Raw genomic sequence first — 253651 nt, forward strand, 5'->3', positions numbered from 1 at the left:
TTATTTAGTATTTGTGTGCCCTCAATTCATTGACTGTTGCCAGTTTTGTAACCATAAACTTTATCTTTTATGTATGTCCATAAAAAAAAAAAAGTCTAGTGGCACTTTAGGATAAATTTTGTTGTTGTTCAAAGCTTATTCTGGCTTCACCCACTATTTCAAATCAGTTAAACCTGAAAAGGGGCAAAAATTAAGTGAGTTATCAGCTATTAAAGTGTGTATACAATTTTTGGGACATGCTATATTTAAGTCTTGAATCCATTTTGAATTGATTTTTGTGTATGATGTAAGGTAGGAATCCACTTTCATTCTTTTGCATGTTGCTGTCCACTTATCCCATTAATTATTTATTGAGGAGACTATTCTTTCCCCATTGTATATTTGGCTCCTTTGTTGTAAATTCATTGACTGTGTATACATGAGTTTATTTCTTCGCTCCATCCTGTTCCATGGATCCATTATTTTTATGCATACATCATACTATTTTGACTATTATAGGTTTGTAATATAGTTTGTAAAAGGAAGTGTGATACTTCTTTTTTCTTTTTTTCTTATTGAAGAAATTGCTTTGGCTATTTGGAGTCTTTTGGGATCCCAAACAAATTTTAAGATTTTTTTCTATTTCTGTGAAAAATGCCATTGGAATTTTGATAGGATTGCATTGAATCTGTAGGTGCTTTGGGTAGAATGGAAATTTTAATAATCTTTCAATCCATGAGCTTGGAATATCTTTTCATTTATTTATGTCTTCTTCAGTTTCTTTTATCAATGCTTATGTTTTTTAGTGTATAGATCTTTCACTTCCTTAGTTAAATTTATTTCTAAGTATTTTATTTTTTTTATCCTATTGTATATGGGATTGTTTTCTTAAGTTCTCTTTCTAATAGTTCATTGTTAGTATATAGAAATGTAGCTAATTTCTGTATGCTGGTTTTGTATTCTAAACTCACTGAATTTGTTAATTAGTTCCAACAGTTTTTTTTGAGACTTTAGGGTTTTCTATATATAAGATTATATCATCTGCAAACAAAGACAGTCTTCATTCTTGTTTTTTAGTTTAGATGCCTTTCATTTCTTTTTCTTGCCTGATTAGTCTGGCTAAAACTTCTAGTACTGTGTTGAATAGGAATGGTGAGAGTGGGCAATTCTACCTTGTTCCTGATCTTAGGGAAAAGTTTTCACTCTTTCACCATTGAGTATGATATTAGCTGTGGGCTTGTCATATGTTTTTTTTATGATATTGAGGTATGTTCCTTCTTTACCTAATATGTTGAGTGTGTTTTATCATGAAAGGATGTTGTATTTTATCAAATGCTTTTTCAGCATCTATTAAGATCACATAATTTTACTTTTCATTCTATTAATGTGCTATATTACATTTATTGATATGCATATATTAAACCATGCATGCATGCCAGGAATAAATCCAGCTTGATTGTGGTGTATGATCCTTTTAATATGCTGTTAATTTGGTTTACTAATATTATGTTGAGAATTTTGTATCTATACTCAGCGGGGATATTGGCCGGTATTCTTTTTCCTGGTAGTATAATTATCTGGCTTTGGTATCTGGGTAATGATGGCCTCATCAAATGCATTTGGACTGTTCCTTCTCTTTGGAAGAGTTCAAGAAGTTTTGGCATTAATTTAGAATTCACCAATGAAACCATTTGGTCCTTGACTTTTGTGTTGGGAGGTTTTTGATTATTGACTCAATTTGTTCTGTTCAGGTTTTCCATTTCTTCATGATTCAGTCTTAGTAAGTTACATATTGCTAGGAATTTATCCATTTCTTCTAGATTATCCAATTTGTTGGTGTATAATTATTCATAGTAGTCTTTTATGATCCTTTGTATTTCTGTGGTACCAGTTGTAATGTTTCCTCTTTCATTTCTGATTTTACTTTTTGAGTCTTCTCTCTTTTTTCTTATTTAGTATAGCAAAAGCTTTGTTGATTATCTCTTCAAAAAAGGAGGTCTTAGTTTTGTTGATATTTTCTAATGTTTTTCTAATCTCTATATTATTTATCTCTGCTCTGACCTTTATTTCCTTCCTTCTGCTAACTTTGGGTTTGGTTTGTTCTTTTTCTAGTTCCTTGACTTATAAAAGTGAGGTGGTTTTTTTTTTTTTCTTATTATAGGTGTTTTTCACTAAAAACTTCCCTTTTTTAGCTGCTTTTGCATCATCCCAGAGTTTGGGCATGTAATGTTGCCATTTTCATTGCCTCAAGATTTCTCTTTCCCTTTTGATTTCTTCTTTGATCCATTGGTTATTCAGGAATGTGTTAATTTTCATATATCTGTGAATTTTCCACCTTTCCTCTTGTTATTGATTTCTAGTTTTATACAAAGTGGTTAGAAAGGACATTGGGTATGATTTCAGTCTTCTTAAATTTACAAAGCTATCTTTTGTGGCTTTCTTGTAGGCAGCCTAGTTGTGCTGAGCTCCTTTAGCTTTTGTTATCTAGAAAGTCTTAATTTCTCCTTTGTTTTGAAGGACAGTTTTTCTGGATATAGTATCCTTAGTTGACAGGTCTGTTTTCTTTCAGTACTTTCAATGTATTATCACACTGTCTCCTAACCTCAAGCCTCTGCTGACAAAGTCACTGATAATCTAAATAGGAATTCCTTTATATATGATGAGTCACTTTTAACTGCTTTCAAGATTCTTTGTTTGCCTATTATTTTTGACAGTTTTATTTTTATGTACCTCAGTATAGATCTCTTTAGATTTTCCTAGTTGGAGTTCTATGAGCTTCTTGAATTTGTATGCCCATTTCTGTCATCACATTTGGGGAGTTTTCACCCATTATTTTTCAAATAAACTCTCTGCCTGACCATTTTTTTCTTTTTCCGGGGACTCCATTATTTTTATGTTTTTCTACTTAATAAGTTTCTTGGCTATCTTCACTCTTCCTTATTCTTTTTTCTTTTGCTCCTGATCTTGATAATTTTGACTGTTCTGTCTTTGAGTTTACTGATTCTTTCTTCTGCCGAATCAAGTCTTCTGTTGAGTCCCTCACGTGAATTTTTTCAATCCAATTATTGAATTCCTTCAGTTTCAAAAATCCTCTTTAGTTTTTTTTCATGGTTTCTATCTCTTTGTTGATATTCTCCTTTTGTTCATGCATCATTTTTTTGATTTTCTTAGTGGTCTATCCGTTCTCTCTTTTCATTCTTGAGCATCCTTATAATGGTTATTTTGAAATCTTTGCCTTGTAATTCCTATATCTCTGTTCCTCCTGCACTGGTGTCTGCATATTTCATTTGTCCTTTGATTGGACCATGTTTCCTTGTATTCCTTTTTATCTTCTGTTGGGTTTCAACATTTGTAAAATCTGCCACCTCTTCCAGTCTTTACACTTTGATCTTATACAGGGAGGACTTAAGCTAGCTAGAGATTCTGGAGACCTCTCAAGGCCTTTGTGGATTTGTGTCCTCTCTCAGATTGCGTGTATAATCTCCTAATTGAAGAAGATTCCAAGATTCTACTGAAGAGCTCCTGTTGGCATCTCTCTCTAGTTTTGTAGCCTCTCTGGTGCTACAGGAAGCTATGGTATTGGATCTTGACTCAGTGTCTGTCTGTGGTACTATCCTCTATTGTGCTTTAAATGCCTTTGTTCTCAATTGCCCCAAATCTGCTGCCTTGTTCTTGTCAGCACTTAGATCAAGTACAACAGAAACCAGGCCCTTTGGCAGTTCTATGAAAACTCAAAACAGTGTGCTTATATTCCAGTCTTCATCCCTCCCCTAGGAGGAAGTCAGGAGTTTGAAGTTTTCTCTCAATCATGCCATGCTGTACTGGACGGAGGGACTCTGACAAATGGGTGCCACAAATTTTAATACTGAGCCTCAGTGAAGTTGGCTTCATTCTCATCTGGGATTGTAGGACCTTTTTAACTGGTTCCTGGATTTTTCAGAGGCAGTCAGTCCATGTATTGTTAAGTCACTGTCTCCATGGGATAATGAGGGTCTGAGGTTTCCTATTCCACCATGTTACTCAGTCACTTGTCCTTGTTTAGTTCCTTTTAGACTCAACTTGTATCTCCATATCAGACAGCTGCAGTGTTAAACCATTGCTACTAACTGTTTTTTTGAGAAGTGCACAGAGGGAGCTCTGAATAAGGTGAAATAAAGAGAAATCTGAGAATGGAGCCTTTTAGAAAGTTGCCATACTGATTGAGTAGTAACAGTTCTCCGGGGTTGGAGCTGTTAAAGAACTCCAAGTGTATTGTTCTATCTTGTGACTACAGGGCTTCTGTTTTTTCACAGCTATCATAGTTGTGAAGTTATTGGTTTTCTTTCTTTTTTAATTGTTGACAGTATTACAGATGTCCCTCCATTTCCCTTCCCTTATGTCCCCCTCCACCCAGCCCCTGCCCCACTCCAGGTTTTCCTCAAACTATTGGCTGTGTCCATGGGCTATGCATATATGTTCTTGGGTTAATCTCTTTCCGCCCCCCTCCACCACCCTCGTTGAGGTTGGTTTTTAAGGGTATTACAGGGATGATAAGAGGAAGGTGGAAATAGGGCTAATTAAAATGTCACAAGCTCACCGATCTTACCAAGATTCAGCAGGTTTTCCTTGAGTATATTTTCTTAGTTACTTGCAAGTCTTTGGTTAATTTTCAGAGTTCTGGAAAAGTAGATTTTTATAATTTTTTCAGTGTTCTCATTGCTTTTATGGAGAAGTGCTTCTCCATGAAATATAATTTTAACAATGTATCACCTAATGATTTAACTAGCTGTTCCTTCAATTTTATTGAAGCAAAGAATTGGTTAATGCCCTGACCTTCAAAAGATTTTCACACCATCATTAGGATAATTTACTTTCTTAATTACACAGAATTATACCAAAAAGGCTTTACCAAGTCCTGGATGCAGAATTTTAATTTTTCACTTATAGGTACCTTGTTTAACCCAATCTGATCACCAAAATTTGAGAAAATCAAAATAAAATAGCTCCCTCACTTTTCTATAAAGAAAGATTAAATCTTCTTTTTAGATAGACTCTTCATCATTATTTAGGTGGTTTTAAAATTGTCAAAGACAGAAGAATTAGCTATATGCATTTGGTTTTCACACTTAAATCTTCAGTTCTAAACATCAAAGTATTCACTTCCAGTACCCCCACCCACATTCTTTCAACCAGTTAGAGTTTGTGACATAATTTGCAGTGCCTACTACAAAATGAAAATGTGGAGCTCCTTGTTCAAAATATAGGGGGAAAATGCAGTTAAAGGTACTAAAATACAAAGGTTTTTCCTTTTAAAATAATTTATTACTTATAAAACATAAAAGATAATAGTTTTACAGGAGTAACAACATTCATGTTACATATTGCAAAAACCCAATATTTTGGTTCCATAATTTTATATAATACAATAAGTAATTATACTTGATTTTACATTAGTATATAAATATCTTGATTTTTTAAGTATATTTTTATTGATTTCAGAGAGGAAGGGAGAGGAAGAGAGAGATAGAAACATCAATGATGAGAGAATCATCAATTGGCTGCCTCCTGCATGCCCCACACTGGGGATCGAGCCCACAACCCAGGCATGTGCCCCGACTGGACATCGAATTGAGACCTCCTGGTTCATAGGTCAATGCTCAACTATTGATTGATAGATCATAAGATTTTTTAGGGTTCATTTTTCTGCGAATTCATTTATTGGGCCATCAAAACTTTTTATTTTAGCTGTTTAACTTTCAATTGATACAAATAAAGTAACATCAGTTGCTTTTTTTTTACTTTTGAGAGAACATTTGTTTATTTATTCTCAATATATTTTTGTTTATTTCAGAGAGGAAGGGAGAGAGAGAAACATCAGTGATAAGAAAGAATCATTGATCAGCTGCCTCCGGTACACCCCCTACTGGGGATCAAGCCTGCAACCTGGGCATGTGCCCTTGACCAGAATAGAACCTGGGACCCTTTAGTCCCTAGCCTGGTGCTCTATCCACTGAGCCAAACCGGCTAGGACTCATCAGTTGCTTTTGACAAATGCAAGATCACCAATAATTTTTTGATAATTTTTAATTTTGAGAAGGATGTTTCTGCTGATGCCACTCTTACTGGTGCTGCTAAGCGTTTTATAGGCTCCAAAAACATTAGGATAAATTTCTGGTAAATTATTTTGAATTATAAATGTTCGTACATCTAGAGCGCCTAATTCTTGCAGAGCAGTTTTTCTAAAAAGATTTAACTCTTTTTGCAAATCAGCTTTTTATAAGTCTGAATGTAGGTTTAAATGTTAATAAATACATATAATGGCATTTTAATGTTTCCTCTGACATGTCCTGTAACTTGCAGAGATTTTAAAAGTGGTTTCATTATTTGTATATAATTTAGAATGCCTATTTTTAAATTCTAATACAGTCAACCCTCCATATCCATGGGTTTTGCATCTGTGGACTTAATCAACCATGGATCAAAAACATTCTAAAAATGTTACGTTGTTGGTGTGTACTGTATAGTTGGGTCTATGATGGATGTGTCTTTACTGAACATGCACATATTTTTCCCTTATCATTATTCTATAAACAATCAGTATAACAACTGTTTAGTAGCATCTACATTGTATTGGGTATTATAAGTAATCTAGAGATTAAAATAGACAGAAGGATGTACATAGGTTACATGCAAACACTATGCCATTTTATCTAAGGAACTTGGAACATCCACAAGTTTTGGTATCCTGTGGGGAGGCCTGGAACCAATCCCCCATGGATACCAAGGGACAACTGTACTCTATCTTCAATCACAAGGAAAAGTAATTTTACATTCGTCTATTTGTTAATAATTGGTCCATGCAAGTTTTATATTAAAATAGTGGGGTTTATTTCTTTGAAATGCAAGGATCTTTAAATTTAATTTCTATTTCTAAGTTTGTGGATATGTTTTTCAATGTTGCAGTGCTTTTTAAAATCAGAGATTCTAAACTCTTTGAAGAATTCTAATAACTCTTGATAGTGTATTGTAATGTCCATGTGTAGACTTACTGAAAGTGTTTACTGCCTAAGTGGTGGCAGATCTGGTACCAGTGCTCAGGCCAGAGAGTTAACATCTGTGCAGATGCTTCAGGGATGTGCTCCAGGGACTGATGGGCAAGCTTGCCTCCCACGACAGGTTTTAGTGCTGCCGCTATGTGGAATACCTCCTATCTCCCAGGGCCGGCTTCTGCTGCAGCTGCCTTCACTAATCCAGGTTCAGGTTCTGGTGCAGAGTCCCCTCGGGGACTCCTAGGGTCTCAGACTACTCCATGCATGTGTTTGTGCCTGACATCCAGGCCAACAGCTCAGCATTCATGGTGCCATCTCCAGTGGGGAGCGTGCGGGAGGCAGCAAGTCAATGATTCTCTCTGATCATTGATGTTTCTATCTCTCCCCCTCCCTTCCTCTTTCAGAAATCATTAAAAATGTATTTTTTAAAAAACATAAGTTCAAAGATAGAATTATTATGAATTTCAGGATGGTGAGAGCAGAGCATTACACCAAATGCTAGAGAACAGACTCTATAAAATTCACAGGTCACACACCCATGAAATCACTTCTGAATCCGGTAAAACTCAACCAGGGGTGATTTTGTCCATCAGGTGGACTACTTTTGGTTCTAACTATGTGAGGTTTCAGTTGAGCCCCAGAAAGCAAAAGTGACAAGATATATTAGCACCAAACGTAGGTCCTTACCAAGGCCTGGCATTCTCAGGCACAGAAGGCATATCCTCCCCTCTGCACAGTGGTTCTCTAGTAGAATCTCCCGGGAAACTCCAGTGCTGAGCTGTTCCGATACCTTCTTTCAGCTATAGTCTCCTTCCTGAGGGAAAGGAGTGGTGACAACAAAAGACTTGGAAATTGCTCAGTTAAGGCTTTGTTGCTCAAGTAACAGTCCAAGACAGGTCTGGTTTAGGGTGAGGTAGGGGAGGCTCTGCGCCACACAGTCATTCAGGGATCTAAGTTGCTGGTAACTACAACATCCTAAAATGGTGGCTCCAAAGTCACTACAGGTGTTGACATCTAGTGGCAAATGGAGGTGCACGCTTAGTGCAGGGCTTGGAGGTGACACAGATCACTCCCTGTTCAATTCCAACGGTCACAAATCAGAAATATTGTCATACCTAAGTACATGAGGCTGGGAAACTTAGTCTAATTCTGGGCACAGGATGATGAGGAAATGGTGTTAAGATCCCCTTCTAGCTTCTACCACAGGAAATTTGCAAAAATGGGAGATTTGGAATAAAATGTATATAATGCATCCCCAGCCTTTTTAAGATAGGTCTGTTGGGGCAGACTGCCCAGAGAGGCAGCTTTCCAGTGGTGATTCCTCGTACTCATTGATAGTGTTGGGTTCACATTACAGCTTATGTTCTGGGAAGAGCAGGGGTGGAGCATCCAGCAAACTAGTGCCAAGCTGACTGGCACTTCTCATGATAAATGACCAACTTGGCTTTTGTACAACTCAGTTTTGCGTGCCCTTAGTGTGAATCGTTTGCTCACAGTTAAGCAAGTCATCATTGTTCTGTGTGTAGTTCAGAAAAGTCAAATTCAGAACTACGGACGTGAAAGCAACATTGAGATCATAATAACTCTACCTGCCTCATATCAAATAAGAAATCAACATTATAAATGAACAAATTGAGTATTTAGCATTAAATATTTGATGCCAGAAGACTTGTTTAAAACACATGATATAATTAATTTTGGTGAACTTTAATCTGGTTCTTCATGGCAAGTAGGAGAACTATGACTATAGAGCAATAATCCTTCCCTATTTCACCTTGTCAATATTTTAGAGGACCAAGCTGGAGGAATTGTTAAAAGAGGGCATCTAGCTAATTGGGCAAAACCTTATGGCAGAGTATCTGAATCAGTCCTATTTGACCCCTGTTTCTATGACATAATCATTAAAAATATCCCCTTTCACTCTCAAAAGAGTCCTGGTTTGTACAAAAAATTATACAGTAATCCTGTGACCAGGGAGCAGTACATTTATGAGCTCACAATTATTTGCAGCTGCAAAACCAGCAGCTCAGGGTTGTCAGGACACTCAGGCTGATTCAAGGTGGAAGGAAGCTGATTCCACAGGAAATTACAGGAGAGTGATGCTTTAACCAGAACACTGAGTTTTTCACTTAATGAAGAACTTAACTGCCAAACAGAGTGGAAACTAATGTTGGTTTGTCTGTCCTATATAATAAAAGCCCAGTGACCAAAAAGGCGAAACAACCAGAATGACCAGAGACCAGAACGACCACAGCTCCTCGCCCCAGCTGGCCTCACCCCCCAGTAAGCAGTTAGGAGCGATCAGGCAGGCAGGCAAGTGGTTAGGGGCAATCAGGCAGGCAGGCGAGTGATTAGGGGTGATCAAGCAGGCAGTTGAGTAGTTAGGGGCGATCAGACAGGCAGGTGAATGGTTAGGGGCGATCAGGAAGTCAGGTGAATGGTTAGGGGCGATCAGGCAGGCAGGCAGAGTGGTTAGGTCCTCAGGATCGGGCCTAAACTGGCAGTCGGACATCCCCCGAAAGGTTCCAGATTGTGGGAGGGTGCAGGCTGGGCTGAGGGGCACCCCACCCCTCCGCCCCCCATGCATGCATTTCATGCACCAGGCCTCTAGTATGTTAATAATCATTGTCTTCCTTGAAGGGTACTTACCTTGGAAAACTCAAAATCCTTGTAATTGCCAAAAATCATAATTCTTGTAGATGAGGAGACTCAGTTGATCCGTGTTAATTGGAGGAGCTGAGTAATTTGCAAGACTTGTTTCAATACTTGATACTCACACAAAGCTTATCCTTTGTTCTGAGAGTTTTCCTTTACAATCAGAAAAGTGGCCTTGGTTCTCTTTCCAAAGTGATATTGGGGTAAGCATCAGCCATAGGTAAAGAGTAGAGATGTGTGCTTCCAATCAGCGCCCTGGTCTTTACTAAGATTTTAAGTCCCAGGTTCCCTCACCCATTTGCAAGGCATGGGCAGCTATCCTAGCACAGGAAGGCAGCTTTTTCTGGCCAGAAACGGTGACACGCTGAGGTCAGTGGCAGACACCCCCTGATGCCTGAGGGTCAGCCAGGAGCAACCTCTCCACTCCTTCCTTGCAACATTGGAGGCTGCAGAGATCCTGAACGTTCCTGAGTGTGTTTAGTGTAAATCTTGCTCCTCCCAACCCCAGTTCCCAATAAATAATACACTTTGGCCAAAAGAGGATTAAAATCAGTTTTATTGATGGATTGGAGAACACAGCTGGGATTTGAGGCCCAAGTGAGGCTTCTTTTGTCCTCTCTGAAGTGACGACAGCTGAGCCCACTGGGCAGGGCTCGCCAGACTTACCCACCCCATCACAAACGAGGCTGGATTGTGGAGAGCAGAGTCCTGACTGGCCCACCACGGGCAGGTCCTGCTGGGTCTGTTTACTGCATGGAGACTGGATGCCCAAAAGCAGGTCCAAGAGAAAGAGAGAGAGAGAGAGAGAAGCAGGAGGACAAGTAAGCAGGGACTTTTAGCACAGTATCTCCACCCAGAAGAGAAAGATGGCCCAAAGAGTCTCAAATTCATCAATCATAACCATCCCGAGATTACCCCACAGATGGAAGCTCCTCCCCAGTACTTTCCTTCCAAGCTGGAGTGTGTGTTTAAGAGATCTTTCCTCTATTTGAGCAAGAAATGATAGAATAAGGAAAGGGTTTCTACCAAGAGGCAAGGTTAGGTTGGGAGCCTGGAACACTCAACAACTAAGTGGCCAAAGACCATTTTGTGCCAGTCTTCCAGTCTGCAGATACTAAACCCGCAAAAAGGTACTGACTAGAGCTGGGACAGTAGGTCCATGTCAGCTCATGCCTGCACACTAACCATGGATTCCTTTTCTTGCCTGTACTCTAGATCCTGAACCTCTGGGGACTGCTGAGTAAGAACTTGAACTTGACAGACTTCACACCCCCCCCACACACACACCTCCAATGGGTGAAATGGATGAAAGGGGTCAGAAGGTACAAATTTCTAATTGTAAGATAAATAAGTTCAGAGAGTATAATATACAGTATGGTGAGTACAGTTGATAATACTGTATTGCATATTTGAAAGTTACTAAGAGAGTTAGATCTTAAAAGTTCTCATCACAAGAAAAAAATTGTAACTGTTAGGTAATGGATTTTGCTAAACTCAATCATTGTTGTATACCTAAAACTAATACAGTGTTATATGTTAATTATATCTCGATAAAACTGGGCGGGGGGGGGAAGAACTTGATAGACTTAAGGGGCCACACAGCTGGGGTCAGTTGCACAGGACACATGGTGTTCCTGTCGCACAGAGAGTCCCTTTTGCTTCATGCAGAATAAAACCCTCTGATTTCACTGTCAGGTGTGCAGTTTTAGCTTTGTGACAAACCAAAGCAGAGGGCCATGCTGCATGGAGGAGAAGATAGGGATAGAATAGAAAAGGCAAATTCTCCCAGGGCCGTGAACAGGCAGGAGAAGGTGAATGGCAAGTGTTGCAGAGCCAAAGCTGCATAACTATTCCTAGCACAGGAAGACACCCTTTTCTGGCCAGAAATGGTGACATACTAATTTCTATCACTCTAAAATCCTTCCTCCTCCCTCCTACCTGTCATGCAGAACACTCCTATTTTTTTCTGTTTCTCTAGTTACCTTGGTGCCATAGCTATCTCTCAGATGGGTGTATTTCCAGTATACCCAATATTCCTGCTTTTAGCCAGGGTGGCTTCTGCAAAATATTACTCCCATCCATTGTCTGTCATGTTTTTCACACTGTCACCATTCAAGGGTGACCTCATTTCATGGTCCTAGATGGCACCTTTCTGTAGTTTCCAACAGGCTATTTATACAGTTTTGCTGTGAATAAAACTAAATGATTGCTGAAACATTTTTTCCCCAGAGTACGTTTATTAGGGATTTCTGCCACCATATTAACATATAAAACAATCTGAATGTTGACATAGAAATGCAAATTTCACTATACAAAGATAAGGCTCCAATTATAGGTAACATGGCCCCCATATCCCTAGTATTTCAATGAAATCAATTCATATTGAATTCTTCCCAGAGTTGATTTTATAAATATTAGACAAGCCACAAAATATATTCCAAATACATAACATTTTACATGTTCCAAGCACAGACAGAAACACGATACTTTACCTACACTTTTTCATGATCCAACTTGCAATAGCACTAAAGACAAGATTGTGTGTGTATATGTATTTGCCATATATGTGTGTGTATATTTATAATTATGTACACACAGTGATTTTCATGAGAAATTGAAACCTTTGAGACTGTTTTATCCACCATGATAACTGATAGGGGAAAAGGAATAATAACATCACAAATTCCTCAATTGGGAAAAAGTAAACACAACTGTGTATGAGGGGCCTATCAGTGGGGTGACATATATTCATACATAAACACACATGCCAATAATATGGACTATACATATACTCACACACTTGCTTTGACCACTGTATCTCACTATATTATTATATACTTTTCATCTTGGAAGCAGTCTTTTTCTCATTTCATTCAGGCAGCTGGTGACAAGTCTTCTACCAAACTTAAGTGGTATTCCTAAAATGGCTCTTATTCTATCCCACTTTTACTTTTGGTGACTATTGTTTAAATTCAGCCGACCCTATCCTGTCAACTCCTTCACTTAAAATATTTCTATTCAATAATCAAGTTTTCACCTAAGAGAAAAAAGAGATGTTAGCTGGAAATGTAAAAATAATAAATGTATTACTAATTAATATAGATCTGCATGGTTGGACTACATGTGATATTTATCCTGTCAGTAGTTTTCAAATGTTTTATGATGGGCAATATATTTCTTCCATAATTTAAAAATATTATCTTAAAGGACGAAAGCTAGATGATTTGGCATAGTCAGAAATTGAAGCATAATCAGAAAGGGGACATTGGTGGGCCCTTTTATCAGAAAGTATGACTTCAATGTCGTATGAAAAGGGAGGGGGGGAAATAACTTCAATTTCAAAGCCGGTCATTTGCAAACTTCCAAAATGAACTATAGAAAATATATGTGTATATATTATTATCCAATTTCAGGTATGAAACATTAAAACGCAAAAAGAAAGCACATGAGAAAGAACACCCTACAAACTTAATATAAAATGGATATTATAGTTTGCTTAACTGAAGGCTTCATAAGCTAACTTTTAAAACTTACTTTCAAAATTGAATATCTAATAAAGCACTCAGAGCTCCATGAGTAAGTAGGACTGGAATGACCAGTGTGGAGATTACGCTCATATAAAACTGAAGTGTCCATTGGAGTTAGGGAGAGATTACAGGAAGCCCAATCTCTTTGTAAATGAAGGCAATGGAACATTTTCAATTCATGGAGAAATCCAAACCTCCTTGCTCTTACCTTTCTCACTTACGGTATACCGCAGGATTGGTCATTATGCTGCCTGGGAAGGCATCAGAGCCTTTCTGTCATGGATTTAATGGTATGAAGGAAGGTACTAGGACATTTGTCCCTTCTACTGAATCTCACTACTTCACCCAAGCTGAAATATGTCATTTAATGAATCCCGCCTACTTCCTTAATGAGAGCCCCAATTATGAATGAGTTCTTAAAGAAACCAGGAAAAGAATATAATTACTATCACAAAAGATAATTGGCATTTATCAAAAAGCCAGAATCCATTCTCTCCCCACCCCCTCTCTCACATACACATACTTCTTTTAAAGTTTCTTCCACAGAAACACAATGAATGGCATGAGGAACCAAAAATGTACCTTAACATTTCTCCACTTTTATTTAGATCCACTTAAATATATTCATGTCAACTTGGACAGCGAGTGTGCTGTTCTTTACAGTATCCAATACCTTGCATCACCATCACTTCCATAAAATAGATCACCTTCCTACCACCACTTGCCTACCAGCCTCACCAAAACAGTTTTTGCTACTTGCCATTTGTCCAACATCTGCTTCCACTCATGGATAAATGTACAATAACATGCAATTAATTGCCATATATCTTTACTTTTTCCTTTAAAGTTTTGCTTCCTTAGCCAAAATGTATGGACAGAATGCAAATGAAAGTAGCAAGCCCTCTCACCCAAATACTTTTGAAAACGGACCCTGTGGTCCATTTGATGCTCAGTTTCTACATCCTCCAGCTCCATCATTTGTTTTAGGAGCTACTTACTACAGCCTTCCTACCTATTTTCTACCTCATATGCAGCTAACAACAAGTTATGGGATTTTTTTTACCCAAAATTATTTTTAAAAACAAACCTGGGCCGAAACATTAAAAAATTCCCAACATACCCTTTGTGCATTAGTCTTACAGTCTGTACAATAACTCCAGGAGGCTTCTTTTTTTTTTCTTTTTTTCTTTTGTTTTTTTGCTAAAAATTTACCAAAATATTCTGAACACATAAAAATATTTTTAAAAAAAACAAAAACCCAGCATTAATTTAACAGTATAGGCATTGGTTAGAGGACATTATTTTCACTAAGGATTATATTCAAAAACTTTCTCTTGAATTTTCACTAAAATTCTGATTCTGAACCTTATATCTTATAATGATGATAACTATTAAAAAGGGGGGAAATCTAATTCAGCTCAATGTATTATGTATTATAATAGATAAAGAGTCTGCCTGTGATATAATAAAAATAAACATTTTGGGTTATTTAGAGGCCAACTCCCTGACCTATAACTGAAATTACTGTGTTTGATTTAAACTTATTAAGTGCAGTGAATTATGGAAAGCTAACTTAAAGGTCTGAATAATTAATTTTGAGTAAGGAACACGTGTTGACGGCTCCTTGACCATTCAGAACCAGGCATTTGCTTGAGAAATACACATCACTAATATTGAATATAGCCCTTAGTAATATGAGATATGTATTTTATGAGCAACCCAGCATATAGAGAATGAGGTTTACTTTGCCAGCCACCCACTCCTTGAGAGGACAGTAATATTCATAGTGAAACTGCTCAAACTCTGGCGTCTGGCGGATTTCACATAAGAAGGAGAGATCAATACCTGACTCCAAAAGGAGGAGGAGCAGGGGGAATACAAAGAGCAGCAGCCCCAGGCCCACCACAAGGAGCCTGGAAAAACTCTTGACCAGTGGGTTCACCCGAATATGGCCGGTCAGAATGTCATAGCTCCATGACAAAGCTCGGTGAGCCTCCTTTAGCTCCTCTTCTTCAGCCATCAAAAAGGCATTTTCATCTGCTTCCAGTTCCTCAAATGAATCTAGGTCTTCTCTTTCCAACTCATGCCTAGATGGACAGTCAAAGAGCATGTCAATCTCATCATCATCAACTGGGGTGGGGAGCAGGCTTGCACTGGGGTTATATGACAGTTCAGAGATAGTCAAAGGCTCTTCTTTTATTTTATCTTCCTCTTCGCTTGGGGGGTCTTCATACTCCCGGGCTTCTTTCACCGGTGAGCTGGAGATCAAGGGGGCAGAAATGTCATCTTCTTTTGGCAAAGGAATACCTGTAAAGAGACATTTTTTTTAATTCAGGTTTGCTTTTTCCCCAAAGATGGAAACACACCAAAAAATAAAAAATAAAAAAAAAGACGCACCTCTTATGGTTGGCGTGTTTACATTTATGTGTGCAATTATGACCTTCAACTTTGATCATTTGCAAGAATAAAATGACAATAAATCACTATTCTAATTTTGAATGGTATCTTTTAGAAGTCAACACTGTCAAAATATTATAGTATAATTATATTACTATCCAATTATAAGCAGTTATTATGTTATATACTAGAGGCCCGGTGCACGAAATTCATGCACTCGGGGGGTGGGGGGGAATCCCTCAGCCTGGCCTGGGCCCTCTCACAGTCCGGGACCCCTCGTGGAATGTCTGCCTGCGGCTTAGACCTGATCCCCAGCAGTCAGACATCCCTTTCACAGTCTGGGGCTCTTACAGTCTGGGACCCCTCGCTCCTTACTGCGGGAGAGGCTCTTGCCACCGCCGCTGCACTCACCAGCTGTGAGCCCGGCTTCTGGCTAAGCAGCGCTCCCCCTATGGGAGCGCACTAACCACCAGGGGGCAGCTCCTGTGTTGAGCGTCTTCCCCCTGGTGGTCAAGTGCACATCATAGCGACTGGTCATTCTGGTAGTGCCACCGTAATGGTTGCTTAGGCTTTTATTATGTAGATAGTTTTCTAGTCTGTGTAATTGCAAATATGTGTACAAACTTTCACCTTGCTACTTTTAACATTTTAGCTCAGACATTTTCTACATTGAAATAAACTCCCATTTTGTATTTATAATAGTTGTCAAATTATGTTTAGTTAATACAGTATTAGTTGCCTATTGGCAAACATTTAGACTGCTTCACAATTGTTAAAAAAAAAATGCTATAAGAGACATCTTTACATATAAATTTCCTTCTGTTTTTCAGTTCATTTGCATAGATGACCAAAAGGAAAACTTCTTTGTCAAAAGGTATGAATATTATTTCCTAAAGTTTATTGTAGGAGAGGTGTCTCAACTCCTCATTTTACAGATGGGAATTCTAGTCACCTACTGTCAGCCTAAGGCCAGCTCTCCTAATTTTGAGCCTTGGGTACGTAGTGGGAAATCAAAGCAGGATCAAAGACATGTTCTCCAGGATGGTTCTACAACACTATACCAAATTGGTGACCATGTGCATTAGGTAATTGTAAACCAGCTTTTAATGAATATATTTCAGGATTTCTCTCTTCAGTATATGCAGGAAGTGATGTCACCCAGATAGCAACATAGGTCAGTCTTGACTTTACTTCCAACTAGCAAAAATTCACAGACAAGACACCAATGATTGAATCCTAGAACACGGGATGCTAGGCTGAATGAAGTACACCCTGCACCACAAAGACCAAGAATGACTGCCCCCAAACCAGCACAGCATCGCACAGAGAGGTCTGCCCTGAGCCGTTAGTGACATCCAAACCCCTGAGTATTATGGGTCACTTCCTGGGAGCTCTTACTCAGGTTTCACTCCAGGGACTACAGGGGAATCTGCAGGACTCAACCACTGGGAATCTGATTGTGATAGAGAAGGGGGAGGGGCCTCCAACAACCAACATGCAGATCTTAGTAGACTGCCCTGATACCTGCAAAGCCCAAGTAGTAGCCCCAATGAGCAGCTTTGTGCATCTGCAGAACCAAGTTGGTGGCACAGTGTGACCAGGGAACTCAGCGGGGTGCAGGCCTGCCTCAGTTGAGTTCTCCAAAAGTTTTGCCAGTCTTGGAACCTGGTCTGCCCGTGCCCAGGCTAAAGAATTGAGTGTCATAGCCCCAAACACTTGAAACCTAGCTTCTGGCCCCTCCTGACTAAAAAGTCTGTTCAAGAAAATTTAAGTTGCCTGAAGTGAACCCTCCCAAGGCTCATCCAGACAGGAAGGGCTATATTACCTGAAAACTATATTAGTCAGCAACGCTCAAGCTGAGAGGCAGGTAAGCAAAGCGATGGTCCCCAGAGCAAAACAAGTAGTCCTGTTCAGCCAGGGAGGTTGGAGCACAGGTGAGTTTGTGTGAAGACCACAAATGAAGAACCTTAGTGGCCTTGAAGCTGCTTCTCCCATTGTACCTAGGCAGAGAAGCTCTTTCATAGTCTCACTCATTGCTGAATACAGCCTTCAGACTGCCCTACCATCTAATAGTGCTGCTTACAGTGGCCCTTGAATAGCTTGTGGCTTTTCCTATCTGCAGATAAAAACTGTGGCTTCACCTAACCAGGATATCTAGTGTACACTCTTACCTGATTCTGGTTAACAGTGAGCTTCCCTACCCTAGTGAAGTAGCAGGATGGGACCCAGGGCCTGCACAGCTAATTCATAGCCCCACCTACTGCTGAGTTTAGACAGTCCTGACTGTGTAGTAGTAATCCTGACCACAGAGTACAGGCAACTACTAGTGCAGAGCCCACCCTACAGCCTCATTTGGACAGAGAACAAAGGCCAGTAGTCCTATGCAGCTGTTCGCAGCCAGTGGCACACATCCCCAGTCTCTGACCTCAGAGCTTGAACCGTTGCCTCACCCCAAAATAGGCTCTAGTAGCAGAAACATCCAACAACCCAAACTGAGCTGACTGCAGATTTGTTTTGTCACAGAGTTCTTCAACAACGTCTGGAAGAAAATACCACTCATACAAGTACACAGATATCAACATAAGAAATCAAGAATCATGAAAAGTCAGGTAAATATGATACCACTATGCAAAATTAATAAAGTACTAGTAACCTAAAGAAATAGGGATCTATGACATGCCAGACAAATTATTCAGAATAATCCTCTTAAAGAAGTTTAGTGAACTATAAAAACATATAGACAGGCAACTAAACAAAACTGGGAAAATAATGAGTGAACAAAATGAGAGGTTCAACAGAAACCATTGAGAAAATTACCTAAACAGAAATCTTAGAGCTGAAAAATACAATAACTAAATGGGAAAATTCAGTAGAGAGCTTCAGAAGCAGACTAGACCACGCCAGAGAATCAGCAACTTGGAAGATAGGACATTTGAAATTTATCCAGTCAGAGAAAAAAAAAGAAAACTGAATGAAAAAGAGTGAAACAATATTCTGGGAATTCCAGAGAGGAAGAGAAAGCATATCTTACCTAATAATAGACAAACATACAAATTGACCGTACCTTTGCTATGCCCACCAGCCAATCGGATGAGTATGCAAATTAACCAAAGATGGCGGTTAATTTGCATAAGTAGGCGCCCAGTGGCAATCAGAGCCTACAATCAGAGCTGAGGGGTTCCCTTCCCAGGCCTAATGCCTTGAGGAGTTAGGCCTGGGCAGGGGCGGAGCCGGCGATGGCAGGGAGCAGGGGCGGAGTCAGTGATCGCAGGGAGCTTGGGTCCCTTGCCCAGGCCTAATGCCTCGGCCACAGGCATTAGGCCTGGGCAGGGGCAGGGCCAGCGATCATGGGAGCAGGGGTGGATCCAGCGATGGTGGGGAGCTTGGGGTCGCATGCTCAGGCCTAACGCCTCAGTCAGAGGCCTTAGGCCTGGGCAGGGGTGGAGCCGGCGATGGCGGCGAACAGGGAGGGAGCCGGTGATGGTGGGGAGCAGGGCGGATCTGATGATTGCGGGAGCTGGGGGTCGCCTGCCCAGGCCTAATGCCTCTGCCAGGGTGCTGAGACAAGAGGGGAATAGGGAGTAAATGCTTAATGGGTTTGAGGCTTCCTTTGGGGCAATAAAAATATTCTGAAACTAAATAATAGTGTTAATTGTGAAACAGTGTGAATGTACTAAATGCCACTAAATTGTTCACTTCAAAATGGTTAGTTTTGCCCTGACCGGTTTGTCTCAGTGGATAGAGCTTCGGCCTGCAGACTCAAGGGTCCCAGGTTCGATTCCGGTCAAGGACATGTACCTTGGTTGTGGGCACATCCCCAGTGGGGGGTGTGCAGGAGGCAGCTGATCGATGTTTCTAACTCTCTGTCCCTCTCCATTCCTCTCTGTAAAAAATCAATAAAATATGTATTAAAAAAAATAAATAATAAATAAGTAAATAGTGTGTGTGCCGCCAGACCCTGTGCGTGCACATGCTCCACAGGAGCAAAGATATTTGCCTTGCTGTCTTGAACACGTGTATCCTTTGTGTTCTACCAGGACCCCTGATTTTGGGGGCTCACCTTACTGCTAACATAATTCATAACTGATCGGAGTTGGCAAACCACTGCTCATGAGCCAAATCTAGCACTCTTCCTGTTTTTGTAAATAAAGTTTTATTTGAAACACACACAAAAATAAATAAATAAATAAATGCAAGCCATAAATTTCCTACTATCCTATAATACCTCATGAAACCTGAAGGGAGAAAGTATCGGAATTATAGAGAAAGACGACAAGAGTTAGGACTATTTGGAATGCTACATCTTTACGTTCTGGTATTCCATATCCCCAGGAGAGCCACAGTACTCTTTTCCTTCAGAAAGCAGTGAACATAACATATTGTATCTGACCAGTATTACTGCTCTTCAAAGACCACTCCCACTGGCTATTTTCTTTGCCCCTGTGGTCACACAGATCTCCCATGCTCTGTATTCTAACAGCCTTTTCTCACATGCGTGGCCTTTCCTCCTTAAGTCTCCTTTTCCTAATAGCCAGCCCTTCCTCCCCCTGTCTCTGCCTTCCAAAAGCCTCTCCCAATAACAAGAGGTTATGGAAAATCCCAAGTTTCCAGACTGCAGTATTTTATTGATGGCGACTCCATTCTTCCAGTAGTTCAGACCAGAAACCTTGACCTTCCTCAATTCACAACCACATCGGACCTGTCAGCACTTCTATGTCTCTACCTTCAAAACATATCCAGAATCGAACTACTTCTCACCACCACCTCTATTAGCACCCTGGTCCAAGCCACCATCCTTTCTCATTTCGATGACTGCAACAGCATCTGATCAGGTCTCCGCTTCAGCCCTTGCCCATGGAAGGGCCATTATCAACACAGCAGCCTGAGTGAGCCTTTGAAAACATAAGGTGGATCATGTCACTTAGCTGCTCAACATTCTCTAATGCTTTTCACCTTACTCAGAGCATAAGCACAGTCCTTGCAGGGATGTCTAGGGAGCTACTCAGTGTGCCCTCCTCCCATCCCTCCTAACCTCTCTGACCTTGTTCTCCTGTGACTCACTTGTTCACTACACACAGATGCCTACCGTTCCTCCAACATGCCAGTCATGCTCCCACCAAAGGGCCTTTGCACTTGCTGTCCCCTCTGCTCGGAGCACCCTCCCTGCAGATAGGTTCATGCTCTCTCCCTCTTTGCAGGTCTTTAAGCAAATGTCACCTTCCCAGTGAGACCTTCCTAGCCACAATATGTAAAGTTTCAGTCCCTGTCCCCAGCTCTCCCTATTCTCTTTCCCTCATTTTCCTTCTGAAAAATCTAAGGTATAAGGAGAAAAAATAGAGCATAGCAAAAAGTAAAGTAAGTAGCTTCTGGGGAAGATAATCACAGTAACTAATCCAGGGTCACAAAGACCAATGCCCCCATGGGCCAGGTGGTTGCCTAATGTGAATGAGTGTGGGCCAGGTGTGGGACAATAGGGAATGGTGGTCACTGAGGAAAACCTGACCATATTTTACTCCATCTGAAAGCTTTAAAATTCAGATTTTATAAAATGTCTGTACAGTCAATACAAAAGGTGCCTGTGGGTCTTTTTAGGCATATAGGCTGTTAGTCAATAGATGCTACTATAATAAAATCAGCTAGATTCCTGATGTTTCAAATCCAGTACCTTGATCTCATTAACAGAAGTCACCACTTTTCTGAAAAGGAGGAGGTAGGTGGGGAAATAAATGCTTTCTTTTCCTTTCAGAGATTTTCTAACTGCTAGTGTTAGATGTGCTGGAGTTTCATCTTACTCCCCCCTCATCTCTATGCTCAAATTATAAAGCAGCTGGGAGAAGAGACCAGACAAAGGTTAGACAACCCTAGCTTTAAATCCAAGCTTTGCCACTTATATTAAGAGACTGTAGTAATTAAGTAATTTTTAATTTAAGATACTTAATATTCTTGGAGCTCAGTTTGCTTAGCTATAACACAAGAGTACACCTAACTCATAAGGCTGCGGTGAAGGTTAAATGACATTATGGAGGCCTAAGTGCTATCTATGAAAAAATATATATAGAGAAATAAGATGTTAGTAGCTTACCAAAGAACATTAGGCTGCATTTGATCTATTATCAAGCAATATCATTTTACTAACAAATAGATTAGTTTCCTAACAAGTCTACTATTATAGAGTACAAGGAGAATTATAGTTGGTTATTCATATTTCCTTAATTTTCTTTACATGATAGATGCTCAAAGTTTCCTACACACCTTTCCTGGTGAATTCCAACAAAAAATATCCAAGGAGACCAGAAATATGAAATTAGTAAGATTATCTACTCTGCTCCATTAAATTAATTTTATTTCAATCACGTATGAGAAGCCTCCTGAATATATTCACAAAGCTCAAAGTCTGAATGCTTTTGTTAAAGGAGTCAAGTGACAGTGATTTAGGAAATAGTTTCCAAGTTTAATTATTCAGCACAATTAAAGTTAGAAAATAGCTGCAAACGTTTCTGAAAGTTTCTAACATTCAATAAATGTTAACTATTATAAGTACATTTTATTGTAGTGATATAACTGTGTTTTTATACCATTATTGTCATTATCCAATTTGAAGAAATACTATATAAAGTGAAATAGAATCATGCCCTAGCCCAGGGGATCAGTGGATCCTAGCTTGTTTGGATCAGTGGATAGAGCATCAGCCTGCAGACTGAAGGGTTCCAGGTTTGATTCTGGTCAAGGGCACATACCTCAGTTGCAGGTTCAGTCCCCTGGTGTGTGTGGGAGGCAAACAGTTGATGCATCTCTCTCACCCCTCCCTTCCACTCTCTCTAAAAATCAATGGAAAAATATCCTCAGGTAAAAATAAACAAAAAGAATAAATAGATAGATAGATAGATAGATAGATAAAGTAAAATAGTGAGAATCTAAAGATACTGATGGAAAAGACTGCCCATTGATGATGGGTAGGCAGTGTGCCTGCCACAGATAGTCAAGCGGGTTTCACATGCCAGTCCACACCATTCACGTGATGCCATTGTGACAGAACTCCCTAAAGGCACTCCATGCACCACAACACAACCTACTCAGCAAGCTGAGGACAGATGCTGTCACTGAAAATGTTCATCTCATTGCTGAAGGTATATTTTAGTATACAGCAAAATTAGTGGCAGGTAAAGATGGAATAAGCATTGCTCACATTTATATTCAGAAATCTCTCTTAACTCCAAGCACATTTATGACAAAATCCAAATACTTTAGCTGAGATTACCAGCAGTTTGTGTTTATGCAAAACAGCTAAAGAAACCAGCCAATGGCCCTTATCTGGTTTGCCTATGTGCCACAACCTTTATGAATGAAGCAATGCAGTATTTGGTATCACCAGAACAAGTGTGTCAAAATGAAGATAATTGTAACCCCTAACTATCTCCTGAGTTTGTAGAAAGACTCAGAAGTGTATCGAAAAGAAAAATGTGAGAAGGCACTTTAAGGACAATATGGCAATATCAAGAGATAACAGATCACCTGTCATCTGCATTTCTCCACACTAACCTCCTTAGCAAAAGACTTTGGAGTTAGGGTTACTTGGGGTAATTTTTTTTCCAATATATTTTTATTGATTTCAGAGAGGAAGGGAGAGGGAGAAAGAGATGGATAGAAACATTAGAGAGAATCATTGATTGGCTGCCTCCTGCACGCCCCCTACTGGGGATTGAACCTGCAACCTGGGCATGTACCCTTGACCAGAATCAAACCAAGGACTCTTCAGTCCTCAGGCCGACGCTCTATCCACTGAGCCAAACCAGCTATTAACCCATTTGGCAATGACTTTCCTATTTGGAATCTGCTATTGTCACTACTGCCAAGCACACACCAAGTTGTCAGGACTCCACAGAAGTCACATATTTATCACTTATTAACTAGAACCATCCTTCTTGAGGTGAGCTAAACTCTGACTGATTTACATACATTGATCAGCTTAGCTATACTGGCTCTGGGAACTATGCTATCCTCTTGAATTGAGAGAAAGAGAAGAGTGAAGCATAGGAGAGAAGGGAAATTCTGGAAAATACGATGGAAGGGAAAGAGCAATGGCCTGGAATTCCAGAGACCTGGATTCAGTCCCCAGCTGAGCTAGAACTCTCTTGTGTGTCCTCAGACATATCACTTTAGTTCTAGGAGTATTGGACTTTACAGATGGTCCGGACCCCTCCAGTTCCAGTGGGTTTTGTGGGGGTTTTTTTGTGTGTGTGGCTACATCTTAGTCTATCTATCAATACACCATCCCACTTAAATCTCTACATATACTTTCTCTGAAAGTACCAATCACCTCTATACAACAAGCAGAGCTATTTCTCCTTATCTGTTGAGAAAAATGGCAGGAGATAGGGAGGAAGAAACTATGATTTCTAATGATTTTTTACAGGACTAGACACTTTAAACATGTGATCATGTGACAAGAGGAGATGAGGAAACTGAGGCTCAGAGAGATTGCGTAACTTGCACAAGGTCACGAAGCCAGAAAGCAACAGAGCAGGGATTTGTACCCAGGCTTGTCTGCCTCCAAAGCTTGTTCCAGACCACCATGTTGCCTGAAGGGAAGGGGATCTGAGAGGCCCAGAGAGATCCTCACTTCCTAACTAAGGAAGAAGTCTTCTCTGTTGCTAGCCCAACTTCACTGGCTGAAACCACAGTGTTATTATATGTAGGGTGTTCATCTGTCCCCACTTGCCTGGGACTGTTTTCCTAGCAGCATTACTAAAGTGCCCCATTTGCTCTCAAAAGGTTTGCCTAACAAATTTTACGGTCACCTAATTATATGTCAGCTCTGCTATGATTGTATCATAGCCAGTATAAAAACCAAACCAAACAAAAATAACTTGCTACTGTGGGAATTAATAGTTTAGGTTAGAAATAAAACAAACTTTAAAATTTACTATAGTCTGAGGTGCTATAGGACGATGGGGGCTCAGATAAGGTCGCCAGTCAGCTCTGGAACAGGGGAGGTCTTGGCATAGGAACAATGAGCCTTGCGAGCACCTCAGTCTGGTAGAAAGCCGCCCTGAGTTCCTTCCCCGATGCCAGACAATCCAGTTCCTCCCAGTATGTGTCTGGGTCCCCCAACTCCTCCTGGCGCTGGAGCTCAGAGGAAGGAGTCAGAACAGAGCCACATGGGGACGACAGCCGCAGGGCCCATTCACCTGCTGGAGCTGGGCAACCAGAAGCTCATGGAGTTTGTCAGCAATGTGGACAATAGGGACTCGGTGTGGCTTACGGAAATCAAGGAGAAGGCCAAGCGCATGTTCACCAGAGAATTCAGCAAAGAGAAGGAACTGATGCTCAAAGCACCTTTGCAGAACTGACCAAAGAAGAGCCATCTTATGTTCAGAATGAAAACAGAGACCCCATCCGTTAAAGGTGGTCTCACACAAAGATGCAGAGCAGCCAATTGAGCTCCTAGCATCTCTGCAACAAGGACGAGGTGGAGAGCTGGCCACGGTTGCAGGGAACAATAGCTCCGTCTTGTGGAGGGTGACCCGTGCTGCTTCACCCATCCCTGAGTCTTTCACAGCGCTGATCTGCAAGCCCAAGAATAATGTTGCACAGTGCCAGCTGGTACCCATGGTGGAGATAGGCGTCAGCGAGCGCCACGGTGCCGAGCAGCACCTCAGCCAGTGCATTTCTGCTGGACTCTGTCCCCAACCTTGGCTCCAGCCACATCATCTTGATATCAGATGAGGAACCAACACTCAAGAAGTCAGAGACCGGGAGACTGGAGTCTGTTGCCATGAGTTCCCTGATACACCCCAGGACTCTAAGGGCGAGAGGTCAAAGCAGCCGGTCTGCCTCCAAGCTCAGGTTTACATGGACCTCTCCAGGCCCACAGGACTCACCTGGTTCCCCAGCCTCCCCATGGCAGGAGCGGGTCTGGCTCCCATCCTGGCAGATAACTTCTCCATACCCAAAAGCTCTCTTGTAGACCAGCAGTCAGTGCAGTGAAGCTTGGTCACCTCATCTTCCCTGGGTCCCAAGAACTCTGGCCAGAAGTACTCCCTGGTGGCCAAATTGGAGATCACCATCCCCAGGTCAACAGCAGAACTGCCAAGAAGGCACTAAAGAGCTGGCTGCCTCTGCCTGCATAGCATCTGTCACAGTTATCTGGAGAGGCACCTAAATGTTGCAGCACCCCAGAAAATCAGCCCTGAGGACCCCAGCAAGGAGGCTGAGTCTATGAAGGTCTCCAAGAATGAAGGGAGTACCTTGTGGCCCTGCAGTGCCACCAAGATTGCCATTAGCACTCCCGGCTCGCAGCCCGTAGCTGGTGGCCATGAAACACCCTCCATAGGGCAGAAAGAAGCTGAGATCGATCAAGCAGATGGTCCCAAGGAGCCACCCCAGAGTGTCAGGAGGAAGCACAGCTATAAACAGGCTGTGAGTGAGCTGGACGAGGAGCAGCAGCTGGACGAGAAGGAGCTGCAGCCCCCCAGAGCAAGACCTCTTCCCCACCCTGTCTGGCCAGCAATGTGGTATGTCTCTTGGACCTTCCTGTACACCATGCAGAGGAACCAGACGGTCATGACCCCGACCTAGCCTCCCGCAGCAATGTCAGGAAATCCTTCATTAAACGCAACACTCCCCTGCTCATGGACCCTACGGAGAAGGAGCAGCAGCAGCAGCACCTGGAGAACCTGTGGTGCAAGGAAGAGGCAGAGCAGCTCCATAGGCAGAAGGTGGAGGAGGGAAGGTGGCGTTGGCAGCTGGAGAAGGTGAAGCTGAAGCAGGAGGAGCACCTGCACAAGGTGCTGCAGGCCCAGGAGCAGGTGGAGCAAATGAAGGAGGAAATGAAGAAGCAGACTGAACAGAAGTTTGCTCGGCTGGATGAGAAAGCCAAGGAGGAGTGATTGGCTGAGGAGGAGGCCAAGAAAAAGTCAGTGGCCAAGAAGATGGAGGAGATGGAGGTGCACAGGAAACAGGAAGAGGAGACACGGAAACTCAGGTGGCTGCAACAGGAGCACGAAGAGTGGTGACATGAAAAGCTGCTGCAAAAGGAGGGGGAGGAGGAGGAGGAGGAGCTGCCTTAGGTGGCCAAGGCCAAGAGACTGGCAGAGCAGTGGGAGCAGGAGCGGCTTTAGGCTGAGAGGGAGCTGCAGGAGAGGGAGAAAGCCCTGCAGCTACAGGAGATTGCAGAGGGAAGTTCAGAAGAAGGAAAAGGATGAACAGTAGTGCCTACGAAGGAGGAGGAGAAGAGTCAATGAGGCTGCAGCGGCCAGCAAAGGCCTGAACGTGACCATGGACATGCAGTCTCCAACTTATACCTCATATCAAATGACTCCACAGGGGCACAGGACTCCCCCCAAGATCAACCTGAATAACTACAGGATGGATCTGAATAGCCATGACTCCACTGATGACGAGTTCCATCCCCAGAAGTCCATCCCCTCGTGGGCCAGAGGCACCCAGCTCAGCCAAGCCATCATCCACTGATACTACCACCCACCCACCCCACCCCAAACCTCATCAAGGTCTTTGTCATCATTCAACAGCTGGACTTGGAGGTCATCTTCAAGAAGAGCAAGACTCACTACCACAAGCACACCAGCTCTGTCGTCTGGAACTTGCCATTCCTGCAGGGCACCAGGATCCCCAGCAGCCTGACCTACAGCCTGAAGAAGTACTGCAGCGGGCCTGCCAGCCTTCTCAACCTGTCTGTGTCTGTCCTTCTTTCTGTTGGTCTGGTGCCCTCCTGCCCTTTGTTCTGAGGGTCTGGTCACATGTATATAAACATAAGTGTTCTTTATGTGCTGAAGGTGGAAAGTGGCCCTGCCTGCATGGAGGCTGTGCTAGGTGTGTGTTTGCAGAAGTGCTAGGCCTAACCCCGCCTGGACCACAGGCAGCACTTGTAAAAAGGCTACTATAATTTTAGCCTCTAGTGCAGGGTCCTCAAACTATGGCCCGTGGGCCACATGCAAATACAAATATTGTATTTGTTCCCGTTTTGTTTTTTTACTTCAAAATAAGATATGTGCAGTGTTCATAGGAATTTGTTCATAGTTTTTTTTTTTAAACTATAGTCCAGCCCTCCAACGGTCTGAGGGACAGTGAACTGGCCCCCTGTTTAAAAAGTTTGAGGACCCCTGCTCTAGTGTTTGAGGTAGATTAATAAGTTTATTCCTTCAAACCTGCTGTGGGTTTTGTGAAGACCAGGGGCCTCTGCAGACGCTGGGCCCTGGCCCTGCAGCCGTGGGCTAGAGAAGCAAGACACTGTTCCTTTTCCGGGTGCTTCAAGGTCACCTGGGTCCCACCCCCAGAGATAAAGATGCAGTGAGTGAGTGTGATGCCATCCCTGGGCAACCCTGAGAAACACTTCTCTCATGATGGGTCCAGGAGAACTGGGCTCTTGACACAGCTCTGCCACTTAAGGGAATCCCTCAGCCCCTCATGGATGGTGAAGGGTTGAGCTGCTTAAGGAGAATTAGAAAGGGATGATTAGAAAGGAGATGTCTCTTGAAACTACCTCGAGGCCAGTGCTTGCAAACAGTTGAGATGTTTCTCCAACAAAACCAGGAAGCTGCTAATGAAATGCTTAGTGCTAATGGCAGCTGGCCCTGGTTCTAAATGTGTGCGGGCTGGCCCTTATCCTCTGCTGCTCCAGCCCCTGCATCAGGTCATTGGGCCAAATCAAGCCACAGCCAGTTTCTGTAACGTTTGATTGGAACCCACCCAATGGAAACACCCATTGTCTCCACTGCTCTGCCGAGGGCAGAGTGAAGTAGCTGCAACAGGCCTTATGGCCTGCAAAGCTGAAAATATTTACTATGACCCTTCACAGAAAAGGTTTGCTGACTCCTTTAAAGCTAAACCCCAGAGAATAGGGCCTCCCTCCCCCTTACAAACAGGGAGCTCCCCAAAAATAACAGGAAGTATCTCCACCTGCTGGATCTGCTTACCCATTAATTCTAGGTATCAAGTCACCCTAGCCTCTCTATTAACCTGGGTAAACTTCACTGCCAAACTCTCTTCAAAATTCCACAGGGGCCCAGTGGCAGGGACTAGACCAGGCATTGACATTTGGAATGAATTGCAGGCCAACCTTAACTCAGTCAGGCCCAGACATCCTCCTTTGTACAGGCCCCTGTCTTCAGATGCTATTCTAAACCACAGGCACCATTGTGCATCTAAAGGAGTCAGCCTTCTCTCAGTGCTACACAGGTAGGAGCAATAGGGCCCAATTTATGCAATAGGACTATTAACATCAAACCTTCCAGCAACTGGGTGAAACGCCAACATCCATGGGCCCAGAACCCACCACATTGGTCATGGAGGCCAGAGATTACCAATTACTTCTCTTTTATTAATTCCAGTTCTATCAAGGCAGACTTAATAGATGTGTCACCCTCTGGCCATGGCTTGATGGTAACCTGAATCCTGACCTAATTGCTTAAAATTAGTTGGACAAAGGAATGATTGGTTCCTCATCAAGCTTAGTGGAAACTACATCCCAACTCAATCCTCAGGGGCCATTCCAACCCCTCACAGGAGCTGCCCTGGTGGGGACACTCTCTGTGTGGTTGGTGTCAGTGGGATGGGTATTTACCGTACTCAGTCTTGCTCTTCAGGTGGATTTTTCATCTTGCCTAGAAGATAACAGACTTTTTTTCCTTTGTGGAAGCAACTCTTTCTTTGCCTCCCCACTATTGGATATGAGTATGTACACTGGGCTTTCTTACTGCTGACATTCGTATAGCCCCCAATAATCAATCCTTTGGGCTGCCCTTTAATGTGCCTGCTAGGACATGGCAACTAGATATAGAGCAGGCTTATAGCACATATATACCCCTAGACCTACTGGTTTCACTGGAAACTCATTATTTGGGCCCTCTCCCCATGCAGGAGTCTGAATCTGCTTGTAATAAATTTTCCATGCTTTGCATAAATCTTCTGGTCCACGGAGCTCATTCTTGGGAGTTGAGAGACATGACCCCAGGGGAAAAAACCTCAGCTTACCATTCTGGTTATCAACAAGTTATGGCTATCATCATCAAAAAGATAAGAGATAACAAATGTTGGTGAGGATGTAAAAATAAAGAGAACCCTTGGGCACTGTTGATGTGAAATGTAAAGTGATGTAGCCACTATGAAAAACAGTATGGAGGTTCCTCAAAAAAACTAAAAATATAACTAGCATATGAACCAGCAGTTCCACGCTGGGTATATATCCAGAGGAAATGAAAATAGGATATCAAAGAGATATCAGTACTCCCATGTTCAATGCAGCCCTATTCATAGCCAAGCTATGAAAAAAAATCCAAATGTCCATTGATAGATGAATGGGTAAAGAAGATGTAGTCTATACATAATGGACTATTATTCAGCAATGAGAAAGAAGGAAGTCCTGCCATTTGTGACAACCTTGGCATTATGCTAGTGCTGGAAACCAAGATCAATAGTAATTAATATAAATGTGAGGAGTCTGGCAGAAGGCTGGAGGACTCATTTTGATATTCACAGGGTGAATATTTACATTTTATTACCTACTGCTGACTCAATGGCCTAAAGCAAACTCCCCCAAAACCTGACAATCTTACTGTTTACTAAACATTACCATTGATATGTCTGTTTGCATTCCTAAAAGGCAATTGTGTATTCTAGCTAATAAAAGCAGCTGGGAAAGGACTCAGCGCAACTTGACTGCTATGGTCGGAACTATACTGCTATGGTCGAGTCTTCCCCTGGCTCCCCTCCCCCACCCCCACCCCCGTAATTTCAAAACTAATATTTCATCTTATGTGTCAATTTTTGCATCAGCTCTTTCTCCAAGCCTTTGAACCTGAAAGCCACACATGCTAAGAGAATAAACTAAACAAAAAGACAAGTACTGCATAGCATCACTTAAATGTGGAATTTTTTTTTTTTTAATTGTCGAACTCATGGAAACAGAGTAGAAAAGTGGTTCCCAGGGACTGGGATGTGGTACATAGGGAGAGGTTGACAAAAGGGTACAAACTTTCAGCTATAAGATGAATAAAGTCTGGGGATCTAGTGCAAAACATGGTGACTATAGTTGATTTAAAAAAAAAATGAGTACAAGCTCTGAAGTTAACTTTCTGTATTTGAAGCCCAACCTTCTACAAATTGTCCTGTGACCTTGCCCAAGTTACTGAACCACTCTTTTCCAGTTTCCTCACCTACAAAATGGGGGAAACTACAGGACATACTTCATGGGGATATTACGTGGAGCAGAATACACGAGTGAAGGCATGTGGAGTGCCTGGCATGGGGCAAGCACTCAGTAACATTACTAGTAGCATATTAAAATGTCTGCAACATCCTGAAGAGAAGAAAGCAGTGTTGCTTTATTTACCTCAATATTCCCCAAATTTATTTGACCAGAGAACTCAGAATATCACTTAGTTTAGTAAATGCATGTTACTCAATCTCTGATCCACCTCAACCTGAAACCTTCCTATCAATTCGACTCATCATGCAAAAGGGTAAACACATCAACCTCCATATGTCAAAAATCAAATTATCATTATCACCCCTCCTCCAAAGCCTTTCCCTCTACCACCTACCATAATCCAGTCTCCCACACCAGCAACCTGAGGAGTGACCAGGACTTCTCACTGCTTGCATCTAATCTGTCACCAACTTCTGCAAACTCTGCTACCATATTCACTTTCAGAGCTGTCCCTGCCTCTCCATTCCTCCATTCTTACCACTGGTTTCCCTGATCTCAGTCTGGCTCCTTCTCCATTGTTGCCAGAAAAATCATTCCAAACTGCCTAATTAGTCACATGAATTCCCTTCTTAAAAGGTTGCTCATGACTTTCCGGCTAAAGATTAAGCTCTTTAGCACAAACACACTTCTCTACCCGGCATGTTTTCATCTATCTAGAGGTGCCCAAATGTCATGCTCCGTCATGCCTCTGTGCCTTTGCACACTGTTGCCTCTCTCTGGAATGCCCTTCTGCACTCAGATGGCTCCTACCCATTCTTTAAAATGCTGTGTGTCACTTCCTCCGGGAAAACTCTCCTGTCCCCATTACTACTCTGATAGAGATGCTTATCTGCTGTTTCCCAAGGTTGACTCCTTATCATCCATTTCTCTCCCAGGTGATTCGTCTAGGCTAATCATGGTGATTCCAGTCTCATGATGGTGTGTGGTTAAGAAATGGGCATGTGAGCCAATGCTGAAAATGAAAAGGAAAGAGTCTTGATGGGAACAAGGAGAAACTTCTGAGGAAGGTTTCTTGCTTCTAAAAAGAGCATCCTGGAAAGGTACAACAATGTCAAGAGAAAGAAGCTGTATCTGAGACACCAGGAATTCTGGCAGCCCTGTGATGCCAACAGCAAATGGTCTGCGGGGACTTCTGGCCCACTGAGAAGGGCCAGAGATTAAATGAACCTGGGTTCTCAATGCTGGAATCCTTCCCGACTCGGGACTTGTTGTCTTGGATAATAAATCACCTTATTTAAACCAGTGTTTGTTAGCGTTCTCTGTTACTTGTTGCTAATGGCATCCTAACTGATGCAGCTGTCATACCATCTTGTGAATCTCTCTGTCATCACAATCAATCATCACACCAAAGTCGGGCACATGACAAAACCCTCACTATTCTTCAGTGTTATTCTGGAGGCCCACAGAATGCAATACGATAAAGACAAAAAATAAGGAGTGTAAATATTGGAAAGGAAGGCACGAACTCTATTTTCAGGTGAAACTATTATCTAGCAAGCCAAAAATTCAAATAAAGAGCTAGGATAATTAATCAGAATTCAAATGCAGTATCAACATATCAAAGCAGTGGTTTACTACATACCAGAAAAACATATAAAAATATAATAGAAAATCCCATTCAAAGTAGCTAAATGCAAAAATTAGAATAGTCACATAATATCCAAGAATATCTATAATAAGAAATATGTAAAACTTGCCTGAGGACATTGTTAAAACATAGCTGAGCAACATAAAGGAAAATCAGGCAGCGTGGGGGGAGACATGAAGAAACATGCAGATCTTCCTGAACAGGAGAACTTCCTGGTTTGAAGATGCAGTTCTCCTCTAAATAAATTAAAATTCACTGCAGTTCCAATACAAATCTCAATGTCTTTTCAAAAATGACAAATGGAGAAAGTCCACATGAAAAATTAAGAAATTTGAGGTTGAGACAAGATTGATGAGAGGGAACTTGACCTACCTGATATCACAACTATACTGTAAGTTAGTAATGAAGCGTGAATACTAAACACAATTCAGAGCATAATAACTTTGAGAAAAACTGCTAACCAATTGGAGGTCGGGGGGACATATATCCCTGCTTTATGTCATATGTACTTAAAAATTCCAAAGAAGTTAACAGCCTAAATAAAAACAAATGTTAGATCAAACTACTATATGCAATTGCCATTTTTGTATGTTAAAAGCAGTTGAGTATCAGCAATTTCACAAAGTTCAAGCTAATGCATTAATTGCAAAGAAAAAACACAAGACACATTTTTATAATCTTGGAGTAAGGAAAACTGACAAAGAATATACAAAAATTAAGTAGTTTTCACACGCAACAGTTGTCGTGCATGTACAAGTGCCTATGTCGCCTGACCGTGTGGCTCAGTGACCTGTGTGAGCCAGGCAGTCACAGTTCAATTTCCGGTCAGGGCACATGCCCAGGCTGTGGGCTCAATCCATGATTCTCTCTCATCATTGATGCTTCTATCTCTCCTTCTCCCTTCCCCGCTGAAATCAATAAAAATATATTTTTTAAAAAAATTAAGTGTCTGTCACAAAGCTAATATTTTAAAAAGTTGAAAGCTGAGAACAAAGTAGGAGAAAACAAGTTAATATTTATAATAGACAAAGGATTAATATGCAGATTATAAAAGAATCCCTACAGTCCATAAGGAAAGGACAAAAACACAACAGAAATATGCAAAGTACATAAGCAATTCCCAGGAGAAATGCTAATGGCCAATTATCATTTGAAAAGATGCTCACCCTCCCTAGTAACAAGGGACATGTACATTAAAGCAATAAGATCACATAGGGTTAGTGATTATGTGCAGCAGACATTTTCATACTTTGCTAGTGAATGTCAGTCTTTTAGAGGATGATTTGCCCATTTCATCAAAATTTAAACTGTGTATATCTTTCAACTCAACAATAACACTTTTTAGAATCTATTGTAGAGAAATGCCAGTGTATTCCTCTTCATCATAGCACTGTCTGTTATAGCCAATAAACAGGAAACACCAATTTCCAACAATTATTTGGTGATTAAATTATTGTATCTCTATGCTACATATTATTCAACCATTTTTTAAAAGGATACAGAGTAATATATATTTATATGGAAAGTCCTTCAGGTCATATGACAAAGTGAAAATGAACTGTAAAATAATACAGAACAATTCCATTTTTGTACATGTCAATATACATAAATTGGTTATTGGGAATATTAGGGTCAAGGAAAACATTCTATATATTGGTACTTTTAAAAATCTTTTATAAGAACATATCAACTACCTATATCAGTATACAAATAAAATTAATTTCACTTCAAAGTCAGTTCCACATGTGTGCATGAGGTATGGCCAATCCAAACACTTCCCAGGATTTTTTTAATTAGTTGAAAATCACATATATAGGTAGAGATATAGATATATAGAGATATACAGATAGAAATAGATAGATAGACATAGACCTATACATGGACCTAGACCTAGACACAGACATAGATAATCAGCACCCTCTTTCCTGCTGTAAGCTCTGAGTTTTAGAATTTCATTTTTAATTCCTCTTTCCCCCAAGGACCACAAACTGTGATATTTTCAATGAAAAGGAAATTGGCAGAACATCAGTTTGATTCCAGTTCTTTAACTGAGAAGGTGTTTCAGTAAAGCTCCGCTTTGAGCATAAAGGGGGTTCCACTCATCCGGGCAAGCACACTTGAAGATTTTACCCCTGAAACAATGAAAGGAGCGGGAGCATGCTTTGCTTCCTTTGGGCAATCTGTTCTCATAATCTTCCATCATTCCTGAGCACTGGGGAATGGACACACCACCTCTGCCTCCTTCCTAGCCCCCTGCCTAAAGTGTAATTTATTAGCTTTTATGCCTTCACACCATTTTCACTCGATAAGAGAGCCAGGACCCCCATTTCAGGCCTTTCCATTTTCCCCCCGCGTTGGTTTACTCACTCTCCTTCCTGCGTGTCTTTATTTTTTTCTCCCTCCCTCTCTCTTGCCCATCTTTATCACAAACCTCTGACACTAGGTTCCCCCTTGGCTTCCCGCCCAGCTGCCCGCAGCCAGCAGGAAGCTGGAAGCCCGCACCCTTCTCCAGTCTCGGCAGGGCAACCCAGGGCAGGGCACCTACCCGTGTTTCTAGCTGTGATCTTGGAGCCGTGTCTCAGCAGACGGACAAACACATCACTGCTGCAGTGGTTCACCATTTGCAGGCGGAGGCCCCGCCGAGTCTGGATCTTGACCAAGCATTTTGCCATGCTGGCTCTTCCTGCTCCCTCCGTCTCCTCAGTCTGTCATGGCCCAGCGCAGCTACCACCAGCCATCGTGGCTCTGACCTTTCACTAACTGTCCATTCTGTTTTAAATGACCTAGGCTGGGCCCACTGAATGAATCAAATGTCAGTTCGTAATGAGGCCAACAGAAATAACTCAGGAGGGATCAGCATGAAACGGGAAGGAGGGAGGGGGTGCTATTTTTAAACTCTCTACTCACTCCTCTAACAAACAATGAAATATTATGCATCATCCTTACCCCAGACTTTTCTAAGCTATCTAACCAGAGGACCCCATGCAAATGCCTTACGGTGCCCTAAGACTGGAACGCCCCAGAAGATAAAATGACAAGGAGGCAACTCCACAAACCACCTTGATTTCCTTAAAAAATACATATGCAGCCTTCATTATGTTCTAGAGCAGTGCTGTCCAATAAAAATATAATGCAAGCCACATTTTAAAAAATTATTTTAAAAGTAAAAGAAATGTATTAATTTTAATAATGTGTTTTTTCTAGAAGCCAAGATATCCAAAATAGTATCATTTCACTATGTAACAATATAAAAATTAATAAAGTAGATTTCTTTTTTGTACTAAGGCTTTGGAATTGGTGTGCATTTGCACACTTAGGGCATATATCGATTCAGACCGGCCACATTCCAGGTGCTCAGAAACCACATTGGGCTGCCAGACTAGAAAGCACAGCCCCAGACGAAGTGCTGAGCTCCTCACAGTATAATCTCCATCCTCACCATGATGCTAACATCTTCTGCTTATGGAGAGTAATTGGCCTGGCCAAATTCATACAATTAACACTCAGGAAAGCCATGATTTGAACCCAAGCACCCAATTAACATCAGTTAACTAGGAAAACAGTGCAGAATGAGAATTGTTAGTGTTCCCACTTCTAACCAAATGTGTTTTATTGTTTTTAATGTGTTTTTACTGATTTTGAGAGAGAGAGAGGAGGGGAGAGGGAGAGAGAGTGAGTGAGAGAGAAACATCAATCTGTATGGAACCCACAACTTGGGCTTGTGCCCTGACCCGGAATCGAACTGGCAACCTTTCAGTGCACAGGAGGGCACTCAACTGAGCTACACTGGCAAGAGCAAACCAAATGTGTTTTAAATTCAGAATCCAAATGTTACGTCTAATTCTCAGCACTTTGAAAGTCCACACTTGTATGTCTGAGACATAAAACGTGCTTATATCCCAGTGAGCGTGCTCAGGGAGCAAACTTTTCAATGTTTTCAGACATGCTATACTTGAAAAAATTTCAACTGATTAATAACTGTGCCCCACATACTATCTTTGCTATATGTCTTTACTGGTACATTTTGTTCACTCTCATTTTTAGAAGAAAAAAAATTTCCACACACAATTTCATCCTGCATGCATGCACTCTTCTACTTTAAATAGCTACTGCAGCAAGAGGTAATTTTCTAATAATTTTCTTTTTCTCTACTGACAAAACAAAGCATTACATTCAGGGCAGTCAGCTGAAATTCTTCATTATTATACTGCACTATGGGAAAATAATTTAGCATTTCTGGAAAGAAGTTTAGAATATTGAGTGTGATATTCTATGCCCAGAAATTTCACTTTTAGGAATTTATCCTAAGGAAATAATTAGAAATGTTGACAAAAATTTTTGGACATATATGTTCAGTATCATTTCTTATAGCAAAAAATAAAAAATAAAAAAAAGTCAATCTAAATTTCCAGTGGGAAAATTGTTAAATACATGTGATGGAATATTGTACATCTATTAAAATTTTTGTTTAGGAGTTTAATGATGTGGGGACAAGCTTGCAATATATTGATAAGTAAAAACGGTTTATATGAGCAATATGACCAGACCTATATGAAAATGTACAATACAGACAGGACTGTCTATAATAATAAAAGTGTAATATGCTAATTAGACCGAACAGCCAAACGACCTTCCTGACGTCCTTCCAGATGTCATTCTGGACAACCTTCCGAATGAAGCCGGGCCTGCGAGGGCGGCTGTGAGGTCCGAGCCCCTTGCAGGAATTTCGTGCATCGGGCCTCTAGTAAATCTTGAAAGGGGAGTAGGGTGGCAGCCAGCTGTGCACTGAGAGCTGAGGACACTTCTGGGGACATCACAGGGGGCCACCCTCCCCTCACACAGGTAGTCCTTTCCAGATACAGGTTGGCCTTCCTACTCTCATGGATTTGGTCAGTTTCCAAACCTGAAACTTAAAAGGAAAATACCCCTAAATTTTCACAAAATCTGCAACCCTTTGCAATTCCCCTTGTGATCTAGTTTTGAGCAGAATCCCTGTGTGGAGCAAAGCCCTTAACAGTTACTGACAGTGGTTCTTGAAGAACTACTGAAAATCTTTAGGCTGATAAAGAACAAATCAGGAAATCCTTATTCTAGATGAATCAATGATTGACAGTAACATAGATGGAGCATTTCAAAGATTAACACAGGCTCATCTGCATGGCAATGGGCCTGGGCTCAGACAATGAGAAAATCTCCCTTTGCCTGATAGGTCTCTATGCTTAGCATCTATGAAGCAACATGTTATCTGACAGCCCACTCTAAACAAACAACAGACCTTCCAAAACAAACAAATAGAAAGTAAGTAAAAAAAACCTGAAGCAAAACCAGCACCATTCTTTTCCACCAAATATTTACTCCATTAATGCTCCAGCTTAAAATCTCACCATAGTTTTAAAATGTCTCCTTTCCTTTTATTAATCACAACTAGCCATAATATTTTGCATTTCAGACATTTTACATTTTTCCCTCTCCTGGTACTGTCCTCACTCTTTATGCTACTTTTCAGAGATCCCAAGTAGGTTCTCTTTCTTCTGGGGGCCTTCTGCTTTCATTTTAAGAAAGAGAAAACCTAGTGGGACCAGCCATTTCCCCCTGCCTAACCCTCACTCTGCCCAAAGGTGTGGCTACATTTCAAGAGAAGAAAGAAAGGGATGCAGAGATGTGGAGCCAAAGCAAAGATTCTGAGATACTGCACAGGGAGGATCGTTCTTGTTCCAGGCACTGTGCTCAAAAGAACCGTGTCAACAGCACAACATTCAGACGCCCTTGACTACCCTTCCTGTCAGATTCGTCTGTTCAGAGATCGGGAATGCATGTCTGGGCAGTGGCAAGAGGCTAAAGAAAGCAGAGGATGTGTGAAGAAAGGAATCAATTTTCCATAATGAGATGCCAGAAACACTGATAAATCAAGCAGAAGGCAAAGAGGAGGAGAGAGTTCAGTGAGAAATGCCATTCGCAGGCCTGAATTCCATGTCTACCTCTGTGACGAGCTTCCTGACAGATTTGGGGAGAGCAACTAGCTGGCCTCTGCTTTGTGGGTGACTTGGAGCTACTGGACAACCTGGAGCCCTGGTGCAATTGTAAAGTGGAGACAATACCCCTCCTCGAGGTTGCTATGACAAGAAAAGAAGACTGTGAAATACCCATTGCCTATTGTAGTATTGGTTCCTACATGATGCACTAGAACTTACTAAGCAGTCGTACAAAGCAAGGGTTAAAGCATCGGCACTGAGTCTCCTCCTGGCAGCGCTCAGTCATTTTTCCCCTGATGAATGCTCATTCCTTCCTCTCCTTTAACTAAAGGGGAAGATAGTGAAGACTTTAAATAGTCTCTTTTATCTCCCTTCTGTCAACCATCTGTCTCTTAGCATTTCTAGTTACTTCTCCCCAAATAGTAGGGAAGCAGTACTGCTGATTGTCAAGTTTGCCTGATAGCCCTGTCACCTGGGGAAAGTTACATAAGCCTGTGGAAATGCAATTTTCTGTCTGGAAAACAGTCATGATATTGGCTGCTATTGTAACTGGATGGCTGATATGTAGTAAACACTTAATAAATGCTAGCTATTTTCATCTATCATGAACATCCTATATACTGTATTAGCTGTTTTGGTAACTAACATTTCACAGGTATAGTGGATTCGGCCATTAGTTGAAATAGTTAAAGAGACTCAATGAAATTTTAGCTAACTTCTAACTCCAATTAGAAAGATAGAAAATTGTTATATGAAATATTCTTTGCAATAAATTTAGACTGTAAATATCCATTATTAAGAGACCCTGGGACTATCACATATCTTAGAGAACTTTTAAAATATTTTAAATATAATAAAATATGATATGAATATCTCAATACTATATGTGTGATGTGATGAGTATATTCTTAGGTGTATAGCAAGGAGAAACAGAGGCGGTTCCCAACAATACCAAGTGACAGGACTAGGACCAGACAGCCAGGTAGTCAATCATCCATACAATTCAATTTCCTGGTTTGTAACGTGAGGCAACAATTTCTCTCCTGTCCATTTCAAGGAAATGCTCCTAAGTCTCAAATGACGATAACCTCCATGAAAAAGACTCTGAAAACATGTAGATGCTCTCACATATCAGATACTCTTCCTGCTGTTACCCCCATCAGATGAGCACTGAGTGTTTCCTGCTGTGACCTGAGAACCCTGCTAGGTAGGGCCAGCATCGCCATACGCCATACGATGGTGGGAGGAAGGCCAGTGCCAACCCTCTGGAGAATTACAGTAGCAGACAGAACAGAATTCAAACAGCACGGCCAGGATCTCCCCACCACCATCGTGGGGAAGGAGAACACACCTCGCAGGGACTCTGGCTGCAGAGCATTTTGGCATCAGGGCGCATCCAGCTGTATTCCTGAGAGTCCCATGCACTGATAAGTGTGGCGTCTCTAACTAGGCAGCCGATGTGTGCTGGGGGATGGGGAGGGGGGCAGAGTCTGGCAGGGCCTCTCTGTCTGCTCCTGCTGCCCGTGATTATTTCTAAACAGGCAGGAAAACCCAGACACAGAATGTCAGGGAAGGGGACCATCAGACACTGCTCTGTGCCCACCGCCTGCCTCCCTGTCGCCTGTCCCTCGCTCTTTTCATCCCAACCTTTCAGTGTCAATATCTGTGAAAATAAATCTTAGATTGTTATTGTTGCTGTTATTATTATTGTTGTTGTTGCTATTGTTATTTTAAAAGCATCACCCACACAGCGTAGGAAAGTTGGGAACTACCAATAGTTAGAAACTGGTGAAGGAGATCCCCGTAGTCCCTCAAAATGCAACAGCCCGGAGAAAACTGCTGTTGACATTTGTTCTTTCTTAGCAGACCTGCAGAAGCTTTAAGTGGGGTGCAAATATACTTAAAATATTTACAAGTTGGTGAGCCCTAGGGAAGCCAACAATTGAGTATGAAATTTTAACACTGCGGCCTAAAATACCACGGTGTTGCTCTATATATCCTAGGTGATGCTTTGAACTCAACACTTAAATACTGAATTTTTTTTTTAGGGTCTGACTTTCTGAGTGCCTTTTGCCAAGGTCTGAGCAAGCCTCAGTTTGCCTCTACTGCCCTCTACCCTCCTCTCCGACAGAGGGCTCACGATGGGCTGCTCTAGAAGCTCCACGAGGAGTCAGCTGAGCCAATTTACAAACTGGATGACAGTCCCACATTCATTCAACAAACACCCCTGAACCCCTTCAGTGTGCTGAGCGCTGGCCCAGACCCTGGATCACAGCTGAGCACAAACTCAGTGGTCTTTCCACATCGCTGCCTTGTTTCTCTCTACACACCAGTGAAGAACAAGCTTTACTGTTTTCCAAACACAGTAAGATCATTTGAAACATTAATCAATGGGCTTCTCCCTCCACCCCTGCTCACAAAATTCCTGGAGGTTTTTCCTTTATCCTCAACCCAGAGACCAAATCTAACTCACCCAACAATAAAGCAATGACAACAAACACTTGGTCATTAATTCCACAGGCCATTATTCCAAGACAAAGACCTCTGACACCTGCAAACTGGACAAAAAAATCCATACTTCGAGTAAAAGAGAATTAGAGGAGCCAAAGGAGGAAGATGGTGAGGGACAAGACCTCAACCTCCAAGAATCAAGTACCTCCATTGACAGTGCTAAAAAGCTTCCTGGGAGTCATTACCCACTAGGCCACCCACAGACTGTGCAGTAACATAACTGTCCGTTCCTCTCTGATTTATCTTCTATAAGAGACACCCTTCCTCCCTGACCCAAGGCCCTCTAAAACCTTATGAATAAAGACAGGACCTGGATCCCTGCAGTTACCTTCACTGTAGGGTGGTGGTACCACGAAGGAACACCGTCCATAGCTGTCCACTGATGAACCAGCTGAAAATCCCCCACAGATGTTGGACAGGGTCTAGGAACTTCACAACTATAATGCATTCTTCAGAAACATGCATGAGGAAGTCCCTTAGAGTAAAACTTAAACCATCCTGCTGACCAAGGCCACCTACTAGTATAATTCAGATTTCGCTCTATCCTCATTGAACCTAGGGCTTACTCATTCCCTGATGTCATGTGACTTGGAAACACCAAGGCAATCTGCTGAGAGTGCAGGTGCCATGGCAGCCACCCATAAGGTCCCTCGGAAGAAGAAATGGTGAATCGCTGTCCTTACTGGCTCCACGAAGAACAGCCTCTTTTGCTCTGTGTTTAGTATTCTAAACCAAGACTCCGTTTCCTTCGTCTCAGTGTGGGATGGATTTGTTTTTCCATCACTTCCACTTTATTATTTCACTCCCTCCAGGCACAAGTCACCATTACAGTTAAACCATTTTTCTCTGACTAAAGGAAATTAAATTGGGCTGTATTAATAAATGAAGCTCTAATTTTTTTTCTCCATTATTTCCCAACAGTTTTGCAGATGGTTTGAAGAAACAGGCATCTGTGTCTCCCTGTGGAAAAAGCCAGGCCCTTCTGGAACTCCCAGTGCTGGGGAAGAGTCTGCTCTGGGAAGGGACAGAACAGGGCCCCAGGAGACCCAAGACAGACAGGAGATCCAGGCAGGCTGTCAATCAGCAGAGCAGAGCATGGACCCAGGGACTGGTAGGGGTCAGGCGTCTGGCCTAGCCCCAGGGAGAAGGGCTGGCCCTCAAGGTCCCAAGGGTGTTGAGAATCAGAGGCACCACCAAGGCAAAGACTCAGGAAAGGGAGCCAGGCTGGCTTGAGGACCAGAAGAAGACAGGACAGAGCAAGAAAGAGAGCAGGAGCAGCAGCCTGGGCCAGAGGCCGGGGCTTCAGCTTAGCTCCCTTCCAGGTAAGGGAAGGATTGGTCCTAGAGTCCGGAATGGGGCCGAGCCTATATTTAGGGGCCAAATTGTGCAGCTGTGGTAGAGGGGCTCAGGCAGGGACTAACAAGCCCATGGTTCCAGGGGATGCTTGATACTTTTAAATGTGCATACTCCTATATTTAACAGCAGAGTCCAGTCTATGCTCAGATTATCTGGTGGGTCATCCTGAAAACCCTATTATTACCTTCTCTTTCAGCCAAAGCGTCTGCCCATTTTCACATTTCCTATGTGTTAGTGGAGATTTGGGGTTTTAAAAAGTTCCACATTGGACTTGACTTCTAAGAGAAGATGTTAAAGGATGTGAGGGCTCTTTCAAGTGGGGGGAAACATTCATTTTATGTTCCCTTTTTGCCAGCTGCAATTCGTTTTCAGTTTTATGCTAGAAATTTACAACTCACAAAAAAGAAAAGAAAAATTTAACTCTGCTTTTACAGGTCATTGTGCCGCATGCTGACTGTTTCATCGGCCACATTTAAAGATAGGATGTCCACAGCTTGTTTCCTCCAAGGTACTGATGAAAAGCACATATTTAAGAACAGCAACCATTTGGGGGGAGAATTATTAAAGAACAGTCAGAGTGGGGAGGAAACTTAGAAATCACCACATCTTGTTTTGTGAAAAGAGGAAATAAGATTCGGGCCATGTCAGTGTCCAGCACGTGCCAGATCAGTAATATTTATCGAATGATAAATGAATGAATGAATGAATGAATGAATGAATGAATGAAACCCTCACTCTATACAATACTCCTCCTTCCACCAGAGAATCCCCATTAAGGTGGTGGTGCGTGTCCACTCAGCAAGCGGAGTCCAGCCCCATGTATACTGGGCCCCAGGGCCACCACAGAACACTTCAGTGAGAGTGACACAGCACCTACCAAGCAGCTTGGCAAACCCCAGCCCGTGCTTGGGTGACTCAGCCTGGTGGTTTACCAGCGTGAAACACCAAAAGCATGTAAAATGGCATGTCACCGCCGTAACTAGAGCCAATAACTCTCACCTCTATTTTAGGAATCTGAGCTTTGGCATGAACAGGGATTTCAGAGTTTCAAAAACATGCCCTGCCTTTCCTTGTGTCCACTGGTCTGTAAGATCCAGAGCAGCTTATCCAAACATGTTTTTTGTTGTGTGTATGTGTGTGTGTGTGTTGTGTGTTTTTTTTTGGGGGGGGGGGGTCTCACATTTGTAAATAAATACTTACTTATTTATAAATTAGATACAAGATACATGTGCAGCTGTCTTCACACACAAGGGTGGGCAAAAGTTATGAGTATGAGAAACAGATTATTCTTGCATTATTATTTATTAATTATTGTATTGTTTATTTCTATTATAACTATAAACCTACTCTTTCCCACCCGTGTTATACTTATTATGAAACCATGGCTCTGGGGCCTCCGATTCACCATCAGCCTAACCAAGCGGGAGGCTGCACCCCTCTGTAGATGGCCTGTGCACCCCAGGGGACACCCCAACCTCCAGCCTGTGCCAGCTGACCACGCCTTTTCTCCGAGCCCTGCCCATTCAGTCTGAGTGTACCCAAGAGTGAAACACACACCACCCAGCACTGTTTTCCACGTCACTGGCGCCGCGTCCTGGCAGTAGAGAAGGGAGCGGACGTGTTCCTCGCACCTGCGCCATTAGAAGCCCGGGTACCACCCAGAACATGTTCTCAACACTCGCCGCCAGCCCACTAACAAAAGCACTAGAAAACAGAGCCCCGATGCTCCCTGGGGAGCGCATCTAAAATCCAGAAAAGTATAGCGTCTGCTTCCTAACAGGAGTGGTTTGGTCACATTCTCACTTTTCCTCTCCCGCGGTCTCTGGGCGTGTTGGCTGGTCCAAGTGCCAAGCACAACGTCTCCCCGCCGCGGGCCGCGCCTTGGCTGTCACAGCCGCTCCTGCTTAAGCTCCCCGCTGGCTCGCACCCCCACCCGCAAGGACAGCCACAGGATGACTTCATGGGACACTGGCTGACGTTTTTTTCCGCCCCAGCCGTATCCTTTAAAGCAGTTCATTATGAATACCGGCATGCAGCAGGGAAGAGCCAACATGAGCAGGAGCGGTGATGTGGGATGTACCGCAGCGAACTGCTTTCGCTAGTGAGACAATGATCCTTACCACGGACTAGCAGTAATTAGCACGAGGCCCAGGGTGAGCCGTTCCTTATTTAACGAATTCAGCTTTAAAATCAGAACGTGATTCCCAGAGGGGAGCGAGGCTTCCTGCGGGAGGTCTGTTGCCCTGAGGCTGGCTCTCCTAGGAATGGCTTGGCGGGCACACACTGTCCACAGCCTTCTCACCACCCGTTCCAAGGGGAGGTGACCCTGCCCACTGTGTTGCAAGTTTCCGAGGAGTCGCTGGGTCCTGGCCTCTGTGACGGTGTCCAACGGCTCAAACACTGCTCGGAACACGCAGGAGCTCTTCTCACTGAGCCACAGAGATTCTCTACGTTTATAGAAATCAGCTCAGCTTTTGAGAATTCATGTGATGTAGTTGAAAAATAAATGCAGCTCCTTAGATTCTGGCTCGGCTTTAGCGAGGAGTGAGCCTTTTTAGCAGTTTGATATCATACATGGCCAGGGGTGTAGAACCAGGGCCTGATCACAAGTCAGCACGCACCTCTGAGCTTTCTCATTTGTAGAATGCTGGATCAGAGACCAGCAAATCTTTCCCATAAAGTAACTGTGAGGCTCTGCAGGCCGAGAGGTTAAAAGCAAGGCTTTTATGTAGGTACTCATATATAATCATTTAAAATGTAACCATTAGCTCTTGGGCCAAAAAAAATAAAAAAGTAAGAGGGGTGGGGTGGGGGGCAGCCACCTGCCACAGTCCCTGCCACAGTCTGCGGATTCCTGAGTTAGAACATCTGCAACATTCCCTCTAACCCTCAAAAGCTAGGAAAGGTATTCCTGACCCCAGGTTCCCATTCTCACTGGAGAAGCTGTAGTCCTGGAATCTGACCCTGACGTTCAGCAAAAGAATCGAAGAGTTTAGAGCTAGAGAGCCTTGGAGTGCTGCTCAAGCCCAATTTTCTCGTTCTATAGATGAGGAATATAATGCTCCCAACGGTAGCAAATTCAAATCTTTGCAAGATGACATGCACTTAAATTGCATCAGGAACAAGCATTTATCTTTTCTACAGCAATCTAAATACTTGAATTTCAAAGATCTCTTTCAGCTGATAAAAATTCTTAGGAGTACTCAGCAGCAAATACCAGAAACCAAATTCCAAAGATGAAACAAACTCAAAAGAAAAGCACAAAAAGGGTGATAAGCTTTGAGGAGCCTGCAAACACTACAAAAGGTGAATTTGTAGCGCTTGCTCAGGCCTTTAACTAACCCCACCCCCTCCCCTCACCCCCCAGTTGCTCTTGGACTCTCTTACCTAGAGCAGCGGTTCTCAACCTGTGGGTTGCGACCCCTTTGGGGGTCGAATGACCCTTTCACAGGGGTCGCCTAAGACCATCGGAAAACATATATAATTATACAGTTCCTCATGTTGTGGTGACCCCCAACCATAAAATTATTTTTGTTGCTACTTCATAACTGTAATTTTGCTACTGTTATGCATCGTAATGTAAATATCTGATATGCAGGATGTATTTTCATTGTTACAAATTGAACATAATGAAAGCATAGTGATTAATCACAAAACAATGTGTAATTAAAGGGTCGTGGCATTAGGAAGGTTGAGAACCACTGCCCTAGAGAAACTGCAGACCCAAACTATTACCAACGGATGTAATAATGAATTCTGAATTTCTCTACCAGTCTGACACCACAGTTTAAGGAAAACCAGAAGCTGTCCCCTGCCTTGTGGAGGCTCTTAGCTCCTGCAGGAGCAGGTTCTGCTGCTGGATGTCTGTCAGCTGTGGGAGACTGGGTACCACTAAATGGAAAAGCTCAGGAGAACAGTGATGAAATGATGCTTAACATGGAGCTTTGTCCGAGTCCCTTCTAATTCAGGATATTAAACTCTTTGTCTGCATTTGCATTAAATTATTGAACTACTGTGGTTTCAATGTTAAGCAAACAAAGCAGGACTCTTCAAAGTTATACACACAGGACAAGAATGGTCACATTAAAATGCATAGCACAGGAAGCTGCTAACAGTAACATTGATTGTCTCTAAGAGGTGGGACAATCTGGAAGGTGATGGTTTTCTGCTTATTGATGTTTATTTTGTATTTTCCAAAATTTCTAGAAGATGATACACTCACTTTATAATAAGAAAATACAAACAAGTAGCCATCACAAACCCTGTGGCAGGGGCAAGTGCGATTAGAGCTGGAGCTCATTGCTTGGTGACCACAAGAGGAATGTGGCTCCACAGGATTCATTAACAGCTCCTCCTGTTTGATGGAACATAACATAAAGGAAATTCCAAAAAGACCAGTGCATTGCTCCTAAAGCACATCCTGACATAGCCTGAGCCAAAGGAAGAGATGACTTAGCACATGGGGGAAATGGCAGGAAAGAAAGACATTGACGTAATAAAAAAATAAATAAATAAAAAGAGGGTAAATCTGAGTCCTGGCCATGGAACTCCACACGGGGAGAAACAGGGAGGAGAATTCATATCAGATAAGCCTGGAGGAGACCAGAGGGGAGCAGGGTGGGCAACGGAATTCACAACCAGGGTCACCATAGCGGCCTTGGGCTGTTAGGCTTCACCAGTGCCGGGACTGGAACTGTGTAGTATGTGAAAGGCTCTGCCCGGTATGAAGTGGAGAGGCCCTCACATGGGAAAATGCAGTTGGCCCCACAGACCACCTGCTGTGTGTTGGGACGGAGGGTGGGTGGGGTCAAGAGTAAGGCATGCTTGATGGATGACGACAATACTCTTTTTATATGCTCAAAATGCCTTCACAGGTTCACATACAGACTTTCTAGAATGGCAATGACACTGCACCTTAAGCTCCTAGGACCAAACACCGTCAATGACCCTTTAAACACTCCCACTGCCCTCCCACACACAGAGAGCCACACCTATGACATACACACACTCCAACATTTATAGGGACAGTGCTAAAGAGTAGCTTGGGAGAGTTAGTTTTATCACCCTCCCTACTTTCCATCTATTCTTTGATATAGACATTTTCTCAATCATAGGCAAATGCAGCTTCAAGCCATCCTCTGCCCAACCCCATCGCCATCCCCAAGACACTCCTTTGTAGAAATTCTTGTGTCTCCACTATGCCACCAGGAAGGTGTCAATATTTTCAACTCTTACTTAGTTTTATCTACCAAGGGGAAGAAAGCTGGCATCCTGCCTATTTAGTTCTGCCCGCCTGTGCCACTGCTCAGGTAGACAAGATGATCTTCCATGGGCGTCAGTAATCTTTAACTACCAAGTCTCATGTGATTCATTTCATTCTCCTCTACCATGTACCAGCATTTTTCCATAGTGAAAAATATACTCTGCCAACAAAACACGCAAATATTTTGCTATCTGCACTATGAAGACCCTACTCCATTTTACATCAGGTAAATGACTCCTTAAAATGTAATTTTCACCCAGAACAATTCCCACGCCCTACATATTTTTCTTCTCCCAAATCTTTCAAAAGCTCTAAGTGGCCATTTTCAAGCCGTTTGCCATTCTCATCCCAAGTTCACAGCACTAATCAGATCCTATAACTGAGCAACTTAGGGGTGACACTGAAAACTCTCTCGTTGCCTAGTGGTGCCTAGGAACTGATTTTGTTGTTTTCTGTATAGGAGACAGCCAACTTCAGAGCTAATCCTCCAGCTGTCGTATGGGTGAAAGGGTCACACATTCTCCCAGAATGCCACTGGGCTCCTCTGGGCACTCATGCCCTGCCCAGCTGTCTTTGAGAAACTTGAAGTCCTGGGAAGAACAGAAGAATCTTGTCAGACAACTGGGTGGTTCTGACGTTGGAGCGTCATGGTAAAGCAGAGATGCCACCATCAGGGCACTCATGTGATGCTGGGCAGCAGGGCCTTCCATGACTTCGCAGAGGTGGGGCCTCCAAGGATCAGGGTAAGATGTTCTTTCTTCTCCCAGCCTGATGTTTTTTAAAAATTCCTAATCAGACAACTCCTTTAATAGGATTCACACTGCCAACCGTAACCTGTTTATGGATCCAGTAACCAAAATGTGTGATTTGAAATTCCCCCAAACAAGAATCTGAGCCACTAGGTTGAGATGAGAAACAGACGTCAAAGGTGAGCAATGCTGTCCGTGTTTGATGCTCAGTGAGGCAATGCACAGTATCTAACTAGAGATATCTCCACTCTCTAAACAAAATCAGTTTTTCCACTGGCTCCCCGTGTGATGCTGACTTAAACCTTCCTGAGTCTCAAGCATCTCATCTTTAAAGAGGTTGACATCTCTTTACTCTGAAAGTCTGGGAGACAAGGGCAAAACCTGGACAGAAGCCACGGGCAGCATACCTGCCCTAAAATCGGTGACCCCACCCTCACAGGCCTGCAGCTTATTAGCTTAAATCCCCCGCCTCCTCCCGAGCCCCACTCTCATCACCTCAGTTCAGCTCTTGTTTATCTATTGTCTCACCTAGAGCAATGGTTCCTGAGTGATCTCTGTGCCCCCAACCAGTGATTCTCAACCAAGGAGCGCTTTTGTTACTCAGGGGACATCTGGCAATACATGGAGACATTTTTGGTTGTCAAGACTGGTGGGATGCTACTGGCATCTACTGGGTTGAAGCCAGGGGTACTGCTAAACATTGGACAATGCACCAGCCAGGCCTCAACAAAGAATTATCCAGCTCAAAAGGTCAACACTTCTGAGGTTGAAAAATTACTCCAGTCATACCGCCTCTCATCTGCCCTCTGCCACCACAAGTGATACAAAACACAATTCCAATCAGGTCATTTCCATGCTTGAAATCCTCCAGTGCCCTCAGGTTAAAGTCTAAAACTCTCCTGCAAGTCATGGAGAACATCATGATCTGGCCCTTTCCTTGCCTTCTGCCTCACCTGTCACTGTTCCCCTATTCCCTCTTCCCCAAGCCACACAAGCAACCAACACAGGTGGACCAGACATCCCATAATTCCCTCTGCCTCTCAGTCTCACCCATTCATTCCTCTGCTCACCAATTCTATGTCAGCTATTCTAATGGGACTAAAAGGGAACTGGAAAAACAAAAGCTTTAATGGTTAGAGTTTTGTTTGTTTTCCAGGAAAAGACTGACAAATTCTTTACACTTCAGTGTGAATTAATTGCTGCTATCTCTCCCCAAATCTATTTGCATCCAACTCTATTATGAACTGAAAAGTTTTCCCCATGAAATAATTCTTGATGTTAAGCTGTAGGTAAAGGAGATCTTTTGGGGACACAGTGACCTGCTCTTTTGAAACTGCCCAGTATCCAGACTTTAAATGATGTGTCTCTCTCATATCGATGTTTCTCTCTCTCCCCTCCCGCTTCTACTCTCTCTAAGAATCAGTGGAATAAAACTCTCTCACTCTCTCTCTCTCTCTCTCTCTCTCTCTCTCTCTCTCTCTCTCACACACACACACACACACACACAATAAATAAATAACTCACTCCTCTAATTCTTTTTTTTTTAATGAAATTAATAGGAGAGATTCGTCTCACCAGGTACCAGCAGCAAGCAAGTATGGTGAGATTCTTTCTGGAATTAAGTCTCTAAAGGCACAAAATAAGAGGCCTAGAAGTGCATATATGATGGTCTTTTAAAAATATAAAAACTTTTGGGTTGAAGTAGATTCTACATATTTTAGCTTGCATCAAAGCTGTCAGACAAGAACTTGTGGAAAAAGGAATAAATGGCTGGAGAAATATGGAAACAGAAAGGGGATAACCAGTATGGAGATACTTGTGATAAATCTTTATACCCACTAATGTAATTGTGATTACAGTCAAAAACTTCACACCCAATAGAGGTTTCGGCAATGATGACAATGTTCTGAGTCTGAGCTGTCCAAGATGGTAGCCATTAGCCCCACGTGACTACTGAGCATTAGAAATATAGCTATCATGGCTGAGAAATTGAGTTTTTAATTTTAACTAATTTAAACTTAGTTTTAAATAGTTTTGTACTGATGAAATCTCTCCAGGAGAAATTGAAAGAACTCTCAATACAATGCAGTCTTCCAGCTGTAAACAGCGCATCTACCAAAAGTACAGTTTCTGACTCACTCCAACCCCCACACCAACCATTACCCAACGTACCCAGAGGTGGGCCTCGCTCCCTCCCCCAGGGTAAGCCTGCAACGATGGCCTCTGGAAAGACACGTACTTACCCTCACCCAGGGGAAGGTCCTCTTCCTGCTCGCTGGGGGAAGGCAGCAAGGGCTGCAGGGGCTCCATGTTAATAATGAGCTGTTTGTTCAAGGAGTGGGAACTGCGACTCTGGGAAATGTTGGTTCTGAAAACAGACAAGCCAGATAGAGTTGGTTTCCATTCAAACACCAGCCCCTCCATCCCAGTCGGCTATGCACATCCCAGCTGGGAACTGCCTCTGGACTCACAATGGGTTGGGCTAGTGAAAGACAGCATAACTTTCAAGACGCATACCCCTTTGGATCCTTAAGGCCCTGACAAAGTGTCCATGTGTCCTAATGTACTTCCCCATATGTCATCAGACTCGGGCACCCTTCCTCTCCCCATGTTCCCTGTCAAAACCAAAGCCAGCCCAGCCAGAGCGGCTCAGTGGTTGAGCATCCACCCATGAATCAGGAGGTCATGGTTGGATTCCCAGTCAGGGCACATGCCTGGGTTGTGGGCTCAGTCCCCAGTAGGGAGTGCAAGAAGCAGGTGATCAATGATACTCTCTCTACGTTGATGTTTGTATCCCTGTCTCCCTCTTCCTTCCTCTCTCTGAAATCAGTAAAAAAACAAAACAAAACAAAAAAACCCATCCTTCAAATATGATGTCAAATGTCTCCTTCCCCTTAACACCCTCTGGGATTGGCCTCACAACACACACTCTCTTTCTCCTTCTCTGCTCACTCGACTCTCCCTTTTACAACTGCCACGTTGGTCACCTCTGACGCTCTGTGATTATGGTTGTACTAATCAGAATGAGCCCCACCTTGATAAACAACTCAGGGCAGAGAGTGACATGTCCATTCTCGTCAGCCTTACAGCACCTTGATGGGCACCCTGAAGGGTATTCAGGTTTGAAACGACTGCAATCCTGGCTCAACATAACCACCATCTCAGACTGACCAGAGTATCCCAGGCCAGCTGATGGGACTGCCTGATACCTGGGCAGGTGTTTCCGTAGGGAGTGGGGGATGGGGCATCGGGGAAGATCAGGACCCAGCCAGGAGATGACACAGCCTTGCCTCACACACATCCTGCTTATTCATGTGACACTCAAGGTCAAGTCAAGCCAATGACTCTCCACAGAGCAAACAACTCAAAACGGAGCCCAGCTGTGTTCTCACCACGGCCCAGCCAAGTCTGTCTGAGAGGGATTCCAGGGCAGTGAGAGTGCCATGCCTGGAACTAGGGCCAAAAAACAACATAGGGCCTGGCAGCAGTGCCCTTATACCCTTCTTGTCATTTGGCAAAGCCAGCATTTATATCCCTCTGTCCATCCCAGAAGCCTCCAGAGCCCCAGGGAGCACCCACTCACCTGTGCACCTCCGGAGGCTCCCTCTGGATTCTGGAACTCGCCTCCACCACCTCTTTGGCAACCTTGCCGCTGCAAAAGACAAAAACACCCGTCTCTGCACAGGCACTCGGCGTGGGAGGGGAGGGCTATGCACAAGCATTTTCTTTAAACTTCACAACTTCAACTGCCTGACCCAGCTCTAGGAGCCCACACCTTCTCTCCCTCCATGTGGGGAAGTTACTATGAAGTTGCATGCAGAGTGCCCATGAGCATAAAAGATGGGTGAAATGGAAAGGGGGGACCAAAACAGGGGAGTAAGCCAAAGTGCACTGATTTATAAGCAAAACATTCAAGTGTCAATGCCTTCCCCCAGCCCCATCATCAAAACGGAACCGTAGGGACTCACCTGTATCGGAATCTACTTCCTTTAAAAAATATCTTGCTGCTGGACACGGTCTTGATCTGACTGGACTTGGCATACCTTTAAGAGAAAGCAAAGCAGTGGTAGTGACATTGGAAAGCCCGGCGGGACACAGTGTGAAGTGTAGGTATCAGATACTTGTGACTGCCAGAAAGAAATAAGCTTTATTGTGTGAGTCGGCGAGCACACACACAAACCTGAAAAAAAAGTTTCACAAAGGAACTGTCAACTCTCACAGTATTTGCAGTCCGATCTTTCCTATGTTCTCTTTTCATTCTTTTTAAATGTTGGTGATCACACACACACACACACACACACACACACACACACACATTCCTGTACCACCCACCACCTCCCCAATTTAGCAGGACCTGACCTTAGGCTGTCTCTGTTAAGGATTTGGGTCTTTGTCCTCAGAACAATAGAAAACTATATTTACAGTCTTTGGCCAAAAAGACCGTTCTCCCTCCACCTCTGCAGACAGGCTGAGCCAGTTTCAAAGGATGAGAGGGAGAGCGAGGTGGACAGCAGAGGGGGCGCAGGCCTGAGGAGGGGGCTCCTGTCAAGGCAGAGCCCAGAGAACATGGAGTAGAAGCCCCAAGGACAGGTGAGACCTCGTGAGAGCCACACCCCAGACTTTTGACACCTGGGACAGACCTGCTGTGCCGACTGCTGGCCAGAGCCAGGTGACAGCCCACACCTGGTAAAGAGGAGAAAAGTCCCCAGGAGGCTGGCTCAATGGAAAATACCCTACTGAGCCTCGTCCTCCTGTGAGGACCCACCTGCTCTGGGTCCCTCTGCCTCCTGCATCCCATCCCTAGAGAGCTGGGGGTGGTCTGGCATTTACCACGGGGCCTGAGAAAAGGGCCATCACCACCTCCCTCTCCCTATCTTCTCAACAGGGCTGTTGCTCCAAGTCCTCGGCAGTCAAAGGAAGAGAAACTTTTAAAGAGCGTCTGTTTGTTTGTTTTCATTGATTTTGTTGTTGCTGTTAGTGTTTACTAGGTTCCTAAGGCTCTTAGTCTGCTAAAAAGATTAAGAGCCTTCACTGGAGTGTTTGAAATTCAAACTCAACTCTGTGCCCAGGTATAGAGGACATCGAAGCCCCCAGGTGTGGAGGGCACAGCAGCTCCAGTGACCCCGCTCTGGGGAGAGGTGGGCGGCCCTGGTCTCCACTGGTTCAGCCTCAGCTCCCACCGTCCCAGCCCCTCAGGGAGGCCGCTGCCTTCTCCTTACACCCAGACGGGTGGGAGGCCTCTGCGCTGCATGGAACATAAACCCTCGAAGTGCCTTGAGAAAACAGGTCAAAAGACACATTTCGCAGGGAAAATGCATCCCTGTCTGAGCAGGATGAGAGGAGGGTGGAACGCGTTGGCCTTTTTCTGGCACCTGGTGGCCCTGTGTGATTATTGGTGTCACTTGATTTGCTCAGAGACACTCTCCCAAGAGCACTACCGCCAACTCCCTGCCCCTCAAGTGCCCAGGTGGCTCCTGATAACATCTGGGTTGAGACCTTCCATGGAATTGTAACAGGGGAGTGTATCTGAGAGCTTGAGCAACATAAACTCCCTGGGAGCTGGGAGACACAGACAGTAGGCTGGAAGGACAAGGATGTGGAAAGAGAAAGTCGGACGTCCCAGACCTGGACGCTATCAGCAGTACCTGCTGGGAGGGATACAAACACTGGTTCTCAGCTCCATCACTACAGTCTCACTCAGCAGGTCAGGAGAGGGGCCGGCAGTTTGCATTGCTACCAAACACCCCAGGCCATGCAAAGGCTACCCACTGGCATTTAAGAACCTCTGAGTTAGGTGTCCTTTTACTTGAAAGAGCGAGGCCCAGCTTCCTACCTGCTTCTGGTCCTGTGACCTAAATCAAGCCAAGTTTTTCTGAGTCCCAGTTGTCCCCAAATATCTTTAAGGGGGGGGGGTTGTTGTAAACCTAATTCATAGAATTCTGAAGAGGATGAAATGAGATTAAATGATTTGAAAGCACCTAGCGTACAACCTGCTCACTATACAGGGGTGGGCAAAGGTAGGTTTACAGTTGTGAGTGCACAAAACACAGTTTATTCTTGTACTATTTTCCATACAAACAACTGTAAACCTACTTTTGCCCCACCCTGTATAATAGTTTCTGTCCCTCTCTCCCTCCCCACCTCCCTCCCTGTCTCCCTAATATCACCCTCAAAACCCCTCCATTGCCTTCTCACTATGGAGCTACCAAAGCCAATTCTCAATCACAAGTTCCTGGGAACCGTGTCAAACACCCTGGACGCTAGTGAAAGCGCCTTCATGCTCTAACTCTAGCTGAGCTCTGCCTCCCAGGCTCTCATGCCAACAAGCCCAGAGCCAAAGTTTTCTTCCCACCAAAGGCAATGAATGCACAACCGAGTTAAAGTAGCAATTCTCTCGCCTCCATCCTTCTTCCCCACCTACCTTCTCCCACTTCCGCCTCCACCTTCCTGTGAAAACCCCAGCATAGAAGCACTGACTCTTCTCAAACATCTGACCTCACAGAGCAATCCAGACAGTCCCCAATTTACCTGACTTGACAACTGTGAGTTCAAATGGTGGCCTAGTCATGACTTACCTTTCAGTTGTCACAGTTCTTCACCACCCCTGATCCCGGGTCTGCCAGGGCAGCCACAGGACCCAGAGACCCATAGCACTAGGGGATTTGCCAGCCCAGCCCTGCCTTTGAACTGTGTTTTAAATGGTGTAATGGATGTGAGATGCGCCATGCATGCAGACAATGCCTGGAGCATGCAAAGTGTTCGCTAAGTGTTGGCATCATATGGTACACGCAGAGCAGCCCTGCAGGAGCACACTCCCCTCGCCCTGCTTCTAACTTTTCTCCTCTGGCACCTGCTGCTGCAGAGGCTGGGCATGGAGGTCAGGTGCTTGGGAGACAATGGGTGGCGCCCTAAGAGGCCACCTCTAGAATTAGTAATACAATTTCCCATTTTAACATGGTTTACAGCTTCTGGAGTAATCATAACAATAACGACATGTTATTATGGAGCACCTACTAAGGGCTGTGCCCCATCCAAAGCACCTTAAACATACTAATTCATTTCTTGCCCACAGCTCTCTCCCAGGAGGAAGCAATCCACATTTTTACATGAGGAAACTGAGGCACAGACGGGTTGTCACTTAACTATGGTCATATGACAGGAGCAGGAGCAACCAGGCTGCAATAGCAAGCCTCCCTGTATTTTTTAAGTAAGGCTTTAGCCATGCAGATTCTCAGGCCTCAAGGGGCATCAGAACCACCTGGCAGGCTTCCGAAAACACACGTTTCTGATTCGATAAGCCTAAGTGCGCCCAGGAATGCATTTCTAACACGTTACAGGGACCCCGAGCTGGTGCAGGGACCCTACTTCGAGAATCACTCCATTAGAGCCCTTAACCCTAGATTGCAAGTTTGTACCATGTGGGAAATTTTTATCACTACCAATATCTAGACCCCCTCAACCATTTCTGAATTTTTCAAAATAACAGCTTTATTGAGATATAATTCACATACCATAAGGTTTACCCTTTTAGATTGTACACTTCAGTGGTGTTCAGTGTAATTCACAAAGCTAAACACTCATCAAGAAATACATTCATCACCCCAAAGATAACTGTCCTATAGCCATTGGCAATCATTTCCTGTTTCCCTTCCATGCCAGCACAGTGCACGGCACAAAGCAGATGATGATCTGAATGGAAACACCAGTGAGGGAGCCGCTGAACCCATCGGTGTGGCCCGTGTGCCTTCGGGGAACTAGCCCCCAGCCATGGCGAGCTCCGGTGCTCTGGGGGTGGAGCACCTAGAAAACACAGGGCATAAAGGAAGCTCTGAAATGTGACTAAGTCTGTGTCAGGGATCCCGTGTGCTTTGAAGCAGGAGGGAAAGTCAGAGTTTCTGCTTCTGGGCTCTGTTCCCAGCAGCAGAGCTCAGAGCCAGGGCTTTCAAACCTCATCGGTGGCCCCTGGCCAGCTGACATCGAGCAGCGCATTCATGAGGTGAAAGCACACTTGGGAATTCTTGGCCTCCGGGCCTCCCTCTTCCCATGGCAGGTGAAGTGGAAAGGAGGGACAAACACCCCAATCCAGGAAACAAGATCGGGGCCTTGCTCTGCCAGCCGAAAGCGGTAAACACAGTGCCAGTGGGGCAGGCTGGAAGCAGGGCCGGGACTTCTGCCCGGGAAGGGGATGGTGCTGTGGAGGAAGCAGGCGCCCTCCCTGAGGTTAACAGAATCAGAGCCCTTCAGAATCAAACAGACTGGGCTCTGCAACCAACTGGCACTCCAGAAACCTCCATTGCTAATGGAGGGGGTAGTAGTGGCAGTCACAGCAGCTGCTATCATTTATTGATGGTTCATGTTGCCTGGCAGAACCAAACACTGCAAGGCAGGTATTACCGATCACATTTCACAGATGAAAAATAAAGATGAGGCTCAAAGAGTTCAAGTGCTTTGCTCCAGACCACACTGCTAGGAAGTGACAGAGACAAGATTTAAAGCCAAGAAGCCCACACTCATTAACACCAGGCCATAGTGAGGGAAGCAAAGCAGGCCTGAGTCCTGCCCCTCCAGTCTACAGATGAGAAGGCTGGGCCAGCGAGGTCACACAGCTGGCTCAGAATAAGCAACATCTTTCCCTCTTCCTAAGGAACAGGTATGGTTAAGGAACAAAAGCTTCTGGGAAATCCCAGGTCAGTATAAATATTAGGGATTAGGAGACCTAGTAATTGAGAGGGACAGCCTGGCCTAACACCAGCAGAGGTGCTGATGCAAAGACTTGGTCAACTCTGCACAGTGCCACCGTGCTCAGCTACACTCCCGGCCACCTGAGGCATTCACAGACAACTGGAAGTGACTTCTCTGACATGCCTAGTTGGCCCATTCAATGACAGAATTATAAGACAGACCTCACTGCTTGATGCCAGCTAATGACTGTACCCCAACATGTGCAAAACAGATTCCCCAAATTGGAGTTTCTTCTCTCCTCTCCTTCTCTCGCTCTTCTCCGTTCAGTTCTGGTTTTGCCTTTGGCTCCATCTACCAACTGAATCCCTCACACAGGATAAAAAAGCATGTGTGCAAAACAACCAATTAATGTCTTGAGTTATTCCTTGGTAGAGATCCCATGATTACACCAAAGGATCTTCAAGGCCATGCTGCTTCCACGTAGGACTTTCTGACTTGGCTCTAAAAGCCTGTCTGCTGGGGGTTCTTTGCTACTCCCTCCCCCGCCCTTACACTGGTCTGTGGGTCAGTAGCAATCAACCCCACCTAGCATTCCTCTGGCACCTCGTTCATGATGGTCAAGCTCTCTGTATCTGGCTCCAAGATCTCCTGGCCTTTCATCACCTCCCTTTCTATTTCATTCTACCCTCTGCTCCAGCCTTGTGTAACTGCTCATCTTCTCCATTTTGTCTTTTCCTCCCCACCATGCTCCCTTACTCAGAATGTCCTCCCTCCAACTTAAAGACCCTTCCTTCCAATTCCTAGCTCCCCCCACAGTGAGACTCACCCCTCCTGCACTGCCCTCTAGCATTTTATTTGCATTTCCTTTTTAGTGTGCATCATGAACTACAAATCTCCTGGCACAAGAGCCATACCTTATCAACTTGATTCATTAATTCTTTTTTGAATGCTGGGGGTCTTTAGGGAATACAAATATAAACAGAACCTAGTTCCTATCATCAGAGAGATCAGATCTAATAAAGATATAAAATATACAAAAAAAATGTCATATCTTTATTTTTTATCTTGTTTTGGCTGTGTTTCAAGACTATCTATTAACTCCCTCATCTGCAAGAAAATATCCATTCAAAAATAATTAACTAAATGTCTCTCAATTATTATTTGATAGGAACTAGATGATTTCATTAACAGATGAACAGAAGAGTTCCAAAAGCTTAGGCTCCAAAAACAATTTGTCAGGTTCTCAAAAAGTTAAATATAGAGTTACCCTATGACCCCAAAGTTACACTCCCAGGTATAAACCTAAGAGAACTGTCCACAGAAAAAAATTACATGGATATTCATAGCAACATCATTCACAATACCCAAAAAGAGGGAGCAACCCAAATGTCCATCAACTAATGAATGAATAAACAAAATGTGGTATATATAAACAATGGAGTATTATTCAGCCATAAGAAGAAATTAAGTACTGCTGCATGCTACAACATGTTTAAACCTTGAAAACATTATCTAAGTGAAAGAAGTTGGGCACAAAAGGCCATGTAAGTTTATAATTCCATTTATAGGGAAAGTGCAAAATAGGTAAGCCCATAGACATAGAAAGTAGATTAGTGGTAGCTAAGGTCTGGAGAGAGTTGGAGAAAGGGTGTGGCTGCAAATGAGTCAGGGTTTCTTTTAGGGTTGATAAAAATGTTCTAGAATTAGATAGTAGTGATGGTTGTATCACTTCATGAATTAGATGAAAAACCACTGAATTATACTTTAAAAGGGTGTATTTCATGGTATGTGTTATCTCAATTTTAAAATAACTTATTAAAAAATGTTTAGACTCCAACTAAAGACTGAGAGGACCAATCCTTTTGCATTTCCTTTTTCTCAGCTCTCATGTGGATGGAGGGGTCTAGGCATGCTAATTTTTCAAAGGCCACTGGGTACCCATTTTAACCAGTCATCAAACACTGCAAGGAGCACACAGATGCCTTGAGGTGGAGATGATTGTGGGGGGAAATCCACTGATCTTTATCACCACTTCCTGTCACTACTAGAAGCACCACATGTTGTGGATCAACTCACCCAAGGGTTTTCAAATTATGCTCAGGGTTTTCCCAGGATTGATGGGTTTCCTGGGATATGGGATTCTGTCTGCTGGGGGTTCTTTGCTAATCCCTCCCCTTCCCTTACACTTGTCTGTGGGTCAATACCAATCAACCCCACCTAGCATTCCTCTGGTACCTCTTTCCTGATGGCTGAGCCCTCTGTATGTGGGAAAATCCCAGGAAAACTGGGACAACTGGTCACCCAAGCTCCTGAGAATGGCAAGAAATGGATGAATGGTTTCCTGTCCCCAATCTTAATTCTGGTCCCCACCAACAACCACAGCTTCTCTATTTTTATCTCTTTTATGTACTGGACTTTGCCTACAGAGTTCTGTGGCTAAAAGGGGTTTGTAAATTATTATCCAAGCTATCATTCTCTTAAAGATCTTCATTAGCCAAAGCCCAGAAAGTTCAGAGACTCAGCATTTTTCAGGGAAATGAGTCTAATGAGGAAGACAGAATCTCAGTGGTGGGGGCAGGGAGAGAGGCTGAGAAAAACCACCTGGGTGGGCTCCAGGAGTCGGTGGTGCTGATACTCTGGCATGCGGGATTAGGTTCTTGACTATATCGATAACCACTGCTCTTCCAATCGGTAAGTCTGTCTCAAAGAGGAGAAGCTGGAACTCAGTGGAAAGATCCTAAATTTGAACCTCTTTGGAAACCTGACAGCTTTATGCATGGTTTCTGAAGTCCTGTCCAGCCATCACTGCCTTTCTGTGATCCCGGACTCTGATGGCATTCCACCCATGAACCTTTGGCTCCCATCTCTATATACTCAAGGCTTCTAACTATGAACACATGAGACTCTCTGCCAAAAATTTCTCTTTCCAGTTGTGAGAGTACATTCAGTCCAAGCTGAGAGTAAGCCAGAAGTGCCAGAGAGTATAACTCCACCCTCTAAAGTGGCCCTTAACCAAAATGAATGAAGAATTGGTAGATAAACAGCCCAGCCTCTTTGCTGGTCAGTGGGTGAAATTTGAGGCCTGTTCTGCAGTCTGCCAGAGCTCCCCTGCAGAGTGGAGCGCAGCTGCCCACAGAGTGACCTGCTCAATAGCGCCCATCTACATGGCTTGCTTTCCCACCTCCCTTGCCCACTCCCCAATTGGTATGTTTAGTGATCATATCCCAGAAAAACCACTTGCACTAAACTCTTCTCAAGGTCTGTTTCTGAGCAAGAAAGCCAACCAAAAGTAGGTCCTGTGACATGTTGAATGGAAATAGAAATGACAAAACAACAAGCAACCCACCGCAATTCTATGGGAAACACCCAACCTGGAGCTCAGGACTTGCTCGGGTCAACAGTGATAGGAGACACCCTGAACAATGCACCAAATTCATTATTCACTTAAATATAATAAAAAGGACTATATTAAAAGAAATGAACATGGAACTATTTGCAAAACATTAAGGGTTCCATGGGTGTTTTAAAGTCTATGATTAAATGAATAAAAGCTGCTTACTTATAAAAGGCCTGGTTCTCCACCCCACACTTCCAGAGATGTTTGCAGGCAGCTGGTGTTGAGGTATGGAATGCCAACATGGCTTTTTTCTAATAAAAAAGAACAAAACAAAAAAGGGCATGTTAAACACAGTTTATGTTTTTTATCTTTTTCTTTCAAGTCGCTTGCGTACCACTATGTTCTTAAAAGTGTTGTTGAGATGGTATTCTCCCTTTTGCAGACATCACTAATCTGACGAGGCCCTGTTTCTGATCAACAGTAGCCTCATAATCTTCAAGTCTCCAGGCATTTATCACCTCTCAATCCGACTTGGATTAGTTCAAAAATGTGTCTGCCCACCTTGAACAACTAGTGCTTGAACTGAAAACTAGGGTCAGGAGATTCTGCAGACCTCCAGATCTAGCTCTGAGGCTCAAAGTGTCAGTATCCGCCTCCTCCCAAATGTGTTTCCTGGTAAACACAACCTATGTCTGGTGACTCCTTTATTTTAAGATTCTTGGATCTTATAGACTTTGCTTATAAAACTCTAGCCATCACTGGTTGTTACAAGCTTCGTAAATATTCTTCAGTTGTCTCATGAATCTGTATTTTGGCAAATTACAGAGGTCAGGGGAAATCCAGTTGCTAAATCTCAAGTCTATCTCAGTCTATTTTTTACACAGGGGTACTCACTCAGCATGGTTTACTGACTTTATTCTTAAACTAGAGGCCCAATGCACGAATTTGTGCACATTGAAAGGAAATTAATTAAAAGACATGCTTTAATATCTCTATTCGCCCTTTCTCTATAACAGAAATGTCAACCAAATTCACAATCGACAATAACAGATCAAAACACATGCATGCGATTGGCGCCAAGAGCTTTATATGTATCACTCATGCGTGAGTCAGCTTAGCCTTTTATAGATATAGAATAAACTTGCTTAATTAGACCTGCTTTCTGATTTAGCTAAACTTTTTCCACCCAGTGAAGCACCTCAACTTCCCTTTCAGGTAACTGTCAGCAACACAGCAATAAATATCACCGCAAAGCAGATTATTATTGTAGATCACGCAGGGAGAAAAAAGGGTAAAATATTTAACTGCATCCGTGTTTGACTATATTCTTCACAGTGAGAAAACCTAAAGTCATTTTCAAGGTCCACCATTTCTTACTTCTTTTCAGTCGGGTCAAGTTTCTAAGTTTTCTAAATCTCCATTTTCCAGCTAATGAAAAGAAAATAGGATTCCACTGAGTCTCCTATCTACCTACTCCAGGACTTCTGTGAGGATCAAATGAGATGAGGCACAGGAAAATGCTTCACAGACATTTGGTTACATTGTAAAGTGTTTCCACCTAGCTATAAAGCAAGTCGTGTTCCTGGGCTGAAGAAACTGCAAGGAGGCTAGTCGCTAGGGAGAAAAGCTGGGCGTTGCTACGTGACATCATTACTCGGACTGTTGGACACTTAGCATATTAGCCTTTTATATATATAGATGTTCAAACCCAGTGTTTATTTGTTTACCTCTCAAATATTCTAAGCATATGGCTTCCATTATAACCACAAACTTTAAAGTCATGATCTTTGGGGGCTATAATGCCAAAGGCACATCTTATGCATTAATCTCTCTCATGGGCATGCACATGCACACTCACACTCACATAAAAACAGAGTTAGAAAAGCAGTATCTGACCTCCTTCTGGGTGCCAATCACATAAAATGTCTTCCCTTCAAACTTCAATTTGCAGACATCTGGCCTAAGAAAAGAAAATCTCTTTGGGTGAGAAAGAAAATAAAGTGGCAACTGACGCAGGTACCCGGATTCCCACGGGAATGCAGCTGGCTCACAAATGCCAGGTAGACTGCACTGAAACAAGACAGTATCTGACCATCGGTGAAGGCCCAATGAGCAGGGAAAAGCCTCAAGAGAATTATACAGCAATGTTCTTCCCAAGAGAATATCCCCAGGCAGCTCAGAACTAGTTATTCCATTTTTTACAGGTGAGCTGCACCTTACTTCCAAGGAGCTCTCAAGGTCCCATAAACATGAATGACTCTAGCAACATGAAGGGGCCAGCCCACTGTGTGAGGCAGGAAGAATGTGGTTATTTCAAATTCAGTTAATAAAATAACATGGTTTCACAATATCTGTTCCCTCATCCATCTCAAAGAAGCACACACACCACACTGTGAAATTCTCATTCCTGTTCTCCCTGTTTATAGAAGTGTATTTCATCATATATTGAGACGCTCAGAATTGGGAGGACAGTTTGATGAATGGGCATCTGAAAGAGCTGCTTGATTAAAATCTGCCTGAAATGTAGACCCCAGGTCACCTTCTTGGTGAGAAAATATGTGTGAAGAGAGGACTCTATTTTTATTCCTTTGATCTCATTCCTCAGATAGTGATGCAGGCCCCCCCGCTTTTCCTCGGGAGGGTGGGAGGGGGAGAACAGTGAGGGCACATTAAGTTGTTTTAATTTAGGTAGAGGATTTTCAAGGGTGACAAAATGGATGTTTAAAAAACACACAAAGATTAAGAAAAGAAAATTTGTTTCAGTAACAATACATAGCTCTTAGAAATACACGTGCCTAGCAAAGGCTGGGAAGAATGAGGTTGGCATCAGTACCCACCAGGAGGTAGAACCCAGAAACAAATGCTTGTCCTTCCCAACTCTTCAATGCAGAGGAAAAACTGAGGTCCAAACAAGGGAGAGACCTGCAATAAATCTGCACTTGAGATGTGTCCAGTTCTAACTCCAGAGCTCAAGCAATTCAAAGCCTGCAAATCTAACATCCTAGGGTGGGATGGGAGAAGTCCCCAGATTACCCGTGCTCCCCAAAGTCAGTAGGGAACTTATTCTGGAACATTGTTGAAAGTATGAATTGAGTAAAAGACTAATACAGACAGGGCAAGGAAGATAGAGAAATTGGGCATCGTAGAGAGGGCTGATCATGACAAAGAGCAGAAGGTGGAAGGAGAGGAGTGGGCATTAGCTGACTAATGCTAATCTAGCAGAGAGGGTTTGAAAGAAAGGGGGTGTCAAGAGGAGAAGGTGGGGAGGGCTACTTTATAACGAGGTGCCAAAGGAAATCCTGAAGCCATAGAACCATGAACTGATGTTCAGGCAAGTGCAAGAGAGCATTTCCAACCCAGGACTGAGAATAGATGCCTGCTGGCCCATCAAGAAGAACTTCAGATTCAAGTGCTCAAGCCAAAGGAGTGAGCCTGCCACCCAGAGAGACACAGCAGGGGTGACACACTTGTCAGGGACCATCAGAGAGGGAACTGAATTGAGCTAAAGGTATTAACAATACTAAACCTTTCCAATATTCCATCACACATATAATGTTCAGCCTTCTCCACTCTTCACCAGAACCATTTTGCTCTTTGACTGGACAGAATAGGTGCTGCGGGTCACCCACCCCACTCCATCCTTCCACTTATTTATTGACATAACCTAAGCTTTATTCTTCCTCAAGGTCATGTGTCTATGCAGATCCTGCTCTTCCCAGTCCCAAGGGGGTGAATCAGGAGTTCCCATTCTTCTGGGAAGGATTGGCTTACGTAGGCACATGCGACCCAATCCTGACCAATTGGATACACAGAAAGTCTCCCACAGGACTTCGGAAAAGGTTATCCCTGCTTTAATAGCAGACACGTGGAAGACTGCTCTCCTCCAGGCTTGGGTGCTGCTGTGTGAAGATGTAAAGGCCACAGTTGCACACATGACCATGCCATTTTATGAGCCTGGAGACAAAAGCTACCACCCTGTAATGGCAAAGAAGAAAATGGAAAGACCCAAGTCCTAAATAGTGTTGTTGGGCAGTTAAGTTAAAGGATCTAGGAACTGTCCAATCTCTGCAACTTACTATGAGCTAATCAGTCCTCCTATTTGTAAGCCATTGAGAGCAGCCATTACTGTTGCTCTGACCAAAAGCATCTTTACTGATACACTGGATAACAGAAAGTAAGTCTGCAGCAGGATTCAACAGAACAGAGAGAAATGAATGGGAGGGGCTGGATCCCGAGTTGCTCAAAGGAACTTGAGCCTTTACCCAGCCTGACCTACCCCCTGGTCACAGCTCTGGTCAGTAAAGAAGCTACTGGTGCAGAAACAATAGACACCCTCTCTCTGGAGACAGAACCTCTGAACTCAGATACATCCCAGGTCCTCTGAGTGGACACCTCAGCTGGATAAATCTGATTCCCTCCTAAGACAGGGCTACCTAGATTGGGTTTCATTTATAGACAACAAATCCCTTTGTAATGAGGTTCCAAGGAAAATAAATGAATACCAGGTACTCTATCTGACATTTAAAAAAAAAAAAGTCAAAGGTGGTGAATAAAAACAAGATTAAGAAAAACGATAAGCCAGTTTTCCAAAGAAGCACTCACCATTTTATCAAATGGGTTCTCTTATTTCCCTGAAATACCACAAAGCCTGCAGCAGTGAATCCCAAAAATGTTGTTGTGCCTGTTGAATCCTGAAAAAAAAAAAAAAAATATTTGGGTTGAGGAATATAAAATCTATATATATAAAACCCTAATATGCTAATAGACCAAACGGCAGAACAACCAAACAACCGAACAGCCAAACATCTGGTCACTATGACGTGAGCTGACCACCAGGGGGCACGCGTGGAACATGGCGGGTATTGGCAGCAGGCGGCAAAGTGTGGAATATGGCAGTCATTGGCCAAGGTGGCATGGTGGAGCAGGTGAGTGGGGGCACCAGACCAAGGTGGGGCGCCGGTCCCTATCATTGGGGAGCCTATGGTGGTTACTGAAAATTCTTTGCTCCCACACACCGTGGCCCCACCTGGTGCTCACACCTGCTGCTGGCACCAGGCCGGCTCGCATCCTCTGCTGGCACCGGCCCCGATCACTTGGTGCCATCAGCAGGTGTAAACGGCTGCGGCTGCTGGCCCTGATCACCCCTGAGGGCTTCTCCACCTCCTGCTGCTCTTGAGGGGCAATTGAGGCTGCAGCTGCTGCTCACACCCACTGAGAGCGCTGGCCATGCTCTCACCCACTGCTGGCGCCAGCCCCAATCGTTCCACACTGTCAGCAGTCAGTGGATGGGAACAGCAGTGGCAGGAGCAGGGCTGCCAGCAGACAGGGGACCAGGGGCCACAGCAGGAGGGGCTGGGCAGGGGCGCAGAGGATGGGCCAAGACCCGCCCCTCCCTGTGCCCACTGCAACCTCGTGGCCCACAGTTCCTTTCGAGGTGCATGAATTCGTGTACTGGCCCCTAGTAAATGATAAGTGATATGCTTATTCATCCTCACCCTGGATTCATTTCAGGTAATTCTAATGATTGTAAAAATAAACTGAGTTTCTGAGATGGGATTTCCAAGGCAACTACTTCTAAAATCTGGGTGAGGTCCAGGCATATGTAGCTTTTCCCTATAAGGAACAGACCCTCTGCCTCTGCAGGGACCTCCTGGGAAAGTACAGATGAGTCCTAAACCACTGTGTATCTACTTCCAAATGCCTTTTGGGGCCGCCTGAGTTCTCAGATCTTCCCTGTAATGTGGACAAACTGTTCTTGGTTGTCATTAGCCCTGAAACCAAAGATGCTATGAAACCAAAGCCCTGAGCATCTAATTGAGTTGATTCAATCCTACACAGGATTTCCGGCAATTTTAATATAAAGATATTTCCTACTTCGCTTCCAGTCTCTACCAGGAGAACTAAGCATTGATAAATAAAGGCAAAGGAACAACAACAAGTCTAGTCACTCTCCAAGTAATAAATAAACAGAGAGGCTAAGGTTTGTAGATAAAACCTAATTCACTAAATGGAATAATCTGATTTATATCACGACTAGAAAGGGGCATCTGGCAAATATCCTAAAATAACTGTGGGGAGACCACAAGATGCATGTGCCAGTGTGGACAACTACCACCGGCTCTTGGCCTCAGCTACATGCTGGAATCCTCTGGAGAGCCTGGTCTGCACCCCAAGAGATCCTGATGGAACCGGGCAGCAGGAGTTTAGGAGCTCTTCACCTGCCTTTCATGAGGAGCCTGAGCCTAGAGCTATAGGACTGGCACTTGACCAAATACAACTATCTGTTCCCATCTGAGTCAAGAAGTGTTCTGATAAGACTCAAAAATTACCTTCAAGAGCCTGGCAGACATAAATGCTTAGTTTAGGACTTGGGTTAGTGCCTGGTTAATGCACACTTAGTTTAACATATGGAAAGGAGAATGTTCTCATAAAACATTTCTGGAAAATGTGTGCATGAGCATCACCTTGGGAACTTGTTTAAAAGGCTGATTTGCCAGCTGCATCCCAGGGATTCTGCATCAGTAGCTCTGGGGTGGGCCCAGGTAATTCTGATACACTTGGTCTGGGTTTCATGCTTGAGAGAAAGACTGTGAAATAACAGGAGTAAAGGAAAAAGAAAAACAAATACTACTGATGTCAAAGTATAATTGTAAATCTTTTCTTTCACTTTCTTAATTTTTTAAGATTGCATTCTTGCTAGCAATGGCCTTAAAAATAAATGTTAGGACCCATTTCTTTACCCAAATGCGACTGGATAGTAAGTCCTAAATGTTAGCACTTCTCAGGGGTAAAACCGTCCACTTGATGGGTGAATGAATCCATGTATGTGAATGTAGGAATATGTGGCTACTACATAGCAATTAGCAAAAAATTTGTTAGAGTCCAATGGTGAGAACCAACTACCAAAACATGTGACTGCAGCCCCCTGTTGGCCCTTCCAGTTGGTGCTGTGGGTTAGGCTGCGGAAATATCCTCGGAGGGGTCTGCCAGGCATACACAACAATTAACTCTTTTGGGGGAACACAATCTTTAAATATCAACCTGTGAGGGGCATTACCTTGCATGGGTGAGGATCCACCCCATAGGTTTCCAAAGTGTGAGCTTTCAGGAGTAAGTTAAATTCAGCAACCGGTGGGCTCTGGCCTCTAAAATCACACACAAAAAATTAGGGAGTTAATATGTAAACTAACAGAAACATGGAGTCACTTCATTCCATAAAATGTGATATCCTAAACTAAGTAAAGAGCGAAATCCCTGCACAAATAATAATCAGTAAGACTGATCATCATTCCTCACTGAGAGGAGCCCTCTGCCAAGGAATCTGAGCTCTTGTTCCCTGGCTGATGGCTCCATAATAAACTCGCAAGCACTCGGAGGACACCAGTGACTGTACACTTAATCAAGGTTATCAAGTTGCCAATAAGTAGGCCCTTGGAAATGCAATCTTAATATGAAATAAAACGCGGCATCTGTTCTTTCCAACTTACTTAAAAAGATTACCGGGGTAAGAGACATTCCTTCTTGCTCAGGGTAGAAAGTGACAATCCTGTCACCCCATCAACAAGCCTAAACAGAGCCATCTGCGTAAGAAAGAACCGTCAACCTTTCCACTGGAAAGCTCTGAGTTTTGAAAGGAAATCTCAGCCACTAGTCCCAGCACTGTCCTCCAGGGGGTACACAAGGTCTTGGCCTCAAGGGTAGAAGAGGGCTACAAATAGAGATGCTGTGAAAAGCCCTCCTGGGGCTGACTTCCATACCAGGACTGTGCAGCATTCAAAGACTCTTTGGCTGACATTAATGTCCCACATGTATCTTAGAGCATCTGAACTATTCCCCAAGGGTGAATACATAACCCTAACCACCAAGAAGAATGAGTTACAGAGAACAACAGGGATTCATTTTTATTTTCAAAGGGTAAAACGTAGTGATATATATAAAGAACATTTATAAAAGCAAAAGGAGAGCATGAATAACCCCCAGTTCAGCAGAGAGTGCAAAATGGAGTGAAGTGACCTGGGAGGGACACAGAGGAGACTTCAAAGCATTTGGTAGCATTCCAATTCATAAGCAGAGTTAGGGTCATGGGTATTTCTCCAACTATTCTTTAAATTATACATATATGACATACACTGTCTTGTAGAGTCTTTTATGTATTATATATTTTGCAATTATTAAAAGAAACAGCTCCTGGCTTTTAAGTAAAAGAATTACTGGATGAAATATTATGTAATCTAAAAGCACACTGAACTAAACAGAATTGATCAGGATTATAATAAATGTATGTGCAGAGCTGTCTTTCATTAAAACCTACTGATCCAACCAACATATAATTGTTTCTATTACCAAGCAATATATCTTTTTCACCTACTATTTATAAAGGAGGAATTATTTTTTTAAAATATATTTTGTATTGATTTCAGAAAAGAAGAGAGAGGGAGATCAAGATAGAAACACCAATGATAAGAGAGAACCATTGATCGGAGGCCTCCTGCACACCCCCTACTGGAGAATAAAACCCTCAATCCAGGCTTGTGGCCTGACCAGGAATCAAACCATGACTTCCTGGTTCATAGGTTGATGCCCTCCCTGGTCAGATGGGTCCGTTGGTTGGAGAGTTGTCCCATACACCAAAAGGTTTGATTCCCTATCAAGACACATACCTAGGTTTCAGGTTAAATCCCCCAATCAGAGTATGGGAGGCAATCTCTCTCTCTCTCTCTCTCTCTCTCTCTCTCTCTCTCTCTCTCTCTCTCCCCCCCCCCCCTTCCCCTGCCTTCCTCTTTCTCTAAAAATCAATGAAAACATATCCTCCGAGGAGGATTAAAAAATAGAATGGCCTTTCATTTTTCAATGGTTTAAAACAAATGAAGAATAGCATCTCATGACCCATGAAGACTTATATGGTATTCAAATTTCAGTGTCAATAATGTTTTATTGAAATATGGCCACATCCATTCATTTGCATACTGTCTAAGGGTGCTGTCATGCTACAATGGCAAAACTGAGTAGTGGCAACAGACACTATATGTCCTGCAAAATCTAAAATATTTACTAAATGGCCTAGTGCAAAAAAAGTTCACTGAACCCTAATCTAGGAACTGAAGTTATGTCTCTTTGAGTCCATAAGATGAACATAGAAATAGAACCTACCTCCAAGATTTGGTAAAGATTAAGCCATTCACAGATATAACAGCTACAGTAGAGCCTGGCACAGAGCATTTGTTCTCCTCAGCCCTGCCATGAGTGATAGAAATATGACATTGGGGGAAATGTCAGGAAGCACACTGAGGTTTGCAAAACAAAGGCCCCTCTTTAAAATAAAAGTCCTCAAATCATTATTGTTTGCTTTGGATTTGCCTGCAGATCTCCGTTGGCTAAGCATTTAAAAGATTGAATCTAAAAAGTCATACACAGAGAAAGGCCAACTACATATGTTCAGAGAAGGGGGTTCAAAGCCGAAGGAGGGAAGGTGGACACCCAATCGCACTAGAAACTCTTGTGTCCCCCGCACTCACTGAGGAAGAACACATTTAATGATCGGGTTTTCAGGAAGATGCCAAGATCAATGAAACAGAAATGCTTTGTTTTATTCCCTCAAATCCCTCGCTGGACATTTGTTTCTGGCATAAAGTCTGTTGGGTAATGGAAAATAATGATTTTCTAGCCTTTAAATCTTGCACCAGGAACTGTTCTAAGGTTAATAGTGTCTCTAATGAGACATTTGGAAACAAAAACAGTGATTAGTTGAATTATATTTTAAGAACTAACAATTCTCTGAAGATATGCTTCTATGATAAATTAGGTGAGGTCAAGTCATTATGTATTTAACTATACAGCTCCCTCCTGCCCATCTTGAGTACTTTTTGCCAAAGAAGACCACTCTCTCTCTCGTTGATCTGCCTTTAGCATTCCATTATGCTGAGTACAAAAACACACAGTGTCCCAAAAATAAATACAAATTATTAGTGGACATTAGTTGTGGAATGAGGTGTGGATCTTGCCGGGAATGACCTGCACTGCTTGGGGCACATTTGGCAGGGAAGGGGGTGGATTTGACTCCACCTGATCCATCCGGGTCTATGAGCTCCAGAATTCAACTCTTGGGTAGAAAACTCTTCTACCACAAAGCAGTATTCTCAACTTGAGTTAGGTTGGCTTTTGCTGCAACTTGGTTGCAACTTCAGTTAGATTTTGCTCACTACTGACTTCAAATGTGTGAGTATCTCAGGACTGGCCCTGTGGCAGGGCTTGGGATCTTAGCACCCATGAGACTCCGCAGAACTCTCTAAATTTCATGGCCTGTCAACTTTTTTTTTTTCCAATTAAATCTTTATTGTTCAGATTATTACATTTGTTCCTCTTTTTTTCCCCCCCATAACTCCCCTCCTCCCAGTTCCCGCCCCACCCTCCGCCCTCACTCCCCACCCACTGTCCTCATCCATAGGTGCATGATTTTTGTCCAGTCTCTTCCCGCATCTCCCACACCCCTTTCCCCCCCCAAGAATAGTCAGTCCATTCCCTTCCTATGCCCCTGATTCTATTATAATCACCAGTTCATTCTGTTCATCAGATTATTTATTCACTTGATTCTTAGATTCACTTGTTGATAGATGCATATTTGTTGTTCATAATTTGTATCTTTACCTTTTTCTTCCTCTTCCTCTTCTTAAAGGATACCTTTCAGCATTTCATATAATCCTGGTTTGGTGGTGATGAACTCCTTTAGCTTTTCCTTATCTGTGAAGCTCTTTATCTGACCTTCAATTCTGAACGATAGCTTTGCTGGATAAAGTAATCTTGGTTGTAGGTTCTTGGTATTCATCACTTTGAATATTTCTTGCCACTCCCTTCTGGCCTGCAAAGTTTCTGTTGAGAAATCAGCTGACAGTCGTATGGGTATTCCCTTGTAGGTAACTGAGTTTCTTTCTCTTGCTGTTTTTAAGATTCTCTCTTTATCTTTTGCTCTTGGCATTTTAATGATGATGTGTCTTGGTGTGGTCCTCTTTGGATTCCTTTTGTTTGGGGTTCTCCGCGCTTCTTGGACCTGTAAGTCCATTTCTTTCACCAGGTGGGGGAAGTTTTCTGTCATTATTTCTTCAAATAGGTTTTCAATATCTTGCTCTCTCTCATCTTCTGGCACCCCTATAATTCTGATGTTGGTATGCTTGAAGCTGTCCCAGAGGCTCCTTACACTATCCTCGCATTTTTGGATTCTTTTTTCATTTTGCTTTTCCGGTTGGGTGTTTTTTGCTTCCTCGCATTTCAAATCATTGACTTGATTCTTGCGCTCCTCTGGTCTGCTGTCGGGAGTCTGTATAATATTCGTTATTTCAGTCCGTGTATGCTTAATTTCTAGTTGGTTCCCCAATATAAGATCGAGGGTCTCATTAGTTTTCTTGTAGATCTCATTAAGTTTATCGGTGGCTTCTAAATAGTTCTTGAGAGACCTTAAAAGTGTGGTTCTGAACTCTAGATCTTCCATTGACAATTTTGTCCTGTTTCTTTGTCTCTGCATTTTGTTATGCTTTCTTGGTGCACCCCCTAGTGGTCTTTGTTCGCAGTCTTATAGTTAAATCTTGATTGTTGTAGCTAATTCCAGGGAGGGTTTGACCTCCAGGCCAAGTGGCTATGAGAATCAGCTGTGTCAGCAGTGAGAGAACTTCTGTCCTCTAGGGAGGTGCTAATCTAGCCTTTGCCTGAGGCTATCCGGCAAATGCCTCTGTGCAGGGCTTGGGCGGGGCGGGTCGCACAGGATCAACAGGGTGGGCCAGAGAGAGCAGTTATGGCGGCTCTCAGTCCCGTCCCCAGGGGCTCTGCCTCTCTGAGTCCCAGCAACGGCTGCAAACCTCGGAGAGAAAGCTGCACTCGCTCTGACCGAAGCCAGACAGTCCCGCTTCTCCCGTTTGAGTCTGGGTCCCTAAAGACTCGCCTGTATCTGGAGCTCAGAGTCTGCGACTCCCTCCAGATTGAAAACGCCAACCGCGCCTTCCGCTGCCAGCCCGCTCGCGCACTCCGCACCTCAGAATTTGACTTCAGCACTGCGCCTCCTCTGAGTGTCTGTATGCGTTTCTCTTTCCTCCTAGTTGTAGGACTTCCACTCAGCCAGCGTTCCTGTGGTTCTGGGTGATGTCCCTTCCGTTTTTTGGTTTCACTTTTGAAGTAGTTGTTCAAAGCAGCAAACTCCGGCGTTAACCTATGCCGCCATCTTGGTTCTCGCCTGTCAACTTTTTGAGCTGCAGAGCATCTCCTTTGCTCTTTCGTATCACCCCTGGCTCTCTGCACTTTGATCTTTTTTCCTCCCTGTGGTCCTGTCCCCACCATTGGCAAGAGCTGCCCAGCCCTGGCCAAAGGTCTGGAGTGTCTCAGAGGGATTTCATTCAGCTCTCCTGTCCTGTCCAACTTCAGCACATGGCCCCTCTTCACCCAGTGAAGGCTGGGGCCAAATGGTGGTAGGAAAGTGCAACTCACTCTATAACTGGATTCTTTGGGGTTCCCATCAGTCAAGTCAGCCCACTCCCGGCCAATTCCTCTTCCTCCCACCACACGTCCAAAAGTGAAAGCAACTGTAGATCTCCACTCTCCTCAGAAGGATGGTCTGGATTGTAGTACATTTGGACTTCTTTGTATCCTCAGCAATCAGATAGGTTTTACAAATACAATTTTTTGTAGTTTATGTAGTTTGTTGATGCTATCTTGGTGTTGGAGGGAGATCAATGTCTCATGCTTTTCTACATCCTAAGTGGAAGTGAGGAGCCCCCAGTCTCCCATCTCTCTGATTCTTTACTAAGAGAGGAACATTATCTCTTACAAACTCCTTGAGAACCATTAGGGACCATTTCTATGCAGAGAATTAGATAGAACCCTACAAATTGGGGCAAATGCCACGCTATGAGAAAGACAGTGATGATGCACTGGAGCTTGGCAAGGACAAGACTAGCTGGAGAGCAGCAACTTAGAAAGATATCAGAGCTCTGTACAGGAGAACTCAGGTTTCAGGTCCAGGTCTGCTCCTTCAGAATTGTGTAGCCTTGGATAAGTTAATCCCCGAGACCTCTCTTTCCTTATTGGTAAGAGAAGGTGGTTGCAAACTCAATACCAATGGAGACAGAAAGTGAATTGGCTAAATATGGATGATAGTGATTCAAAGAGCAAATTATTCTTTTAAAGGGCCCTGCTACTTAGCTCTAGCTGAGTGTACCACACAAGGGTCAGGACCTAGTGTTACCAAATCACCCAATTGCAAGTAAGCTGGAACTTATGTAAAATGGTTCCATTTTTTTAAACAAATATGTATATTTGTTTAAAAATAAACAAATGACGCTCTATATTGATTTTTTACAGAGAGGAAGGGAGAGAGATAGAGAGTTAGAAACAGGGGATGTGCCCGCAACCAAGATACATGCCCTTGACTGGAATCAAACCCAGGACCCTTGAGTCCGCAGGCTGATGCTCTATCCTCTGAGCCAAACCAGTTAGGGCAAAATGGTTCCATTTTTAAAAGCTATTATTTGGCCCAAAAAGCATACATCTGGTCAGAGTATGGTCCACATAATGCGAGGATTTGGTTTTTATAGAAGGAGTATTCGATGCCAAATCGTTGTCTTCGCATTCCTAACCAGGGTGTTAAAACAAGTGACAACAGAGAATGGAAATGGATTTGATAACCTACCAGGGAGAGAGATTCTGGGGTTTTGGAATGAGACACAGAGGGAAAGCACATTTTAAGAAAGATTAGAGCTATAAAATAATCTGATATTGCCCCTCTTCTTTTTACACAATAAACACTCTTCTCAAAACTGCACAAAAACATTTCCTAAGGAGGCCCTTGTGATCTATTCATCAGAAGCATAGGTGGAAGGTATTCATCATAGCAGGGCTCTTATTTCTAGAAACTATAAATCCTTGCCAGGAAGCCACAGCATATGATTTACAGGAAATGTGAGTTTTGTGAAATAAAAAGAGGTAATGACTGTGTAAAACACACTCAGTGTCACTATTCCTTTCAGCACAAACCTTACAGCATCAGAACACTGTGGTGGTGGATAATTGGATGATCTTTCTGCTCTTTAAGGGTAAGGAATATAGAGAAATCCCCCCTTATCTATGGGGAATTTATTCTAAAAACCCCAGTAGATGCCTGAAACCATGGACAGTACCAAACCCTTTACATAGTACTCTTTTTCTTATACATACATACATACATATAATAAAGTTTAATTTATAAATTATGCACAGTAAGAGATTCACAATAACATAATTAAAAAGAATTATAACAATATACTGTAATAAAACTTATATGAATCTGATCTCCTTCCTTTCCCTTTCCCTCTCACTCTCCCTCTCCCTTTCTTTTTTTTAAATATGTTTTTATTGATTTCAGAGAGGAAGGGAGAAGGAGAGAAAGAATTATCAACGATGAGAGAGAATCATTGATCAGCTGCCTCCTGCAGCATGTGCCCTTGACCAGGATCAAACCCGGGACCCTTCAGTCTGTAGGCTGATGCTCTATCCATTGAGTCAAACTGGCTAGGGCTCTCTCTCCCTTTCTCTCTCTCTTCTCTCTTCTCTCTCTCTCTCTCTCTCTCTCTCTCTCTCTCTCTCTCCTCTCTTTATCTCTCTCTCTCTCTTTATCTCTATCTTTATCCCTCTATCTTTATCCCCCTATCTTTATCTCTCTTTCTCTCTCTCTCTCTCTCTCTCTCTCTCTCTCTCTCTCTCTCTCACACACACACACACACACACACACACACACACACACAATAGCTTATGTACTCCACTCACCCATCTTCTTGTGATGATGTTAGGTGATACCCTAGATAAAGGGATGATTCACATCCATGGGGACAGAGCAGTACAGCATGGCATTTTGTCACACTATTCAGAATAGCATGCAATTTAAAACTTATGAATTGTTTATTTCTGAAATTTTCCATTTAATATTTTTTGACCTTGATTGACTGTGGGAAACTAAAACTATGGAAAGTGAAACCGGGATAAATGGGGATTATTATACTTTCTCAAAACCATTTACCACCGATTGAACTTTGTGCATACTAGACCTGCTCTGCCATGTGTTTGGAACAGGAGTCAGAAAACTAGAACCCATGGGTCAACTCTGGCCCACCATCTGTTTTGTCAGTAAAGTTTTACTGAATCATAGCCCACTTATTTATGTATTGTCTATGTCTTTTTTTGCTCTACAAAAGCAGAACTGAGTAGCTGCAATAAAGGCCATATAGCCCCCCCAAAACCTTATTAACCACCCCTGATCTAGAATTATTCAGCCTCAGTGGATTTTACTGACATCTCTTCAATAATGTGAATCACACATCTCCCTCATTGTCTAGCTCACAGGATAGTATATTAAAAGGTCCAAAGCTGCCTCTATAAAATCTTTCTACATAAAACTCTATTATATACACCTGTTAAAATAGCCCAAATTCAGAACACTGAAAACACCAAATGCTGACAAAGATGTGGAGCAATAGAAATTCTCATTCATTGGAGGTGAGAATGCAAAATGGTACAGCCACTTTAGAAGACAGTTTGGTAGTTTCTTACAAAATATGCTCTATATAATCCAGAAATTGTTATCCTTGGTATGGTATTTGCCCAAAGGAGATGGATATATATATGCCCACACAAAAGCCTGCACATAGATGTTTATAATGGCCAAGGACCTATGTCTGAAGCTAATCCAAAAACCTAGGAGCAAACAAGATGTCCTTCAGGATGGTGAATGGACAAAAAATGTGCTACATCCAGACAATTGAATATTACGCAGCAGTAAAATGAGCTATCAATGAAAAGCCATGTAGGAATCTTAAATGCATATTACCTACGTGAAAGAGTCAATCTGTATGGACCCAACTGTACAACATTTTGAAAAAGGCAAAGCTATGGAGATAGTAAAAATATCACTGGTTGTCAGGGCTTGGTGAGGGTGGAGAATGATGAATAAGCAAATCACAGAGGATTTTTAGGGCAGCGAAAGTATTCTGTACGATACGATATTGGTAGATGCATGTAATTATACTATTGTCCAAACCCATAGAATATACAACATCAGGAGTGCACCCTAAGGTAAACTATGGACTCTGGGTGGTAATGATGTGTCCCTGTAGGTTCATCAGTTGTAACAAATGTACCATTCTGGTGGGAGAACGTTGATACTGGGGGAGGCTACACAGAGGGTATAGGGGAAATCTCTGTGCCTTCCACTGAATTTTGCTATGAATCTAAAACTGCTCTAAAAAATAAAGTCTATTTTTAAAAACTATCAGTTAATGATATTGTGGAGGCCACTAAGAGCTATTGACCAGCTGTTTCCAGTTTGCACCTTCTGGACAGCTCATATAATTGCAGTTCCTTGCTCTTGGGTAAGGCCATGTGACTATAGTAGTTAAGTGGAAGGGACATGTATCACTTCCAAGCTGAAGCAACAGCTTCCAAATCCCTCTTCCCTCGGGCTCAGCAACTGGCAAATTCAAGTTTGGGTCTCCCCCGCCCCACACACACACACCCTGCTAATATCTGGTGAACACACAAGAGAAAGAAATGTCTTTTTTTCCTAAACCTTTTGAGCTTTAGGGATTGTTTCCCCAGCAATATCTAGCTTTTCTTGACTGACACAGAGATGATCAATAAATTATATATTTGCAAAACTATGACTTCTCATTCTGACCCTCCTGTTCAGTCAAGGATACGGCACATTTAATGAAGCAAAGTTGACCCGGCCATGCATTTCTCTTTTGACTCAAAAATAAAAGGAGTCAGAGCACTCAGTGCATGGAAACTCTTAGTAAAATCTTGATCTTCTATTTCCAAGCTCCTCAACATTCCAAGGAGTCACTCTTTCACACTCTCCTCCCCTACAAGAGCCTCTTACTCGTGCCTCTCAAGCCATCTCTTTGTTCTAACTTCTAGCAGTGGGTAGCCTCCTGGGGAGGGGGGAGGGGGGAGGGTTCTCCTTCCTCCCTGATTGATTTTCTCCCAAGATTCGCAGCTCTTACCCCTTCCTCAGAGAACACAGAAGGAGACCGAGTCTAATCAAGTAAAAAAGGCTGCAGAAGGTTGTGAAACCCCACAGGTAAAAAAAATATATATTTCACTGTTAATCATCATTTCTGCTCATGTCTGAGCGTCTCTATTACCATCTCCTTTACTCAACTGGTTCAGAAATCAAGTAGAAGACAGGAGGTTATTTTTGGGGAGCACTCAACCCCCAACAAAGGCCAACTGGATGCTCTTAGGAAGTTTCTGTAACAACAGATCAATGATCACACATTACCCATTTGCTGTGTGTGGGGTCATGGGTGCTGTGACAACCGTGGAGAATAAGATGGTGACACCTTGATGCAGGCTCGTAATGCTCTCTTCCATTTGCAACTCCTTCCTGACACTGTCAGGTTGGCAGAGCAACCCAATTCCCACATGAGATCGACATTTTTATGACCTACAAAGGGCTTGCTGAACCCCCAGAGTGACCTGAGTCTCTACAGCAGGGTTCCAACCGATTCTAGAAAGCAACACCCCCTCCCCACCCCCGCCACCAAAACCATCAGCTTATTCTAGTCTTATCTCCCCATCCAAACCTAAAAGCACTCTGCTGCACCGATGCTGCAGGAAATGCAGGGCTACTTGGTTATTAGCAAAATGCATAGGAAAACACCCTCTGCAGTTCTCCTTGCAATGCCGCATGGTTTCTAGTTATTTCATCCCTCGGACACACAACTTTCACTTCTTTACAAAGGTTCACATGTGGATGTGACAAATGTGTAGTGACACAGAACGGCAGTTTTTATCAAGTGGTGGCATTTACTTCTGAGATCTAGTAAACCATGGTTGATTGGTGACCCCCTGTGTTCCCTAGGTGCACGATGACCACTTTCAGGGTTATCAACAAATTCAGATGCTGGCACAAGGGCCAATCTGCAGCTTCCTGGTTATGAAAAACAATCCAGCACCTTGATTCAGTCATTCACTCACGAAATCCAGTGGGTCACTACGTCATTCTGCAATGACTCTTGAGACACCCTTCAATGTTCTCTACGCCTGTTCTTTTTCAGGTCCATGACATCTCTTGCCTGGACAGCAGAAATGACTAACTGGTCCTCCTGCCCACCGTCTCACACTCTGATGCCAGTGCCATGGTGATCGCTGTGGAAAACCAGCATGGCTGCCAAACCACTAGTTAAACCACCTGGTGGCTTTACGCCTGCTCAGCACATGTGTGTTAGTTTCAGGTAACAGCAAGGCTCACGTCCTGACGGCTGCCAACAAGGCAAGTCCTTTAGAGACTCCAGGGTATGCTCTCTTCACCTTGGACTGGGAACAGCAAGAGCACCTACCGCATAGAGGTTGAGTGGGGTAATACAAATAAGACTCTTAGCACGGGTTTGGTCACCCAGTAAGTGCTCAATAAATGTTTGTAATTACCATATGTTCCAAGCACTGAAGGCCTTGCAAATTCTGATTACAACAGACCTTTCCATTCCATCTCCTACCAATCCACACACTGTGTGAGTCCTTTATCCAAAGGGTCTTACCCTGTGCTCACCAGACACTGCTGGCCACATACCCATCAACTGGATATTGGAACTTTATTTTTACCTTGAGCACGCTTATCCTCAAAATGTCAAAAGTAGTCAGAGTGTCATATGTTTTCAGCAAAGCTTTGCATTAGGAAACAATACTCTAAATTACCAATAGAGAAGATATGTTGCTTTCTTCAATGGGCACGATTTTTTTTATATCTAATCATCTTTATCTCTAAGAATAAAGGTCATGTTTTCTGAGGGGAAATATGCTGCCACCTTAATGCCCACATATTTGCTCTTCTCAGACTCACCAGAAGGGGGAGTGCCAGCATAAAGTAGGGAGTTCCAGCACTGCCTCACAGGGGACAATAGTTTGTTCCAGAATTCATAAACCAGTGACACTAAGGTTGTTTTGGTTTTTTTTAATAATTACCAGAGATCCAGAAGATAGAAGCCTCTCAGCTCTTGCAGCTCTTCATCAATACTTGTCATAGCACAGCCCAAGCTTGCTATGATTATCGTAACAAATATTTCTGTGACTTGCATGGACCTGAATTCTAGTTACAGACTAGAAAAACTGAGTTACCTGAATTCAAAATTGCCAATTATTCCTACACTTGCTACACTTCACCCCTGGTAGCCTATGCTAAGCAGAAGCATCACACAAAGCTTATGAGCACAGACTCTGGAGCCAGGCAGCCTAGGTTCAAATCCCGCCTCTGACACTTGCTAGCTGTGTGATCTTGAGTCAGATACTTAATCTCCCTGTAAAACTCCCTCGTCTATAAAATGGGAACAACCATGGCGCCTATCTCCTAGGTTGTTGTGAAGATTAAATGAGTTGATACATGGAACTATTTAGAAGAGTGTCGGACACAGAGGATACTATATGTGATTTTGCTACTCCTGCCATTACTACCCTGCTGAGCACTTGTTCTGGAGCATCGCAGACAAGGAAAAGAGGAGAGGGCACTGAATCTGTCGCCCTGAGAGCAGCTCAGCAAATGAAACCCTCTCAAGGGATTCTACTCTACATGGAGTCAAAGCTTCCAGCAATGATCACAGGAAGGGGAGAGGTAGTGGAAACCGCAAAAAAAAAATTACTGATTTACCCTACATTTCATTTTCAGAAACTCAGGGTGGATAAAACCCGTAAGAAAATATATGGCTCTAATAACTGCTGATGGTTCATAAACAGCGACCCAGGGGACCCCACACTATTGCGATTGTTATTAATAGAGGAGCTTGACAGTGCCCAGAAATACTGCTCTGACACCTGAAACAGTCTGCCCATACATTACAGACATTCTCACTTCACAACACGGCTTCCACACTCCCCACGGTAAGAATGCTTTCGCACCTCTACCATGTTTTCAAACGTACACCCCTATTACCTGAGTTCGCTTTTATGGATTTCTGCCATTTTTCTTTCCAGCTTCTGTGACTGCTTAGGGAAAATCTCAAACTCACTGATGTAATTCTCAGGATGCTCATCAGGATCGTAATCACCGAGCTCAGCTGTAAGCAGTAAAATGTAGAGAGAGAAAAAGATTAAAAACAACCACAGGGTGCACATGGGATGGCTCCTGCACCCACAAGAAGAGCTTGGAATAAGCTCACCCAATGAAATGTACTTGTACATATTTTTTAATAATTACCAGAAGCTTATATTCTAGTTCAGATCTAGCTGTGTGAGCTTGGGCACTCGCCAACCTCTTTGAGTCTCATTTCTTTATCTATACCAGTGATGGCGAACCTTTTGAGCTCGGTGTATCAGCATTTTGAAAAACCCTAACTTAACTCTGGTGCCATGTCACATATAGAAATTTTTTGATATTTGCAACCATAGTAAAACAAAGACTTATATTTTTTGATATTTATTTTATATATTTAAATGCCATTTAACAAAGAAAAATCAACCAAAAAAAATGAGTTCACATGTCACCTCTGACACGTGTGTCATAGGTTCGCCATCCCTGATCTACACAATAAATGGATTAGAGTCATTGTTTCTCAATGGGGCAAAATGCAGGCTAAACAATTCTTTGTTAGACCTCCCAAGGCATAGTAGGACATTTAGCATCCCTACCCTTCAGGTACTAAGTGCTAGTGACACAGGCAGTCATTGTGATGGCCAAAAATGCTTCCTCCAATATTTCCAAATGCCCCCGGGGTAGGAGGTGGTGTGCCACCTCTCACTGAAAACCACTGAACAGTCCCTCATGGTTCCTCTCAGAGCCAACTTTCCCTGAGTTCAGGAGTCCGCTGGCTGGAGCTGCCTGCTCTGATACATGTGTAGGTGTGGCTCATTCAATGACAAGTTATAAGATGAAGGCACCCAAGAGGATTGCACATAAAAATAAATGGATTGCTCTTAAAGAGTGTGTCTCAAAGTATGGATGAGCATACCAGATTAAGGCTGTTGCTGGATCCTAACGGAGGGCACCTGCAGAGGGTCTTTAAGTATAAAAAGAAATGCCTGCACCTCCCTGAGGGTCTAGAAGAGGATGGACCTGATGTGCATGGACTATAGCCTGGAGCAGCAAAGGTGATGCTCTGGCAGGGAATATATTCTACTGATTCCATGAGTTTGATACGGAATAAGCAAGGAAGGGCAAGTGTCTCAGGCAAAATGGCCCAGAAAGTAGATCAAAGATGGTGGGGAAATTGTATTAGAAAACTTGATCACCTACATGACTTTGAAATAGATTTTTAAAAACCAAGATGCCTTGAGCATGTCTGCAAAATCACATACAACTCTGTATTTTGTATCCTGTCCCTTCATTGTTGAATCATCTAATGACTGTAGGACAAAGCTGGAAGGAAAGCTAAGCTCATTAGAGGTTCTTAATAGTATTCAAATTACAGAGTTCTTAAAACAAGCTAAAATGTCTACCACATGAGGAAGAACTTTTAAAATAAGACCCAAAATACCATCAACCATTGGTGGGAAATTGATTAATTTGATTGTATCAACATTTTTAGTATTTCTACCCATTAAAGGACATCACAGTCAAAATAATAGATGACAAGTTGAAAGAATATATTTGCAAAATTGAATGCTAACAAGGGCTAATATCTAGAATTAAGAAGAAATCCCTACAAATCAATGAGAAAATGGGCAGGAAGACTAACAGGAAATTGGCTAAAGGATATAAACAGCCAGTTCACAATAGGGGAAACCCAAAGGGTGAGAATATGAAGACATGCTCAAACTCATCCATAATCAGAGCCATGCAACCCAAAACAACTAGGTATCATTTTACACCTGTAAGAGTAACAAAAATTTTAGGAAGTCAGGCAATTTTATATGCTGGCAGAGATATGAGGAAATGAAAATACTCGTACACTTCTGAAAGATTCTGGATACATGTAGCTCTTTTAGGGACCAGCTGGGAGTATTTAGTCAAATTTATTACCCAGCTATCCCACTTCAGGGCATATATTCTAGAAAAACTCTGGGTGCAAAAAAAGAATACGATGGCAACTTGAGTGTTCACTGTCAGTGGGAACAATAAGTAAAATAAGGATGATACACCCTTCTGGATACCTGTAGCTTTTAAAAAGCAACAAAATAGATGTATACCCAGCAACATAGTCTCCCCAAACAGTGTTCTGAGCATAAAAAGGAATAAAATGAGTTCTACAGTCTCATTTAATTTACAAAACTTTAAAGTGCATATATACTAAATAATACTAATCATTTTATAAGGTTGTATGCAAAGTCAAAGATATATGTGAACCTGGTTACTGTCGCTGGGAATGGAAATGGAAAATAATGGGAAAGGTTAATCAGTCAATCAAACATAAGAGGCCCAAAGGGATCAATGATAAGAATGGGTCATAAACTAATGATTAACTAACATAGTTCCCAAAGAAACACACCCACACATACAGACTCCCGTGAGCTCGCTATAGGCCTAAAATTTAGGAACTGGTATAACCCAATGCAGCCATTTTCCATAGGGAATGGGCCACTGATATGAAACTAGGTCTTCAGTGCAAATGCCAGCTTGCATAGTGGTTGTTTCAGGAGTGCACTGTTTGTGGGGGGTCCTTCTCTCTGGAGGAAAACTTGTGAGGAACAGTGGACTCAACACAGCCAACAAGTAGCCTGGAAAATGTGTGAAAACTAAGAGAAGAAATGCCATGGAACCTGCACAAGGTGCTGACCAGGTAAACGCCAACGCCTCCCTCACCACAGGGAGCTGACCAGGTAAACACCAACGCTTCCCTGCTTTCCTGTCCCTGACAGCTTGTCTTTAACTCTGACTTCACCTGAAGCAAAAGGCAGTTTATAAGCGATTAAGAGTTTCTAACTATTCAAATTTTGCTTTCCATACCAAGAGGAGTTGGGTAAACAGCCTATGGTTCTCTCTTCTACACAGACCTTGAGGGTCAAGTTGTGACAAATGATATACAACACATCGGATGGCTGAAACAGGTCTTAGATCATTTTTTAAGAGAATTAATGGTCTGAAAAAAGACAGAGTTGGAGCAGATCAGCGCGATCGGGTGATAGCAAATAGACAGGACAAGCCCAACAATGGCGTTTCCCTGGTGTGGAGAGGACTCATGGCAAAAGAACTTGAGATGCAGGATGTTACAGCGTCAGGGTCAACTTCTTCAGGAGCCTTCCCTGTCTGCCCTTGCTGGACTGGGGCCCAGCTGAGGTCATAGCAGAGAGATGTGTGGCTTTCTATTTAGCCCTTAACACATATCACAACTGTCTGTTTACTTGTCTGTCTCCTCCCACCTCACCCCCAGGGACTTTGTGTTACACTGCCTGCCACCTAGCAGCTGTTCTATAAATGTTCAGAGAACACAAAAACAAATAAGTGAATGAGGTAGGGAACCAACCACCCTTTCCCAAGAAGAAGAAGAAAGCTGATATTGGTACAATTAGTCAAGTGCCCTGCTTTAATTAACATATTTAGTGGAGAACCTACTGTGTGCCCAACACAGGGGTCCTACAGTGAAAAATCCACCCAGAGACCCTCGAGTAAAGGGGATGCATAATAAACTCCAAAACAACTTAACAGGGTCACTTCAGATCTAAGTGCTTAAAAGACAGCAAAATGGGTATGAGAAAGGATGATGTAATGATGGGCAGGAGGGAGGCTACTTCAGTAGTCCAGGAAGACTTCTCAGAGGAAGCGACATCTGAACTGAGGTCTGAATTTCTAGTAGGAGCCACAGACCCACAGGGGTTGAACACACCAGGCATAGGAGATAAGAACAAGAATCCTACCCTGTTGCTATTCCATAGAAGGAGCAGGAAAGATATTTTTACTGAGAAAGAATGGAACTAGGTCCCTAGGGTCCTGTGTGTTTGCTTTGTAATTTGTCTTTAACATGAAAGAAAATGTGTGGCATGTACTGAATATGCCCATTGTGTTCAGTACGTACAAGTGGCAAAACTCGGGGAGGCTGCCTGGTTTTTATACCCTCAGAATATACAGAAGCTAAAAGCATGCTCCTTCAAAGAGTGTTGGCAAGTGAAATAAACCAATCAGGGAAAGACAAATACCATGTGATCTTACTAACATGTGGAATCTAATGAACAAAATAAACAGAAGGACAATATAGAACCAGAGGCACGGATACATGGAACAGACTGACAAATGTCAGAGGGGAGAGGCTGTGGGGCGGACTGTTAAAGAAGGTGAAGGGATTAGCTAAAGAACATATATCCATAGCCCATGGACACAGACAATAGTGCGGGGAGGGCCCGGGGAGGGATTGGGGAAGATGGACATCTGCAATAGTGTCAACAATAAAAAATTTAAATTAATAAAAAAAAGAGCATTGGCAAATGAGAAGCCAATGAAAAGTCACATGGCCTCACCTTCTAATCCTTTACTCTACTTTCCCTATTGCTCTCCATAAGCATAAGCAGTTCCTACAAAGCAGATCTTTATCTGCATTTGCAACGATCTCTAGAGCTGCTGAAGAATGGCTCCAGCACCACAGAACTTTATGGATCTGCTTTTACTGGACTCGCTATAAATGGCCCGTGGACACCACTGCATTTTTTTTTAGCTGAAAAATCCTTTGGAGGTCAGCAGTCCATTTGCAACTCTACTCTCTCGACAGCATCTGTGTGTGGTCAGTGAGGATACGTCAAGACAACAAGGGCCCGCATCATCTGGATGGAGCCTTTGTGACTTTATCTCAAACATAAAAAGGATGGAGAGTCTCCCATTACAGACCCATATTGAGTTTGCCCTTGGAGAACTGACCATTATTCACTCATGCCTAGCCGCGTTCTGAAATCCTCACGTGTGGGTTTGCTGCTTGGATTAGTATCGATCCACGTCTCCCTTCGAGAACACAGTGCTCCCTGACTAGGAACTTGCCGTCCACAGGGAAGGGGGAGAACTATGGGTTTCCACCTCCTTAGCTCGGATGTAAGAGAGGAGGCTTTCAGAAGCACGTGTCCCACCTCTGGGCAGACGCAAGGACCTTTCCCATCACAGTATCACTGTCGTTCTGACTTTAAATGTGACTATCCCCAAGGGTGTCAACACCTCTGCCAAAATCTGCTGAGCATCACTAGTTTGCTCCCCGGGGAAGGGGAGCATCAGCACAGACACATCCTTTAGAATTCCCAGAGGGCACACACCTCACAAGATCATTTCCCAGCACAGAGCATCCCTCAGGGACAGCTCTGCCTATCACAACCTCGGGAGAAGGATGGGTCTCTCTCTCCAACTGTGAGTGGAGCTTGGAATTGTGATCAGCAGATGACTGTCAGGATCCACGTATTGTTCCAGGCCCTTTGTAAGGGTGACATGCTCACTGGGTCCCTGTCTCTCTCCCCCTCCCTCCCTTCCCTTCTCCGATAAACATGTCATTAGCATTCATGCTACAAATGGCTGGATCACCCGAGTCCTGCTGAACATCCCCTGCCACCAGCTGCCTCCCGACAGAACACCTGAGTCACACAACAGCCTGTGGGCCTGGCCTCCCCTCACCACCCTGCGTGGCTGGAGAAGCTGAAGAATTAGATACAGTGCACGTGTACCCATATGCATGAATGAATGCACACATATATGTTCGGACATTTCACTCCAATGTTTGAATTTACATCTATCTTCCTGGACACAGTTTCTCCTCGGTGTACCCATTCAGCCCTACAGCGGGTGGTCAGCGCTTGGCACTCTGAGCACAGAACACCCACAATCCTTCAGGGCTTCTCATAACGTCCCACATTCTGAGCTCTGCCATGGGCCTTGAGGACCCTTTGTTTTTGCAGAGGCCCCTGTGACCACCACAGCCCGACCTTCCACCAGCCCCTGCTGGCTTGAGAGGAAAGATGACCAGGGGCTCTGGTGCCGAGTACCCAGCCCTGCCTGGCTCCAAACCATGGACACCAGCAGGACAGGCGCGGGGCCGGGGGTGGGGTGAGGGGGACCTCTGAGCAGCCGAATCTCTATAGTCCAGTTCAACTTACCTTGAATGATGCATGCACCCAGGTAGGCGGCATCTGAGAAGGAGCAGAGTAGTCGACCGTGGAAAATATCTCTCTTAATTTGCAGGTACAAAAGGTACCTGCAATACAAAGGAAAGAGTCCCCCTCAGTGTCAGTGATTGCTCATGTTCTATCCACCTGTATCAGCAGCGCCTTCCGCAGCCCCAGGAGCGGCTGAGGCATGCCCGCCCCTTGGGGGGCCAGCGCAGAAAATGGAGGGGCCCTCAGAATTCAGAGAACAGCCCAGTGTCTGTGGCAGCTTCCAAAGCTGGGGGGCTGGCCCTCTTCCAAGAGACATGAGAAGGACCAAGGAAAGCCAGAGGGTCAGCAGCCACTGTTCCTGGCAGGAGGTCCCACAGGATGACACCCACCGGTACATGCTTCCCACGTTCTGTGTGAAAGTCAGGAAATGGATGAACTCAGTACACGGAAACCAGTCTCCAGGACACAGACTCAACAGCAATCCATCTCAAGATGACTTTGTTATGAGGCCAGAAAGCAAATTAATTCATAACTGGAGCTGTCACCTATTTAGTGTCCTCTCCCCTCTGCCGGGACAGCAAACTCAGATGGCTGCAGAGCCAGGCAAACCTGATAAGGACTGAAAGGAGCTGGCATAAGGGGGCCAGGGAAGCAGAATGGAGAGCGCTGGCCCCATGAAGGGGTCAGCCGCCGCACAGTTCCAGCCTGATGCTACTGCACAGAAAACAGGCCAAATGCATCCAGCTTTTCAGGAAATCAGGAGATGGATTTAGAAATTGTGAACCAAAAGGGGCCCCCTTGGCAAACATGACAACTCAGTAACTGAAAGTGACCACACGAGGTGTTCTGATCATAAGAAACTCCTAACTGAACGGGTTATGGGGGAGGTCACATTCCAAGGCCTATGTGGTAGATTAGACTCTACCTTGATCCATTGCTTTTGTGCATCTAGAATAACAAACTTAAAATGTCAGAGTGCTCTCTTCTCCAGACCTCCAGAGGTAAACACTGGTGAGGGGGGAAACGAGGCCAACATTCCTCATTATTCTCTTTACCCACGTACCTCTGTAAATTATGTAGGCTAACGGTGAACTGTCCTGCACCCACCACGTAAAGGAAGCGTGTATCCCTCCGTTTTACTTTTTATCCGTCCTAGAGATTCCCTGCTTTGCTTCCTTCCGCCTCCTCCATCTGCAACCGTTGGATTTCATGCAAACCTTTCCTACGTCTTCTCCTTTGATCCTAGTGTATAAAATAAACTGCTATTCCCCGGGGGCACTATCTCATTCCCTTGAGGAGACATTGCTTCTGGGACTAGCCCTCAAAATCATGGCTCATCATACACTCTTTAGGCCTTCCTTTAGGTTTAGAATTTCTTTCACTGAAAAAGTAAAACCCTTTGAATTTTAAACGTTGCAACAAATTCTGTTTTTAAAATTACTGGGGCACCAAACAGGAAAAAAAATACACTTGCGCCCAATTCAGCCAGAGGAGAGGGACACACCAGCATTATTCAGAGTAGCTAAAAAGTGGGAAAGCCCAATGCCCATCAACTGATGAAAAGGTAAAAGGCACGTGAATGCCATGGGATATAATTCAACCACATAAGGAATGAAGTACTGATTCATGCACAACAGGGATGAACCTTGGAAATATGACACTAAGTGCAAAGAAGCCAGTCACAGAACGCTACATATTATGGTTCTATTTATATGAAATGTCTTGAATAGGCAAATCTTTAGAGGCAGAAAGTGGATTAGTGGCTGCCAGGGAATGACTGCTGGGCTATGGGGTTTCCTACTGGGGTGATAAAAATACTCTGGCATTAGATTGTGGTGATGGTGGCACAAGGTTGTGATCATATCAAACCCATTTAAGTGTGCACTGTAATATTTGCCAAAAGAAATGAATACTTTTGAAAATCCAAATTGCCTTAGAATAGTGATTCTCAAATGTTGATATGCTGCAGGGCTATGAAAATAGAGACTGCTGGGCCCCAGTTCCCAGGTGGTGCTGCTGGTGCGAGGCCTCACTCCGCAAGGTCGCAACGTACTAGAAATTGATCAAATCTTTCCTCTTTTAAAAAAGAAGGTGAACTACCGGGGCACCTGCCGAAAGTTTCTTTTCTACCTGCTAAACGTGTGCACTGAACAGAAAGCAGTCCTTGCCACTTTGTGTGATAAGTTTAGCGTAAAAGAGAGTTTCCAATAACTATTTCCTGATGAATGAGGGGTCTGGGCTCTAATCCTGTAAATTAGAAATCCAGTTGGACAAAAGCTTCCCGAGAAAGGAAAAAATCAGCTTTCACAACATCGGAGCCTGGGTGCTGGCTCCTATCCGTCATCTCCAGAGATAATCATGGATTACTGTGGATTCAACATAATCCACTGAGCCTTCAAAATGGCTGCAGGCTCAGGTGCTCATTGTTTAAATACAATAACCACTAAAATAATAATGATGATGCCTCTTCCTTTAGCATCACATCTGCAGAATGAAGGGATTATGCACCCAAAGGATCTGGGCCTCCATTATTGTGCCCCCATTAATGACATTGCTTCTCTCCCTGGCCTGAATTTAAACATGGTTCTGACTAAAACATTAAAACCAATATACTTTGATGATATCTAATCGTATACAGCATTTACCAAAAAAAAAAGGGGGGGGGGACTGTAAGATGACAGCATCAATGGAGAGTTTGAGAATGAAAAATGATTTCAAAAGTCTTTTGTGTATTGTGGTTTTCCTCTTTTAAATCTTCCCTTTCCCCCAGTGTTTCTTTACCCCTAAGCATGGTCATAAATGTGATCTTAACATCTCCTATATTAAATTCATCTTAAATTTTAGATTAATCTTACAATAAAATAATTTATCAAACAAGAAAAACCTAACTCCTTCAAGATAGGGTTTAAACCATAAGCGCCTGGGCATTGCACAGTTTTTAGATTCATTTTCAATACTAAGGACCATAATGACTAAGAAAAGCTCATCTCCACTGTTCAAGGACTGAGCATCATCTTAATTTCCTTCAGAGACATAAAAATGTTCACAATTTTCCATTACTCAGACTTTAGCTGTTCAAGCAAATGCCTGTAAATGCTAGCAAATTTAATTGAGAGGGATTTAACTCAAGTTATTAGCTAAAACTTTATTCTCTTTTACTTTCAAACGGGACTTTTCTCAACCACAAAAGATCTATTCTTAATTTCTATTATGACACTATCAGTTTTTGTCCTCCACACAAGATTATAGAGAACATAAATGACAAAAGTGAGCCATTTGGGCCCCTGGTGGTTCTTCCTAATTATACTGTTAGCACCACCCAGAGAGCAAGACAAGTCTCTCTCTCTCTCTCTCTCTCTCTCTCTCTCTCTCTCTCTCTCTCTCTCTGGAAGCTCAGAAGCTCCTGTTCCCTGGGCTATAGAAAAAGTGGGAACTGAAGAACTTATCAAATAAATGAATAAATTTTTGAGCCATGAGCAGGCAAAATATGGCATGAGTCCATTTACATGAAATGTCTAGAACAGGTAAATCCATGGAGACAGCAAGTAGATTAGTGGTTTCCAGGGGCTGGAAGAGAGGAGACTGAGTACTGGCTGCTAGTAGGTGCAGTGTTTCCTTTGGGGTGGTGAGAAAATGTTCTGGAACTCTCCAGTGGTGATGGTTGCCTAACATTGTGAATGTGCTTAATGCCAATGAATTGTGCACTTCAAAATGGTGAAATTCATTTATGTTATATGAATTTTACCTCAATTAAAAAAGACGCACACACAGCAGGTCAGATTACAAAATCCGAACCACCACTTATAATGTCCATTACCTATGTATTTCTCCTTTCCACACCTGTCCCTGCCCCCGCCCCCAAGCACAACCCTCACTGAATGACTGTGTACTAGTTCATAATAGAGAAGAAACCATCTGCGCCCTCAGTGCCACTATGGTCAAGCTCTACCAGGCATTCGCGGATAATGAGAAAGCTACATATCCAAGAACCCAGCACATCCCCTGCAAATGAGGATCAGCTAAGGGCACTTGTTTCTCTGTTGCATTCGTACCTGCACCTGCGGAGGTTATTCTGAGAGATAATTATGCAGAGTGATTCCTGCGGTCACCAAATCAGAGCCTCATCAAGAACTTAACACAGAATGGCTCTTCCCCCTCCACTGAATAGGCCCCTCTGGGACCTGATCAGCTGCACTGGCCCAGGCTGTTCACGGAAGCAAAACCCCCAGAATGTGGCCTCAGCATGGGGGAGGCCTGAGAATCGGAATATTCAGAGAGGTGGGCTGAGAAGAGTCTACAGGGAGAGGGAAGCCGGCCCCACCGTCAGTCATTTAGTGAGCGGAATGCAGGATGGCCAACAGTCCATTCTATCAAGTGGTCTCTTCCCTCCCAGAAAAGCTGTGATCCAGAAGATAGGCGCTCGGAGCTTCACTCACTATGAATTTACCCATATCCTAAAGACCGTCATCTTCTATCTATTTTTAGCACCCTACTGTCAGATGTTTGCAGGGAGTACCTCCTCCTTATAACCGCTGCTTTTCTGTGCACTTAATTACACACCCCATGACAAGTGTTTGAAAAATCCTGAGACAATTAAGTGCAAGAGAAACATTCCAAGCCATGATGCCGAGCTGAGCGCCCACATTGTTGGTACTTCCAGCCTGGAGGACTCGAAGGACCTGGATGGTTTGTGGGAGGCCGGGGGGGGGGGGGGGGAGGAAGGGTTATGTTAAACATAAAACAAATGAAAAATACCTTGTGAGCTCTTCTTTAATCTTCAGGGGTTCATGTGGGTAGAATTTCACTCTAAAGCACATGGTGTATGGTGGATGAGCTGAAACATCATAAAAAAAAAAAAGGCATGAGAAAGGCAGCAAAACACCATGAACTCAAACATTCATAGGAAAGTCAGCCGTGAGGCCTTGCAGCCCAGCCTGGGGATGGGGTAGGGGAGAGGGTGATTTTCTGGATGAAGCAGGGTATCATAGCCAAGAAAACAAGGCCATAGTGACAGCCAAACTCAAAACTCCACAGGATGCCCAAACCGAATGCAGGGGGGGGTCATAAATGTGATCTTAACTTCTCCTGTAGCACTCTAGTCCCTAGCACATCTGTCCGCTTCACAGCGCCCCTCCCCTCCTTCATTCTCTCTGGGTCAAAGCTTCAGAGAACATTTCTGACTCTCCCCACCCCCTTGTGAGAAATTGCCCATAAGCACTACTTAGGTTTTTGGCCAAGCCCGTGAGGTAGAAAGATGACACTGCACATGACCAGTTTTCCCAAAGCGATGGTGCCTTTGAACTAAAACTGAGATTTTTAAAATGGAATCAGCCACGCACAGATCCTTCTTTGTATATTTTTCATAATAGTTTAGTGTTATCTATTTATGAGGCAGTCGCTTGTATGAAAATACTTTTTTACCTTCCTGATTTGTCTGAATCAAGATAAGTACTAAGCAGACTGAAATTCTGGTTGATATCCATGATTCTGGAATGTTCTAATTGCATTAAATACCCAGAACTCAATGACCAGCTAAGGGGATTCGATGGAATTTCTGACACTTTTAATTATAAGGCCACCGTTGACTGGCAATGTTAACCTAATAAATACACACAAGTACAGTAAGATGCATGTGATGGTTAGTATTTCTATTTCTGCAGATCTGACATTCCCACTCATGTCTCGCTTTTGTCTCAGAGTGGCTACTTGGCATCAGCTCTGAGTCTACATCAATGAAACAGCATCCATTCTCCCCCAAATCCTCTCTCATTATAAGCAGGGGTTAAATCACCAGCCAACTCTACAATATCTGGGCTCTTCTGAATGCAGGCAAATTCTTTATGTAGAAAGGACTATTAGCATCAAATATGAATGTATAATGAGGATAGTTTAAAAGGGAAAATAAATCTTAAAAATAATTAGAAAGAAAGCATCTGCCAGACAGGAATACAGCAGTATCTTTCTGACTATCTCAGCAGAGAGAAACAAATTAAAAATATACACACACATTGCCCTGGCCAGTATGCTAAATGGTTAGAGCACTGGCCTGCACACCAAAGGGTCACAGGTTCAATTCCCAGTCAAGGGCATGTACCTGGGTTGCAGGTTCAATACCTGGCCCTGGTTGGGGCATGTGCAAAAGACAACCCATTGATGTGTCTCTCTCACATCTATGGATTTTTTCTCTCTCTCACCCCTCTCTCCCTTCCACTCTTTCTAAAAATCAATGGGAAAAATATCCTCAGGTGAGGTTTAATAAAATACACACACACACACACATGCACGCACACATGCACGCACACATGCACACACACTTATGTTAGAGCTCTCCATTCAATGTTCTCCTTCCCCACTGGGAACTAGCAAACTTCTGAGTTGGATGCTCCTAACCCAATCCCGTGTTCCCTAGATTTAAGAAAGGAAACATTTTCTGGAACATGAGGAGAAAATGAGCACCTCCTATACAGCAACAAAACAAAGAAGAAAATACAACTGATTCTTAAATCATTCATCTTTCATGATATCTAGAAATTCTGTTTTGACTTAAAATATTTTATCTTTACACATTTCCAAGATTTATTTTAAATTGTTTAAACAATCACTCTAAAGCAGTGGTTCTCAACCTGTGGGTCGCGACCCCTTTGGCAGTCGAAAAACCCTTTCACAGGGGTTGCCTAAGACCATCTCGTATGTATATCAGATATTTACATTACGATTCATAACAGTAGCAACATTACAGTTATGAAGTAGCAACGAAAATAATTTTATGGTTGGGTCACAACATGAGGAACTGTATTTAAAGGGCCAGAAGATTGAGAACCACTGCTCTAAAGAATTAAAACTAATGATCATTTTATTATAAAATCCATGGATTGTCCTTAACAGAAAGATCAAAAGTTTTTATAAGAACAACAGAGCAAAAAATGGAAATAACTAAGAAAGTTTTCTCCTTCCTTCCTTTCATTAAAGTCCTCAAAATTAATCCATGATTAAGCCCAACCAATGAAGATGATGGATGGATGGATGGTGATGGATGGATGGATGGATGGTGATGGATAGATAAGCCAACCCCTTTCACTTTCCGCCACTCAGGTCCCCACCCACCTCAAACTCTCCACCACTGTTAGTAACTTCATCTACATTCTCCCACCCCTTTTACACCTTCACCCAAATAGATGCGAACATGATTACATATGTGAGAGGTTTTTTTATAATTTAGTCTCACAAAACAAGATCATACTACAGATGTTTCTCTTGCTTTTCTCACTTAATTCTATGTTCTCCCCACCCCTCCAGGATGGTAGATATAGATCTATAATAACTGCATAATCACACTATGGAGAGACCAGAATTTACTCCACTACTTCCACTCTTCTCTTTTATCATCATTCAGGTTATTTCCATATTTTTGCAATTCAAACAATATATACACATGTATATATTTATAAAAAGATATATGTATATTTTTTATATTTTTACATATTTAAAGTGTTACATCCTACATAATAAAAGGATAATATGCAAATCAACCAAACGATAGAATGACCAGTCGCTATGACACACACAGACCACCAGGGGGCAGACGCTTAATGCAGGAGCTGCACCCTGGTGGTCAGTGCGCTCCCACAGGGGGAGCATAGCTCAGCCAAAAGCCGGGCTCCAGTGGAGGTGGCAGGAGCAGCAGGCGGACATCCCCAGAGGGGTCCTGAACTGTGAGAGGCACAGGATGGGCTGAGGGACCCCCCCCCTCACCCCAGTGCACAAATGCCGTGCACCGGGCCTCTAGTATATTTATAAAAGAACATATTCACAGGGGTATATGTATTTATATAATTGTGCACATATCATTAAATACTTGTATTTTTATTTCTATAACACAGCCTCCCAAAATTTGAACTGTTGAGTCAGCAGATATGAGAAAATATCTTAGAGAAAACAGAAAAATGAAAGCGAACTTAAGGTAAATTGGGGAAAGTAGGACCACAGAAGATGGTCCCATACTAGAGCTGTCATTCTTTTCTCCTACCTAGTCAGCAGATCTTTTTATCGTGCCCTGGGCTGGCTTTCATAGTTATCTGAGTTCATTAGATACAAATCAGGACTCACACTCATTCCAAGGGATCAAGCTGTGAGGCTCACAGGCAGCACCCCCAGGCAACCATCTTTGAGAACCCCTGATGGTAGGAAGTCCTTCCACCCAGTCATCCTCGTTCCAGGACCTAAAGCTCCACATGGCTTAATGCTTCTCCTACACACAGAGCCCTTCCATCACTTGAAGAGCGTGCTATGGTCCTTCCGAGTCTTCTCTAAAATAAACAGCCCCAGTTCTTTTAACTGTTCCTCAGGTGAAGCAGTTTGAATGGCCTGGGTTTGTTCCTGTCTACTCTGTGTTTCCTGGAGCATGGGGTCCCAGGGGTTGCCACATCTGCTCAGATGAGGCGACCATCACCAGCATCACTTTGAACATAATTGTTGCTTCCCCCAAGCAGCCTCATCTCATTATCAATTCACTCTGAGTTTACAATAGACAAACTTGCCATATAGGCTGTTGCTAAGTCTTACATAAAAAGTCACTAAGTTCCTGACCTCTCCCTCCATTCTCTAGGACAGTGATGGCGAACCTATGACACGCGTGTCAGAGGTGACACGCGAACTCATTTTTTTGGTTGATTTTTCTTTGTGAAATGGCATTTCAATATATAAAATAAATACCAAAAATATAAATCTTTGTTTTACTATGGTTGCAAATATCAAAAAATTTCTATATGTGACACAGCACCAGAGTTAAGTTAGGGTTTTTCAAAATGCTGACGCGCCGAGCTCAAAAGGTGCGCCATCACTGCTCTAGGATGTGATGGTAGCAGATAGTAATACAAGGTACTAGTGATACACTCACAGGCACAGGCCACACTATTTAAATGTGAGCTTTTGTTTTGTGGGGACCAACACTCCTATCTGAAGATGAGAAGGAAAGGGGGGGGTAGGAAATGGGAGGAAGGGGATGGAGAAGACCAAATTCAATTCAGCAACTCCACAGCTGAAAAACATTTTACTCAGCTATGTAAGTGCCAAAAATTAGAATACCACCGAGTAGCAAAGAAGGAAAAAATCCACTTAAAAATGCCAGGAGCACATAATTGCACAGAAAATGGCAGGGGTTCTTTCTAACAGCCCTCCCTTACCTGCCAGATAGGGCTGAGGAGGCCAAGTGTCTCCATAGGGCAGCTCAGGGGCCCTGTTCTGCGTCAGCAGATCCGGGGGTATAATCATTTGGGTAGTTTGTTACCAGTGAGAACACAGGGAGAAGAACAGGCATTTGTAAAGCAGAGACAGGCTTTCTCATCTGCACTTTGAGACCTTGCCCAGAAATGGGGGTGGGGATGCCAAAGGATTAGGTAAACAGGCTCCCAGGCAAAAATGAAAAAAATAAAAAACTTTCTATTATTAACCAACAAACATCCTCAAGTCTTTGTAGAAACAAATAGGACATTTTTTGCAAATAAAATATTACTTAGCAGCTTTTCTTAAAATGCGGAGGTCTTCCCCCAATCACTGTAAATAACTACAGAAAAAAAACAATTTCAGGAATAGACATATAAAATCACAATCTCTCTCATATACATTCTGGCCAATAGCTATGACAAACATCCCTGAACTCCTTTAAACAGTAGTTGAAACATAGAGCCTGGGGCTCTAGCAGATGTTAGGCAATTCCTATACCTGGAATCTCAATCTCTCTCTCTCTCTCTCTCTCTCTCTCTCTCTCTCTCTCTCTCTCTCTCTCTCTCTCTCTCGGGCCTCCCTCATCTGGAACCCTATTTAAAAAAAGTGACCCATTTGTCAGGCTTTAAGACTCTGAAGAAACACTGCAAAGGGTCTGGTGTTGCAGAGAAGGACCACGAACACCCTGCAAAGAAGCTAACTTTCCAAAGGACCCCAAGTAGGCATCAGGGCTCCTGGCTTTTTACCAACAACTGATACCTTTTGATTCCTCACTGAATGAACAGTGTCCCTCCCATGCCTTTCTGGGGACTTCAGCATGAGAAACGAGGGACACACCACATGTCTTCACTGATGAAACTGCTCAGGCACACAAACTCTTTCTGCACATGTGCAAAAGGACACTTGGACACCAAAAGGACAGACACTCCTCACTCATTCAATGAACTGTCACTCTTGGGATGTGTTCAAATGAACCAGCCACAGAGAACTGCTCTCATAAGGACTGCTCTCCTACTTGAAAATGATTGTCATCGTTCAGCGACAACTGCTACTATCATTGGCATCAACAGCAGTAATAATCCCCCATCACTCTTTTACTGAATGACAACCAACAGCCTCCAAGATGCTGCTGGCACTGTGTTGCCTCTACTTTCAAAGCAGAAATGGTTTTTTAAAAATTGTATTTAATTCATCCACCTCCTGTTATGGTTCTGTCTTATGCTTTAGTCACACACACAGCACACCATGCGCCCACACGTGCAGGCGCGGAGTGAAGTCACCCTCTAAGAACTCCCTGGGGGGGGTGGGGGGGGGAGGGGACACTGGCATGCTGAGCAGCTGCCTCACTGATTCTTATTCTCAGAGTGCTGTGCCTGCCTCTGCTGTTCAGGAAAAGCTCTAACAGGGACTCTGGTGTCCAACATGTCTAATCTCAAGTTCACCATTTGGGCAAATTGCTGTGGCCAAACAGAAATTCTCTGCTTCCATTTCCTCATCCGTAAAATGAGGATAATGATGGAACCAAGGACCCAGAATAGGGACCAGCAAAGTGTCTCTGTAAGGGGCCTTAAGGACATTACGCTAAGTGAAATAAGTCAGAGAAAGACAAATACAGTATGAACTCACATAGCTCGCTTAAATCTCACTCAAAACAAATAAACAAGCTCATAGATACAGAGAACAGATTGGTGGTTGCCAGAGGCAGGAGTGGGGTAGGCAAAATGGGTGAAGGGGGCCGAAAGGTAAAAACTTCCAGTTATAAAATAAATAAGTCATGGGACTGTAATGTAATGCAAGCACAGTGGCTACAGTTAACAATACTGTATTGCACATTTGAAAGTGGCTAAGAGAATAGATCTTAAAAGTTTTCATCACAAGAAAAATATTGTGTAACTATGTGTGGTATGGATGTTAACTAGACTTATTGTAAAGATCATCTAATATATGCAAATGTCAATTCACCATGTTGTACACATAAAACTAATATGTTATATGTGAATTATATCTCAAATAAATTTTTTAAAGAAAATTAACAGGTGCAAGATGCTACATTAAGGTGTTTGCTTTAAAATAAGGAGGTAAAAATAGGACTAGAGAATGTGATTTGATTCCAGTGGATTTTCTCTCCACAAAGATGTAAATAATTTATAACAACAGAATGATTTGACCAAGAAAGAAACAGCTAGAAGATGCAAGGACTGTCCCCTAGAGCAAGCATGTCAAACTCAACAGTCCACGGGCCACATGACTCATTTATTTGGCCTGTGTTAGCCTTTGAGTTTGTTAGTCTTTAGTAAACTATAACTATATATAACATATGAGACCCTTGCTTTCCTCTAACCCACTCTCTTCCCCAGGAGTCACCACAGTTACTACACATTTTAGCAGTCCTTCTTCTAGGCACTTTTAGATTCATGCTTGCCCTAGAGATTTCAGAGGGAGTATGGCTCTGCTGACACCTTGATTTCAAACCTTTAGCCTCCAGAACTGTGAGAGAACACATTTCAATTCTTTCAGCCCCCACCCCACTGGCAGCCTTAGGAAACGACTATACTCAGCAAGGGGAATGATTGGAAGAACAGAGTTGGGAGTCAGGCATCCAGACTGGCCTCAGGAACATGGGACCTGTGGCTTTTCTCCTGGTCCTTACACCAGAGCAAAAGCTATGCTCCTGGTGCTCTCTGTGTGACAGAAGACATGTTCGCATGGACAAAAAATCACTCAGCTCCACAGCTAAGAAATGCCATGTAAACATGAAGCTCCACAAATATTACCATCAGAGACAGGAATTACCGGCTTCGGGGAAGAGCCATCATAACTTGAAGGAGGGAACACTACAGATATCAGCCAGCAATGTGACTCAATGTTGCTCTTATGGCCAAGGGGAGCCATGCATCATGCAGAGGGTGGAGGTCCTAGCCAACCTGATTTGCACGTCGAAGCCATTTCCAAGCACCCCTATGCCTTCAGGGTGCTTGGTAACTAGAGCAGGAAGGTCTTAAGCTCCCTGCTGGGCTAGTCAGGCACCAGCCAGGATTAAGCAGAGAGCCTCTTTGGATGAGTAAGCAGCTTTCTCTCATCTAGGTCTCTGAGTTTACAGCACCTGCTTGATGCATAATGCACTCTGATTCCTTTTTTTTCCTTTCCTCTTTCTTTCTTCCTTGATTTTTGCATAAAACCTTCTCTCCTTTTGTTTTCTCTTTTTTATTACCAAGTAATATATGGAAATATTCTCATTGTAAAATACCTAAGTAAACTATAACTATGTATAACATGTGAGACCCTTGCTTCCCTCTAACCCACTCTCTTCCCCAGGAGTAATCACAGTTACTACACATTTTGGCAGCCCTTCTTCTAGGCACTCTTAGATTCATATAAAGTTTATTCTATATAATAAAAGGCTAATATGCAAATACAGCGAATGGAGGAACAACCAGAACAACTGAACAACCAGTCGCTATGATGTGTGTGGAACATGGCAGGCATCAGCTGCAGCAGCATGGTGGAGCAGGTGAGCAGGGGTGCCAGACCAAGGCAGGGTGTTGGTCGCTGTCATCGGGGCAAGCCTCTGGTGGTTACTGAAAATTCTTTGCTCCCGTGCACCGCAGTCCTACCCGGCTCTCGCACCTGCTGCCGGTGCCAGCCCCACTCGCACTCGCAGCCAGCACTCGGCACCAGTCCCGATCGCTTGGCACCATCAGTGGGTACAAGTGGCTACTGCCAGCCCCGATTGCTCCTGAGGGCTTCTCCACCTCCCCCTGCTCCTGAGGGGCAATAGGGGCAGCAGCCACCACACGCACCCGCTTCTGGCACTGGCCCCAATCGCACCATGCCGTCAGCAGGTGCAAGCAGGGCTGGCACCATCAGCACGTGGGAGTGGCAGCAGTGGGAGTGGGGCTGCTGGCAGAGAGGGGACGAGGGGCCATGGCAGGAGGGGCCGGGCGGGGGCATGGAGGATGGACCGAGACCCACCCCTGTGCCCACCACAGCCTCGCGGCCCACAGTTCCTTTCAAAGTGCACAAATTCATGCACTGGGGCCCTAGTCTATAATAATAAAAGCATAATATGCTAATTAGACCGACTTCCTTCTGGACAAAGCCAGGGCTGCAGCCATGGGATCAAGGTAGCCACCATCGCTGTGAGGGGGGGAATCCGGTCAGCCGCCCCAGCTGCAAAGGCCTACTCTTGCACGAATTTTGTGCATCAGGCCTCTAGTTTTCATATAAATGGAGCATCCCACATGTGGTGTTTTTACCTGTTTTTAACTCTATGCTATATTTAATAAATCTTTCAATGCCAGAAATAAACATCTGCCTTGTTCCTTTTGATGACCACATGTATTGCACATAATTTATTTAGCTTTGCCAAAATTGCAGGGCTTTTTATTGCTTCCAGTTCTCAATGTTATGAGCAATGTTGCAATGGACATCCTTGCAAAATATATACCTGTGCTGGAATAAATTTTTATTTAGACAGATTCAAAGATATTGCCTTGTTGGATCAAGAGATAGAGGCCTTTTTAATCTTGAAGTATACAGCCAAATTTCCCTCTCAAGTGGCTTTACCCATTTACGCACTTCCACCGTGGTGACACTCTCATCCTCATCAACTGGATTTTATCAGTGTTTACAATTTTCTCAGTATGATAAACAAACATCGTGTTTTCATGTGCACATTCCTTGTTACTAATGATACTGAGCATCTGTTTATATATTTGTTAGCCATTTATTTTTATTCCTCCTATGTGTATTTTCACATTTCTCTATTGAGTTGTTTGTCTTTGGATTCATAGCATCACACTTAATATATGCTGCATATTGCTACCTGTTATACATTTAATAAATGCTCTTCCCATTATTTTGCTTGTATTTTAACTTGTTTATAATTATAGTCATTAATTCAACAAATATCTACTGAAAATCTACTCTGTGCAGTGAACAAACCAAATATTCTGGTACAAAAGTTTTAAGTTTTACACAGATTTGTTAGCATTTTGCTTTGTTGCTTCTGGATTTTAGTTTTTCCTTAGGAAGTCATGCACTACTCCACAATTATGAAAAGTACTCCTAAATTTTTACCTAAAATTTCTATGGGTTGTTAAATATATTGGGCTTTTGAATTCATCTGGAATTTATCTTATGTATGGTATGAGGTATGTCCTTAGCTTTTCCCTCCAGTGGAAAAAATGTCCAAAGTCATGCCTTAAATAATCTACCTTCCTGTCTCTGATATGAATTACAATCTTTGTTATAACCCATATTCTCAAATAATGACTGAATTTGGAATTCTTTTTGTTGTTCCACTGATTTTTTTCCTATTTCTGGGTCTATCTTAATTACTGTGTATGTCTATCGGTAGGCCTCCTTTAATTATTATAACTCATAGGACTTCATTTGCTATCTAATAGAACCAGAATCCTATCATTCTTTTTTTTTATTTTTTTACTTTTTTATTAATTTCAGAGAGGAAGGGAGAGAGAGAAACAGAAACATCAATGATGAGAGAGAATCATTGATCAGTTGCCTCCTGAGTGCCCCCTCCTGGGAATTGAACCTGCAACACAAGCACATGCCCTGACTGAGAATCTAACCTTGGCCTCCTGGTTCATAGGTCAACACTCAACCACTGAGCCACACCGGCCGGCCCCATCATTCTTTACATAAAAGGTGGAGCAAAAGTATGCCCACAGTTGTTCATATGAAAAATACAATAATTAATAAATAATAATACAAGAATATACTGTTTTGTGTACTCACAACTTAAACCTACTTTTGTTCTATCCTGTATTTATTGTGGCTGGTCTTTGAACGTTTTCTTTTGCCAGTGAGCCTTAGAATCAGTTTGTTACATGCCATCAAGAACCTCACTAAAATTCTGATTTGAAATTTATTCAATGTATGTGTTAATTTGTGAAGAACTGACTAATCATATTAACCAGAAACATGAGAAGTCTCCATTTATCAAGCTCTTTTTTATCTGTGTTACCGTAACGCCACAGTAAAATCTCATAGTTTTATTTGTATAGATCTTGAACATTTCTTGTTATGTTTATTTACAATAAATTTGTTTTTACTTGTTATTGCTGTTGTAAATAATAGCACTTCTTCCCATTATAGTTGATAAACAAGTTACTGCCTAAGAAAGCTATTGCTTTAGAATATTAACCTAGTATCCAAGGACAAAAGCCACTATTAGTTGTGGGTAAGGGTTGGGGAAGGAAGGCAGGCGGGAGAGCTTGGAGAGATCCAGAGAAGACGACACCAAGTTACAGATGCTATGAGGAGCTCTGAGAAAGAATCCGCCTCACTCAGCACTCTAGACTTGGCTGAACAGAGTGAGGAGATCGGGGGAGCAAGACAAAGAAGTCTCAGAATCCTTTAGGGAAAGTGCTGTGTCTGGAACTTTGGAGAATACTGAAGAACTGACAGCAGGGTGTGTTTAAGCAGAGCGGGAATCTTAGCTAGAGCACACAAGTCTCCCTGAGGCCGACAAGGGCACGAAAGAGGCTGAGCAGGTTCTGCCTGTCCCTGTGGTGAACACAGAAGTGCAGAGAGTCAACCAGTGAGGAGACCCGGAGTGGGGACCACAGGAAGGCATCACCTACAGACTTGCAGGACAGACCATGGCAGGAGCCACAGGCCTCGACAGCACAGGCCAGTGCGCACTCAAAGGCCAGTGAGACTAGTTACATCCAGAAAGGATGAGTGGGGAGAGAGGCCCACAACAAAAGACCAAACCACAGGAGCTGCGCCAGGGGAGGACTCAGACGACTGTGCCCTCACTGCCAGGATGGTACGTAAGTTTCCCTGCCTCCTGATGCCACTCTGGGGGTGGGGAAGGAGGAAGATCTCACCATAAAAATAAGTTGGATTATATCTATTTTCAACAATATTTGGGAGAAACAAGCACTCCCATATAAGATTAGTGGGAGTAAATTATTGTAAGCTGTTTGGATGGATATTGATCAGTAAGGAAATGTAAAATGTCTACACCTTTCAATCCAACAATTCCACTTCTAGGAGTTTCTAGTACAGATGTTCCAGATGCAAGGGTACACATTCAAGCATGTTTATTACTGCACAGTTTATAACAGCAAAAGACTAGAAACAACTTTGATGTCCATTAATAAATAAGTTACATACATGCATACAATTAACTATCAGAAAACCATTTTTTAAATGAAGCCAATCATCTATCTGATATTCAAAAATATGTAAAAATATTAAGAAAACACCTGGCCGGTGTTGCTTAGTGGTTGAGTGTCATCCTATGAACCAGGAGGTCACAATTCAATTCTGTCAGGGCACATGCCCAAGTTGCAGGCTCAATCCATAATAGGTGGCGTGCAGGGGAAGCCAATCAATGATTCTCATCAATGATGAGAATCTTTCCCTCTTCTGTCCTCTCTGAAATAAAAAATATATTATTTAAGCCCTAGCCGGTTTGGCTCAGTGGATAGAACGTCGGCCAATGGACTCAAGGGTCCCGGGTTCAATTCTGGTCAAGGGCATATGCTCAAGTTGCCGGCTCAATCCCCAGTGGGGAGCATGCAGGACGCAGCCGATCAATTATTCTCTCTCATCGTTGATGTTTCTATCTCTCTCTTCCTCTCCCTTCCTCTCTGATATCAATAAAAAAAATTCCTTTAAAAGAAAACAAGGTGAAGAATAATAGAGTTTATCTTGTTTTCTTGATAAAGGCCTTTCACATGTTGGGGGAGCTTATATAACAAAAAAATTTCTAGTGGGATATATAAAATACTGGTAACAACAGTTATTTATTGGGGAGATGTAATGGGGAGGAGAAAGAAATATGGTTTTCATTTTAAACTTTTCTGAACTGTTGGGAAAAACCACGAGCATGATATTATTAAAGGTGGTTTTTTAAAACACTAGTAAGAAATAAGAGTAATGCCTCTGCAAAGTGTGTGCTAACCAGGACAGCTGATCTTCTGCCAGCCTGTGGGAACACCCACGGAGGGCTCTTCATCAGGTCAGGGCAAAGAGCCTGAAAGTGGGGCATCACGCTAGTGAGGGAGAGGAACGGAGAAACCGTTCTTCCAAGGAACTGTGCCCTCGCTGCCTACTCAGAGTATAAAGGCATGCCCACACCCAAGCTGGAAGCTGTCTGGGTTCTGCAACAAGATCCTTTTGATAAATTCATGAATGAGTCTCAGGAGTTGGACCCAGTTTCTCTGAGTTAACATTTTATAAGCCCTAATTTTTTTCTAATTTACATTAAAGTTCATGTTCCAGGACATATGGATAAGAGCACAGAAATTCTTGATATAACAGACATCAACAACAACCACAACAAAACCAGGTTTGGGATCTTGAGAAAATGACACAAAGTTTCTTCACTCATGTCCTTAATACAACAGAGGACTGGGTAGTGAGTGAGAAGACCCTTGCAGGTTCCTAGAAGCAGTGAGCCACTGCGTCAGGCTTACATGCTGAATTTTACACAACTCTTTCCAGAACCAGATGCCACTCATCATTAGATTGGCTCTGGTCAGTAGTCATACATTAATCTTTATAGCACCTTTGTAAAACACTATGAGTTTTCAGTTGTTTGTTCAGATTTACTAATGGCAGAGACAAAGCTCTTTAGCAGCAAATTCTTCACAAGTTTTAAATGTTTTCTTCTATTAACTGTTGAAATGCATCTTACTTTAGAGACAGATTTATACTTCAAAATTGTGTGCAGCCTAAGGAACATATTTCATGACATTTAAGAACCAAAGTCAAAGAACCACTTACTATAAGTACGTTTTCCTGGGAAATTGTCTAAATATTTTAAACTATGTAAACAAAAATATCAAAACGTGTAGTTAAGGGATAAAAGCTAGGCATTGGTTATTTTTTTCTCAGACATGTTTGTTCATTCTCATTATCCTGCGAGTCATTCTCTACAGAGCTTCCTGGTACCTCTGTCCTGCTACTTCTTACCAGATGCTTGTCCCAGTTCTCTTCCAGCCTCACCCCACAGCCTGACCTCTCTGGATCTCCCACGCTCACTGCTGTCCATTTTCATCTCACACATCTTTCCTGCCATCTCCCGGCAGCGCCCACTGCTCCCCACAGCCATGGTTGTTAGCTGCCTGGCTGTCTTTCCTGCACTGGCCAGATAGTTTGCTCTTCAGAGATAGGAGAGGGGAGGGAGAACGAAGGGAAGGGAGAGAGAGGGAGGGGGAAAAAGAGAACTAGGAATAAATATGTTGGTTGCCAGAGTGCCATCCACATTCCGTCTCTTCCTTCTCCCACTCAAAACCCTGCCCAGAATAATTTCTTCATATTTGGAAAAAGAAGAGAATCCCCTGTGACATACTATGTGATCCCCAATGAGAAGCTGATTGATCGCCTACGTTTCAGGGCCGTGGGAAAGTTGGCACGGAGGGAAATGGATTTCAGGGCCGGCAATGAATCTGTGATGTGCATTTCAGAAGCTCTCCTCCAAACCATAAATAAAAGCAGGGTGACTGCCGCCTGGCAGGGGGGACCAGACAAAACTCCATGCCCACCCAGGACCACTAGTCAATACCCTTGTTACAACGCCTCAGAGAGAGGTTTTCTAAAGGGACTGCTCCAAGAGCTCATTAGGGAAAAAAAATAAAATATTTAAAAGGGCAGGTCAAAACACCAGAGCTTGCAAACAATTACTCAGAAAAAAAAATATCTTATAGAGTTTGAGGGTGGAAAAGAACAACACACTCTTCAGTAAAGAGACAGCAAGATTTTAGTTTCAAAATACGCCCCCAAGACTGCATCTCCCACCCTGAACCGTTTACTAGCAACCCCACAACCAGAAGGAACCAGGCACCTGGTGACTATGTATAACACATATTTAACCATCTAATCCAATTCCCGTGTGAATATGGAACATGAGGGTAAGCTGGTGGAGAGGAAGAGACACGGGAGGTGGGGGGGGGGGGGGCTATGGGAATAGTGACTGCAAAGAGGCCCAAGGCCAGCAAATAAGAGAGAGGCCACACAGCTCTCACTGGGAGAGAGAAGCCCCGCCCACCCACAGATGTTCAGCTAAAGCAGTTTCTTCCCTGGCAGGAAAAACTCTGTGGAGAAACAGAATCTGTCTTTGGACGCTTCATAGCAAAGGTGAACCCACAGGTTGACACTTACATTTCATTTGCTTGAAGATGGACTTGTTAGGTTCAAGCCAGTGCTGGGGAGAAAAAAACAGAGATTGCGGGTCAAATGGCTGGACCATGTGATGCATACTTAATAACTAAAAGGAATTTAATAAAGATACTCTTTTTCCAAAGTACAGCCTTGGTTCCTATAGATATTCCTCAGGGTTCCACCTCTGAAGATCCACATGAACAATTCAGCAACAATAATACCATAGGCAAGGGTATAAACTGCAGAGAATTAACACTTGCTGAGCAGTGTTTGAGTCAGCCAGTTGCTAGGGGAGAAGGACAAGAGAGCGAACATTCACCTAAATGGGATGTTCTCATGGCTCTAGTTTCCTTTGAGCTCCATCGCTCTAGGAAAACCAGAGATGGCCAAAGACTTGGACATCATTGACCTCAGAGTCACAATCCAAGACAGCATCAGCACCCTCCCCCACCCCTTCCCTGAGGCAGCCTCCTCCCAGGTTAACAGTGGGTCAAGCCAGCATCAGCCCCATCATGCACAGAGCTGATTCTTCCTTTGCGGTAGGGAGGAAAAAATGATTTTTAATATCTCATTTCAGAGACCTGAGGTCATCATGAAGGAAAATCAGCTCCCTCACAAAACAAAGGAGCTCAAAGACCTGGGCAGGCGTCTGAAGCAGACTTCTTGCTGGCCCCAGCGGCCAGCTCTCTCTACACCATGTGTGACGGTCACTTCAACATGTTGAGATCTAGGAAGCTTTTGATATCACATGATGTCCCTGAAGCCACTTAGGGAATTTCAGGAAACATCACTTTATACACCTACTAGAGGCATGGTGCACAAATTCGTGCACCAGTGGGGTCCCTCAGCCTGGCCTGTGGGATCAGGCTGAAACCAGCTCTCCAACATCCCCCAAGGGGTCCTGGATTGCGAGAGGGTGCAGGACAGGCCAAGGGACTCCACCGGTGCACAATCGGGGACAGGCAGGGACGCAGGAGGTTGGCCAGCTGGGGAGGGACCATGGGAGGGCTACAGGGCATGTCTGGCCCATCTCATTCAGTCCCAATCAGCCGGATCCCAGCAGCAAGCTAACCTACCGATCAGAGGTCTGCCCCCTGGTGGTCAGTGCACGTCATAGAGAGCAGTTGAGCAGCCTTAGCATATCATTAGCATATTACACTTTGATTGGTTGAATGGCCAACTGGACGACCGGACACTTAGCATATTAGGTTTTTATTATATAGGATAATTTATAAAGACAATAAGGGGGTTGCCACTGGGTATCCACCAAAAGGTCTGGGAGTCCCCACTATAGGTCCCCCCACCCTGTTTGATACAGGAGAGGAAAGGGGATACTTATCATCAGTTGAGTGCTTACACCTCTCTCTCATTGTGTCATCCAGAAGCCTCAAGGTTCTGTATTATCACTATTGCTTGATGTAATACAAAACGATAAGGTTTTACAAGAGATAGCATTTGCTAAGTGCTTACTAAGTGCCAGGTACTCTTCTAAGAGTCTCCATGGACCATCACTACCTCTCCATTTACAGATGAGAAATCTGGGGCTCAGGAGTTAAACAACTTGCCTAAGGTCACCCAGCGAATAACGGGAGGGCACTGTGCAGTGGAATTCCAGAGCGAGGCCCTCGGCCTTGGCTGTGCAGCCTCCCGATGGATCAGTTCACTCTAAAATGTATCATTCTCCACAATGAACATTCTCTCTTTCACCAAGAACTGAAAAATTGAGTGGTCAAATCAGGAGTTTCCAATCCAGAGTATAAGAGCTCTGTGGCCTTCAAAAACAAGAATAGTGCTCTGGCCGATGTTGTCTGGTGGTTAGTGTGTCAGCCTGAGCACCAAAGGGTTGTGGGTTCAATTCCTGGTCAAGGGCATGTACCTGGTTTGAAGGTTTAATCCCCAGCCCAGGTCGGAGCAGGAAGCAACCAATCTATGTGTCTCTTTCACATCAATGAATCTCTCTCACTTTCCCCCTCACTCCTCTAATAATCTATGGGGAAAAATATCCTCAGGTGAGGATGAACAAACAAACAAAAAATGGATGTCTTTTCATGAAGACTAACAGAAAACCACCATTTCCTCCTGATGCATTGCACAAGCTAAAATAGCAAGTTTCTTTGCATACGGCCAAAATTATATCAACCTTTGGAAACCCTGGTTATCTTCTTTTTTACCCCAATATTTTTATTGTGGTAAAATATACATAACCATTGTAAACATTTTAAAGTGTGCAATTTAGTGGCATTAAATGCATTCATAATGGTGTGCTACCATCACCACCATCCATCTCCAGGACTTTTTCCATCTTGTAAAATTTAAATTCTGTGCCTATTAAACAATAACTCTCCATTTTTCACCTTCCTCCCAGCCCCTGGAAACCACTATTCTACTTTTTATTATCTCCTTCTAGTCAGAAATAATGCTTGTTCTTTATAGCATTACAATGGAAGGGTGGAAAATGTATTGATTTTACCACTTACTGGCTATATAACCTTATGCAAAAAATGTTTAACCTCTCTGTGTCTCAATTCCAACAACTATAAAATGGGGATAGTAATAGTATCTACCTTGCAATCATTTTAAGTTATTCAACATTAAACACTTAAACAGTGGCTGGCATGTGGAAACCAGTAAATGCTTGTTTGCTGATGCTGTTGCTGTTACTTAAGTGCAGTTTAATTGATAGACCAGCGTCTTCCAATACATGGACTCACGGAGAATAATAAAAGCGGTGTCTGGTGATGAAATTACTTTTCTAGAAACAAACAGAATAGCTCAGAACTAAGGCAAGAAAACAAATAACAGCAGCCAGAGATCAATACCTATTGCTATTATTTCACAGAGGAAAATCACCAGTCATTTTTGCCAATAAAACCTGAAATATAAACATGTTTTCTGAATTCTCTTTGCCTGGCATCCTTTGAACTCCTTAGCCCTTCTCAGCCTAAGGTCAACCTACCTCTGCACCTTTTCTCTGCCTCCAGGGAAGACAGGTAAGTCAGTTTGTGTGCCCACCCCAGTTAGTCAGTGGCAATCTCAGAGGGCTATGAGGAGTGTTCTGAGATGGGGTGTGTGATAGTCAAGTCCGGCAGAAAATAACCACCATGATCACTGGAGATAAGCCTTAGAACATGTATTTCTATTTCCTTTCTCTTGCTACTTGGAATATATGCTCTTTTGTTTCCTTCCTGGAAACTGATATTCCCTAAGAGAGGCAGAAACAAAAGTGTGCCAACCCAAAATCTGAATTTGTGCTTGGTTTACTACAACGGAAACCTTCCTTTCCTCAGCTCTTGTTTAGAATCAAAATTCTAAAGACTACAGAAGCTAAGACCTAATCACTGATTATACTAATGAGCTCAGGGAGCGAGGTTGCACTAGAGCAGGGGTCCTCAAACTTTTTAAACAGGGGGCCAGTTCACTGTCCCTCAGACCATTGGAGGGCTGGACTATAGTTTAAAAAAAAACATGAATTCCTATGCACACTGCACATATCTTATTTTGAAGTAAAAAAAGCAAAACGGGAACAAATACAATATTTGTATTTGCATGTGGCCCGCGGGCCTTAGTTTGAGGGCCCTGCACTAGAGGATGCGCCCTAGAGTGATTTGAAGGTGTCAGGAAGGTGTCTGCTGTCAGGGCTCTGACAGGGATGTGCCCAGGTCCCCTCGGGTAGCTCTCCCTTTAGTTACGCAATCGTCCGACTCCTTCAGGTTACTGGAGTCCACTGCAAGGTGGGGAACTGAGCCCGCACTCACACCCACCCCACAGAAGGGCAGCTCTTTAATGCCCGACAGGTGTGGAGGATAGAGCATCTGCCCCTTCACCCAGTGGCCAGGACAACTCTCAGACACGACCTACACGACCCCAGAGCTCCTCTGTGGGACTGAGCCCACATCCCCTCTGTACGACTGCCTGATACCACAGTCTCTCATGGCCTCCTTGTATTCCCCATCCCTTCCCATCCCCAACTCTCCTACAAGTCTTTTCCTAGGAACATTTCCTAATAAACCGCCATTTCCATCTCAGGATCTGTTTCCTGGGGACTGGACCTAAGACAGTCTCCCTAACTCTCCACCAGAAACTGCCCTCCATGATGGTTAAGATCCTTCCCTTGGAGGTATATTCCTTTTGCTTTAGGTTTGAACCCTGCTCACTGCAAGTTCCCTGTGAGAGGTCTGAGTTTAAACAGGTTTTCAGTTTTGACAATCTAGCCTGACCACATTTCAAGCCATTTCTTAAAACAAATTTATTTTGATTGACAGCAGCGTGAAGAAAAAGGAGTGGGAGGAAGCCACACCGAGGGTGGAAAGCAGAAAGATAAAATCTCGAGGCCTGATTCCCTTACCTGTGATCTTGGGGGACAGGGGGACCCTAAGGTTCCTTCAGCTCTCATGTTGCACATTCTATGAACCTGAAGGATGAGAATGTTGCCAGCAAATGTTTTCTTTTTAATTTGTCTAGGCCGAGCTGTGCTTAGCCCTAAGAGATTGGTTTTCTCTACCCTTTCTTAGAAATAATGCATTTCTTTTGTACTTTCTAATTTTGTCTTGAGGGAAAAGAAGGTAGGTGTGAAGTGGTGATTATTTGTGACTAAGATTGATTTTTAATTCAGTAGCTGCATATACACACACACACACACACACACACACTCCCAAAAGTAAACAATATCACAGTTATCTTCAAATGTTAGGCTTCTGTTGAAACTGATTTAGCCAATAAATTACACACCTCTCTGTTATCTTTCTCAAAACCCTTGGTGTCTTAGACAAGAGTAATCTCTAGCCCAGAGAAATGTAGTAAAGAACCAATGGGGCTTTAAACAAGAATGAATGTGTGCCGCCGCCCCCCCCCCCTTCCACAAAAAAAGAGAGTCTTTCTTCCCTCAGGAGTAACCAAATTCAAAACTGACCACTTCTCTTCATAGCCCTGAAAAGATGGCCTGGTTCTCACATCACAGCTGAACAAAGCCCCAAGTAACTCAGTCTCTCCCTTATCTAGCCAGTTCATGCCATTTCTGGGTCCTGTGGCTCTGCTGGTGGGGAGAGGGGGGTGAATGCCATCTGAATGAATGCAGCCCTAACAGTGCTCTGGATAGAAAAGTTAGAACTAGGCCTGGTTATTTAGCTCCAGTAACAATGGTTTCCACTCCAGTTTCAATTAAACCTACTACACACTGCAACAACATCTGGAGATCAGGCACACTCAAAAGTCATTGTCCTTTTGGAAGTCAGTCTATGTAAAAAAAGAAAAAACCCTTCATTGCTTTTTGTGTAGTGTGTTTTACTCTTTCAGCTATAAATGCTTTTGTATTCTAGATTCTCAGTGATGAGCAACATAGAAGCAATAACCAGGAGAAGAAATACTGTAAGAAACACAACCGGAAACAGGAAGCCTAGGAAAGCATTAAACACCATAATTTTTCTAAAGGACCAGACAATAAATATTTTAGGCTTTGTGGTCCACGTGATCTCTATCAGAACTACTCAACTCTACTACTGGTGCATGAAAGCAGCCACAGATAACTCATAAATTAAAGTGGTGTGTTCCAATAAAACTTTATTTACAAAAACGGATAGGGCAAGGAGCAGCCTGACACTTGTGTTCCAACCCCTGGCTCTGCATCCAAGAAGTCCTTAATGTACACTTCAAGAAAAAAAATAGTGGTAGTGGTTATAAAAATAGTCACTGCTATTTATTTAAAGTACACTAGGAAACCAAATGCAATCATAAGGAAATTATACAATTCCTTCAAGCTTATTACAGTGGAATTTGTAACATTTGCTATCAAGCCATATAAATTTAACAGTGTCACCCAACTGTTCCAAGGTCAAAGGTCTCTTAGTTGCTAGATTCATGGACCTTCACAAACTCTTTAAAGCATAGAAGAGTAAAAAGACCGGTGACATATGTTGATAATATTGAATAATGCATTTAAAGAACAACCCTATAGCATAGGTACTAATAGTGTCCCCATTTTTCAGATTAAAAAATTGAGGCCTGGGTTAAAGAACTTGCTCAAAGTCATACAACCAGCAAGTGACAGGGACAGGATTTGTCTCCGTCTTCCTGGTGTCAAAGCTCTTGGCAATAGTGTCCTCTGATCCTCCTTCCTTCTTGATGTTTGAAACTGGAACCATTCCCCTTTACTAAGTGAATAACTACCCTAATGTCTCTCTCTCTCTCCTCATTCTATGCTTCCTTCTCTGTATGATCCTGGCCAGTCTCCTTTGCAGATTTCTCCTTCTGGACCATCCTTTAAAATACGGATATTGTTTAGCTTTCAGATTCTCCGCTCCCTCTCTACTCTCTTCCTCATCTCTTTGATCTATTCTCAGGGCTTTGAAGTACTGACGGCCTCAGGGGTTCCCAAGTCTCTAACTGTGGCCTAACCCTCTTCATTAAGCTTCAGACCCAACTGAACATCACCACCTCAGCATCTCACAGGCAGCCCAAACTCACTATGTCCCAAACTCACCGCCTCTCCCCAAAATCCACTCTCTTTTACAATTTATCTGGTAAGTGGTTCCATTTGCACTTGGAGCCCAAAGTGGCCATGTAGGAAGTTTAAACACCCTGCTGGACAGGCCGTGTGGAAAGACCCTGAAACCACATATGCAGGGAATCTCCCCCTCCCCCCACCACATCCCACTGTCCAGCCCCATCAAGGCACCTGGCATATGAAGACATGTTAGTCTGTGGCCATACCACCCTGAACGTGCCAGATCTTGTCTGAAGATGTGTGAGACCCCAGATCAGGCCAGCCACCAACTGAATGTTACTAAGGGAGCCCCATCAATACCATGTGGAGCAGAATAATCACCGAGCTGAGCCCTGCTCAAACTCCCGACTCACAAAATCCTGAGATACAATAACATTGTGTTGTTTTGAGCCACTGAGTTTTGGGGATACTTGTTACACAGCAAGAGATACCTAGAACTCCCACTCCTTGATATGAACTGAACGTTTGTGATTCCCCCCAAAATTCACATATAAAAGCCCAAACCCCCAGTGTGATAATATTTAGAGGTGGGGTGGGGGGGTCCTTGGGAGGTGATTAGATTTAAAAGAAGCCCTTAGGGTGAGGATTAGTGCCCTTTAAGAAAGAGGGAGGGAAACCAGAGTATAAGCACTTGCTTCCTGCCCCAGCACCTCACTCCCAATGACTTGTGAGGACACAGGGAGAAGGCAGCCATCTGCAAGCCAGAAAGAGAGTCCTTACCAGGATACAAATCTGTCTGCACTTTGATCTTGGACTTCCCAGCCTCTAGAAATGTGAGGAAATAAATGTCCTTTTAAGCTACCCAGTCTATGGTGTTTTCTCTTAGCAGCCCAAGCTAAGGTGCTCATTATTAACCTCCATGCAGCTAACACACAATTACAACTGAACCTTTGGAAGATCTGCTGGAGCATGGGTGAAAAGAAATAGAAGTGTGCTTCAGATTGGCACTTCCTAATGTACACTGTTTTTATTCCTCCAAGGTATACATCCTCGTCGCATTCTAGCCTTTTTCCAGCTCGACTTAAAAATTGTATTCAGCCAAAACCGGTTTGGCTCAGTGGATAGAGCGTCGGCCTGTGGACTGAAAGGTCCCAGGTTCGATCCCGGTCAAGGGCATGTACCTGGGTTGCGGGCACATCCCCAATAGAAGATGTGCAGGAGGCAGCTGATCGATGTTTCTCTCTCATCGATGTTTCTAACTCTCTATCTCTCTCCCTTCCTCTCTGTAAAACATCAATAAAATATATTTAAAAAAAAATTGTATTCAAAGCTATTTTGAAACTTCCAGGCCTGCTAGCCTCTGGTCAGCTCTGATGTTCTTGCCCACTGGACTTTTGCCTCTGGCAAGTGCTTCTCTCACTAATGATGACATTTAACCCTTATCTCCCTAATTAATTTCTGTCTTCATCTAAACCAATGGTTCTCAACCTTCCTAATGCCACGACCTTTTAATATAGTTCCTCATGTTGTGGTGACCCCCCAATTTCATTGTTACAAATTGAACATAATTAAAGCATAGTGATTAATCACAAAAACAATATGTAATTATATATGTGTTTTCCAATGGTCTTAGGCGACCCCTGTGAAAGGGTCGTTTGACCCTCAAAAGGGTCGTGACCCACAGGTTGAGAACCGCTGATAAACCAACCCCAGAAAGTTCTCACCAAGAAGGGGAAACCATTCTGCCTTGGGTATCCTCTTTTTCCCTAACTCAAACAGAGATAAAATGGTGTGGACAGCCCCACTTATTCTTATCCCTGTCTTTTGGCCCAAATAAGATAACCAGTTCACATGTTTGCTCCTCCAACCACTAAGATTATGACATCCCAGTGAGCTAAGGGACTCCAGACTGCAACCTGTCCGTATCAGGCATCCCAACCTTTCCAAGCGAGGGCATGGGGTATAGGCAGAGTCCGTTATGAGCAGCCATTTTAGTTTAGCACCAGATTCTGCTTTCTGCTGAAGGAATACGACAATTTCCCCAAATCTGGCAGTGCTCACAGCCTGGGCCGCAACTGAAACACTAGACAGTGTATCCAACTTTCAAGCTACTGTGATAGCGCTTTGTTCCTTGTAACGTGAGTGCCCAAAGTCCTTTCGCACAAAGCTAAGTTACTAGTCCATACCCCTCCCAAAACAGGTTTCTAAGCTGTCTTGATTTTTTAATACCTCCTGAAACTTAAAAACAAAAGAGGACTCGCTAAGCAGACAAATTCATGACCAGCGACTTGAGGCAGCAGTCCAACCCTTTTCAGGGCAGGGCTGCCCTACATCTTAGGCACCACTCTCACTCCTAGTTCCAAGCGTCTGTGAAGCAATTGTCCCTGGGAGCAGAGAGCAGCCTTTCGATGGCAGGAGCAGCTGGTGGGAAATAATGCTGTCTGGCTTCTTGGCACCATCCCCAGAGTGAAACCTCAAATCACTGGGCCTGTTTTTATTCCATTCCATGTCTTTCCCAAAGGTGCCTCTAGAAAAAGCAAACTGCTCTAACACAGAAAAGGTCTTCTCCCATTAGAAAGAAAACTCACCGATAGGCTTCCTAGTCCTTTCTGGCTGCAACACAAAAACCTCAGGGTCAGCTCTGTTGGGGGAGGGAGCTGCAGGGTTCAGCATGTGCTTGCATCCATGGTTTCCCAGGTCATGCTGTCAGAAAGCATGTCCTAACAACACAGGCTGCTTGAGGAGATTGTCCAAGAAGTGTGGATTTCCAACGTGAATTTGTCATCTTTAGTGACACTGATGTAAGTGGGTTAAACAGATGTTTAAAAATGGGAAAGCTAAAATCAAAAGCACTGGGTCCAATCTGCCTGTAGACTGTAACCAACTACCTACAACCAAAACAGTCCTCCTCTGGCTGAACTGAGGGTGGGCTCGGCAGTTCTAAGGCACTGCGGGCGACTTCCAGCCGAGTATGGGGGGGAAAGGAAAGGGTGAACGAACAAGAAGGAAAAGAAATTCAGAGCAAGGGCCATAGAAACTTGGAATTATGAAATCCAACTATTTCAAAACTTCAACTTTCTAAAGAGAAGTTATTCAAACACCTGAGCAAGGTGATGGAAAAAATTTGCTACATCTAAGAAGAAAATACCTGGACTTAAGCCAAGTACTAACTTTTTCTTCTGGAATTATTTCTTCCAAGACTTCTAAACTTAGAGTCCCAGCTTTCTCGATAGTAAAATGTAGAGAATACCAGCCCTCATCGTCTGCAACTAAGAGGATATGAGTTCTTCAGAAGACAAATGTGATGGAAACTCAAGGGGATTTTTATTGACCAGTATTCAATCTGCCCCTCCCTACCTCAAATTTAAAAAATGGAAATTCTGGGCCCTTACCATTAAAAGAGAAAAAGATAGTCATCATTTACTGACCCAGTCCTCACCCCTCTCAGAGCATATGGTGCATGAGACATCTTGTCAAACATATGGTGTTCCAAATGTGAGAGTGCTAAATATTGAATATTCCACAATGGTTTTCCATAAGCCAAGTTGTGAAGGCTTGTAGGCAAACCACCAACTCCCACAGGAGAGGTAAGTTCCACTTCAGCTTTTCTAACTAATCAGATTTTCTCTGTTGACTAGTTTTCTATCCAAATAATTCATTGGTTTTTATTTCCCATTGAGAAGAAGTACATGAACTGCTTAAAAAAAAAATGCTGGTCAATCAATTTCTGCTTAAAACTCTCATATCAGAGTGTCTATTCCTTTGAGTCCATTTTTCTAATGAGCCAAGGGTCACTTTCCCTCATCTCTCCCGAAGATCATAATAATGGCCATCCTGCCTTTAAGTGAAGTTACTAGCATTTCTAGGTTTTAACTTGCTAATCATGGCCTTATTTCCTCATGCAATTGCCTCACCCAGCCAATACATAGCAATAATAGTAATTAATAAAAATAAATACCATGTACTCAGGATTTACCATTTATTAAGCATTTGTATAACTTTTCTCTAACTCCCATATCAACCCTACATGTAGGTATTGTTATCTGTTTTAACAATCAGGACAGAGAGGCTCAGTCACTTGATCAACATCACACAGCTTATTAACCAGCAGAGAGGTGATTTAATTCATATCTTTCTAAGTGCAAAGTCTATGCATTTTCGTGCAGCAACTGTTCAGAAACCTATGTGGAATCTATGCTCATATTGTAGCCTCAAAATCAAAAGGCTATATAATAGTTGTGTGATTCGGGGGAAAAACAGAACGATTCAGACAGTCCCCTTAGCAACTGAATGGCTACATCAGATTAATACAGTTTGTTTTGGGGGTCATGATCCACATTTTTTCCACTAATCTACTACCCATTTCTGAACACTAAAAAATAAACTAAACCAAGTCAAAATATAAAGAACAATGAAGCACATCAACCTAAAGACTTCTTTTTTAACTTAAAAAAACAATTTCAGACCGATGGAAAACTTGCAAAGATGGTATAAGTATAACCTTCACCCATCCTCCCCAATGTTAGCATCTTATATAACCACAGTACAATAGTCAAAATTTAAAAACTAATGCTAACACAATACTATTCAGTAACATGAAGACTTAAACCAATTTGCCCACTACTGACACCTCTCTCTGCTCCAGAATCCAATCCTGGACCCGACCTTGCCTTAGAGGCATCTCTCTAAATTGTGAGTTCCCCAGTCTTTCCTTGCCTTTCATGACCTGAACACTTTTGAAGAATATTGGTAAGTCACATTGGAGACTGTCTCTCACTTCAGTTTGTCTGATGTTTTCTCAGAGTTTGAATGAGGTTATGCACGCTTGGGAAGAACATTGTAGAGACTGTGCCCTTCCCAGGGCATGATATCAGGAGTAGGCGCTGTTGGTACATCTTTTCACTGCAGATGTTAGCCTTGCCGGCTTGGTTAAAATGTTGTCTGCCAGGTTTCTCCACTGTAGAGTTATCTTTTTCCCCTTGTTATTAACAAATATGAGGGGAGGCAGATTCTTTGAAACAAGTTTCTCCTCAAGCTTGTGTCCACTAAGTTTAGCTTTCAACCACAGACCTTGCCCACAATTATTATTGTGGTGTTCTACCATCAGTTTCCAATTTCTATCATTCCTTGTACATTTATTAATTGGAATTCTTCTGTAAGGACGAGCTGCCCCTTCTCCCTCTTTTTATTTATTCGGTTATTTTGTTTATATCATTGTGGACTCGTGGATCTTTGTTTTATTCCAGGGATTATAATTCCACACTATTGTTATTTATTTTTGCTGCTCCTATTGTTCCAGGTTGGGCCACTGAAGTTCTTTCAGGTTGGCTCTGTGCCTTTCCTAGGGCCCTACCTTTTGCTTTATGAGCACATCCTTACTTTCTGGCAGCACAAGATGCTTCAGAGTCATCTTGTGATTTCCCTATGCCAGGCCTAGAATCAGCCATTTCTGCAAGGAGCCCTAGTTACTTTTATCGGAGAATGTATTAGAAGCCAAGATCTAGGGGCTAGGTGTGCTCATTGCTACTGTGATGTCACTGCTTTTAGGCCATCTCGGTGGACAGAACCTATAAATATATGTATGTGTACTAGCCCACATATATACACACTTATATTTATTTCTATATCTACCTATGCATGTTTTTTAAAAAATCATGAGTTCATATTGATATCTCCAATTCTAAATGCTTCTCTTATGTTTTATTCCCTATCTCCCCAATGAGAGAGTGAAGAGAAATGAAAAGGGCTAATGCATTTAAGTCATTTCCAGCTATTGTCTAGGACTCTAGGAAATGGGTCAGCAAACTATGGCCAAACACCTATTTTTTGTAAAACACTTTTACTGGGGGGGAAAAGGGTTTTTTTGGAACACAGCCACATCCATTACTTTGGATATTATCTATGGCTGCTTTCCATAATTGAAAGAATAATTGAGTAATTACAACAGAGGCTGTGTAGGTCACAAAGCTGAAAATATTTTCAATATGGGCCTTTACAGAAAAAGGTTACAGATCCCTGATCTAGACTGCATTTCAAATTTTCATGTGAGAGATGAAATGGAAAGAATATGGATTAAAATCCCATCCTTCCTCCAACAATTACTAGCTATGTGGCCTTTGGCAAGCCACTGACCCTTTCTGTACCTCAGTTTCCCTCTTCCTTGCAGTGTTTTAGGGGAGACTAGAGACCATGTGAGTAAAATTTCTGACACATCATAGATGTTCAACTAATGGTAGTTAGAATGACTTTTATAGGTTGACTGTTTATAATTTAAAATGGAATTTTGCACACACACATACCCAAACTATTTTCAGTGGTGGTTAGATGATTAATATAGTGCACAGAATCTGTTTGGCATATAGGGGTTAGAGTTTAAACCATAACCCTTAACTCAAATACTCACTCCATCACTTACTAGCTGTGAGACCTTGGATGAATAACAATGTCTTTGAGCCTGTTTCTCCATATAAGGATAATATCTTCATAATAGGCCATTAGAAGTTATGTCTATATGTCTTTATGCCATGGTCCCCAACAGGAAAAGACGACCAAAGCTGGGATGGCGGGATCAAAAGTAGCCTCAGGACGTATTAGAATACCTGTTCCTGGCCCTTGACCCAGGATTCTGATTCGGGAGATCTAGAATAGGGTCCACACTAAGCAAGTTCACAAACACCTAAGGGGATTTTGTTGCAGGGCCAGGTCTGAGAACCACTGTTAATCAGTAGTAAATGCCACACAATCCTCTCTGTGATCTCATGTCAGCCCTACATCCTCATCAGTGTCCTCCTGACTTCCTCTCACTCAGATAAGTGCTCGGCCCACTAAAGGGCTCCTGCAAGTGCTGCAGGAAAGCAAACCCTCCTCCTTCTGAGCCGGGACACTGTATCCCTTTATAGGAGATTAGGTCCTACTGGACTCCAAGAGCCAATAAGATTCTCCATGTTTCAGAAGAAAATCTAGTCTATCCCTCAAACATCCTCCTCCCTCATTGCTTCTCATTGCATTAGGTCAGTCAACACAAATCAAGGACCAGGAAGATGGCCAGGGACACTGGTAAGAAGGAAAGCAAATTAAAGAAGTCTGAGGGGCCCTGTCCTCCTATCCCTGACCACCCCCAGCTGAGCCTTTCCCAGATTGCCCTGCTTGGCAGTGTGACAGGGTAACAAGCAGATACAGAGCCTCCTAACCCATATCTTGGATCCACAGCAGCGGTGTGGAAGGGGAATCCCCAGGTAGTGGGAGCTGAGGTGGAGATTCCTGGGGCCTTTGGATGTGAGAAGCATACATCACTGTGACTGACACATCCCATGCCTGAACACAATTAGGCTGGTGCATTACTCCAAAGACAAGACTCCCCTGCCCATTCTTAAGCATCAACAGAAGCCAGAAAGAACAGGTGTGTCCAAGAGGAAGAATATAATGAAGGCTGACAAATACAGTGGGTCCCAAGGAGCGGCTTTCAAAGTATCTTAACCCTTCATCTGCCAAAGCTTTTTAAACTGAGGGGGCATAAAATTAAAGTGTACATTTCAATGGCATTTCGTATATTCACCATGTTGTATAGCCACCACCTATCAAGTTCCAAATGTTTTCATTATCCCAAAAGAAAACCTTGTACCCATTATGCAGTCTCCCGTGTACCAGTAGCTTTTTGTAGTGAGACCTTTTGAAGGGCATAGGAACATTCTGTCTTCAACCAGGTGGGAGCAACTCCTGAAAAGGCCTAAGTAAGTGTTCTCTTCTCTTGCCCCACCCAGTCCAGTGGGAACAATGCCAGTCAGTCTCTCTCTCTCTCTCTCTCTCTCTCTCTCTCTCTCTCACACACACACACACACACACACACACACACACACACCAGACTGGTCAGTTTCATGTGGTCAACCATCAGCAACCATGAGAACAAGAATGCATCACAATTGTTCTGAGAGGAAACTCTTTAGCACCCCACAGCCTGAGTGACTCCCCTAAATGTGTCCTGACAGAGGTCAGCTCTTACCCGCTGCTTCTCTGGGTCCACGTAACGAATGCCGAAGTAGTCCTTCTCCAGCAAGCTGTAGTAGTTGCAGATGTGGTCAATAAGAAACTGCCCTTTGGTCTCCCTCTGCAAAGGAAACACATTGACGTTTCAGCCAGAGCTCACCTTGTGCATCCATGCTAACATGTGCCAATTCACCCCAATAGGTCTGTGCTTAGAGAATGAATCCATTCACTCTAGTTCCTGCAGCTGAGGCTTCCAAACTTGACCTAAAATCTGCAGTGAGAAATACATTACACACACACACACACACACACACACACACACACACAACCAAAGGAATACCATGAGCCATTACACACAAACACACCTCAAAGGAACACCATACATGCAGAGCACTCTAATTTGTTCTATCTTATTAAATTATATGCCATTTAATTTTTTCTAATGCTATTTATGATTCATAACACTGATTTCACAACTCAATACCTAGTGGAAACGCATAGTTTGCAAATCCACACATGATGCACCTGACTGCTCCAACTGCTCTGTGGGTATTCATTCCTCCACTATCCTGTGGGAAATGTCTCCATTTCACATCTGAAGAAAGGGAGGCACAGACAGGCTCGGCGGCTTGCTCAAAGTCACACAACATCTATAGAGGAAGGCAGGATTTGCTCCAGAACAGCAAACTGTAGAGCCTGGGCTCCTACTGTGCCATTTCCTCTCCCCGGAGCATTGGTGAGTCTCCTGAGACTCTGCTAGAAGGCAGGATCTGCATGGCAGAGAAACGCAATGAATGGCATTGGACAGAACATGCCTCACAGCCATCTTATCACATCCATAAATCAACACAGAAATGCACTGTGGGAGACGGCAGGGAGCTCAGGACTGGGGTTCAAACAAGCCCGGGTGACCTTGGAAAACTCCTTAACAGTAAAATAAGTTGGTTGGACCAGATGATTTCTAAGTTGGTTAGATTGTTTTTCCTTCTAGAATCCTATGAGTGAGAACTGTGTCAGCCAGCCAAACCTGACTGAGATAAGTACCATGACAACAAAACCTTTTTAACAGCAAAGACTCTGCCAAGCCCTCATCAGGATATTTGATAAGATAAATTTCTGCTTCAATCAAAGTTGCTGACAGACCCATGGAATGTTTGGGGGATGGAATGTGAGTTATAAGAATAAACGAAGAAACATTAAGCGAGCCTCTCCTCCAAATCCACTAAAAGTAATTTTGGAAGATCAGTGTGGTCCGTGTTACATGGTTATCTTTTCATTAGAAAGTAGTACCATCAGCTGGCAATGGATGAAAAAGCCACCTGCTGGCCTTGGATGCACCTCACTGAATGAAAGACTGGGGCTTTTAAACCCAGATGGTGAAATGAAACCTCAATTTTCCTGAAATCACTTTGAGTTTAATTTCGAATGAACCTTGAACCTTTACTTCCTTTCTGAGAGAACCCATTTGATGCAGCCCCAAAGTAACAAAACGTCAAAAGGAAATTTGCTTTTTAGATTTCTGTAATTGTTTTTAAGCCAGGAGGCCCAAATGACCAAATATAATGACAGTGAAAGCCAATGCCCAGAATATAACAAATGGATTTAGTCCCTTTCACAGATTTATTCTGTAACCCATCCATTTTAAAGAGGCTGCTGCAGGATTAAATCACTGGGCACAACACGAGCTCATCATTTCATAATGGGTTGTCAAAAGCTTTCTGCAGCATCGACTATAGTGAACTACCCCCACTATATGCGAGACCACAAGGTCTGTGGGTCAAGGCAATGCCGTGCAGTGAGGTGGGATTAAGGAGACCTTGAATTTGCATGACAGCTACTACTAGCATTCTGCCCTGAAGATGTACTGCAAAGTACCACAAAGATCTTTTTTAATAATTAAACACAACAACCCATACACACTCTCTGGCAATATCCCCTTAAACTACCTAAGACCCTTGAGAGAAGGAGATGCCACTGCAGACAATGTGGTGACTGCAGGGTGCAAGTGTGGCTGAAGCAGGGATCATGCCTTCCGCAAAGCAAGTGAGGCCAGTTCCCACTCCCAGGCCACCAGGTGGGTTCCAGGCTGATTCCTCAAAGCACCTCCCGCAGACCAGCAAGCCCCAGAGCAGTGGCTCAGCATCCCCTGGAGGGAGCTTGTTAGAAGCAGAAGCTTAGGCACTGCCCCAGACCTACCGAACCTAACCTGCATTTTAGTAAGATCCTCCGATTAGTCACACGCTCATCCACGTTTAAGCAGCTCTGGTGTAGGAGAAGACCCGTGACCTTGGAGAAGTGCAAAAATTGTGCCTGTCTCCAGAAGTCACTAGGGAAACAAAAGCCATTTTTCCCTTGGAGTTTTGAGTTGAAGTGTAGTCTTTCCCCACCTTGAGAACACAAACTGCCCCTGCATCCACAGGCTGCCAGCCGGCCTCGTCATCCCGAGACGCTTCGTGTCTCTGCTCCAAGCCAAGGCACCGGCTCACAGCCTCACGTTCCATTCTGCTCTGTTCCACTCCTGCCTGGAAATCCGGACCATGTTCTTAAGCCGTTTAACTTCTTACTATTGGCATTTCTGTGCACTAAACCCAGGTCTTGCACTAAACAAAAGGCCACCCGGGCCCAATCCGAGGGTTAGTTGTGCTCGCTCAGGGCCAGGTGTGTGAAGGTCAGAAATGCAGCTGCCAGCCTCCCCCCCCCCCCCACCTCACTGCAGGGGAGGGGCTTGGAGGAGAACCTGGTTCTGCCCCGCCTCCTACCCCTTGACCACTAGTGAACTGACCCAAACCCTCCACTTGCTTCTTCCTGAGGTTTCTAGGGTGGAGGCCATTGTCTACCACCCTGTTCTGGTACTTAAGCCAGTGCCTGGCACACTGAAAGTCCCCGAATGAATTAATGCAGCACTGCTTTCTCTCATGGAAAACCTGGGGTCTGGGACCTAACAGGGTGCCTCAGGCAAGACAGTCAAGTCCTAGTATTGGAGGTTCCTCAAACATAGTGGAATTAGCCAACTTTCATGGAAATCCTGCAAGATCTATGGGGAGAAATGGTAATCAAAGATTTCAAGTACAGGGACTTCTTTTTTATGTCAACATTCTGTTGATTCTCTCACAAGATAGCAGTTTCAACAGCAACTGAATAGGGAAAAGGAATCAAGCAGCTACTATAAATTCTTTAGAGCTGTTACCCAAGTTGTGTTTTATTAATCATCATATTTCATAGACATGAGAAACAGTAGGACATAAATATGTGAGCAGGGCCTCAGAAGGATGTTATGATCCATGCCTCAGGAAAGTGCCTCAGGCATAGGCTTTTGATGCTGTCTCTAAATGAAGCTATCCAGTCTCAGAAATGTACTGACAGGGTTGATAAAAACGGTCTGTTCACCACCCACACTTAAACTTGTGTCCTTACACTGGTCCCCCACCACCTGTAGCGCACTATGACCATAAAGTCTGCAGGAGCTCCGTCCCAGCTCCCTGTCCCCTGGAGTGTGAACCCCACTGCCTACCATATTCCCACCTACCATCTTCCACGTCCTCTATTTCCCACTCCTCCAAAACCCCTGGAGGATTCTGAGTTTTCAACGTTGAGCTGAGGCAAGCTAGTGGCTTTTGAAACGGTTCCTTGAGTTTTCCTTTGAAGTGCTTGGGAGCATCATCACAGCCAGGAGACACCCTCAGTGGACACAGCTTTGAGTTGCTCTGTAAGGCTGTGCAGCCAGTGTCCTATGACCTGTGGGAGGCAGGAGGGCCTGACACAGACCAGACTTTAGGGAGGATCACTAGGATGAGAGGAACAGGCAATAGTCAGAAATCAGGGCAGGGGGGCAGGAGGGAGGGGGGTAAGAGATCAACTGAAGGACTTGTATGCATGCATATAAGCATAACCAATGGACATAAGACACTGGGGGGTAGGGGAGGCCAGGGGATTGTCAAGGGCGGGGAGAAAAAAAGGACACATATGTAATACCCTTTGGAATACTTTAAGCAATAAAAAAGAAAGGAAGAAAGAAAGAAAGAAAGAAAGAAAGAAAGAAAGAAAGAAAGAAAGAAAGAAAGAAAAAGAAATCAAGAGCACAGACCCGGGATGCTGAGAATAGTTCATCCTGGGGTTGGCACTGTGCCCCTAGGAACCCTCTTGACAAACAGAAGTGGGACTGCCAGACCTCTTTCTGAAAATAAAGGTTCCTGCCCAAAGGGCCCCATTGCCCAACACCTTGTGCCCACAGGAGTTCTCTTGAGAAGCAGCGGTCTCCATGGACGCACATGTAATTCATACATTTCTGGTATGAGTTAAGGGCCTCAATCCATTGACCTTCATGGGCAAAAGCACAAGAAATAGTAATGAGAAACTCGTGAGCTAAATGGTTCAGCTTCTATTGTGAGGGACAAGTATTTGTTAATTTAAGAAAGATTGTGTCTTGGTTGAACAGCATAAAAATGCTCTGTTTAATCTCCGCTTAAAAAATTCAAATATACGTTTTAATTCATACATTTTGTTATGGTAGGCACCACAACCTTAAACAAAACAAAGCATTTCTTGAGAAAAAAATTAGCTTTTATAATTGGATTTTAAATAGCATGCGATATCCTGCTTTGTTAAATTGTTCCTTCCCACTGCAGACAGTAACTAGTATTTGAGTTTGGCTGTGACATAAATTCAGAAAGTTGCATCCTTATAAAATAGTGAGGAAAGAAAAAATACTAAAGCTGTTTAAATGTGGAGAAATGTAAAGAAAACAAGAATACAGGGATCCCTTGTGGTTGAGTCTACAGTGGAATCACACAGAAATTAAATGTTGCTTTGATTTGTTTCCTTCAAATATTTTCAGACATCAAAAATAAAACCAAGACTTAGAGAAGCTCAAGGGCCTATTACTGAATACCCATCTGTTATGTAGCAATAATCAGCAAAGTGTGGCTAAGATAATTGAAATAGAGGCTAGATTGATTAAAGGCATTTTTGTGCACAATAAATATTAATAAGTTGGGGAAAGGGAAGGGTATGGTTATAACTATGACTTAAAAACCAAAAAATAAAAAACAACTATCAAAGATAGACACTCATTGGAAAAAAACACAAGACAGTTGCCTGAAAGTGAGGATCTGGCTACAAAATAAAGGCAAGACACAAGTGGCTGCCTAGCCTAGCCATTCCCTTTGGTAGAGTCAAAACCCAAATGCCCGTCTCAAGTCCATGGCAGCCCCTACACACCCTGAGAAGACAGAAAAACACTGTCATCCTCATAGCAAGAAGCTTTCAGTGTCAAGGAGAAGGTTAAAGGGCCCTGAGGAAGAAAAACTAAGAAACTGTGAGTCCCTGAGAAGATGAAGCAGCCAGAGCGCATTGGCCACTCCATCGTCTGGGTCCTGAAGGGGGTCTCCTTAAGGAGAGTCACAGTTAAAGAAGGAGGCAGGGTGGCCTGGTGTAGGTAACGTCTCTTCCTCTTTTTTTGGCGGGGGGGGGGGGGGGGGGGGGCGGTATCTTTGTTGTTGAAAGTATTACAGATGTCTGCCTTTTTCCCCCATTGTCCCCTTCTAGCCCCCCTTACCCCTCCTACCCCAGGCCTTCACCACACTATTGTCTGTGTCCATAGGTTATGCCTATGTACAAGTTCTTTGGTTAATCTCTTCCCACCCACTCTTTGTTTTTCTTCTGGGTGTTTTCCACCTCCAGGACCCCTCCTTGTTCCGTGGCTTTCTTCTAAAAAATACCCATGTGCCTGTGCTTAGGCACAGGGTGTTTCTCCCCTGGCTGGCACCCTGGTGCTTGGAGAATCATATGTGCTGTGTCAGCTCATCTTAGTTTCTGCCACTGCTCAGTGCTCAACAGGTTCTTCCTTCCCCATCTTTTTCTTCTTCCTGTTTCAGGCTCTATTACCATGGCCACGCCCGACTCTTGAAGGCACTGGCTTCTGAGTAATTTTGAAGTTTTAAAATTTCAACAAAGTGGTGTTTGTGTTTTATCTCAAGCTAAGGAAACCAATTATGCATCGAACCCATTCATAGTCCTATCTGTGGAGACCCTTGGGCAGAGGAGTCCCATGATGTCTACATATCCCACATTGGAGGCAAAAGCAGTTCTGAGAATTATCTGAGAATCATCCTACAGGGCAGCTCTTGGCCCACCTGAGATGGGGAGATAAAGTAGCCAAAATAAGAGTTGTTGAATGATTTATAAAGAAATTCCGGCCGGCATGGCTCAGAAGTTGAGCATCAACCTATGAACCAGGAGGTCTCTGTTCAATTCCCAGTCAGGGCACATGCCCAGGTTGCGGGCTTGGCCCCCAGTAGGGGCTGTGCAGGTGGCAACTGATCAATGATTCTCTCTCATTATTGATGTTTCTATCTCTCTCCCCCTCTCCCTCCTTCTGAAATCAATAAAAAAAAACTGTAATTAAAAAACTTTTTTAAAAATTTTAAGAAATTCAAAACCACTTACACAACTAGGCTTTGCTCAGGCAGGGGGAAAACCTTCATCCTGACCATTAAAAAGAAACTAAAGGATAAAGAGATAAATTTAAGAGAAGATTGTACACCTGTAGCCCTAATGTATCCATGGGAGTCCACGTGACTCAGTCATTGCATACCTCGGACACATTTAGACAGGAGAAGGTCAATATTAAAAGTACTCAAAAAGAATTTCAATTCTTCATTATTAGTTTTCAAGGAAAATTAAAGAGAACCCAAGGTTTAACCCACAACAACATTTCCCCAAAGCCCTTTAGCTTCTCCAAATGTCCTAGTAATCTCCAGTTACTGTGAAACTCACCCCAAATTCCCTCCCCAACACCAAACCCACAAGTCTTTATCTTTTATCTCCCCATCCCCTGCCCCTCCCCTATTAATATATAGGCTTATCTCTGATAAAGGTTTAATCTCCAACATTTTCAGGGAACTCATACAACTTAACAAAAGGAAGATAAACAACCCAATCAAAAAATGGGCAACGGACCTAAATAGACACTTTTTGAATGAGGACATACATAAGGCTGAGAGACATATGAAAACATGCTCAAAGTCATTAATCATCCGAGAGATGCAAATCAAAATGACAATGAGGTACCATCTCACACCTGTCAGAATGGCTATCATCAATAAATCTACAAATTACAAATGCTGACGAGGATGCGGAGAAAAAGGAACCCTCGTTCACTGCTGGTGGGAATGCAGACTGGTGCAGCCACTGTGGAGAACAGTATGGAGTTTCCTTAAAAAACTAAAAATGGAACTTCCATTTGACCCAGTGATCCCACTTCTATGAATATATCCCAAGAAACCAGAAACACCAATCAGAAAGGATATATGCACCCCTATGTTCATAGCAGTACAATTTACCATAGCTAAGATTTGGAATCAGCCTAAGTGCCCATCAGCAGATGAGTGGATTAAAAAACAGTGGTACATCTACACAATGGAATACTAGGCTGCTATAAAAAGGAAGGAACTCCTACCATTTGCAACAGCATGGATGGAGCTGGAGAGCATTATGCTAAGTGAAATAAGTCAGTCAGAGAAAGATAAATATCACATGATCTCACTCATTTGTGGATTATAATGAACAACATAAACCGATGAACAAAAACAGATGTAGAGACAGAGAAGCATCAATCAGATGCTCAAAACTCAGAGGGAAGGTAGGGGAGGGTGGGGGTGAGGGGGAGAGATCAACCAAAGAACTTGTATGCATGCATATAAGCATAAGCGATGGATGTGGACAACAGGGGGTGAGGGTGAGGGCAGGATTGGGGGGATGAGGGGACATTGGGGGTATAAGGACACATTTGTAATATCTTAATCAATAAAGGGGAAAAATATAGGTTGATAGCCTCGTTTACAGCAAGAAACAATCTTTGCAAGATAGATGAGGAAGAAACTGAGGAGGGCCAAGGCAGAAGGGTGGCTTGAACATGCAGTTTTCAAGAACTGCAGAAGGTCACTTTGCAACGGCCCAATGCATGTCACCATCATATTCCGTGTAGCTTGCCCAAGAAGCATTCTGACAGAGTTGAGAAGCTTGGGAATGGAGCGGGCTGGGCAAGGAAAGAGGAAACCCCACTAGACAATAGGTGAGTCCAGAATGTCTTCCACTCCTTTGCATGTACATTTCTAGACCTGGCTACCTCACAGGAAGTTAAAATTCAGTGTGGTGAGTAATATGACAAAGTCACAAGCACAACAGAAATAGCAGCTACAAATTACTGTCAACTATAAACGAGGGCCAGTGAGAACAGCTGAACAGAGACTGTCACTCACTCCTCCCCACAACCCTAGCACCAGCCTTATTTGGGTGATGACTTTCAAGAAATGCATGACTTCCACCCACCTCCATTCCTAATGCTTCCAAGCTGCATATTTCTCTCCCAAACTCAACTCCTCCTTCTGGCAAAGGACCAAGCCAGCGTGGTCCATAATTTCTACTCTGTGAGGGCATGATGCTTCACTTCAATAGTGTCATTCTAGAAAATTCTCATATCAGTAGTCAAGCGATTAGTTGGCCTATAACCCACACAGTCCCTGAAACAGCTCTCTATGTGTTCGAGGGATTCCTGCAGACACACGCGCACGCACACACAAATTATGTATCAAATATCTGAAGACTTAAGGGCGTAGGCTGGGTTCCCCGACTATCACACTCCCCCTTTTCTTCGAGTGATTAGGCACAGAGGAGGAAAAACATCTTGTTAAATTTACATTTCTTCTGACTACACAGCAACCCAAGCCAAGAATGTGTATGTTTTTTTAATGGATCTAAAAATAGACAGAGATTGATATGAATTTTAATGGCTACTGTTAGCTATTATGAAGTAGCTTTTGACTTCAACTCTCCTCTCCCTTTGTTTTTCTTTGACTCTCTGCAGCAGATAACAGCTTCCTGAAGGAAGGGAAATATCAGATGCAATATACCAGCTCTTTCCACCCAAAGAACATTTTGGTCCATTGTTTAGTAATGCACAACACAGCCTGATGCTAACATATAAACCCATAAGAATGCACAGAAACTGCTCAAAAACAAGTATAACAGTGAGAACCTCTTCAGGATTTCACTCTTTAAAAAGCATGCAAAAGATATTCAAGACAACATAAAATTTAAAAAGTCATAAGGTGGAATAAAAGATTCTGGTAAAATTCCTACTTTTACAGATGTGCATATTTATATTCATGCATTTAAAGTATATATACTTTAATAGCTGATTCTAGTACATTTTGAAAATGAAATGTATTTTAATAAACACTGCCTGTATAATTATTTAAAGTGTGTATATATTTTTGGGACACCCTGTATATATATTTAGACACAAAGAATAAAGGCTAAAAGGCTACATGTTGATGCTGCTATCTGTGAGAGATTTAATAACTAAAATTATTTTTAGTTTTTCTTTGTGCCTATTTGCATTTTCTAGCTTATTTCAACTAGCATAATAATCTCCAGGTCCATCCATACAAAAGGTTAAGATTTTCTTTTTTAAGGCTGCATAGTATTCCATTGTGTAAATGTACCACAGCTACTCCATTCCATTGGACACCCATTTATTAAGCTCCTAATTGCTCTCTGACTGTGTCTCTGCCTTGTCCCCAAACTTCTGCCCTCCCCCAAGGGGAAAATAAACTCTCCTTCAGTTGGGGAAATCTCTACCAGCTTCTTCTCATGTTGGGACAAGAACTTTTGTAAGAGAATGTGACCCCTCAAAGTGGCACAACACATTCTTGCATACAATTACAACCACCCGAGTTTCTCAGTAATAGCCAACATTATATGTATTAGCTCAGTCCATCTTCACAGTCACTTTGGTGGGTGCCACTGTTATTAGCCCCCTATACAGATGGGGAAACAGAGGCTCAAACAAAAAATAGGAGCTGAACCCAAGACTCGAACTCTCTTCTATGCCCAACAATTCTGCTCTTTCCACCAGGTTACAGGTCCTCAAACGTTAGGTGTAGAGAACACGTGCTTTTCAGTAAGCTCTCTGTTACCCAACCAACCAGTCCCTCACACAGTTTTCCTTGCGTGTTCAGTGGACTACGTGTGAAAGTGATGGACAGACACCCACTCCTCCGTTTTCTACTGACGTCCTTCCCTCTCAGTATATGAGAGCCCTCCAAATCTTGCTCACACCACACTGGGGAAAGAATTGTCCCTGTGTCTTACTGATTTTTCACCAGGATCTTTCCTTTCACGAATGGAAGGACCAGGAAACCATAAATTCTCTTTCTGAAAAGAACAGATGTGCTCCCTTCTACCTAAGACAGAATAATGAGGCCAGTCCAAGCCAGAAGGGTGAGCTGCTCAGTAACTGGGATTACATATCCTATGCCTCAGAGGCAAATGGTGCATTTGCTGACCCTCCTAGTGTTTCCGAACATGATTCTTAGTGACACAGCTCCTCCCTAGAATGCCTCAGAAACATTTGGGGCAAAAGTGAAAAATCCTTATCTTCTCACCTTCCCCCAGGGCTATAACATCACCTGCCCATTAGAGACCTGGCTAATTAAACAGTCAATTCCCATCTGTGTCTAAGGCTTCAGGTCATTCCTCTCCCAGGCTTTTGACAAAGTCATTTTTGAGTAGGTAAGATGAGGCTAACTATAATAATTTCAGGTTCAACTTTTTAATGCTAGCCTGTTCACCCTGTGACAATGTATTAACCCTCACCTGGAACTGACTTCTTGTAATATTTTAGTGTGTGAAGCAATGTCTACTGATGCAGGGAGGAAATGGCTAGAGAAAAAGGAAGTTTCTATTTACAGAGGCCTGCTATGTGCATGCTAGGTGCTTCACCTACAGTACCCCAGAGGAGGCTAGAATGAGGCTGGAGCAGAGTGAGCAAAAGGGGCAGAAGTAGATGAGGTCAGAGAAGTGAGGTAGCCAGATCCTATAGGACCAAGGAGAAGGTAGGCCACAATCCCCACCAAATGATCCAACTCCCAACTCTAACAATGACTTGAGGAAGGCAAAGAGGGAGGGAGGGAGGGAGGGAGGTCCTCAAAAGTACAGGCCACTACTCTGCCAGATATCCTTTTATAAAACCAGGTTGCCTTTTTTGTCTAGGTGAGTGGAGAGGTGGTGGGGGGGGGGGGGGACCATAAACCTGAATTTCTTAATTTAATATCTTAGATAAGAAGTATGCAGTTTAGACACAACTCTTTCACTAAAACTATTACACATTATTTCATCTCATCAAAGAGTGGTAAATATTAATATGCAATTTTTTACCTCATTCATTTATCCATGTCAAATTTTGAATCTATATGCAGAAACCTTCTATGAGTCAACCTATCCATTCACATTTTATTTCAGGTTATTCACGATTCTTCAGAATTTGCACCATTTCTGGAATCAGTATATGTACAGAAATGAAGTTTTTATCAGATAATCCTCAACACATCAGGCAGGACTATTGCAGCTGCTTTGTCTTTAAGTAAATACTATTGGTATACTTATCCGATATCAGTGGTCAGCAAACTCATTAGTCAACAGAGCCAAATATCAACAGTACGACTAAAATTTCTTTTGAGAGCCAAATTTTTTAAACTTAAACTATATAGGTAGGTACATTGTTATTAACTTAATTAGGGTACTCCTAAGGCTTAGGAAGAGCCACACTCAAGGGGCCAAAGAGCCGCATGTGGCTTGCGAGCCGCAGTTTGCTGACCATGGTCCTATATAATAAAAGCCCAGCAACCCAAACAGTAGAATGACCAGAACGACCAGAGAGCAGAATGACCATGCCCCCTCGCCCAGGCCAGCCCCACCCCCCCAAGGGGGCCCCCCACCTTGATCAGGGGCATGACTGGCCTGCAAATCATCCTCGGCCCCTAGCCCCAGCCAGCCCAGCCCCCCAGTGGGGACCCCTACCCCAATGCGGGGCCCCCATCAGGGCAGGCCAGCCGGCCCCGACCTGTGCACCAGGACTCTATCCTATATAATAAAAGATTAATATGCAAATTGACCCTAACAGCAGAATGACCAGAACAACCACTGGGCCAGTCACTACGAGGCGCACTGACCACCTCTTGGTCCCTTTCCCCAGCCAGCAGGCTCTGATCACCTGATGGCAAATGGGGAACCGGTGGGTGGGTGCGGGGGGTGTGGGTGCCAAGGCCTCCGCCCTGCCGGTTGCCCCAAACACAGAGGGCGACCTGCAGTGGGGTCGGGGCCGGTGAGCAGGCAGAACAGCCAACCTCTCAGTCCCTTCCCCTAGCCATCAGGCAGTGATCACCCAATGGCAAAAGGGAACTGGGGGTGGGTGGCTGCAGGGGGTGGGGCTGGCTGCAGGCAGCCGGGGAAGATGTCCCTGATCAGAGGCCAGGCCTAGGGACCGTCTCCACGCACAAATTTTATGTGCCAGGTCTCTAGTATAAAATAAAGTACACAAACCACAAGTACACAGACAACTCTATGAATTTTTACAAAGTGAACAAATCTATATAACCACTATCCAGATCAAGCAGTAAAATACTTCTCACTCTTCAAAAGCCCCTTCATATCCTTCAGTCATAACCTCCCCCCAAAGTATCCCCTACTCATTTCTATCATGACTTTTGCCTGTTCCTGAACTTTAAGTGAATTGATTTCTACGGTACTGTTTGCTTTAGTTCACCATAATTTGATATTTGTACATGTTGTTGTGTGAAGTCATCCATTCCATTGTATAAATATACAATTCATTAATCTATTCTACTATGGATGGATATTTGGATAGTTTCCGGTTACTGGTTATTAAAAACAAAGCTGCTATGAACATAACTGTACAAATCTTTGGTGAACATATATAACCATTTCTATTGGGTGTATACCTAGGAGCAGAATTGCAAAGACATACAGTATATGTATGCTTACCTTTAATAGATACTGCCAGAGAGCTTTCTAAAGTGGTTTTATTGATATACTCTCCACTGGCAGTGCACGACAGTTTTTTTTTAACATGCTTAATATACCCTCTAGATACATATCCTAAAACTATTAAGTCAAACAGAAAGACAACCTTCTCCATACCAGTGTATCATTTTTGCCATTACTGACCGGAGAGTAACCTTTGTGAGCAGCTCAATAGGTTGCCAAAATGATGTCCTGAACATATTTCAGTGTCAAAATACCAAATAAAATCTTTGCCATTAACAAGTAGCCTTCAATATTTAATGAGATACAAGTAACTCCACCCAGCAAGCCAATTCATTCAGCTATGTACAGCTATATTTTGAAATTAACTGATCCGGTTGAGCATACCAAAGTATAAATCCATCTTTTGAGATGGCCAAGTGGTAAAAACTCTTAAAATTATGGATCCCCCAAAGTCATTTTTATCTTACTTTATGAAATCTGGAGAACCAGCCATCTATTTTTTCCAGTTGCCAGAGCAGAAGGTCATCTCAGTGGAGAATGTTGGTCCTACAGTTGCTGGCATCCATGCACAAAAATTAAGTGTGCTGGCCACTGAGGGGCAGAAATACAAGGACACGCCAGGCACTTAAATGTTCACAACAGCATGTTAGCTCTGCCATCTACACATCTGGTGGCTAGACACAGCACATGGATCCTACTGCAATCAACAATACAGCTAAAAGTTGAACTCATAGGAAGACAGTAGAATGATGGTTACCAGGGGGGAGATTAGGGAAAATGGGTAGGTGTAGGTCAAAGGGTACAAACTTTCAATAGTACTATGACCAAGTTTTGGAGGCCTGGTGTATAATGTAGTGACTATAGTTAACACTACACTATATACTTGAACTTTTCTAAGAGAGTGTATCTTATGTGTTTTCACCACACACACACAATACTATGTGAAGTGGTAGATAGGTTAATTAGCTTGATTGTGGTAATCATTTACAAAATGTATATCAAAACATCACATTGTACACCTTAAATATATGCAACTTTTACTTGTTAACTGTATTTTAATAAAACTGGGGAAAATTAGATAAAGTAAAATAAACAATAAAACTTTTTGGTACTTCAGGCAATCACCCAACAAAGAATCTAACTCTGAAAGTATCTGTGATCTGCCCTCCGCTGAAAGCCTGCTTCAAACTCATGATATTTAACAAAACCATATTACTTGCCTGATCTTTAGCTTCATTGAGTTCTCCCAGTGTACTCATTTAGATCAGGGATTTTCAACCAATGTGCCGCAAGAACTTTTAAAACACGCAATACCTGACTATTTAGTCAGGGTACTGACCTCTTTTCCCTTAGATTGTCAAATTTTAAAAATGACAATGGACTGGCCAGTGTAGCTCAGTGGTTGAATGTCAACCCATGAACCAGGAGATCACTGTTCAATTCCCAGTCAGGGCACATGCCTGGGTTGCAGGTTCGATCCCCAGTGTGGGGTGTGCAGGCGGCAGCCAACCAATGATTCTCTCTCATCATTGATACTTCTATCTCTCCCTCCCCCTTCCTCTCTCTAAAAAAGTCAATTAAAAAAACTTTTTGAAAACATTTTTTTTTAAATGATACTGACAACAGCCAGCACAATAGTCATCTGGAGTAAATGAATCAAAATTATACCTTCCCTTTTTGTCAGGTTGGCAAAAGACATTTTTTGGTGTGCCACAGAATTTTAGTAATTAATTTATGTGTGCCATGAGATTTTTAAAAAGTTGAAAAGAACATCAGAAATCCATGGGCACAAGCCTTATCACTCTAATTTCTCACAGAAGTGTCTTCACTCATCTCAACTGGTGACAGATAATTCCTTAACTCTCAGAGGAAGGCAATGAGAGAAATAACTATTCAAGACTGACTACATTCTGCAATAAATAAAGACATTGTCCATTATATTTCCCAATGCCTGTGATAAGGTTTGATACAAATAATTCTTCCTAAAAATGATAGAACTGTAGTCCTAGCAGGAACCAGCTAGGAAGACCATACAAAGTATGGGTATTCTCTCTTGCTCTGTCTTTCAGAAAACTTAAGAGTTAAGGTTTGTGCTCAAATGAAGTAACTACACATCATGTGTGTGCGCACACGTGCACAGATTGAAAAGGCAAATCTATAGAGAGTCGATTAGTGGTTGCTTGGGGCCAGGCGTGGGAAGGGGGCGTGACTGCAAATAGGCCCGAGATTTCTTTTCTGGATGATGGAAATGCTCTAAAATTAGATTATGGAGATGGGTACAGAACTCTAAGTTTGTTTTAAAAAATCATTGAATTGCAGTCTTAAAATGAGTAAATTTAATGGTATGTGAATTATACCTCAGTAAAGCTGTTTTTTAAAAATCAATCCAAGATGGATCATAGACATAAAATGTGAAAAGTAAAACAAACTCTGGGAGCAAATTTCAGAATATCATTATGATCTTGGAGTAGGCAGAGATTTTTCTTAAATAGAACAATAAAAGTGCTAAAACAAACTGCATTGGAATTAAGAATGTCTGTTAAACAAAGGACATTATTAAGATTATGGAGAAGTAAGCCACAGGCTGGGAAGAGATATCTGCTTATAGTATCTGGACAAAATACTTATACCTGATAAGATTTATGTCCAGAATATATTTTGAAGACACTCCTACAAATAAACAAAAAGACCAACAACCTGATTTTAAATAGCAACAGACGTAGCAGGTAGTTCATGAAATAAGATGTAATGTCCATTTGGCCAATTCACAAGCAAAGGTACACAAATGTCATGCTCATCCCAATCCCTACTTCTGTGTCCCTACACCCTTCAATTTGTTTGATGATGTTTCTCTATTATGTTTTGATATTCACATCTGCCAAAATCCCAACAGGAAGCAAAAGGCACACTCAATTTAGAATATTTCAAGAAGGTTTCCTTCCCAATGGGATTGTTTGCCAGGGTGTGAGTTGGGTGGGTGGGGCTCCACCAGAGGTAGTGCAGGAACTGGGTAGGGAGCAGCAGAACTGTCACCATCACACCCACAACCAGGTGTCAAGGATGAGGGAGAAAGCAGGTACCCGGGCTCATTGGAGAGAGTCACATAGAGCAGAGACTACAGGTTCAGGAACCCAACCAGTCCAAGGCCACCTCACAGGGAAGGAGCCAGAGATAAAATACCAGACCTTACTCTCGCATTCATGTGCCCTCCTATGTGGAGGCACTATTGATCAAACCCAGTTGAAAGCCAATGACAAGGTAGCTCTTGTACCAATGTCACCCATCAGGTCAGCTTTCTGGGGCAGAGAAGCAGAAACTGGCTCTGAAGAGCTAATGGAGGAGATCTGGCACCCCTTTGTAAGCTGCCTGGAATCCCTTTTAAAATATACAGGAAACAAATAAACAATGTATACCACAACCAGTAAAACTATGCTGCTGGACTGGAAAAGATTCTTTCGAGCCACCTATTAGCTTTCATATGCAATTAGTGAAGGAGAAGAAGGAAGAGCGGAAAGGGGAGCAGTTCATTATGATACACCCAGCTAAGATGATGTCCTACATAATTTGTTTTCTATCGATTGGCATGCAGCTGTCTCCCGTCCAAAGTGCATTAAACATCCTCCGGAGTGAAGGGTACAGCTTCTCAGAGGGGCTGCTGCTCCTTAGACTCACTTCAGAGCCACACCTGGGCACTTGGGAAAGTTTACTATCCCACAGAGATATAAGGTGAATCCCCTTTTCTACAGGTACTTCTTAGTTTGAACAGCCTGTGAGGGACCTTCCAGCCTCTCCTCTGGTCTCCCCTCCATCACAACATACTTCTCAGCTGCCCCATCCCACCCCCATGTGCCCACTCTCATCTCTTCATCACTCACCCTAACTACGCTCCCAACCATAGTTCCCATTAGTGCAGGATCCAAAATGTAGTCTACATTGATTTTTTAAAAGGCTTTAAAAGCATCCATCAAGAAGCATGCTGATGTAGTCTTCCATTTCACAAACCTCAGTCTGCAAGGTGATCTGGGACATAACTCAAGTCACTCCCAATTCTAAACCTCTTTGTATTGTGTGACAAGCAAAACCAAACAGTTTTGTGCAGGAGGCTCCTCTGAACCGGAAATAATCTACGTATCAATGTATGTCTGTTGTCTCCTTCACTAGAATAAGGGTTCATGTGAGCAGGGATGTTGTCTGTCTTCTTCACCTTGTAGTCTCAGAGCCTCACACAGTGCTAGAACCTAGTAAGTTAAATGTATGCTAAATAAACAAGTCACTGGATGGGACACCCTTTGTTTGACTTCTCCTTGGCAGCTCTTGGCCTTCAGTCTGCCACCCACTAATTCTGCTACCTTTGTAATAAAGAAATTCCCCTGTGAGAATTTAAAGAGAATAATGGATGTCCCTAAAACCTCTCTCTGAAAAGCTGGCTGGCCAGCTGCAGGAGCAAAGCCTGCCATCTTGCTTTATATCACAAACTCCACACTGTCCCTCTTGAGGGACAACAATGCTATGCTGAACCAACCAACCAACCAGGCAGTCCACATGCAGCCATCTGAGGACACTATTTCATCTGCCCCCTGAGATCTTCGCAACCATGTTTACCAAATACCACTCTTTCTCCTTCCCACAAACAAAAACACCAAAGGCCCTGCCACAAACCTTGGCCACTGGTAAAAATCAAACAGTTGAGCGTGGAAAGATAAAACAAAATCATATAATGTTTCAATTGAAATGGGCATTAGAAGTCATCTGGTCCAATAGCTTTCAACCCACAATAGGATATACATTTTACACCATAACCGAATACACATTCTTTCCACAAATATGCTGTGAGTCAGTACATGTGCCAAGCACTGTTCCAGATGCTTGAGATAAAACAGTGAAGAAACAAAATTTTTATAAAATCCTGCTGTTGTCATGGAGATTACATCCTAATGTAAACTCACCTTTGTGTGGGTGTGAATGCCTTACTTACTTGCTGGTTTGTTTTAATGCTCATCACAACCCTCTAAATTATTTCTCAGACTCACGAATGGGTCATGACCCAGAGCTTGAAAACTACTATCCTGATCCTACTTTTCATTTTGTGGATATGAAAATAGGTGTTGAGAAAGTAAAGACAGGGATTTTTTTTACTTCAAACCCACTAGCTGGAAGTGCCTGCGACACCCCAGTGGAGATATCTAGCAGACATACAGGTGTGAATCTTAGAGAAGATACTTAGAATAGAGACACAGATCTGGGAGTTAGCCAGTCAAAGCCATGGAATGAAGTGTCGCAAAGAAAGTGCATACGCTTTTTATTTTTTTTTGAAAGTGTGTTGTAGGCTTCCCCCGAGGAACACCAGCACTGAAGGAATATGCCAAAAAAGGACACCACGACAGTCAGAAAAACCAAGGGAGAGTGGTGTGAAGAACGTTCTGAGAAGGACCATAGTACCCATATTGCAAAGAGGTCAAATAAGTTAAAGCTGGTAAGCCTGCATTAGACTCGGCAAGAGGACATCTGACCGTTTCTTCCTAAAGCAATTACAATGAGATGTGGGCAGAAGGCAGGCTGGAGCCAACAGAAATGAATGGGAGACACTAAATAAAGACTGTGCTTTCAACAAGCTTGACAAGGAAAGGACTGCATAACACCATTAATAGCTTGAGAAGAGGGAAAGATCAGAGGGTAGGAGAAGCATATTTAAAATAACACAGGGATATAGTCACAAGGCTGAGGCATAAAAGCCAACAGAGTGGAGAGCCAAATGTTAAAGAGACCAAGACAAGGGTGTTAACACGAGCACAGGTAGCGAGATCAGGTGTGGACAGGAGAGGAGAATTAAGTGGGAAGAAGGGGAAATTGGAGGGAGATGCTGTGAGTTGTAATGATCATTTCCAAACATACGCAAATATCAAATCATTATGGTGCATACCTGAACTCATAATGTTATGTCAATTATATCTCAACTTAAAAATCTACATTTTTGCCGTAACCGGTTTGGCTCAGTGGATAGAGCGTCGGCCTGCAAACTGAAAGGTCCCAGGTTCGATTCCGGTCAAGGGCATGAACCTTCGTTGCGGGCACATCCCCAGTGGGAGGTGTGCAGGAGGCAGCTGGTCGATGTTTCTAACTATCTCTCTCCCTTCCTCTCTGTAAAAAAATCAATAAAATATATTTTTTAAAAAATCTACATTTTTCATCATTGTACATAATAATGTTAGGTTAGACAAAGCCCTGTGATACATGTAATGGGATATACAAAGAGCAGCCTTTCTCCAAGGCAGTGGTTCTCAACTTTCTGGCCCTTTAAATACAGTTCCTCATGTTGTGACCCAACCATAAAATTATTTTCATTGCTACTTCATAACTGTAATGTTGCTGCTGTTATGAATCGTAATGTAAATATCTGGTATGCAGGATGGTCTTAGGCGACCCCTGTGAAAGGGTCGTTCAACCACCAAAGGGGTCGCGACCCACAGGTTGAGAACCGCTGCTCCAAGAAGGGAGCCTCTTTTCTCCTGGAAAGAGCTCCAAGCACCAGCCAGCTGGCTCCTCCCTTCATGTATCCCCAGCAATGGATCCCTTAAGGGAACCAGATGTCCTAAGCAGAGATTCTCAAACTCTGAGTGCATCCAAATCCCCCAGAGGGCTTGTTAGAACACTGCTGCCTGGGACCCACCACCAGTGAGTCTGATACAGTAGGTCCGCAGTGGGGAGGAGGGGTGGGTTCCAGAATTTTTATGCCTAAGACAGTGATGGCGAACCTTTTTAGCTCAGCGTGTCAGCATTTTGAAAAACCCTAACTTAACTCTGGTGCCGTGTCACATATAGAAATTTTTTGATATTTGCAACCATAGTAAAACAAACATTTATATTTTTTATATTTATTTTATATACTTAAATGCCATTTAACAAAGAAAAATCAACCAAAAAAATGAGTTCGCGTGTCACCTCTGACACGCGTGTCATAGGTTCGCCATCACTGGCCTAAGAAGTTCCCAGGAGTGTTAGCTTCCTACTGCTGCTGGAAGAAATTACCACAAATTTAGTGGCTTAAAACACCAGTTTATTACCTTACACTCCTGAAATTCAGAACTTTAACTCCAACTGGATCTCGCTGGGCTCAATCAAGGTGTCTGCATTGCTTTCTGGAGACTCAAGGGGAGAATCCGTTTTCTTGCTTCTTCCAGCTTCTAAAAGCCACCTGCATTCCTTGGCCCGTGACCCCTAGCTTTCACCTTCAAGAACGGCGGCAGCAACAGCCCGGTGCGTCTCTCTCCCGTCACATCGCTCCCACACTGACTGTTCTGCAGCCTCCTCCATATTTAAAGACCTTTGTGATTACACTGGATCCACCTGGGGAACTCAGACTACTCTTCTACCTGGAGGGCAGCTGCTAAGCAACCTAATGACACGTGCTACCTTAATGCCCCATTGCCATGTCATGACCAAACTCACAGGTCCCAGGGATTAGGATGCGGACTCTGCCTACCACACCAGTTGTCATGGAGACTGTTACTCTGAGAATCACTGATGTAGTGTGATGCTGGATAATACTAGAAGTTCAAGACCACAGGCTGCAGGAAGGGCAGGGAAGAAAGAGTGGGTGAGGCCAAGCTATAGGGACGAAAGGGGGAGGGGGGAGGGAGGACCAAAACAAGAGAGACAGGAACAGGGACAGGAGAAAAGCCACCAAATGCAAACATTCATTACAGTGAATATCCCAGATCTCTCATCTCACAAAGAGGGAGGAAGGGGCTCAACCATAGGGATTGTGATTAAGAAACTCTTCCCAGGTGAGAATGATACAGTGCCCACGGAAATCGTTCCTTTCTCCAGCACTGCTCTGTCAAGGGAATTCATTGTGGACTAAAAATGACCAAGTCTAAAAATACAGGTGCTTTCTACAGGAGACATTAAATATATTGGGGGTGCAATATAATTTCTGATGGTGGTCAGCTATACAAGCTAGTGCTAATTTTTATTCCAAATTGGCAGTTTTTCTATTCCTAGAGAACTTGACTATTGTGTTGCTTTTAAATAAAGTCTATAGCTAAGCTCATTTCCCTTTAACTTTTTTTTCTTAATTTGGGAAGGGAGAAGCCTTGAAAGAAAATATCTGTTAGGAGTACTTTTTTAAGGCATCATTATAGGTCCCCAGTCTTGTTACATGTAAGAGAAGTTGTCATAGGCTTCATGATTCTAAGGAACTGGTGTGTGCTTGTATGTGTGTGTGTTTTGTGAGAGAGATGTGTGTGATGTGTGTGTGTGTGTGTGTGTGTGTGTGTGTGTGGTGTGTGTGTGTATAGTGGAGAGCAGGAAAGAAATGATCTGGGAGTCATGGTTCATGTTGTTTTTACTTATTCTTAAAAGCACATCTGCCAACTTAACTCTCTCATCTGAATTTGCTTTATTTTATTATTATTATTTTAAAGAAAATGTTCCTCTTTTATATCAACTTTTGGAGGCACTTCTCTTTTGGAGATGAGGGAAAGTGAATTGAACTATGCCACAAAACAACCTAAGATAGACCATGGACTAGAAACCACATGTTCCCTCCACGTGAAGATTCATCTTTGGCCCGAAATAGAATATTATAGAACTATCCTTCTCCTATTTCTGTCTAAAAACAGATCCATCTTTGCCAAAAGCACGGTGTCTTAGTGGCTCTATTCCCAAAATGTTATGTCCAGCTGGACCGTTTACAGACCTATAAGTCAAGAGACCCAAGTTCCTAAGCTGGCTCCTCTGCCAACATCCAGGGAAGCCCTTTGGGAGACCCTCCACTCCCACTCACAGGGGCCAAGTGTGGGTGCATCCTAATCAATCAGGCAGTATTTAAGGACAAAAATCAATATAAGGAAATGATGAGCTCCCCTATACCTCATGACAAAACATTTCTGAGCTGTAATCAAATATACATTTGTCAATAAATATTTCAATTTTAGAATAAAAGTTCTGATGTGGCTCAGTGGTTGAGTGTAGACCCTTGCAGCAAGAGGTCGTTTCTTTCTCTCTCATCAATGTTTCTCTCTCCTCTCTCCCTTTCCCTTCCTCTCTCTCTAAAATTCAATTAAAACATTTTTTAAGTTCTTTGCTACCACACTGAGCTTCATTTTCATTCACCAAATGACTCTGACTTCCTTCACCTCAACAGAACTCTGGGGTCACATGGAAGGAAGGGGAGACAGATGGTCGCAGAACTCCACTTGGTGAAATATGAGGTTTACTCCAGCCAGAACAGATGTTTGCATCATCGCTCAGCCATGTATCCCCCGTGAACAGCTGGGAAGTATTTTGTGGTGCCAAATTTGATAAAAAAGAATTTAAGTTTGGAACAATGATTAGCATGGAGAAGATAGAAAAGCAAGAGAAGTCTTAAAGCTACAGAACAAGCTTAAGTCATCACAGTAACACAGGGATATTTATGCACTAGATGCCACCAGTTGGGCATTGCTGACTGAGAGCAACACTTCTTTAACTTGAATGTGCATTTGAATCACTTGAAGGGCTTGCTAAATGCAGCTCCTGATTGAGTGGGTCTGGGGGCTGGGGGTGGGGGAGGCGCGGGCGGGGTATGGGGGAGGGTGGGCGGGGAGGGCTTTGACTGCATTTCTAACAAGCTCCCACTGATGTTCACAGGCCTGGTCCATGGACCACAATGAGAGGCTGGAGAAGATTCAGAGACCCTGTTACAGGCTGCCCTCAGGCTGAATGGTAAATGTCTCTCCTGCTCTAACACAGAGAGTACCCACCTTTTAGGTTCAAGTTACAGTTCTACCAAACAATGCACATTAGACAGCACAGAACTTATTAAATCCTATCACCTTGCCTACCTCTCCACCTTTGCACTTTCTGGTTTTAAAACATTCCAGGATTCACAGCAAAAATGGGCAGAGCACTGAATCTCTATCTTTGCCACATATCTTCTACCTGCAAGGGAGACTTCCTTAACAGAGAGCTTGGCCTGACGGTAGTGGAGCAGCTGTGTTTTCAGAAGTTAAGAGAAGTCCATTACACCTGGACACAGTGTAACCCAAAGAGGAACAGTCGGGCATGAGCAGGGATTCAATGTGGCTGCATTAGAAAATATGCTTAGGATAATGAAGAGAAAGAAAGAAGCTCTCCCAGCTCAAAAACAGAGCACGGCGTCACAACAGAAAACCATCATGCTGCAAGTCGATACCACACAACATGTGTAGCACTACCACTGTTTCCAACCAGAAATAACTCAGTGGCTCAGTCTACATAATATTTCCACATCATCTCAATGAATCCACATGCTATCCACACAAAGTAGGTCTTATTATTTCTATTTTTATAGGGGTGAATTCCAGGTCTCAGCGGGATTAAGAAACAGCCTGGGGTTCACCCAGGTCTCTCTTGTTTTACAATTAATACTCTACATTGTCCTGGGTGGTTGCTCCAACAGCACTGAAAACACGTTTATAAATAGATGAGAGGAGGGAAATTACACACTTTAAGCAAAATAATGATTACAGACTGGCAACCCCTTCTCCCATGGAGCTATTTACTCACCCACAAGTAGGATGCCTTGCCCATCAGTCTGTCTAAGAGTTAATGCAATCTTTAAGAGATTCCTGCTGAAGGTGCTGAGGGAAAACATAAACCCTGACTTGATCTTGCTGGTTTTTACAGAATAGACAGTAATTACAGGTTAAAATAGACATATAATCTAGTTTATACAATAACTGTCCAGAGCAAAGGCAAGGGTAAGCTATTAACAAGGTCCCTTTTATGAGAATTAGCCAGAGCTGGAAGACTGGGCCCCATTAGTGATGTGAGATGTTCTCACACCCAACCCACCTGGCTGAAAAGATAAAGCAGGAAGCTGTGGGGAGAGGCTGTAGGGGCAGGGCGGTCATGTCATTCATCATCCTAACTGAGATACCTTTGGGCGTAAAAGGGGATGCTCAGGACAACAAGAGTAAGCACAGACTCCCTGGGCACCCTGTTCATGAGGCATGCTGGGAGATTTGGACTTTTCCATGAAAGGAGGTGGAGCCACCAAGAGTGTGGCATAAGCCAAATTTGCATTTCAGCAAGCCCCTTGCAGCACCTATGTGGGTAAGACAGTAAGAGGCTATTAAATCTCAGAGACTCATTCCATAAGAGATATGTGCACGTGTGTTCACAGGCATGAGCCACCATCCAAAGAAAATACAGGAACCAGGGCTCATTTTAAACCCACTCATCTTGACCTAACTGAGGCCCATATAAGTTGAATTCTTCCAGCGCCAAAGCTAACCACACACTCCTCTGCTCCTCCCCTGGCAAGGAATGTTGCATTGTAGAAAGTGGAGCCAACCTTCAGGCCACAAGGCACCATCTGGAAAAGGAACGAGTCATCGGCCTCCATAGGGAAACAGCCACACACAGCAAATGCAACCCAACAAATATCTGTTTGGATCGTTGGAATCATCTATTTGTTCAACAAATATTTGTTGAGCATCTCCTTGATGCCGAGCAGTGCACTTGTAAATAAAGACAAACAAGGCACAATTGCTGCCCTCAAGAAACGTGTAGGTAGACAAGGCAGTTATTATAATGCCAGGTGAGAAGCATGGCAGAGGTTGGCCCAGGTGCTAAGAACACAAAGAAGGGGCTTTACAACTCAGGGAGGAGCAGGTGAGCCTTCAAGTCTTGTAGGTGTGATTCCCAGACTGGGTGACAGCCTGCAGCACCTGGGAGCTGCCTGGGAATTCAGAATCTCGGGCCCCACCTCAGACCAACTAAATCAGCATCTGCATTTTAACAAATCCCCCGGTTAAGGAATAAGGATGGATTAGCCACGCGGAGAGAGTGGGAGGGGAGCTCTAAGACACAGGAAAGAGCAAAAGCAAAGAAACTGCTGTGAAAGACGGGGTCCCACATGCCCAGTTGCAGAGACCAACATGCCTGAAACACAGAATACACAACAGGCAAAGAAAGTGCCATGGAGGAGGGGCGGACCAGTCAGAGCCTGTGACTCCAGGACCCAGCCAGGTCTTTCCTAAGAGCCCTGGGAAGCCCTTGAAAGGTCTCCTGCAGGGGACATTTAAGGTCCTGCCCTGACAGCAGCAGGGAAGGGGCAGGTTTAAGGACCAGGGGGGAGATCATGGCACAGGCACTCCAAGGAGGTCAGGTGGAGGAAATTCATAAGGCCAGCAAACGTAAAAGATGCTCAACTGATCAATAATCAGGGAAATGCTAATTAAAAAGCAAGATACCATTCATACCCATGAGACTGGCAAACATTTTAAAGTTTGACATTTCCAGGGTCAAACTTTTCAGGGGTTGGTGGGGTTCTGAGGAGCCGGAAGCTCTCATACTCTGCGAGGAGTCTGAATGAACACAGCCACCTTAGAAAACGACTTGGCATTACCTAGCAGAGGTGAGCATGGACATCACGAGAGCTTATGTGCACCAGGAGATACGTGTAAAAATGCTTATAACTAGCATGCTTTGTAACTAAATAAAACTGGAAATAATTCAAACATCCATCAACAAGAGAATGGGAAAATAAGTTCACACACACAAAAAGCATACACATATTTATACATATACTATACTCTTGTGTTTGTTTGATATCTTTTATAAGTAAAAACATTTAGTCCTCAGTTCATTTAGTCAGTATTATTATTTCTATCATTTATTACGGCAAAGTGCTAGGTGTTTTTCACATATTTCTAATTCTAATAAAAGCACTATAAGTTATAATCATTACCTTACATACAGTTGGAGAACATAAAGCAATATATTTCGCCTTAAGATCACACCACTGGGAAATGCTACAGCTCAGATTTGTACCCATTAATTCCAAAGTTCAAGTTCTTTCTTACCATATAATAGGGAGCTTTTTCCAGAAAACTCTCAATCACAACTGTGTGTGTTAACCCCACTATCTAGAATACTGATGTAAACACAATAATAAACCAATCCCTTCAATGTTGTCTTGATACATAGCCCTATTCTTCACTGAAGCTAATGCCAAAAAAAAAAATAAATAAATAAATAATGTGACAGCAACTAATAAGAGTACGCTCTCCTTGAGGAGAAAATATGAAAGCTAATTAAAATAATATCCACTTAATCTAGGCTGGATTGATTTGTGGTTCTTGAGAATTCACATGAATGACCCATAGAAATTTTTCAGATGAAAAGAAAATAAAAAGCTAATATATCCCTTCATAGTAATGCATGATTGGCCATCAGCTCCTACCACTGCTTGCTACTCCGTCCACAGAGAGCGTCCTTTCTGATTCCTGTCACTCTGAAGTCCTCTCTTGAGCCCACCTCATGCCCCCTGCTTTTCAACACAGCCCTTTCAATTATTTATTCCATCCCTAGCTATCATCTTCTGTACCTCCCTTTCCCTTAGATCCTTCCCCTCAGGTAACAAGCATGCTCCCCAAGTCATCCTCAGAAATGCCTTATTGATATGTCCTCATCCATCAAGCTCTCTCACCATTCACCTTCTTGAAAGAGCCCAAGCCATTCCCTCAGTTCAACTTTCTTGCTAGTCTCTAATGCAGGGGTGGGGAACTGCAGGCCATAGAGGCCCTCAAAATTATTTGGTCTGGCCCTGCCAAGACAACTGCAAGCAGGATTCGAAATTCAATAAAACTAGGAGCTTTTTTCATAGCAACATAAATTTATATTAGGTGAATTATATTAAGCAAATTATATTATAAATATCCAAATGGCCCTTGTCAGAAAAAAGGTTCCTCATTCCTGCTCTAACAGCTTGACCCTGTCTCCTTACCTATGACACTGGGGCAATCGGGTCTCTTCCAGGGCCCTCGGGAGGCTTCCGTGAGAACATGTGACTAATCACGCAAACCAAGTGGGAGTTCATTAGTCTTGCACTTCTTGAACCTGTTATCTCTCTTGGATTCCATTTCTAGTTCCCTATTCTTCCTGGGCCTGGGTCTTTCCCTCTGATCTCTGTCTTTGCTCGAAGATCTCACCAGCCTCCTAGATCCCACTGTGGCTTCTATATGAAGCTAATGACTCTGAAGCTCTATAACCAGACTGGACGTCTCACCTGTAAATCAACAGGTTCCAAGCCAAACTCATCGTCCCTGATCCACTGAACCCTGCTACTCGCCAACTGCTTCTCCTCATCGCCATGTGCCAGTTCCTTAGTTCTGAAGCTTTGCAATTGCCATGAACTCCTTTGTTTCCCATCACTAATCACTACTAAATCCTGTCTTATTCTATACAACCCATGATGCTTTTACCCAGCCCTTCCTTATCATAGCCCTACCCTTGGCCTCAACAACTATAACTGAGATAACTTCAAGTGATTCCTGCCTACCCAATTTTCTGCTCCTCTTTATCTTGCAAGCTAGTGCAGAGAGAACTTGCAAAAGTATAGCCCTCTTCCTGCCACTGCCCTGTCCTCCTGCAGCCCGTCATACCTGCCAAATAAAACCCAAGGATCATCTCCATGTGGTGGAAAGTGAGTAATCAGTACCACAAGCCACACTGAGGAACTTTTGTCCATGTATATCTGTATATGTATACATAAATATACATACAATGTATCTAGGCACAACAGATCACAAAGATCTGACTAATGTTCAGAGTAGAGTAATTAGTAATCTGACACACCACAAGTCTCTCTAGGTATCTATTCCTCAAGTTGTTAACATTACACAATTATAATCAAGATTAAAGAAAAATTCGTTTTAGTTTCACAAACTTGTTGGACTTTAAAAAGAAACTCTTTCATTTCACATCAAGGAGCCACCAAACATTGGCCTGTTATCTCCTTTAAAGTTTAAGCCAGAGTTAGCACACAGGTGGCCCAACAACCATATCTTTTGATGTCCTAAAAGCCAACATTGAAAAATCAGAAGATTTCCCCTAAAACCTGAAAAGCTGGCCTCCCTTGAATACTCTTCTGAGCAGGTAACACCAGTTCAGCATGCCCGTGGCAGTGAGCTGGAGTATGGCACATGGCTGCCCCCTGGCTGGTCACCCACTCTGCTCTCATTAGTCCATTCAGATCACCTATCTGACCCCACTACGAATGTTATGCTTTGATCCCTCATTTCAACAATGAGGTTTTACTGATTTATATAAAATGACATAGGAGCCGTTTGACACACACAGTATGTCCTGCAAGTCCACACTGAGTTACACTTCCCGTGGGTGGGATCCACTGGTCCTTGGTGAACCCAGTTAAGGAGCAGCTGTGGTTCAGACCATGCGTTTCTAGCTTGTGCAACTGTCTGAGAGCGTGGACGTTTCAGAACAGCACCCACTGTCAATGTCCTACTTCCCTCCCCCGGCAAGACTTCCAGCCGTAAATGAAGATGGCATTGGTGTGATAGTGTTCTTGTTGTGCAAAATGAAACTACCACCACGTGTACTTCCAATGGTTATTATTCCCGTGGGAATAATGTATTCTAGGACATTTCCAGGAATATCAGCTAGGATGACTTGTTCTGTCCTCAAGTTCATCTTTGTTTCCTTAAAAACTCTAGGACAAACAATTGAAGTCCCAAGTTTGAATGTATCTTAATTGGCTTTCAGTGCTTCTCTTCCTCATTCTGTTCAGATTTTTTTTCTATTCTAACTTTTTACTTTGTATGTTATCATATTAAACAACTTTATTGTTCAGTTGTGTTTCTTTTTCTTTTTTTAACACTGAGATTAAACATTTCACATCTCTGCCATTTTAGTTCCCAGGAACCTATAAAGGTGTCAAAAGTGCCACTTGCCTTGGCCTTCAGTTTTTTCTGCCCCTTTTATTTTAGTTTATTTTTTTATTTTTCAATTATAGTTGACATACCATGTTATTTAATGTCAGGTATATAAGTGATTAGACATTTATATAACTTATGAAGTTCCCCCCCCCCCATAAGTCTAGTTCCCATCTGACACCCTACATAGTTATTACAATAGAATTGACTTTATTCCCTATCCTTTACAACACCATGACTGCTTTTATAACTGGCAATTTGTAATCCCCTCCCTTTTTTACTCAGCCCCTAGCCCCTCCCATCTGACAACCATCAGTTTGTTCTCTGTATCTTTGAGTTTGTTTCTGTTTTGTTTGTTCGTTTATTTTGTTTCTTAGATTCCACATGTAAGTGAAATCATATGGTATTTGTCACCTCTTTTAATTTGTGCCATCTTGCAGCTCCCTTAGAATTTTGACTTTCCCAGTTTTGTGTCTGCATTCGGTGTTATTTTTCTGAAATCTCACCCCACGACCTGGACTGAGTTCTAATTGGAAGTTTCCATTTGCCTTTCAGGAATGTGCTCTTATCAAAATATCACTGCGTGGTAAACAGCGTGCTTGCCAGCTGCTAGCACAGCATCCTGTAAAGAGAGGACACTTAAATGTGAGGCTCTGCCTTATTCAGAGAAATCCCGGGACTCTTCAGAAGGAACGTGGGGCCACTCAAAGCACAAACAATCCTCACTAGGCACCGAACATCCCATCAATTACCTGAACCCTTCACCCAATCTCCTTCCCCTAACACCCCCTCAAATCTGGTGGCTGGAGGGGGCCCTGCCACTCATCTGGCAGGGCCAGAATCCAAACACTGCAATTCAAGGGTCTTCTCCGCTCCCACGCTCTGGATGCCTCGCCTCTTCCTTCCCAGGAGGAGGATCTTTTCAGAAGCCCTGCAGCCTCCTCCACAAACTGCGCCTAAAGCTCTGGCCTTGCCCGGGGCGGTGTCCCCCTGGACCATTGTGCTCCCAGGCATCCAGGCATCCACTCCCAGGAGAATACCAGAGAGCACTGCCAGATGGCAAGCAGCCAGCATGCTCGGCCCGGCCGGTGGCCCCGAGGAATGTGACTGTGCCCTTTGTGTGGCGGCCTCCCCACAGCCTGGCCGGCCCACACTCCCCATCTGCCCACTCACATTCCAAGACTTAATGTGTGAATCACAGTTCACCCCACACCACAGAAAATGCCACCATCGCCTCAGCCCTCAGGTACCCACAAATCTGTCCAGCCCAGCAGGTTAAACTTTTGAAACAAAGGTCATAGGTCACTCACTCCAAATCTGCAGAAATATCTGTTTACCGGTACAATATAAAAGGGATATAAGTTCAAGTGCAATATAGAAGCACTTGAATCATTTTATTCTTAAAATGTTTCTTTATGAAAAAGAAAAATCTAGGGACAGTAACAAAGCCAACTGGAGCCTGCTTCGTGCATTGTATTAACAAAGGACATGGGTGGAAGTGACCTTTAACCGCATCATAAAGCTCTGCATGTTCAGCAATAATGGTAGAAGCAAAACGTTAGGAGAGACAATAAAATAATGGCAAAAAGGATTAGGGCCTCTTCCAGAACCAGGCCTTGTCCCTCTCCTGTCTTTCTTTTAAGCAACACTCTTCAAAGGGGATGCATCAACAGTCACCATCTTGCTCAGCGTGGCAAACTCGCCCTTTCCCACCTCCTCTTTCTCGCAGCACTGTTTGAGCGTCATAGGCTGAAGGGAGGCTGAACGCTTCTTCCGACACTTCTTTCCTTAAGGCTGCAGGCTTAGCAATTTGTTTTAACAAATAACTTCTCCCCAAACTAAACGGTGAATGCTACCCCTAGCTAGGTTGTTCTGTGCCTTGAGTACTAGACTTTTGGCCATCTTAGTCTCAAATGGAGTCCAAGGTTATTTTGGGGATGTTGCACCACGGGTCTCCACGGGTCAGAAAAAAAGAATTCGGCCTGTTGTCCCAGGCCCTGGTATTAAACAGAAAGGGACTGCAGTTCACATCCTGGTCTTGGCCTTTCCTGGCTGTGTCACCTCGGCTCTCTGAACCTGAGTTTCCTCAACTGTGAATTGGGACAAATGTCCATCATTAAACGAGATGGTTCCCATTGACCACCTGGCACATGGCATGAGCCCAGTAAACTTCCACTCAGCCATCCCTTCCTGCTGAACCGGCGGCAGACCAGTGGTGTTTCTGGATCATTAAGTCAAGTTAACAAGCTTTTTAAAGCAAACTATCTCCTACCAAAGCAGACGCAGGTCATGTTATTAACAATTCTCTCCCCATGTCTTAGGCTAAAAGTTTAGGGATTCTTATGGTTCCTCATGTAGAGCAAGGGGGAAAACACTGTTGCACCATGAATAGTCAATTATGACTTCTCCTTGCACAAGAAAGCAATAATTAATATGAGATGCTAATATCTGAGCCCCTCATTTAGTGCTCCTTGTTCAGTGCTTCTCCAGTCCTGCAGATGCCCATCACTCCAATGATGACTTTTAATCTCAGTGCATATGAATTTATAAAATGACCATATTACCACATACACATGTATGTCTGTGTATATACATATGCACATATGTATATGTGTGTGCATATACACATACATGTACCTACAGACCCAGACACATAAGTGCATATACACACACATACCCACAGGGTGACAGAAAATACTGGAATATGCGTACTACGTAGAAACATGCTTGACATTCAGGTCGTGGTGTGAACATCATTTCATTTCCTCTTTGTCCCCATGCAGTGCCCAGGGGCCTTCTGAACTTAAACATCCAGGCCTACTCAGAAAATCCTCTTGTCCAGCTTAGTCTAGAAAAGGAAACTTCTCATGAAATCAAGTGTCCTATGTAAGGGAAAGTTGATGTGTCTCAAAACTGGGGTCTAAAGCCACCGCAAACCAGGAAGCCAGTGCGGGGGCGGGGGGGGGGGGTGTTCAGGGTTTCAGATAAAAAAGCTCCTGCTGAACACGGTCTCACTAGTGAGTCATCCGAGATAAGAAAATGCTTCTCTAAACCTCAAACACCCTCAAGAAGGCTCTTTCAGTCATTCACTCCTTGGTATGATTTAATCAGATAGTTTTAAGAAAAAAAAGTGATCATTGAAATCTACTAAAATTGTTTGTAGTTCAATCACACTGGCGGCCAAGTCATAGCTCCTAAAATAAATTAAATAAGTAATTGTCACATAAAACAGTGTGCACAGCAGGCATTACAAAGGACTCACAGGATTTTACCCTATTTTTTTAACTAAGAACCGAGTGTGCCTAAATTAATGACACATATTTTCTTTCCTGAAGTCTTCATTAGTAGGGTCTATTATATGTGTGGTTGTGTGTCATATGCCTGTGCATGAATAAGGGATCAGCCCACTAGCAAGTCAAGCCTTGCTTCAGGAGGCAATAAAGAGAAAATCTGAAAGTTGTCCACTCAAAAACAAAAATTGTTGTTGCTTATAATCTTAAAGATATAATAGTCATTTTCTTTATTGAGACCTGTTACTTCACAAGATTCATTTAAACCTCTATTCTGGAACTAGGCAAAAATACAGTTTTGTTTTTAAATTATGCTCTCCCAAAAATAAGTATGCCATTTAAAGATATACATTTTTACTCTATGTTAGAGAGTTAGACAGGAAAAGAATGTCAATCCAGATGGTTTTCCTAGCAGCCATCATCCCTGAAAATAGTCACAACATTCCACACTGGAAAGAAAGAAGGAGAAAGCAAACCAACAACGCTGAGGCCCTAGAATAACTAACCAACTAGAGTAGATATCAAACAAGATATCAGAACACTGTTCACATGTTCACCAGAGGCCCCTCTTCTGCAACAGTTCCCTTATGTACTGTCAAGAAAAATTATCTTAAATTTGGAAATAAGTCTAAAATATGACTAGGTATGCTCGCTTCAGCAGTACACATACTAAAATTGGAATGATACAGAGAAGATTAGCATGGCCCCTGGGCAAGGATGGCATGCAAATTCATGAAGTGTTCTATATAGAGAAAAAAAATATGACTAGGTGCCCAATCACGGTCACATAGAGCATTGTCTGGCAAAGCCACAAATGGGCACCTGATGCTTTATGGGAAATAAATTGGCAATATTTACTATTCTTTAGGGTCCAGACTATGAAGTCAGATGCTAACTTGTAAAAGATTGATAAGCTGAAAATTAGTTCCGGCCCATTGTTTTATCCCATAAGCCAAAGGTAATGGTTTTACCTTTATAACATTATATAGCACTCGAGGCCTGTTGCACGAAGAGATTTGTGCAATAGGCCTTCTCTTCTCCTCGCTGCGGGCACTGGTTTTCCTCCAGCACCCAGGACCCAGGCCTTCGCTCTGGCCGGAGCTGCCTTCCGTCCTCCGCCTTCACGGCCCCAGCCAAGCCGCCTACTGTCCTCCATCTTCATGGCCCCAGCCAGAGCTGCCTTCTGTCCTTCATCTTCACTGCTCCAGCTCACCTTCAGTCTTCACTCCACCGCTTGGAGCCTACGTATGCAAATTAACTGCCATCTTTGTTTGGCGGTTAATTTGCATATCACACTGATTAGCCAATGGGAGGCGTAGTGAAGGTACGGTCAATTACCCTGTTTGTCTATTATTAGATAGGATTTTATATCTCAACCATGTATCGCAAACCTTATTCGGGCCATGCTTTGTTTCATTGACTATTTATACTCAAGGATCCATATGCTCCTTTGAATCAGCTTTGCCATCCTGCCAGTTCCCTCATTCATGAGCTAAGTAAATTTTGACACATGATCACCATAAGAAGAGCCATCATTTTAACTTACTGAAAATTATAACATTGATACTTTATTTACCATTTGGTCCACCCACCTTCCTGTCCTGGAAACAAATGCCTGCTCTTTTCTTTCTCACTGATGACTGAGCTCGAAAGTTATTTCCAAAATATCAGGAACCCTGGGAAGGTTCTATTTGGCTCTCACAACTGTCACTGATCCATCACCACAGCAGCTCCTCCTACAGAGAGCACCAGACAACTCTGACCCCACCATCCTCTGACCAGGTTAAGACTCCACATTGAACCAAGGTGCACAGATCTGGTCTTCCATGGAAGCAGAACAAAATCCAAGAAACAGAAAGACAAGACACACTTGCATATTTAAAGTCCAGTATCCTTTTTCTTTTTTGCTCCAGGCATTTAGTTTGTACCAGACATATTATTTGTTTCAAAATGTGTATATCATTGAAAGTGACAAAGCAAGCTAACTGCATAAAGCAGGGGGTGTCCTCAAAAGCACAAAGGGGAGTACAGAATCAAAGGAAGCCAGGGAAGAGGGGGAATGAGGGCATGTAAGGGCCCAGGTGGGAAACACACTTCATTTTTGCAGAATCAGCCTCCACTCTGCCTTACCTCCCACACACTGGCTGTTCTACTGCTATAAGCAGACTCCCTGGGAGACTGGAATTGCCAATACACAGCTAAAAATTTCTGCTAACTTACTATTAAGCATACCAAGAAAAGATCTGACTCAAGGAAACACCTTACTGAGTTTTCCAAAAAATAAAATGTATTTTTCAAAGCAAGCCACAAAGTATGGGGTGGCTAAGCTCAGAGACCAAAAGGACAAAACCTATAAATTCCATTTTTTAAATTGCTGAAGTGAGCACTTACCAGCTATTTGGGGAAACTCATGATTGTTATTTACAGATGAGCTAAATGGGTCTTGAACATGGGGACTCAGGAAGAGCCACAGGTAGTTTCCCTCTGTCTAGTCTACATGTCTCAGGAGGAGTGAGTATTTTCTCCACACAAATGTGGACCTACCTGCAATCAGGAATGTCCCAGGGCACAGCATCTGAATTAGACCCCTCTCAGTGGTTCTCAATCTTTCTAATGCCGCGACCTTTTAATACAGTTCCTCATGTTGTGGTGACCTCCAACCATAAAATTACTTTTGTTGCTACTTCATAACTGTAATTTTGCTACTGTTATGAATCATAATGTAAATATCTGATATGCAGGATGTATTTTCAGGGGTCAAGACACACAGGTAGAGTCTAGATCAGTGGTTCTTAACCTTCTGGCCCTTTAAATACAGTTCCTCATGTTGTGACCCCAACCATAAAATTATTTTCGTTGCTACTTCATAACTGTCATTTTGCTACTGTTATGGATCATAATGTAAATATCTGATATGCAGGATGGTCTTGGGCGACCCCCGTGAAAGGGTTGTTCGACCGCCAAAGGGGTCGCGACCCACAGATTGAGAACTGCTGGTCTAGATCCTCTTTTCTCAGGAACCACATGGAATATTTCTTCCTCATGGAGGGTAAGATGTACAAGCAGTCTTCCTTGTTTGGTATGTCACACAGTTCAGAGGTCATCAGGAGTCGCTCCTGCCTCTGGGCTGTGCCTCAGGGTGGCACACAAGGGATAGCTATAAAAGGTCCAGAGAAGAAAATTCTTCTGGGTGAAGAGAGGCGATGCCTCAAACCCTAATCCCTTTGAATGAACTGCACCTCCAGACACATGTGAACTTTTAAAAAGGCATCTGTGATATATGCACCCCGTGTTCACTGCAGCATCATTCACGGTGACCAAGGTATGGAAACAACCCAAGTGTCCTTCAATAGATGATTGGATAAAGAAAGATAAAATACTGCCATTTGCAACAACATGGATGAATCTTGAGACTATCATGCTTAGTGAAATAAGTCAGACACAGAAAGTCAAGAACTATATGATTCCACTATGTGTGGGATATAAAATTGAACATACAAGGAAAACAAAAACTCATAGGTACAGACAACAATATGGTGGTATCAGAGGGAAGGAGGGGGAGGAGTAAAGGATAAATGGGGTCAAATATATGGTGATGGAAGAAGATTTGACTTTGGGTGATGGGCACACAATGCAATATACAGATGATGTATCTTAGAACTGTATACTTGAAATCTATATAATCTTATTTACTAATGTCAACATAATAAATTTAATTTTTTTAAAAAAAGCATCTATGAGTCAAAAAGAAAGCTGTTCACCAGACCTACCCATTCTAAGCTGCAGAATCTTGACGCTTGGGAGGCCATATCCAATCTGGGAGACTATATATAAAATAATTTATTTTTGGCTTAAGATTTGAAGAATGTGATAAAATATGGTTTAGGCCATGGGAGTCATAAAATATTTAATATCCATAAATGGATAGTGTCCATACAGGCTACAGAGCAGGTTATGATATTAGTTTCCAATTAGTCTTCCTTACGTACATGGCAACACCATAAACAATGACCAGTGACCAAGGGAGGACCCCTATAATGACTGAATCTAGATCCTCTGTTCTCAGTAATCACTCAGGGCTGGCCTACAATGAGGAGCCTACTTCTGGCTTATTTTTAGACCAGAGAAAGCCCTCAGTCTTCGTTGGACAGTCAGTGAATGGTTATAAAACACTGAATCCCCTGTCTCTCTGCAGCGGTTCTCAACCTGTGGGTCGCGACCCCTTTGGTGGTCGAACGACCCTTTCACAGGGGTCGCCTAAGACCATCCTGCATATCAGATATTTACATTACGATTCATAACAGTAGCAACATTACAGTTATGAAGTAGCAACAAAAATAATTTTATGGTTGGGTCACAACATGAGGAGCTGTATTTAAAGGGCCAGAAGGTTGAGAACCACTGCTAAAGGGACTACTCCATGTCCGCCATCTTTCTTGTAGTTAGCTTCTCTCCACAGGAGCAGCATATTGCTGAGTGGGTGGCACAGAGCTCCTAAAACCCTTATGATTTCCTAAGTGATATGAGCACTAAGAGCACCTTTTGTTCTAATATTTGATTTGTGACCCTGGTTCCTGACACATAATTCCTAAATCCCTTGAAATTTCCTAGGTGATAGCAGTATCTCCCGTTCTAATAAGGTGACTACTGGATAGCTCCTGGACTGAAGGCTAGTCAATAAAAAAACCAAGCCATAAGAAGCTTGATATTTTCAGCCCCACCCCTCATTCTCCAGAGAGGGGAAAGGGGCTAGAAATGGAGTTAATGATTAATCATGCCTATGTGATGAAGTCTCCAGAAAACATGAGGTTCCAAGAGCTCTTAGGTTGTCAAACACGTCCTGGGAGGGTGACACAACCCGCCTCCACAGGGACAGATGCTTTTGCACCAGGACTCTTACAGACCTTGTTCAATGGATCTCTCTATGTGGCTGTTCATCATATCCTTTATAAAATCCTTGATAAGTATATGTTTCCCTGGGTTCTGTGAGCTGTTCTAGCAAATAATCAAATCCAAAGAAAAGGAGGTCATGGGAACCCCCAATTTGTAGCCAAGTCAGGCAGAAGTTTTGGGTAACCTGGGGATCTACTACTTGTGATTGGCAGCCTCATGAGACTGAGCCCTCTGCTTGTGGGGTCTGATGCTATCTTCAAGCAAATAATGTCAAATTTGAGTTACATTATAGGAAAACAAGCTGGTGTCTGAGAATGGCTTATTGTGGGGGGTGGAAGGGGAGCCCACACATTTGGAGTCAGCAGCATTATGAGTATGAGTAGTGTGAGAGTAAAGGAAAAACACAAGAGGAAGACTGAGTTTTTCTCTATACCCTCTTAGCAGGAATTTTCTTCCAGTTTGGCTCAGTGGATAGAGAGTAGGCCTGCAGAACAAAGGGCCCCAGGTTTGATTCCTGTCAATGGCATGCACCTCAGTTGCAGTTTCCTCCCTGGCCTGGGCCCTGGTAAGGTGCATGTACAGGAAGCAACCAATTGATGTGCTTCTCTCATACCGATGTTTCTGTCTTTCCTTCCCTCCTTCCAACTCTCTCTAAAAATCAATGGAAAAATATCCTCAGGTGAGGATTTAAAAAAAATTGGTCCTCTGTTATGCAGAAACTTCCTGATACACATTGTGAATATTTTATTAGTAGGTAAAGATAGAGTCACAAAGAGCTATGTGTGCTTTGCTAAGGTGTTTGACATTTATCCTGTAGGCAATGAGAAGCCATCAGACGTTATCCAGTCAGCAGGTGACAAGAAGTTATCAGTAAGTTAACTTAGGTAACATGAGCAGTAGTGTCTATAAAGTAAGGAGAAGCTGGGAAGGAGACCAGATAGGAGACACTAATCTACTAACTCAAATTCATTTCATTATAATTCTTTTTTTAATTTCTTTATTGATTCAGTTATTACATATGTGTCCTTATCCGCGCTTCATTATAATTCTGAGTGTTTTTTCAAGCAGGAAATTTCTTTTCAAGATCTACCTCAAAATCCCAAAATTCACTCACTTCCACCTCAGTGGCACTATTTCCCTGGTACTAGCCATCATGAGAACCAGAGAAGGTGATCTTGGACATCAGTAGCTTGTAGGTTTGTTGGTACAGACTGGCTGCCCAAGAGAATACTCTTATCTCTATCACCAGAAGAGACCAGATCTATACTTCTTTAATCTATCCACTGACCACTCTAATTCTACAATCCAGATCATATACAAATAGTCACTTACATATATAAAACACAAAACTCCCTTTGTAAAGACAAATGTAATCAGTGTGTTAGCCTCAGTATAACAGTCACATTGTGATCCTTAGAGTCCAATGACCAAGGATAGTATTTGTCCAGTTTCTGACTGCCCCCAAAGACCCCCACTTCTTTAGTCACCTCAGGATTCTCCACATCCCTACACACATGATTCAGTAAACCAGCTTCCAGCTGGACACTCTAATGGGGCCATCAGCCTCCCAAGGCAATTTTCCCTGATCACAGGGCCTCTAAAAGTCTATCACAGGAGGAGTATTAACTGGCAACATTATTATCCATGGGAAATGTATAGTTAGGGGGAAAGGTGAAAGTCTAAACTTTCAAAGGCAGTATAACATAGAGGGAAGTATATAAATTTCAGTATCAGACAGACTGGATTTCAGTCCCACCACAGTGTGCCTGTGGGCATCTCATCTTACCTCTATGAGTCTCTTTCACATCTATAAAATGGAAATAGGAACATTAGCTTGCAGCATTAGGGTGAAGATGACAGATGACATATGTGAGGCACCTAACACAGTCTGGTACCCAGAAGGAATGGTGGTCATCAGGGCGGTTCCCAAGTATTATGATTCTCCTCTCCTTCCAGGAACATGGTAGAATTGCACGTTCTAGCTCCATTTGAAATAAGTCTTGGCCATGTGCTTGTGCTGGCCAAGGAAGCTTTAAGAGCCAATGATACATTCATTCCCTTCCCACTACTATGGTGGTCATGGAAGCATGAAAATGGCACCTCCATCACCCTGGATCACTATGTGACAATGGTGAACAGAAAGCCCTACAGATCCACAAAGGGCATTAGAGCATGAGCAAGAAAAGAAATGTATTAAGCCACTGAGATCTGGGGGTTCTTTTTTTACTATATCATGACCTATCCCATCCTGACTGAGAGAATAAGTAGTCAATGAATTCTAGCTAACGTGATTTTGTTTTTATTATTTCAAAATGCTACCTTAGAAAGTGGGAATGCCTGACAAGTCAAAGATTCTGACTGAACTCAGTAAAGACTGATCCCACAGTGGCTGTACCCATTTATATTCCCACCAGCAGTGATGAGGGCAATCCCTCTTCTGAGTATCTACCAAAACTTTTTGGAAAAAAAATTATTTGTAAAGATATATGCACCCCTATGTTCACTGCAGCATTATTCATAGTGGCCAAGACATGGGAACTATCGAAGTGTCCTTCGATAGATGATTGCATAAAGAAGATGTGGTATATATACAGGATGTCCCCAAAAATATAGACACACTTTAACAGCTGATGGCTCAATTGATATTTCTTTCTTTTCAGATTTAACCCATTGAACTGAATAATTATTCGAAGTGTATATACATTTTGGAAACACCCTTTATATACAATGGAATACTACTCAGCCATAAGAAAATATAAAATACTGTCATTTGCGACAACATAGATGGACCTCGAGAATATCATGCTAAGTGAAATAAGTCAGTCAAAAAAACTTAAGAACCATATGTTTCATTCATATGTGGGATATATGGGATATAAGACTGAAACTCACAAACACAGACAACAGTATGGTGGTTACCAGAGGAAAGTGGGATGGAAGGGCCAAATCTATGGTGACAGAAGATTATGACTTTAGAAGGTAGGCACACTATGCAATATACAGATCATGTATCATAGAAATGTACATTTGAAACCGAGATAATCTTATTAACCAATGTCACTACAATACATTTAATAATAATAATAATAACAAAAAAATGATCGCAAGATAGATTACCAGGCAAGGACCCTGATACATTAGTTATTAGAGTTAAAAGGAGCAAAAATAATCCCAGTTCCTGAATCTGAACTATGCTTCCATGAATTAAGGATTTAAAGGTCACATTGAGCAGAGGAGGATAAATACACGAAACAGTGTCTGCAGACTAAAAGCTCTAGAGCACTGGACCCCAGCCAGAGCAATCATAATCCAAGAATTGAGGGCAACAGCCCTGGAAAATAACTCTTAAGTATTTCCAGCCTTTAAAATTCCTCAATGGACCAGAAAACATCTGTTTCCTAATCTGGTGGGAAAAAGCCTCATTGCTAAATAGTAGTCAGCACCCCTAAGCATAAAATTCACTGCCATTTTCCTGGGCAAAAACACACATACACACATTAACCCTTCCTCCCTTGTTATCTGCAGATGTCACCAGCTGTGGATGTCACTACAAGAGGGGAGTGGTACAACCAGAGAACGCAATGCTTCACTTCCCTAGAAGTTGCCAGAAACGGCCAGTATGAACTCCTATGCATCGGCATCTACTCCTTACACCATATGATGTAGAGCAAATAAAATATGCTGGACACATGGATAAAAATAAGCTTTTTTTAGCCAGTGACTTAATGCTATATGAAGAACATAAGCTCCAAAGCCAGACAAACTCAAGTTCAAATCCTGTCTTTACCACTAGCTGTGTGATTTTACGCACATTACCTGCTCTGAGACTCCGTTTATTCATAGTCAGAATAGCAACAATAACAGCCAGGCATCCATGCTCATGTGCATTGCATCTTTAAGTCCTTACAATAGCAGATGAAGGAAAGATTTATATGGATCTCAAAGATGAGAAAATATGAGGCTCTAAATTATCAGGAAGTAAAGCCAAGATCCACCAGATCCTCTTTATCTTTATACCTTTTCCCCAGTGGCAAATCTGGAATATTCCCTCTGATCCTGGAATCTTCAATAGTCTTTAAAAGACTGCTGGGACATATCTTGATATTCATACTAATCTTCCTATTTATCCATGGAAATATAATTATCAACATAAAAATATACATGGCTTTAGATATAAATACAGGGGGAAATGTTAACAGCAGTTGTCTCTGTGTAGTAGAATCATAAATGGTTTTTAATATCTAATTTTTTAAAAAAATATATTTTTATTGATTTCAGAGAGGAAGGGAGATGGAGAGATAGAAACATCAATGATGAGAATCATTGATCGGCTGCCGCCTGCACACCCTGTACTGGGGATCAAACCCATAACCCAGGCATGTGCCCTTTGTGAGAATCGAACCTGAGGCAATTCAGTCCGCAGGCTGACACTCTATCCACTGAGCCAAATCAGCTAGGGCAATATCTAAGTTTTTTGTATTGTGTCTATTGAGAGTACATCTGTTTGGCAAGCAGGAAAAAAATATTTCTCAAAGCCATAGGAGGAGATTACTGGGCTCTTTTTAATTTTTTCAACATTTGCATATTGTTTCCAAAATGAGTAAAGGTATTTCAGTCACTCAAATTATATTTCTTTGATTTTGCTTACTTTAAAAAAAAATGTTCAAATGCTGTAATTAATGCACAAGGGAAAAATCTAGTCTGCACTTAGAGCTGATTAACTTGGGGTTCCTTCAATGTTGTGAACAGGCTGCCATAGCCCTGGAGGACCCAAAACAATGCACATTTACCCCAAAGGGAATTGGGAAGACCCACAAGCACAGCCATAGGACTTGCTCACGCAAGACAGTAGGCTGGACTTTGCTCCAAGAGCAGGTTCTACCAAGCTCCTCCTGACAACCAGTGTCCTTCCCCCACCCTTCTCAAAGTGACCATTTTCATACAGAAAACCAAGCTTAGGTCTGGCTTAGCTTCCCACATTACTCATGCAGTGACTGATGGTTCCCTAGGGGTATCAGAGCTGCCCAAATGTCCTCAGAAAATTCAAGCCAGGACTAAGATGTGGCCCATCTTCTTTGATTCTTCCCAGGCATAGAAGGAAACACTATGTGCTATCTTTGGAGCATCCTTCAAAAATCATGTGCCCTTTGGCTCAGCAGAACTAAAGTTAGTTCTTACTGTCCCAAACCAAAGTCAATACGGCCACAAGAAAGCTGTGTGTTCGGACCACACTGACCCAAAGTGGTGGGCTAACGCCAGGTTCTGGAAGTCAGATGCCAAGAAACAAGAGGCTAGGAATCTGCTTCAGTTTCACTGTAAGATGTTCTTGGGGCTGCTGTCTATGCAGCCTTAGGGTGAAATTAAGCACTGGGAAATATTTGCCTTCCATAGTAACCAGTGAAATTTTTCTCTCGTGGTTAGATTAATTTCCTTTTTCAACTTGCCTTCCAGGAAGCTCACAAATGCATGGCCCACCCGCAACAATCCTGCAAGTCATACAACCTGCAAGCTTGCATTCAGTTTGTCCCCATGTTCTTGACATTCCATTTAACCTGAGTCTTACTTGTATTATTCTTAATATTCTTATTCTATTACTACTTGTTAACCAACTCAAATGCCATATAAAATATGTTTGATATAAGTTAACAAGACATTGCTGGCCAGCACCAGCCATGTCAAAGAGGTGCCATCCAGAGGGTCTGCCCCAAAAGCCACCAGAAGGGGCCTGTCCTTTCCCTCCACAAACTTGTGTCAGATTCATGGTAGTTCACCATTAGAAATTCATTCATTTAGCAAAACTACTTTCTTCTATTCTTGGGAGATAAAGTAAATACACTGGGAAGAATGCCTCCCTATTTATCCTTGTAAAGAAGTTTATCATGATCCTGTGTAGTCATACATCACTCAACATAGGTGTGGGCTTAGGAAAAGAGAAAACACAAGGATAATTGAATTTGATGAAAGATTTAAGGAATGTTTGAGCATCAAGAATATTTGCACAGTGAGGAATCTGCTTTTCTGGGACAAACAAACCCGCAAACTACAGAGCTATTTGACACAGGAGAGGGAGTGGGAAGGGGCTAAGATTCATTTGCCTCCTTCATAATGTTGACAAACACTAAACTCAAGCCTAAAAGTCTGTGATGACGGACCTGATGCTTCTAGTAACTGACACTTCATAGCATTTCAGAGTTCACAGGAGCTCTTTATAGATATTATCTCATTTAATCTTCAAAAAGACCTTGTAAGCTTATCGTATTCTCCTCATTATATAAACTAGAGGCCTGGTGCATAAAAGTGTGTGCACTTGGGGAATCCCTCAGCCCAGATTGCACCTTCTTGCAGTCCAGGAGCCCTTGGGGGATGTCCAACTGATGACTTAGGCCTGCAGTCTGGCCTCCCTCTGCGGGAGGCGGCCAAGCGGGCCATCAGGGGATGGCAGCTGGCCCCCATCGCCCCGCTGCTGGTCGCCATCGCCGCCCCCCACCTCATCACCATCACCTCCCTCTGCCCGCTGGCTCGCGCCTTGGTTGGCTCGGCCCCCCGCTGACCAGTTGTTCTGCCTTTTGATTGATTTGCATATTACACTTTTATTACATAGGATATGAGAACTGTGGCTCAGAGAGGTCAGTAGCTTGTCAAGGGCACACAACTTATTTAGTGGCAGAGGGGAGACAAGAACCCAGGTCCCCTCCACCAGAAAATGGCCCATAGGACATAAACATGTTGTCTGAATAGAGCCTACCAATAGGAGTCCCCAGAGCAGGATGTCCCATTGTGTGAGGCCTCAAGAGCCTGGTGGCTTCGGTCTGTGCACTCTGCCTTCAATAACCCCAAACACTGCTTTCTGAGCAAAACTACAACCCACACTTGAAAATAAAAATGCCTGTCTGCCACAGCCGACATCCACCCGACCCCTCAAAAAAAAAAAAATACACCTGCAAGTAGGAAAGTCCATTTCTGGTACTTTGCACCATTGTTCATTACTCATGTTCAGGAAAGCATTTCTAAGGCACCCGCGGAGGTGGTGTTAAATTTACTGCCTTCCAAATGTTCTAATTTATTTATAATCAAGAGTATGTGTATGCCAAAACCAGTTTGGCTCAGTGGATAGAGCGTCGGCCTGCGGACTGAAAGGTCCCAGGTTCGATTCCGGTCAAGGGCATGTACCTGGGTTGCGGGCACATCCCCAGTGGGAGATGTGCAGGAGGCAGCTGATCGATGTTTCTCTCTCATCAATGTTTCTAACTCTCTATCTCTCTCCCTTCCTCTCTGTAAAAAATCAATCAAAAACAAAAACAAAAACAAAAACAATATATATATATATATATATAGTATGTGAAAGAGAAGGAGAATACAGCCCTGAACAGTGAATACACCTCCCCACTCTCCCCTCCCCACCACACACACACACACACACACACACACACACACACAGTCAACCTCCAAGCCCTCCTCACAGAGGGCAGATCATGGTTCTCAGGAAATGAGATCTGAGCAGCTGTCTTCCCCTCCGGACTGGGCCCTGTGGAGTAGGTCTGGAGGCCCTGAGGTTGTGGCTGCAGCCTATGGGCTGAAGTCCATTCCCATGCCTAGCATACATCTACACCAAGCAGAGAGGGATCTAAACCCCAGACCAGACAGGCAACCAGATCTTGGGACCGAAAGGGGGCCGCAATGGCTGGGGTGAGATCCACCACAGGAGCGGGATCACAGAATACAGATGAAGACCTGGACCTCAGGAAGTCCAAGGGTCAGCCCAGAGCATGCAGTCAGTCTCCAGAGAGAGCAGAATGCACCCAGTGGCAATGGAGGGGACCAGAGGGCAGCAGAGGCCACAGATCCCAGCCACACTGTGGCACAGAGCAAGAGCGTCTGGCCTGAGAGGCAGAAGTCAGGGTATCAAACCCTAATGCCTGCTGAGTAAAACTCCCAACAAATGATTTGTCCTCACTGTGCCACATTTCTTAATCTAAAAATTTGAATATATGAGACCTAATTCACAAGATTACTGTGAGCATTGAGTGAGATGATGTTCACGAAATGCCAGTGTATTATCTGTCACATGGTAGGTGTGCAATAGATGCTTCTCTTTCTTATAAGACTCTACTGGAAGTCACAAATTCTCAGTGCCTAACCTAAATATACAGCCTATTGGGGTTTTATTGGTTTTTTTAGTTTGAATACCTAAAAGTTGGTTCTTGGGTGTGTATATGAGTACCGTTCCAATGTAACTTGCCCTGAAGCCTTTAGTGGTACACCTTTCTAATGTTCCTATAATTATTGCTAAATACACTTCTCTAAGAGACATCACATCACATACCTAAAAATAAACATCTTTATTGGATGAGGAGCATGCCATCTCTGCCATAGTCTCCACTACTCCCTACTATCTTTATCTTGCCCCGGCCAATGTACACATTTATGCTACCTGCCTGGCCCTGCAGGCATCTGAGTCTGTGACCTTTGCCCTTAAGCCAAGAATCAGAGCAAGTGGCAGACAGAGGCTGAGGCATATGAGAGGTGAACAGCAGCAGCTCCAACAGCCCAGCCCCCAAACCTTGTCACCGACAGCCATGATTCCATGACAGCCATTGTACTGCTGAGGGTGGCTATGTTCCTCAGTGGCAGAGCCAAATCCAGCATAGCAGCTCTAAATCCGCGGATGGCACCATGCAAATGGTAGCCTTGGTGAGACAGCCAATGCAAGTAGCAAATCAATATCAGCTCCATATCCAAAATTCCACTGAACCTCAGAATAGAAGCAATGACCGTGTAAATTAAGGCACTTGGGCCACCCTCCAATCCCCTCCCCAAGACCTCAGAGGGGGAAAGATGCTTGAAATCTAGTCTGATTTTCACTTTACTTTAGCCAAGATGCCTTAAGCTATCCAAACCTCAAAAGCACCTCATCTCCACAAATTTCCAATTATCTTGGCAGCAGTGGAAGGAGCTGTGACCCACAATCTCTTCTTGGGATTTCTTGCAGCTCTATGGACACAGCTGGGAGAAGCAAAGGCAGACAGACCCTGACAGCAGACCAGCCCTCTTTAGAGATCCCCGGGTCTCCCACGGCCTGTGGTCTTGCCTAGCTCGTAGGAGTGAAGGTCTTGTTCATATGAAACATGACTATGTTCATGAGCAGTACCTTGCTGAGCTGCTGCAGGCAGCAGGGAAATCAAAAAGGGAAATGGCATTTTTTTTGAGGGGCTATACTAGGGTTCTTGTTAAATGCTCTGAGGGCCTAGGGGCCACATTGAAAATATTTAACAACAAGGACAGCAAGGTGGCACAGCTAAATCAGAACAATTGGCCCACTGGCCAAAGGTCCCTTGGAGAAAGTATCCACAATTTGTGGTTTTGAAAACCAAGCACATGTACTTTAAAATATAAAAAAAAAATTAAAACCCTAGACCAGAACTGGTGAAGGGCTCTACAAGCATTGATGCAGCCTGCTGAGTGGCCGGGCCACTGCCTCCAAGGAGACAGAATGAGGCCAGCAAACAGCTGTAAAATGTCTTTTAGAAGAGGAACATCTGGTCTTGCTCCAGGATCACGGAAGTTTCCTGGCTGAACTCTGGGGTTATGGGGTTCACTGGTTTTATATAACAGGCCGTATTTCCACTGGAATCATACTGCCATCAAATTATAGAACAAGACTTTAGAAATCAAACCCAAACACAGTGAGCTAGGCTGGCTAGTGACAGAGCCAGTCCAGAACACAGGCCTCTGGCTCCCAGTCTGTGGATATGTATTTATTTATTTATTTATTTTAAGCGGAACATGAATTGCCCTTATTACAGTCCTAAAGGCTCGGTGCATGAAATTCATACATGGGGGAGAGGAGGTCCCTCCACCCAGCCTGCACCCTCTCCCTGCACCCTCTCGCAATCCGGGACCACAGGCTCCTAAATGCTCGCCTGCCTGCCTGCCTGTCTGATCGCCCATAACCATTCGCCTGCCTGCCTGATCACCCCTAACTGCCTCTGCCTCAGCCCCCATCGCGAGAGCTTCGTCTAGAATGCAGTCCAGAAGGTCGTTCAGCTGTCCAGTCTAATTAGCATATTACACTTTTATTATTACAGATGTTGTCACAGGTCCATTTGTATTGTCCCGCAACACAGCAGATCCAGCCCCAGAGTCAACTCCCTAAGGCAGTAGGCAGGGCTGGGACTCCGGAATCCAGTAAGGCATAAGGTGGAACTGGCTAAGAGGTGGTCTTGGGGCCCAGGCAGGCTGTTCTCTCTGGCCCAGCTGTAGCCCACAGTCTAGGTGAGGCCCAGGATGGCCTGGGGCTCCTGGGCCTTGTCGCCAGGCCTGTCGGTGTGCTGTTGGGCCAAGGAGGTCAGGAGCAGCAGCAGCGTAGCCTTGGCGTCTAATGGGATCTTGTCATCAGCCTGAATGAGGCTGCAGATGCACAGGAGCTCGGGAGCCACATCTACAACCTGGTCAGAGCTGCCCTGGTACAGGAGGCTGAAGAGGTAGCCTATGGTGACCCACTCCTCCAAGTCCTCCTTCGGCAGCAGGGTGTGCGGCAGAGCAGTCAGCACCCGGGGCTCTGGTCTCCTTGTGGAACTGGCCATCAGTAGGTGGGCCAGTGCCCCACTAATGTTATCGTGGGCACAATCCTGGTGCTCCCATGCCCACATGGGCAACAGGAGCCCCACCAGCTTGAGGAAGTATTCCTGGGCAGGGCAGCCCCCAGGCTCAGCCAGAAGATGGCATTGCTCCTCACTTCAGGGGTCGGTCTCCCCGGCAGCCTCAGCAGCACGGGGAGCAGGCAGGACACAAACTGGGCTGAGGCAGCACCCAGGCCCGGAATGGACTCCGCCAGCGTCCTCAGTGCAAAGGACTTCTCTGCCACTGTGCAGCCCTGTTTCGTCTTGCAGAGCAATAATGGCAAGAACCCAGCAAAGAAGGGGGCAAAAGTATCTCCCTCTCGCAGCTGCCAGGGCAGGAATGGCCTCACCGGCATACTCTAGCAACATGGCGTCATATTCAGCCTGGTCCTCTTCCCCCGCTTCTCCTCAGTGCCCTGACCGGCTCTTCCTCTGCAGCACGGCCTTAAGCATGTTGCAGAGCTCAGGAAGGTGCCCAGGAGGCTGCAATGTGAGGGTCCCTCAGACGCGCAGCCCCCGTCAGGGCCTCCAGCACGGCCTTCACCACTTGGCGCTCCCGCTCCCTGGTTACCGCCTGCATGTAGGACATCGCCCCCTGGCCCAGGGTTGCCTGCAGAGCAGCAGTGTTGGGTTCTGAGGGGCACTTTGCCAGGCCTTGTGCACTGCACAGCAGAACTGTCCTGGAGCCTCAAGGGCTCCTTTCACACATTCAGGTGGAGGCACTCCAGAACTTTGAATACTTCTTCAAAGACACTCTCCATGTAGGGAAGGAGGGCCACCCTGGCGTTCACAGAGATCTCCCCCAGGACAACACAGGTGTCTCCCTTCTCATCGAAGAAGGCATTCTCCACACTGCACCCTGAGATCTCTGAGGTACCCTCCTCCACTTCCTCCCCATCGCTCTCATCATCAAACGAAAGGAAGGAGCTGCTGCTGTCAGAACGCATGACAACAGCATGAGTGTGGGGATTTCTGGCAGATAGGGTGCCAGGCCCTCACCCATCGGCCTGATAAGGCTGCAAACAGGCTGCATGTGCAGCGCCTCAAATCAGGGTCTTCTACCTGGTCACATAGGCTCAGGCCCAGCTGGTGGTATTCCTCAGCCAGGGGCCTCACAGTCTCCCCCCACCAGCCCTGCTCATGCCAGCACACCCAGTGTCTCCAGGCTCTCGATCCGCAAAGGCTGAAGGACCAAATGACTTAGCACCAGGAATTCCCGCAGGTGCTCCATGGCGGTGGGGAAGTAGGGCAGCAAGGAGGCCTATGCAGCCATGACAATGGCCCCCAGGATGCTCATAGCCAGCTCCTTGGCCAGCGCCTAGGGGGGCTGCATCATACACTCCATAAGCTCCAGAAGTAGGGCTGCACTTTCAGCCCTAGGTTCTCCACGAAATTAGCATAGCAGGCCCTGGCTAGGTGGTGTGGGTGCCCAGGAGACACTGACTTCAGCTCGGCAAGGAGCGTGGCATCCCCTCCTCTGAATAACTGCCGATAGGAGGCCATAGGGCCCAGGGCAAGGAACAACGCATTATGCACAACGGATCCTCTAAGCCCTTGCACACAATCTGCAGTCGTGAGGGCAGCAATCTCTGCCTGATGTGGTCGCCTGCTCCATCAGACAGCGCAGCCAGCACCAGGAGCCCAGCCTGGCACTGGTGTGGGTTGTCACTCTGCCAGGCCTCTTCCAGCAGGGGCATCAGCGGGCTAAAGGGCGTCTCAGGGGGCTAATGGAGTGCCAACACAACCTGTACAGCAAAGTGCTTGGGTATCTCTCCCACCAGCCCAACCTCCAGTTGTTCCTCCTCTGATTCCCAGTCCTCCGGATCCAGCTGGCCCAAGGGGGGCCGGCAGCCATAATGGGGGAAAGGGTGTGCAGCAAGGCAGACAGGAGATGAGTCTTCAGTAAGGCCTTGCTCTTGACTTTGATAAAAAATAAAAATAAAAAAAAAAAAGTGAGGCTGCAGAGCATACGAACACGTACTGCACCACCCAGAGCCATGTCTCCAGCCACCCGAGGCAGGATGTGAGGATCCCAGAGAGCTGGGAGGTGATGACAAGCATCTCTGACTCCAGCAATTCATCCAGGGCCTCCGGGCCTCACAGGCCTTCGCCTTATCTACAGCGATCAGTCTGCAAGGCGGTGGTGAGCTTGGGCACTAACATCCGAGCTGGAGGCAGCCATTAGTGCGGAGAGAAGGGGCCAGGGTGGTCAGAGCGCAGGGAGTATAAGAGAAGCCCGGGCGAGCCCACCTCACCAAGGGTTTCCAGAAGCCCAAGAAGCTCCCAGTGGTGGGGCCGGAAGGCCTCAGGCCGGGAGGTCACCGCTACACTTGGCAGCATAGCCTCGTCTCTCTCTCAGGGACGTGGGGACGGTGGGGTTTGTGCTGAGGAAGCTGCCTGGGCTGAGGCCAGGCCTCCCGGCCTTCCTTCCAAAAACACAGGCTGGGAGCTGGGCCGGGCTAGGCTCACACTGCGCGCTGTCTCTCGCTGGGGTCATCAGCAGCGGGGACTGAGGCTCTCGGGTGCTCCGTGCGCCGCCCCGGCCTCCGGCCTCCGCCAGCGGGCCTTCAGTCGCTGCGGGTCGGGAACTGGCAGGTCTGGGGATCGGATCGGTGGCCGAGGCCAGCAGGCCGCAGAGCGCGGGCAGTGTGGCGGGTCCGAAGGGCCATCTGCAGCTGCTCCGTGGCCCGAGGACGCGCTCATGTCCGGCAGCAGCAGCTCCCACGGGATCTGCGGCAGGATCCGCTCCAGGCGCGGGCTCCGGGGCAGCAGTTGGGCGGCAGTTACTGGGCCGGGAGGTGGGAGGGACAGCGCGCGCAGGTGCTCGCAGCCCAGGAATCTTTGGACAACCAATGCCCGCCCCTCTCGCTGGGGCCCTGCTGGCCCCATGACGTCACTCACTGTTTGCCAACCTCGGCTTCGTCAAGGTGAAAAGAGGTGCACACACATCTCAGCCCTAAAACCACTTTTGCTGGTGGTGGAAATTTTAACCAAGGCACAGACTTCCTCTCAGAGCTTTGTAGGAAAAGAAGATCCGGGGGGTAAGGGAGGGCAGGGGTGTGGCTCACAGAAATATTCCTAAAATGCTCAGATCACCCCACCACCACCACCACCACCACCAGCACCACCAGCACCACCGCCCCCATCTCTAGAGTACAGAAATGCTCTCATTTCAGTCTGGGCTGTGCTCTGAAGATTGTGCGCTGGAGGCATTTACTGTATGTATTGTATGCCGCAATGTTTTTTAAAGCCATAACATGTTTATTCTTCACAGTGAATGCCCCGCTACAAAGCCTAAGCTGAAATTTAAAGAGATTCACAGAAGCACCCATAACACACACACACACACACACACACACACACACACACACCACACCCCAAGGCTGATGCAACCTGACAATTTTTTTTAAAGCTGAAGCAAGTAAATTATATGGCAAAGCCTGAAATGCCTGCCCCACCTCCGGGCGTGCAGTCTGTGCGCGCACGCGCATACACACACACACACACACACACACACACACACACACACACACACTGTGTCAGCTCCTCAGACACTGTGCCACATGCCACAGCCTCTTTCCTAGATATATTGTGACAGACTCTAAGCTAATGAGACCCCAACTGTCACCCTCCGTTTTTACATTTGTTTTTTCATGTTTTCTTCCCAAGACCAATGCCCAAAAGGCAATTATGGGCAAAATGCATAGCACCAGCGTTCTTCCTCCTCCTCTTTGGAACAGCAGGTCCCCACGTGGCAGCCTGGAACAAAGAGCCTCAGCTCCCCAGAAAGGGAGGGCTGGCCTCCAGGACACGGGGGCCGGGGTCTCGGTGGCCACCGGGTCAGGTCTTGAGGGGCCACGGCTGCTGCTGCAAAGCCTGCCTGCCCGTTGCCATGGGCAAGAGAAACAGAATTGTAAGAAACTGACTTTCTAGAAAAACACCATGCTGAACTCAGGGGCCAGAGCCAGCAACTGGAACATCAGAAAGCTTGCAATGGGGAGATAACGCAAAGTGGAAGCAGTGTAAAAAAAAACACTATTTCAAAGTGGACGGGGTAGAGGGCGATCTCTTCAAGTGGATAAAATGTAGACAATGAGGCTGTAATGAATGGCCGTTTAATAAGTCCCCACAGATGAAAAATGGTATGCATAGAAGCTCTGTGGTATAAGCAATCCATTGCCAAATTATCCACGATCCAAGAGCACTGAGCACAGGTCCCCTAAGCCACAAGCAATAAGTTTGCTTGTTTTTATGATGGGGAAAAAATTACACACACACACACACACACACACACACACACACACACACCTTGCCTTTCAAACAAAGTCAGTGGACTTTTTCATAAAGGATTATTTTTGAACACTGGGGGAAGACCGGCTCCTTCAGTGATTATGTTGAAGAGGTGGATTAAGGGAGATTATATTGTCCTTTGTGTGTTTCCCTATTTTCCATTATATGCATGTGTTTATCAGAAAAGCTAGTTTTTGAACTTCTTTTAAGAGCCATAGAAGACAATGTTAAACTGCCTCAATGCACACATACACACACACACACACACAAATACACACAGCCCACATGTGTAAACCCTGACTACTCCCGTCATGGTTCCAGGTTAATGGGAACAAGGATTACCTTGCCCGAGTGGTTGTCAGAACCACCATGGAGTGTGGGCTGCTGTCAGCCCAAGGGAGTGCGTGACAGGAATGCTGATGTGAACCTGTCACAGAAACACCATGGCTGGTCTGATGAGATGTGCTATGAAGTCAGCATGAAGGTTTCACCGGGCAGGAGAGCAGAGTGGCAGCTGGCAGGGATGAGGTAAGAAGAGCTAGCCACTCCCCTGCTGAATGAGAGTGGTTCACAGGGTTGATCCCACAAAAGCGCATTCCCATCAGTGTCGGTGCCTTCCCTGCCCCTCACTCTGACAGACAAAACAGCCTGTCAGGGTGTCTGTACATTATTAATAACTATTTCAGGGATCCCCAGTGAATTCTGGGTAGCTTGTGAGCTTAAGTCCATTTCCCAGGACTTGATTCGTCCTCACTAGATACCAGCAGGGAGATGGGAACATTCAAGAGCCTTGGCCCCCTTTCTTTGGGCTCATCACAGCCACGCTGATGGGGAGCAAGGGGAACACCCCTGGGCTTTCCTCCAGCAGTTCTCTCCTAGCCACCTGGACCTTGGACATGAACGGCTGTCCATCTCTACATCAACATCCTCCTACGTGACATAGGAGGTCTCTAAAATCTGGAACAAAATCTACACTCAAATTGGTTTGCTCAATTTCAAATTCTCCTAGTTCAGATTCAGTAGCTAAATTACCCATCCCCTTATTAATGAATTTGTGAGATTGTAAACCATGAAATTACATTTCTATATTTTTTGAAGTTCCATTTGATTTTTTGTGGATAGACTCTTTCTTTCTTGGGCCCAAATGTATTATTTTTCTCTGAAAACTGGAAAGTTAGTAAGAGCTTCTTGGATTTTTTTTTTTTTTTAGCTGAGCTTAAGTATATATGTGAAAGAATTATCATCCAAAATTTTATTCACCTTAAATCTTGGATCTTATATCTGAACTAGAGGCCCGATGCATGAAATTCATGCAAGAGTAGGCCGTCCTTCCCCCGGCTGCCAGCACTGGCTTCCCTCCGGCACCCGGGACCCAGGCTTCTCTCAAGCCCCAGCTTCGTCCGGAAGGTCGTCTGGAAGGACGTCCAGTCTAACTAGAATGTTATGCTTTTATTTTTATAGATTCTCAGAACTAGTTTCATCAAAATAGCTGCAAGACTCACTCAGAAAACTAATTTAACCCAAAGCAATATATACATCTGTTTTATTCATTTCTAATCGACTCAAGAGTAAGAATATATCTGATCTTTATTATATACTCTCAAAAACATATTGACAGAGTCTTGGAACCAGGAAAAAGGAATCTAATATAGAAATGTATAAATAAGTTCCAGCTTCGCACTGTAGTGAGCACTTGGAGTGTGGCTAGTGAGACTGAGGAACTAAATATTTAATTTTAAAAATGGATGCCTAATTCAGTTATTGGAAAAATTTACATTACATGTGTGGCTCACATCATATTTTTGCTGAACAACACTGTTCTAGCTGGCTATATATGGTGAGGTAACTGACAACAATAACATATTATTCATTTATTGTCTCCATATAGTAACACATCTTTTGTAGCTGTTGTACAATAGCCTTGTTTATTATTTTCCCACACTCTTTTCATTCTATCTCTAAACAGTAAAGATGTGAGCCATGACTGACTGCTACCCTATAGAAGCAAAGGTTGTTCTACTACTGACAGTGGGCAGTAGTAAACGCCAGTCATTCCAGTCGCTCCCATATAACCTGGCTCCTGGGCTGGGAATAAATACATGACAGCCAGCAATAGCATTGCTAGGGCAGGCTCAAGAGTTACACCCACACTGGCTGTCTTTCCCAAATATACAGTATTTATAAAGCAGGCCATTGAGTATGACACATAAAGAAAACATCTGGTCTTACCACAAACCATAAAAAAATCTTTTTCAAGCTGTGTGCTCTGGAGTACAGGTGGGAACTGAATTTTATCATAGACCAAATCACCTATTTGCAGTTTATTTCCAGTTACTGAGAAACTTCCCAAGGTTTCCCCCACCCATCTGAAAGGTGGGAGACATCAGTTATGTCCACCCGTTTCCTGGGGTCCCTTGATACAGATGATGCACCAGAAGATCACACCACCCATCAGCCACTATCCCAGCAGCTCAAGGGGCTTTTATGCCTATTCATTCATTTTTATAAACACTTTGTGGGGCCCACCCTCAACGGAGAACAAGGAAAGGTTATCTTCTGCACCTTTTTATGATTTCACAGAGCTCTGACTGTAATATCCCAGCAGTACGTTAGAAACACATATTAACTCCTTAGATTTCTATGCAAGATTTCAGATACACAAGAAGATAAAGAAAAATGCAGTGACAACCATGCAGCCACCCCTCCTGAATTCCATCCCATATGCCCCCTCTCCAAGGACCCCACTGAATTAGTGTTTATTATGTCTTCACATTTCTTTATGCTTCTACTACAAATTCACATATCCCTAAGTGATATATGGTTTGACATGTTTTAAAACTACTGTGTGTGTTTAAAAGTATGAGTGTATTTTAAATACTAGATGTTTTAAAAAACTTACATAAAGTTAAGATAAATAACTATCCTTGACTACACTAAAAATCTCAATAATTTATCAAGTTTGCAGACAGAAAAACAATTTTTTCTTTTAGTCACAAGTCACATATAAATGAGTATTAATTTAAATATTACATATAGTCATGTATGTTCATACACAGTTCATAGCATACAGAGTTCACAACAAGAATAACAGAAGCTCAGTGTGCTCAATAATCGTTTAAAACTTCGAATGGGCAGATCGGAAATCACTTCCATATGTGCTTTTTTCCCCTAAAATAAACTTTAAATTAAAATTTTGGACTGGTACAAAATAGGGTTTACAATGCAAAAAGCCCCCTCCTGGCCTTGCCCACAGCAGCCCAGCAACCCTCCCCATAAGTAAGCAGTATCACTTCTTATGTACACATCCAGAGATATTCCACATAAACAAGTCATCACGCTTACGTTCTTTCCCATTTTAAACACAAATGGTAGTAACTTGCTATTTTTATTTAATGATAATCTCCGAGATCCTTCATATTGGTGCTGATGGCTAGAGGGAAGGGGGAGGGGGCAGAAGAGAAGGGGGGTGGGGAGGGGAAATGGGGACATCTGCAATAGTATCGACAATAAAAATAAAGAAAAAATAATACCCACAACACAAATTCCTAGAAATGGAACTGTTGATTCAAAGAGTATATCTAAGTGAGTATATATTTATGTGTAGATATAGATATTATAAAAGTATCCTCCCTAGTGGTTACACAACTTAACTCCCACCGGACATGTATGAGAGCATCCTCTTTCCCTACCCCCTTGCCAACATAATGTACTGTGTGTTCTGTTAATCCAGCTAAGTGATAAATGATATCTCACTAAAATAGTAATTTATGAATGTTTTAAATACTTTTAAAGTAATTCTCAATTTTAAAAGGAATGAGCACAACTCAATACAACACAAGCTAAGGGATCTAAGAAGCCTAATGAATGACGCACTGAGTTTGTTAAGAGGGAGCTGCTATAAAATTCAAGGCATGACACTATGCTATGAAAGGCTATATTAGCTTCACATGAGCAACAAAGACAAATATGTCATTACAGCATTGCCCCACCTCTCATAATAAACTAATTCATAATGATGACACATGTATAAGCTTTATAAAACCTCCTAGAGAGAGAGCCACCCAGCAGCTGTCTAAAGTTCAACTACTCAGGAATATCAATACTGCATGACCGTCTGCTCTATGTTAAATGACTTTCCTGAACTTAAGTAGTGAAAAAGATAAATGAAGGAAAATTTGAGGGTAAAAGTAAGTGGCTCTTCCCAATATCACCCATACTCTTATTGACTCCATGAACATCCCATCCTTCAGATCAACAATGGACTTACAGGTAGGTCATGGGTTCGGAACAGAGGCTTGGCTACTGGTTTGTTGAGTGAACACAGTAACATCACTTGATCCCTGTGACCTCTCACTCCTCATCTATTAAAATGACAATATTGAAGTGGGTTCTTCTTTGAAGACCCTCCCAGCTGAAAGATACTCCTGCTGCTACTAATTAATAGATGAGTGGTTTTCTAAAAGTAAAGAAGTACATGGGCCTTCACTTACCTCCATTTTAATATGCATTTGATGGTCATATGGCTAAAACTTGGGGTTGGTCAGTAACCACTAAAACCAAAGAACAGAATTTTCTATGTGTATTAAATAAGGGTGCTGTAACCCCAGGACCTGTCCAAGGAGTCAATTAACAGGAGTATCTGTTCTATCATACACCATAACTGAAATGAATGAGAAAATGCTTCTAAAATTTGGAATCAATAAGCTCAGTGAGGATTAAAGTTAATGGAACATTGGTTTTAATGTCCCTTGCTCAACTCAAGACCCTTACAATGGTACTGGCTACTTCACATCTGCACACACACCTGCCATAAAGCCAAGGAGACAGATTTCATTAAACGGGTTTCCAAGTCATCAGCTATGAAGCCTCTGATGGGATGATGGGGCCTGAGGGTTTCCAGAAGGGGTGCTATCCATGGAAATGAAAAGCAAAGCAATTAAGAAAACAGCAAGACCAAGAGAAACCAAGATGGCGGCATAGGTAAAAACCATAAATTGCGGCCTCCCACAACTTCAAAAATACAACGAAAAGACAAAATGGACATCAACCAGAACTACAGGAAGGCTGGCTGAGTGGAAATTCTACAACTAGAAGGAAAAAGAAAAGCACACATAGACTCAGAGGAGGTGCGGAAGTAAAGTGCAGAGGTACGGAGGCTCGAGCACATGCGTGGAAAGGGGCGGGCACCTGAGGACGCGGTTGTCTTTTTGAGTCGGGAGGGAGTCACAAGCTCCCGACTGCTCTGAACTCCGGTTCGGGAAGTCTCTGGGGACCCAGGACTCATACAGGGAGAAACTGGACTGTCTGGCAGCAGGCAGAACTCCGAACTTGAGGGCGGCTTTCCCTCAGAGGTGCTTGCAGCAATTACCGGGACACTGAGACAGGGGGCCCCTTAGGGCAGGGCTGAGGATCCGCCATAGGTGCTGGCTCTGCCCTTTGATTCCCTGAGACCCTGCCCCACCCAGGCTGCGCAGAGGCTTTTGCATATGAATGCCCTGGCCCTTTGCAACCTGAAAATTACCTAACAAATTGCAGCTGGGCCAGACAGACCCAGAACTTCCAAGAGAAGGCCCAAAGCCCCATAGCAGCTTGCATTGCTTCACAGCTGGGACTCATCTGGGCACCTCCAAACTCCAAAAAAGGAAGGGGAATCTGAAGTTCTCTTCTTAGCTCCTGCTGGGTAACCTCAGGCAGAGGCTACATTAGCACCTCCTTAGATCCAAGAGCCAGTGTACCCAGTGGTCAGAGTGGGACCATCCAGATTACAACTCCTCAGATCCATAAAGGACACACTCAGGGGGCAGACTCAGTGAGCACCAAAGCCCCACTGAAGCAAGTCTTGCCCCAGAAGGATGTCTTCAGCACAGAAGTTCTCCCACTGCAGACACAGCTGATTCTCACAGCCAATTGGCCTGGAGGTCAATTCCTCCCAGTGATCCTACAATAATCAAGGCATAACTACAACAAGACTGTGCACAAAGCCCACAAGGGGTTGCACCAAGAGTGTCCACCTCAGGTAACTGGGGAGGCTGAGCCACTGGGCCCTACAGGACACCTAGCACACAAAGCCACTCTACCAACACAGGGAAGCATAAAAAATGCGGAGACAAAGAAACAGGTCACAAATGACAGAAATGGAGGAAAGCAAACAACTGGGTATAGAGTTCAAAACCACGTTTATAAGGTTTTTCAAGAATTTTATGGAAACCGCCGATAAATTTAGTGAGACACCTGGAGGATATGAAAAAAGACCAACTAGAAATTAAGCATACACTGACTGAAATAAAGAATAATATACAGAGATCCAACAGCAGACAAGAGGATCCCAAGAATCAAGTCAAAGATTTGAAATGTAAAGAAACAAAAAATACCCAACCGAAAAAGAAAAAAGAAAAAAGATTCCAAAAATATGAAGATAGTGTAAGGAGCCTCTGGGACAACTTCAAGCGTACCAACATCAGAATTATAGGGGTACCAGAAGAAGAGAGAGGGCAAGATATTGAAATCCTATTTGAAGAAATAATGACAGAAAACTTCCCCTACCTGGTCAAAGAAATAGACTTACAAGTCCAGGAAGCGCAGAGAACCCCAAACAAAAGGAACCCAAAGAGGACCACACCAAGACACATCATAATTAAAATGCCAAGAGCAAAAGACAAAGAGAGAATCTTAAAAGCAGCAAGAGAAAGAAAGTCAGTTACCTACAAGGGAGTACCCATACAACTGTCAGCTGATTTCTCAACAGAAACCATGCAGGCCAGAAGAGAGTGGCAAGAAATATTCAAAGTGATGAATATCAAGAACCTACAACCAAGGTTACTTTATCCAGCAAAGCTATCATTCAGAATTGAAGGCCAGATAAAGAGCTTCACAGATAAAAAAAAAAAAAAAAAAAGCTAAAGGAGTTCATATCACCAAACCAGCATTATATGAAATGCTGAAAGGTATTCTTTAAGAAGAGGAAGAAGAAAAAGGAACTCTTACCATTTACCGCAGCATGGATGGAACTGGAGAGCATTATGCTAAGTGAAATAAGCCAGTCAGAGAAGGATAAACACCACATGATCTCACTCATTTGTGGAATATAATGAACAACATAAACTGATGAACAAGGACTGATCCAGAGATGGAGAGGCATTGATTGGACTGTCAGGCCTTGGAGGGAAGGTAGGGGAGGGTGGGGGTAAGGGGGAAAGATCAACCAAAGACCTTATATGCAAGCATATAGGCCTGACCAATGGACATGGACAACAGGGGGGTGAGGGCATGAGTGGGGGGGGGGGGTATGGGGTAAGGTGGGGATAAGGACACATATGTAATATCTTAATCAATAAAATATATATATATAAAGAAAACAGCAAGACCATATCTAACAAACTTCAAATCAGCAAAATGGAAATGTTATCAGAAAATACCCAAAATCAAGATGCAGTCATGACCTTGAGAGCATTATGCTAAGTGAAATAAGTCAAAGAAAGACAAATAGTGTAATACTGTATGATCTCACTTATATGTGGAATCTAAAAATATCAAACTCATAGAAACATAAAGTAGAATGGTGGTTGCCAGGGTCTGGGGGAAATGGGGAGATCTAGGTAAAAGGGTACAAACTTCCAGTTATCAGATGAATAAGCTCCGGGGAGCTAATGTACAGCATGGTGACTATGGTTAACAATACTGCACTTATGTATACTTAGAAGTTGCTGTGAGAGTAGAGCTTTCATATTCTCACCATAACAACACTATGATAATTATGTGAGGTAAAGGATGTATTAACTAATCTTATTGTGGTAACCATTTCATAATATATACATGCATCAAATCTTCACATTGTATACCTTAAACTTACAGTATTATATGTCAATTATAGCTCAATAAAGTTAGGGGGGAAAGGCCTTCATAATGTCCATCTTTATCAAATACAGAAATGTCAGAGTCCAAAAAACAAATGCTAAATGAAACAAGGAAATTGGACTGGGGGGAATCCAAAGGAACAAAATTAAAGACCTAAACTAGAAAGAAATATGGTCAGTTGGCCAACCACTGGCTTCCATTTGTTAATTAATCATTCATTCATTTTAAAAATGTTTATTATTCTAGACATTTTGTTAGCTACCTTTCTGCTGCCTGCCATCATTTATTTCACTGTTCATTAGCTGACTCGCACCCAACACAGTGAATAGAAGGAATAGTTAAATTCCTGGACATTGATCTTACTCAGGTAAGTAGCAATAGTAAAAGGTTGTATGACATAATCCAAAAGATAGGAAGAGGAAAAAATTAAATTGAGTCTTGTAGAGAATCTAGAGTCCATTTACTCATCATTTAAGAGTCTACACACTCCTCAAAGCTCTGGCTACTTTGTCCTTTGACATTCATCAGTGGGTTAAGCCTGTCCAACTGTTCACTGCCTATCTCCTAATCCTGAGCCTCTGGAACTGTGACCTCCCAGCCTGGAGCACTTCCAGGTATCCACAAGTAGACACATCTGGTGTTCCAACTGACACGTTCTCAGACTCACCCCTAATTTCAGCCAAATTTGTGCACGCTCCAGCTCATTTCATACTGACGGCATCTCACATATGCTCTGCATCCTTACTTCCATCCTGGGGCTTCCCCAAGACCACAGAAGCAACCAACAGATACCTAGGCCTGTGCACATGTGCAGCGCAGCACACAAGTGAAGGAGAGTTAACCCTCCCAAGATTCACACTCGACAGTGGGAGAGAGGAGCAGATGGCAAATGCCACTCCTGCCTCATGTCCTCCAAGCTGACAATCTGAAGCCTCTTCAGAAGATCTCAGAAGAAGTGAGTGCCCATTTCCCACAACAATGACCTCCGCAAAACATCTGTCTTAGTCTTCTAAAATACAAATTTATTTTCTCACAGTTCTGGAGACCAGAAGTCCAAGATCAGGTTGCTGTCAGGGTTGGTGTGTGGTGAGGGCTCTCCCCTTAGGTTGCAGATGGCCACCTCCTCTCTATGTCCTCACATGCCCTTTCCTCAGGGCTCTCAAGGAGAGAGAGAAAGAGAGAAATCTGGAGTCTTTCCTTATAAAAACATTTATCCTATTGGATCCCCCTTATAACCTCATTTATCTTTAATTACTTCTTTAGAAGCCCCATCTCCACACTTGGGGGTTAGGGCTTCAACATATCAATCTGAGGAAGACACAAACATTCAGCCATAACAGCATCCTTACTTTGGCTCTGCTCCTTCCCTGCCATTCTTTGCACTTCAGATTGGGTCATTCCCATTGTTATTGCTGAAGGCAGTCCTCATGAATTATTCAACAGCTTCTCTCTCTGGGCTGGCAAGGAATGGCTGTTCTGATTAGAAGCTGTAGTGTCATCCATTGATCACTTTCTGAATTCTCAACAAACCACATAGTTGACTCCAGATCTAAATCCAAACCCTCGGTCCCATCTGCCAGTTTAGGAACCAGCAATCTTTCTGAGTGGGGCCAGATGGGTTCTGGCTTTTACTCTGCTATATTAGGTACTGGAGAGTAGAAGATCTCACAAGTCATTGTCCCTCCTCCCACTAGAAGATCAAATCCTCTCACTCTCCCAAGAGGTCTGGGATCTTAATGGTCAGCATTTCCTGGGGAGAGAAGGCTCTCAGAAAGTAGGCTCAAACTACCCCAACACACCAAGTCCTAATCAAAACACAGGATTGATCTTTGTCAGGGGCAATTCAATGATAGACAGCTCTTTCTGACAGACACACTGCTCCTGTGTTGTGGGCTTTCATTCCCTCTGAGAGGTTCTCTCCCACTGGACATTAAAACTTATCAAAGATTAATGAGATGCCTTAGAAATGGGATTATACTCCTGGGGAGTCTACTAAGTTCAGTTGGCACATCATTCTTTATTTTCTATGCTTTCCTTTCACTCACACCAATAACTTTGCTAGGTTGATAGGGTAAAAGGAAGATATGACCAATGAGGAAACTGTAATGAACATGCCCAGCACTACACAGCAAGGCCATGATAACTGGGCATCCTGACACTTGTTCCATGCTCTTCCCAAAACTCCAATCTTCCCTTCCTTCCTTCTTTCTTTTCTTCCTTCCTTCCTTCCCTCCTTCCTTCCTTCTTTCCTTTCTCTCTAATATAGACAAATCCTCCTCCAGAGAAAAGACAAATACCAGGTCTTTTTGCTTGATTTCATTTTGTTTTTCATTTTTCCAGTGTTCTGTAAATTTATGATGCTCTATGTGCCTAAACCCCTTGGGAATGGAACTTTGCACATAAGTCACAGAAACAAAGGTGACATTAAGATAATAAAGGACCTAAACAATGGGACCTGTTTATAAGCTACACCCCAGCAGCCAGCTGCCTTGGCTAAACTGAAATTGTATCTCTTAGCTATAAAGTCAGCAGATGGCGGGGGAGAAAGTACTAGAATCTACAGCCTATTATCCATCTAATCAATTACAGTGTGTTCAGCTCATTTAAAAACAAATTTTTTAATTCAAAAAAGTCTTAATCATGGGCTTTAAACTGACCAGCAACATAATTCTCAATTAGGCTCTTGAGATAAATCTTGAAATTCCTAAAAGCCCAGCTGTTTAGACTATTCTTTGACTTTCTATAAGACACAGTTACCACTTGGAAATCTCTCATCTCATTCACAACCACCAACTGCTGAGATTCAGGCAGCAAGCGAGTCCTCAATACCCTGTAATACGAGGAGTCTGAGCATCCAGTCTTAGGGGCAAACAAAAGAGAATGAACAGAAGGAGACAAGCAGAGCTAGCAAGACCCTGTTAGTCAACATGGCATCAGTGGGCTTCCCTGTAATTAATGAGGGACCACTAAGGGACACAGAACTCCTGTCTATGAAGTTTTCGTGTCAGTAGAAGTGGGTTTGATTTTTCTTCATTTTATTTCTTTAAGAATTTGCATTTTGGTTTGGGCCAAACACCTAAAGAAAATATGCTCTTCTTCTGGAAACAAGGATTGCCTTCCAGGGTGTATGTTAGTTTGCTAGAACTGCCAGAAGAAAGTATCACTAACTGGGCAGCTTAGACAACAGATATTTATTGTCTCACAGTCCTGGAGGCTGGAAGTCTGAGATCAGGGTGTCAGCAGGGTTGGTTTCTTCTGAGGCCTCTCTCTCTACCTTATAATTGGCTGTCTTCTCCCTGTGCCTTCACCTGGTCTTTCCTCTGTGTGTGTCTTGTGTTCTACTCTCCATTTCTTTTGAGTACATGAGTCATATTGGATTAGTCCCCACCATAAGACCTCATTTGACATTAATCACCTCTTCAAAGGTCTTATCTCCAAACACAGCCACATTGTTAGGCACTGGGGGTGGTTAGGACTTCAACATATGAATTTTAGGAGGACACAATTCAATCCGTAACAAGGTAGAAAACTCATTTCAAATTTTTGCTCTGAGTCCTACTGGGCCCAAAGTACTGGGACTCTGGGGCACATCTGTTCACTACACATTTCTGAGAAAGAAATCTTAGTATGTTCATCAGGGGAAATAGCAGGTTTATACACCGTGTTCTGGGCATTTACCTAAATAGATGCTGCATCCCACCCAGCTACTCTGAGAGCAACCTTCCTAGGTATCCCAGTTCATAGAAATATTGCAAAGGAAATGTGCAACAGCTGGTATGGCCAAATATTGGGAACCTAAAACAGTGTCTAGAAGTTCATCATTTCCAAGCAGACCTTTGTCATACTGAACTTCAATGGTAATTCCCTATGAGCCATTCTTACATCTCTGCACATACACAGGTGTGCATGCGTACAAGGCATATATGAGAGAATAACTATAAAATGCCCAATTGTGCAGTAAAGAAGGCAGAGAAGCTGGATGTTTGCAAGAATGTTTAAAATGAAAGAATCTGGGCCACCAAAAAGATGCTGGTACCACTGAAATAAACAAAAGGGGCTGAAAAAAAATCACATTTTAATTGCTGACAGGCAAGTCGACACCTACCTCTTTCCTCCCTGCTAATTAGTAACTTGTACCCTATGTCTGATAGAGGAATTATAAGACTTGCATTTACCAGCCAACAGGTTCTTAAGCAAAAGAATCTTCAATATGTTAATCCTTTAAGAAAGTATTTGCCAGGAAGAGCCCAGAAAACAAAGCGTTAGTGATACAAAGATGTCTTTAAGAAATTGTGGAGAAAATGGCAGGTATCACCAAACCAAAAGATGTTATCTGGCCAATTTTTAAAAATTGCATCTCAATTTTGACCTTAGCAGGAAGTCCAGTGGTTGAGTCCCTGTTGACTGTGTTTGGCCAGGAAACAAATCACCTTCAGAACTATTATGACCACAGGGATGTGGATAAATTCTACTGAGAGGGAAAGATAATAAAACAGAGTTCTGGCTGGTTCTCAAAAGACCATTGAGAGGAATGTAAAGGTTCCTGCAAGAAACTTGTCAGAAGTTCCCCAAAAGAGACCTTCAATTACCTATCTCCTTCTAATTGTTTTTGTAAAAATAAATAGAACATTGCACAGTAGTCTATGACACACATCAGGGTAAATAAAGGTGTACCTGAATTAATTACATTTTAACTGACTGACACATAGTTTGAAAGCTGACACATACTTTTGCCTTATCAAGACAGGTTGGAGTTATGGGACTATGCTGGGCCAGCCCACTGGTCTACTGCCACCTTGTCTTCTGCCTCTAAGAGCTAGAGGACTCCACTCCAAGCTTTCTTCAGTTTGAACAATGCATTGGCTACTCACAGAGATCTCATGGCCTCCAAAATCCTATTTCCTGATTTTTATCACAGTAAACAGTTTGATGGTTTTCTAAGGGACTAGCAAATATGAGATGCTTTTAATCATTCAAGGACCATTGGATAGTAAGATGCAAGTTTTACTTTCAGGTATCAGATAGGTGTGGATCATGCTTAGGTCTCAGACTCCGCTACTATTAGGGAAGAAAAAAAAAATCTCTCAAAAATTTGGGAATAAAGATACCAGTCAAAAAAAACCAACTACTTCTAAGCTATTGTCAGTAATACATCTTATTAGACACCAGGTTAAAATGGCATTGCATGGAGTTCAGGTCATTTGATTTAATGTAGTTTTGTGATCACTTCCATCAGAAATTGAAACAGAGGTTTTGTAATCATTTGAAATCATTTCTAGAAGTTGAAAGACAGACCCCAGCAGACCCTTTACAAACTTTATTTCCATAAGAAAAGAGACTTAAGTCATTCCTAGGTATGTGTCTTCTCCAGGACTATCATCCACTAAAAACCATAACAACCACCTGGTGACATTCTCAAATTACATTAAATGAGTGCTTGCTGTATGGAGAGAAGTAACCAAATCAAAAATTTCAGGTGGGCAGAGGTGAGGTTTTTCTTGATTTTCATCTTTATTCTAAATTAGTAATATTGTGAGAGAGCTAAACTCTCAGAAGTGAGAATGTTTAATGAATTGACTTTTAGTTCTTTGACAAACAAAACTTTTATAAATGTGTTTTCTTTAAGGATATTTACTATATTAAAAATAAATTATATGCTATAAATTTGAATGTGCTTATCTACATTAAAAGCGTTTTTCAATCCTTTAAGAGATAATTCACTCTGGTCTTATTAATTTTTATAATAATATCTATTTTGGATTATAATATAATAGTTTCATTATAGCTAATTTAGAAAATATGGGAATTTTAAAGGAGAAAGTCACCTGTATGCCATCACAAAAAGAAAAATCACTGTTAATGTTTCTTGATTTCCCTCAATTATTTTTACTGTAATAATAATTCATGCTCTCATTTAATTCTCATAAAAACTTCATAAGGCAGGTAGGTGCTACTATTCTTATGTCAATTTTACAGAAGAAAAATGAAACTTAGGTAAATTAAATAATTTGTACAATATCATATCTTTAACTAATAACTAAATGGTGAAGTCAGTATTTAAACCTGGTCCATTTGACTCAACTCTACTCTCAGGCACTAATTAGTTTTCATTAAAAAGGTAAAACTATAATACCATGTATACCATGTCATATTATTTTTAAAACCATTAATATCTTTTTAAAAGTAAGAAAAAATATTTTATGAAGAATCTTTTTGTGTAAATCATTCAAAAACGTGATTTTTACAAGATATATAATATTGCATCATAATGTATTTAATCATTTATTTTTGTCTCAACTTTTTATTAGTGTAAATAAATCTTTCCACATTTTGGGGGGGAAAAAGAACCAGATTATGGAAACACATGCCACACAGAAGTAGAATGAGGTGAACAGATTTGGTCCAACAAATTTCAGGTTCTGAAAAGGTTTCTTCTTCTTAACCATGAGGAAGGACCTAGACTCAGGACCTGGACAGGCTCAGTCCTGCTTGATTTAGTTCCCAGTGCTAACACCAGCTCCACAAATCCCTATTCTCCAAGATTCCTCAGAAACTTTGAAGCTGGGTAATTTGTTCCCACCCTCTCAGACAACAGGATTGGTAAACTTGTCAATGGAAACCTTTGTGTAATTAACAGAAGGATAAACACAGTAATTGCTCACCACAGTCTCCTGACCCGTGCCCCAGCTCCTCTATGGGGCCAAGCCCATGACACAGCCAAGCAGCCAAGTGATGCCATAATTTTGACTTCCTAGCCCACCCTGAAGCTCGGGCAGCATAGTGACTGAATGAGTAGCATATCCAAACCCTCCAGCTGAATAAACGACATCAGCAATGGAAATGCCCAGAGCCCAGAGGCAGCCACCACTAGAGCTAATTCAGGCACACCGCACCCATGTGTTTTATCAATGTCCAACCGCACAGAAACCATTCAAAGGAGGTTAAACTAAAATGTGACAAGATACAGATATCAGCAGGGATGAGGAGCCACACTGGCTGGAGACAAGCCATCACCAAGCAAATCAAAGCCAACTAAGTCGGAAACAGAGGCAGACAAACATGAAAACTCCAGTTTTCCCAAAGCGAGCTGCAGAGAGACAGAATCTCATCCCCAAAGCTGGTAAACAGCAGTTCACTGCCCAGGGTTTACTAATTACTAATTGGGTGGCTCTAACAGAGCTCAACTGTGGCAAAAATCAATCCAGTTCTAAGAACAGCCGCATGCTTCTTGAACAATCACAGGATGGTTTATCTACAGGTCAAGTGACTTAAATATTTCCCTCCTGCCATGGAGAATGTGCGTTTCCTCAGGCCAAACAGCAAAGGGAAACTAGAGCGTACAGGGCAGCAAGGAAGTGCCTGGTGAGAAGAGGGAGCCATATCTTATTCATGAGGCTATCACTGGTGGAAGAGAAACTTAAAACTGAATAATTGCACCGTTGCTAAATATAAAAATGCATAAACCACCCCACTAAAAGCACAGCATTAAATAAGAGCAGGAACATACTATTATTTTTTTTAAAAGAACTTTAAATTGGAAGAGAGAGCGATAAAGTGATGACTGCATTCAAGGCTAAGATGGAAATTAGAAACCAGCTATTGTCAGGTAAAGGCTCCAGGGTCATACATAATTCAAACTCAAGTGGCCAGCGCCTCCTCACCCATGGGATATCTCAAAAAACTAAGTGGAGGTGGGGAGGAAGCCTGGGTGAGCAGTAATGAGTTAGAAGGGCAGAACGAGTCATTTCCGGTCTACCAGTTCTCAAATTCGGATGCACATTGGAATCCCCTGGAGCTCTGTAAAAGCAGAGGACAGGGACCTCTGGGGACAGGACTGGGCAGCTGCACTTTTTAAAGTGCATCTGGTCCAGGGTGTTGAAACCATTAAATCTGGCTGAGAGAAGCTATGAGCTCATAACCACTTCCATTTTTTTCAGGAAAAATGAATGCAACACATTTAAAAGATTTGCTTCCTAAAAATGAAGGAAAGGATCTTGCTACCCACACCCCCTAAGCCAGCTGCCTACCAGCTCCATTCATAGTTCTCCCTCCACCAGAGCACAGCTAGAAAAGCTCAGGAAGGTTCTGGATCCCACCCTACTGAACTTCTCATCAAGGGGGAGCGATTAGGTCCCACGCTGGACTTAAGGTTGATCTGGGCTCTCCCTGTCATGTCCCATATAACTGTAGACAAGTTCCCTAACTCTTCTGAGCCCCAGGTTCCTCAGTTACTTTGAGGTTTAAGTGAGAGAATCTATGCAAATCCCCCATCCAGAGCAGGGCCTTATAATACTTCATTTGTTCATTCATTACCAGAGAGTGGATTTTTAGTCTCAAAAATCCCCTTGCCAGTGACAAGTCTGTGGCACACCAGTATATGCCTAGTCCGAAGGAAAATGCTAACTTTTGACATCCTAGGAGGGTCTGGAGTCATGAATAGAACACACGCTTGATCTGGTAGGTTTGATACGATGATTTCCGGTGTCCATGATGTTGCACATTACAAATGAAAAATAAATGAATACTTGAGGGCTGGATGACTCAAAGAAGGCTGGAAGATAACTTGTAAATTTCATTTTGAAAGTGATTCTCCTTTTCCTTCACTTTCAATAAAAGTGACTGAAAGATAGAGTCTAAACAAGCTGGAACATTTTCCCCTACCAATTTAGTCTCTAAGACTTTAAAGCTAATTAATTGTTGCTAACAGAACAGGGAAGCAAACAACAGTAGGGAGCAATTTAATGGTCCTGCCTAAATGCTACAGGAAAACACATCTAACTCGATCCAATAAAGTTCCAGTTTTAGGAGAGGAAGGTGCCATCTTTCTACCTCTTGACAGATAAGAGGAACCTGAGAACACGAACTAACAAGCACCCCTTCGATAAAGTACACTCAGAACAGAATGGACAGCACAGGAAGCTGCCCTGGCCTTCTGCTTTCCTGGCCAAACAGGGACAAGAACTAAAAAGAAGCAGCAGGAAAAAGAAACTAAAATAGTCTGAGCACCCCAGAAATTTCCAGGCCCATCGGAGAACCAAACAACTAGAAAACAGGTAATTGTCTCTGCCCATCCTATTCCATTAGCTCACCCCAATGCTCACCCTTAGGCTATGATGCTCAGGGGGTGCCTGCTGCATTCTCCTGTACCATTCAGAATTATCATTCACAGGGGAAGGGCTGAGGACATGGTGGCAGATTAGTGAGGACAGGCGCGGCACCAGCCCTGGGAAATGGAAAGCAGGAAGGAGAGGGCTGGATGAATGAGTCCTCACTGCTCTTGGTGCAAAGAGAGGTGTCAGTGGGCACTGAACACCACGGGAAAGGGCTGAAAAGGAACCCATGCAGATTCACCTGGTTCAAAGCTTCTTTTCTGATTGCAACGTATATTTTACCGACAGAGATATTTATTTTGGTTTAAGTGGTGAAGCATAAAAGCTTTGTGATGAAACAGCTGCTGTCTAACAGACGGAATCCAAAACTCTCCTGGGAGAGCTGGCAGAGGGTCCCACACTGGACTTGGGGTTGACCTGGACTGCAGTTCTGATCCTGCCATTTCCTACCAGTGTCACTTTAGACAAGGGTCCTACCTCATCTGAGCCTCAGTTTCCTTAGATTCACATTGGGGGTTGTTTTGAAGTTTCAATGTGAGAATTCATGTGAACTCCCCACTACAGTGACAGCACAGAGCTGCGGCCTCATGAACATTCACTGACTCATTCATCGAAGGGACTTTGCTGCTATCAGGGAGGCCACCAGGAAGAACTGTATTTCCCAACCTGGATTAGTAACTGCTAGTGAGTGTAATGCAAACATAGTGTTCCACGGTCAAATAAGTGTGGGGAACAGTGGGTTCAACAAGGCTAACCCATTTCTTTGCTTGCTCAACTTCTCCGAGCCATTCATATGCTAATGTGCACTGTGATCTTCATAGAAGTCTCAGGGCCTGGAATAAATATTGCAACATTTCTCAAACTTAATTCTGCAAGAAATTCCTTTGCTGGCCTACACACTAACATCCCCCGGAGAGTGCTCCGTGGCCCACAGTTCGGGAAATGCTCCTCTGGAACAAAGGTCAGTAATGCATGTGAGAAAGTGGCTCACCCAGCCACCCTGTGGGCTATGACATTTTCCCATTGGCATGAGCCCAGGCACTATCATGACGAAGGAGACATTCTGGAGTCAGGAATGATGACAGGAAAGGAGAACGTCAGTCAGAAGAACTCCACACCAGTGCACGTGAGGCCACAAGTGTCCATCCATGGGAGGCCAGGCCCGTCCCAGCTCCTGTTCCACAATATCCAACGGGGCTTTTTGTTTCCATGAGAACACATCTTTACATTTATAATGCATGTCAGCAGAAAAATCTGATGCTCCTTACTGCTTTTTGTGTGACTGGGCCCGTTTTGTCAAGTATGAAAACCTGTACCATGAGTTGACTATGTCACAGGTGGGAAGAAAGGGTTCAGGGTTATTTCAAAATTTTTCCCATAAAATAATCTTTGTCAATATTGTGATGCTGTACTACTTCAAATGCACATATTCGCATAAAACTCCAATAACCTCTACACGTAGCCAGTCAGTCACCAGGGTCTTTTCAAAAGCATTCTCCAGTCAGCCTCTTCATTTCCCTTTTCATGTCACCAACCCTTACCACACTCACTGGGATCACAGGGAAACCTCCTATCCTCCATGCCTACAATATTTCCCCACCTATTAGCTTAACTATCCTAAAACCATCCTCACTGTACTCCCCCACTCAGAGATCTTGGATGGCCCCCCTTTGCTTAGGGGATGTCCAAACTCAACAGAACCACTGAGAGTTGAGGCTCTCCACTATGGGACCTCAGCCTCTTCACCCACGTCTTCCCCACACTCTTGTACTGACACTCTCCAATCTTGCTCCTTCCCAAGCCTTTGTGCACATTAGTCTCCCTGACAAAGATGTCTACCCATTTCTTGCCAATACTACATACATAAGAACTCCCAGTCCTCAAGTCCACAGAATCTTTCCACATGACTCCAGTAGAGTCCTCCCTCTCATCAAATTTCTATGGCAGGGTCTGTACTCTCCATTTAGTACTTTGTTTTTTATTAAGTTCTATTCCTATTTAATTTTTTCTATAAATATTTAATTTTCCATGTATATTTGATTCCACACAACTAAATTTATAGTTTCTTAGGGACATAAAGCATATAATCTGCTTAATTTGTAATCCCAATAATAACAATGAGAGGAAAGAGAGGGAAGGAACAGGCTAGTCAGTAAGCTAGAGACTGAAATTCACCCCTCTAATGGAAAGCATTCATACCAACTTCCAGTCTCCACAGAACTGGGGCTCCTCCACACCTCCCTCCCCCAAATTATCACCAGGAATGCAGCTTGGCTTCCTTCAAGTTCCGGTCACACTGCCGGAAGAGAAGGAAGCAGAAAAATAAGTAAACTGGGGCAGAGGTAACTATACCAGATAAGACAGCAAGGTGATGAAATCTTACAACCACAAACTCCTGCCAAAGTTAACAACCTCTTGGTTTAACTTTTCTTCCCTTTCTTAGAGGTTGAGATTGAGGATAACTAATGTTTTTGCATTTAATGCCCTTTTCAAAGTAGGGGATTGTGTACTGTGTGTTTACATGAACACGTTATTTATAGACAGACACAAGTAGCATTAAGAACACTTCAAAACTTGTTACCATACCCTTCAAGATTGCAAACCCTCAAAAGTACAAAGTACAGAAAAAATATCAGCATGGCCAGGCCACTAGACATCACCATGGTTTTCCCTTCCTTTGTGGAAGAATTACCACGCTTGGTTACTGCTCTGTGACAACAAACTAAGAAGCTGAATCTCCTGAGTTTCCCTGGTCTCTATCATCTATTTTAACCCATTCCCTGCTAAATAGGACTATCATTCCATACCTGATAAAGCACATAGTATTCAATTCACTCATTTTTCAGGTAATCTCTTCAAAATGCAAAGCAAAAGTTATGACATGAGAAAAGCCAAAGGTTCTTGTGAGATGAGTATGCAGAAAACTAGACGGCAACTCAAGCACATCTGAATGGCACCTGTTTCTTGGATGGTCTGATAAATAAAAAACAGGCTTACTTCCTTGAATTTCAGATCTTTAAAAATAAGATGTCACCTTCCAGCAATGATAGGCAAACACATTGTTTTAAAAAACTGATAAAATTTAAAAACAAAAAAAAGTATCTGTTTGAAGGAATCTAAGAGGTACCAATTCAACCAGAACCTGAAACGCCAAATTCCCAGGGTAAGGAAGCATAGAAATTGCCCCAAACTCTCTCCCCACCACCACCACTTAGGCATTTGACGATTTGTAAATTTCACAGGCGGAGGGAAGCAGAACAGAAAATAGCTGCTAGAGGAATGATAAGCTAATCAGAGCTGTCACCACTAACAACATAATTGGAGTTCACAGCTCACCAAATTGGAGGAGCCCTAGATATACTCTAGGCTTTCATTTGGGATCCCTGAAAGGCTACATCATCTAAGTAAGAGAGATTAAATTAAGAAGATCTGCTCCTACTCTAAAACTCCTCCTGCTAGCCAGATGCTAAAGAATAACTCCTCTGTGGAATGGCATACTCTCCAGAGCCCCCCTGGTTCTTCATTTATAATGCCCAACATTTAATGAAAAATCACCCGCCATACCAAGGAAAAAACCAAAGGAAATAAAGAGCAGTCAATAGAAACCGTCTCACAGGTAATCCAGGCTTTAAAATAACTGTTAAATATGTTCAAGAAAATAGATGATAATTTGAGACTGTCACCGAAGAACTGGAATCTATATATGTATATAAAAAAAGAAATAGATGGAAATTCTACAACTGAAAAATACAATGTGACAAAAGAAATTGAGAATGCTATAGCTAGCCCTAGCTGGATTGGCTCAATGGATAGAGTGTCAGCCTGCAGCCTGAAGGGTCCAGGTTCAATTCCAGTCAAGGGCATGTACCTTGGTTGCGGGCACATCCCCAGTAGGGGGTGTGCAAGAGGCAGCTGATCGATGTTTCTCTCTCATCAATGTCTCTATCTCTCTCACTTCCTCTCTATAAAAAATCAAATATATATATATATATTTTAAAGTGTACTACATCCTTGATCCAGTAGCAAAGTCCATATCAATTTTAAAAAATGCTGAGTTTTACCTGATTGGCTAAAAAATAATAATGGTGATGTTGTCAGAAATATAGAAGAGCTGATTTGGTGAAGAGGGTGAAGAGTTTGTCCCAAAATGTGTTGGGTTTTAGGGGCTAATGTAACTCCTAGTTGGTATGTCCAACAATAGTTAGAAACCTGAACCCAGAGCTCAGAAGATAGACAGAATGGAGATTAGGTGGATAAGGAAAGTCAAAGGATTGGCTGACGCCACCATGGGAAAATGTACAGCCGGAAAAGAGGGTCAATATACTAAATATAGCCAGTGCTTTTGGAAACTGAAGGAAGAAGTCAACAGGTTCCCACAATCAAGTGAGCCTTCAGAACACAACATGGGTCTCTTGGGCTTACTTTACCTCATGAGTCACCAACATATCCGCTAACTAGATCAAGGCTCCCTATCATGCGCTTTCATAGTAGCCTGTATTTTTCCTTTGTGACCCTAATCAAAATTGTATTTAAGTAATCTTTGTGAATCTTTGTGTTGGGTTTATTGCTTTTGCTCTTAGATTTTATGATCTTTGAGGGCATGGCTATCTCTTTCTTATTCACCATCACATCCCCAGTACCTAAGTAGCAGAGTATCCTGCAGGTAGTAAGCACCTGATAAATGAAAGAATAAGTAAAATCAGCTCAATGGTAATCCAGCAGCATCACCATCACCTGTGTGCTTGTTAGAATGCAAATTCTCAGGTTCCACCTACTTTATCATAACCCATTGGTGATTGGTATGCACATAAAATTTGAAAAGCACTGCTTCGTTGTACATACTTTTGATAGCTAGGCAAGAAAGCTGAATGATTAAGGGAAATTATTTTTACTCAGCAATCTGGTTTCAACCAATATTATTTGAGAACTAATATTTTTTTCAAAGATAACTAGGATGTGTAATCACTATTGACTGCTTGCCTGTAAATCAGAGGTTCTCCCTTTAGCTGCACATTAGTATCACTGGGGAGTTTTAGAAAATACTGATGCCTCTATCCCACCTCCCCTCCCCAGAGATTCTGATTTACTAAGTCTGAAGCTTGCTGGGCCACAAGGATATTTATAGCTTCCCAGCCAAGTTGAGAATAACTGGCCTAGGAAATTCTAACTCCTACAGCAAAGGCCTCTTACCTAGGTGTGCCCCACACTGTGACCCAGCCTCTCTCTAGTCAAGCCCTAAGGCAGTGAATGGCCAGCTCAACCTTGAGCTAGCTAGCTAATGGTCGCACTCAAAGCCTGATCATGCCTTAGCTGGTTTGGCTCAGTGGATAGAGCGTCAGCCTGCAGACTGAAGGGTCCCAGGTTCAATTCCAGTCAAGGGCACATACTCAGGTTGCGGGCTCGACCCCCAGTAGGGGGCATGCAGGAGGCAGCCAATCAATGATTCTCTCTCATCGTTGATGTTTCTATCTCTTTCTGCCTCTCCCTTCCTTTCTGAAACCAATAAAAATGTATTTTTTAAAAAATAAATAGAATTACCATATGATCCAGCAATGTCACTCCTAGGTATAGACCCAAAAGGCTGAAAACATGGACTCAATCACATATATGTATTCCCATATTTATAGCAGCATTATTCACAATAGCCAAACAAAGGAAACAACCCAAATGTTCACAAAGAGATAAATGAATAATCAAATTTAGTATATCTATACAATGGAATATTATTTGGCCTTAAAAAGGGAGGAAATTCTGAACTATGCTGCAACAAAAATGAACCCTGAAGTCAGTTTGCTAAGTGAAATATGCCAGATACAAAAGAACAAATATTGTATAATTCCACTACTATGAGGTACCTGGAATAGGCAAATTCATAGAGACAAAGTAGAATAGAAGTTAGCCAGGGATTTGGGGGGTAAGAGATTTAATGGGAAGTTGTTCAATGGTCACAGAGTTTCAGCTTGAGATAATGAAAAAGTTCTAGAGATGGACGGTGGTATTATTTGCATAACAATGTGAATTTACCTAATCTCACTGAATTGTACACTTAAAGTAAGTTTTATGTCATGTATATTTTACCACAATAAAAAAGAGTCCTGAACTCAAAACAATTATGAGCCTTCATAGAGAAGATATTCACAATATACATAATCATCCAAAGATTAATATTTAAAGAACTAAAAATCAAAAGAAAAACACACAGGGGAGAGAGGGCATGAGTGGGGGGGGCATGGGGGGTAATGTGGGGATAAGGATACATATGTAATAACTTAATCAATAAAGAAATTTTTAAAAAAGAAGGAAAAACACAAACAACACAATAGAAAAAGGGCAACAGATATAAACAGGCACTTTGTAGGAGGAAACAAATATGGCCAATAAAAAAAAAAAGCAATCAAAATAGGAAGTGATTAGGGGGATGTAAGTCAAGACCATAATGAGATATCATTTCAAATGATTCAACTGGAAGAAATTTTACAGTCTGACAATACCAAGGGTTAGAGTAATATGGATCCCCAGGATATTTTACATGCTGCCATTAGGCATGTAAGTTAATGCAACTCTTAGGGAAATCCTTTGATATTATCTCCTAAACAGAACATTCTCATTCCAGCAATCCCACTCTTAGACATCACAAGAGATTACTATTGAATGCACCAGGAGGCATGTACAAAATTGTTCATAGCACCACTTTTCACAACACTAAAAACCTAGGGAGTAATCACCATGCCCATCACTAGGTCAGTAGCTGAATAACTTGTGATCTGTTCATACAACAATGTATTATAAGCAATCAGAACAAATGAATTAAAACAACATGCAACATTACTGAACCGTGACAACATAATTTCAAGTGAAAAAAAGGTAAGTTCCAAAAGATTACAAGGAGCAGGATATAACTATTTTATAAACTGTAAAACCACTAAGTGCTTTAAAATACTTTATAGAAAAACATAGATTCAAGAAAACTAAATAAAAAGAAAAGCAAAGGAATGATGAACTCAGAATCCAGGATAATGGTATCCCAGGCAGAAGAAGCAGGAAGGGTGGGGTTGGGGAGAGCACATATAGAAGTCACTTATTATTGAGGCCTCAGGTTTATGGATGCTTACCACGTTATCATAAGCAGCCTAACAAACAAATAAGAGGGAGCCCTTACACATTCCATTGACGAGAGTGTGTTATGAACTAGGGATTGTGACTAACACAATTCTGTGTACTAGAGGTAGTTTAAGGAAGAACAAAAACCAAAAGGAAAGAGTGGCTTTTCTAGATGTATTAATTTTTTAAAAAATGGGCAGTTCTCTTCCTAACAGAAATTCTCCTTCCAGCTTTTAAAAATGATCATTGTTGCCCTCGCCTGTTTTGCTAGGATAGAGTGGCGACCCTTCAACTGAAGGGTCCTGGTTCCATTCTGGTCAAGGACACATATCTGGGTTGCACGCTTGAGCCCTGGCCCTGGTCAGGGTGCATGCGGGAGGCAACCAATCGATGTGTCTCTCTCACATTGACGCTTCTCTCTGTCTGTCTCATCCCATCACTTCCTCTCTCTGTAAAAATCAATGGAAAAATATCCTCGTGTGAGGATTAACATCTGTGTTACCAGATGATTAACAAAAAATAAAAATAAATAAATAAAAATGATTATTGTTTAGAAGGCTATCCATACACAAGCCAATCAAATACTATAATAATAATGCCATTAAAATAAAACCAACCAGGGCCTGCAACCAACATGCCCTTGACCAGAGTCAAACCCAGGACACTTCAGTCTGTGGTCTGACATTCTATCCACCCAGCTAAACTGGCTAGGGCCCTTTGCTCATTTTTAAGTTGGTTGGTTGGTTTCCTTTGTTGTTGAGTTGCACACAATATATTTTGATATATATTGCCAGACTGCTTTCAAAAAGGTTTGAAGCAGGGGTATGTCTGTTTTCCCTCACCCTTGCAATTTGTGTATTACCTTTTTTTCCCATTGTTGTCATTCTGATAAACAGGAAATGTGAGCAGATACCTGGGTTTCATTCCTTAGGTTAATTGTGTTTTAAGTGTGCATTAACCATTTGTGTTTTTATGTTTTGAATTTCCTGTTCATTCTTGTTGTGTCCATTTCTATATAATGGTTTTTATTCTTATATTTATTGATTTATAAGAGCTTTTTGTGTATTGCAAGTTATAACAACCCTTTGTTTAGTCTCACGTATTGGAAGTAGTTTTTCAGTTGGTCACTAGTCTTTTGACTTTTATGATTTCTTCTGCCATATAAAAGTGTTAAATAAGTATATTCTTGTACACTTTTTAGGAGTATAAGTTATTTTAACATTCTTTCAGAAAGAGCTCTTGTCTGAAATTTATAATCCATTTAACTGTTGGAACTTGCAGATGTAAATAAAAAATGATGCTGATTCTCTAGTGTAATTGAAGATTTTCTTAAAAAGGAAAACCAATAAATGATCATATAAATTCACATTTAAAAACATGGGAGGAGGAACCAATTACAGTACAAAGGAGTCCAATACTAACTTATTACAAGGTTAAGTACCATTGTTTATTTACACTCAGATTCCATGTATAAAACTTTGGTGTGCCCAAAGTCCAGGGTATTCAATTTAAGAATAATTCTATGGGATTCTCCAAAGTAATCTTAAAAAGAGGGAGCCTCAATCTAATAAAGGAGGAAAACTTTGCAGGCTGCATAAAATGAAACCCGTTTCCTCTTTCCATAGGGCTTCTGTGAGCTTTTTGCATGCTAATGCGCACTGTGATCACCAAGAGGGGATTGTGCTTCCCAGTGGTGTTCGACCACAGAGCCCTCTTTGCGTAAAGCCAGTCTCCTGCCTACAGAACACACTGGGAAATGCCGCTAATGTTTTCTTTAAGGATGTTCACAACGACAAGGAAAGAGGGAAGCCTCACCAGTCAGACACAAAACACAGCAGATGAAAGTGAAGACAGCACATCGCTGCACTGCAGTCTGCAGGAGGGCTGCTGGCCTCAGCCATCGCCGACAAGGCTTGTGCATGAGGCAGGTGTCCATTTACACGGAGCTCCTCCCCCGTGTATTTTTGGCAGTAGCGCCCCACCTGCTTGAAAACTTCAAAGAATATTTGTTTGCTGGATTCCCTACCAGATGATTTCAACAAAAACTATCAAGCTTTTTATAACTATGTGTAACAAATAAAATAATGCACAAAGAGTTTTCCTTTTAAAAAGACATCGTTTGGTACTATAATCTGTCTACAGGGTCGTCAATAGCATCCATGAAGCATTTACTACTTAGAATGCTTGAGAGGGCTAAGAGGATGCTCCAAGAAAAATCAGGGAGTCCCACTTTCAGTGATTATAGTTATCACTGACAACAAATACATGGGTGGGGCAAAAGTAGATTTTGGTGGTAGAATGGTGGTTACCAGGGGCAGAGGATGGGCAGAGGAAATGGGGAAATGTTGGCCAATGGGTATAAAGTTTCAATTATGTAGGATAAATAAGTTCCAGAGACCTAATGTTCACCATGGTGGCTAAGGTAATGCACTAACATTTGCTAAGAAAGTAGATCTTACGTGTCCTCACAACAACAAAAAAAGGTTAACATGTGAGATGATGGCCATGTTAATTAGCTTGACTATCTATAATTATAAAAGCGAAATATGCTAATTAGACCAGACATCCGGATGACCTTCTGGACGAAGCCAGGGCTGCAAGGGAACCCCAGGTCCCGGGTGCAAGAGGGAAGCCAGTGCCAGCATCCAGGGGAAGGAAGGCCTACTCTTGCATGAATTTTGTGCATCAGGCCTCTAGTAAGTAATACTTTCACAATGAACACATATCACATAATGTACCTTAAATACATACAATTTTTATTTACCAAGAAAAGGAGGGCTGTAGGACATTGTGGAATGGGAAAGTTTCTGAAGCCAGAAACTGCTGAGGATGGACTCCTGGAAGAAGTAAGACGTCTCTGGCTACCCGCCAGAGAAGGATGATGGAAATCCATTCAGAAGGGAGGATTCAGAGGTGCGGCAGGTAGGGGAAAGGGCATGTGCACACACACAGGAAGGAAAAAGCAGACGCCACCAGCAGACCAATTTGAGCCAAAGAACGCACACTGGAACACTGCAGCCACACCCTGCCCTGAGAGCCACGATCTGTGTTTGTAAAAGTGTAGAGGATGGCGGAGAGGGTACGATTCTGGACCAGGAGGTGTTGCAGGGGATTCCTGGCATGGCAGGCAGCCCCCTGACCATGGCAGAAAGAGCAGCACCTTTGATGGTCTGGTCCACAGCGTGGTTTTGAAGTCACTCCTGGGAGCTCAGCCCAGAGTCTGTGTTCAACCCTGCCAGTGAGTCTGTGAGCTATCTGCAGCACTTAGCAAACCCTTTTGTGTTTAAACTAGCTATTGGGGATTCTAATGCCTGCAACTAATACCTCATCCAATACAAATGTAAACTGTGGCAAAATGTGAATTTAAAAATTCATTGGGTCTATAGCATCCAAGTGCATGTACTGAGCCTGCACACACCCCTATGGACCATGGGAGACTGTTTCAAAAAAAGCTTCTGACTCCAAGGGTACATAGTAGGGAAGAGAATTTACTCTGTCCTCGATGGAAGAGAACATTTCTGATGAAAGTTTCAGAGCTTGAAAATAAGTGCCTTTCCTTAAGAGAATACATTAAAAAAATCTTTTTAACAATCAGGGCAAAACTTTCCCTCACAATCTTTTATCAGTCTCATTTTTAAAGAGTTTACCTTTAGATCTAGTGCTCATAATCTGTTTCCGCACTAGCTATGGAAAGGGATCTCCTGGAAGTCTGAGGCACATATTTGGACATGTTTCAAAATAATATTCCTCACCCATGTAGGATACAACATACATCCTGGAATTTTTCTAAGTCATAAAATCTCCCCACCAATCACGAGCAAACGTGGCAAAGGACAGACAAATCAAATCTAGACATGGGTATTTTACAAATATGTTACCAATTTTTGAAGGGGTATAAAATATCAATAAGCAAAAGTCTTTAAACGATTGAAAGGGAAATGATTGAGGGTTGGGAAATATTATTTGCATCCTAATAAAATCAAAGCAATTGTAAAAAGAAACAACATAGGGGAAAGCTGTATCTTGCAGGCTTATCAGTCTAATAATCAAAAATAAAATAAAGTCCACAGCTGTGGCTATAAATAAACGTATGTAAATGAATTCGCTTCCATATGAACTGGAGGACTGCTGTAATTCTGTCCCGAGGGACTCAGCCAGAGAAACAAATATTGACGACTAGCTCTGTCTGGGCATTCCCTAATAAATCCTCATTGAGACAAAACCAGACAGATGAGCTTAAATTAGAATTCTACACAGAGGAGCTGGGGAAGAGTGTACAGAGACAACAAACCTGAGTTATGCTGTTTGCCCCTAGTGTGTAGAATTACCTGACCATATAGTTTATATGCCTGATGTGAAAATGCCCTTCAGTAATCTGATGTGGAAAATCGGCTGGTTTGCGTTCACACTGACATACATCTCCTTAGACGACAGGGTAATTTGTAAATAATTTAACAAGCACATGACTAATTTTCCAGTTCCTTTTTTATCTTTAGGGGATAAAAGGTCTGTAAACAGCATGCTATTCTTTACTGCTGCATAGCACTTAATTACATTAAGCAAATGTATTTTATTAAAAACATCCAAAAATCACTTAGAAGTATGTAGGTTCTTCAGGTCATTAACTTCTGAACATGAGACATATACCTCACATCTAAAGCTGGCTTTCCTGCCAAACCCCTTGGGGTGCAATGCAACCCGATCCCCCATTTCAGAGGCAGATGGGAAATACTACCTTGAATCACTAAGAGTGTTCTTTGGGGATTCCCACTCCCCACACGGGACTCAGGTCGACGTGAGTAGGGCAAACAAAGAACAAGGTAGTGTAAAGTCATATCAAGAATGTTGGGCCAGACATTAGAAGACCTGAATTCCAACTCCCATTCAGGCACTAATATACCATGTGATTCACACACACAGAGATTGCTTATCTGTAAAAATTAAGTGAATTTAACCAAGACAGTACAAAATTCTCTTACAAGCCAATGATTCCTAAATACCTTCAAAAGTCTTAAAAAAGAAAAAAAAGAAAAGAAAAGAAACGCCCTGACTGGTTTGGCTCAGTGGATAGAGCATCGGCCTGTGGACTGAAAGGTCCCAGGTTCGAATCTGATCAAGGGCATGTACCTTGGTTGCGGGCACATCCCCAAGAGGAGGTGTGCAGGAGGCAGCTGATCGATGTTTCTCTCTCATCGATGTTTCTAACTCTCTATCCCTCTCCCTTCCTCTCTGTAAAAAATCAATAAAATATATTTTTTTTAAAAAAGTCTTTTAAAGGGAATAAAGCCCTTCTACCACATTCTAATATATTATATAATATACAGTGTACATAATATGTAGTATTATATATAATGTAATATATAATATATATGCTAATATATTTGTGTATTATTCTATAGTAAAAAATTACTACCTCCTTGCATGAGTACATATCTATGTTGATCAACAGTGAATAATATCCTATGCATATATTTGCTAAATTACACCCAGAGGCACGATTTTAAAATGTGAGGCCAATGGGGCTATAAAAATCTACTTATTCACTATGCTGAGAATTCACCAAGATCGACCATCACCAAGCTTCCTTCCAGGCTCCACACATTACAAGAGCCTAAGGTATTAACCATCGGGACCTCCAGAGCCCCTTAGTGGCTACATTCAGTGGCCAGCAGGCAGCAAAGAAAGTACTTTTCCCAATATGGCACTCCCAGTATATGCCACTCATGTCATCAAATCTTTCCCCAGCCCATCTTCTCAGCTTATGTATTCTTCCAGGTGAGCACACCTGGTCCCTCTGACCCATGGATCTATGTCTAAGCCATTAAACCTGTAATATAATAAGGGCTTCTTCTGTGTCTTTGCTTAATGGGACATTCATTAATGTTTCAATTCACACACACACACACACACACACACACACACACACACACCACACCACCAACACACCAAGTCTTTTGATAGCAATCTATATATATAAAAGCTAAGTAACCAATACGACCGGTCAACCGAATTACTGGTCACTATGATGTGCACTGACCACCAGGGGGCAGACACTCAATGCAGGAGCTGTCCCCTGGTGGTCAGTGCGCTCCTCCAGCCAACCTCCGGCGGCCGGCCAATCTCCCACAGTTCCTCCCCTGGTTGACCAGCCAACCTCCCGCAGTCCCTCCCCCCTGCCAGCCGGACTGATCAGCCCTGATCAGGACTAGGCAAGATGGCCTGATAGGCCCCTATGGCTGGCCAGGCTGAGGGATCCCATCCATGCACGAATTTTTGCACTAGGCCTCTAAGGACTAAATATTCAGCTCTATGCCTGAGTTTTAAAACACAAAAAACTGCAGTAAACTCTTTCATTAACAATGACATCATGATGCCATAGACTGATTATAAATATTCTCCCAAGAGCCACTCTAAGCATGTTTTGTCTAAGCATTTGGCTAGCAGGGATCCTTGCAACACTGCTTGCATGGCAAACAGCATTATTTCCTCTCTAACCTCTGCCATTTTTCTCATTTGACATACTGTTTGTTTTCAGCAGAGCAAGGAAGATAATATTAATGGTGTCACCCAAGTTAACATCAACAGGAAGTAAAATTTATGCTGTGGTCACAACCCTGTGGGAAATATACCATTAGCCATGGATTATAAAAGGTCATTGAAAAAATACCTTCCAAAGTCAAGCTGGTTTTGTTAAAAAGCACTTCTCATTTTTCTCTTGTCCCTAAAAACCAACACTTCACCACATACCTCCCCTCCCCGCCCCCAAAGCCTATCTCAATGGAATACGAGAGAGCTAAACTTGATCTGTAATATATTTCTCTCTGCCTGTAGGAAATTGAATTTAATATGAAGCACTTTTCCTCATCTTAGAAATCTGTTCAAAGACTTCTGAAGACATAGGTGGGATGGAATAACAGACCTCCAGGATGCCACAGGGGTTGGTAAACTTCAAACACCACAGTGGTGGCTAGGCTCTCTGCAAACCCATTTAATGCAATTTTTAATATTTACTGAGCTCTCCCTCTGTGGCAGCCCTGGTTGCAGACTAGGGAATGCAGATGTCCTAAGAGAGCCCTTGATCAGTCGAGTGGGGGAGAGAGATTAACCAACTATTACTCTGTGGAAGGCACAACAATGAAAATACGAACAGAGGGGAGAACAATTAAGCACTTCAGTGAGGATGTGAAGAGAATTCCCAGGGCTGGCTACACATCAAGAGGGACTTTGGGACATGAATTGGTTGGAGTTTTGGGGAAAAGGGTAGACTCAAGGATCCAACGCCCCACAAATGATAAAAATTTCACCAAAACATCTTCACCAAAAGTTTAAAATGAGTTAACCACCTATCACAGCAAAATAAGGCTCGGTCAAAATAAATGTGTATTCAAGTTCCAATCAAGGACAACAGAGGCTGCGTTGTCACCAATATTTTATTTACCAGCCAGAATATAAATAGACTCCAAGCTATTAACTCTGACAATGTCTTCTATTAGGGTCACGAGGATGACATCTGGCTGTATCAAATGTATACTGTTTTGCCTCCTTTTGAAAAAAGTACACTTAACCACTGAGGTTTCTCTACAGTTACATAGCTTACACACAACTAAACAATCGGCATCGAAGAGGCACAAACATCTCAGTGATATGCTATATGCTCCCTTCAGTTCATCTGCAGAACGTACACTCTAAGGCACAAAAGGAAGGAAAGGTACAGAAGTATTTTGTTTGGAGCCCCTTGAGAACACCTCACTCTGCATTTGGTCCTGAGCTCACACTAATGTCACACCGCTCCCCTGACTTAGCCATCTTCACAGGCAAATTTAGTCACGGGTGCCATTGAACACGAAGTGGAAACTGATCAACAGTGAAAGGAAATACTTAATTGCTTAAAACTATCCGGACACATGGGATTACAAAAGAAGATAAATGATCAATGAAGCCATAAGCAGTATTGTACAATTAAAAAAAAGGGGACTCCTGTTTTTTAAAAAATCAGACACAGTACTTTTGCTTTCCTGATATTTGAACAATTCTCCTCACATCAATTCACACTCAAAACCCACTTTCTCCACGAAGTCCTCTCTGGCTAATCACAGAAGTCTATCCCCGAGGTGGTAAAGTGTTTTGTTTTGTTTTTTGTTGCCTCACTCAACAAATCTCCTTCCCACTCTCCAAACAACACTGAACCGTCTACATCATGCCCACTGAACATGTGACTAATTCACTAAAGAACGTAAACAGAAAATGACTTTAGACATTGTGGAGGTTGCATCATGAGAACACTACAAAAAAAATGGGGAAAAGAAGTTAAGTAGGCTGCAAGAGATGGAATATATTGTCAAACCATCAGAATGCGCCCCTTGCCCCTCAGCCGGAGCGCAGCCCCTGGACAAGGATGGGTATGTTTTCAATGACAGGAGGAAACTGCTCAGGTCTCTGGCCATCTCAGCCGTCCTCTCAAGTAGCCGGGCTGTGACCCACGGCAGTAGCCTGCAGGCCCCACATTGGCAAGCAGAGGTGGGAGGGGAAAGTACTCCATCTGCTGTACTATGGGGCATTGGTGCCATATTTTAGGAGCATCTGAGTGATGGGTTTAGAAAAATAACATAAGCTCATCTTGAACCACCTCAACTGTCTGGCTGGCCACACGATCAAAGGTGCCATTTCCCTTTGTCAGACACTGTGTCATTGGTCTTTATATACAACCACACTAAACTCACCACTTTTTCCATTATTCTTTTCAATTCACCTTCAGATAGTTGTAGAAAAATGATTTTTAATAGCTGCTGTTTGAAATAATAATGCTAAAATGTAAATAAAATAATAATGCTCTTAAAAATTTTTAATAAGTGCTATTAAAAAGATAACTCATTAAAGCTAATAGAAATCTCAGTAAAAGAAACAACCAAGTACAATAAACACATAGAAACAAGGAGGCTCATGTCCACACCTTCAGCCTCCCTAGGTCAGACCCCACCCCCCAACCCCAGCTGACCAGGTCACTGAGATTTCAAAAACAAGAGGGCAGCCAAACTCGGTTGCAATCCTAATAAATGTGATTTATGTTTCCTGCCCTAATTCTTCAATTCCCCAAACTCTAAATTTCACTAAATGCCCACCCCTTTTTATTTCCCACCTTTTTATCTGCTTTTTATCTGCTAGGGTGCTTTCCCCACAGTCAGTACAGGAAGTTCCTGTGCTTTGCTCATCCCAGCAGAAGCCACAGCCAATCTGTCAGAAGCCCTAGACCATTAGCAGGAGAGTCCATCCAGAGACGGACACGCTGGGAAAGGCTGTAATGGAAAAACAAACAGGCCTTTTTCTAACTGCCATTTGCAGTGCTACATTCTCTAATGGAATTAAATGCTAATCTATTTGGCACAAAAGAGATCTGGAGAATGTAGAAGTCATGGATACTAAAAAAACAAAATTCTTCTTGTAAAAACAAGATGCCTTTAATGAACTTTCTATAATGTGCAGACTAATAGTCTGATTAACCAGTTTGTAATTCGGTTCTCCTCGCCTCCCCTCGCCTCCCGTCCCCTCCCCTCTCCTCTCCTCTCCTCTCCTCTCCTCTCCTTTCCTCTCCTCTCCTTCTCTCACAGTTCCTTGTGGGTGCCAGTAGCAGCACTTAGAAAGCAAGCATAACAAAGTGAGCCATGAGTACAAAGTCCAACAATACATCCGCACAGATCCCAAAGTGAGTCCTAAGCCCATCATTTCATGAGATGCTTCTTTTTTTCATGTCAAATGACTTTGATAATCACCACACATATATTTCACTCTTGGAGAATTACAATAAGCAGTATAACGAAAGCTCTGTAAAGTCCTGCCATTTGAAAAGAAAAAAAAAGGAGGGGGGAGGTTTATTTAAACATGAATCTCCCATGAAACCTCTTTTTAGCAGAATACCTAGAATATTTCAGGAAATCCAACTGCAGCCAGTGTGCATCCTCTTGGCCACCTGGATTACAGCATATGAGTACAGGAATCGGAGACCACGGAAAACTTTGTAATGAGTACATTATTCCACCGGGATGAGAGGAGAGGGTTGCAGTAACAAATGGAGCCCTGATCAGGAACAAAACCATAGATGTAATTGGAGACAATATGAAGATGGAGCTTGTGGGTTTCCTGACTCTTAATGTTCTCAGTCAGGGGCCTGGGGGACAGGTGTGCTGAGGAGTCCTGTCCAGCAGGCACTCAGCCAGGCCTGAGCGATGGCACCCTGGGAGACAGCACCCGGTGACGCCCCCCACCCCGCGTCCATCTCAGGAGGGACACCGCTCACTGCAGAAGGCACCGCCAACTGCCCTCCCGTCTGTGATAAGCGTCAGGGGTCATTTATCTGGAAGATTCTGCCATATCCGCAACTCCAGAAGTTTGAGTCGACCCTTGTCCTTCCACGCAAATCCATGTGGGGCCGAAAGGATGGAAAAAGGAAGGTCGGCCAAGGAAACCACCTCGGAGGCCTCCTGACCCCACCCCTGGGAGGGAAGCGATTGCATTACACTCCGTCAGGAAGTGGTATTTTGAGCTCCTCTCCCCTTAACTGGATAGAGCTGCCTGGAGAAGTTCTCCTCCTCAGAGTGAGTTAGCAGGCATCTATCTGGAAGAGGGCAGGTGATGCCGGGAGCGGGGAGAGAAATGGGAAGGGGCAGGCAGCCGCAGGAGGCTTGCCCATCTGGGATATGTTTTAACCTCTTTGTGAATACGCTCCTTCTCAAGCCGAATGGCTGTTCCTGGTGTTGCTATGAATTATGTTGTATCTGCATCGAACAGCGTGTTGAGACAGGGCGTAGCACGTGAAGCATGTGCGGTAACTTCAAGTGGCAATATCCTTGTAGATTTACTGCGTCTCTGGTTTTTATCACCAAGATGCAAAAACATCTTCCTAAAACAGACAGAGTTGGTGAAGTTGATGGTCACGAGTGTTACTGACACTGACCTCCGTCTGGACACCAAAGCCAACTCAGCACAGAAAAATGCCGTGGGATGGTCTATGTAAACAAAATCTCACATTAGTTACTGTCCACGGGGACACCAGGAGACACAGGCAGCAAGATGCTTTTCCCCATAGGACAAAACAGCAGCAAACTCACTGCACTGACAACAAGATGAAAACCCCAACAGGGCCAGTTCCTTAAAACAGGAACTGTGAACTATGTTACAGGGGGGGGGAAACACCTTGAACAAGGGAGCAAATGAGAGCCTCAAAGAGCTCTCTCCATTTCTGACACTTGACTGAAAACAGATACATTCATGAGTCAAAGTGATGATGAAGAAAATTATTTTCTGACACATGCGGGACTCCGAATGCATTAGCACGTCCCAGCTTCCCGCTCCAGCCTGCCTGTGCAAGGCATTCCTGAAGCTCACAGACTCGGGGTGTTTGTTAAAAATCATCCTACAGGGAGAGACCATTACACATCTAGCAGACAGCCAAAATCCAAAATGCTGACAACACCAAATGTCGGTGAGGACGTGGAGCAGCAGGAACTCTCATTCACGGATGAGGCTGTAAAATTTTTCATTTTACCTTTCCACGTATGGTAGAAAGGTAAAATGTTACAATCATTTGGGAAGACAGTTTGGCAGTTTCTACAACCCTAAACCTCGATTCAGTAATTGTGCTCCCTAGTTACTCATATGGTGAGTTACTTACGTGAATTTAAAACTTATCCCCACATTAAAAATCTGCATAAATAAGTGAAATAAGCCAGTCAATGAAGGAAAAATACCACATGATCTCACTCATTCATGGATAATAGAGACCATTATAAACTTTTGAACAATAATAGATACAGAGGCAGAGCTGCCTCAAACAGATTGTCAAACTGCAGCGGGAAGGCCGGGGAGGGTTGGGGGGCAGGAGGTAGGGGGGTAAGAGATCAACCAAAGGACTTGTATGCATGCATATAAGCATAACCAATGGACATAAGACACTGGGGGATAGGGGAGGCTAGGGGACTGTCTAGGGCGGGGGGGAAAAATGGACACATATGTAATACCCTTTGTAATACTTTAAGCAATAAAATTTAAAAAAAAAGTAAAAAAAAAAAGCTGTTGAGTTAGATACTTCACATTTTTAAAAAATCTGCATAAAAATATGTGTGTGTGCATATACATATTTATATATGTGTGGATATATATACATATATAAACATATATGTATGTATATATGTATGTGTATGTATGTATATATGTGTATACACACACACACATATATATATATATATATGTATATATATATATATATATATATACTTTATTCATAAAGGCTAAAACTTGGGAGCAGCCAAGATGTTCACCAATAGGTTAATGGATAAACAAACTGTGGCATATCCAGACAATAAAATACTTATTATTCAATGATAATGAGTTGAAGTGAATTAAAAAGTATAAACTACCAGTTATAGAGTAAATAAGCCATGGGGATGTAATGTAAAGCATGGTGACTACAATTAATAATACTGTACTGCACATTTGATATGTGCTAAGAGAAGAGATCTTAAAAGTTCTCATCATAAGAAAAAAATCTATAACTATGTGAGGTGACAGGTGTTAACTACACTAATTGTCGTGAGCATTTCACAATGTATACAAATATTGAATCATTATGTTGTACAAATAAAACTAATATAATGCTACAAATCAGTTATACCTCAATAAAGTGTTAAATTAAAAAATAATCAACAAAATGTTTCGAGAGAGAGAGAGAGAGAGAGAGAAGTTATCAAGCCACATACAAAAAATCATGTAGGAATCTTAAATGCATATTGCTAAGTGAAATAAACCAGTTTAAAAAGGCTACAGAATGTTTGAATCTTTCTATATAACAACCTGGAAAAGGTAAAACTACAGAAACAGCTGTAAAAAGATCAGTGGTTGCAAAGGGTTTGGGAAAGGAAGGGGAAGATGAATAGGTAGAAAATGGGATTTTTAGGTCCATGAAACTATTCTGTATGATACTGTAATGGTGGCTATGTAACATTGTACATTTGTCAAAATCCATAAAACCACACCACACAGAGTGAACCCTAATATAAACTATAAATGTACGTAATAATGTATCAGTATTGGTCCATCAATTGCAACAATCAATTGCAAAATGTTAATAATAGGGGGCAGTGCAAATGAAGGGGGCTCTGGGAACTGTACTCTCTGAACAATTTTTCTATATACATAAAACTACTTTAAAAAATTAAGTATATTTCTTTTATTGAAATAATCCTGAATTTCTACTTTCTAGCATTTAAAGAGCTGTCAGCATATGTACAATGCATGCACTTTCATGTACACACACACACACACACACACACACAGAGTCAATATGGGGTGTGACCACATTTTGAAAACTTTAGCCTATTGACTCATTAAAAGTAAGACCTCTGAATGAAATCACTATCTCACTATTTCTGCACCCCCATGTTCATTGCAGCATTATTCACAATAGCCCAGTCATGCAAGTACCCTAAGTGTCAAACAATGGGCAATGATTAAATACATATATACTAGAGGCCCAGCACACGAAATCGTGCAAGACCCAGAAACCCGCCGCACTTCGAGACCCGCCATGCCCATAGTGCACCTCCTGGTGGTGGGTCATTTGGTCATTATGGCGTTACAGTCACTGGCTTTTTATTATATATATATATATATATATATATATATATATATATATATACACAGAATATTACTTAGGCATAAAAATGAAGGAAATCCTGCCATTTTTGACAACAGGGATAAACCTTGAGGGCATTATAGTAAGTGAAATAAGACAAAGACAAGCACTCTATGGTCTCATCCTGTACCAGTATAATAAAAGGCTAATATGCAAATAGACCGAACAGCGAAACTGGAACAACCGAACAACTGAACAACCGGACACTATGACATGCCCTGACCACCAGGGGGTGTATGCAGAACATGGCAGATGTTGACTGCGGCGGGATGGTGGAGCAGGTAAACAGGGGTGCCAGACCAAGGCAGGGTGCTGGTTGCTGTCATTGGAGCAAGCCTCTGGTGGTTACTGAAAATTTTTGCTCCCATGCACTGCGGTCCTGCCTGGCCCTTGCACCTGCTGCTAGCATCAGAGCCACCACTCAGATCCACTGCCAATGCTGGCCCCACTCACACCCGCAGCCAGCACTAGAGCCACCACCTGCACCTGCTGCCGGTGCCCAGCGCTGGTCCAGATCACTCAGCACCATCAGTGGGTGCAAGTGGCGGCTGCCTGCCCTGATCACCCCTGAGGGCTTCTCCACCACCCCCTGCTCCTCAGGGGTGATCAGGGCAGCAGCTGCCACTCGTACCCACTGATGGCACCAACCCCACTCTTACCTGCTGCTAGTGCCAGCCCCAATTGCTCCACACCAGCAGCGGGTGTGAGCGGGGCCGGTGCCATCAGCACGTGGGAGCTGTGGCAGCAGGAGCGGGGCTTCGGCAGACAGGGGACCTGGGACCGCGGTGAGAGGGGCCAGGTAGGGGTGTGGAGGATGGGCCAAGACCCACCCCTGTGCCTACCCAGCCTCCTGGCCCACAGTTCCTTTCAAGGTGCATGAATTCGTGCACAGGGCCCCTAGTTTATATATCTATAATCCTCCCAAAAAAGTCAAACTCATAGAAACAGAGAGTAGATTGGTAGTTGCCAAAGTCTTGGGGTGAGGGAATAAAGAGATATTGATCAAAGGGTACAAACTTACAATTATAAGATGAACTAGAGGCCTGGTGCACAAAATTCACACACTCTGGGGGGGGGGGGGATTCCCTCAGCCTGGCCTGTGCCCTCTCACAATCTGGGAGCCCTCGGGGGATGTCTGACTGATGGCTTAGGCCCATTCCCCTAAGCCAGCAGTCAGGCATCCTTAGAGCTACCACAGAGGCGGGAGAGGCTCCCGCCACTGCCACTGTGCTTGTCAGTCTTGAGCCCGGCTTCTAGCTGAGTGGCACTCCCCCTGTGGGAGAACACTGACCACCAGGGGGCAGCTGCTGTGTTGAGTAGGATCAGAACTAAACCAGCTCTCTGACATCCCCCAAGGGGTCCCAGATTGTGAGAGGGTGCAGGCCAGGCCAAGGGACCCTACTGGTGCACAATTGGAGCCAGGGAGGGATGTGGGAGGTTGGCCAGCCAGGGAGGAACTGCGGGAAGGCTCCAGGGCGTGTCCAGCCCATCTCACTCAGTCCCAGTCGGCCGGCCGGACCCCAGCAGCAAGCTAGCCTACCGATCTGAGCATCTGCCCCCTGGTGGTCAGTGCACATCACAGCGAGCAGTTGAGAGGCCTTAGCATAGCATTAGCATATTACGCTTTGATTGGTTGAATGGAAAACTGGACGACTGGAAAATTAGGCTTTTATTATATAGGATAAGTTCTGGAGATTTGATAAACAGCATGGTGACTACAGTTAAACATACTGTATCATATACTTGAAAGTTGTTGAGAGTAGATCTTAAATGTTCTCAGCAAAAAAAAAAAAGAAGAAAAGGTAATTATGTGAAGTAATGCATATGTTAACTTTAAAAAATTGTTCTTTTAAAAAAGGTAAGCCTCCTCTGTCTCATAGAGCATTTTCTTCTCTCAGCTCTACTGCTGTGATCTGAACACAGGAGGCCTAATGCATGTTTGCTGGACGACTGAGTCAATTAATTAGTCAATGCAATCGGCTAAAAAGGTTGCAGAATTAATATATCTTTGGACTCTAACAAGATGCAAATGCCTAGAGACAGCAAAATATAAATGTGGAGGAGAGGAGACGTGTGGAGAATGTGGAATACGGGTTAGCTTCTCTCCAGCACTTTATAACTTATAGTTTAATGCTTTATAATCATGTCAGTTCATTATTAGGCACACTATTGGGAGCAATAACAAAGAAAGAAAGAATTAAACAACAGCAATTCCCTCCCTAGAATGATTGGGTCTATTTTTTAAATTAACTTGCAAAGTGTGTGTGAAATAGGTTATATCCAGATCAAAATTGTCAAAAACAAATTAATCTAGTTGATTCCGATGTTTATCAAGCAACATTAAAAGGCAATAAACAACTGTTTTCCTGTCATTGCTTTTCTGTAGCTCTGATATCATACAACTAGAGATTTTCCTTTGGAAATTCTGCTTAAAAACTGCACTTCTTTCCATATCACAGGAATCAGCAAATATCTGCTGAAAGGAAGAAAGATAAATGTGGTGAAGATGAGGCAAGACCCCTTGCTTTACATAGAAGCTACCACGTTAATTTTACAGAGAGCAGAACTACATCCTGAAATTTTTATAAATGTGGAATGTTCTTTCCATGGGAGTGCCGCAGTGCATTCGGGTTCTACAGCTGAGCTACCATGCTAGTGGCAATTTCTTACAGATGTAATTACCTACGTTTTTTTCTTCAGGAAAATGATACACATGTGCCAGCAATTACATTATACAAAACTATGCGTTTGGAACCAAGCAGTAATGTTAGAATATTGCGGTGCAGACCCGCCATGAAAATCCATATTTGCTGCCTCCAGGTAATAAGGTGATTGCTATGTAACGGGCACAAGGCAGCCACATCTCCTATTTGCTCTTGGGAGGAATCCCTTCTCATTGTTACTGAGGCTTCCTTTCCACCCCTGCAGCAGGTACCCACCTGGAGGAATGCATCTGATTAAGTGACTCCCTGCACTGGAGTAAAGAGAAGGAAAACCAATTCCAAAGTTTAACATCATCCTTTTTCTCTGTAATGAATTTACCTCCTCCTTCCCGCTCCAGTGCTAAATGAGCTACAATTTCAATCGAGCACCAAAATTTGTTACTTTGGGACGCATCCTCTCTTGAGTGCCTGAATCATTAACTTGTTTTATTTATCTGTGTGCCTTGTTCTGGAAAGGATTAACGTGGAAAACATGAACTGTTTCTAGGTAGGAACCTGGGGGATGGCTCACGCGACTGGGTAATGTCAATTGGGGAGAATATGTGTCAAGCTTTCCAGAAGGAAAAGGTAAGTGTCTCTGCCAGCAAAGTCAGGTTTGCTCCGGACAAGCAAGCTGCAGTGAACCACAGGCAAGTCCTAAGAACAAAGGAGAAGAGCCCTTCTTTTATAGAGGGAAGGAGAACGTTGGGAGGGGTTGTTTTGAACAAAAGTTCATTGGTGGAAAATGGGAGACAGGAGTGGTGGCAGCTTCTCATTGGCTGCAGGTGAGGGCAGCTGCTGTTGCTGGCCCTGCTGGACTGTGCCATCTGCAAGGAATGGTCCGAGTGTGGGGCTCTCCCTTCCTGGCTTCCTGACTCCATTTTGAATGAGATTTCCTTTATTCATTTTCACACCTGCAAACACCTAAGATGGGCCATGTCGACTTTCGATCCAAAGATTGCATCCCAGTCAATAAACATTGAGGCAATGTGCTAGGACAGTGGTCGGCAAACTCATTAGTCAACAGAGCCAAATATCAACAGTACAATGATTGAAATTTCATTTGAGAGCCAAATTTTTTAAACTTAAACTATATAGGTAGGTACATTGTTATTAACTTAATTAGGGTACTCCTAAGGCTTAGGAAGAGCCACACTCAAGGGGCCAAAGAGCCGCAGGTGGCTCACGAGCCACAGTTTGCCAAACCCTGTGCTAGGATCTGGAGATGTGGTGGTGAGTACAACAGAGAAGGTTCCCACCTTTGATGGAGTCTACATGCTAACGGCATCCCAGCACCAGAAGTTGAGGTAACGTGCCAGGTTGCTGAGTTGGAGAAGATCTGCCTCGAAACATCTGAATAACCATACTTTGTAAGAGAAAAGAGGCATTTGGTGTGGCTATCGGCCATAAATGAGTACAAAGGGTGAAATCAGAAGGAAGACAATATGGTCCAATAAAAGAAATAATATTTTAATAAACAGACCTGTACAAGAGTGGAAGAGACTGCACTACAAGGCAATGAGCTCCCCATCACAGGAGGTTCAAGCAGAGGGGGCAAGACCCATCAGTACATGACCAGGAAATTGGCTGTGACAGCTAAAAACAGAAGCACTGGGACATTAGAAGTTACTTCCCAATTTATGATTTAGGAGACTCCAAATCAAACCCCAAAAGTGCCTTGAACATCTCAGTCCTCATAATTTTAGCTTTAATGAGAAGCTTTAATGACCATATAATGACATAATAAGCCATAATTTCTTTGGTTCCTGGCCATTCAGAGTCAAACAGAAACACTAAACATTAATTTCTGATTGCTATGCTGGGTTCTGGGACACCAACTGCCTTCAAAATGCCAAATGTCTCTCTAATAAAAGAGGAACTCAGGTTCTGGAAATAAAAACACACTGTAGTAATTGCTAAGGTCCACCAGTCACAAGGAAAAGACAGATCTGCAAATACTACTGATATTGGAAGTGAATTTGTCAGGGTAGCAGAATGGCCCCTGGTGATATCCTGCCCTTGTCCCCAGAACCTATGACTACGAGAGGCCCGGTGCACAAAATTCGTGCACGGGGGGGGGTGGTCCTCAGCCTGACCTGCACCCTCTCCAATCCAGGAGCTATCAGGGAATGCCCTGACAGCTTAGGCCCGCTCCCACTGGTTCTCCGCTCTCTGTGGGGCCTGCCTGCTCCACACAACGGTGATGTGCAAGCAGGCCCTGCTGGGTGCTGCCTGTGGGCTGCGCTTGCCTGCTCCCAGCTCGCTGGATGCTGCCTGCAGGCTGCGCTTGCCTGCTGGGCTCACGTTGCCAAGGCGACACCGCCAGCATCCCGCCCCAGCTGCTATGGGCACCACCATCTTTGTCACGGAGTGATGGTTAATTTGCATATTGCTCTTTTATTAGATAGGATGATGAGAGAGTGCTCCATGCTTGTGCTACACTATATGGCAAATTGACCTCCAAACAAGGAGGTTATCTTGGATTATCCAGGTGGGCCAAACATAATCATATGAGATCTTAAAAGGGTTCAGCCAGTGTAGCTCAGTGGTTGAGCATCAACCTAGGAACCAGGAGGTCACCATTCAATTCCCAGTCAGGGCACATGCCTAGGTTATGGGCTTTATCTCCAGTGGTGGGCATGCAGGAGGCAGCTGATCAATGATTATCTCTCATCGTTGATGCTTCTATCTCTTTTTCCCTCTCCCTTCCTCTCTGAAGTCAATAAAAATATTTCTTTTTTACAAAGGAGAGTGCTTTCTCCAGCTGGTGGCAGAAGAGAAGTGAGAGAGCCAAAGAGTAAGGATTCGATGCACAGTTGCTGACTTAGATGGAGAGGACCACAGGGACTGTGGATGACCTCTAGACGCTAAGAGCAGCTCCCAGCCAACAGCCACGAACATGGGGACTTCCTTTCTACAACCCCAATAGCTGGACTCAACCACCAACCTGAATGACCCTGTAAACAGATTTTTCCCCCAAAACTAGAGCCCAGCCAACACCTTGATTGCAGCTTTGTGCTTCCCGAACTATAGAACCCAACTGAGCCCCAGGCATCTGGCTTATGAAGCTAATAAATGGGTGTTGTTTTAAGGCACTCAGTGTAAGTTCATTTGTTACTCAAAAATAAATAAACAGATACAAAATCCAAATGGTGAAGATGAAGCACTGTGAACCAGGTGTAGGTTTGGACTGGCCACCACTCAAGGGCCACACCTCCATCAGCTAAGTGAACCAGGGAGGTCTGAGGAAAACAGTGCCCCAGTTGATTTAGTTGAAATAATGGCCATAAAAGGCGCACCTCCACCTCACATCTGTTCGAATGGCTATCATCAAGAAGAGCTAAGGGTTACAAGGATGTGGAGAAAAAAGGAACCCTGTGCACTGTTTGTAGGAATGTAAATGGGTGCAGCCACTATGAAAAACAATATGCAGGTTCTTTTAAAAAATTAAAAATACGACATCCATATGATCCAGCAACCCCAATAGTGGGTATATACATCCAAAGGAGATAAAAACAGGATATTAAAAGATATCTGAGTCCCCATGTTTATTGCAGCATTATTCATAATAGCCAAGACATGGAAAAAACCTAGTATACATCAACAGATGAGTGAATAAAGAAGATGTAAGATATATATTAGAGGCCTGATGCACGAAATGCGTGCAAGAGTAGGCCTTTGCAGCCCTGGCTGCCTCACCTCAGCCCTCGCAGTCCCGGCTTCATCCGGAAGGTTGTCCGGACAGCTGTCTGGAAGGTCATTCTGCTGTTCAGCCATTCGGTCGATTTGCATATTATGCTTTTGATACACACACACACACACACACACACACACACGATGGACTATTATTCAGCTATGAGAAGAAGAAGAAAATCCTGCATTTGTGACAACATGGGTAGACATTGAGGGCATTATGCTAAGAGAAATAAATCAGACAGAGGAAGACAAACACTATATGATCTCACTTATATGTGAAATCTGATTTAAAAAAAAAAAGCTGAACTCATAGAATCAGAGAGTAGAGTGTGGTTACCAGGGGCTGGGGGGTAGGGAACATGGGGAGATGGTGTGAAAGGGTACAAACTGGCAACCAGAAGAGGAGTAAGTTCTGGAAGTCTAATGCACAGCATAGTGACTATAGCCAACAGCACTGTATTACAGATTTCAATTGCTCGGAGAGTAGATCTTTAATGTTCTCACCACAGAAAATAAATGATGTGACAGAGATGTTAGCTAATGCTATGGTAGTAATCATATTGCAATATACTGATGTATCAATCAACACACTGTACACCTTAAATATAACACAATGTTATATGTAAATTATACCTCAATTTATAAAAAGAAAGAAAGAAAAAGCCCAATTTACTCCAACAAGAAGGGGAAGGGGAACTATGGCTTATGGAGGCCAAGTGTGGTTAATGCCTGTGAGACTCTCCTGCTCCTCAGAGGAGGGGCTGCCTTGCAGCTGGTGAGATGGGTGCGGGTGAAGGAAGGGGAGGATGCACTCGGGCTCCCGCTGCAATTTCAGACGTGCACTAAGTGCGGATGACATTCAGGTGCTACATGGCTCTGCTTTGCTTTGTGCCCTGTGATGCTCTGTGGTGAGGGTCCTCAGAAAGAAAGAGGGACAGGTGCTGGGGCCAGGGAAGCCCTTGCCAGCTCCCTCTCCAAGGCCAGGCTAGTATTTAACTCCTGAGCTTGAAACTTACACACAAGCAGAACAGCACATTCAGGACCACTCAACATTCTGGCAGCCTTGGGCGTTCTAAAGATGCTCACCACCCAAGGGCACATCTCTCACCTGGAGCCCTGCACTACCTCCAAACAATCTCCCTACTTTTGCTCCTGTCTCCATAGGAACTTCTCAACACAACTGAGTGATCCTCTTAAAACACACATAGGCCCGGCCAGCATAGCTCAGTAGTTGAGCATCAACCTATGAACCAGGAAGTCATAGTTCGATTCCTGGTCAGGGCACATGCCTGGGTTGTGGGCTCGATCCCCAGTAGGGGGACGTACAGGAGGCAGCCAATCGATGATTCTCTCTCATCATTGATGTTTCTATCTCTCTCTCCCTCTCCCTTTCTCTCTTGAAATCAATAAAAATATATATATTTTTAAAGATACACACATATGACCAGGTCATCCTCTACCAAAGCCTGCCAATGGCTTTCAAAGTGCTTCTGGTGACCTGTGTGACCCTCAGGGTTGGCCCACCACCAACTCTCTGGGCTTCTCTCCTAGCCCGCCCCCTCATCACTCCAAACACACCACGCTCCCCTCTGCATCAAAACCTTCGAACCTCTTTTCTTTTCCTGAAATTCTCTTCCCAGATATCCACACGTCTCTCTCCCTCACTTCTTTCAGGCCTCTGCTCTGAGAGACCTTCCAGACCACCCTAGAAAAAAACACTACCTCATCCCTACGCTACTTTACTCTCTCATCTCCCTTACCCAACTTTATTTTTCTACATAGAATTCATCACCACTTGTCAGAATTTGTATTTGTAGGAGTGTTTGGCTATTTTCACCTGTTCCCAGGTATGAATATAAGCTCCATGAATTTATAATGTTTTGTTCGGTGCTGTATCTTAATAAACTCTCAAGGTACCTTGTGAAGTAAATATTGAATGAATGAATGACAGGAGGGCTCCTAGGAGATGCTGAGTGGTCAGATTGGGTCAACTAGAGCACACATGTGCTCTGTGCCGGGTGTCCTTATCAGTCATGAAAATTTCTTCCACATGAGATAAGGAGGGCACCCTTCATTCGACAATGCACCACGAAAGGGGTGTTTGGCCATGATTTTCATAGAAGCAATGGAACAGTCTGGAAATACCCATGCTATTGGGAAATCCTGTGAAATACGGCATACATCTATGAACAGGTGAGTATACTCAGAATGGCTAACTTGGAAGGCTGCCTTGTCTCTTGTTTTTTTTCCAGCCTACTTATTTCCTAAGTTTACCTACTTGTGTTCTTGGGCTCCTCAATTTAAAATGAGCCCACAAGGAGGAACTCCCCCTTCCTGTCAAATTAGAAAATGCTCGAGAAGGACACAGAGGCTGTGTAATGTCCAGTTGGTGACCCGGGAGTGTTCTAAGATTAGCCGAGTGCTGAGGCCACCAGCTGGGCATCTGGGGCCATGTTGTTTACTAAGAGGATGACTTACAGATGGGAGAAAGGTGCGTGCTGGCTGAGCAGAAGAGCAATAGGACAGGTGGCCTGGGAGAGCCTGGAGAAACGGGAGAGCCACCAAGGTCCTCCCAGTATACTGAACAGATTTCTCTCTCATGACTCTACAGCTGCAAAGTGGCCCTGCTCTGCATTTTCAGCACAAGAACTGTCTTTTCGAAAAGGTCAGCTTCAGAATCATCACAAAGTTATCTGCTCGCGGTGCTGCCAGAACACTTCGTGAAGAATATTTGCAAACACCGTCTTCCCTTGTCTAGGCAGGTTCCACCTTGAGCTGCCTCAATGTTTGCGTTCCTTCCTAGGATGTGGGAAGAAAGTGTGACGGCACCAGAAGTGGAGTTTTCCTGCATGGCAGGTTCACAGATTTAGAGAACACAGTTCTCCAGGCTCCCACAGAGCATGGCTGTGGGAGAGCTTGTGAGAAGCCCCAAGACCTCGTCACAAAGAGCCCCTTTCTGGAACAGACGGACAAACACCTGCTAGAGCAGCGGTTCTCAACCTGTGGGTCGCGACCCCTTTGAGGGTCAAACGACCCTTTCACAGGGGTTGCCTAAAACCATCGGAAAACACATATATAATTACATATTGTTTTTGTGATTAACCACTATGCTGTAATTATGTTCAATTTGTAACAGTGAAAATACATCCTGCATATCAGATATTTACATTATGATTCATAACAGTAGCAAAATTACAGTTATGAAGTAGCAACGAAAATAATTTTATGGTTGGGGGTCACCACAACATGAGGAACTGTATTAAAGGGTCGCAGCATTAGGAAGGTTGAGAACCAGTGTGCTAGAGAATGTCAAAAGTGGAAGGTGGAGTGTCCCAACCATGAAGTGAGCACATTGCAGCAACTCCTGATGAATCTCACGCATGGCAGGGCCTGGGGACAGATGCAGTGTGGACCGGCTGTGACCTTGAGCAGCGGCAGGAAGTCCAGTGCCTCATCCCTGGACAAGTCTGTGAATGTTCCAGGCCTGTCTGGTTCTCAAAGATGTGTGACTGTTTTCCAAAAACTCCAAAAGCCCCTAAATATTTGACTGGTTCTGTGTCTGTCGCTTAAGAGTTGTTTCTCTTTCTAATTTAAAACTAATAAAGCAGTTTGTAATGGTCAAGACTGGAAATAACCTAGACATCTATCGACAACAGAAAAATTAACCAGATAATATCATCTGCATTGAACTGACTCTCATACATCAGTGAGAATGAAAGAATTATTACCAGAAGCAGCAACAAGAATGAATCCCAGAAACATAACATTCAGCACCATGAGCCAGACGCAGGAAGACAACAGAGAGCATGCCACACAATGCCTTTTAAGAAGAATTATACCAAGTTCAACAGCGGGCACAACTAACTTGTGCTGTTAGAAGCCAAGGTGGTGGTCACCCTCCGGGAATAGTGCCCAGCTTCTCAGGTGCCAGTCATGTTGTGCTTCTGGGTCTGGGTGCTGTCACCCAAAAGTGTTCACTTTGTAGAAGTGTGCCATGCTGTGCGCTTATAATTTTGCAGATTTTTCAGTATGCATATGATACTTCCATTGTTTCAAAAAAGCAGTCCATTGATTATTTTTAATAGACATGCACTGAGTTTGCATTGGTCTACAAACCCCCACAGGACTGGCCCTACCGTCTTTCCCACCTCATCTCCCACCATTCTCCCACTTGTTACTCAACTCTTACTGCTCTTCTCTCAACCCAGCCACAAGCCCACCCCAGGGCCCTTGCACTGGCTGTTACTTCTATGTGAAATGCTCTCCCCACATATATCCAGAGTGCCTGATTCCTCTCCTCCTTCACATTTTTATTCTAATCCAAAAAACGGCAAACTGCAGCCTGTGGTTGAACCCAGTCTACTGCCTATTTCTGTAAAGTTTTATGGGACACAGCCACCCTCACTCCTTTATGTAATGGCTAGGGCTGCTTTTGCAGTAAAAGGATGTTGAGCAGTTGGCCAGAAAAGTCTAAAATATGTAACCATTAGGTCCTTTGCAGAAAAGGTTTGCCAACCCCTACTCTGCTGCTACTTTCCCAGGAAGGTCTTCCCTGACCTCGCTTAAAACTGGAATCCAGTGGATGTGGAGAAAAGAGAACTCTCGTGCACTGTTGGTGGGGTTGTAAACTGATGCAGTTGCTGTGGAAAACAGTATAGGAGGGTCCTCAAAAAATTAAAAACAGAACTAACATCTGATCTAGCAATTCCACCTCTGACTATTTATCCAAGGGAAATTAAATCACTATCTTGAAGGGATCTATACACCCCCATGTTCACTGTGGCAATAGCCAAGACATGGAAACAACCTAAGTGTCCATCAACAGATGAATGGATGAAGAAGGTGTGGTCTATATATGCAATGGAATATTACTTGGCCATGAGAAAGAAAGAAATTCTGTCATTTGCAACAACATGGATGGACCTTGAGAGCATTATGCTAAGTGAAATAAGTCTGACAGAGAAAGACAAATATTGCATGATCTCACTTATACAAAGTGGGGCAAAAGTAGGTTTACAATTGTGAGTACCTGAAACAGTTTATTCTTGTATTATTATTCATTAATTGTTGTATTATTTTCCATACAAACAACTGTAAGCCTACTTTTGCCCCATCCTGACTATGGAATCTAAAAGAAAAAAACTCACAGCTAGAACAGATCCAAAACAAGTGACGGGGCCAGAAGGTACAAACTTCCAGTTATAAGGTAAATGAAGTCCTGGGGATATCATGTGCAGCATTATATTAAAAGTTTTTTTTAAAAAACTGCAATGCGGCCGAAACCGGTTTGGCTCAGTGGATAGAGCGTCGGCCTGCGGACTGAAAGGTCCCAGGTTCGATTCCGGTCGAGGGCATGTACCTGGGTTGCGGGCGCATCCCCAGTGGGAGATGTGCAGGAGGCGGCTGATCGATGTTTCTCTCCCATCGATGTTTCTAGCTCTCTATCTCTCTCTCCCTTCCATTCTGTAAAAAATCAATAAAATACATTTAAAAAAAAAAAAACTGCAATGCGTCCCCACCACACACACACACACACACACACACACACACACACATTTTATCCAAACCATTTACCAATAACTGGCATACTCGTTTTACTTTTCTGGTTTTGTTAAATTTTTTGTTTGTTTCCCCTCAGGAGAATGTAAGCTCCATGAAGGCAGGACTCTCTGCATGTTTTGTTCTGTAATTACATCCCAGCACCTAACTCAAATCGAATTCTGTAAATATATGTGGAAGCCAGGAAAGCACCAAACTCAAGTGGTATGCCCGGGACGACCTGACCAATTGTATCATCTTTAGCTCATTTGCATTCTGTGCCTAATTTAGAGGACATTTTTTTCCCCAGTGTGTGTAGGTCTAAGTTAAAGTGAGATCTTCAGTCGGTTTACTTTCTTTAAAAATTTCAACAGAGCCCTGGCCAGTGTGGCTCAGTTGACTGGAGCACTGTCTTGTGCACCAAGAGGTGGTGGGTTCGATTCCAATCAGGGCATATACCCAAGTTGTGGGTTTGATCCCTGATGAGGGTGTTTTCAGGAGCCAACTGATCAATCTTTCTCTCTCTCTCTCTCTCTCTCTCTCTCTCTCTCTCTCTCCCTCCATCTCTGCAAAATCAATCAATCAATCAATAAAAGTTCAGTGGATTAGGGATGGCAGCAGCCACCATGGCAGAAAATATTCAATATAAGTAACTGACCCTTAAGAACGAGGATAAGAAGGAAGAAAGGGATATTGGTATTAGGTTTGCCTACTTTAAGCCAAAATAAACTCAAAGCTGAGGAGCTGTTATCAATAACCAACCACTCCTTGGGAGCAGCTCGCTTCACGGTGGGTCACTGGTCCTCATCCTGCGAAAGCAGGGAGCTGACGGCAGCAGAAATCGTTTGAATTCTTGGCACGCCGCCCAGAGTTATTTCCCAGGCCCTCGGTAAATCACTTTCTCCCGCTGCTCACAGGTTCCAAGGATGGGACCTCCCCTCATTGCTGCTTAACCACTGTGTGAATCTACAACTACCTCAACATGAGAAATTCAATTAAAAAGGCATCTCTGAGGACTTGGCTCTGCCTATCTGTTCATTCTTAAGGACATAGGAAAGCTGAACAACACGCACATCCTCTGGGCCGAGGGCTTGGCGTGCAGTGTCTCCATAAAACAGCTGTGACCTTAGAAACTCTCATCCCTTAGGTTGGAGATATGACAGGGCCACAGCTGTAACTGACCTTTAAAAGCAAACTGCTCTAAATCTTCACTTCTCTTGGGGATCACATAAGAATTAAGAATAACCGGTGAAGCAGAAGATCAGCTGTGAAGGTGGCCAACAGAATGAGGGCCTGAGCCGTGGTTCGGTCATGGGCTCCCTGTCCCTCCCGAGCCCAGGTGGAAGAGGCTTAGGAGTGAGGGACACGCCTGGACATGGGCTACCTGAGGGTAGCTGAGCTCAGAAACAGCCATTCTCTCCTCGCCTGTTCAAATTTCAAATCCCAACAGAATACTCAACCGCCTAAGGAAAAAAATTGTTGTCAAGATGTAGGTTAAGCCCTGGCTGGGTGGCTTAGTTTGTTGGAGCATAATCCCATACGCCAAAAGGTTGTGGGTTCGATTCCCAGTCAGGACACATATCTAGGTTGCAGATTTGATCCCCGATCAGGACGTGTCCAGGAGAAGCAACCAGTTGATTTTTTTAATGCCCTCACTCTCTCACCTCAATCTTTCTCTCTCTCTCTTCTTCTCTCTCTAAAGTTAATTAAAAAAAAACACATATCCTTGAGTGAGGATTAAAAACAAAAAGATGCAAGTTTAAGCCATCAGGGAAATGCAAATCCACAGAAAAAAATGTCAGACAATAACAAGTATTATTGGGGAGGACGTGGAGAAATCAGAACCCTCATGCACTGCCCACAGGAATGTAAAATAAAGCAGCTGCTGTGGAAAGCAGTCTGCTAGCTGCTCAAAATGTAAATGTAAAGTTACCACATGAACCAGCAATTCTGTCTACTCATAGGTAAATGTAAACATGTCCACACAACAACTTGTGCACAAATGTTCACGGCAGCATTATTCATAATAACCAACAGTGGAAACAACCCAAATGTCCATCAACCAGTATATGAATAAACAAACTGTGCTATATCCATACAGTGGAATATCATTTGATGATACAAAGAAGTGAAGTACAGATACACACAGCAGCATGAATGAACCTGAAAGTCATGATCATTGAAACACGGCAGTCACAAGACCACATATTGTTTGACCCTATTTATATGAAATATCCAGAACAGGCAAATGTAGAGAGACAGAAGGTGGATTAGTGGTTGTCTAGGGCTGGGAGATGTGCAGGGGTTGGGGGCATTGACAACTAAGGGTTTGTCAGGTGTTCCTTTGAGAGATGATGAAATGTTCTAAAATCAACTGGGATGGTGGCTGCACGATTCTGTGAACATACTAAAAAGCACTGAATTACACACTTTCAATGGCTAAATTGTATGACATGTGCATTATATCTTAATAAAGCTGTTTTAAAAAAAAAAAAAAAACATGTCACAGACTGAGCAGCACTGACCTTCATTAAGAAGATGCATGTGGTTCCTCTTATAAGTTCTGCTCTCACAGGGTTGACTCACTAGGATAAGCCTGGGTACTGCGCCTGAATTCCTCCAGGTTTTCCTCCTTCCCCACTTAGTGACTGGTTTAAGGAAATGACCGATGAACTGAATATGAGGCATTTTACAAAATATATGTACTGCATAAATTCACAATAATAGGCTCAATTGATTCCCTAATAGCATAACAGCCGAGGGGATGGGAAAGCCGGGAGGCTCGGAGAGGCCCAGAGAAGGAGGGAGCTTGCCACTGACCAGGGTGCTCATTAAGCCCCATATCTCTCGCAGCTTCAGCTCTGCTGGTAGGAGAACTGACCACACTGAGCGCTCTCTGGACACCCAGGATGGTGAAAACAGCCCCCTGTTATTTTGCAAAATATGACACAATAAAAATAAAAAGACTCGCAAGCACCGAGGGGCCACTTGGAGAGCCAGGAAAGTGTAACAGAAGGTGAACCCTCTGGCCAGTGGCTGAAGGGTTATTCTCTCCCCCATTCACTCATTAACACAAAATAGAAAGAAAGAACTGCTGGACCTCTTGGCTTTCATTTCTTGCACAATTTTCAGTTAGGATTCAATGCCAGGAAGTGTTTCTGCCTCAGCACCTAAATAATTCACAGCTGCTCAAAATACCCACCAGGAACCCGCACCGGGGATAAGCCTGCTCTGCAGCGTGGGTTGATGGGGTGTGTGGGTGTCTCCAGCTCGATTCCTGAAGAGCAGGTGCCTGATCTGCTACCGAACGCCCAGCACTCACGGGGAAGGCGCCTGCTCCTTTGACTGGGGCCCTTCTTTTTTTTTTTTTTAATTGTTTTATTGCTTAAAGTATTACAAAGAGTATTACATATGTCTCCTTTTTTCCCCCCTTGACAATCCCCTGGCCTCCCCTACCCCCCAGTGTCCTATGTCCATTGGTTATGCTTATATGCATGCATACAAGTCTCTTACCCTCCCCTCCTGTCCCCCAACCCTCCCCGGCCTTCCCGCTGCAGTTTGACAATCTGTTTGAGGCAGCTCTGCCTCTGTATCTATTTTTGTTCATAAGTTTATAATGGTCTTTATTATCCATAAATGAGTGAGATCATGTGGTATTTTTCCTTCATTGACTGGCTTATTTCACTTAGCATAATGCTCTCCAGTTCCATCCTGACTGGGGCCCTTTCTAAAGTTACTGCTCAGGGTTAACAACTCTAGGGATCACACCTTAATCTCTTGAACTTTGAGATCTTGGAAGACCAGGGTTCAAATCTCAGCCCACCGCTTACTGGCTGTGTGACCTGGGACAGAATCCATCTCGGTGACCCATTTTCCTAAACTGGATAGTAGGAGTATTAATTCTCACTTCACAGGCTGCTTCTGAGGACTAAATGAGATGAAAGGCGCTTAGGCCAGAGGCTAGTACCTAGTGAGTGCTCAAGAAATAGTAGCAATCACTGTGGCTATTGTCATTGTTATTTGATAATGTGTATTCATTTCTGCATTCTTTCAGCTAACCAATATTTGTATTGAGCACTCACAGTGTCCTGGCACTGGGACACAGCAGCCTGTCCTCCTGGACCGACCAGTCTAGTGGGGAAGACAGACAGCCAGTGGGCACCCAAAGGAATGAACCAGTTCATCAACAGCCTTAAGTGCTATGAAAACAGTAACAAGCAGTACTGTGGTTGGAAGGGTCACTTTAGAGAGAAAGTCAGATAGTGGGTGTGATGAGACATTAAAAGTTTGTTGATTTTGTCCTGGCTGGTGTTGCTCAGCGATTAGAGCATCAGCCTGTGCCCCAGTGGGTCCAGGATTCAATTCCCAGTCAAGGGCAAATACCTGGGTTGCAGGTTCTATCCAGGCTCTGGTCAGGGTTCATCAGGAGGCAACCAATTGATGCGTCTCTCTCACATCAATGTTTCTCTCTATCTCTTCCCCATCTTCCTTCCACACTCTCTCTTAAAAATAATGGAAAATATATCCTTGGATGAGGATTAATCAAAAAAAAAATTTTGTTCATTTAGTAAGTGTTTATTAGCTGACCAACTGCTCAATTGGGAGACCCTTCTAAGCCCTCCTGCTAAAATGAGCAAAGTGACTACATAGACGTATAGGCACCCAATACCCTTGCTGCAAGGCACGCTCACACACACTAGCTGAGCACATCTCTGGGCCTTCCCTTTCTGCTTTCCTCCTCCTGGAGGCCAGGCTCCCTTTCCCGTTGCCCCTCACTATCTGGGGTTCCCTGGAATCTAAGTAAGTCACAATTCCCTGGAAGGAATCTCACATGTCAGATGTCTTTCAGCATCTCTGACTGTTCTTCACACATCACTGAGAGAGTGGAATTTTCAACAGAGTCCTTGAGAGGAAAGGTCCTCTGAAGACATTCTAAGTCTGCAAGACATGAAGGTGAGCAGAGAAGGGGAAGAGCGTGACAGGGTTCTTCATTTATTCCACTCACACTGCAAAGGGGGAAAGTAAAATGAGGCGATGGAAGAAGCAGTGAGGACATGCCCCCAAAACTGAGATGTGACTATCAGTCACCCAGCAAAAAGCCCACCAAGAGAATAAAGGCGCTTAGAACAGCATGAAGCAGGCTGCAGCATTTCTGGAGGCATTCAGAGCTCAAGACACACACACACACACACAACTGTGGTGTCTTCCTTAGTTCTAGAAGTGTTAGCTAAACTAGCCCTGTAAAACAATTCTCCAGGTCATTTGGCCTGTACAAACTATACCCCAATGGGGTTGTTATTTCCCCCTGATAAAAGGTGGTCAATGTTGTTTCCAAAAAAGAAACAGAAAATTCTGGAAGGATGCACCTAAAAGGTCTGTGGCGAGTAGTGGCCTCTGAGAAGTATATCAGGTGTAGAGAATTTATTTATTTTTCATTGAATAATCTTTTGTATTATTTGAACTTTTACTATGTGCTCTATAATAATTATTAAAGAGAAAAGATAGTATCTCCAAAATAAATATTGGGGGAAAGTATTGATGTTCTGTTTATTTATCAATAATTAGAAGTATTTTGCTGTGATCTATTGAAAGTCAGCCCTCAACACAAGGGTTTGTTTAAAATAATAATAATAAAATAATAATAGTAATAAATACAAGTTTTAGAAATGAATTTCCTTTGTCTAAATCATTAGATTATGAGGGTTGGGGTGGGGGGGAAGAAAAACTAAATAAATCATTAGGTGATCTAAAATGTATAAAAATAATTATACACCACAACCAAGTGGGATTCATCCAGTATGCAAGACAGGTTCAACATTCAAAGTCAATTAATGTAATCCATCACAACAGCAAACTAAAAAATAAAATCATATGATTATATCAATAAATACAAAAAACATATTTGACAAAACCCCAAACCCATTCATGATTTAAAAAAAAAACTCTGAATAAACTAGAAATGGGAGGAAACTTTCTCGACTTAACAAAAAAAATCTTTGAAATACCTACAGTTCATATCATACTCAATGGTGAGAAACTGTAAGCTTCCCCACTAAGATCAGGTACAAGGCAAGGATATCCCCTCTCCCCGCTCTTTTCAACATGGGAGGCCTTGCTCACGCAAAAAGGCAACACCTGGAAATAAAAGGTGTACAGATTGGGAAGGAAGCAATAAAACCATCTTAATTCACAGATGACATGATCATCTATGTAGAAAATCAGAAAGAATCGACAAAAAAAAAAAAACTCCTGAAACTAATAAGCGATTAATAAACAAAAGTCAATCTCTTTACTATAAACCAGATGGAGAGTGAAATTAGAACATAAATGATTATATGCTACTTATTTCTATGTACAAGGAAGAAACATAGCAACGTTAACCAAGCTCACATAAACGATGTCTTATCATGAAGTCAAAAGAACTACGAGAGTGGAATTCTGGACACAAGGTCCCCATCTTCTCTCTCACTCACCAGGTTAAGTGAGACCCTTCTCTTCTTTGGACTTCAGGTACTCCCTGAGACAGGCACAGGCATCCCGTCTCAACACACACACACACACACACACACACACACACACACACACACACACACACACGTGTGCGCAATTTAGTGGCCAGTCAATGCCTATTTTCCTTTAAAACTCATCTGAGACATCATCTCCTCCAGAAAACCTTTCCTGTCCTTCCCAGGCTGGACTAGGTGCCCCAGTGGCTGCTCAGAATTTCCATATGGAGACCCTTTGAGGGTGAAAATCTGGTAGGAAGCAGGGAAAGGGGGTGTGACTTTTCCTGAAGTCACATTTTACAGCAAGGTACAATTTTTGCTGAGATATTTGCAAGAAGAAAAGCAAAGGTCTTAGAGATGCTCTTATTCACATTTAAATGTGAGTTAGAAAATATCAGTGGTCCATTTCAAAGATTATCCTCTTGAGTGGCAGTGACTTTGGAAGAGAATGACTAGAGAATAAAGGAGGGATACATCTTCCCCCAAGCCATACCTTGCCTCTATTGTTGGCTTCTCTATGTGCTCCTATAATGTCCTGGTGAGTTATTCTACCATAATAGCACCACCCTGGAGCTATTTAGGTGTCTGTCTTTTCTACTGGGAAGGACCACACTCTTATTTATCTTTGTATATATCTCCGGTACCCAGACCAGTCCTTAACATAGGTCCTCAGTAAATGTTTATGTAATGAATGGATGAATGATGGGTACATGGATGAGTGGAGGAGAGGGTGGGTGGATAGATGGACGAAATGATGAGAGGGGATACTTTTTTAATCTTCAGTTTTACCTTCAGACTAAAATCTCCTAAAGGGTGAAGATACTGAATCTCAAAATCATTTCCAGTAACATCGAGAAAATGTTTCATATTTAATAACTGCTCAATACATTCAGAGAAAAAAAACTGGCATTTCCCCTTAATGGGTGCACTAAAGAAAGACTGGGAGGAAGGCAGGAAGAAATTTTTAACAATAAATACTGGATAATAGCACTAAAAGCCTCCCTTCCTCTAATGGAGGTACAATTTGGAGATAAACCTAAACCACCTTCCTCTCTGTGGCATATGATTAAAATCTGCTTTGTTCTTCTAATTTGCTATTCTCAGATTCCACACTGCTGCTGGCACTGCAAACTCAGGCTTCACGGCTGCCCTTGAATTACTGTACAACTTTTCCTCCTCTTTTTTCTCTTAATCAGCACTGAACCAAGAAAGTGCCATCTACACCTGGTGGAGAAATTACATCTCCAAACCCCAGAGACAAAGTATGTTATTCAAGGTCCCCCACCCACAACCACCCCACCCCATGCCAGGGTGCCCTTCAGCAGAAATGCATCCCCCTGGAGGTTTGGGAACACAAGAGGTGAAGTTTTCCCTGACGAGGCTCCATGGGGGATGAAGTGCTTTTTTCTACTCCTGACTCCAGAGATTTCATTACTCTTCTGCCTAAGCCTTCAAAACAAAGAGAGTCTAACGAGGATGTAGCTAGTGCCTAACAAAACCAAACAAAAACAAACAAACACACTTTGTTTTTGTATTTTTCTAGAAATCCTCTAAACATCATGGTCTGGAATTGCTAAAATTTCAATTTTCAGAGTCAGTCTCAAAACTGAGAGGTAAATTACCTTAGAGAATAGGTAAAAAAAATTATACTGACAGTAGCTTTTTGGGGGGCAATTTCTTGGGAGTTAATTTGAAATTTCAAACTACAAGCAATGTCTATACTTTGCCAAATTATCTAGATATCAATTACCTAGATATGTTAAATGGCAAACTATCCCTAAGTACATGATAAGTTGATTGCAATTTTCATTCAGCTATACACTGAGCCACATGTTGACAAAAAGAAAGTAGAAAAGAACTAGAACTGTCCTTAGATGACAGCTGTGAGATAACAATAGGCTTGCTTTACCCAGATATGTAATCAGTATATGTTTTTCCTTTGTGTTATTTAGAAAGTTGTCAGTGGAAAGAATTACATCATTTAGACTACAAGGAAGATTCAAAACCAAAATAATGGTAGTATTTAGTATAGCAGGAGCAAACCTAAAACCCAAGGCACCATATCCCATCCTAATTTCACTAAATACGCAATCTTAGGCAAATCACATAACATCTCTAGGTCTCAACTTAATCAACTAGCTAATACACACTATTACCATACTAACCAAGGATATAAAGAGGCTCATGAGTGGAAAGGATGCCTTAAACAAAGGACCTCTAAATACCTCACACACCATACACTGTAGATGATACCTACATACACATACAGATCAGAAGGACTAGCATTATTCTCAGAACAATGGACAATAATATGTGTAGACCAGCCCAAAAAATAACATTAACTAGGAACATCAAGAAAGCCAATTTATTAATTAGGTTTTATCCTGTCTTCTATTAATAAGACTAACTAGTTATGGATTTTAAGACTGTTTAATTTTATCATCAATCCATTAGTAAATGATATTGTATTTGAATTTTCACAGTTTGTGTGTAAAGACCCTGGTTCAGTCAATCCTTTCAAGACCAACATTAAGCCCAGTGCCTTAAATAACAAATTATGCTTCTGAGGGGAGAGATAATAAATCAAACCTTGATCTGTTAACATACTAACTCCTTTCCCCTGCTACAGAATAATCCCATTTCAAACCTTAGCATAATACATAGATATATTTAGAAAAAACTCCATTGTATATCTAAGATCCACATTACTATGTTACTAATATTAGATTATTCCTTTTAATGGTTTTAAAGAACTTGAATTTATTTTAATTAATATTCACAATAACCCTCAGAAATTAAGTAAAAAACAAAATTTTCCAGAGAAGATATCTGAGATACAAAAAAAATCAAATAAAAGATAAACCATTGCAGCATGACTCGCACAGCTGTTCCTCACATACCATGTTTACTTCAATGTTGTACCATAGAAATTTTAAATGTAATCTCTATTTAATATTCATGACACTGACTCAAAGGGTAACTTCCCTTGAGTGAAAATCCTATGCTTTATAACTCAGAACTTTAAAGCTGAGAAAGGACTTGTTTTCATTTGCTAGTCCAAGCTAGAAAATGAAGATTAAGAGCAGAAAACTGCTCTGATAACTGGGATTTGGCTGCCCTGGTTGCAGAAGAAAGTGGGGAAGCTCTTGCTCATTAAAAATAATCAAATACCCTTGGAAAGAATTCCAACGCTCATAGTCCATTGGTTTGATTTACAAGGATGACCCAAGCAGAAACATGGAAAAAAGGGAGACCCTTCATGGTAGTTTCATTCATACCTCATGGTCTCTACCACCACTTGCAGGAACACTAAAGACTCTCCTATCTGTGTCTCTGTGACAGACTGCTCTGCTGTCTTTCATTCCTTATATCCAACTGCCTACTAGAAATTCTCCACTCGGATACCCTACAGGCACCTCAAAGTCAACATGCCCAAAATGAAACACATCACCTCCTCCCTCCAAACTGCATCTCCCTTGTTCCACCTTCTCAGGGCCAGCTTCATGGTGTATGGCACATACTGAGAAGGGCCCCATACTTGGCATAATGGTCTGCTGTCACCATCCTGAAACTCTTAATAATTTTGAACAAGAGGTCACACATGTTCATCTTGCACCAGGCCCCAAAAATTATGTTGCCGGTCCTGTCTCTCCTGGAGTGGCATCACCATTACTCCTGTCACTGGACCCAACCACCTGGAACTCCCCTGGATTCTTCCTTGCTTCACTTCCACCTGCAATCATGCTGCTTCCTGCCAAGCAAGGGGATCACCTTGTCTGCAATGCCTTTTCCCCTTCTTCAAAGAGTTGACTTCCACTTTGCCATTAATTATTAAGCAAGATTGATCTATAGCAGAGATACTTATTGCTGCCCCAGTATAATACGGATGCCTCCTTTTGGTCCTCCACCTGCATATACCTGTCCCTGCCTCTGACATTTTGTCCTTGCATCACTACTTTGTCTCTCTCGCTACAAATTACTGTGTGCCTCTTGACAGCTGATTTTATTTTCTTTTTATTTCCCATCCCCCACTCTGTGCTTGGCATACAGAAGATGTGTTTTACATGTTTATCAAATAATATTAATGTCATTTCAAAACTTTACTAATTTACTTACAAGAAAGCATAATTTCTTGATCTATACAAATATTCTTCTCTGTTAGAATGAGCTTTACTTTTTGCTAAAGTGATCCTCTCATTTGCCTCCTGCACCTTCAGGGAAAATCACCAAAACAAACAGCTCCAGAGCTTATGTTACACCTCACATGCACTTTTCACTGTCCTCCAGGGTCACTGTCCCTCAGGGTCACTTCTGCTACTGAGAATAGCTGGGCCTCCTATGCCTCTGGGAGCTTCCAGGCACTGCTAGTCATTATACACGATGATTTTTTAAAATATATTTTTTATTGACTTTTAGAGAGAGAGAGGAAGGGAGAGGGAGAGAGAGAGAAATATCAATGTGAGAGCAAAACATTAATCGGCCCCCTACTGGGGATAGAGCCTGCAAACCTGGCATGTGCCCTGACCGGGAATTGAAACAACCACCTTTTCAGTGTACCAGGCAACACTCAACTAACTGAGCCACACTGGCCAGGGCATAGTGATTTGTTTGTGATGAGAAGTTGCCAGAATTCCTCTACAATGCCATCAAGAGTCCAGGATACGGGAAAGCACAAGTGGGAAGTATGGCCCAGAGGGACAAGAAGGCCCTCACTAACCCCAGTCCCCCCCTGTGCTCTCACAGACATTCAACACTTCATCAGATTGGTCACCACAGGAAGTCCTGTTTGAAAAGCAATCTCTTGATTTGGCTGGGGTGGGAGTCAGAAGGAATGATTCCATCCCCAGAACCAGTGTCTAATCAGCACTCTGCTCTATCGTGATAGACACACCTCAACAGATATTTTTAATTCACTCACCCAGACGCTCAAACATTCACTGAACATCTACTAAAAGAAATGTGTAGGTGAGGCACTATCAAAGGAGGTAACAGACAAAATGTCCCACACTCAAGGAAATTAAGAAAAGGATTATGAAAAAGATAAGTTCCATGAACACTTGACTCTTCCAAGTATGGTTCACAGACCACCAGCGGCAGCACCTGGAAGCTTGTTGGAAATGCCAAATTACAGGGTCCTCCTCAAGAACTCCTGAGTCAGAATCTGCATTTTAACAACAATACAGAGGCTCCACTGCAATATCAGAGACTGAGAAACATTTACCCACTCCACCCAGAACTGAACACTGGCACCTAATAGCCTGAATCAAGTTCACGTCTCAGTTGTAAAACCTTCCCTGACAGCTCCTGACCATAATCCCATTGTTTCCCATCTCTGGACTCCACATCTGGCTCTCTGCTACTTCATAGGAGGAGCAACTTGAATCCTTCATCACACAAAATTGGAACTAAGAGAGGACCATGCTAGCCACCCAACACCTGTCACGCATGTGAATCTCAGATTCTTCATGGGGCACATTCTGACATTTCCTTTCTGGCAATGATTTTAAGTTTTCCCAAAATGCCTACTTAGAAAAAGAAGTAACAACTTAAGAGTTCAAATGACTCACAGACCTGATTCAAGTGGCTTACATTTCAAAAACTTAATGCCTCATGGTACATAACCAAAGAAGGGCCTCAAAGTAAGACACGGCTTTATCTAATTATTAAAGTTGAAAAAATCACAATTCAGTTAGAAAGCAGGTGCAATTGGAGAATGCTTACTACAGCAGAACCTGGCCTTGTGTAACCTCTACTTTTAACATTGCAATACACACTCACAAACACACAGGTATATGCTTACTACAAAGAATTTTAAATATACACATTTTCCATGTACACAATTGGTGTTTTGTTTGTTTGTTTGTTTGTTTGTTTGTTTTAATCTTTTTTGTTGGTGTTAAACCTCACCTGAGGATATTTTTCCATTGGTTTTTAAGGAGAGTGGAAGAGAGAGGAAAAGACAGACAGAAACATCAATGTGAGAGAAATACATTGATTGGTTGCCTCATGCACGAGCCCTGACCAGGGTTTGGGCCATGCGGGAGCCTGCAACCAAGGTACATGCCCTTGACCAGAATTGAACCTGGGACCCTTTGGTCCGTAGGCCGATGCTCTATCCACTGGGAAAAACTGACTAAGGCCACATTGGGTGTTTCTTATTTCATTAATATCATTTTAAATACTTGTAATCCTGGAGGCTCAAGATGCACGGAAGTTCTATTTGTTTTATTTTTCTTTTTAATTTTTCAGGAATTAATAGTCACCAAAACGAGTAATTCTCAAGCTTGTTTGGCCTCAAATCTCCATTACACTATTGAGGATCTATAAGATTTTTATTTGGGTTGTATATATCAATATTTGCTGAGAATATTTTCAGTCAATTTTTGATTCATTTAAAAATAATAATAAGCCCACTGCACACTAACATAAATTACATACTTTTATAAAAATAACTTATTCACAAAATAATAATTAACTTAGTAAGAAGGGGGGCATTGTTTTACAATTTTGCAAATATCTTTAATGTCTGGCTCACTAGAAAACATCTGGATACTCATATCTGCTTCTGCATTCAATGCAGCCTCTGGAAATATCCACCGTACATTAGTGAGAGAATGAGAGTGGAAAAGCAAACAACAGCTCAACAAAGGTAACAAGACAGTTTGATGAGGGAAAATTGTTTTTTCAATCAATGGTGCTAGGATAACTGGATAAAAAGCAAAAGAATGAAGTTGAACCCCTATCTCACACCGTACACAAAAATGAACACAAAATGGATCAGAGATGGGTAATTTTTTTAATATATATATTTTATTGATTTTTTACAGAGAGGAAGGGAGAGGGATAGAAAGTTAGAAACATCAATGAGAGGGAAACAATGTGCCCGCAACCAAGGTACATGCCCTTGACCAGAATCAAACCTGGGACCCCTCAGTCTGCAGGCTGACGATCTATCCACTGAGCCAAACCAGCTAGGGCAGGAGTTTTTTAATAGTGTGAACCTCATAGACCTCCTGAAATATCTCAGGGACTTCCAGGGGTCCCCAGACCATACTTTGAGGACCACTCACCCAGACAAAGCATCTGAAGTAGATATGGTGAGTTATCTTCCTTGGAGCCAGTTCCACTTTCCCCCTTCCTCCTCTGAAGAAAGCCCTTATTTTTAGATATTGACCGGTCCATGCAGACCACTACCAGGAAGAAAGTTGGTTCCACACTGAGTCCCAGGGTCAAGTTCTAGTCACCTTAAGCTAATTAGAAGAGTCCCTTCCACTGACTGTAGTCACTGGTTCAGGGGAGGACATGTGACCTAGGAGGACTTTTTTTGGGATACTGAGTTGGAAATGGTTTCTCTCTTCCTCTGGAAGGTGTTCTATAAAAACGTGAGAACTGGAACTACTATAACCTTTTCACTACCAGTCCAAGGATAAAGCCATCACAATAGGCAGGACAGTACTTGAATTCAGTCCTTAAATCAGGAATTCTGGATAAATGAGCCAGTAAATGTGCTTAATGTTAATGTCAGCTTGAATTAGAATTTGCTAGATGAAGTTAAAAGCATCCAGCAGCTATAGTGTCCAAATGATGTGAAGCTAACAGTATTTCATTCTCCCCACAGTCAATACACTTTGCATTTGCTCTGAGAACATCAAGAGATAAGATCTTCGTAGACCATTGAAATAAGATTACTTTATTTTTTCATAATATACTTAATACAAAGAACTGGCCCAAGTATTCTGGCCCAAACACATCAGCACTGGGCCATATTCTATTATATGTAAGGACACTTACATATAATAGAACAGTAAGAAGGGAGCATTGTTTTACAACAGTTAAGTGTCCTTGTAAAACATCCCTTCTACTCCTTTTGTGTCTGATTTTCAGTGAACTCTAAATGGCATTCTAGATGAGTTTGACAGAGGAAGTGTTGGGATGTCATTACTAACAGAAAAGGTGTGGCTGTCACCTAAATCTAGCTTGGATTTCACCAGCAGGATTTTCATGGGGCCTGATATTTAGTACATATGTATGTTTTGATGTGACTTATCCAATTCCTGTTCCAACATTTAAGAAATTCAGGGAGCAGACACTATACACTACTCCCTTTAGAAAAAAAAAAACTAAGTTGATTAGAATATGGGTGATGTTTTAAGAGTTACACCATGCTTTATCTCAACAACCCAGGGAAAGATGACAATTGAGGAATTATTATGCCCATTTCCCAGATGAAAAACAGGAGACCCAGTGACTAGTTTAAGGTCTTAAACAATCAGAAAGTGATAGAGTTTGGGCTTAGAGACATTAGATTCTAAATCAAAGCCTTCCCAATACTTAGGATTACCTCTAACATATCTTCACATAATATTAAGATAACTGTCAATTTTTTTTTCAGCTCTTACAATGGGCCAGATACTAAAGCCCATGAGGTCTGTGCCATTATTATCCCCACTTTACAGATGAGGAAACTAAGGCCCAAAGAGGCAAAGTGGCTTACCCAAAGCCACCTGACTAGCCAGGGTTCCAACCCAAGCAAGTAGCACTTCAGAACATAAGCTCTCAACCACTTTGCCTAATGCCACTTCAGCAAGAGTGGAGTCGCCTGCTTTACACAAGATGGCTTATAGCTGCCCAGACCCACCAGTTCAATAAGGACAGAACTCATATTTAACAACACAAAGTACAAAGAATTATCCAATAATTTTTCTTGCTCTGAAATTTGATCATACAAAGAGCAACTGCCAGGGCTTAGATAACATCTTATTAAACTCTCCTGAAATTTTTATTGTAACTCAATTTGACCTGTTCTGAAAGACATTCTTGCTTGCTTAGCCAACAGTCATTCCCTGTCCCCCACCACACACACATACACACACACACACACACACACACACACACACACACACACACCTCCATTCCTCCCATAATGGCAAAGCCCGCCTCTCATAATAGAGAGTGAGAAATGAAGACACCAGCTGCCTGCATTCCTTGACTTTTTGCAGCTAGGAAGGGCATGGGTATATGTCGGGATCCTGGCCAATGGGATCTGATGAGAAGACATACGGCGCCTCTAGAAAAGATTTTAAAAAAATGCATGAGGAAATACCACCTTTTATATGGTGGGTTGGCAGTGCCTGACTGACATCCAGAATTAGCACAGCCATCTCATAATCATGATGACTATAGTGATGTAGCTGGCATGGAGGATGGCAGAATGGAAAGACAGAAAGCGCCTGGATCCACGCAGAGCTGCTGAACAATCCTGAGGCTACCCTACCTGTGGACTTCCCCTTAGGTAAGATAAGTGTCCTTGTAATTTAAGCCACTTCAGCCTGGCCACTGTCTTACTTGCAGCCAAAAGTATCCTAACTCTCAGGTTTCAAGAGGCAGTGCTATAGAGTAAGAGCTCTGGATTCTTGAGTCAAATGACCTGGGTTCCTTCCAATCCACTTACTTGCCATGTGACCCAAGTTGCTTACTCTCTCTGAATCTCATTTTCTGTAAGTTTGAGACAACACTCAAAGATACAACATTAATAAAATGGACATGAAGCAGAATAGTTATGAAAACCACATGAGAGAATGTGTATACATCCACTCTGTCACCAGCAGTGTTTTACCCTATGTAATTGGTTTCAGGTAATAATTGAACTATGGACTTTTAAACTGAAGCCATCTATCTAACCCAGCTCCCTTATTTTACAAAAAGAAACACTGACTCCAAATATCAAATGACTCATTCAATGCCATAAAACTGGTTGGTAACATAACTATACCACACAGCTCCTGATTCAAAATCCAGTGTTCTCATGCTAGCCTCATGCTGATAGGTAATGAGCTAGATTAAGTATTGGGCACTCATTTATTCAGCAAGTGTTTAGTGAACACATACTATATGTCAGGTACGATCTATGTATTGGGGACTCCTTAATAAACAACCACAAAATGTTCTTATTCTCATGGATTTAATAGTCTAGAAAGGGAAGGATCAAAAAAAATGTTTATTAAAGAACTACTATGTGCTAAAAATTATGCTAAGATTTTTATTCAAATCCAAATCCAAATTCCCAATAATATCACCATGCTTACCAGGCTTTGCTGAAGAATGAATAACATAAAAAGCCTGCTACATTTTACTCAATAAAAATCAGTATTAAATATAAGTTTATTAGAAGAATTTGTAAATAACCATGCTGGCATCTGAAAACGTGGGTAGGATGGGGAAGATGGCTAGACCTCCCCTCTACTTGAAGCAGCAAGGCTGAGTGAGAGGTCAGAATTAAGTCATGTTCTGCTACAGTCTCCAGACTTCCAGGGTTGGCTCAGTTGGAAAAACCCAGGAGGGAGCACTCAGGGACTCCTCCCCTTCTCCAGGCCTGCCTGGTGCCCTAGACGCCCCTTTGACTCGCTGTCCATTCGGAATTCCTCTTCCACATTACTGAGAGGAAACAGTCACACAGAAGCGACACGTGGGACAGCACCCCAGGCCCTGCAAAAAGAGACTGCGCAAGTGGCTTTCAGCACCTCCTGCTGGAACTGGCTATCAGGCTGCTGAGACTGATAAGTTATTTGTTTGAAAGTTTTCCTTGTCAAAATACCATGAAAATTACATAATTTGGAAAACAAATACGTAAAAGCTGTTGTTTTTCCCAAAAAATCCATAACGCACATTTTGCGTAGTTATGAAAGGAGGATGTGTGACACTGTTCAGGAGTCCATACACTCCGTTAACTTGGTGATCCCTTGGAACAGAGGGAAAAGGAGGAGGACGAGAGGAAGGAAGAAGGAAGGAAAGGCAGATGGCTTCCCCAGGGCATGTACTGGTGACTCCAAAAGATTTTTTTAAAGCATTTTGTTCTCACTCTAAACAAATGGCAAGTTTTTGTGTGACCTTCTACCCAGAAGTACAATTTTAATTCCTGGGTTTGGGATGCTCTAGGAAGATATAAGTTCCAAGATAGCAAAATAAAATATTTTAATTTCTTTTAACTGATTAAATGATAATCACCATTTGGGGCAGAGGGGGGAGAATAAGATGTGCCACCAAATGAAACATTTGATTTTTTATTTTAAGCAATGCCGAAATCAACATTTTAGATCATAGCATTTCAACCACTTTGGCATCAGTTGGCCCATACAAAGTCTAACTTTCCAAACTGCTATTAGACTGGCTACAATTTTGTTTCCCAGAACACCAGACAATAAATACATGTCCTTTGAGGACTATCTATCTATCCTAAGGAAGACCTAGTCCAGAACCAGAAAAGAGAAAAAACAGTGGCATCAACTCCAAGTGGAACAGAACAGGGCAGACAGAGGGCTGGCAGAGCAAAGGAGAACTCAACAGCCCCACTCCCTGCTGCTGGCCCCTGTTAGCTACTTATTCCGTGTGGGTTAAAAGACTTGTACATCCACTTTGGACTTAAAGTGCACAAACTACTGTCTTGGATCACAGGACAGTACATGCCAAATGGTTCTGTGCAGCCCTGTGGCAGCAGAAAAACTGCCTATCCTGCTAATCTTTTTATTAGTAACTTTAGCTCAGAATGAAATTCAAGATTCTCCAAACAAAATTCAGGGGGAGCCTGCTCTCCTGGGAGATCACGTCATTCCTGCCTTGACATTGTCCAGCTGTTAGCTTACAAATTAGCTGCTGGCTGCCTGTCACCAGCTCCCACTAGGAACAAAAAAAAGGGGGAAGACCTTTCATTCATTCATTTATTCATTCTTGGTTAACACAGCCCTGGAAGGGATTCCTACGCTGGGAGATACTGCCCCCATTCACCTTCCACCAGAACTGCAGAGGGTGCCCAGTACCTGAAGTTCAGTCCTGAGCTTCACTGAAGACCCAGTCGGTGAGAAAAGGAAATCCCGGGGTAAATAGATTTTAAAGTCAGAAGCAAATAGTGCTGAGCCCTAACACGACCTTTCCAAATTGTACACTCTGGGTCGTGGGAGAGGGCACACACCTGCCTACATATACACACATTAACAGTACACACACACACACACACACACACACACACACCCTTGCAGCTCATAACAGCTCTCCTGCAAACCCAAAGGCACTTATTATGGGAGGATGGAGCTGCCAGCAAAGCTGCCTTCCCCCAAACAACTCACTCTCTCCAACTTGGGCAAGAGCAAATGTCCACCGATAATACTTCAAGGGGTGCTTTTTCCCTGGGCCCGGGTCCTCCTGAAATCCCTGAGCCCTGAGCTCAGCTCAATTCAACTCTACTGGCCTCACAGCCCTTTTCCTTTCTCTGAAACACTCAGATTTCACACGATTCCTTTCGAGGTAGCTCCAGTTCCACTCAGGGCGCGCCCCATCCCTCACGGCTGGAACCCAGGGTTGCCCAGCCTCGCTCCCTCCAGGGAAACTTCGCAATCACACACACACACACACACACACACACACACACACACACACACACGCTGTAGAGAAGTAAAGGTGATGGGCGGGTGGTTGGGTCTGATGGAATCTTTGGAGCCGGTACCGTAAAGAAAAAAGAGTGGACCCAGGCTAGTGCATGCCTTCTCCACGTGGAGGGAAGGAGGAAGGAAGAGTGGGCGACCTAAAGGTGCCCCTCTCGGTCTCAGAACTCCAATTTCCTCGTGGGATAGGCGACAGAGGGGCTACAGTCCTCCAGGAGGCAGCTGTTCGGTGTCTCCAGCCTGGGCGCAGCCAGACGCGTGCGAAGCCTGCCTGCCAGGAGGGGCTTGGGCACAGATAACGTTCTGCCTGGCGCCTGCCAGGGGCAGTGCCCCCATCGCTGGGTAGGGCTGCCAGCCTCAGAAGACAGGAAAGGAAATCTGGCTTTCTAGCAAGGCCCTGGGGTGGGTTCCTCAGCCCTGACGGCGCACGCCCACCCGCAGAGCCCCCCGCCCTCCCCTGCCCAGGCGCGCCCGCTTCCCTCTCCCAGCGCCTCCCGCACCTGGATGTGACAGGAGATCTCCGAGTCGTCCAGCAGCCGGATGGTGCATTTCATCTCCTGGCTGAGTGATTTGGTGCTGGAGCTCCGAAAGTGGATCATTTTCATGGTCCTCCTGCCTCTCGGCACACAGTGGCAGGAGGCGAACATGCACCGCGGCCCGGGGGAGCGAGCTGGAGGCTGGGGCCGGCTCGGCGCTCACCCTCGGTAACGCACGCGCTGGAGCACGCACGGTCCTGGGCACCTGGATGCCACTCAGCCCCGGGACAGCAGTGGCGACAGGCGCCTGCAGCCACACTTGCCGGGCTGCCGAGCGCAGCAGGCGGGTCCCTCCCTCCTCCTCCCCCTCCGCCCTCTCAGCTTCCTCCCCTTCCGCGCCTCGCCCCTCCTTCCCCCGCCTCCTCCACCGGGTGCGCGCTCCTGTGCCTCCCTCGGCCTCGGCTCGCGGTCCGGTCCGTGACCCCAGCAAGCTTACGCTGCACTCACTCCCCGCCCCAGCCCCGGAGAGAGCGGAGGGACTGGGGGCCCGGGCGCCCCGCAGTGGCCTGCTCCCGTCGCCGCTGCGTCAGGCTGGGCCCGGCCACCTCCTCCCGCTCCGCTGCGTTAGCTCCGGCTCCCGGTAGCGCTCCTCCTGCCCCGGCTCCCCCGCTCGCTGCGCTGCCAGTGCCAGCTCTGCTGGGCCCCAGGGACCTGGCTACTGACGGAGGGATGGAGGGTGACCCTAACCTACACCCAAAGGGAGGATTCCACCACGGGAGAGGATTGTTGGACCAAGAACGAATCCCCGAGAGTGCCATGAAGTGCTGGCACAGCGACACCAGGAATACGTTACTCGTACAATCTCTGGTACGCATGAGGATACGAGTAATTCTAAGCCTTTATTTTATTTAATATTAACTTGAGCCCGGCTGGTGTGAGCATTGACCTATGAAGTAGGAGATGTGGGTTTGATTCCCGGTCAGGGCACATGCCCAGGTTGTGCCCTGTATGAGGCGTGCAGGAGGCAGCCCGTCAATGATTCTCTCTCATCATTGATGTTTCTATCTCTCTCTCGCTCCCCCTTCCACTCTGAAATCAACAAAAGATATTTTTAAAAATATTAACTGGAGTCTATCTCATTCTCTGAGAAATTCGGAGTCTTCCTTAAGCAATTTCTCATGTTCATGGTTCCCAGCATTTTCAGTGTGCTCTTTGGTAGCAGTACCTTAGACCTGAACAAGGTGGTCCCTAACCTGCGCCACCCCATTCGGGGACTTCCCACCTACTCCCAGTGCCCCATCCCATTTTAGACCCATCTCTGGGTACTGGGGACCCTGGAATTCCCTGCCTGCCTCCAGGGTGTTGGGGAACTCCTGCCCCTGCATCTTCCCCACGTGGGCCAACCCCCTGTGTGGTGTTGCCCATGGGCCCAACGGGTGGCTGTGGAGGCAGGTGGATGGAGGTTGGGTGAGGAGACCAGGAAGGCTGGGAATAGGAAAAGAAGGAGGGCCCCTCGCCCTGCTGCCCTTTCCTGGGCTGAAAAGGTCATTATTAAAGAGTTAGAGGGAGGACTTGTTGCTCAGCTGTCAGCTCTTGCTACAGCTATACAGAACTCCTCATCCAAAGGCTCACCCTGCCCTCAGGCTGGGGAGGCGGGAACCACTTGGTATCTTCTGATGGGCCATAGCAGTACATGCCCTAGGCCACCCTGTGGGGTTGGCTGAGGCTTGGTGGGGCCTGCATTGCAGTTGGACTTCTCCCTCTGCCTGTTCCTCCTTCCTCTCTGTTGATCACTAGTAAACACCCTTCAGGCCAAACGCAGTCTCAGTGTCTGCTCCTGGAGACCCAAACTGTGACAGTTTGTCAAAACTGGAGCATAGAGTATAGTTTCTTTAACACTTGATAGATTGACTGTTGCTTTCAAAGAGTTAGACAAGAGTATGTGGGCATCCCTGTGTACTCTTGCACTGGGCCTGCGAATATCACAGCCGTTCCTAACAGGGAGGTCCGTATGGAGGGTCTGGGAAGACGTGGATTTGATTCTTGACCCAGCTACTGGCCAACCCTGGGGATCCTGGGCACATGCCTTTTCATGTATTTCCTTAACTTCAAAGATGAGCATCTACCTTTGTTTGGCCCACCTCACAGGTGTCTGAGAAGCTGGGATAAGACAACATCAGTGGAGGGGACCAGGTTATAGTCTGTAATCTGTAAATCTCCATATGCACAGATGAGGTGGCAGTGATGTGATTGTCCCACTCCAGTTTGAAAACTGAAACGGGTTGAACCATTTTTCCCCATCCAAAGAGCAGATCCAAGACAGCTAGAGATCAAAGAAAAGGCAACACTCGACACAGTCCAAGCTTTTCTTTCAAGGCTAGCTACTTGCCTATCTTCATTATAGTGGCTTTTGGCCACAAAAGACTCATGCTCAATATCCCAAAATTGTTATCTCAAATTTCAAGGAAGCAGAATAATCCAACAAGAACAATAGGAAAAAGAACAAAGATCACCATAGTGAAGAAATGAGAAGAATCTGGAATTGGTTATCAGGCCTGGTTTAAAATGAAGTCTGAGATTCAGGTAGTATAAATATACTAGAGGCCTGATGCACGAAATTCATGCAAGGGGCTCGGCCCTGTCACCACGGCTTTGTCCGGAAGGATGCCCGGTCTAATTAGCATATTATGCTTTTATTATTATAGATGAACTCTGACCCTGGTGGCTGTCACTCAGTTGGTTGCAGAATCATATAATCTACTAAAAGGTTGTGGGTTCGATTTCAGTCAGGGCACATACCCAGGTTTCTGGTTTGATCCCCTGTTGGGGCATGAGCAGGAGGCAACAGATTGATGTTTCATTCTCACATTGATGTTTTCTCTCTCTCTCTCCCTCTCCCTTTCTCTCTCTATAAAAATCAATAAAAGGATGTCCTCGGATGAGGATTTTAAAAAATGTTAAAGATATGGGCTCTGGCATACATGGAAAAAAAACAGCTAGGTAAATTACCACATATTGGAATATTCATCAAAAAAAGGTGGCCAGTGTTATACATACGTGAGTGTGTGTGTGTGTGTGTGTGTGTGTGTGTGTGTGTGTGTGTGTAGCAAAAGGAATTCAAATAATAAATTCAAGAGATAAGTTTAAAACTGGACTACTTGCCCTCACTGGTATGCTCGCTCAGTGGTTAGAACTCCAGCCCACACACCAAAGGGTTGTGGGTTTGATTCCCAGTCAAGGGCACTTACCTGGGTTGCAGGTTTGATCCCCAGCCCTGGTCAAGGTACGTGTGGGAGGCAACCAATTGATGTGTCTCTTTCACATCAATGTTTCTCTCTCTCTCCCTTACCTCCCTCCCTTCCACTCTATCTAAAAATCAATGAAAAAGTCTCCTCAGGTAAGGATTAACAACAACAACAACATAAAACTTCTAGAAGATGACACAGGAGAAAATCTAGATAACCTTAAGTTTGCTGATGACTGTTTAGATATAACACCAAAAGCACTATAAGTTAGATTTCATTAGAATTAAAAATTTCTGCCCGGTGAAAGACACTGAAGAGAACAAGAAGACAAGTCACAGACTGGGAGAAAATATGTGCAAAGCACATATCAGACAAAGGACTTGTATCCAAAATATAGGGGGGAAAACTTTTAAAACGCAAAACAATAAAACAAATAATCCAATTTAAAATTAGGCAAGAAATCTGAAAAAAACATATGAAAAGATTCTCATTTGGGAATTTCAAAATTAACTATTTTGAGATACTGCTGCACACCTATTAGGTAGCTAAAATCCAAAACACTGACAGCACCAAATGCTGGCGATGATGGGGAGCAACGGGAGCTCCCACTCGGTGCCGGTGGGAATTAAAATGGCACAGCCACTTTGGAAGAGAGTTTGATAGTTTCTTACAAAGCTAAACATACCATACAATCCAGTAATTGTGCTCGTAGATATTAAGCCAAATGAGTTGAAAACTATGTCCACACAAAAACCTGCACACAAATGTTTATTACAGCTTTATTCATAATTGTCAAAAATTGGAAACATCCAAGATGTCCTTCGATAAGTGAATGATAAACTGTGTTCTACCCATGAAATGGAATATTGTTCAGCAATAAAAACAGATAAGCTATCAAGCCACAAAAAGACATGCAGGAACCTTAAATGCATAATGTTAAACAAAAGAAGCCAGTCTACACACTGTACAGTACCGATTATATGACATCTATCTGGAAAAGGCAAAGATAATAATAGGGAAAACTGGGAGCCAGAGGGGATGGAAGATATATAGGAACTCTTTATACTTTCTGCAAAACCTTCTGTAAACCTTAAAATGCTCTTTTAAAAAGTGTATTTAAGGGGCAGGATGTGGAGGCAGGCTAGAAGAGGTCACTAGGGGGGAAGAGGGAGCTTATGCAATACTTTCAAAAATAAAGATTTTTTAAAAATTGATCAATCTCCATCCTGTGAGGACACAGGGAGAAGGCAGTCATCTGCCAGCCACAGAGAGAGAGCTCTCCCCCAAAACCAAATTGGCTAGCAACTAGTCCTGGACTCCCAGCCTCCAAAACCATGAGAAAATAAATTACTGTTGTTTAAAAAAAAATGATTATTGAAAATATTTTGGCCCAGCCAGTGTTGCTCTGTGGTTGAACATCGATCAACCCATGAATCAGGAAGTCATGATTCCATTCCCAGTCAGGACATATGCCCAGGTTGCAGGCTGGATCCCCAGTAGGTGGCAGCAGGAGGCAGCAGATCAATGATTCTCCTCATTGATGTTTCTATCTCTCGCTCTCCCTTCTTCTCTTTGAAATCAATAAAAACATTCTTTTTTTAAGAAGAAAATATTTTGGTCACTATTTATATGACTCCCTCTATCAAATTCCAGCATGCAGTAAACATTCTTATGAGGCATATAACCATGCATCACTGCCTTGTTGCCAGAGAGCACTCAAGAGCAGCAACACCACACAGCATCTGCCCATGCATTTGATTGATGCATAGCAATTCATCGGATGATTACTTTAATTGTAATTTGGGGGGGTTTTCAGTGAAATGCTTTTTCTTACAGATGAACTTCAAATATTTAGTTTTCTCTTTAAATGAATTTTCACAAGTTTTCACAATTCACAATTTTTTCTACTAATGCAAAAATACATTGAGTTTTTCATTGCTGTTATTATCTATTAAATTATTGTTTTTATTAATTCTTTTCATTATGGTTTCCTGGTTTTTATTTGCTTTTGAAATTTTCAATTTGCCAATTTCAGGTTATTGCTGGAATTTCTTTGCATTTCTATGGAAAAATAATAATAGATATAATTTAATTAATTTTACTCATTAAATGTGCCTTTACAATTTCATGGAATTGATTTTCAATATATTTAATGCTATATAAGGGTAGTAATTATATTTCGTGTACTTTTTTCAGAATTTTTATTATTTTATTAAGTGAAAATCAAAGTTTTAATTTTCACTTTGTTCACTGCATACTTCATTTCTTTGATTTTTTAAATTTCTTATTGTAAAATAAATAGTATAAAATCTACCATCTTATCCATTTTAAGGTTACAGTTCAGTGATATTACACGCATCCCTAATGTTGTGCAAACACTACCATCATCCATCTCCAGAACTCTTCTCATCTTATAAAACTGAAACTGTATACACATTGACCATAACTCCCTATTCCCCTCTCCCCAAGCCCCTGGTAACCACCATTCTACGTTCTGTCCCTATGATTCTGACCAATCAATGTATCTCATATAAGGGGAATAATACAGTATTTGTCTTTTTGTGACTGGCTTATTTCACTTAGCATAATGTCTTCAAGGTACGTTCATATTCTAGCATATTGCAGAATTTACCTCCTTTTTAAGGCTGAATAATATTCCATTGTTTGTCTACTACATTGTTCTTATCCATTCATCCATTGATGGACACTTGAATTGCTTCCAAGTTTTAGCTAGTGTGGGTAATGCTGCTATGGTCTTGGTGTACAGATATTTCTTTTAGACCCTGCTTTCAAACCTTTTGGGTATATATCCAGAAGTAGTCATTCTATTTTTAATTTTTTGAGGACCCACCATACTATTCCACAGCAACTGTGCACATTCTCTCCACACTTGTTGATTTCTGTTTTTTTATAGTAATCATCCTAATGGTGTGAGGCAGTATCTCGTTGTTTTGACTTATAGTTCCCTAGTAATTAGTGTGGTTGAGCATCTTTTCATGTGTTTATTGGTCATTCACACATCTTCCTTGGAGAAACATCTATGCACGTCCTTTGCCCACTTTTGAACTGGGTTTTATGTTTTTGCGTTGTTGAATTTAGTGGTTCTCTATATATTCTGGGTACTAATCCCTTAATAGATAAATTATTTGCAAATATTTTCTGTCATTCTGTGCCTTTTTACTCTGTTGATAGTATCCTTTAATGTACAAAATTTAAAAATTTGATGAAGTCTACTTTGTCTACTTTTCCTTTTGTTAACTATGGTTTTAGTGTCCCATCCAAGCCCATGGCCCTCTGGCCTCCAAAGTTCCTGATGAGATATCTGATGATTATTTATTGAGGATCCCCCATATGTAATGAGCTGCTTCTCTCTTGCTGCTTTCAAGATTCTCTCTTTGAGCTTTCAAAAGCTTGACTAAAATGGGTCTCAGTATGAGTCTTTTTTAGTTTATCTTGAGCTTCTTGGATGTTTATATTCATGTCTTTCATCAAATGTGGGGATTTTTCAGTAATTATTTATTCAAATATTCTCTCTGCCCCTTTCTCTTTCTCTTCTCCTTCTGGGACAATGCATATGTTAGTCCACTTAATGATATCCTACAGGTCCCTCAGATTCAGTTCCTTTTTCTTCAATCTTTTTACCCTCTTTTCCTCAGACTCAATAATTTCTATTATCCTATCTTTAAGTTTGCTGATTCTTTCTTTTGCCTGCTTAAATCTGCCTTTGAATCCCTCTAGTGATTTTTTTTTTGTGGTTACTGTACTTTTAAGCTCCAGATTTTTTTTTATGTTTTTCTCTCTTTATTTTATTTATTTATTTATTTTTTGAGGGCCTTCAGGTAAAAACCAGAAGACCTGCTGAACAAATTCAAAAAGAACTGTAAGCACTAGGTGTGTCTTTAAGATCTCCTTGGGTCTTTCCTGAGCTTTCACATGCACAGTCTTGGGGCATGCATGGTTACTTTCTAATTTTCCCTGTATGTGCAGTTGTTCTTTAATGTCCTAGTCTTTTTTAAAATATATTTTTATTGATTTCAGAGAGGAAGAGAGAGGGAGAGGGAGATAGAAACATCAATGATGAGAGAGAATCATTGATCGGCTGCCTCCTTCATGCTCTCCCTCCCCCTGATCAAGTCTGCAACCTAGGCATGTGCCCTGACCTGGAATCAAACTGTGACCTCCTGGTTCACGGGTCACTGAGCCATACCAGTCAGGCTTTAATGTCCTAGTCTTAATGAGGGGTGGAAGGGTGTTGATCCTTTAACTCTCCTGGAAGTCACTTCAGCTAAAAAATGAGGGGCTTATAAGAAGGAAGCAAGGTACAACAAGAATGGCCACCCTTCTCTTTGTCAATACTTCCTTGATCAGTGGCATCAATCAGCAATCAGAGCACAGGCCCCTCACATTTGGAGGACTGGGTCCTTATTGCCGATCCTGGTTCCTGCAAGCTGTGTGCAGGCTTCTCCGGGAATGGGTGCAGGGCTTACGCCACAGGGCTGGGAGTGGGGACTGTAGCTGTTACTATGGGCTAAGAGCTGAAATTGACCAAAATTAACCACAATTTACAAGTTACTGTCAAGCTTCCCCTGGGAGTTGCAAGCCTTCAAGGATTCCCAAATAGTTACATCAGACAGATTCTGCCAATGCAATCAGTTTACATGATGAGACAGATTCCTGGTTCTTCCTAAACCATCATCTTCCCAGAATCGTCCCATGATTTGTTCTAAAGAATGAAGATGATCTAGAACTGTACTGACCAAAAGATTTTCTCAAGCCATAAAAAGGCTTCAAGTTCCATTGAGTGTTTCACATTTAAATACTTATTTCTATATATACTTATTTATGGAAACACTTTTAATTAAATTCTAAAGCTATTAGAGTAATAAAACATTCACAGCAGTAAATAATGATTTTGAGTCACTAATTAGGAATTTATAAGGAATGTCTTGAACTTGAATTTGAGGACCTTGTAAGCCTTCTTTTCCTCAGCTTAGATGTCATATTTGAAGTTAGCAAATGACGCGATGGCCCCTGAAAACAACGCCACCACCGAGCCCAAGTATTAACAGCAAAAGATATCATGATTTCTATGCATTGGATGCTCAAAATGAGAAGTGACATTCTTTTATGAGATTGGTAACAATATCAGAATGCTAGTTTAAAAGTCATGAAATTAATAACTAAAGTTAAAAATGCCTCACACAAATGCCGAGTTGGTCTTTTTATCTACGTGCATGAAAATTATCCACAGCCTAACTGGGACCACCCCAGGCAGAGGAAACAGAAAAGAGCCCCCATCACATGATACTATTAGCAGACATGCAATGGCATTTCGTATAATGGAGACACACACTAATCCAGACATTTATCAATTGACCGATGTAACTGCAAATATGCATAACTGTCTGTTCATGGTGCTAATTAGAAGGCTCCACAAGCAAAGTGCCAAATCAAACTACTGCAGATGAATTGTTTGAGGTAATAAATAAACATTTTTCAAAATGAAATATAATGGGCCCTGGCTGATGTGGCTCAGTTGCTTGAGCATCGTACCATGAACCAAAAGGGCACCACTTCGATTCCTGGCCAGGGCACATGCCGGGGTTGCAGGCTTGATCCCTAGTGTGGGGGGTGTAGGAGGCAGCCGATCCATGTTTCTCAATCACATTGATGTTTTTCTCTCTCCTTCTCCCTTTCTCTCACTCTACAATCAATGAAAAACATTTTTTTAAAAGAAATGTGTTGGGAACATTGCAAGTGTTTGTGCACTCAGGATTTTGCTGCCATGTCAGGAAGGTAGAAAGGCCCTATATGGCATGACTTTTATCCAAAATCTTGAGATTCAAATTACACATGCTGTTTTAGTTAGAGAGAAGCTCTCATATGTAAATGTTTGTCTATAGTTCTAAATTGCACATTGAAGGATGAAACCAAAATGGGAAAATATAACAAAACACAAGCTCTTGGAGAACACCTGATTTCAGCTCTCAGTGAAGCATGTGATTAGATTTGGTTTTTCATACCAAAGAGTGTTGGCATTCAAAGTAAGAGTCGTCAAGAACGTGTGCAAGCTGAGACCCAACGAAATGCAGTATTTGCCCAAGATCACATGGTGATTAAAAGCCAGAGCCCTCTAGCACCCAGCCAGGGCCTTTTACGGGGTGAAAGGCTGTGTTAGCCACTGTCCCGGCTCAGGGGCTTCCAAGCTGCTTCCTCTCAGCTGCTCAGCCCCATACTTCCCCGTGTAGTGTCAGGGACTGTGCCTTCACCCCACTCTCACCGCTGGGCGTCTAAGACCCCATGTTACTTCTCTCGGATTTGCAGTGAGGGAGTGAGAGCAGGGTGCAGGGATGGACCTCACAACCTGACCATCCTTCTGCACAACCGCTGTGTAAAGCTGGTGGCCGGGGAATGAAGCTCGGATAATGAATGATGCTCACTCAAGGGTGAGCACCGGCTTGGTTCCCACCTGGCTCCTGGGTGCTCACACCACGCCCACAAGGCCCCTCCTGGTGGCCCCAAGGGAACTCTCCTCCCACTGACTTCAAGGACCATCTGTTCCCTTCGAACCCCCACCCCACCCCACCCCACCCCACTAGGCTCCGGAACCTCTCCTCACTCCACTAGGTCAGCTATGGCCCCGTCCTCTCCAGGTCGCAGAGGGTGTGGGCTTGTGAAATGCAAGGCCAGGAAGAAGCCTTCTTTCCTCTGCTTTCCTCTAAAGGGGGGCAGGGGGAAATAACAAACAATGGGGCATGGGCGGGACGAGTCAATATCTCAGACATTATCCTGCCACAAAGCGCTTGAGGGTCTTCAGCACACGGCCACCAATACTGTTCTATTGGACCAAGAATATTCAAGCAATAACATGTTTGCTTGTACACATTCTGACACGTTAAAATTCATGTCCTGACGGTATTCCTACCTAACGGAAAGTCACCGTGGGCTCTTCCTCCGTCTTCACGGGTGTAAAAATTCACTCTGACAATATTTAAAGGCTGTTGCCAGGTCCCGGCGCCATCTGCCCCTCCAGGGGTGTTGGGGTGGAGTCTCTGCCCTAGTCAGTCCTCAGGATCTGCAAACCCAGTGGCCACCTCAAAAGGCCTGTTAACTGACTTACTGAGAACGACTCTTCTAATTTTTAAAATACAATCCCCACTGCGGCATGGACCTTCAACTGTGTCCCCTTACTGCGTAAACATTCCTTCCCACTTGCACTCCACGTGAGTAGGAAGACAGGGAAAGAAGGAGGGTGGGAGGGATTCTTTAAATCCTAGTAAACATGATACCTTATCCTTTTTATATACAGTTGCATTAAATTTCTTTAAATGCCGAGCTGGGAACTGTCCCAGGAACGTCCCCGGGCAGGGCCAGCCGCCCCACTCCCTCCGTAGGTTTGCACACCTGCATGACTATGAAGTCTCCTGTGGGTCTAAACCCTGGCAGCTTGTGGAAACCCACCCGAGCGCAGCATGAGGACGCAGGGCTGCCTTTCCTCACCAACGCACAGTAGAAAGCTGAGTTCTCTGCCATCTTTCAGGGGAGGCGCCCTCTGGTCTGCCGCCACCCAAACCTGCCCGTGCCCCCACTGTGCTGAGCTGGCAGGTCCTGGACGTTTCATAGCGAGGGCGACACACCCATTCTCCACACTCAGAGCCATCACTTCGGTCACCAGACATCTCTGGCTGCTGGCACAAAACCCACCTATTTCTTAAAAAAAAAAAGACCTTGGCTTAGTTCATCAAAAGAGGGGACAAGGGGCCTGGACTAGGTTTGGCCTAGGAAACATGCAGAGACAAACGCTTTTTAACACCAAGAGGCTTGCGGTGGGGCAGGCTGGCCACCTCGGTGTCAGGGAGGGAGCCAGCGTCGGACAATAACACCTCAGGAGGCAGAGGCGGCAGATGCTGCAAACACCTTCCATGTAAGGCTTTTGGCCGCCCAGCTGGGGCTGGCTGGAAGTCACGGTGCTGACGCCAAGAGTATTTAACTTAATCTCCCCCCATGTAAGCGCTGTGTGAACCCTTTAATCCAGGGGGCCCGTTTCCCTGGAAGAGTCATAATAATGAGAATTTACCTCATACACGAACGTTCCAGTTGCCTTCCTTACCCCGTTATTCTCTTGAATATCCCAGAGACCGCTGACTATTCTTGAAATGGAAGCAAAGGGCAGAGACCATTGTCTACCACCCAGGCAGCCCACTCCTGTCCCTCCAGTATCCACTACACAACCCCAACCAGGTTACTGAACGTGAACACAAAATACCTACAGGTAGAGGCCTTCTATGGATTTCAGTGTTATATACAATTCTGGGACAGGGGAGATGTCAGGCTACCACAGAAATTTGGGAGTCTGTAGCTATACTTACCGCCATGACACTGGATGAGATCACCAGGAAGTGATCTGAGGACAGAAAAGAGAAAAAGTCCAGGACTGGGCCCTGGGACACTCCAATGTGTAGGGACCAGAGAAATGAGAAGGAATCAACAAAGGAGACTAGAAACATTAGACCACTGGTTCTCAACCTTCTGGCCCTTTAAATACAGTTCCTCATGTTGTGACCCAACCATAAAATTATCTTCGTTGCTACTTCATAACTGTAATGTTGCTACTGTTATGAATCGTCATGTAAATATCTGATATGCAGGATGGTCTTAGGCGACCCCTGTGAAAGGGTCGTTCGACCGCCAAAGGGGTCGCGACCCACAGGTTGAGAACCGCTGCATTATAGACAGTGAGATGAAAATAAAAACAGGGTTATGGTACCCTGGACTGTAAACACTTTTTCTTTTAGCAATTTGTTACTTTCTGGGACTACAAGATGCTCCAGCTCATCTTGTAGTTTTCCCATCTCAGCCCTAACATCAGCCGCTTCTTCATTGTTTCCTTGGAGAGCAATATTACCTACGCCTTGAGTGTTGCTGCTGGGATGTCATCGCTCCTAGGCCTTCTCAGCAGACAGAGCTGGGTTATATTTTAACCCAACCTCCACGTGTAGTCTAGCAGGTAACCTCGCACAGATTAACCTTCGTGCGTTTACAACTTTGCTTGGATTAACCGGTAGCCCCACTTAGATCACTCTAGCTAGCATTTATAAGGTCCATATAATGCTACCTTGTAACTTACTGAACAGTTTCACAGAAAGACTTACAGACAGAAAGACCTGGTCCACCGGCACTAGCTGAGCCAACACTAAACACCAAGAACTGCAGTAGAGCCCTGTGGCTCAGTTGGTTGAGCACTGCTCAGTGCACCTGAAGGTCACTGGTTCGATTCCCGGTCAGGGCACATACCCAGGTTGCAGATTTGATCCTCAATCAGGGTGGGTACTAGAGGCAACTGGCTGTTATTTTTCACCCAGATATGTGATTTTCTGATCTTAGGTAACCTCAGTTCACTAGCTGAGTTACATCCCTATTCTGTCATTCTCTGTCTACTTTCAGCCAGGCTGCTCACTACTGACTGTGACACCACCTTGCAAACAAAAATGCAGCCTTGTCCCCCTCCAATTACCCTGTCCGAGCCCCAGGACCAAGCTCTCTACTAGTCAAGACTCTACTAGTTATATTTGAAAGATGTCTTCTCAAAGGACGTAAAATAAATAAATAAATAAAAAAGA

At 43.2% G+C, this 253651-nt stretch overlaps 1 protein-coding gene and 2 pseudogenes across 6 annotated transcripts; 1 reads left to right on the forward strand and 2 right to left on the reverse strand.

Annotated features, from left to right (window-relative positions):
- Positions 1 to 10200: 10200 nt before the first annotated feature.
- Positions 10201 to 241163, reverse strand: FRMD3 (FERM domain containing 3; the record flags this gene model as incomplete). 4 transcript variants are annotated; one of them, XM_081102905.1, is made up of 15 exons in its annotated part: positions 10201 to 10422; positions 15035 to 15496; positions 50495 to 50619; positions 51835 to 51903; positions 52220 to 52294; positions 60493 to 60581; positions 62167 to 62230; positions 64873 to 64961; positions 67328 to 67415; positions 80204 to 80327; positions 86266 to 86363; positions 91021 to 91099; positions 105625 to 105667; positions 120063 to 120167; positions 240811 to 240957. In XM_081102905.1, 15 exons carry the CDS (start codon positions 240955 to 240957, stop codon positions 10409 to 10411), a joined length of 1671 nt encoding a protein of 556 aa, XP_080959031.1. In that variant the 3' UTR covers positions 10201 to 10408. The 4 variants fall into 4 exon arrangements, with proteins under 4 accessions (XP_080959031.1, XP_080959033.1, XP_080959030.1 ...); XM_081102904.1 differs by lacking the exon at positions 10201 to 10422 and having other exon boundaries at positions 14389 to 15496; positions 240811 to 241163; XM_081102907.1 differs by lacking the exons at positions 50495 to 50619; positions 51835 to 51903; positions 52220 to 52294; ... (8 more) ...; positions 120063 to 120167; positions 240811 to 240957 and adding an exon at positions 34946 to 35181.
- LOC308528400 (inner centromere protein-like) lies at positions 24745 to 27333 on the forward strand (annotated as a pseudogene). The gene has a single exon. The product of its transcript is annotated as an inner centromere protein-like (transcript).
- On the reverse strand, positions 167045 to 170284 carry LOC308528401 (importin-4-like; annotated as a pseudogene). Its single transcript has one exon. The product of its transcript is annotated as an importin-4-like (transcript).
- Positions 241164 to 253651: the final 12488 nt, after the last annotated feature.

The sequence above is a fragment of the Myotis nattereri genome, assembly GCF_964212035.1.
Source record: "Myotis nattereri genome assembly, chromosome: 12".
Lineage (NCBI taxonomy): Eukaryota > Metazoa > Chordata > Mammalia > Chiroptera > Vespertilionidae > Myotis > Myotis nattereri.